This window comes from Zonotrichia leucophrys, chromosome 11, assembly GCF_028769735.1.
Source record: "Zonotrichia leucophrys gambelii isolate GWCS_2022_RI chromosome 11, RI_Zleu_2.0, whole genome shotgun sequence".
Classification (NCBI taxonomy): domain Eukaryota; kingdom Metazoa; phylum Chordata; class Aves; order Passeriformes; family Passerellidae; genus Zonotrichia; species Zonotrichia leucophrys.
The window spans coordinates 6369829-6613621 of NC_088181.1; the positions used below are offsets into that span (position 1 = coordinate 6369829).

At 52.8% G+C, this 243793-nt stretch overlaps 14 protein-coding genes and 2 long non-coding RNA genes across 29 annotated transcripts in view; 8 read left to right on the forward strand and 8 right to left on the reverse strand.

Moving 5' to 3' along the window:
- Positions 1-9586, reverse strand: part of NDRG4 (NDRG family member 4) — an 18663-nt gene extending 9077 nt beyond the window's left edge. For 2 of the 4 annotated variants that reach the window (XM_064722821.1, XM_064722819.1), the window contains exon 1: positions 1473-1631. In XM_064722821.1, the coding sequence (XP_064578891.1) occupies positions 1473-1493 (21 nt within the window). In that variant the 5' untranslated portion in view covers positions 1494-1631. Of the gene's footprint in view, positions 1-1472; positions 1632-5269; positions 5315-5754; positions 5847-9452 lie in introns of those variants that run through there. The other 2 variants (XM_064722817.1, XM_064722818.1) reach the window with 2 other exon arrangements.
- Positions 9587-9660: 74 nt separating this feature from the next.
- LOC135452580 (uncharacterized) lies at positions 9661-12099 on the forward strand. Its single transcript, XR_010441655.1, has 3 exons — positions 9661-9964; positions 10625-10773; positions 10973-12099. It is a non-coding gene; the product is annotated as an uncharacterized LOC135452580 (long non-coding RNA).
- Positions 12100-19003: 6904 nt separating this feature from the next.
- Positions 19004-24118, reverse strand: GINS3 (GINS complex subunit 3). The gene is made up of 3 exons (XM_064723415.1): positions 23908-24118; positions 23201-23434; positions 19004-20821 (listed from the first exon to the last, which is right to left on the reverse strand). The coding sequence occupies exons 1-3, from the start codon at positions 24079-24081 to the stop codon at positions 20591-20593; spliced, it is 639 nt and encodes a 212-aa protein (XP_064579485.1). The 5' UTR covers positions 24082-24118; the 3' UTR covers positions 19004-20590.
- Positions 24119-58680: 34562 nt separating this feature from the next.
- Positions 58681-85551, forward strand: CSNK2A2 (casein kinase 2 alpha 2). Of its 2 annotated transcripts, XM_064722755.1 has the most exons (12): positions 58681-58892; positions 59087-59198; positions 69932-70033; positions 70740-70790; positions 76844-76903; positions 78861-78944; positions 79791-79901; positions 80116-80217; positions 80530-80630; positions 81303-81451; positions 81637-81730; positions 85107-85551. In XM_064722755.1, exons 1-11 carry the CDS (start codon positions 58789-58791, stop codon positions 81711-81713), a joined length of 1053 nt encoding a protein of 350 aa, XP_064578825.1. In that variant the 5' UTR covers positions 58681-58788; the 3' UTR covers positions 81714-81730; positions 85107-85551. The 2 variants fall into 2 exon arrangements, with proteins under 2 accessions (XP_064578825.1, XP_064578824.1); XM_064722754.1 differs by lacking the exon at positions 85107-85551 and having other exon boundaries at positions 81637-83148.
- A 3635-nt stretch (positions 85552-89186) lies between these two features.
- CFAP20 (cilia and flagella associated protein 20) lies at positions 89187-95552 on the forward strand. Of its 2 annotated transcripts, XM_064723132.1 has the most exons (6): positions 89187-89359; positions 91392-91471; positions 92556-92667; positions 92998-93186; positions 94240-94350; positions 95249-95552. In XM_064723132.1, the coding sequence occupies exons 1-6, from the start codon at positions 89276-89278 to the stop codon at positions 95252-95254; spliced, it is 582 nt and encodes a 193-aa protein (XP_064579202.1). In that variant the 5' UTR covers positions 89187-89275; the 3' UTR covers positions 95255-95552. The 2 variants fall into 2 exon arrangements, with proteins under 2 accessions (XP_064579202.1, XP_064579200.1); XM_064723130.1 differs by lacking the exon at positions 95249-95552 and having other exon boundaries at positions 94240-94359.
- A 6278-nt stretch (positions 95553-101830) lies between these two features.
- Positions 101831-107038, reverse strand: MMP15 (matrix metallopeptidase 15). The gene is made up of 10 exons (XM_064723126.1): positions 106631-107038; positions 105519-105667; positions 105159-105281; positions 104751-105058; positions 104361-104522; positions 104016-104239; positions 103754-103892; positions 103366-103516; positions 103136-103251; positions 101831-102890 (listed from the first exon to the last, which is right to left on the reverse strand). Exons 1-10 carry the CDS (start codon positions 106736-106738, stop codon positions 102454-102456), a joined length of 1917 nt encoding a protein of 638 aa, XP_064579196.1. The 5' UTR covers positions 106739-107038; the 3' UTR covers positions 101831-102453.
- A 947-nt stretch (positions 107039-107985) lies between these two features.
- Positions 107986-112398, reverse strand: USB1 (U6 snRNA biogenesis phosphodiesterase 1). The gene is made up of 7 exons (XM_064723129.1): positions 112261-112398; positions 112006-112157; positions 111685-111868; positions 111141-111194; positions 110030-110135; positions 109296-109379; positions 107986-109007 (listed from the first exon to the last, which is right to left on the reverse strand). The coding sequence occupies exons 1-7, from the start codon at positions 112368-112370 to the stop codon at positions 108903-108905; spliced, it is 795 nt and encodes a 264-aa protein (XP_064579199.1). The 5' UTR covers positions 112371-112398; the 3' UTR covers positions 107986-108902.
- Positions 112399-112876: 478 nt separating this feature from the next.
- On the forward strand, positions 112877-121860 carry ZNF319 (zinc finger protein 319). Of its 2 annotated transcripts, none has more exons than XM_064723127.1 (2): positions 112877-113108; positions 114486-121860. In XM_064723127.1, exon 2 carries the CDS (start codon positions 114857-114859, stop codon positions 116516-116518), a length of 1662 nt encoding a protein of 553 aa, XP_064579197.1. In that variant the 5' UTR covers positions 112877-113108; positions 114486-114856; the 3' UTR covers positions 116519-121860. The 2 variants fall into 2 exon arrangements, with proteins under 2 accessions (XP_064579197.1, XP_064579198.1); XM_064723128.1 differs by having other exon boundaries at positions 112877-113098.
- A 9782-nt stretch (positions 121861-131642) lies between these two features.
- On the forward strand, positions 131643-152641 carry CNGB1 (cyclic nucleotide gated channel subunit beta 1). The gene is made up of 21 exons (XM_064722753.1): positions 131643-132057; positions 132528-133373; positions 134885-135014; positions 135340-135382; positions 137997-138129; positions 140587-140682; positions 141082-141239; positions 141398-141577; positions 142221-142429; positions 143310-143360; positions 143481-143567; positions 143907-143971; positions 144383-144505; positions 145005-145146; positions 145374-145533; positions 146156-146253; positions 146342-146425; positions 147110-147228; positions 147799-147945; positions 148484-148724; positions 150374-152641. Exons 1-21 carry the CDS (start codon positions 131933-131935, stop codon positions 150584-150586), a joined length of 3450 nt encoding a protein of 1149 aa, XP_064578823.1. The 5' UTR covers positions 131643-131932; the 3' UTR covers positions 150587-152641.
- An 11347-nt stretch (positions 152642-163988) lies between these two features.
- Positions 163989-179858, forward strand: KIFC3 (kinesin family member C3). Of its 4 annotated transcripts, none has more exons than XM_064723552.1 (21): positions 163989-164115; positions 164945-165059; positions 166687-166832; positions 167978-168107; positions 170280-170476; positions 172572-172637; positions 173057-173191; positions 173277-173516; positions 173727-173900; positions 174028-174175; positions 174262-174392; positions 174482-174593; positions 174724-174905; positions 174981-175085; positions 175292-175422; positions 175995-176118; positions 176556-176685; positions 176791-177020; positions 177666-177800; positions 178134-178242; positions 178716-179858. In XM_064723552.1, the coding sequence occupies exons 2-21, from the start codon at positions 164975-164977 to the stop codon at positions 178739-178741; spliced, it is 2736 nt and encodes a 911-aa protein (XP_064579622.1). In that variant the 5' UTR covers positions 163989-164115; positions 164945-164974; the 3' UTR covers positions 178742-179858. The 4 variants fall into 4 exon arrangements, with proteins under 4 accessions (XP_064579622.1, XP_064579623.1, XP_064579624.1 ...); XM_064723553.1 differs by lacking the exon at positions 163989-164115 and adding an exon at positions 164387-164520; XM_064723554.1 differs by lacking the exon at positions 163989-164115 and adding an exon at positions 178492-178520 and having other exon boundaries at positions 164568-165059.
- KATNB1 (katanin regulatory subunit B1) lies at positions 179617-198680 on the reverse strand. Of its 3 annotated transcripts, XR_010441745.1 has the most exons (20): positions 198295-198680; positions 194989-195119; positions 192834-192951; positions 191062-191162; positions 190511-190552; positions 189771-189854; positions 188706-188821; positions 188115-188186; positions 187720-187870; positions 187145-187332; positions 186874-187007; positions 186017-186064; positions 185769-185845; positions 185028-185147; positions 184168-184317; positions 183786-183862; positions 183328-183402; positions 182520-182636; positions 181001-181937; positions 179617-179729 (listed from the first exon to the last, which is right to left on the reverse strand). XR_010441745.1 is itself a non-coding variant. In XM_064723557.1 (19 exons), exons 1-19 carry the CDS (start codon positions 198332-198334, stop codon positions 181805-181807), a joined length of 1971 nt encoding a protein of 656 aa, XP_064579627.1. In that variant the 5' UTR covers positions 198335-198680; the 3' UTR covers positions 180955-181804. The 3 variants fall into 3 exon arrangements, 2 of the variants coding, with proteins under 2 accessions (XP_064579627.1, XP_064579626.1); XM_064723557.1 differs by lacking the exon at positions 179617-179729 and having other exon boundaries at positions 180955-181937; positions 186874-187004; XM_064723556.1 differs by lacking the exon at positions 179617-179729 and having other exon boundaries at positions 180955-181937.
- Positions 198681-198853: 173 nt separating this feature from the next.
- On the forward strand, positions 198854-200734 carry LOC135452922 (uncharacterized). The gene is made up of 2 exons (XR_010441732.1): positions 198854-200063; positions 200210-200734. It is a non-coding gene; the product is annotated as an uncharacterized LOC135452922 (long non-coding RNA).
- DRC7 (dynein regulatory complex subunit 7) lies at positions 199945-212967 on the reverse strand. The gene is made up of 16 exons (XM_064723447.1): positions 212935-212967; positions 212276-212414; positions 211689-211863; positions 210718-210843; positions 209386-209580; positions 208925-209068; positions 208391-208609; positions 207593-207703; positions 206730-206805; positions 206119-206247; positions 205153-205281; positions 204468-204691; positions 203386-203601; positions 202268-202378; positions 201109-201207; positions 199945-200394 (listed from the first exon to the last, which is right to left on the reverse strand). Exons 2-16 carry the CDS (start codon positions 212401-212403, stop codon positions 200281-200283), a joined length of 2196 nt encoding a protein of 731 aa, XP_064579517.1. The 5' UTR covers positions 212404-212414; positions 212935-212967; the 3' UTR covers positions 199945-200280.
- A 22-nt stretch (positions 212968-212989) lies between these two features.
- On the forward strand, positions 212990-219678 carry LOC135452972 (ZP domain-containing protein-like). The gene is made up of 8 exons (XM_064723527.1): positions 212990-213494; positions 216207-216374; positions 216931-217136; positions 217649-217809; positions 218002-218247; positions 218417-218576; positions 219140-219284; positions 219578-219678. The coding sequence occupies exons 1-8, from the start codon at positions 212990-212992 to the stop codon at positions 219676-219678; spliced, it is 1692 nt and encodes a 563-aa protein (XP_064579597.1).
- A 757-nt stretch (positions 219679-220435) lies between these two features.
- LOC135452838 (adhesion G protein-coupled receptor G3-like) lies at positions 220436-225552 on the reverse strand. The gene is made up of 13 exons (XM_064723287.1): positions 225507-225552; positions 225065-225094; positions 224823-224982; positions 224634-224742; positions 223951-224091; positions 223741-223863; positions 223592-223631; positions 223412-223512; positions 222861-222973; positions 222437-222720; positions 222078-222171; positions 221393-221679; positions 220436-221008 (listed from the first exon to the last, which is right to left on the reverse strand). The coding sequence occupies exons 1-13, from the start codon at positions 225550-225552 to the stop codon at positions 220893-220895; spliced, it is 1644 nt and encodes a 547-aa protein (XP_064579357.1). The 3' UTR covers positions 220436-220892.
- A 788-nt stretch (positions 225553-226340) lies between these two features.
- On the reverse strand, positions 226341-239206 carry LOC135452718 (adhesion G-protein coupled receptor G1-like). 3 transcript variants are annotated; one of them, XM_064723092.1, is made up of 14 exons: positions 238994-239206; positions 233410-233495; positions 232466-232891; positions 231864-231987; positions 231643-231793; positions 231431-231559; positions 231125-231241; positions 230498-230543; positions 230048-230148; positions 229846-229961; positions 228624-228898; positions 227951-228062; positions 227515-227783; positions 226341-226977 (listed from the first exon to the last, which is right to left on the reverse strand). In XM_064723092.1, exons 2-14 carry the CDS (start codon positions 233447-233449, stop codon positions 226871-226873), a joined length of 2013 nt encoding a protein of 670 aa, XP_064579162.1. In that variant the 5' UTR covers positions 233450-233495; positions 238994-239206; the 3' UTR covers positions 226341-226870. The 3 variants fall into 3 exon arrangements, with proteins under 3 accessions (XP_064579162.1, XP_064579163.1, XP_064579164.1); XM_064723093.1 differs by lacking the exon at positions 238994-239206 and adding an exon at positions 238696-238874 and having other exon boundaries at positions 231643-231790; XM_064723094.1 differs by lacking the exon at positions 238994-239206 and adding an exon at positions 238594-238688 and having other exon boundaries at positions 231643-231790.
- Positions 239207-243793: the final 4587 nt, after the last annotated feature.

Sequence of the window (243793 nt, forward strand, 5' to 3'; positions counted from 1 at the left end):
GGTGCTCCCCAAGGACAAGGGACCAGAGGTCCCCTCCAGATGCCCACCACCCAGTCCAGCAGCAGTGACCCCGGGGCTGGGATTGCTGGGTGCAGCATGTGCTGAGCAGGGCAGGGCAGGGCAGGGATGGTGGCAGGGTGCCCAAGCATCACAGCCCTCACTGCTGGCACTGGCAGCCCCATGGCTGGGCTGGTGGGAGGGGAGCAGGTACGTGGATGCTCACGCGGGTTACACGCCACCAAGGACTCTGAAGGACACGGGCCTGGGTGGGAGAAACAGCCTGGGGACAGGGTCTCCTCACTGCAGTGCCTCCCCTCACTGAGACCTGCTGTCCCTGGGGGAACACGGTGGCCAAAAGCAGATCCAGGAGACATCTCTTCTCATCCAAGGGCACCCTGACCCCATCCCTCATCCACAGCTGTCCCTCCACCCTCTGCAGCTGCATCAGGCAGAAGTGCATAGGCAATGACATCCCTCTGCAACAACAGATTGGGACACTGAGGCAGAGCAAGGGCCTGGCCCAAGGTCACAGAGCAGGAGACATCCATGTGGTGTGGTCCTGGGCACAGGGCTGCCTCCTTGCCAGCACCATCCCCGTGGTCCCCATCACATGCCCAACAGCTCAGCTTTCAATCCTACCCCAAAATCACCTGCCCACGGTAGCAGATCCAGCCTCAGCACTGCTCCTTCCTGCCCCCCACCCTCCAGCAAGCCAGGCACATCCTGCCCGTGGTGCAGCCTCTGCAGCACCGCTGGCTACCACAGCCCTGCCCTTTGCCGCAGGGATGCTCGCTGGGGGAAGAGCCTCGGCATGCAGGGGATGCACGCAGCAAGGAGAGAGGGGAACAAACAACCCCCGGCAAGGAAAGAGGGGCACAGACAACCCACAGCAAGCAGAGAGGGGCACAGACAACCCACAGCCCCAGCAAGGAGGGACATGGGGGTCTCAGCACCCACAGGTGTCTGAGCCCACCCATGTCCAGGCTACCGCTGCAGTGCTCCCACCTCTCTCACCCCCTCTGCACCAGCCTGTTGCCATCGGGTGTTGCCATCACCGCAGAGGCAAGAAAACAACTGAGGGCTTGTTTCAAAACAGGCAGAGACCCTGTCCCTCTGCAGCTCGGGGGGTGGGCAAGGGGCAGCGTGCCCCCATCAGCACACAGCCCCAGCACGGGGCACAGCCGCTCACCCTCAGCCTGGGCACAGCATCTCTGCCCGCCTCGGGGAGGACACGCTCAAGGACAATGCGTCCCCAAAACCTGCAGCACATCAGGGATGCGGCAGCAGGGCTGGGGGAAGGAAGGGCTCCCCAGCCGTGGGTCCTCCCTGCCCCATTGCCTGCCTGACCTACTCCGAGCCCTGCCGGCTGCAAAGGCCCAGCCTGGGCAAGCAGCTGAGACGCTGGGGCAAAACACCTGCGGAGGGAGGGAGAGAGGGAGGGAGGGCAGCGAGCAGGGCAACGCGGTACCTACCCCATCCCAGCACTCCGGCATGGTGAGGAGCTGGGCGGACGAGGATGCTCAGGTGGGCCAAGCTGGAGGCGCGGGTGTGGGGCACGGGAACGCAGCGCCGGGGCTAAGCGGAGCTCTGCGCTGGCTCAGCCCCTCGCCTGCATTTATAGCGGAGCCCCAGCCCTGCGCTGAGCCCTCCCTCGCCCTTCCCCCTCGGCAGGCTTGGCCTCCATTGCGGGCGAGCGCCGCGATGGAGCCAGCACTCAGCCATTGGCTGCCGCGGGAATTATTCATGCTCCAATTGGCCCCAAATACCCTTGTTTATGAAGAAAAAACGCCTGGCACCGTGCGGTACCTTCTCCATCTTCCCTCTTTGGGCAGACGGAGGCAGGCGGGGTGTCTGGACTGGCATTCCCGCGGAGCAGCCCTGGCACGGCCAGGGCAGTGCCCGCTGTGCCCCTGCACACACCTGGCTGCGGCCACACAGAGCCACACAGAGCCCGCAGCCATGGCCAGGGCCCTGCAGCCGTGCCCGGGCAGGGCAGCACACACACAGCCACAGATGGACACGGGCACACACTAAAAAACAGGAGAGGGACACGGCAGGCGCGCTGTGCCACGTGCCCGTGACCATGTGTGTGCATGCACAGGAACACGTACCAACACAGACACACATGGGCTTGGCAAAACCCTGTGTGCCAGGGGAAAAACTGGGAATGTTAATACCAGACCCACACCAAAGCACGTACACCCCACTGGGAGGAGTGGCACACCCCCCAGGCCAGACCCTGTGGGTGTCAGTACCTGTTCTGTGCATGTCGTGCACGCCAGGAGCACACCTGCTGCATCAGCATGGATGCCACGGCCATCACTAGTGCTGCTGGATGCACAGCGAGCTGCACACCTGCAGAGCCTTGGACAGGTGTGCACAGAGGGGCACACACATGTCCATGCCTGTGTCACCTCGCCCAGCAGCACACCCACACAGCTGTGGGATGATGGCACACAGGGGATGTGCAGGGTTTCTCCCTGTCCTGGGGATGTGCAGGGTTTCTCCCTGACCTGGGCATCACCAGTGGCAGGCAAATAAAGCAGGAGGAGAGACAATCCAGCAGCTCCAAGGGGTTGGATCGTGGCTGTGGACTGACACATGCTGTGTGCATGCACACACGTGTGAGTATTCCCATGTGCACATGTGTGCAGTAGAAGATTTCTTCCCTAATTCTAACGAGGCCTTTTACCACCACGGCCCCAAGAACCCGAAGCAGTCTGTGGGTGCCCTTCCCCTGCACCCTGCCTGCCCCTGCCCAGCCCAGCACCACTGCCCAGCTTGGCATGACCAGCACAAAGCTGGGCAATCGTGGATGGAGAAGGAGTCCCACAGTCCCTTCAGTGCCCTTCAGGAACCCACTGAAAGCCATGTGCTACAAACAAGGCAGGGCTGCACAGGCAGAAGGTCTGGATGTGGGAGAAAGGACAGGCAGGCAGAGGGATGACATTCCCACTGCCTCCACCAGGCTTCACTCTGACTGCTCTGTCCCGTGGGGAGCTCAGACTCAGGAATGGAAAGAGGCATCTCTGCAAGTGAAGGATTGAGTGTGATGGGGAATTCCAGCTCCCAGGTGGTTCCTGGCACTCCAGGTGCCAGTTTTGGTTTCCCCAGCCCTGCTGCCTGTAGAGCCAAAGACCATGAGAGCCACAGTCCCCCCAAAAAAAAGATATGCAAAGGAACACAAAAAGACAGAAAGTGGTTATCAGAAGACAGAAGGGGTAGAAGAGCCAAGGTGAATGCAAAAGGGCTTCAGGGAGATGGGAGGGCTGAGCAAGGCTGATTTTGCTGGAGTAGCATCAAATGGGATCACCACTGCCTTGGCTACTAGCCCACATGCCAAGTGGGTGGCCCAGACCTCCTGCAGGATCCAGGGCACTGGGTCCCAGGGCACCTTCCCACAGCTCTCCTGCACCTTGGCTTTGTCTCAAGGGCTTTACTTTGGCTGGTGGCACAAGTGGGGGCTCCCCAGGCCCCCCACTGCCCCAGCCACCCTGAGCATCCCACTGGCTCCAAGGAGGAGCAGATGGACAGTGAAGAGTTAAGCTGGGGGCTGGATTGGATTATCCCAAGGAGGTGAGCCTAGAAAATTGGGTAAGATCTCCCCAAGGAATGGCAGGCAGCTCCCAGCCTTTGCACTGCACCAACTTGCAAATGTCAGAGTGGAGAAAAAGAGGTGGTTGCCCTGGCATAGCCCAGGAAACTCAGCCTATCCCTGCCCAGAGGCTCTTGGAGGGAAACCAGGAGGTCAAAGGGTCTGGCTGGCTTGGGAAAAGCTGCCTTGGTTGTTGCCCAATTACTTTTCTAGGTCCTGAAGTGCATCCCTGTGGCCTTTGCTGTCCAGAACTGCTCCACTTGGGCACCACCAGGGACACAGCTCAGTGCCACTGTGGGCCAGCCCCTGAAATACACAATGATTGTCCTGGGAGGGTCACTGCTCTTTAATAACCCCTCTGTGCCAACCAAGCCCTGCCCCAGCACAGCTGAGCCAGAGCCACACTGGTGCCTCTGGTGCTACTGAGAGCTCTGGGCAGCCTGGCACTGCCACCCCCCTCCTCGCCTCCTTCTCCCTTCCCTGTCTCTCTCTGGTGACACCAGGAGGTTTGGTGTCCCCTCCAGTGGCCAACAGAAGCCTGAGCAAGCAGAGAAAGGAGCAGCCCTGCCCTGCACACCCTGCTGCTTCCAGCCCCAGCACCTCACCAGCTTTGGAGCTGCTGGGGAGGGCACCATTTTAATTATTTTGTGCCTTTTGAGAGGGCCATCAGGTTTGTCCCACTCTGTGAACCACAGCAGGCAGCACCCAGCACCCTGCCAATGGCCTTGCTCCCTTACCAGCTGCACCCTCCCACCTATGCAGGTGGGCCAGCCTCAAAATTCTGGTCCTGCTAAATCAGGGACCTGTGCTCCGCTGCCCTTGTCCCAGGATGAATGAATTCCACACTTACTTTGTCCTTACAGGTGCTGCTGTTTCAGTGCTGTACCTGCAAGGGCTCAGCCATCACCACCCAATCCCACTCTCCCCTTGGTCCCACTGCTGGCAAAGTGGCAGCACACAGCCTGAAGTTGTGACAATCACTGGTGTCCCCTGGCAGGGAACACTTTGGGAGGGGGACAGGCAGCACTAGCCACCACCCTCCCTCCCCAGGGAGCCTGGTGCAGGATGGGCCTTGGCAGAGGTGTGAGAGGGATGCAGACCAACGTGGGAGCCAGGCACGAGCTGAGCTCCCATGAGTGCTGGAGCTGCATCATGGGGTTCCTCTGGAGAGCAGGAATGGAGGTACAAGATGGGCAGTGCCAGCCAAGAGAGCAGAGGGGCCCTGCTCTCCAAGAGAGGTGGGTGGTATAGGGGGCAATGCCCCAGCCCTCCAAAAGAGAAGGAGGCTTTCAAACACCCTTATGTAAGCAGGGAGCTGGCATTGCCTGGGAAACCATTGCCATGGCAATGGTAGAGGGGCTGGAAAAGCAGCTCGGCCTTCCTGAGAAGAAATTGCCTGTTTTAAAGGTTTTGTCCCCAGCCCATGGCCGAGCGCCCACCAGCCACATCTGAGCGCCAGCACAGAGATGCCTGGCAGCATCCCCCTGTCCCCCTCTGACAAGGACCATGATGGATGAGCAACCTCATGCACAGACACTGACCAGGCACTGCCTCCCATGAAAAGGGACAACAACACCCCTGAGTCCACTCGGTGCCCCCCAGCCTTTCCCGGGCAGAGGCTGCTGTTCCATGGGAAACCCGGGGGTGGGCAGCACCTCCCATGGCTGCTCCTACCTTCCAGTCTGTGTCCACAGTGGAGAGGAAGACATCCGAGTTCTCCTGGGATGAGAAGGAGCCGTTAGGGACAGAGACACCCCTCACCTCTGCAGTGCCCTCCCACCCAGCTCACAAAGCCCCTGGCACCACAGGCACCACTCCTGGGGCTGCAGGGGGCACAGTGCCCACATGTGCACACACACACACACACACACACACAGACACCCCTCCACAACAGCTGCACACACGTGCATGTGTTACCTGAGTGTGATGTAGCATGATGCGCAGCCTGTGCACACACATCCATCATCCCTGCAGACCTCACCTGTGCTCAGCCACACGGGCTCATCACCATGAGCACGCACTGAAAGCACCAATGTGCACCCAAAACCAGCACACACACACAGAGTGCCACCCCAGCACCAGCACACCACCCCTCCAGCCCTCCCAAGCTCCCTGTCCCCACATGCAGGAGCCAGAGCCAGCATGGTCCCCACACTCACCAGCTCGGCGTCCTGTCCCCGCAGCAGCGGCTTCTCCTCGGTGAAGCGCAGCTCGTGCAGCCCTGCCATGGTCATCTCCTGCAGCAGCAGCCCTGCAGGGCAAGGCACAGGTCAGGGCACGTCCAGCCCCCAGAGATTCACAGGGCTCCCTTCCATAGGGATGGGACCCAAATCAGCTCCACTGCACCCATCTGCTGTGGGCACTTGGTGCTTCAGCTTGTCCAGGGGCTGCAGTGAGCCCCTCTGCACAGAGCAGACAGTGCCTAGATGGGCTCAGCTCCCAGCTCCTGCCCAGCTCCAGTTCTCCCATTTAAGGACAAACCCATCTGCAGGGCGTGATCTTGGGCATACTGAGGGGTCAGCCTCATCTGTCCATGCTGGTCACCTCATAAGCACTCAACCCAGAGCAAGAACATCCAAATTGCCATCCCAGCTTTCATCATCGGTCAAAGATAGAAAATCCAAATTTTTGGCCAGTTTTAGGCTGCAGATAGGTATGGATGGGACAGAGGGAGATCTCCCTGCACAGGCAGAATGAGGGGTGATGTTTCTCAGCCATGCTGGGAGGCAGAGGGATGTTCCAAGCAGAAAGAGAACAGTGAGAGAGCCTGAAGTTTGTACAGCAATGATGGAAGAAATCCAAATGTGAAGCCTTTGCTCCCAAAGTCTTCTCCTCGCCTGTGAATCAGGTGCTGGCCTGTTGGTACCTCAGCCCCACGACTTGTGGGGACAGACCTCTCCATGGAGCCACAGCTCAGCAGCAGTGTGAGACTGGGTGCTGCTGACCTCAACCAACACTGGCATCTCCAAAAACACCCCCAGGCACAAGCTCAGCTCAGAGAGCATAAGAGAGCAAGGAGATCAGCAGCTGCCTGCACACAGAAGGTGAAAGACACAGGGAGCAGTCCAGGCTCCCCTGTGTTTGAATGGAATGGGTACCTGGCAAATCCCAGTGCCGGGGGATTATCTGCACTCAGACCTCAGGCATTGCCTTTGCAGCCTCTGTTTTCGCCCTTTCCACAAGACCAAGCCTTCAGAAAAGCTGTTGCTTCTCCAAATCAGCCAGCACTGATCCCACACCCTCCCAGCTGTCTCCCCCCTGTGCAATCTCCCTGGACATAATGGGGATGCTCTGGGCTGTACAGCAGCAGACACAGACCCACTCCATCCACACAGCCTCAGCCGAGCCTGCTCCACACTTTTTCCACCTCCAAACACAGGTGAACCCAGGCTGACAATGTGGGACAGCCAAGAAATGCCACAAATACTGCAAAGCCACCAGGAATACAGGAGCTGGCCATAAACTGCCCTCCAAAGTTTTTGCTCCTCCGACTGGGTTTTTCACTCAAAACTCAAGCAGGCTGTGCCACCTGCCTGCTCCCTGCAGACACGGCACTTTGCCTTGCTCCTTGGGAGCCGTCCAACAATCCAGGACTGTTGGGAAGGAGAAACACCACTGCAAAGCCTCTCGAGATTCCCAGGGCACTGAGCACCAGGAGTCTCTGTGCCACCCCCTGCCCAGAGAGTCCCACCAGGTCAGGGGATGTTGCGAGGTGCCCTCAGCCCCAAGGAGGGGCACAAGAGAGGGGCACACTGCTCCAGGCTGGGCTGTGCTGCTGGGGAGATGGCTCTGTGGCACAGGGACAGCCCTGGCCCACAGCCCACCAGCACAGCCAAGCCAACACAGCCTGCAGAGCCACCAACAGAGCAGCCCCACAACCCCAGGAGGAAAAACAGGAGAAAAATCAGCCTCACCAATAGCTGGGTCTGGAGGAGAGCAGGAGAGTCCCACGCTGAGCACACCAACCCGCCGTGTGGCCACGGCCCCGGGGTGGCTGGGAACAGCACTTAGTGTATGGTGAATGCCTTTATTAATTACAGCCTGCAGCTAGTATGGGAGGGAGGGAGGGTGGCTGAGCCATGAGGAAAGGCCCCGTGACCTTGTTTGCGTGGTGGGGGCAAAGCTGGCTCAGGGGGACGTGGCAGAGCCCTGCCCCTGCACAGGGTGGACAGTCTCCCAAAGTGGGAGTTTGGGAATAGAGCAGGGATCAGTAAGCAGGATCACAGCCACGCTGCCACCTTCCCTGGGTGCTCTGCATCCCATGAGGGTTCCCTGTCCCTCCTCAGCAGCGTAGCTGTGGGGCTGTGAGCAGTCTCACCCAGCCCCACTGGGCCACCGTTGCTGTGGAGGGTTGGTGAAGCCACAGCTCCAAGTCTCCCAGCCAAAACTCCAAACTTGGCTCCCATCTTCTGCCAGGCAGGCTAACGTGCCCAGCAACGAGCCTCTTTCCTTGCAACTCACCCCAGTGCTCCCCAGGCAGCACCCATTCCCAGGGTACCCCCCAAACACACCATCTCTGCTCCCACTCTGCCTTCCCAGTGTGGTGCACAGCCAGGACACGTCTCTTCCCTAACTCCCAATCAGTTCCAAACCCAGCAGGACACAAGTGCTCTGTCTGGGACTAGTGCTCTGCCCCACTAGGGCCCTGGCACTGTGCATATAGATGGGACAGGAACAGCCACATTGGCTTCCCTTCCCCTGGGATCTGCACTGCTGGCTAACTGCAGAACCAGCTTGTAGCACTATTATTATTATTATTATTATTATTATTATATCATGATATATCATGATATATCATGATATAATAATAATTATATCATGATCACGACAAGGCTGTGAGCTCCATTTCACACTTGGGAGCATGTTTGGTCACAGGGCAGGGATCCCTGAGATGTTGCCTCAGTGTCACAGGAGTCCCCACACTGAGTACCTGCGAGCTGCCCTGGCACGGATGTGGTGCCCACAGGATGTTGGCACGGACACCTCGGGCTGACTGAGCAGCAACAAACAGGCAGACAAATCAGGAGAAGTGAGGGCTGGCCCCTGCCAGGCAGTGAAGCCAAGGCAGCCTTCAGCGAGGCTGGCAGAGGGAGGAAGGGAACTTGCAGCTCAGTCTGGTGTGCCCCCAGCATTGCCCCCCGAGCAGGAGGGATGGGGGAGCACGATGGGGTGAAGGAAAACCCCAGTGTGACACAGCCTGGCCACATCCTGCTCCACTGGTGCAGGAAGAACAGCCACTGCTGTCTCTGAACCCGTGCGGGGCGCAGGACCCCAGCAGCCCCCACAAACCCCTCAAGTGCGGTCCAGCTGAGGGTGCAGGACCGGGCAGCCACACCACGGGAGCCGCCAGGCCAGGTCAGGGCACACGGTGCCACCGATGAGGGCTGAGCAGCGCAGAGTCCGGGGGTGGCGGAGGCAGCCGGGGGCTCTGGGGGGCTCAGGCTGTCTCGCAGTGGCTGTTGCTAAGAGCAGCCTCCAGCGCATTGTCGGGGCAGCGGGGAGGCTCCCAGGGGAGGCTGGCTGAGGAGCCGAGAGGCACCGCAGGGATGCTCCAGCAATGCCCCAGCCCCCCCCACCCCCGGCTGTCTGCTGCCGCCCCCTTTGCCTGGAGCTGCCGACTCCGTTCCCGTTCCCCAGCACCCCCGGCTGGGCTTTCCCCGCTGCAGCAAGGCATCGCCTCCCGGAGCCCGGGCAGGACCCGAGCCCGGCCCCCGCACCCCGGGAGCAAAGGCAGGGTGCGCCTGTGGGGCAGCTCCATCTCCTCGGGGGGCTCAGGGGCTGACGGCTCTCGCCGCCCCCGGTCCCGCCGCCCCTCCGGGTTCCACAGCCGCGCTCCGGCGCCGCGGCCGGGCCGTACCTGTCAGGAGCTCGATCTTATGCCGGAGCACCTTCATGCCGGGGCGGGCGGGGCGGGCTGCGAGCGGCGGCGGCGGCCCCGGCGCGGGGGGCGAGCGGAGCCGGTGCCGGTGCCGGTGTCGGTGCCGGTGTCGGTGTCGGTGCCGGAGCCGGTGCGAGGTGCGCGGGGCGGCGCAGGGGCTGGGCTGGGCACGGCCCCGCCGGCCGGATCCTCCTCCCCTCGCCGGGGCCGGAGGGGAGGGACGGGGCCGGGATCGGGAACGGGGGCACCGGGAGAATAACGGGGCTGAGGGAGGGAGGCGGGAGCGAACGGGAGATGGAGACTGCGGGGGTTCGCGGAGCGCTGGGGGTGCGGGGGCTGCACGGGGGATGCAGGCTGCCGAGGACACACATCACCCTCCGGGGAACCATTTCGGTCCCAGCGTGGGACTGTGATGGCCAATAGGTCCAACAGGTCCCTGTGGTCGTGGAGTCCCAGAAGCAGGGGGCAGCGGGAGCCCTCGGGAGCCCCAGGTATGGCACAAGGGGTCTGCGTCCCCCTGAGAGCAGGGCAAAGTGATAATCAAGGTGCTGGGGAGGATCTGGGACAAGAGGGGACCTGTGCACTACAATGGTACCTGGAACACAGCCTTTGGTGGCCACGGGATGTAAGGAGTCTTAGAGAGTGGGGCCATGAAGGACAAAGGGCTTGGGAGTATCCAGGAACAAAACCACGGATGACAAGGGACCTGAGGGTCCTCTGGGGCATGGGAATGCAGGTTCCCCTGGGCAGAGGATGGGCCTGATCAAGGTTGCCAGGTAGTTCCAGGATAAGAAGGACCTGTGCAATGAAGGTCCCCACAGCAGGGCCATAATGGTCTGGGGCTGTGAGGGAATAGGGGTCATGACAGTGAAGAAGGATCACCCAGAAGTGGAGGCTGTGACTGGGGTCATGATGACCCCATGCACACTCATGCTGGAGGTGTGGGGTGGCAGCTGCTTGGGGCAGAGCAGGAGGTTGTAAATCACTTGAATTCCCCTGAATTGGGACAATTGGGACACTGAGAACAGAGGGCCTTGGCTTGCCCCAGAGTAAGGGTTGAATCCTGCTTGTGTCCACACTAAACAAGCCCATCCTGCCACTGTTCCTTCCTCTGTACTTTGATATCACTTTAACTGATTTTTTTCCCACAGCTAGGGATGTAACAGCTTCCACTGCCATGCTGCCTGAGGCAACTGCACAGGACATACCATCCAAAACTGGCTCTTACCAAAACATGGGGAGCTCCTGAGGACCCCATCACCTCCTCTCAGTGGGCTTGGTTCCTCAGCACCTGAATCAGGTATCTCAGAGCTCATTCTCATTGCCCCTCAGCCAGCCACAGTGGCCAACAGACCCCTCTGCTTCAGGGCACCTTTGCCTGCTGGGTCATGGGGTGCCTTGAGAGCAGCCACAGGCAGTGCTCCTACAAACAGCTGCTGAGGGGCTGGAGAAATGTCTGCTCGTACTGACATTCATCCCTGGTACATCAATTTTAACAGCTTGTCCCAGGCTTTTTGGATGGCAACCAGATTTCAGCTGATTTCAACCTCTCCCGCTGAGTCACCACGAGTTCTGCATCCAGGCTGCATTCATTCGCCTTTTCACCTCAAAGAGAGGAAAAGCCCATGATGTCAGGGAGCTCAGGGACTCTTAAATCCCTCAAGTAGGAGCCAGCCCCTCACCCAGCCCTTCAATGGGATCAGATCTTCCCTACTTTCAGTGCTGCTTTTCCCCCCTCTTCTGTGGTTCCAGCAGCCAAGGGGTTTTCTGTGAACTGGTCAGGGATGAGACAGTGTTGGCTCTGATCTTCCTGGCATTGCATACATTTAAACCTCATCCTTCTCCTTCAGTTGCCAGGGGTTTCTATGGGAATAAATTCTTTTTCATGCTTGGGATTTATCTTTTCCGCAGCAGTCATACCTTCAAGGGGCAGAGGGGGCCAGAACTGCTGAACCCATGGAACTGGCAAGAGGGAAGTGGCAGGATTAGAGGCCCTGGGACTTTTCATTTTACCTGTCTCTGAAAAGACTCCATGAAAAAGGCAGGGACCATAAAACTCCAACACAAATGCTCCAGCATGACCCTGCTCCTCCCCAAAGTTCCTGTTGTGATGGTGCCATCTCGACCTGGCAGAGGTGAGCTGGGACCCCAACCCTGCTGCAGGCAGCTCTGCACCCCTTGGCCACCCTTCCCACGGTGTCACCCAGTGCTGGCAGTGCCACCAGGACCCCTCCTGAGGTGTGCAGCTGGTGGTGGACAGAGCACAGAGCTGCCATCAACAGAGAGGAACCTAGAGGTGACCAGCTGGGAAGCAGAGGCCTGCATCCAAGCCCCGAGGCACAGGGCAGGGTTTGACACCCATCCCCAGCTCCAGGCTGAGGCTGTGCTGCACACAGGGCTGGTCTGGGCCAGGAGGAGAAGCAGCCTGGGGCAGACGTGCTGGCTGCCCAGGCTGGCTGTGCAGGACCAGCAGGATCAATGTGCTGTATTGAAGGGCTCCATGGGCATCGGGTACCACCCCAGGCACAGGCAGGCCAGTGACGATGTGCAGAGGAGTCACAGCTAAATTTAGCCTCATTTGTGCGTGAGTGTGATGTGTTTATTCTTGCCCTTAAATAAAAACGTTGTTGGGAGCCAGTGGCTGCTGGTTCTGCTTTGCTCAGCCCTGGACCTTGGGTTGTTTCAGCCTGGGATGGGTTCTTTCAGTCAAGCTATTCAAAAGAGGGAGAAACGAGAATAAGCAGTTGGTGAGACATATCCCAAAGACCTATTTTCAAAAGTGCTCAGGAGCCATTTCCCAGAATCCAGCAGTGCACACAAAGCAGTGGGAGTGTGACTTTGGTGGCTGTGGGGATGTGCTGGTGCTGAGGGAGAGGTGTCCTCCAGGAAAAGCTGCTTCATGGGCATGGGATGACATGCTGGATCCTTGACCATAGTGAGGGATGTCTTGGGCAGGCTGGTGATGGGCCCCATCCTGCAACCCACCTTGGCTGGACATCCCACCCCCAGGGCAGGCACAATCTGTCCCAGCCTCACATCCCCAGGGCAGCAAAAGGCACACACCTTGCTGGCTCCAAAACAATCAGAACCAGAATGACAGCAGGGCAATTCGATCTTGGGTACCCCAAAAGAAACACCTCAAACCTTGCCCAGAGGTCCCAGATTGGTGCCAGATGGGTTGGTGTCCCCAGAACTGCTGGGCTTCACAGGGCAGGGCTGCACTGTGGGCTATGGGCAGGGACAGGGACAGGCAGAGGCCAGCCCTGCTGCTCCACATCCTGACACCACACATTCCACTGAAGCTGCCTGGGAAGGTAAAATCCTGCAGGGAGCTCAGCATCCTCTCCCTGCCACACAGCCCCCGAGCCCAGGATGGAGCAGAGGCTGTGACCTGGCCCAGGGCAGAGCTGGGCTGTGCCCTGTGTGCCCCACAAAGCATGTGCTGGGGCTGGCCAGCTGCCCGTCCCCCCCGGCTGCCTCCTGCCCTCCAAACACAGGGCTGCCAGTAATTTTCCATCCTGGCTCTGAGCTCTTCCCTAACGAGATGTTCTCCTCTGTCCCTCTAACAGGGCTGGGCCCCATTCAAGTTTCTCTGCTCATTCAGACCCCTCACTGTTTTGCTGCTCAAGCTGCCCACCAGTCCTGCAGGATGGCTGCTCCTCTGAGCCCTGTTCCTCACAGTGCTCACAGCCCCTCTGCCTCAGGGCAATGGGATGATTTTGTCCAAAAGCCAGGAAAAAAAAGAATAAGAAGAAAAAAAAGACCAGCAACCAGCCAAGAAAAATTCCCATGGCTCAGCTGCACTGGGGCCAGGAACAAGGCGGCCCTGGGGACTTTTCCCTCAGCCATTTCCAAAGCTGCCTCTGCACAGGCACCTCTGCCTGCAATTGAAGGTCTGGTCCATCAGCTGCACTGGTTGGCTGAGCACATCAGAGTAAAGTTGACTTCCAGAGGAAGATACCTGGCCCTGGAGCACTGTGCCTGCAGGGTGTGTGCTGCCTTCAGCTCCTTCCCCTTGAATGAAGCTGCTCAACTCTGACCTCACTTTAGGCATTCACTTTGTGGGCCTGAAGAGCCACCCACTACCAAGAGACACCTCTTGTAGAGGCAGAATTCTGTGCTCATCTCTGGAATGAGATGAGGCCCCTCAGCCCCTCAGGCCCCTCCATCCCCTCCTGCCTCCCCCAGGCACAGGAGCCCCAGCAGCAGCCCTGCCCAGGCCCACTGTGCTGCTTCTGCCACGGCCTCTGCTCGGAGCAAAGCCAGGCTTTAAATAACCCCCTGTCAGCAGAGCCCAGGCAGTGCTCAGAGTGAGGCATGTGTGTGTTTAGCAGGTTGATAGGCGTGAGACAGAGCACAGACAGCAGGGGCTCTCTCCTCGGAGGCCAGAGACTGGCACATTCTCAAAGGCAGCATTAATCAGCATTTTCAACTGCACAGCACCTGTCACAACACAGCAGAGTTGCCCACTCTTACCTTCCCTCAGAGGATGGAATAGTGCCATTTCCAAGGGCTGACCTCTCTTAGCTGCAAGCTGCTGTGATGCTTTAGGGGGAGGGTGATGGATTTGGAACACTGAACTTCTGTTCTCAGAGTTTCCACAGTTCCCCAGTCCCCACCAGCTGCAGTCCCTCCTCCTTGATGGCCAAGAAAGCCCTCACAGGAGCAGCCCAACACCCAGCTCCCCTTGCCTTGCACCCCACCAGCTCTGCCCCTGACCTTCTCCTTGGCCCTCAGCTGATCAATAGCTCTAGCTCTGGTCCATCAATCCTAACGATTTCATCCCACTTCTCACTAATGCATCCCTTGTTATGCTGCATTTGGGCCATGGACTCTGCAGATGCTGGGACAGGGGCAGAGGGCTGGCCAAAGGTGTGTCACTGCTGTCCCAGGACAGCATGTTGACTCTGAAACACCAACCTCTCTGCCCTCCTGAGGCAGGCCTTCTCCTCCTCCCATAGTTCCTGGCTCACTTAACAACCACAAACCTCTCTTCCTCAGCTCTCCAGCTCCCTGCACACTCATCCTCTCCTTCTCTTTTTAGCCCTGTGTCTTGTAGAAGCCTAAGACAAAACCAAGATGAAGTTCCCAAACTGGTTTGGGGAGAGCTGGATACCAGGTGATGCCCTGGCCTGTGCATCTTCTGACTTCAGGGGCTTTAAATCCAATCTTTGTATCACCCAGCCCTGAAAGAGTGGTTTGCACCAGTGGGTGCCAGATACCCACCCAAACCCTTTTCTCTTGGGGTCTCCATGAGCTCCTGAGTCAGGGTGTGCAATACCCCAGGGTTAAATGCCCCCTGAGGTGGGGCTGCTGCTGATCCTGGCAGGGCTCCTGGAGCCCCTCCATGTGCTGGGGTGCACCAAACAGGGGCTCTGGCCCATCCTGGCACTGACCTTCCCTGCCAAGCCAGTCACAAGCACCCCATCAATAACAGAGTGCAAGATAACAAAATGAGCTGTCACAGCCAATTAACATGCTGGGCTTAATCGGCTTGTGGGCATTCAGGGTGGAGGTGAGGGGCTGGCTCCAGGCTGGAAGGGCCAGAGGGAGGCAGGGTGAGGTGTTACATGGACTGCAGCCGCCCCTCTCTGCTGGCTCCCTGGGCCAAGAGCCAGGAGCGGGAGGCCAGGGCCGTGCTTCCCACAGCCATGGCACCATCTCGGGGGTGTGTGGGCATCCCAGCCCCGGGCACGGCCAGCACGGAGGGACAAGCAGCCCGGGGTGACTGGTGTCAGACACCCCACACAGGGATTTGGCCCCCAGGCACACCCTCTTGCTAGGAGAGCAGCCAGCACAAGTGCCAAACCCAAAAGGCTTCCACTTAAAGCCAGGAGGGATCTCAGTGGCTGTCGCTGAGCACCTCTCAATTAATTAGCATCCTGCTGATTCTACAATTGAGGCGATTGCTAAGGAGATTAAATCGGTCCCTGCCATAAAGCAGATGCTGTTCCCGAGGCCTGATTTGCAGTGATTTTCTTTTCCTAGAGCCTTTTCCCTGCCCCGTTGAGTCAGCTGAAGCCCCGGGGTGCTGGGGGCAGCCAGGACACAGCGGAGCTCCAGAGGGTGATGAGGGTGGGAGCACTCAGTTAAATGTCACTGCACGCCCCAGGAGGGCTCACTTGGAGGATGCTGTGTGAATCCAGAGCAGTGCTGGCTGAACTGAGCCTGGCCATCCAGGGAGGCCGTGTCTGTTCACCCCATTCTGCCTCTATCAGCAGGGACAGACTCAACCAGGCAGCCAGAGCTGCATTTGTGCACCTGAGAGCCCAAACTGAAAGGGAAAATACCAGCTCAGCCTCCAGGCAGAGCTCAGTAAATCCACCATGACTGCAATAAACCCTGCTGATTTGGTGCAAACTTGGAGTAACCCCAAATGCACAGGGCAGTAGTACATGAGTGCAGAGTACAGCCCAGGCCAGGAGGTTTGGCTCCACTCCAGCAGCACTCCTTGGGTCCCCACCAGCACAGCTCAGAGGGAGGACTTTTCTCTGGAAGCCTTTGCAAAGGGTGTGACTCCCACGGTTGGTTTGTTGGTGCTGCCCAGGGCCTGTGTGTGGCTTGTTGCCTCACCCCAGCAGAGAAATGGCCATTCAGCCACCCATGGGCACAAAGAGCACTTAGGAAAGGGGCTGCAGGATGTCAGCTAAACAGCCAAAACCCTGCAAATCTGGTATTTGTGAGGTGAAGGCAAGAAACTCATCTTAAATCCTTGCTGTGATGAGAGCCTGTCTCAAAGATACGCCCACCCTGCCCAGGATGGTCCCACAGCAAGAGAAATGAGCACATGTGAGGGCTGCTTTGATTACTCTGATTACTGCATCTGCTTCACTGCTTCCTCCCATGTGCATGGCTGCCAAGTCCCACAGCCACCTCCTCACTCCATTCTGCTCTAATGCCTGAGGAAAAATTCCACCACAAGACATCCTCAGCATTAGGCAGCTTCCTGGTCTGAAGTCAGGGGGAAAATTGTCTTTTATGTTCACCAAGGGTTTGTGAGGGTTTGTCACTATCCTCCTCTGCTTTCCCTGGGGAGAACCCAGGGCTCTCCAGGGACCAAAGGGACAGCAAGGGACAAGCCCTGTCCTACAAGCCACACAAGCTGAGTCAAGTTTTCAACCTCCATTTCAATTCTGCCACCTTTTGTTTTTTGTATGACAGCATCACAAAAAGGGAACAGCACCACTGTGACACTCAGGTGACATCTCCTTACCATTGCCCACTTCCAGACACAGAAATCCCAGGAGGGTGAGTTTGGGACTGTCTTTAGGGTTGCAGTTTCTCAAGCTCATCTGCAGGCAAACTGGGATTCCTTATTCTGTGTCCCTCTATGCTCCTCACCCCCAAACCCTGCTCAGCCCATCTGCTGCCTGTGCCTTGCCTCAACCCAGCAGCAGAAAAGTGGCTTTTTTCCTACATCAGAGGAGATTTCTGCCTTGCACAGGTCCAGCTGGGAATCCCAAAGAAGGTGCATTTCCCCCAAGGTGTGGGGAAGCACTGCAAAGAGCTGCAGCTGCAAATCCTCACAAAGGCTAATGAAAGGCAATGGACCAGTGTGCCCTGCCAATCCTGACAGAAAGGATACTGAGGCTGCTGGCACTGCCTGGCAGCCTGCCACGAGGAATAACTCTTCAAAAATAGAAGCACGCTAATCTGAGGAACCTGCTGGTATTGTCAATGACATTAATGAAGTGTTTGGAAAACCAGAACAAATGCCTTGGCTTTTTGGGGCTGTGCCCCTTGTAATTTTCCACAGCAGCAGAGGAGTGCTCTGGCACACAGCACAGTGCTCCTGGGGCTGTCCTGCTCCCCAGAGAGCAGCAAGGACTCAGCTCTGGGGGCTCCCAGCAAGCCTGGCCTGTGCAGCAGAGCCTGGCCAGCCCTCAGGGAAGAGACTCCCCAGAGCAATTCCCACTGGGACACAAAGCCCATCAGGCACACTCAGTGTGCCCAGGGGACGTGGAATCTCACTGTCTCCTCTTCTTGTTCTCACTCCTTGTCTCAAGCCCCCTCTGGGTTCTTTTTCACCACTGTGGTCAGGACCCATGGGTGGCAAATTTCTCCCTGGCAGAAGGGTTTTGGATTCCACAGCTTTCTCACCACTTCCCTCCTGCAGCAGCAGTCAGCAATCCTTCATGTTCATTGCCAACCATGACATCCACTCCTCGTGGATGCTCTAATCTAGGACAAGGTAGTGCAACCTACCAAACCCAGATTTCAATTAAAATTTTGAACGAAGATTCTGTTGTAGCTGGTCACCCAAAAAGGTAGAAAATCACTGGTTGAAGATCAGAACAGCATGTGCTCCTAACTCAGCCACCGTGTCTCTCATAAAAATAATACTTTGTGTTACAGTATGTCAGTTCCCAGAACACTTCTTGTTGCTGCTCCTCCTGATTGCTGCTCAAATTTTGCCTATTTCTTCACTTGATTGCAATGAAAACATTTGTGGAAATAATGTAAAATGTGTCTATGGACTGATTTGTCATAAATACCAGCAGTCCTTCAATTTAAAAACTGAAGGGCATGGGAGAAATAAAACTTAATAGTCCTTTTCAGACCTTTTCCAGGTAGTTCTGCAATGAAGATTTATTGTACCATTCTGAAAACACACAAGTTCAAACTCCTCTAACTTAAAAGCTTGCTGCAGTGCCATGGAAAAGGACAGCTGTGGTCACAAAAAGTAAAGAGCACTCTTCTGGACAGAAAAAACCTAACCAATACTGTAATTTAAAATTACAGGATCAGATTTTTTAAGGGTCCTTAACTCATGGTTACTAGAAGTGGCATTGCCTTCTTACAAAAAGCCAGTGACATTGAAGACTACTTCAGGGATTTTTTTCCTCCCTACTCTGACGGCTGCTGCACAAAATGTTGGCAAGTGAGCAACCTTCTGCTTGGATTTTGCATCCAGCAGTAGAGAAGAAAAATGTTCTTACAAATGCAGGAAAATTAGCTTGGATAGTCACCAAAGCCAGTCCAGAAACTGATGAAACTCATGATTTTGGTTATAAACCAGCTACATCCCAAGGCAAACATCTCATTAAAATATTTCCAATTGAAAGATGTTTCTTGCCACAGATGGACTTCAACTTGCTCCCCTAGCAGCATTGATCACAGCTCTGCCATGGTACACAAAGTGTTTGCCACAGAGCCTGAAGCAGCAGGATCTGGATACAGACAGCCAATTCCCACCTCCCACCAGCACCACAACAAAGCTGAGGTAACACAGAGTCATCTCTACCCATCTCATGTTCCTAAAAATGCAATTCATTAAAGCAACAGCTTATTGATTGCCTGGCAGGGTCTCTGCCACAGCCTGTGCAAGCTGCCAGACCCCACCTGGGCTAAGTCAGGCAGGAAATATTTCCTCACAGGTACAACTGCACAAGTTAGCTCCTGACCACATTACCTGTAAGAGCAGAGGGATTGATTATCTACCATGGCCACACTTGTGTAGAGACCTGGACTTTCCCATTTGATTTTTCTGCTGTGGTGCAATTAACAACACACTTTTCACATTATGAGCATTCCCTTACAAAACATTTATTCAAGATAAAAATCCAGAAATGGACAACTGCCAAATGCATAAGCCATTATGTGCCATTAAGTCATTAAGTGCAGCAGCATTTCGTCCTGCACATACTTCAAATACTTTGTCAGGCAAGCTTCCAGCTGGTCTCCTGTGGCAGGGCAGCTGAGGGGAGGCACCAGACAGCTGTGGAGGCACAGCACTGTCCCCTCTGGCCACCTCCACGGGCTGAGCTTCAACATCTCTGGCCAAGGAACAGCCCTTGGTGCTCGAGGTCTTGTTTGAGTCCAATATCCAGGGGCATCTGCAAGTCCAGGAACAGCTCCTCTGAGACCTGGATCTTGCTGTCAACGCCCAGGGAGGTGAAATAAGCTTCCCACAGAAGTGGAAGTGCTCAGCAGCACCAGGATCCAGCTCCTCTGCTTGTGTTCTCCTGCAGAGGCAAAGAAGGTGTCTAATACTCCCAAAGGACAACCATGCTGCTGTCTGCAGGAACTAATCCCTACAGAGACAACCACATCTTCTGTCTCCATCCAGTGGGACTTGAGATGCTCTAGGTTTAAGGGCATCCACAAAGGGTGATAATCACTGTGCTGTCCAGCCAGTCCCAAATCCAGTCACTCCTACTGGCAAGGATGACATTTACCAGGATCACATTCCTAGATTCATTTGGATGGATCAGAAGGAAGGAAGCTCAGTTCATTTGCTCTGGCCCTTCTACTAACCAAATTTAGAAATCAGAAGAATTTCTCACGGAGGAACAAGTATCTCAAAGGTTGATAATGGGGCAGAGTTTCCATTGAAGTTTCTGCTTTTGATCTGGTCCAGACTTTACTCTTTTCTGCCTTCTGCTTCCTCCTCTGTAGAATACCCATCACAGAGACAAATCCAGCACAAAAGCCACAGGCATCAAACAAGAACTCCTTATTGCACAGCACCAAGGTCACAGGGGCCAAAAAGGGAGAGGGAGGACAGGGCAGCACAAGACCTGTGCAGCCACTTGCTGTTTGAGAGGTATTTCCCTCCAGGGCACTGGTACTGTGTACAGGAGAGGGCAAAGAAAAACATTCCTGCCTCACTAAGAGCACCTGTTCCACTTCAGTGTATAAGAAATTAAAAAAAATAATGCTGTATCACATTTTTTCCACATCACTGGGGCTCTCTAAAGAACAGGGAATCTGGAAACAGCTCTTCAAAGAATCAATAGCTGTTTCCAGGAGGTTGGGATGGGGAGGACATTTCTGACCAGATCTGATATTGTAAATATCAATTTGGAACAATAATTAGTATTTATTACCCTTTTAGAAAGTCCTGTCATAGCTTTTCAGCCACCTAGCAAACACTTTAGCTGCAACTCCTCAGGAGTGCTATGAGTAAGCTGTAAGGCTGTTCAGTGGTGTCATCTGGCTTTTGTACCCTTGCCCTCTGCTTTTAAAATTTTCATTAGTTTTACCCAAAGCTGCTACAGAGAAGAATGCCCATTAATGGACAGGGAGCCTGTCCCTCCCTAAATTGATGGATTTTTCTCTTCTACAACAGGCTGCAAATCTATATTCCCCACTGTAACTTCATGTTCTTCAGACTTTTAACCATCCACTTCTGTGAGCTTCCTTTTCCCGTAGTTCTGCACCAGACTGGAAGCAGTGATTTGAGAAGCCTGTCCCTTTTCCCAGCACTGGAAATCATTCAGCCCTTTCTGGCCCACTTGAAAGAGAGCCCTCTCCAGCTCGTCCAGGCGTGCCACCAGCGCAGACGTGTCCTCGTTGTAGGCGTTCTGAGAGGAGTCCATGATGCGGCGGAAACGGGCAACGAACGTCTGAGGGGACACACAGAGTCACTGACAGGTAACACAGAGCCACCAGCTCACACCTGGAGCCCTGAGCTGTCACAAATGAACAGCCAAAGTTTAGCTCCTGTTCAGCAGCCTGCAACCAGCACAGCACTTGTTAAGCCTGGCTACAAAGACAAAATCAAATACCTGATATCGGATGGGAAGCAAACACAGAATTGGATTTTGGCTGCTTGCCCACAACAGGCTTGAGGAGACCCCAGCATACAATACAGTTATGATCTATTCTGTCTCACTTCTCAAGCAATCATTGCTTTAGAGCAGGAGGAATGAATCTCATATCACAGGAATGTACAAGCTGCAAGTAGTGAATGTCCTGGAAGCTAAGCCAAACTGCTGCTGAAAACCACTCAGTGTGCTAGAAAAACATTTAACCATGAAAAGGTGAAAAACCAAACCAGCCTGCAACTTATAAATAGCATTTTGAAAAGCTAAGCAACAAGACATGTTCATGGCATTTTATTTTCCTATCTTTGCTTTTAGGAACTGGTAAAAAAAGGGTCAGAACTCTTTGAAAACTGTGCTTTGTTATTTCAGGAGTTGATTTTAGAATTGCCAGAACTTATAGGATAAAGTAATAGGTTAAATAAGGATAAACTTACAGGTTTTTAACTCAGCACAACTCCCCCCTTGTTTGCTTCTAAAAAGAGAAATCAAACCTGGCACGCTTTGATTTTTCTGTCAATAAGCAATGAATTCTACTGTGGCTTTTTCCCCTAAGATATCCATTAGCAGAAAAAGAAAAGACAAGGAAAGGCGTGGGCAACTCCTCAATGCACAAAGCACATGTTCAGTGGACAGCTCCAAGAAAGCAGCAGCACTTTAAGCCTCTCTGCATAGCCTTAATGTAAAGCACAGAGAAAGGGAAAAAAATGCAATAAAATCATCCCAGCCCACTTAGAGAGCTGGCTGAAGAGATCTCAGAGCTGTTAGTGGTTATGTTTAAAAGCTCAAGAAGACTGAAGCCCGGAAACAGACAAAGATGACATCTCTCTTTTAAAACAGAAAGGGGAGATGGAGAGGGAGAAGGGAAGAGCCAGGGAATTATAAATCCTTCAGCATCAATTCCTGGAAGCATACTGGAACAAAGAAGCAATACAGAAACTTCTGCAAGATAATAAAAGAATCACAGCCACCATGGGCTTGCCAAGAACACATTCCCAGAGCCCAGCCTGGTTTCCTGCTAGGGCAGGGTGCCAGGCCTTGCACAGGCAGGAAGAGCAGCAGAGGGGCATCTGTCATGGGGCACTGCTGGAAGAGGCAGCCAGACCACCCAAAGATGGTCAGGAGAGACAGAAATCATCCACAGCTCCTGTCAGGAGGGAAGAACACACTGAGTGGAGTTCCACTGGGCTCTCTGTGGAACCAGCTACTGCTTGAGATGTTAATTAATGAGCTTACTAAAGGAATAGAAGCTGTGCTTATTAAATCAGCATGCAACATGCAGGAGAAGGAGAAGGGCTGACTACAGGCATGTCAGGGAGCAGAACTCTTAATTCATAGCAATCCTGACTAATTAGAAAGATGGTGTGAAAACAATAGGCTGTCATTCACCCAGAAGGTTTTACATTAAGGCAGAAATAGCACAGAGCCAGGAAATTATTTGTTCACAGATGCAACCTGTACCATCTCACTGAGGACTGCAAACCAAACACAGATCCGTGTGACTGCATCGTGACAAACCAGATGCTGCACCAAGATGAGCCAAGAGCATCACAGCCACACAAAACTCACAAAGTAATCCTTTTGTTTTCAGCAGCACAAGCCCTGAGCATGAGACTGCACTGCTGTTCAGGGCATGGTGTGGTGGATGCAGATCCACTGGAGAGGCACCAGCAGTGCACAATGAGGGCACTGAGGTTAGGGAGCATAGAGAAAACATCAAATGAACTGGGACTGCTGCAGGAAGGAAGAGAATAATCTGTCCTCAGCATTTACTTGGTATGAGACAAACAGAACACAGCTTGTATTGCTGTGAAGGAGCTTTGGTTCAGCCTCCTAAGGTGAGGCTGGCAAGGTGCTGAAAGAGATTGCCCAGAGCAGGGTGAGCTCTCAGTGTTAGAAAGATTTAAAGACAGGTGTAGTTAAATAATCCTACATCTCTTCTAGTCCTGTTTTACAGGATTTCATGAAATACCACATTCACAGTGTGGAAACGCCAAGCTAAAATTATACCCCTGGATGCACAGTGGAGGCTTCCAGCTGCCAAGAGGGACATCCATATTCAATCCAGAAGTCATCTGGATTAAACCAGGATATTTCTCCTGAACACTGCTAAGCAGCTGGGAACAAAATCAAGACAGAAAAATGCAAATCTAAGTTTCGAGACCTGATTCAGATACTTGCCTGCAGGATAGTCTGAGCTATCTCAGGATTCTCTGGATTCTCAAAATTCAGGAGCTGTGAGCCAAATCCATAGTAGTAGGGCCCCATTTTATGCAGATCAACCACATTGGCATCAGCACTGAACACCGTCCTCCAGGCTTCCTTGTAAATCTTTGGCAGCTCCACAGAGATGATTCTCCTCTTGCTGTCATGCAGCCCTTTAGCAAGCCACAGGGGGATTTCCAGCTTCGATCCCTGCGGGAACCAGAGAAGCCAAAAGTTATCCTTGCCATCAAAGTACACCTCAAGCAGCCCCAAAGACAGAGTGAAATTTATCAATGAAGATCCAGCATTTAAAAAGTCAGATTTGTTTTCAGAGCAGTTCTTTGTGACTGCAGCATAAACCAGACACACTTTAGAGGCCTTATTACCACAAGACTCAGAAAGTAGACTTATATTGACGCTCATATGGTTTATGTCAGCTGATGAAACAGCAAGAGAAAAAGGAGGGGAAAAAACCCCCAAACAAGCAAAGTGTATATAATAAAAGCAAAATAACTTTAGGGAAAGTAGCAGAGAGCATCCTTGCAGTGACCACCAAGAGAGGGAGGCCGGGCCTGGAGGCGCGACAGGAGAGGCGGGAGAGGCGGCGGCCCCGGGACAGAGGCCCCCGCACCCCGTCCCCTCCCGAGAGCGACAGTCCCGTGTCCCGTGTCCCTCCCCGTTACCTCCGGGACGGACTCGGCGCTGCTGGCGCCCTGCCCCACCAACACGGCCAGGCGCGGCAGAGCGCTCTCGGCGCGGCCCGGCAGCTTCTCCTGCGACATGAGGATATCGTCCAGCGAGAGGAAATTCTCCTCCATGCCCAGCCCGGGGCCCACGGGGAAATACGCCTCGGACATGGCCGGGCCGCGGCTCCCGCCAGCCCGTGAGGCACCGCCCGCCACCGGCACCGCGCATGCGCCCGGCCCGCCCCGCGCCCGGCGCCGCTGAGGGGGGACCGGGACCGGGAATTAGGACTGGGATCGGGATCGGGGTTTGGGATCGGGGATCGCGACCAGGACTGGGATTGGGGATCGGGACCGGGATCAGCACAGGCATCGGCACCGCAGCTGCCCCAGTGCCAGGGCTCCGCAGCCGGTGCCGTCCGTCCCCCCGCCCCGCAGCCCTAGGTGCGCTAAAGAGGAGTCTCGGAGCTGTATCAGGACAGCCTCACACTGGGATTGGGTTTTGCGGGGAATTCCTCGCTGTGCGGGAGGCGAGGCCTTGGCACGGGCTGCCCGGAGCAGCTGTGGATGCTCCATCCTTGCAGGTGGCCACGACCGGGTCGGACAAGGGTTTGGAGCAGCCGGGGATGGCTGCGGGTGTCCCTGGATCAGGATGGGCTCTGCAGGGCTGATCAGGATCAGGATGGGCTCTGCAGGGCAGGATCAGGATCAGGATGGGCTCTGCAGGGCAGGATCTGAATGGGCTCTGCAGGGCAGGATCAGGATCAGGATGGGCTCGGCAGGGCTGGATCAGGATGGGCTCTGCAGGCCCTTCCTGCCCAGGGCACTCCAGGATCCCCGCTCGGGCCCGGCTTCCCTGCCCTGTTCCCCTGAGCCCCCCAGCACTGAGGGCGCTGCCCCGGCCCGGCCCTCAGAACGCTGTTCTCTGTGAAAAATGCGTATTTTATGATTGGCTTTTCAAATATTAAAATGAATATTATATGTGTTATGTTAGAAAGTTATGCTGTATTCATTTTCTTAAGTAGTGTGTTAAACATAGTCTTAGGTTATAAGGTTAAAATAGAAACTATGCTATGTAGGATAGTTTTTTTTTTTTTAAGAAAGGACTCGCACTGAGATAGCAGCCACAGGACACTTAAATCTTTCAGAGAAAGAGAATTTATTGCTCTCTTATCAGAAGAAATGAACTTCTCCCCACCTCGCTCAGCCATGAAGATACTATCAGGATTAACAGGAAGAAGTTGACGATGACCAGATGGAATCCTGTGTTTGAATGGAATTTATGCATCATGTATGAGGTGTATGAATATACAACAGGTTATTGTTTTTAAGGGTTAATCCTCTGTTAATGTGGGTCCTTTTTCAAGCTTATGTTGCCCAGAAAGAGGTACCCAGACATCTGTAACTCTTTGTCTCTATTGTCTCATATTGTCCTAATCCACATTGTCCAAATTATTATTACTCTAATTATATTGCTATTTTTATAACCATTTTATTATCATTAAACATTTAAAATTTAAAAAAACCCGAGTGATTGGCGTTTTTCACAGGCTCCAACACCTCCATGCACACCCTCCAGGCGGTTTGTGGGAAGCCAAGGGAATGCTGCCCCTGTGCTTGGCTCTGCCCGTGTTTCTCCTTGGCAATTGAGGACGTGGCTCACCCTGCAGAGCACATGATCAGGCCGATGGATGTGCCTGTGCTGAGCAGGCAGAAGGCAGAGCAAATGAACTGTGTATACCTTGGGTTTCAAGGGGAGGCTACAGCCCAAAGTAATTTTTTTTAGTGCTGTAATACAAAGATTCAAGTCATGTTTTGGTGGCAGAATCAAATACCCTGTGCTAAATTCTGGTTTTGGTTGTATAAGAATAAAAGAAGTGGTTATTCCCCGTTTTGATCAGTGTTTTACGTCATTTTAGAACATGACCTTGTGGTTTTTTTGCTCATTGTTTTGTTGTTTAGAAAGTAATTCATTTTTCATCAGATTAAAATTTTCTTGCTATTCCCTGAGCTGTATATGCTGAAAACATTACTTTTTCTGTAGACAGTGGTCTATAAAATAACAAATAATCTCGTAAATATTTCAGTCTTTGTTCTGTCGAGGAAGGAAAATAAACAATTGAGCAGTGTTGCAACACCTGACAATTTCCCTGAGAAATAATCATGGAGTTATTTATAGAGGGTTTGATGATTTTTTTAATGACATTTTCAGTCCATGACTAAGGCGTAGCCCAATGCATCTTTAATCATCTGTTAATTCTTACGACCTCAGCATTCTTCCTGCTGCTGTTTGCTCAGGCTGGATCCACTATGATTTGTTACTGTTTTGTCATGATAAATTAGCATGTTGGTACTTCAACATCTTCATCAAAGCCAGACCCATGCTAAATAATAAAATCTGAACCGGTTTATTAAATTTTGTGCTGTTTTATTTCATACTGAGAAAAATAAAGCACAGGCAGCGTGGGCTGGAACCTCAGGATGATGTGTGTCACTTCCACGTCCCCTGGGTCCCAGGGCAGCCTGTGCTATAAAAATCCAGCCAGCAAAGGCAGGGTGAGGTGTTGTGAGCTGTGTGAGCAGAAGAAATGAACCCATGTGTGTTTGTGACACCCACACACTGCTGATGCCAGTGCCAGGTACATCAAATACTGACAGCAGCTCTGAGGGCAATGCAGGCCCCCAGAGAGAGATTTCCTGTAAAGCTCATTTTTTGTAAGATGCAGGATTTCTTTCTATAGCATAGAAAACAGACATTATATTAATTTTAGCAACACTAACTATTGTCCTGTATTGGTTTTGTTTGGGTTTTTTTTTGTTGGTGTTTTTTTTTTTGTTTTGTTTTAATGAGAGATTAAAACTCTCTGGAAAATAAATCCTCCTATCTGTGCACATTTTCCAGATGAGTTTGCAGAGCAGTTTCTGAAAGCTCTTTCTAAAGGACAGTTCTGATAAAACTATAATTTGCTGAATTGGATTAGTAAAAGTATTCCCTGCTTAATGAGGTTTAGGAAACAAATCTCTGCTAAATATGAAAGTGTGCACTTTGTGAGTGAGAAGAGAGAACAATGCAAATGGAATATGCAGGCTAAGACATCTGGAAAAAGAAGAAAGAAAAGCGCAATTTCCTGTGTCCTGAGATGCCTCAGCCTCCAGTGTGTGATACAGAAATAAGCATCAAGATGCAGAAAGCCCAAAGTACTGGGTAAAGCTGAAAAAACACAGAGGGAAAGATGTTTACACTCACGGTAAAATCAGCTGAAGAATGGTTCTTTTGTGACAATTTTAAAAATTAATGAGTTTGGAAGACAAAATTATGTCAACCCTTCTCATCCAGAGAAAGGTACCAGGCAGGTTCTTATTCTTGAACACGTTTGTGTGAATCTTAGTGTAAAAATATGCATAATGAGCCCAGCATCCTAAACCATATTATATTTTCATAAATATGATTTCAAGGCCTTCCTGAAGGAAAAGGAATGTCCTGTGTCATACCTGATATATGCCAAAAAATGAGTAATGACAGAGAAAAGGGTTATGGAATTAAGGTTGAGCTGTGATGAATAAACCCCAAATCACGTGAAGGTAGAGTAGATAAATTAGAGGGTTGCAAAATATGGGCAAGAATTAAATCTTAGAAATCGAGGAACAGCCTGTTACATCTGATCTATATTCCTCTAAAGTCTTGAATACAGAGATTTCAGCCAATTTAATATCAGATAAATTTGGGGAAGCCGGGTTGTTACCTGCTTCCTCCCTTTGATCAGAGCAGCAGAGTCTGTGTGTGCTGCGGAGCGCTGAGCTCTGTCACGTCAGCATCTGCATGGGGGTGATGACAGAGGCAGTGATGGAGACACCCTGGGTAATCTAAATAGCTTTAAATCCACCAAGTAACTCAGCTGAAGGAGCTGCAGGATGCTGGTGAGAGAAGGAAGCACCTCCCTCCCTCTGGCCTCTCCTTACCCTACTTTTTAAGGTCAAAGTGGGAGAGGAATCATCTGTCTCCATGTATTGGACTAAACCACGGCACAAATTGAGGTTAATCTTGAATCTTTTTCCACTCTGAGGTAGAGAGGATTAGAGAATGATTTGCTTTTCTTATTTGCATGTGTTATCCAGCAATCAGAAATGCTGGCAGGGTTTACTGCTGCCTTAGCATCCCTAGATGAGACATCTGACAGAGTTTCACTGTCTGAGCTGGCCGAAGGGTCCCGAGTAGCACCGAGCAGTAGTAGATGTGTGGTGTTCACATTTCTGAGAGCAGAGCTGCAGGAGGGCAGCACTCCCCCTAACACACATCCCTCACCCCCAGCCCCGGGCACAATGTCTGAGCTGCTTTAGATAATTATTTACTAAGGAAGCAGCTAATGCTACTTAGCTACTCCTTTCCCTCCTGGAAGTTCCACTCCACAAATTTGCATTTCCTAATCAGTTAACTTGCCCATGGCAGTGGGAGACCTCATTTGTAAATCGTGCTTTGTCTTTGCTGCCCCTTTGTTGTGCAAATACGGGTGTATCACTCAAGTGAAGCAATTGGCTTCAGTAGGATTATCCTGAGGGAGTTGGGTGCTCTGTCATATGAATAAACTCTGCTCTCCAAGGACAGGTTCTGCAGTCCAACACAGCTTCAGCTTTTGAAGGAAAAAGGGGTAACAGCACAAATCAGTTAATTGAGGAGATAATCACTTTCCTGTTCAATTTATGTGTATGAGATGTTCTGCAGCAGTAGTAAGGACACATCATATTCATATTTACATTTCAGAGTATCTTTCCTTTTCATGTGGAGGAAGTGTGGAGGATTGTGTCCTCACATAACCACACATATTGTGGATGGGAGAACAGCCACAGATGAGATGATGGGATTTAGCGTAACCAAACATCCTATGGGAAGGATCTTTTGGCTTCCATCTTCCAGCAAGGGTCTCTTAGCCAGAAGGCAGCTGGGAGTCTGGCCAGCTTATACAGTGAATTTCAAAATCATTTAAACACCTTCTAAAAAAGGAATATTGAAGTCATAAGATCAACCAGATGCTGTGTATTGCATTGCAAAAACAAATTCTGAAAGAACAAAAACATTTCTAGAATTCCACTATTTTTCCCCAGCTGTCATTCTCTCTGTTATTATGCAGGAGTGGATTCAGCACTTTCCAAGGCTTTTTCAACTATTGTGTAATTTTTCTGGTAGGTGAAGAGTCGCAGTTAAATCAGCAGCAGGCATTTGCAGAAAGTTTCTTGTTTTAAGCAGTAGTGCCATGTTGCTAAAACTTTTGATGGTTTAGTCGGGAATGCTTTCAAAATTGTTGATGTTTCTTCCATTTGGAGTTCCCCAGATGACAATTCACTGTTGTTTTTGTTCAGAAGTGTGGGAAAATTGTAATTGTGACAACTGCCTTTAACAAGAAATTAAGGAAATTGCCAATGACTGTGCAGAATTGCTGATGACTGTGCAGCAAATTCTAAAAGGGTGACATTTCTCAAACTTTTGGTGTCTCAAGGTGACTGTGATGATGTGAGTAGAAAACTCACAGTATTTTAGTTTCTTTCACATCCGCTCACATGATGGGGATGAAAGAAAAGTACTGTGTTCATTCTTGACAGAGAGACCCCTTCCTACTCCTAAAGCACTCAAGCTGCTGAGCAAAACAATGAATCCTTTCCACAGCATAAAACATTAAACATCAGCAATTTCTTTTTCTTGTGTCTCACCATTCATAGTAAATATCCCAGGGAGATGTTGGAAATGATGCTCTTCCAATTAAGTTGCATGAACTCCAACTCTATTCAGCTGAAGGCTGTTCAATGCCCAGAGACAAAAAACATCTAATGAATCAATCTTTGTGCACAGGAAAAAAAAAACAAAAACCTTTCTTTTTCTTTTTCTTTTTCTTTTTTTTTTTCCTAAGGAAATTACATAAAAAACTAGAAGCTGATGACCTCTTTGAAAGGAAGAAACAGGAGTGGGTTGCTATATGAGCTTCACTTTCTAAATGATGTTGGGGCTTTTTTTTCTGAGCTATCCAGGACATTTCCAGTAAAAACAAGCTAAAATATGCAGCTTTTACTGCTGTGAAAAAAAGATTATTCTTTGCCTTTCAGACTCAGATAAGCAATTGTAAATCCAGCCACAGATATTTTTCATGCTTTTCTCTTTATATCCTAATACTCCTGTTCTTCATTCTAGGTTATCACTCTAGTTTTTATTACTCTGGAGAGTTTTAAAGTGAGTTACTGGAAAAGAAAATAAAAAGCAACCCTATGTTTTTCTCAAGATCCAGAATGAGAGTGTGAATTCTGAATTGCAGAGAGCAGGTTCCTACCAACTCACATATAAGTAATCAGTCAGTTACTACAACATAAATGCCAACAGTTTATTCACTGCCTTAATTCAGGTTTCTTCTGTCTGGCTTCTTCACAAGCTGGAGAGGATGCACTCATCTGCATTTCTGTGCTCTTTGAGCCATGGTTTCAGCATTACTCCAGCCCTTCATCTGTCAGCGCTGGATGAGCAGAATGCTGATATTCCAGGGCTTTTTCTGAGCATAAATGCTCCTTTTGGCCTGTGGCTCGCTGTCTTTTTGGCAGCAGAATCGCTGCATTCCTTAAATCTGATTGCCTCTTGGCTGCTGCTTTTCAGTTCTGGACTGTGGGTATGTGGTCAGGCTGTCCTGTGGTTTTTGAGGCATACTAGAGCAGGAAAAGATCCAAATTGTTTCTTCTCTGATTAGATATGGGAAGGGAAATCTAACAGCACCTCACTGGAGCACACTGCATTGTGTCAAAAAGTAGAGAATCTTGTTCTTAACTTGTAAGGAAGCTTTTCCTCCTTCAAGGAAAGAAATGCTGTAGAAATGTCAGGTTACACTGAATACATGCTGAGAATATGGCTGAAATAATGGGATTACAGTCCAAATGAGCACACCAAAAATTCTGTGTTCCAGTGAGAAAGACTATTAATATAATATCAGCCAGGAGTTCTGTGAGGAGCAGAGCAAACCCAGTTTCTTGCTGGCATTCCTGGTGTCATGGGGAGATGGAGAGGTAGCCGCAAATAAGTTTCTAGAGGTTGGGAGGGAGCAGCAATTTCTGAGCTGTTCAAAGGCACCACAGGCAGAATGGGAGATTTGGACAAGGTTTATCAGGGAGACCCTCCCACTGAGTCATGAGAAGCAGAAAGGACCCCCTTGCTCTCTAAACCCCTTCTCAGAGACAAAATGCAGCTGGTTGCACCCCAGACTTGGTCTATGGTTTGTGTCTAAAGGATTATCTAGGTGTAATTGAGCCTTTGTCCTTCAGGAGTAAGGATGGTAAACCAAATACATTTATATGAATAAAATACCTTATGTATTTGAATTGATGATGATTAGATTAGAAGATCTTAATCAGAATTATTTACTACACAGAATAGGTAGTGCACTACTGTGCACTATTTATTGCAGCATTATTGAAGCAATTGTGTCCAAGCCAGCAAAATAATTATTAGGTAGAGGTTGATGTTACTCACCCATAGCAAGGATGGGCAAATCTGTTTTGCTCCTGTGATGTTTAACTTTGGGGTTGATGAGTCTGGCTGGTCTCAGCATTCTCCAGCACCAAAAGCAGTTGACCCTCCTCCTCCTCCTCCATCCAGCTCTGCTCACTTTTGCACTGGGTGAGTTGGGAGCTGTTTCAGCCCCAGGCAGGCACAGCATCTGACACAAAGGGATGCCTGTGGGACCCTGCAGTTCCCCCCACATCATTTTCCAGGGTATTTTCCAGGCAATCCCAGGTGTGCGAGCTTGGGAAGCGTTTGGGAGAGTTTGAGAGGTTAACCATTGGAATCCAGGGGCTGAGGGGAAAATGCAGTTGGTTTTGAGCATCCTATCTGGAAGAATTCCAGTGATTCACAGTGTGGGGGAATGCAAAGAAGAGACACGACAGGCAGCTTGCATGTCTGACAGCTGAATGGCTCTGTAGTTCTGAGAACATCCTGTCTCGGTGTACCCTCAGATCTGACAGCTTTGCTCTGCCAGGCAGGGGCTGCTCTGTGATCCTCTAAAGTTTATCTTGGTTTTCATGAAACACCCCTGTACATGCCCAGCAATATTTCTCATTGCCAGCGAGCCAGCAGTGTGCAAGTGCCAGCAGCTAAATATCCAGGAATGTTACATTCAAAAGTGACAAAACCCCAGGAGATGTGTTAAAAGCAAACACATTTTCTCTGGACTTTGTGGCTTGTGCTCAGTGGCAGCCTTTATCACACAAACACAGATGAGGATTTTTGACAGGGTTTTAACCTCTTCTAGGAGAAGCTGTGTATCTTTTGATTTCCTCATTTTTCTTATAATCCTGTATTTACAAGCAGAGCTAGTAAAATAACAGAAAAACACATTAAGTGGGGAAGGTTTGGCAAACACAGCATAATCTTATTGAGATGACTGATGGGTTTAGATCTTGTTTTCAAAAAAAGGAGTTCAAAAATCTATCTCCTCACAGAATTACAGGCAAAATATCTCCATGGTATAAATAGATGTAAATCCACTACAGAAAGTGCAACTTTCATCAGAATCACTGAGGGTGAGTTTGTTGTTCTGTTGATGACATCAACATGTATCTGTTGATAACAATTCAATATTACAATTAGCAGTCCTTAAAGACAGTGACACCTTTGATGGTTGCCTCAATGCAAATGCTTTGTTTTTGTTCTCTTTTGACTAATAGTCTCCATCTCAGAGCCTCAGAGTGCATTAAGTGTTGTGTCACAGACATTTTTGCCTTTCCCCGATGTCCCTTCTGAGACTTGCTTGCAGGGCAGAGTTGTTTCTGTGCTCCAATTCTAAATGCCCACAATTCTACGGCTTTTCTAGTAGAGATGTCAGACTGGATGGTGGTTGTTTTTCACTTCAGGTGAAACACGATAGAGTTTGTGGTTCCTAATGAGCTCCTTCCACAAACCAAGTCCCAGCTTTTTGACAGTGAAATGTGTGAGTCAGACTAGTCAGACCTCGAAGATAAAGGTCTTATGCAACTGCTTAAAATTGCAGCAGGTTGTTTATCACATCCTTAGCATTCAAGCCTGCTTTGGCTTTAAGCACCAGGAAGAATTTTGTGACAGAGCAGTGCACTGGATCTGTCAGGGTTGGAGTTAACTTTTGTCACAGCTGCCTGGGTGGTGCATTTGTGCCTAAAGCAGGGCAGGGCTCCTCCTGCTCCCTCCTGCACTCAGGGCTGGGGTGAGCTGAGAGATGGGGAAGTGCTAGATTAAGCTTTTTTTTAATTATTATTAATTAGAGATGGGGTAACTGAGAGGTGTTTTAAACATTTTTATTCTATTTTCAGGGAAGCTTAACCCAACAGGGAAAGGACATATCCAAAAGGATATTCCATTCCATTCCATGACAGTAAAAGCTCAGGGAGAGGAGGTGGAGCAGGGGGATGTTTCTGCTCATGGTGCTTCTGTTCTCAAGCAATGCTGCACATTCTGAGACCCTTCTTCCCAGGCAGGGACTGGGCATCTGCCTGCCAATGGGAAGCAGTGAATGAATCCTTTTTGCTTTTGCTTTCCCTCTTGAACTTGAGCCATGAGTCTTTTCCTCTCTTTCTCCCCACAGAATGGAGTGAGCAAAAGGCTGGATGGGTGTTTGGCTGCTGGTTGAGCAGCTCAACCCATCAGGAGCACAGAAAACAGCAGACACTCAGTTCCTGCTCCTAATAAACATTGCTCATCTTGCTTCCCTGCATGGGGTTACATGGTTATTGCAGAATGTTCCTGTGCTTTTACATTTTCACCTACTTTTACATTTTCCCTCACATTCAATTTCCTTCCAAATAATTAGTTGTGGAAGTAATGACATCGCCCCAATTTGCTCTGACTGCCCACACCAAAACAGCTGGCTATTTCTGCAAAGCTGATTAGGAATGGCACCCTTCAAAACATTGAATTCAACTAAATTAGCATTTAGTTTTCAGAGAGAATGTCTCATGGAAACCCAGCCTCCTGAGATGTCAGAGATGTCTTCACACTAGTGGAGAGTACAGTTATTTCACAATTTTTGTTATTTCCTTCTTCTCAGCTTTTCTTTTGCTTGTGCTTCCTGCAGTTTTTATAGAAAGATATTTTTTTTAAGTGGGTGAACTGGTTCGTTACTAATTGTGTTTGCTCTGTATAATGATGGGCATTTCTAGCAGAATCCATCCTTTTAATCCGATTCTTTGCCACATCTACACAAAGGGAAACAAAATGCCTTTAGGACATCATATTTGTAAAGAACATTAGTAATGCAGTGAGGTAGATCAGCTTCATGCATTCATTTGAAGACTAGGGTCTAAATTTAGATTTATTCCCAAATGAGAAGGGATTTGTGGCCTCAATTTCAATAGCTGCTGTTTCAATGCAAAGCCACCACAGGAGTTAGTGCAATGAGAAGTCCTTGATTTGGAGCCTGGGAAGGAATGGTAGATTAGAAGCTGGACCTCCAGCCTTCAGTGGAAATTCCTGGCAGAAATTCCTTGGATGTCTGACTTTGCTCTCTGTCCAACCTTTCTGCGAGTCCTCAATGTCACCAAATTCCTCTTGATTTACTCCAGGTCACCCACAAGGCCCAGGTCTCCCAGAGCATTCCTGTCTGTCTCAGCTTGGTGGTGCTGGAAGTGTGGGTTTGGAGCGGGGCAGCCTCTGAGTTTGCTTTCAGGGAGCCATTCCTGCTGTGGGGTGAAAGCCACAGCTCCAGGTGAGAGATCTGGTTTGGTCTGAGGTGTTACCCTGCTTTACCAAAGCCACAGCTCCAGGTGACAGATTTGGTTTGGTTTGAGGTGCTACCCTGCTTCACCAGCAGAGCAAGGGCAGCACATCCCATCTCAGCACTTCTGCTGCTCACAGTGACCCCAAGATATGTTAGAAAGTCTCTTTTCCCAGCCCAGCAGTGGAAGAAGGAGTCAGAACTTTTCTATTTTCATTTTCAAGGTTGTTTATTATCTATAAAATTATTTCTCTGGTCTGCCAAGGTCCGTTCAGCAGGACAGAGAGAGGCACTCTGCCTGCCCCCATGGCACTGTTATCTTTTTATACTAAAAACTACATGTACAATATTTACCATAACTTTCCAATACTTATCACCTATGTTAGACAGTGAGTTTCTACTCTAAACCAACCCAAAAGTGCCAGCATCACAGCAGAGGATGGAGGCCAAGAAGAAGAAGGAGAACGGCTGGACATGCCCAGATTCCTCCATCTTGCCTCCTGAACCCCTATTCTAAAAACCCCAAAAATCTATTTTTCACCCCGTGACAAACTAACTATTATTCTACTTAGACTTTTGTGGCTTGCAGATCCTCATATAAGGTTGGTAATTTGCTCCATGGGTCACAATCAAAACCACAGGTGTCCTGGGCTCTGTGCCAGGGTCTCTGAGCCCCCTGGCAGGGGTTTGGGCAATCCAGGACAGCAGAGGGATGTCCTGAATTCCAACAGTCCCAGAGCTGGCGTGGCTGTCACTGCAGAAGAGCTTCTGTATGACCCTGAAAATGACAAAGCATTTTAAAGTATGTGGGGAAGACTCACAAAGTTATTGTGTCTTATGCAGGATGCAAAGCTGGGGTCAGTTCTGTCCTTTTGTCTTTCTGTATTAAGTGTCATAATCTTTGCCCCTTGTATATGTGCAGCCTCCATCAGGGATAATGGTAATGAGTTTTCATACCAAGGGGACATTAAATCCCCATTCCCCTTCAGTAATGTGTAATGTCAACAGCAGCCTTTGATGAATTCAGCTTCTTCTTAATTAGATGCTTGAGCAAGAGATTATTAATCCATTGATCTCAAATTCTAATTGTGCCATGAATTGCTTGCTGTTTCATGCCCAAGTTTATGATCATAGTTATCTTTTTACAACCTTTAAGGAGTCATGCTCTTAAGTGAATGTATTTCTGGAAACTTGAATTGTTATGTTCTTATTTTTATTACTTTCCTCAATATGTGTGTGTGTAGATATTCCAAAAGCCCCACTGCATCAGCCAGGGCTGTCCTGCAATACAGCAATTCAGCAACTGCAGCCAGATGCCATTGCCATGGGAGTGACATCAGGCCTTTAAAAAAATTAATTTTAGCACCAATAAGGGGAACTGGCTGCTTCTCATGGCCAAGACTGGGGGTTTTATGCCAGAATTACTGGGGGGCTTGATTTGAAGACCTACCAGCTTTGAAATGCAGCTTAAAACCATAAACTTCAGTTGTGATACTAATGTATAATTACTAATGATCCTATAGATCTAAAACTCAGTCCTAGGACATTCAGGGCAAACCAGTCAATTTGTTGAAAGAGCATGTAGTTGTCTAAGTGACACACACTTGCCTGGATACAGCCAGGGATTCTTTTGAAAATGTCCTCAGAGCAGGCAGAAGGTTTTTTTCCCTTTTAACAGGCTGAACTGGCCTAGTTTGCAATCCATGGTGAATACTGCAATGGCTCCATCTGCTGAAACAACTAAATCACTGGGAGCTTCCAAAAGTTGCAGCAAATGGGATTTTTTTTTTTTCTTCTGAGCTCCCCTCTGTGTTTGTGTGTCTGGGGTGGGCTATTTCAGAATGGACCCAGAACATTCTGTAGCTTCTCTGTGTGTCCCCACAGAGCACTGGGTCTGACAGGCACGTGGCTGACATTCAGTCAAGTGCAATAACAAATGATAGTGGGTGAAGCCACTTTCTCACTGCTCCTGTTTTCATATGGGCTGCTGTGTGCAAACAGGGATTTAATGGCACCATCTGAATGCTACAGTGATATCTGGGAAGAGAAAAGAGTATTAGAGTGAGGGTAGCAAGTTTTTCTGTTGTGCTCCCTGGTTTTAGCCATCTATATGGCTGCTATTAAAAAATACAAACAAACCCTGCCACGGTCACTTCCTATCCTGAATCCTGTGGCACATGACAGCTCCTCTGGCTCTGCAGGGCTCAGGTGCTGCCAAATGATTGCTTTGCACTGGTGTTCCTGATGTCCTCACTGACAGCTTGTCCTGGCTGTCCTTTCCAGGGCAGAGCTTGTTTCTCATGGGGTCCCTGTACCTCACTGGGGTCCCTGTTTCTCATGGGGTCCCTGTATCTCATTGGGATCCCTGTATCTCACTGGGGTCTCTGTACCTTACTGGGGTCTCTGTACCTCACTGGGGTCCCTGTATCTCACTGGGGTCTCTATCTCACTGGGATCCCTGTATCTCATGGGGTCCCTGTATCTCACTGGGGTCCCTGTATCTCATGGGGTCCCTGTATCTCACTGGGGTCCCTGTATCTCATGGGGTCCCTGTTTCTCACTGCTGAACAAATCCCAGCCAGGACAAGGCTGCTCTGGCTGTTCCCACCCCTGCAGCTCTGGCAGAAGCTGTGAGCGTGTTCACAAGCAGCTGGGCTCAGTTTAGCTCCAAATACACCTAAAATAAAATCATACCTGCACAGCCGAGTGCCACTGTGTCTTGTTTTGGATGAGAGAATGGTTTAGGGGTTTGTTTTGAATGCAGACTGCATGGACTGCAGGGATCTCTGCAGCCACATTAGCAAGCACAGGGGAGTTTCTTGCCCTGGGAAGCTGTGCTCACTTGGTGTGTGAGCTCCTGCTTCACTGAATAAGTTTTGCTCTCATTTCTCATAGTTGGAGAGCAGCTGACCTTGTTTGTGTATCCCAGCATTGCCCTGAAACTGTTCCCCGCTGCCAGGACACAAAGCCAGCTGACCCAGAGCCCTTTGTCAGCCTGGCTGGCAGCAGCCATTAAAAACTGAGATCTGTTTGTGCATGGGCTGAGCTCAGAACTGGGATTTCTGCACCCTGCGCTTTTCTGAACTCCCCCAGCTCTGCCAAGGATGTGCTTTGTGACCTGGGGAAAGTCAGATCTCTCTCTTTGAGCCATGGAAATATCTCCTGCCTCACCAAGACTGGGAGGATTAGTTGATCTGTACATTTGAAGTCATAAATTGCCATGCAGGGCCAGACCCTGCACCAGGGCATAAAGGGAGGTTTTATCATTGCTTTTGAAGGGAGGAAAACTCTGGCCCAAGTGCCTACAAGTGGGCAAACCCCACAGTGACAGGGCAAGTTAATTCATAAATTCTTTCCCCTGTCTCCCTCAAACCTCCCTGTTGGCTTTTCTTATTCACTCAGAAATATTCCTGCTTAGTTTCAGGCTCAGCTTTCTCCTGAGCTTTGTTTGTTCCTGCTGCTCTTTCTAGCAGGGCTCTTCTGCTTGAAAAGGGCACTTTGATTCACTCTGTGCTCTTGACTTGAAGCTAATGGGGTTCATCTGATCTGGTGAGTCACAGAAAGTTCCTTTGCATCTCTGCCTTGTGGACTGAGTGAAGCAGAGCCTCTGTGAAGGCAGACATGGGATCATAAAAGAGTGTATACACTGTGCCTGACTCAATCTTGTAACTAATTCAGTGTAAAACTTGCCTTTTTTGCCATGAGTGTATGGGGAATAATGGCTAAAATTATTTCAGTTCCTCTCTGCCTCTAACAAATTTGAAACCAGTGTTATGCTGGTGCTGAGGGGTTTGTTTTGAATACTACACCGCATGCTTCTTTTTAGTCAAAGTCTTATTTATTCTGCTTTTTAACTTCTCTGCTCTCCGCTTCTTAGAACATATGAATCTCTTTAATGTAGTACACAATGTTTTCTGGTTATGCTGCTAGTATTTTGTGGGGCTCATAACCTCAAAGTGGAGATTTTTCATGACAGGATCTCCTTTTAAAGTTAGCCCAGAATGGCAGTGCTGGATTCAGCCTTCCCATGCTGTCTGTGTGTGGCAATGAAGAAGCCATTGGCACCAGAGGCCCAGCTCAGGGCTGAAACCTTAGAGACAGGAGGAAATGCAGGAGCTCATAATCAAGTGCCACAACACAAAGAGACACAATTAATAATTTGATTAATACAATTAATAATTCTTGCAGTGGTCTGGCTGCTCTGTGTGCCCCATTTGGGCAGCAGTGTGGGGGTAAGCAGGCACACCAGGCAGAAACTGTGGGTGCTCTGGCTCTGGGGTGGTGCAAGGACCCAGTGAACCCCAGAACACAGAGCAGAGGGATCCCTGACCCTGTTTGCTGGAGAATTCCCAGGGCTGAAAGCAAAAGCAGAAGGGGGTGCAGTATTCCTGCTGATACCTGATGTCATGAGAAGCTGAGCAGTGCAGGATCAGCCACTCCTGGTTATGTAACTCATTTGTGGCCTCAGATTCATTTGATCCCTTTTATGCATTTTGTTGGCAGCAGAACATTCTAGCTATTGCCCCAGGAGGGATGAAAGAGGGCAGTCAGAGCAGATCACACACCCAGTGAACCTGAAAGGGAAAGGTAGCCAACCATCCCTTTCCAGTGGTTACCCTCTTCTCTGTCAGCAGAGCAGGATTTCTATCACAAACCCTACCCCAAAGGCCAGCAAGTGGGTAGCTTCTTCTTCCACCAAAGGAATAACTATCCCTTTCATAATCTGGTTGCTGTGACATCATTCCTTCAAAATCCAACCTCTGCTGGAAATTACTGATTTTAGAAGTGACCCAAGATTGCCAGCTTCAAGCTTGGTGTTGTGTATTTGACAGCACTTTGGGTATAAGAAGTTCTGCCACCTCCTCCTGCCTGGTCTGTTTTGTGTCTTTCACCAGGAATCAGAGAAAAAAGTTCAAATGGAAAGCATTTTTAGAAAATCACAAGTGTTGGTGGCTAGTGAGTATTTCGGGGCACATGCAGGTCCTGAGAACATTTCCAAACACATTTTTGAATTATCCCTTTTTGGCGACTGATAAAACTAATTTGCATCTTTGAAAAGTCCCTTCCCTTGGACTCCTTGGGTGCTGCAAAGCTTTCTGAGTTCTGAAGGTCAGGGTGTGAGCTCAGGGTCCCAAATGGCAATCTAACATTAGATATGTGTTTTTTGAACACCCCCAAGCTCATCATCACGAGCTGCACATGTGATGCATGTCTCACAGGCCTGCAAGCCATCAGGGCTGCTGTGCAGACACTGCTGCTGGTGGCTGCAGGCTGGGCAGCAGTGCAGGGCTGCTCCTTGATCTGCTGGGCACAGATAAGGCCCTGCTCAGAGGATGTGTTTACCTCAGGAGCTGCCTTTGATGGGTTCTCTCGTGGATGAGAGCAGAGCTCTGTGTCTGCTCAGTTTCTCTGAGCAAACAGCTCATTCCAGCTTTCAGCACAAGGCTCTGGGTGCTGCATCCCTGCATTGGGCAGCACTCAGCCCAGGGGATGGATGCAGGGGATTGTATCTGCTCTGAAGTGCAGCCAGGGCTTAGGAGCCTCTTTCACCTTTAGATCAAGGCTGCAAGTCTGATGAGCACTTTGTCATTTAGGATATGCAAAAATGGAGAAAAACCTTTCACTTCCCCTTTAATATCAAGGATATTCTTAGTGGCCTCAACAAAGCAGCAATCACCCAGTGCCATTACAGTGTAGATAATTTCTCTGTTTCATTCAGTGTTATCTCATCAGTGTTGCAGTCCTGAGCTTGGCACCATTCTGTTTACTGCCACATTATCAGTCCTGAAGGGAAGCTTAAAGTGCCAATTCTTCTTTTTACTTGGGGTTATTTTATGGTAGGGATTCAGGGATGTGCTGGTCATGGCTCTGTGCAGGCACAAGAGGATGAACATTCCCCATTCTCAGGGCTGGGAATGGCCTTCACAAAGCCTGAGGTTCTTTAGGATTTGTGTATTTGCATGGATTTCAGCAGCATGGTGGCTCCCATCTATTTCCCAGCTACAGCAATGAAACCATGACCAGGTGTGCACTGATACAGCACAATAGAACAAGCTGAATGGCAGAGCAGAACAGTTTTACACTAGATTTTTCATTTAAAAAATCAATGTGGTATTTCCCTTCTTTCTTCCCAGACTCACACTACTTCCTGCTAGACCCCACAGTTTGCTGCTACTCGAATTTTCCAAGAAACTCAAGGGCAAATGAAGCTGTATCATTAAAAGGCTCCAGAAGCAGTGAGAAAATGAGACTGCACTTATCCCTGTCCACTTCAGAGGCTCTCCTTGGATGGTGACAGTTCTTGTGTTGAGCCAAGAGATTCATACCAAGGCTGACAAATTCTCCCTGGGATCCTGACACTACAACTGCGTGTCAAACACTGCCCTATCACATCTTCTGCTGTTTGGCAAAAAGTGGGGAGCTACTTCTGAGCCTGAAGAATTATTTTCTTATCTCTGCTGGGCCCTGAAGGTCTAGACACACGTCCTGCAGACTGTACATGCACTGCTAGAAATGCAACCATCACCAGAGCTGTCCTCTCCTTGTGTCCAATCATGATGCAATTTTGCTGTGAAATAATGACAATTTCAGACATTACACAGTGGTATTTACTACTCATGATGACTTTACTCATCCTTTTCTAATCCCTCTCCCATATTTCAGGATATTTGAATGAAATTTACTATTTGGTTATCAAGGATAAACCTTTTAAAGGGCTCTTGTAGGGTCCCATGATTTCACAGACATGATGTGAAGCATGTGGGGCTTTCACCTCCTGCCAGATTAATCCCTCTGGTCTAGCAGCTCACCACAGGCAAGACTGAGCATGGTTCCCCCACTGCCAGTGCAGGGAATGAGCATGGTGAGAGCTCTGAAGCTCTGACAGTGAGAGGAGTCCTTGCTCTGAGATGTTGACATCTTGTGCTGGAGTGAGTAATGTGCTGGGATGTGTGCCAGCCTCTGAGACCTTCATGGCGAGGCAGCACCATAAGCAATTTCAGTGTCAGTTAATTACACTTGAAGACACTGTGGTGGTTGTGGTATCTACACACAAAATAGACAGAGATGCAGAGAGGTGCCTCAGGACATGGTGACTTTAGTGTGACAGAATCAATGAAGGGCTTTGAAGTCTTGTCTTGTTTTCTTTGCAGATATTTCTCTTTGATCTCATGCTGGGATTTGTTTGGGGTTGTTTTTGGGGTTTTTTTTTTTGACAGGTGTTGGTATTTTTTTTAAGGTAAAAACCCCTTGTCACATATAGCAAGAACTGCTGAATGCAGCCTCTGACATTAAAGTTATGCTGACCTGTCGGGTTTTCTCGGCTGTTTGAGGGGCCTGGAAAGGCCCGAGGTGGCCTTGGGGCAGCCCGCGTATCGAAGGACGAGAAGAGGCTTCAGTTCTTCTTTCGGTTTTTATGTGTATTAATTGTTTATCTAAAAGATGTTCTTTCAGCCGAACAGAGATCTGCTCAGCAGTCAGCCATGAGCACACTGTCTGCCCTCCGGGGCAGCCACGTATCTTTATACCCATTGTTACGTGTACAATATTTATCATTTTTCCCCAATACCATTTATTCTTATTGCTGGGTGCACTTTCAGTAATAACCAATCTAAAAGTGCCACCATCACCAAAGAAGATGGAGGAGAAGAAGAAGAAGAAGAAGGACAGGACACACCCCAATTCCTCCATCTTACTCCTCTAAACCCCCCTGTACATAAATCCTAAACCCTGTTTCTCACCCTCTAATTAACTAATCCCTTCACCATTCACCCCGGTGAAGCCCTCATCCTTGTCGTCTCCTGTGTAGGACCAAAGTCCAGCCACCAGACACTTCTGGCAACATTCCAGGACTCCCGAGCCCCCCAAGGTGGTCTCGGTGGCTCAGCACCTCAGGACTGAGATCCTGAGATCCGACACTGACCTGCATTGCTGAGTTCTCCAAACCTCCCCTGCAGCACCTTGATGCTGGAGTCCTGCAGGGCTTGCCCACTTTGTCATGGCTGTACCATCCTCATCTCCCCAAAACAGTGCCTGCCCCACAGATGATGATTCCACAGCCTACCCAGTGTAGGGAAAGCAAAGGGAGGACACTGGGATCAGGGGTGCTGCCTGTCTCATTTTATGGCCTATTAAATGATCTCTGGATGTTTTCTCTTCTCTGTGAAACACTGACATTTGTCAGGATACTTTGGGATCCACAGAAGAAAAGCTTTGTAGCTGCATTAATACAAATAATTCTTTTCCATGCTTCCTGTGGCACTCTCCCAGGAGCTGTCACTGGCTTTGTGCAGGACCTCTGGCAGAATTTCTCCAGAACTCTTTTTCTGCCAACAGCGTGGGGAGCTGAAAATAGTAAAAGAATATTTTTTCAAAAATTAGTGGGGGCCATAAAGTATATTTTTATGCCAGTAAGTATGATATGGTTGTACCAAAGCCATTGCTGTATTGAAGCACTTAAAATATCTTCCCCTGCAAGCTGCTCACACTGGGGGATTTGCTGTGGATGCTCTTGGCTATTAAACCATCCCAACAGAACTTTTTTGTGCCTTTCTGTCTCGGACAGAGAAGACTGGAGGACTTTGTCCTGCTGCCCTTTGTCCTGCCTGCACAGGAGGGTGTCAGTGGTGAAGGCTTTACAGCCATCCTCATCCTCTCTCTGCCAGTGCCAGCATCTCCTCAGTCTGTGTGGATTTACATGCACCAGGGGCTGCAGCTGTGTTTTCTCAGCAGAGCAGGCACAAAATAATGAGTCACTTTGCAGGGCCTTCCAATCAAAACTGTGTGTACCTTAACTCCTCTCTATTTTTCCTTTCAGTGCATTTTACCAAATATACATGAATCAGCAGAGCTAATAGATGTAAGCAAATAGTGCCAGTTTTATGTTCTTTAAGCATATTCTGCTTCATGTCATTGCTAGAGGTGATATTCTAGGCTGTTTTATTTGGGTTTTTTTCCTGGAAACAGACTGTTTCTTTCTTACAGAATACATCTGAAATTAGCAGTAAGGTCAATCTACAAGGTTTTTGTTGAACAGCTGCTCTGATGTGTTTGTTACAGAGTTCACCTTGCACTGTAGAACAAAGGAGGCCAGGGAATGCAAGCACGTGAATTCTGTTCCCTTCTGAAATCTGTCAAATTCCATCCATTGCCCTTCATGGTGGTGTTACTGAAACACCTTCACACAAAATACCAATATCAAAACCAGTGGATTTCCTGGAGTACCTGCGACTCTTGTGGGAATCATTATCTTGTGTAGGCTCTTATAATCAGTTTTTATGAGGCTTGAAGAAGTGTCTGTACTCTGCAGTAGAAAGGCTTTTTTGGATAAGAGCATTTTGCAGTATTTTTTAAAACCTGCCTGGAACTTAATCTGCTACCTGGAGAGTATTTCATTTCCAGCTCTTTGCTGGCTTATTTTTGGGCTGCTGTGTCCTGGCAGTGTGACTCTTTGGTGGTTTGGGGGTTGAAGTGTGGGATCTGATCGTGCAGCCCCGCTGATGCTGAGGCAGGACCTGTGCATGGCTGGGTGTGAGCTGGGCACTGACAGCCCGCGCTGGCTGCAGCACACACTCTGCATTCACAGCCAGCTCCATGCAGGGACTTGTGGTGACACAGCCAGGAGGAGAGGAACACACAGAGTCTGGGCTCAGAACAAGAAACAGATTTTTTTTTAGAGCTGGAGTGAAAATTCCAGCACTATTTAGCAGCCATGTCTCCTGTCCAAACACTTGTGCAGGAAGAACCATCCCATATCTGAAGGAACCATGTGGGTTTTTTCTCCCCTAGTTTCATTCTGCCCACTTCAGTCACCTCATATTCCTGTGCAAAGCCTCTCCCCAGCTCCCCACCCACTGGCCCTGACCCACTCAGGGGCTCTGCAAACACTACATGGGAATTTATGAGCAAAGCTGCTGCTCAGGAGGAGCAGGGGGTCTTTGCTGCTGCCCCTCAGAGCCCTGGTGACCTTCAGAGCCAGTTACTGCCCTCCCAATAATTCACATTATTTTAAGTGGACTTGGGCCCAGACTCAACAACCAATTTAATCCCCAAACCTCCTGCTGAAATTAATGGGCTGCAACATGCATGTTGACTTTAGTGGGATTTCTGTCCTGTGATTCATTCATTGCTCTTTTCTGTATCTGAACCTTTTCCTTTCTATTTAAAGTGTGCAGGGACTGAGCAGAGCTCTGCTGTCTCTGCTTGTTGCACAGAGCTCTTTGCACACCCTTCAGGTTGTTAAATCCCGTGATATTTGAGGAAGAGTATAAATGGCCAGGATCCTGCTCAGGCACTGGCTTTGAAGGCTCCTAGGATGGCATTCAGAGTGCATGGGATTCTCTGCCACTCCTGCCTGGCTCTGTGACTCAGGGCAGAAGGTGGCCTGTGGACAAGCCCAGGTCACTGCCTGAGCATGGGCAGGATCTCAAAAGATTCCCAAAATCTCCCAGGCAGTTCCTGTCCGATCCAGAGGTGTGACAGGGGAACGACACTGAATTCCATGAAAGCCTGTCTTTAAAGCCTAAGGGCCCCACACCTCTATTTTCTGTTTCTGTGAAACTGTTTATTTGAGAATTATACTATTTCTCATATTCCCCTGCTTTTATCACAATACTGAGCTGTAATTAGTATCTTGTGAAAGAGCCCTCATGCTTGGAGAGTAGCATTGGTGTAGTTCATGACAATTAACAGGTTTAATTAACAGCTGCTGTGCGCAGGCAATGTTCAGGTTGGTAACACTCCTGGAAGGTAACATTGTGTTTAATAAACAAGAATTTGTGAACTAAAAGTGCTGAGTAGATGTTTTTGCTGACACCCTCGTCTCTTAATGAAGGCTTTTTTAAAATAACAAATTGCACAGGTTTGCCATCACCACAGGGCATCCCTCATCCATGCCTGGAGAAGGAGGCTCAGGAATAGGAGCACAAACCAAAGCTGTCTCAGCCTTGTTTCCTTGAGGGCTGTTTTCATGCTCTCTATTCCAAAATTATCTCATTACACAGCATAGACCTGTACAGCTTTGCAATAGTACCCTGCCCTCCTTTGGTCTGTGAACTTATTTATATCTGAAATATTTTTATTTGTTGTCTTTTTAATGTCATATTTTAAAGCTTCTCGTGGTGCTTGACCTGCAAATGGATACTTGAAATCAAGATGAGCTAAATCTCTCTATAAGAACAGTTGCTGTGGAAAGAGTACATTTATATTAGATTATATTCAAACTGTGCTGAAGGAGTGGAATTGAACCAAGAGGGAAATATTATTTTTATTGCCTGCTTCTCCTGTAAATGACACATCATTTCATCTGGCTCATTTTTTTATTGGTATTTTCCCTCCTGCTTCAGTTGCAGAATTTGGAGACTGGCAATTTTACTGAGACCAATGTCTTTCAGGTAAGGTGCCTTCCACCTCTTTCAAAAAGTGTGCTGCTGCTTCATTTGAAATCAGACTGCCAGACAACATGATTTGGGTTTGTTAAGAACTGCAAATCAGTTTTCAAACTAGAACACTGGCACAGGTCTAATTTGACAGATCTCTGGCATGACAGAATTTAACAAGTCAGGATCTGTGCATAATCCATGTTTGACGAAAGCAAGATAAGGCTTTCACAAAAAAAAGAGATTCAAAGCCCTGGTGTCTCTCACATTTAGGATTGTTATTGATGTTGTGGAGGACATCTTGATATCACTAACAGATGGCAAGGAGTCAGCAGCTCAACAAAAATGTGTGTGTCCAACTGGAGGTTCCTTGACTAGAGCTGAAGTCTTTCAGAAGCTGCTGTATTTCCCATTGAGACAGAACTATTCTGATCTATTGATTTTTTTTTAAAGTGAGATGACACTTTATCAGAAATTAATTTTGTCTGTTTGATTTTTAAATATTTAATTTCCAAATGAACACTTTTTTACCTTCTTTAGGGCAAGATGAATTCATTATACCTACATACTATAGCCAGTAAAATCCTCTTAATACCTTTTAATACTAATTATCTATATATGTATAAATATGCATTATATATTTATATTTTCATTAGATATCTATTTACAAGATATTCTAATATCTAATTCTAATACTAATTATTCTTTTGAAAAATATTAAGAAGTGAAAGGTTGAATGCCCAGAAGTTCAAATGTGGGTTTCCAAAGAGAACAGCAATTTGTATTGACCAAGAAGGGAAACAGGATCTGCAATGCCTTAAAGGAATGGGGTTAGATCTGATAGAGAGAGTGAATTTATGTAAGATCTGATGTTAAAAAAGTTGATTATGATCTCTCAAGTAGTGTCACATTAGTCAACAATACAGCTTTTTGTTTTGAAACATGATTAGATTTTTTAAAATGTGGAAAATGCATTTAAAATTGTTAATGCTTAATGTAGATATTATAGTATTATTTTATACTAAAACCAGCAATGATTTACACTTGCAGCAGGGCAGGTGTGGTGGCAGTGGCACAGGGCAGGCAGGGCTGGCAGAGGGATGCACAGCACGTTCTGGGCTGTGTCATTGCTGTTCTCTCACTTTCCAAGGTGCTGTGTCCTTGCCATATCCTCTAAGCCAAGGAGATCTCAAGTGTCACAGTGTCTGCTCTCTGGGGATGCTGGCTAATAAAGAGCTCTCCAGCTGGCTGCCAGTGCCTGCTTCTTAGAAATAACCCAAACTCAGGAGGTTACAGAATCCATTAACCCCAGGATGTGTTATTATCCCTAAGCAACAAAGATTTTTATGAGCTAAATCATAGCTTTGACAACAATATATTTCAGAAAATAATGCCATGGTTCCTAAAAGTCATGAAGATGTCTTAGAAGTCATAGGTTTTGGGTCTGAGATTCATTTTTTAACATTAGTATCATTATGATGTCTAATTCTTAACAATTTTCAAGTTTTAAAAAAGCACTAAGTATTTTTCCTCCTGATGAAACGTGGCTTCAGACCTTGGGCTCTGAGGAAATCAGTAAACATTGCAATACAAAAACATTCCACAGTCTTTTAAACCCTGAGTGTTAATTTTTAAGGCAGTATGAATTAATTGCAAGTTTCTGACACAGACACAGCATCTAAGAGAACTGCAAGATTACAGTCCCCAGAGTATAATCAGAAGATGTTTTCTTTGGATCCTTCATCCTCTTTCACTGCTGAAAGCATTGAAGCGAAGATGAAACTTTATTATTGCGGCAGAGTCAGAGCCAAGGCAGCGAGTGCTGGTAGCTCTCATCCAGCAGATGTTTGTCACTCTGCCTGACCAACCATTCCTGTTCTCCCTGGCTGCCACAGCTGGTGAAGGAAAACTGGCCCTGGAGCTGTTGGAGTGACAGGCTCAGACTCCTCCAGCTCCCCAGCAGCAGCACTGGGTATGCAGCACAGCTCAGGTGTGCGGCACAGCTCAGGTGTGGGGGCTGCAAGAGGCAGCTCCTTTCCTCCTCCTGGGAAATACCTACAGCTGGCAGATCATTTCCAGAATATTTTCCAGCACCTGATTTTGCCAAAATCTAAAGCTGATGTTTTTGGAGGCTTTCTCTTGGTGCCCATGACTTCAGATATGTTTTGGAGCTAAGCCTGATACATCTTCTTGTCTGTCAAGGGCCAAAAAAAATACTTATCATCCTTAAGTTAGTTGATTTACCACACCAATGCTGCAGCTGTTGGGTTTGAGGTCATGGTCTCTAAATTCTATAGCTGGAAAATAAAATAGGATGCTGCTATAGAAATGGCTCACAGCAAACAGCAATTGTTGCCTGCATTTCTGGATTCAAGGGTGGCCAGGAGTCCGGCTGCTCACAGGAAGGTTTCAGCTCTGCCGTAAAAGCAGCCCATATGCAATTTGTTTCTTCTTAATGCACCTTCACCTTGCCCATGGGGAAGGGTGTGTGTTTCCTCTGGAGCTGTGTAATGAAGCCTGATTTAACTCTTCCTCATCCAGGAATGCAGACTGCTCTTGCAGCTCTGGTCCAGATGGAATACCCCAGCCCAGAAATGGTTACACAGGCATTGAATGCTCCAGCTAACATGATCTGTGTTTGAAAGAGGAAATACTGGTGCTGGGGAATCAGTAACATGAACCATCTTCATCTTTTTTGAAGGATGAATTTGCTATGGGAATGTCTGTCTGTCTCCTGCGTGGCTCTGAAAGTTTGGCTGCCTTGAAATTTAACTCAGAAGCATTGTAATTAAACCTTGGCATTTGAAGTAATTAAGAAGCAGTCTACATTTTAGCATAATCTCAAAGCATCAGCAGGGTGCTGACAAAAATGAAATATGTTAATTTAAAAGTGTCAAAGTTCCTGTAAGCACGTGGTTCATACTGTTGGCAACAAGCTCTTCAGAAATAGCACTGTAGCCCCAGCAATCCAGAACCCAGCCCTTCTCCAAGGAGGGGTCAAAGAGGAGAGTCCAGCTGCAGGAAACTGAGGGCCAGAGTTAGCACTCCCCATCAGAGAATACCTCTTATATCACTATCTCTGCTCCTTCACCTCAAAATTTTTGGGAGGTCTAGGAAGCCCAGACTGTGAGCATCTCCAGGAGATACCTAGGAAGGAAGCAGAATCCAAACCACTGCTTAGTACTTCACCTGGAAACTGAATCTTTTTACATCAATAAATAGCCAGAATATGTTTCTTTCCATCAGTGCCTCTGGGAGCCTGCTCATCACCACATGCAGATTCAGAAAAGTAAAAAATGGAGATGTGTTTTAGCCCAAAAGCCTCCAGGAGAGAGACTCAGTCACCTGTCACCCAGTGCCAGGCAGGGAGTGGGTTCACAGGTCAGGATTGCTGCCGTTTTACTGCTTGAAGAGTGCTGAAAAGGCAGCAGTGTAAATACCAAGATTTTCAGTGAAGAGGTCAGGACTGGCAGCATCTGTGACGGTGACTCAGCCCCTACAAAGTCACAAGCATTTTGTGGAGCACCCTTGTGTCAACCCCTTGGTGATAAGAGCTTTTGCCTAGTTTAAAAAAGTAGTTCATGAAGTCAAGCTCCCAAGGCCAATAAATCAGAAGACTAATAAAGGTTCTCAGATATATTCATGGCATCCAATAAGTTCTGAGCACTCACAAAAAGCAGACGCAAGCTGCGTGTTTTCAGTGCCCTCAGGTTAAGGAAACTTCCCAGTGTGACCATGCACAAGACTCTCTGGAAGTCACACACCCAGGGCCAGAATTCCACTGCTGGGACATGTGGCATTCACATTCTCTGAAAAATTCCTTTGCCCAGGATTTTTGTCCTGGGAAGCTGAGAAGCCTCAGAGAAAAGGAAAACAATTCTTATCTCATTTTTTGCTCTGTTTTACTCACGTGTGGAATGTGTTTGGAGATTGTTTACCCACAGGTGATTGTTTCATTGGATTCTGCTGTGAGTTGTTTTCACTCTTTGGCCAATCAGGGCCAAGCTGTGTTGAGACTCTGGAGAGAGTCACAAGTTTTCATTATTAGCTTTTTAGCATTGAGTAAGTATCCTTTCTGTATTCTTTAATAGAGTTAGTATAGTATTCTTTAATATAATATAGTATCATAAAATAACAAATTAGCCTTCTGAGAACATGGAGTCAGATTCATCATTCCTGCCTTCATCAGGGCATTCCCTGCAAATACAATAGGGACAGAAGCCCCTTCACAGTGGGTGGATCCAGTGGATCCTGCTGGACCCTCTAAACACACAGCCAGACCAGTTTAACCCATCTCAGAGTCTCATTTGTCTGCTTCCATGAAATAATTTATTCCTCCAAGGAGAAGCTGCGACAAAGGAACCCCTGAGCTTTTATAACCTCACAGTCTCCTGACATGCAAGCCTTGCTCTTCCTGCTGACTTCCTATCTCTCTGTGCACCCACCTCACTGACATCACTCCTCTCCATCTCTTAAGAAGTTCATTTTCTAAGTTCTCCTCCTCCTATGTCACTAGATTTCTGATGTGTGCGCAGTAAAAATGCCAAGGAGGGGTTTAAACAGATCCTGTATCAAAGCACACGGGGCTGGGCAGTGTGTGAATGTTTTATTTCAGCAGGCTCAGGGCAGCCTCCTACCAAGATCCATCTCTCAATGCCAAGGTTTTGGAAACCAAACACGTTTCCAGCAGAAGTTTTAGCATGAGATGCTCCCCTTACTCAGGTGTGTGTGCACCTGGAGCAGCTCCTTCAGCAGCTCCTTGGCATTTTGGGGCTGACTCACACAAACCACATTTTCCTGCTGTGTGTGATTAATCTTGATATTAGTGACTAATAGTGTCTATCAAGTTTTTTTCCCATTTTTCTGTGCTCTGTAAACAAGCACATCTACAAGCCCTTCCTGCACCATGGTTATGGCAAGTGGCAGCCCCAGCTGGCTGCATTCCCCCTCCCTGTGTGCTCCTGCAAAGCAGGTCACAGGAGCAGCTGTCCTGGTCACAGCCACAGCCTGTCACACCTGGAAATCCCAGTTTTATGTGCAGCAGTTCAGACGGTGTGCTTTGCTTTAGTCGCCTGCAGACCCCAAACTTGCCTTTAGCTGCATCCACATCTAAAGGTTTGGGGGTGGGAGTGAGCTACAAATGGCTTTACATAGTGATGTGAGTTCTAGTGAGAGGAATCACACTGCAAAATAACACTCAGACTTCACAGACTGATGAGATTACACTCCAGCATGCTTGTACTGGCACTGCTGAGTGGTCAGGTCCCAGTGCCTGGGTAGCTTGATTGCTTGCAGTTCCTGATCTTCCACCTATGCTAACAACCTGCTAACTTGGGTTCACAGTAAACTCTGGATTAAGCTAGAAGTTTCAATGGTTAAAGGTAAGGCCTTTAGCTGCCCTCTGAAGAAAATTTTTAGTTTCCCAGGACCTAAGACACAATGTCTGGGAAAAAGAGTCAGTTAAAGGTAAGTATGCCTGGAAGAAAGTGGCACTGTGGCAATTTAACAAAAGTGGCTGTGCCAGGCTCTGCCTCCCACTGCAAAGGATCCAGCACCCAACAGGCAGAGATGTCCATGAACGTGTCTGTCCCCTTTTGGGACATTTTGGCATTTGGGACATTGGCATTTTGGCCCTGACCAGCTTTCTGTCGCAGACTATTAAGTCTGACCCTGTTCTGCCATGCAAACTATTTCATTAATGATTGGGTGCTCCATCAGTCATTCTTGTCTTTGGGCATCCTACAGCTTTGCAGGTGTTAGAACAGCCCAGTTCCACAGGGATTAGGGATAGGTCACACAAGAAAATGTAGGGAAGTTCCACATCCTCACACTGATGAGTTGGGAAAGCTGGATGTAGGCAGGAATAAAGGCAGAAACTGGATGAGCCATTGGTCTGCATGGCATCTCCTGCTTCTGTGGCAGAAGAATTTGAAGTACAGATCACACTGTCACTTATACCAAGAACATTGCTTTGTGACTTCCAGCTACTGCTCTGGAGAAGCCAGTGGTGCCCCAATCCAAGGCAGGAATGGAGTGTTGAGCAGACTTCCTTCTCTATACTCCTGATTCTCACTGCTTAGACTAAAGTGGACTTAGATTATCAGAAAAATGGACAAAGCTGGAAAATTTTTACTTGGATCAGGTGTCCTGGCTGGCCAACTCAGTTTTGCTCCACTTAGTGGGAACAGTGCCAAAGACTGGTGGCCTGGCAGAAGCTGTGAATTTCAAGGCTTTCTTTCTGTTTTTCAGATTAATTTTAACTTAAGTTTCCCTCCAAACTGAAGTTAATGAATTCCCACTAATATTGGATCCTTCATGCTTCCTCAACTACACCTCACCTGCTGTTGTACAGAGCCAATACAAGGCATGGTCACACAGATTTCCTCATTGTAACAATCTGTCAAACAGCAATGATTTCTGAGTGCAAACTTGTGGCCTCCTGCAGTCCTTCCCATCTAGCCTCTTCCAACCTTTAAAAATAATTCCATACTCTTTCCATTCCCATGAGACCTGTAAGTCTGGCAGCTCTTGGTTCTGTAGGACGAGAAAGACCCTTTCTGTGCTAGCCTGGTAAGATTTTAGCATTAATGGGGTTTTTAATTGTTTTGTTATGAACTACACAGACACAGAGCCCTTTGGCAAGGGCACCCTGTAGAAATAAATTGAGTCATCATCCTTATAATAGAAAAGCTAATTCAGTATGGATCTGTCCTCCAGTTAAGGGCATGCACATCCCTCAGAGAATGGTTTTACCAACTGACCAGACTTCTGCTTTAACCACTGTTTGCTTTTCCTGACAGATCCTACTGTCCTCCCTATGGAAATTACTTCTTCATGGCTGTAGGACCAGCCTGATCCTGGGCCCCCTTCTAACTGTGCTGCTCTACTTTCAAGTCTGCTGCATCATCCAATGCTAGAGGGACTGGGCTTGTCCTGCCCAGAACTTAATTGTCCTCGCCTTTCTGCCTTCTTTCTACACATAACGTAGCAATAAAACCCCAGGTTTGAAATACCCTTCCCCTTAATATGTGAGTCTACAGAGGCTGCAAAACTTCCATCTGGTTACAGAGAGAAAAACTAAGAATTTCAGGTTGTTGTCTGTCCATAGTGAAGATGTGTTTGTCCTGGATCAGCTCTTGCCACCATTGTTATGACAGTGGAAAAAGGCGTCCTCAGACACTTCCTCTTCAGCCTTGGCTTTCTTAATGCCTTCTCTCTTTTGATTTGATATCCTCTTCTTATTAGGAAGGAGGGATTTCATGTGGGACTGGGCTAAATGGAATTTTAATGGTCCACTAATTCCAGTATCCTGCAAAAGGTGTTGAGTCACTTCACAAAATGTCTCGGTGCCCTCTCCATGACCAGGATGCTCCATGCAAACTCCAGACAAGTGACTCCACTGAGCTGCGACCAGCCATGCATTGGAGCACTGTGGGTCACACCAGGGAACAGATCCTGCAGGCAGCACCCTCGAGAGCCTCCATGGGTGCCCTGATAAAAAAGCAAGGTTCCCATCCAGAGGTGTGCTCCAGGAGCTGGCTAAGTGAGCTGCACAGCAGATCTGTGCAACCACTCTGCCTGCCTGGAGCCATTCCCTGCTGGCCACACAGTCCCAGGCCACCTTCACTGAGGATGGCAGACACCAACAACTCTGGGTGGGTTTGCTCATGTGTGCTCAACATCTGCTGAAAGGAGCTCAACCAAGACAAACACTCTGGTGGCCTCATTCTGCTGGTACCTGACCCATCCAGGCTGTGCATGCCTTTGCCATGGGAGTCTCTGTTCCAGCACAGAACCAACACCATCCATCACAGCACTGGAAGTCTTCCAGGATTACTCACAGGTGGTTCAAATTTTGTCTTGGAGTCAAAACTTGTCTTGAGATTTGTCTCCAAGGCAAGATTTGAACCATCTGTGAGTAATACTGTGAGACTTGAAGGCACCAGCGGCCAAAAGCTGTTTTCTTGCAGAGTTCCTCAGTGAAGACAAGGTGCATCATTCCTGCCAGGCACCTGGCCAGGAGGGCTGTCACCAGGAGCCAGGACCTCACTGCTAAGGCCAGCAGCAAGGGGAGCAGCATGGTCCAGAAACACAAGAGGAGAAGCACAAAATGCCGAGGAAATGACATAAGAACTTGTCTTTGCACAACAGCAAACCAGGCTTGGGGAAGGAAGCGACCTGCAAACATCTCATTGCACTTTGGTAAGACAAGCTGTACTCAAAGACTCCACACTGGTGACGTTGCAAGTACCACACAGCATTTGTTTTTCTGGGTGGTAAATTGAATGGACGTGTCCTGAAGGCTGTGAGGGTTGTGCTGTACAGACTGGTTTGGCTGGGTTGGTGCTTTACTGTGGTTGATAGATTTTTATCAGATGCTTTTACTTGTTAAATTTTCCTTGGTTGTGGGAACACTCCAGCAAATAGTAAAAATGATGGAGCACCAGGAGACATGCAGCCAAGGAGATCATTTGTTTGGCTGGATCCCTTCCTGCACAAGGGAGGCTTTGTGTGAGCTCACAGAAGAGCCGTGTTCATCTTGCTGTGGGCAGAACTGGCAGCAGGCTTCAGGCTTTGTCTCCATGCAGAGTCAGGCTGGCTTGGTTCTCCACAGAGCTGAAAACTCATTATTTCCGAGGTTACAGCCAGGCTGCTGGGAGGCTCCAGCTCCTTGTGAGAAGTGCCTGTCTCCCAGCAGCACTGGCAAGGAGGCAGCCGGGCCTTTGGACAAAGGAAGATGTTTGTGCTGGTCTCAGAAAGGAATTCCATGCTGCCTGGGAGAGCTGCCATGGGGTCGTGCTTCTTTGGCAGTGCTGACCTCCTTGGAGAGCTGCAAAGCTGGAGGAACCCATGGCCTGTGGGTCAAGGACACGGGGTGGTCATGGCTCCACCAGCAGCTGGTCTCCAAGGTGAACTGCTCTGGTAGAGGTACAAATGCAGAACTGGAAACTGATCAGGTGAAGTATAAATGCATGTGTGGAGGATTGGCTGCAGTGGCAGGGGGTGTGATGGCAAAGGGACAGCCCTCCCTGGGGTGCACATCACTCCTGCTCCTGCAGCACCAGCTCCCAGGAGCTCCTGATTAGGCACTGCCACCAGACTCCTTGGCACCAGCTGTGCCAGGCAGGACCCAGACCAACAGCTGGGTGGCCAAGGCTCCAGAGGGCTGCAGCAAACACTGGCCCCCTGCTCACATCTGAGCTACATCTGCACCACAGTGGGTGTTTCTCTGTCCATGACTCTGCAATTTCTTCTTACAGACTCTGCTTTGTCACAATCTGGCTGTAAAAATGGGGGAACAGTAGCACCAGCCCTGAAGGCAGCTGTCCCTACAGGCATACCTAGTTTTAGGAGCTTTGTGAGGGTGTGGAGAATCATTTGAAAGTATCCCTGTTGCTGGATACAGACCATGGCACAGCAATGTGCTCTGACTTCTCTGTGCTGGATGCTCAGGGCCAATGGCAGTGGGTGGCAGGTCTGTTTAAATGTGTTTGTGTCCCCCCCAAAAGCTGATGATGTGGCCACAGCTTTTTTGGAATGAGGGGTACAAGTCAATCTAACCATATGTACGTGAGAAAAATCAATGCCCTGGCAAAGCCAGTCCTATTTCTGGCTAGAACATGTCAAAACTCATCTTCAAAATGCATCTTGACTCATAACCACATCCAGTTCATGGGAGGAACCTTGCTTCCCGCCTTGTTGGGTGCAGGGATGAACACCCTTCATTGAGGGATCTTCACCACATACAGAACTCAATACTCAATTGAATGTTTTGGGATGAAGAGGAGGGAACAGCATGCATGAGGCATAGCCTGGAGTTCATCTTTGCAAGGCGGGATGGGGATCCCATGAAAAAGCTGAGCAGGGGGACATGAATTAAAAGCTGTCTTCAAAGCAGTGTTTGTGTGTGTTGGCTGATTAAGACTGCAAAGATAACTAACACCAGGTCTCCACACCAGCCCATGGCTGTGCCTTAACCTGAGACAAGCCATGTTTCAGTAGGAAGGGGAGAGGCAGCTGAGTGACCCAGCAGAGCCGTGATGGGATGGTGAGCAAGGATGTTATCACTGGACAGCCAAGAGGTTCTGCAGATGCAGAAATGTGGGCTGCAGATATTTAAGGTGTTTATAGCTCTGTCCAGCCACACAAAGCTGTTCAAAGGTCAGCAGGAGACCCAGCACTTTTCTGCCAGATTTGTCCCTTGCTAAACAGCAGACTCCAGAGATCTTGTCTTCAGACAAGGTGATGTTTGAATGGCTGAACAAATATTTTCACTGACTTTGCTCTGGGAAACAGATGGGATGTTATGGCCAGATTTGAAAATAATAATAATAATAATAATAATAATAATAATAATAATAATAATAATAATAATAATAAAGTAAAACCAGCTCTCTAGCATTTCAGTGAAAGTAGGTAAAGCTTGGCAAACTTCCCATAACTGCAAGCAGGGCTTTTTGCTGTGGGCAGTGCCAGGCAGCATTAGAAGGCAGCAGGCAGCCGTGGTGCCCAGAGCTGGGCAGCCCAGGCGCCAGCTGGAGGAGCTGGCAGCACACTGGCCAGCTTTCCTGCCAGGAACCAGCCTGGCCAGCCAGTTCAATAGCCTGCCTGTGTGCCACTGGAAAGCATCAAGGAAGATGTCACCAGTGATGAAATTGCTGATAATCCAGTGTACTCTACCAGGGAAATTATCCATCAGAGAAAAACATTAAAATTGCCAACTCTGTGCTTGAATGTCTCTGCCCAAATAGTAGCACCTTGTGGAAAGCAAGTTCCCTTTCAACACAGGATTTTGCTGTGGCCCCATGCAGAATTTGCCATGAGAGAACAACATCTCAGCTGCGTACCAGGGCAGCTCCAGCCACCTCACTCTGCAAAACAGCCACCTGCACATCCCAGTGTCACAGCACCACTTCAGCCAGCGACTCAGGCATTGGCCTTTGCATATCTGCCATGAAACTCCAGCTTATGCTGGGCCTGATGCTTTGCTTATGCATTTCTACATCTCCTCCAGATCCTAGGAGATGATGTTTGTCTTCACTCTGCAGTCCTGGTAGGAAGGGCCAGTAAGCTGGGCTCAGGATGAGGCAGCCTTCCCAAAGGACAGCTGATCTTCCTCCTGCTTTGTTAAGACAGGTTTAGCAGGAGTGGGTGTCACATTTGCCTTTTCTCTCCAGGGCTGAGTGCCCCAGAAGAGCAAGCATCACATCCTCCTTGTTTTTCAAAGATCCTGTGAAGATCTTGGACTGCAAGTCAGTCAGGACTCAAATATAAAGTCCTCTTGGGTTTTTTCATCATTCAGTCTCAGGCACACAGAAAGGCCACTGGGTTTTTCAGTGTCTGGTTGAATCCACATGCTTATCTTTCCAGAGGTACTTTGGAGTCAAGGCTGATTTCCTAAGTTGATGTTTTGGGGCCAGCCATAAGCAGCACCATGTCCCAAGCTCTGCTCTGTCACGTCAGGCTGGTGGCTGGTGCTGAGGTCTGGCTGCACCCAGCCCAGAGGGGCTTGAGGAAGAGCTGGGACTTGGGGAGGTGAGGGGGATTGAAAACTGGCCCAGAATGTGGTGATTAGCAGCACAAAGTCTAGCTAATCACAGTGTCTCAGGGGTCAAAACCACATCCAGCTCTGTTGGGAAGTAGCTTTTCTAAAAAGGACCTGGGGATCTTAGCAGGCAGCACACTGAACATAAGCCACAGAGAAGACTAAGGGTTGCTTTAGTCAAAACATTGCCAAGAGGTGAAGAGAGGAGATGCTTCCCCTGTGCTCAGCCATGGTGGATCACCCCTAGAGCCTTGTGTCCAGTGCTGGGCTGCTCAGTGCCAGGGAGACAGGGACATAATGGGGAGAGGCCAGTGAAGGGACACGAAGGTGAACAAGGGACTGGTGAGAGGGTGCAAAGCAGAGGGAGCCAGGCTCTGTGTTCCACTGAACTTCAGGAAACACTTTTTCATTGTGGAGACTCCATCCTTAGAGATGTCTGGACACGAGCCCGGTCAGCCAGCGCTGGGTGACCCTGCTGGAGCAGGGCTTGGACCAGGTGAGCTCCGGAGGTGCCTCAGCTCAGGCAGCCCTGCCTCTGTGAGCTCCCCGGAGGAACATGGAGCCCTTTGTTCACCCAGGTATCACCTTAGGGCTCGCAAGATGTGCTGGGGTGACAGGGATAACGAGGGAGTGTGACTGGAGATGGCGATGGGGTGACAGTGTGACAGGGCTGTGACCAGGCTGAGGTGGCAGAGGTGAGGGTGGTAGACGTGACAGTGTCTGCAGCGGTGTGAGGGAGTGGCGCGGGAGCGGCGGCCGTGTGACAGGCTGCGATGGCGCGGGCAGGTGGAGGGTGGCCGGGTGACACGGCTGCAGAGGGGTATCAGGCTGTGGCGGGTCGGTGACACGGGACAGGTGACAGGCGACGCGAGGTTCGCGTGGCGGGACCGGGAGCCTGAGGGGCGGGCGCGATGGCGGGAGCCGCCGAGGGCCCGGACCTCCGCGCCGCCGGGGGGCGCTGCGCGGCGCTGGGCGGGTGCAGCGGCGGCGGCGCCGTTTCCGGGTTGGCTGCGCGGCGCTCGGGGCGGCCCCGCCTGCAGCCGCCGGCACCGGGCCCGGGCCTCGGCAGCTCCGCGGGCCCCGCGCCCGCCGCCCCCGGGCCGGCCCCGCCCCGCCCCGGCCCCGCTCCGGCCTGGCCCTGCCGCCCGCCGCCGCCGCCCTCCTGCGCGCCGCGCCCCGCCTCGCCGGCCTCCCGCGCCGGCCCCGCGCCCTCCTCCTCCTCCTGCTGCAGCCGCCGCCCGGCGCCGCCATGCCCGGCCCGGCCGCCGGCAGCCGGGCGCGGGTGTACGCGGAGGTGAACAGCCTGAGGAGCCGCGAGTACTGGGACTACGAGGCGCACGTCCCGAGCTGGGGGTAAAGCGCCGTGCGGGGACCCGCCCTCCCTGCCGCGGGAGGGCCTCAGCCCCTGGGGAGGGTTCCCGATCCCCCGTGCCGGGCTGGGCTGGGCTGTCCCGGGGGGCTGGGAGGGGACCCCGCTGCCCGGCCCGCTGCCCCGTTCGTTATCCACTCTTCCCCCACCGCCGCCTCTCTCCTCTTGGTGCCCGCAGCAACCAGGACGACTACCAGCTGGTTCGAAAGCTCGGCCGAGGGAAGTACAGCGAGGTCTTTGAGGCCATCAACATCACCAACAACGAGAGGGTCGTGGTGAAGATCCTCAAGGTGAGTATCCCGTTGATGATGTAGGGGCTTGTGGTGGCTGGGAGCGAGGGAGGGAGGAGCTGGGTTGGCAGGGCCAAAGAACTATTGGATCTCTTTCTTCACCCCAGAACTCCTGTTTTCTCGTTAAGGACATCGGGATGGTGTGTTTGGAAATGGATTTGGTGTCTTGCGTGCTGTAGCGATGTTTTGATGTCTCCACCCCTCCTTGTCCAGCGTAGCTCAGGGCTGAGAGTTCCTCTGGTGGGGGGAGAGCTCTGAGTCCTGACATTTGAACAGCGTTGCGTGTTCTGCCTGTGTTTGGCAAATCGTGTCTGGCAATGCCCGTCTAAAACAGCCCAGGGACTGCCATTTCAACAGGAATGTGAAGCCTGGAGGGGAGAATCCTTCTGTTAATCTCTAGACAGCCGGCATGTGGCCTTTTCAGAGCCAGGCTGCGGGATGCTCAGCGGTTAAAAAAGCACCAATATTTTATATTCAGTCCTTTAGAGGATCTGATGTGAAAAATAACTTCATCACAGCTAGACTACAAACACTATGGAAACTTGAGGAGGCTCAAGGAGACCTACCAAAGTTTGGCAGTGCTGGTGACCTGTGTGCTGGTGTGTTGACCCTGGTGGGGCTGGGCTGTGGGGACCTCTGTGCAGCACTGGGAGGTTGTAGTTTGGGGTGGCTGTGCACGGGTTGTACACTGCAGGGCATGTCTCACCGTGTTTGACACTGGAGCAACAGCTCACAGCGAGCTGTGCTAACTAGCAGCACTCTGTGTTGGTGATCTCAGGGCAGGCAGGGGAGTTAAGACAGAGATGAAAGGTTAGAGTTGCGGAGTGTTTGGTTCTGGCTTGGCTGACACTTGTGGCTGTCACTTGTTGGACCAGCGACACTTGTCACTTGTTCCCCAAGAGCACGTGGGAGCAGTGTCTGACCATGGGTGTCCTGAGAATTTGGGCACACATTCATCCACAGTGTGCAGGGGGTTCTGAGCTCAGTGTGCCCCTGCAGCCACTGAGAAGAGCAGCTTTCCAGGACATGCATCTCTGCAGGGCTGTAGGCTTAAGGCATTCCCTGGATCCACTGGGGTAGCGTGTCTGGCTGTCTCTGCTGACATTCCCACTCTCTCTGCGCCTGCTTCCTTGAGATCTGCATTGGTTTCCCAAAGTACTTGTTATGATTTGTCCAGCCAGCACTCCTGGGAAAGGTGTGATGTTCCATCTGCCTCTGGGAGGAGGCACACAAACCCCAGCTTTGGCTGTGGGCAAGGAGGTGCCCAGGTGAGCTGTTTGGGAGAGCCTCTGTGGCTGAGCCTGACGTCAGGGCAGAGTGGTGAGGTTCACATGTCCTTGCCAAGCCAGGTTCCTCTGGCATGCTCCCCCTCCTTTGGATGCTTTCTGTGGTTTGGGGTTTTGTCTTTGTTAAAGCAGATGCAGGCAGAAGTTTTTGCTGCGAGACAGTGGTCACAAGTGGCAAGTGCAGAGCTGGATTTTACAGCAAGATGCCTTGTGGCTGGCCTGGGGAAACTGCACACTTGTGCATGCTGCTCTGGAGCCCCTGATGGCCTCTTTGGGACTGCTGTGGTTTATTGAAATCCTAGATTTTGTCCCACATAGAAAGACACCACGAGGCTGAGAGGAGGCTGCAGGGAAAGTCATCAGAATCCCTGCTCCTGCCTCTTCCCAGCCCAAAGAGCCTCCCCTGGAGCGATGCAGCCCTGCCTGTGGCAGCTGAACTCTGTCACAGCTGGGGAGCCTGTCAGCCCTGGACAGTGAGTCAGCTGGCAAGAGTCATCTCAGGGCAGCTGGGTGCTCCTCCTTGGGGCCTGAATGTGTTGCCTTAATGCCCTGCAAGCAGGAGACTGGATTGTCCCAGATATGAAGTGGTTGGTGTTGCCCCTGGTTCCCCTGGCCCTCCCCACTTGCATTAACATGCAGACAGCATTCCTGTGAGTGAGCAAGGAAAAGCAGAAGGTCCAGATAAATAAAGATGAACTTTCTCCTCAGTGGAAAGTGGGTCAGTGAAAAGGGAGTTTCAGAGCACCACGTTGTGTACATTATGAAAACCTGTGAAGTGTGGCAATAGCATCACTCTGATCTGTGGAAAGTGCCTCTGGTTTCCTGTAACTAGGCTCAAAACTTAATTGTGAATGTAATTGCATCTATCTACAGGGGAGCCTTGGCAAAGGGGCTGGGTGTCTCTGTTCCTACTAACTGGGGAAAAATTTGGATTCTGTGAGATGAGAAATGCAACCAAAAGTCTTCAGGTTTTTGTGTGGTGCAGGGATGGGTCAAAGGGAAGTACCATGGTTGGGCAATGGATGCAACTCTTTAGCACAGTTGCTCCTTTCTCTTTAACATTTTTGAGAGTACAATTTATGTACACTCTAGGTGTTAGAGGGAGTTTTAGCAGGAGTCACTGTCTTGATATCTCAGCTTCATGGGAAGTCACTGGTGATTCTTCCTGGCCTTTGCTCTTTGAAGCAGTTTGTCCCTTCTAAGCTCCAGCTAGCACATAGCAAGTACTTCCCCTGCTTTGGTGTTGTACTACCTGAACATCTTGTACCATCCTCCACAGAGGTCAGGAAATTTTATCACCCTTTGATGCAGAACTGAGCCACAGAGATTTCCTGTGTGACTTTGGGCAAGTCCCTTAGCCTCAACAAAGCTGAGACTAGAGCATGGCTCCTGGTTTAGGGCTGCATGAGGGAGATAACTGCTCTTCCAGCCACTTGCCTGGTTTGTCTGTACGTGCTCCATGAAGAATTTTAACTTTGGACAAGACCAGGGAGCTGAGGGCTCTGGTTGGTACCTCAGTGCTCTCAGCCTTTTGGGCTTCCACAGAGCAAGGTGTCCTGTTTCCCTGGTTAGCACCCAGCATTTCCTTTCAGTTCTGCTGCCCCAAGTGCAGAACCAGGCATATCCTGCAGGGAAATGGGATGTTGTTGGTTGTGGTCATAACGTGTATCAGCAAAGGAAAAGAATTAAGATGATGCAAGTGACTTCAACATTACCATTTTCTGGATCAAGGGCCTTACAAATATGATGCTCTTAACGTCACTTTTCCTGGGAAAATTCTGCAGCTCTTTTTTAAAAAGGCAAATGAAGCAAGTAGGTTGCTTCTCACTCCACTGCAGCAGGACATCAGGATGCACTGTGTAGGATGGTGTGTGCAAAGCAGTGGGGCAGGAGCCTGGTTTGCCACACAAGACACCCCCTGCCCAAAATCCTCCAGAAGCTTTTATCCTGAGCACTGAGGCAGAGGACAACTCCCTCCCTTTTCGGTGTACTCAGGGAGCAAAGAGTGAGAAGTTCTGAAGTGTGGGGACTGCACTGTACTGACCTTCCTGCCCCTCAGGTTAGCAGGGCGTGGAGTCAGCCAGCAGCTCTGCTCCTCAGTCCCTCACTGGTGCTGGAGGTTCCTGTCTGCTCTTTGATCTGCCTGGCCTGGGCACAGCTGTGGCCCTGCTTCCTGCCTGCCTTGGGGCAGCCCACACCAGGAAGGGGGAGTTTGTGAAAGTGTTCTGTACGTGTTTTCATGTCGTGCTTAAATCTGATGTTAAGGTTTGATTCCCAGGATGGGGCCTGACATTCCTCAGCCTGTCCAAAGGAACTTTAAGACATCCTTGTTGCCAGTGAGTCCTGTGTTGTCTGCATGCAATGCAGGTATCTGAAGCACAGCTCTCCTCTTCCATATCTTACCACACAGAAGTTTTTGATGGAGCACTGAGGTCAGTCTGTGCTGTCTCTTTGATGAGCTTCTCATTTTGTTTTTCTGCTAATGCAGCTCCAAAATGTCTCCCTGCATGCCTTTCAAGTGAATCCTCTGTTCTGGGGTAACTGTTCTTGGAGGATGTGAACAGTGTTGCAAGTTGCCACTCTAGAAGCCCAAGGCTGACTTTCCGCATTGCTTGTAACTCCTACAGGTGATACCATGTAGTGAGAATGATGCTGTCATAAGGAGTTGCCTGCAGTTAGTGCTGAGTACCACCTGTGTAGGTGTGTCCTTCACCTCCCAGTCTCCTGTACTGCCTCCATCCTGCCTGCACCCCTCCATGGGGTGGAGATTACAGCATCCATGTTGGGAGGTGTCTACAGCAATCAGGACTCATCTTGCTTTTGTGATGCCCCTGTGTGTCCAAGTATGCTCTGCTTGCCTGCAAAGCATTAAACCCATCATGAAGAGGCTGGTTTGTGTCCTAGTGTGGTTACTCTGCATAGGCACAACATGGGTGGAGGTAGGGGAAGAATGCAGATGCAAGGAGAGGGACCAGTGAGATGGAGGTCCTGCAGCAGTGATGAAATAGCCTTTTTCTCCTTTGGTGGCTTTTGTCCCTCTGTGCTGAGTCCATGCACTGGAAATTTCAACCATGTACATGGTTTCACAAGTGCATTCTTGCTTGTTTGGCTTTGTTTTTTCCCTGTTCCCCCATTTGGGCTGTGTGAACCCTCCAGAGCTGTTCCTTATACCAGGCACTCTTGGAAGATCCTGCCAGTGCTGAACTCAGTTATCACTCCAGCTAGAGAACCAAGTTGGGATGGTGGCTCTGCCAAGTTTTCTTCTGTCTCTACAAGCTTTAGAGCCCACATACATCAGCTTGTTCTAGAGGGGGGCTGAAATGACCCTCATGCTGGTGTGCAGGAGGGATTGCACAGGGAAATAGGATTGGCTGCTCTTGGTCCCTCAGGCTGGAGCTTTTGACTGCATCAGTGACCTTCCACCAAAGCCGTTCAATGCCTGCTCCTGCTAACTCTGTGTCTCTTGCTCCTCCTGCATTTGCATGCACTGAATCAGCTCCCCCTGGCCCACTTCCTCCTCTGGCAGTCTTGAAATGAGCCCTTTTGCAAGAGAGATGGGCACACAGCTCTGCTCTTTCAAACACCAGTTGCCCACAGTGAGCTTGGCAGAGTTGGCTGCTGGAGCCCAGCCTTGTGAGAGCTGAGACCAACTGGGACAGCACTGGGTGCCTTCAGAGGCCTGGAGATGCAGCTGGTGACTCTCCTGGTGGTGGTGTAACACCAAGGAACTGATGAGCTGCAAAGCTGCAGCTCCCACAGGAGAAGGGTGAGATACAGCCTTGTGTCTGTTTGCAGGGGCCTGAAGGAAGATTCCCATCCCATGGAATGGTGGTGGTGGGGATCAGGGCTTGGTCCTCACGTGTCTCACTTTTAGCTGACTGCAGAATTCTTGATGTATCATGGGCAGTTCTGAAGCCCCAGGAGGGCTGGTTTGGGGTGTGCCATGTTGGAATGAAAAGGATGCTGAAGGAAAGAATGAAACTGCCTTCAGAATACATGCTGGGATGTTCTACCAAACTTAAGTATATTTTATTTAACTAAAAAAAGCAATAGTACTTTTGTACTTTCAAGGTATGATTTCCCCCCCCCCTTTTCTAAATTCAAGAGCAGCTCACAAAACTTTGAATTTCCACAATGGAAGTGGTAAAATGCAAACAACCAACAGAATGTTAACATAAGTGGGCTCCTCAGTTTTGTAGCTCTTTGGAATACGATTATTTGGTTTCCCAGCTGATGTCTGGCAAAATAAGCAGAGCTGCTCTGAAGCCAATTTTCCTATTGAGCAATTGGTGTCGGGCTTTATAGGCCGATTATTGTGATCCTTTTGATAATACTTGCTAGAGACAAATGAGCTTCTAGTGCCAGCTTTGAAATGTTCAAAGCCTGTGACAGGGATGCTGCTGGAGCCTTTCACTGGTCCTGGACATTGTGTGTTCACATCTCCCTGCTTGTTCACTGGAAGCATCGTTGTATTTCCAGGCTATTCAGGCTTGGTGAGCAAATAATTGATTTTATTTTAATGGGGTGGTGGAATACATCACTTTAGTTTCTCATGGATTTGTATCTTTTGACTGCTAAACCTTCTTTCCTGCTGTGCTAACCCCAGTTTTGTTTCAGAGCACCTGCTGGGCAAAGCCCAGCACCTTCTGGGATTCCTTCAGAGCAGCACGTGTGCTCCTCAGCTGGCAGCATGTGTGCACTGCCAGGCTGCCTGCTCTGGGCTAATGGAAAATGATTTTTATGCTTTGGACTGAACTCGTATTTCACATGCCTTCCTGGTCACTGCTTTTCTTTCACAGTGAGAAAATGCGTAGAGAATTTTGGATAACAAATCTGATTTCTCTCTTTGCTTGAATTCAAGGAATGCCTTCCCAGGTTGTTGGGGAAGGCTGGAACTGGAGCATCTGACAGAACAGTGTTCTCCCTTTGTTTTAGAAACTAAGCAAAAAAGATGTTTAGCCAGGCAGCCATTTATTCACTCTAGACAGGAAGTGATGGTTGCAGTCCTTTATTTAAAGGTTTATTTTAGCAAACAATGTTAATTCTCCCAGCTGGTGTTTACTGCAGCTGGACTCCTTCCCTGCTTACAAGTTTGCATGATCCTGTGGGAAATGACCCAGGATCTGTTCTCTTGGTCACAAAAAGGTGGTTTTGGATCAGGATCTACCTGACTGCAAAGCTTATTGTGTGACATTTTTCACCTCTGCAGAGGGATAGCTTTGCATGATGCTCCCCAGACTCTGGGCAAAGAGAGTTGGGATAGCTCTGGTCACTGTCACTCCCTCTTCTGCCTTTGAAGGGAATTGGAGCATCTTTATCCATTTGGGTGGTAGGGTGGGAATCCTGCAGCCACCAAAGGAGAGGTGGCTGAGGACAGAGACCATCCTCCTGTGACTGGAGGGATCTTGTCCCTCTGCTCTGGGCACTCATAGTGAGCTGCATGTTTGTCTCCACAATCCACAGCCTCACTTCCAGTTTGCCTGAGGAAGGAAGCAATTTTCTGGGAAACTGGAAAACTGGCTTGTGCTAGACAGTAATGTTGTTCTAAGGGTACTGATGCAGTTGAAGTAATGAAACCCCTCCCCGTGCAGACACGGTTAAAGTGAGACATGTCTTTTAGCCTGGTTTCCTATGGAAACGAGTCTTACGCAATCCTGCTGTCTGTCAGCCTTTCTCCCCCTCCTCCCCCCAGGAGTTTTTGCACTGGTTGGCCAATTTCAACCAAATGCGACAGAAGTCTCCAAGCTGTCAAGTTTGTACAGATTTCACACAAGTAGGTGTTTGCACAGAGCAGAGGGACTGTGTTGGAGCCCCTTCCAGAGGGAAGGGTTTGACCCATGCTGGTCACTGGAGAATTCCCAGCATGGAGGAAAGCTTTGAAATACCTCTGGCGTGGGAACAGATGGAGTTGGAGGCTGTACCTGTGGAAAACATTGCCTTGCAAACACAGGCAGATCAAACTCAGGAGCAGTTAATTTTGTTGAGGTGCCTGCTCCTTTCCTCTGCTGGAAATCCCCCTCCCAGTGCAGGAGGACTGGCCTGTGTAGGAAGCACAACCTGAAATGCTGCTGTTCATAGCCTGGTTTAATAAAATAGCCTTAAATGAGTATTGTTAAAAATACTCTGGCTGCAAGGGCTGGTGTTTTAGAAGCTATCCCTGCTGGGAGAGGCAGATGGTTGGAGGCCATAATAGCTTCAGTTCACATTTAATCCATGTGTGTTTGGAGTCAACATCCTTGGAGAGACAGATCGGGTGACTCTCAGAGGCAGTTGTAGCAACCCAGACTTAATCCTGGTGTGTGGCTGATATGCTGCTGCCAGCCTGTGGTTTCAGCTCTGCTGGGCTCTGGGACATGAGGGAAGGCAGCAAAGTTTCTCTGGTTTGAACAGTTACCCCCAGTGCAGTGCTGGCCATGTGCTGGAGTGGTTTGCACCAAGGGGTTTGACTTGCTTGACTTGACTTGACTTATTGTTTCATGGGATGCAAGAGCTTGGGCTTGGAATGGGTTACTGGGCACAAAAGGGGCCCCAGTGATGTGCCCTTGGATAGCACATGGTGTTTGCAGCAGTGGTGTGAGGCTGGGTGGGTGAAAGCTGTGCAGGATGGGGTGCAGGCCTGCAGTCACCACTGAAATGGGGAAACTGTTCCCCCCATTGCTGTCTCTGAGGACACTCCTGGGCAATAGCTTTTCCTCTGAAATGACTTCAGCCATTGGCATTTCTTTTGCCTCATCCTTGTTTACTCAATGGTGGAAAACCCCACTCTGAGTGTGTCTGAGGCTGCAGAGCTTCCCAGCCCTGCCTGGAGGCTGGTGGGGCTCTGGTCCCAGCTCACAGCTGATGTGGGGATGGTGTGGCCAGCCTGGCCTGAGCTCTGCAGTCCTGCAGCTTTGCAGGAAAAAGTGCAAACACTGAGTGGCTTTTAACTCTCCCTCTTGCTGGGACAGTGTTCGCCCGAGTGTCTTCCCTTGGTGATGTCAGAGATGCTGCTGGTGGTGATCATCTGCAGGCATTTCATTTAAAAAAGACCAACTTTCTTCTCTCCTTTTTTCTACAAGTCACTGATTTTGTCTGCTCTAGTGTTTTAGTGTGTGGTGGGTAAGGGTAGATTTCTGATGGAGATAACACAGAACATTATTTTTCCATCCTGCAAAAGGTCAAAGAAACATGTGGAAATGACTGGAAGACGACTTCTGCCCCAGTGGGAGCAGTGGTTTCTGTGAAAGGAGAAAAGGGAATCTTGGAGGGATGGAGGGATATCCTCCCCTACCTAGCTGATGCAAAAGGCCCCTGAAATAACTACAGTGCAAAGGAAAAGGTGTTTCAGAGTGGGCTTTGGGTTCTCTTGGCTGTGTTCAGGGGCTGTTTCAGCTCCCAGTCAGGTGCAAGTGCTGCAGCAGAGAGGCTGGAAGGCATGTCTGTCATAGCCAGGCCATTCAGGGAGCACCTTCAGGATATCAGTGCCTCAATCCTCTTTGAAGTTCCTTGGAAAACAGCTTGTGTGTGCATCTGCCTCACTGGACAAGCAGAGTAACCAAATTACATCCTCTAATTCCATCTTGGCCTTCTGGTAAGATCTGTGCATGTGGGTGACACAAGGGCGGTGTCTGTCTCCATGCTGACATCAATTAAATTAGTTCCTAATGAAGCATCCTCCTCTCAGGTTCCCTCACTCTTGCTGGTTTTCATGCCCCTGCTCTGGCTGATTCTCCCTTTCTCCAAGCTCCAGGAGCTCCAGCATTCTCTGATGCTGCCCTGGGGCTGTGGGTCCCACTCCCCAGCAGTTCCTGCCCAGCATCACTCCAGCTCTGACAGCTGCAGTGGCCTTGCTGCCATTTCCCACAGTGGCTTTGTGAGGTGCTGACGCTCCCTGTGCTGGCATTGGTGTTATTTTTGGCACTTTGCTTCAGGCTGAGATTCTCATCTTTTGGCTTTAAAGTCTAGCTCATGCCTTTTAACTTGCAAGAGGAGAAGAGCAGGATTCGAATCTGAAGGTTTCAGCCACCTGAAGAGCCTGGAAATACAGCATATTTTATCACTTACATAAATGCCATATTTTCCCACTATATAAAACCTTCTGTTCCTTCTCCTGTCTGCTCATACATTTCTGCCAGGGGTCTGAAAACAGGAATTGCCTTGGATTTGCCTGTAAGGGGAGTATGAGTTGTACCATCAGCATTCTGTGGCCGTCATAGAAGTGGGAGGCTGTGGCAGAGGTGAGGTGGTGAGCATGAGCTGCTGAGCTCCTGTGGCTCCTTGTCCTTCACACAGACATCTGCTAAGTGTGTTACTTTGGAAAGGTGCCTCATACCTTTGCCATTCCTCATCACACCCCTCCACACATACCAGATTCAGTGCCAGATGATGAATGTTTTAGAAAGCTCGAAGTCTGGGGAGGAGTGCTTTCATCAGCAGCCTCAGAGATGGGCCTTTGCTAGCACAGGGCTTTACCAGTCCCTGCAAGATGTCTCTGCAGCTCTTTTTAGTGGTACTGGTGGGGCAGGAGGGGATGTTCCAGCTGTGGAATGAAGGACTGCTGGACTTGGTGACTTGCAGCTGCTGCTGCCCACACTGGTCAATAGCCAAGGCTCATTAAAGAGTCTCACCTCTTATCTGCTCTAAGCTGCCTTTCATTTCCAGCAGGCACAGAGCTGGGGTTGTGCTGGGAGTGGATGAGTTACAGAAACGTTCATTTGCATTGAAGTGAACCACTGGATCAGCAGAGTGTAAAAGCCAGCCCAGGCACTGAGCCTCTGCCTTGGGAGCAGCTGTTCTTTGTCACTCTCCACAGGGGGATGTCCAGAGGAAAGCTTACTTTGCAAAGAGGGCTCCTGAGACTGAGCAGATGAGAGGAGGAGTCAGAACTGTTTAAAATGTCTTTAGGCTTTAAAAATAATCATGGTTATGGATGCAGTGACATGCAGTGCAGTTGGCTCTGTGCATTTGAGGTGGTTGCAAGTGAGGCACAGCAGTGTCTGAGCTTACAAGTAATCTTGGTGTTGGAGACTCTCAGGTTATTGCTTCATGGGATTCAAGTACTCATTGGGAAACAGGCTGAAAAGTGAAAGACTGGTTAGTGCTGGTAAATAAAAGCAGAGCTGGGTCCACCGTGCTTGTCCTGTGACTCTGAGTGCACAGCATGAATCAGTATGCTGAGGTTACCACACAGCAGTCCAAGGCACTTCTAACCACAGTTACTGGAGTCACAGTTCTGTTTGTCTGGAGTGGTTTGATTGTCCCCCTGATGCATGGAAGGGTTTTATGGATGAGAGGGAAATCCTAGCTCATGCAAAGTGTCTGTCTCCTCTTTGGTGCTAAAAATGTTCCCATGTGAGGGTGGGAGCAGAGAGAGGAGGGGAGGTGATGTGTTCCAGTCAAAATCAGTGGCAGAAATCAGTGTTAATTTCTGGAAGGACTCTCACTTCTAATTTCTTTTGTCTATTTAAGCCAGTGAAGAAAAAGAAGATAAAACGCGAGGTTAAGATTCTGGAGAATCTCCGTGGTGGCACCAACATCATTAATCTGATTGACACTGTCAAGGATCCAGTGGTAGGTGCCTGTGCTGGGGGGGTGTGCTGGGATTGCCTTCCCACCAGCTGGAGGCACAGGCTGGCTGGTTTGGTGGGCTCCTCTTCCTTTGGACATTCCCCAGACTTCAACACCCCTTCTGTGTCCTTATTGAGTTGCTCCAGCTGATGGGGGAAAGTTTTGAAATCCGACAAATTTTCTGTAAGAAAGCAGAGCCTGTAACCTTCTTTCTGGCATCTGTAACCTAAGTACCAGCCAGGGCAACTGGATATTGAGCCCTTTAATCCTTCTGGTTGCTGTCCTACCCAGTGACCAGTGCTCATGCCATGGTCTGCAGTGCCACAGTTCCCCCATTCCTGGGGAGTTCTCTGTGCCTGGCAGCTGGCTCAGGGCTGTCACTCCCAGCCTGCTGGCAGCCCTGGAGAGGAAATCCTGCTGCAGTGTCACAGTGCTGGCTGACCTCTCTCCTGGGAGGCCTCAGCTCCTGGTGACAGGTTTTGCCTGGCCCAGTGCTCTCTCTGCTCCATGGTGAGGGGGAGCAGTGCTGGCCAAAATGCTGAATTGGTGCTCAGAGTTGGGGTGTGAGCAGGGCGGCACTTGCCATGTCCTGCTCCCACCTTGCTCTCCCTAGTGAGGGCTGGGCAGGAAGCAAAGGCTTTCTCAGCTCTCTTGGAGCCAAAGAAAGGTCAAGTGTGTATTTTAAACCATGACTTTTTCTCTCTTGCAGTCAAAGACCCCTGCTCTGGTGTTTGAGTACATCAATAACACAGATTTTAAGGTGAGTTTGCCTGAGGGTAGAGGAGGGAGGCTTTCCATTTCTGTAAAATGCTGTGATTTTCATATAATCCTCAAGAGCTGTGGGGGAAATTTAGAGTTTTCACAATTGTCAGCTTCACTTTTCTTTCTCCATGTAAATCAGAAACCTGTTAATGGGCTCTAGATGAAAAGGCATAAAATGTTTGTGTGCTGAATGTCCCAACTCTGAGGAGTAAGGTCAACAGGTTAGATATTCTTGCTCCCTTCTCAATTTAGTAATCACTGCTGTGCTATATATTCAGCCCAAGTTAATCCCTGAGCTGTAGTGCTCTGTTTACAGCAGTGCAGTTGATGGAGCTGGTCACATTTATTTATTCTGATTTATTTATTCTGATTTATTCTGGAATCCTTCAGACCTGGGAACTGTGGGGTGGCAGAGGCTGGAGAGCTCATCTCCCACTGCCTGGTTGTGAGGGATTGAACATTGTTGAATACATCTTAAGAGCTTTTTTTCCTTGTCTGAGGCTGTAGCATATTCCCTGAGGCTCTTCTGATGTCTGGGGACTCCCAGGGATATTACTGTTCCCAAAATGAGGGTCCTTCTGTCAGACTGCAGCTACAACTGCCTTTGCTTCCAAAATGCTTCCAGACAAAAGGGATCTGTAATTAGCAGCCACACCTATCTTAATGGTATCTTTGCTTCCCCCATGTGAGCCTTTACCCTAAATCACTAAGTCAGTGGTGGAGAATTAATTGAGCAGTTGCCATTAGGAAGCCAGCAGTCATCCCTCCTGCTCCATTCAGGGATCTCTTTCATGCTATGTTATGGGATGGTGTTTTTCCTTTCTTTCTGTCCCAGATCATAATGTAGGTACAGGTTTTGCAGGAAGCAGATGTACCAAACACCCAGAGAAGGATCTTGGGCTGGTGTTGGTTATAAAGGAGGCAGCTCCCAGAGCAGCTCCTGCAGCCCTGCATGCTGAGGGGCAGCTCACATAGTTTGTGTCCCTGTGGGGTGGGCTGGTGAGTGGATGCTGCCAGGTGGGATGTGTGTATGTGGGCAGAGCTGCAGCCATGCTGCAGTGAGTTCTGAGTGCTGTTTAATCTCATGTAGAGATAACTGCAGGAGCCACAATAACAGCAACTTGCAGCAGCATCTGCCCTGACAGCTCTGGGTGGGGAGTGTTGTCTCCATCAAGTAAACAGCCATGAGAGGAGTGCTCTGTGGTGACCTTTCAGGGCTAATTAAAGCAGGTTTGGTTTGCCTGGGCTTTGTTGACATCAGCTGGGCTGTGCCAGTGCCTCTGTGTTGGGAATGTGCCCCTGTGCTTCTGTGACCCACAGCCTCCTTGGAATGCTGCTCCTAGAAGTTTTTAACTTTCTCTCTAGAGACCTTTTAATTATTTCATTAATTTTTATTTTTAATACATGTCTTGAGATAAGCTACATTGTTCAGGCACTGGTACACCTTGCTGAGGATTGCCTTGTGTTTCCAAGTCACAATGGGATTACACCACTCTGACATGTCCTTAGAGGAAAAAATTATCCTCAAGGATATCCCCCAGAAACTGAAGTGTGTCCATGAAGTGTTCAGCAGTACCTTGGGGCTGGTGGCCAGCAGAGACTCCTAAGTCCTGGGCTTGGAGTCCATGGTGCTTTGGCCATCCTGGGCACGTGGAGAGCCAGGCTGGGCACTGCTGCAGCACTGAGGAGCATTGGACTGGCACTGCACAAGTGACAGTGCTCAGCTCTGCCTGTTGCATTAGAAACAACCACATGAGCTTGCAGCAGACTTCTGTAGGCTCCTGGGAGAAAGCCTTGCTCCTTGGGGAAGCCCAAATTCACAGCTGTACAAGTCCAGGACAGAAAGTATTGATGCTTTTGATGCTGATTGGTACAAGGCAGGAATAACTTGTCTTGGGAATGCAAGTGTGTCCCCAGGGCATGCAGTGTGGCTTCTTGTGTTCAGAGCTTATTTGTAACCTGAATTTCCCTAGCTGTGTGTGGGTTGTTTGATGCTCCACTCCCATGAGCTGTCTGCCTGTTTGAGTAGGTTCTTGGGGCTGCAGCTAATTGCAGATTATAGGGCTGCTTCTACTGAGGGTGCCTGTGGGTGTCTTCTTCTACATAGAAACTCCCAAGATGTCTCTTCCCTTGCTCTGAAGTGCCAAGCAGAGAGTACAGAGTATGTGAGACCACTTGTGTTGGTCTCAGCTTGCTCTGTACCTGCACATGTGAAGCAGCTGGAGAGCGCCCAGTCATTGTCCCCCTGTTCCATAGTCCTTACCTCCCTAGGCAGCCAAGTTCTGCTGGAGTTAAGTGCCACAGGAGCTAATCCAGGTGACAAGGACCTCTTCTCTGTTTGGATGTGGCTGTGGCTGATGAGCCCATCTCTGTGTTGGCATCTGGATTCAGCAGCACTGATGAGAGCCAGCATGTCACTGGCAGATCCCCTGCAGGGTGTGTGAGGGGTTCCCAGGGCAGCCTGTGACCCCCAGCTGCTGGCAGCCCTGGAGGGGAAATGCTGCTGCAGTGTTGGCAGTCCTGGCTGACCTTCTCCTGTGAGGAGGGCTGGGAGGCCTCAGCTCCTGGAGACACGTTTTGCAGGCACAAGGTGGTTGCTGACCACTCCACAGGCTTTCATTTTTCTCTGTCCTGTTGGCAGTAATTGCTCACAAACTTGGATGTCTGCTCAATTGTCTCCTTTCTGGAAGTTCCTTTTCCTCCAGCATTGTTATTTTTTGCTTTGATGCTAATACTTTGACCCCTTTGCCTGTTCAAATGGCAGAACACTGTTCATGTCAGTGCACCATGGAAGTGGCTGCTGGGTTTCCTCAGCTCTCTCTGTGCCTGGGCAGAAGCTGCAGTTCTGTGGGATCCAAGCTGGGGTTGGATCCCAGATCAGAAGCACAAGCTTTTATTTCACTATTCTTAAATGATGATATAAACAGGAGACTTAGGTGATACCTCCCCAGAGCTGATTACATTTTCTTAAATTACCTGTCTGCTCCCTTCTGGAAGTGGCAGCACTTGCCAGGAGGATGAGCTGGAGCCAGGCTGGATCTGTATTCTGTATTCTGCTGTGTGAGCACAGCAGCTTGTGTACAGGGTTAGTGTTTCTCCTCAGACCTGCTGCATTACTTGTCATCTGAGAGCATTCAAGCTCCCCACAGCAATTTGCCTTAAATGAAAGCTGCACTGCAGAGCCACATGCAACTGAGGAGCCATCAGTGAAATTAAATGTCTTTTGCTAATTGGTTTCAAACTAGAAATGAGACGCCTGCATTTCAGCCACTGGCAGCTGTCATGTGTTCTGTAGCTGGTTCTGTGCCTTTCATTGCCCCGAAGAGGCACAGGGGAACAGACAGGTCTCAAGGAGCAGTTCTTGCTTGGGTTTGCTCTAGCAGGTTTGGAGCTGAAGATGAGATGGGTAAGAGAGGTGAGCAATGGAGGGTTGCTCCAGGATGTTCAGCCTGCTGGAGCTGTGGGTACAGTGGGCTGTTGAGTCAAGTCTTCCCCTTCACCTGCATTTTGGTGATTTTTCAGGCCCAGTTGCTGTGAGGGAAATGTGTGCATGGGTTTTATCCTTGTATATCTAGAGTTTGTTCTAGAAAAAAAATGGTTGTTGCCCTGCATAAGCAATGCAGAAGTAGAAAAGATTCTCCTCCCTTGTGTGCCTGCCAAGGCTGGATGCTTTGGGAACTGTTTTCCTTTTTTTTTCCTTTTGTTGCTGCTGCTGCCCTGCACCCCAAAGCAGTGTGTCTCCTCACAGCCACCCTGTTGCTCTGCAGATGCTGCTTCCTGCACGTAGCCAGCTGTGTTGCTCACTCAAGGGAGAGGAATAAGCATTTAACTCCTGTCAGCCCCATGCTGGGGGAAGTGTGTCTCTGCCTCCTCAGGCACAAACAGGATTGGTTTATGATTTTTCTGTGATGTGTGCCAGAACACCACCAAAAGCTGTAGTGGCTGCCTGTGAGTGGGTTTGGCCTTTCCTGGTGCTGTGTATGGAGAAAGGAGACCAGGCCAGGTCTCTGGGGCCTTGTGGGATCCTGAGTGCTGGGCAGATGTTTGAGATGGATTTGTCTGCAAAGGAGATGTCTGTCCTGCCCTGCTAGGCCGGGCAGAGGGGGTTTGGAGCCCTCTGTCAAAGCCTGCTTGAGGCAGCTGCCTGTGCAGGAGCCACTTGCAGTGGAAGCCTTGGCTCTGTCCTTCAGAGCTGTCTGCATTCATGGGCTGCCTGCAGGGCTGAGCAGGCTCCTGCAGGGGCTGTTCCTGTGCTGAGCAGAGCTGGGCACTGCTGGCCTTGGCACTGCCAGAGGTCACAGGGGCTGGGTTCACAGGCAGCTCTCCCAGGGAAATCTGTTGAATGCTGTTTGCCCAACATGTTTGGGCTTATCATGGCCCAGTGCCAAAGGCCATGAGCCAGAGGAGCAGCAGCACTGCAGGTCTGAGAAGACATTGGTGACCTCCCTTCCATCCCCTCCCTTCCCACTTACAGCAGCAAGAGGCAGAGAGCCAGGGAATAGGGAAAATGAGGCCTAGAGTGGTAATGCCATTGCCTTCCTGCCCTCCTCCTTCCCCAGGTGCATTGGTGTTGCCAGGTGAAGTCAAACAGGGCAGTGAATGCCAGAAGGGGATGTTTTACACATTTCTCACAGTGTTTGTAACCTAGGAAGCCATTTAAACAGACCTGGAAGGACTCAGCTGTCCTCTGCTGGCCCTGTGTCCTGCATCAGTTGTGCACAAGTCAGGAAATCCATCCCTGCTATGGCTCTGTAGCTTGTGGCTATGTCTTTTTTGCTCCTGCTCACTTGTCTGCTTCACTGGGTTGCTCCAAAGCATTAGGATCATCCCAGCTCACGAGAATACAATGCAGTTGTGTCCTGGAGGCTGTTAAAGCTCTGTGTGTGTAAGTGACACTTGTATACTGTGTGATGATTTCTGATTTTGGGCTGGGCAGGGGCTCTTTGCAGATGGCCCTCAGTAAGGCAGGAACCTGAGGATCTCAGCATGGGCCTGGAGGGGATCCAGGGCCAGAGCTGCTTCTTTGGAATGTGAATTTCAATCCCTTGCTCTGGGATTTTTCCTGAAGCTGCCAAGTGGTGCCTGTGATGGACAGCGGGCTCCAGTGCTGATGCAATTGGTGATTTGTCTGAGCTGTGAGATGATCCTTGTTTGTAAGAAAGGCCAGAGAGGTCTGGTCCCACTGCTGCCCTGTGAATGTCCTTCCTTGCCCTGCCCTGGCATCTTGCCTTGCTTTCCCTGGGAGAGAGGACAGCTCAACAAGGTTGGACTGACTCCACAGCCAGTGACAGATACAGAGCAGAAGGCAAATTTTGGGCCAGCTGTGTCCTGGTGTGGGAGCAGCAGGAAGATGAGTTTTCCTGGGATGGTGCTGGTGGCACAGGGCAGACTAAAATGCCCCTGGAGCTCTATCACCTCCACATGAGCTGCTGCAGGACACAGGAGAGGAGAGTGGTGGCAGTGAGCACTTCCCAGCAACTCGAGTTGTGCTCCCCTTGGTCCCACAAGCATTCCTGTGCTCTTCAGTTGCATCAGCCTTTACCCTGGGATAGAGGAGAGGATAGAGCCCTGTGGCTCTAAGGCTGGCTCTCTTTGTGCCTCCCAACCCCATGCTCCTTTAAATTGATGTTTTCCTCTCCCTGTCACACCTGAACACCTTCCATGTGTTCCCAGCCCACCTTCTTTGAATGCTGTTGTCAGTGCTGGCATGCAAAGTCATCAGAGTGACTTGACAACAGAAAGAAAGTCACAATTGTCTGTGCCTCCTCCAGAGCTCTGTTCCCCTTGGACAGACAGTCAGACATCTCCTGCTGGAAAGTTGTGACAAGTCTGAATGATGCCAGTAGCATTTCACAGGAGCTCTTGCATCCTTTCTGGATTTCCTGGCAGGTCTGAGATCAGGAGAGCCCTCAGGAATGGTGGCATTCATAGGGAATCTGGAATGGGTCAATGACTGGAAGCAGGTGGGGTGCAGGAAATTAAACTAATCTAAATCTGGAGTATTTATTTTTTCTCTCTTTTTTTTTTCCTCCCTCCCCAAATCTGTTTCAGCAACTGTACCAGATCCTGACAGACTTTGATATTCGGTTTTATATGTATGAGCTGCTTAAGGTGAGTGGCATTGCACATGACAGTCTGGATGGGAAACCAGGAACGAGGGTGGCAGTAGTGGGGCTCATGGGGCACTGTTGCTAAGTTGCTTCTCTTGTGTTCAGGGCAGAATCCAAGTCTCGTAACCTGGGAAGGTTTGGGAAGAGATCAGGTTACCTGGTTGTTTCTGTGAGATATTGCAGCCAAACTGGGGGGCTTTGGTCACCTCCAAAGAGTCTGTGATGCTCTGAGGTCTAAAGTGTTTGTGGTTATGTCACCAGGCAGAGCTGTGCTTGGTCTCCTATGACTCTTGCACTGTCATTGGGCTGCTGTGAGGAAAATCAACTCCCAGGAAAACAGCCAGAGCCAGGACAAGGCCCTTGAGGCAGGGCTGGGGAGCTGTGATGCTAGGGAGAGAGGGATTGGCAGCTCCAGGCTTCCCTCTGCTGCAGTATTCAAATGCAGCCCCTGAAGGTGAATTCTGCCCAGTAGTTATGCCAGCTGTCAGATGTAACATCAGGATTTTCCTTTGACACCTCCCAGCCAAAGCTTTCCTTGCCCCTCTGATGAAAGGTGAGGAGTGCCCTGAATACCTCCCCTTAAGGAGCCTAGCTTGCACTTCCCCATGGAAATGCCCTCCAGGAGCCATGGCAGGTCTGTGGGGTGTGCTGCTCTGGCTCTTGGGGGTCTCCAGCTGCAGGGCAGGGGAGGCACAGGGAGAGCTGACAGCTTTGACCCATCCCAGGGCTGACCTGCTGGAGCAGCTTGGCTGGCTCAGGGCCTTGGCTCTTCTGGGCTGGCTCTTTGCAGCTCCCATTTTTCTGGAAATGAGTGGGACAGGCTAGGGAAGCCCTTTGTGCTCCAGGACATGATGACTGAAGGAGACTTCCTAAAACAGATCCAATGGGCTCAAGGGAGGCTTTCTTCTCTTCAGCCCCATGCTTGCCCACCTGTCTGCAAGGGAAGGACCTTCCTGCTGGGTGTGGGAGTGAGCCTGAGGCAGCCTGGGATTGGGATGGGAGGGGTGATGAAGGTGAGATGATACTTGAGACACAAGACACTAGAAGACACACACAAGACACTAGAGGAGCTTCATCCCTGGAGGCAGTTTGTGTAACCTGTTAGAGATCTCCTGGACTGGAGATCCAGGAGCACAGTTGTGTGAGTCCTGTGAGGCCACATGTCACTGCAGGGCTGTTCTCTGCTGGGATGAAGCTGTTGCCTCCTTCCTTCCCTCTGTGGCACAGGCCCAAGGACAGCATTGCTTCCCTGGCACTGGTGTCTTGGGTATTGAATGACTACAAGCTGTACCCTCTTTCTGTGCTGCTGGAGATGCCACAGCATCTGATAGATGTTGATGGATGGATCTCCCTCCCCTTGGAGATGAGAAAACAACATTCTCACCCCCTTGCTCAAGGGAACAGCTGCGCTGGGGGGGCAAGTGGTGCAAGGTCATGGAGCTGGGGAGCTTATATGTGCTCCTGCCTACAAGCTTGAAGCAGCTTTGCTCTCCCTCATGTGCTTTCACCTGCCTATTTTAAGTGCAGTTTGGCTTAAATCAGCAGGGCAGAGGTGACTTTCTAACTTGGGTGTGTTTTGGGACACAAGTGGAAAGCCTCAGTGGAAGGCCATAAAACTGCATGCATGTAGGAATCATTCCCTTGCTAGGGAGAGAGCCTGACCTAGGAAGCACAGGGCTCCCCAGGTGGGACATCTCTCTGCATTGTGGTGTTCAACAACTGTGCAGGGAATGCAGGGAACACCTGTGACTGCAGTAGGGCACAAGGTCCATTCAGTCTTGTTGCCAGCTTGTCACTTTATCATGTGCAACATAAGAGCTGAAACTGCTCATTTCATGTGCCAGGGTTATGGCACTTCCTGTGAACTCTTGCTTCTGGCTGAGAATTCTCTGTTTCATTGGTAGTGCTGTGCCCATGGTTACAGCCATGTCTAATGTGTGTGTGTGTGTGTCTGCCAGGCCCTGGATTACTGTCACAGCATGGGAATCATGCACAGGGATGTCAAACCCCACAACGTCATGATAGACCACCAACAGAAAAAGGTACTGTTACCCCAGGGCTTACAAGCAGGGGTTTTCCAGGGAAACTGGAAACTCTGCTGCCTCTGTACCCATAGCCCTGGCAGATCCCCCTCTAAGCTGCACAAGCCTCTGTAACCTTTCTTTACTGGCTCCCCTCCACCTGTGCCAGCATCAGGAGATGGTCAAAGTCCCACAGGGAAGCACCTCAGTGGAGTCCATGGCTCCCTCACTGCTGGGGTGTGCTGGTTAGACCACAGGGAATGGGCAGCACAGGGGCCTATCCCATCATGGTACTTGAGTGCTGTGTGTGCCTGCCCCAGGGACCTGGAATTTGTGTCAAGGAACCAGCTGGTGGTCCACAGGTCCCTCTCTGTCAATCAGCAGTGGCTGCACAGGCAAGGCAAGGTGTATAAGGAAGGGAATCTCTTACTGGAGTCCATCCCCAGTAAGCAGGCTGTCCATCCCTGCAGCTGTGGGGATGTGCTGAGCCCCTCCTGCCCCATCTTCTGCTCTCAGTCCCCAGGTGAAATCAACACTGCCTTCAGCCCAGCCCTTCTAAACAGTGGGATGAGACTTTTACCTGTTCCTTAGTACTCAAGGACCTGGTGGTGCTGGCGAGTAGCCAGCTGCCCAGTAGTAAAAGTGTGCTTGGACTCAGAAGGCATTGGAGCTGTCTAAGCTGGGCTTTGCCCCACCAGCTGATGTTAGAGGAAAGAGAGAAACCTGATCAGAGAACTGCTGAGAGCATCTGCTGTCCACAGAGGGCCTCCCTCCACCCTGGGCTCCACCCTTGCAGCAGGGGATTGAGGTTTGGCCAGTGGCTCCTCGTGCCTGGCTGGTGACTCTGTGTCTCTCTCGCCCTCCCAGCTGCGGCTCATAGACTGGGGTCTGGCCGAGTTCTACCACCCAGCTCAGGAATACAACGTCCGTGTGGCCTCTAGGTACTTCAAAGGACCAGAGCTCCTTGTGGACTACCAAGTAAGAGTCTGTCTCCTCCTTGCTGTCTGTCCAGTGATAACACTTGTGGCTGCACTTCAGCCACCTTTGGGTTGTCTGGTTTTGCCTGTCAGGGCATTGCCTGGGTTGGAGAGAGGCTGGCTGTGAAGTGCAAAGGCTGAGGCTGCCTGTGCTTGTGGGGAACCAGGCTGTGGTGAGTGTGCCTTTTCTGACAGCTTCTCCTTTTCTCCCTCAGATGTATGACTACAGCTTAGACATGTGGAGTTTAGGCTGTATGCTGGCAAGCATGATCTTCCGAAAGGAGCCCTTCTTCCACGGCCAGGACAATTATGACCAAGTAAAGACATTGTTACCTGGCTTACTTTGTGAAAAGTTTGTCCCCAGTTCATCTCTGTGTGTACAGTGGGGAGGCTCTGGGATGGGGCTGCCAGGCTGGGAGGATGCTGCTATGTTTGGTTGAGCCATCTCTGATTTTGCTGCCTTGTGTAGGAAACTTGTTTTCTGCACATCTTGCAAAAGCAAGTTTCAAGGAAGAAACTCCTTCTGTCTGGATGTTTCCAGAAGGAGGGCTCTTAGATTTGGGCAGCTCTGCCTCTGCAGAAGAGTGCTGGGCTGCCCTTCTGCTCTCTGAACGTGCCTTTTGTTCCAGCTGGTTCGCATCGCAAAGGTCCTGGGCACAGATGAGCTGTATGGGTATCTCAAGAAGTACCACATAGAACTGGACCCACACTTCAATGACATCCTGGGCCAGTAAGTGCAGAAATGAAATGCTGCCTTTTTTTCCTTGTAAGCACAGAGAGGGAGATCAACTGATGTCTGTACCCTTGAGGCACTCTCAGCAAAGGCCTGCTCGATCTTCTGGATAACGGTGCTGCTTGCAGGCTTCACATCCAGCTGCTCATGCCATCTCAGGAAGTCACTGAATGCAGGCTCTTTCCTTTTGTGTCTCCCATGATTAATGTGCCATCCCCTATTTCTTCTCTCTCCTGCATGTTCACATCCTTTATGTGGAGATACAGAAACTGCAGTTAAGTATGGGCTGAGCAGCTCAGAGTCTTCCAGTTGAGATTTCTGAAGAGGACAAGTGGAATGGATGGAATAGTGAGGACAGCCTCTGTGAGGCTGGCTGGCAAGCCAGACCAGTTCTAGTCCCAAGAGCGTCACCCTGCCTGCCACATGGTGTTGTCTAGTCCCTGTAGACAGAAGGGAATGTGCAATGTTGTGCCTTTCCTGGCACAGGAGATCATACAATTGTGTACATAAAGAGGATTTTCCACCTTTGGCAGGTGTTTGCTGGGCAGGAAAGAGCTGTGGGCTGTTTATCACAGCCACCTCCAGTCAGAAGTGGCTGGTGGCAGGTGATGCCCTTGGGGCATGGGGTAGTGCTGTGCAGTGACAGCTGGTCCCTTTGTCCCTTTGCAGGCATTCCCGGAAGCGCTGGGAGAACTTCATCCATAGCGAGAACAGGCACCTGGTCAGTCCTGAAGTCCTTGACCTCCTGGACAAGCTGCTGCGATATGACCATCAACAGAGGCTGACTGCCAAGGAGGCCATGGATCACCCCTATTTCTGTGAGTCTGCAGTAGATGGGGCCAACAGGGGCACAGTTGTGGGGGCACATTTTGGCTCCCCACTCTGCAGAAGCCTTAGCAGCTCTGTGGGGTTTCAGGGCAGTTTCTCTGGAAGGATTTGCCTGGGTGGAGCTTCCTCTTTATTAAATGCTGTTTCCTTTTCCTGCCTGGTCTGTCTCCTGCAGATCCAGTGGTGAAGGAGCAGTCCCAGCCCAGCTCAGAAAATGCTGTGCTCTCCAGTGGCATGACAACAGCACGATGAGGACTGGAAAACGACGGGTAATTCAAGATGTTTACAAATAAAAGCAAAACCTTCGGTCACACAGTGAAGGGAAAAGAACCAAGGACCCCCCCCTCCTTTCCCTCCCCTTTATACTTGGCAGAAATCTAACCTTGGGGGGGGTCTTAAACCTCAGTTCCTCTCTGGTGGTTGTGGTTAATGTAACTCTAACCCTGTGGTACCAAAGCCCTGGGCAAATGGTCTTGCAAGAGCTAAATATGTAGTGATATCCCCAGGGCTCCACACAACTGATTCTGGTTCACATCTCTATGGATCCTTCTCTTCCTTCTCAGTCCAGCCTTCCCCACCATGCTGGTGGGGACAAATTGGTCGTTCCACCATCAGCCCTTAGCATGCCTCTTTCTAAACTTGCCTTTCTGACTTGTAGACTCTGAATGAACCAAATTCAGGCTGGGGGTCAGCAGGTGCAACTCTGTTTTGAGGTCCAAGTCTTTACTGCTCACTCTGGGCTTGAATTTGGCCCTTGAATTCCAGTTTCAATTGTGAATGCCGGGGTGGTTGGGGGGGAGGGGGGGGGAGTTTGACAAAAAACAACCCACAAACCCAGCAGCATCTCGGGATTGGTTTGGAGCATTAAAACGAAGGCACTGATCCGAGTTGCTGGGGAGAGGAGATCCCCCCTCCAGTGTGTTTGACAAAGGCTCGCTCTGAGAAGAAACTCAATAGACCTGCTTTGGAAACTTGTGAATGTGAGGGCTGCTCTTGTGGCAGGAGAGGGGAGGGACTATCCAGACTTTCCCACCGAGCTCAGGAAAGTCAGTGTTGCAAGATTTCTTGTGATAGGTGTGCAACCACGTACCTCATGACGTGGCTCCCATGAGAATTCGTGCCAGACGCAGACTTGTGCCAGAGCACAGCTCTGGAGCGGTTCAATCCAGCACCGCAGCATGGAGGAGTGGAGAGGAGGCCAGGGAGGAGAGCACGGGGAGGGGGGAGGATCCACAAACAGCGGCGTCAGGGCGGGGGCTGTGCAGCTCCTGCTCCAGGCCTTGGGATCCCACGCAGTGTTTGAACAAAGTCAGCCATTTGTTGAATTCCGGGGTGCCGATCCTGTTGGGGGGTGGGGGGTTCGTCTTATGGGTTCTTTCATCAGATCCCTCGATGGCTTTATAGCCCCACAATTCACAGTTGCCTCCTCTACTTGTTCTGTGTGTAACTTCATCAAGTGGTTCTGGTGACACTCAAACCTAGACGCTGGAGATAGTGTTTTCCCACCAGCACCTAAACACAGAATTTCCTTCTGCGGCATTGTTGAAATAGTTAATTTTTTATAAGGTTGCAATGTTTCTATTTGAAACATCTGTTTACATTCCATATTCCAATAAAGTTCTATTGGCATCGACAGCAGGTCAATCCATTTGTATAATTCACTGAAACCAATAAATATCTATACGTCTGAACGTCTGCCGTCTCAAATCTATGGGATAGCCAGAAGGCCTGAGAGCTGGCGGCCTTGTCTCCTCCAGGAGGGCAGGTGGGCTCTTCCAGCCCCTCTTGTCTGTGTTTTTTTGGGATCTCTCACTCAGTCTTTGGTTGCAGTTCTTCCTGCTGTCAGCCCTGAGAGTTTGGGGCAGATTGTGAGGGTTTGGACACAGCGTGGGGCTCAGCTCTTGTGCTGCACTGAGGGACAGACCTGACTGCTGTTACCTGGTGGGTCAGACCAGGTCACCAGTGCACAGCTGGAACTTGGGGTTCTCCACCTGTGCACCCCTCTGCTCATCTGCTTTCAGCCTGCATGGATGGCTTGGTCTAAAGATGTGCTGAGTAGGGAGAAGCTGTCTCCTTGCACCTGGGGACTGTCCTGGGTGTGTGGCTGGGGAGCAGCTGCCATCCTGCAGGGCCTTGCTAGCATTTGCTCTCCTGCAGAGGCTGCTGAAGGCAGTGAGTGTTGGTGAGTGTTCCCAGCCCTCTCTTTCCATCTGCCCACCCTCCTGGCTGCCTGTCCTGAGGGGCAGGGAGGTCTCTTGTGCTCTTACGCTGTGCCAGTAGCAGCAGGGTTGGTTTGGGGTTTTAATATCAAGTTCTGAACTGATTTTAAATATCTATTGAATTGCTCCATTGAGAAGTGGATGTTTCTCATTGCCTGTCCAAGTTGCTATGGGAGAAGCTTGTCTGTTTTCCAGCCCTTGTGTGTTGGCATTCCCAGCTTCTGGAGGGGCAAAGCAGAAGAGGTGGGGAGAAGAAAAATGGGTTGAGTGGGGGAACTTTAGTAGGTGAACACTGTTGACCACTGTGTATGAGTGTGCTGCATATAAATGCTTGACAGTGTCTGAACCTGGTGGTGAAATGTCAGGGTGCTGCTTGGGGAAGTGTCTGTTCTCTAAACCTGCGTCAGGAATTCTTTCCTGGTACCCTCAAGCAGAGGAAGAGAGTTGCTCTTCCAGAGGCTGAAATGGCTTTCCCTGGCTGCATTAAGCAGAGAGGCTGGAACAACCTGCCCCTTATCTCCCCACATCCCTACCCCAGCTCTAGGGTAGGATGAGCAGTGACAGATTCATCCCAGAGGGAAACAGCAGCTGAGCAAGAGTAGTCTGGGAATGAGGAGGGTGTGGAGTCTCCTGATCCCAGGGCAGTGGGGATGTTTAACTGCAGCTTGCACCAGTCCATCTGTGCAGCCAGTGGCTCTTCCAGCACTCAGAGCAGGAAATCCTCTCCTCTGGACCTTAGCAAAGCATTCTCCTGGCTGCAAGGACAGCCAGGAGCTGGGGAACAGTGCTTTGTACCCACAAAGTTAAGAGGACTGGGGAACCTGCATCTTCATCTGCTTTCTCCTGGAGAAAGTTAGGAGAGTCCTAGTGCATGTTCCTGGCCTTTCAGCTGGCCTGGCTCCAGCTTTCTAGCAGAGGTAGAGCACTGGTTTGGCTGAGTGCCCTGTAAGAGGAAAGGCTCAAAACTGAGCCCCACAGCCACTGAGGGATGCAATAGGAAAGGGATGCAGCAAGCAGCCTTGCCAGCTTGTCTGTTGCAAGTGTGCTGGGCATGATGGGCACTTTTAGTGGAATTATGGGAGGTGTTTGTGGTAGTGGAGGAAAACTACAAACAGCAGGTCATGGAAAAAAAGTCCAAACTTGTCTCTGGCTGTCTGTGACAGTTCTGCTTTGCTGGACTGCATCTCTCTCCTGCCTTGCTCAGCTCTGCCTTCCTTTCTCTCCTCTTCCAAAGCAGGCTGAGGTTCCCTGCTCAGGTCCCTGCAGAGGTTCCCTGCTGTCCCCAGGTCCAGAGGGCCATGCAGGGTGCGCCTGGGCCTGGCTGGGGTGGGGTGGCAGACCGGGGGCAGCGTGCCCAGCCCAGGAGCTCCGTGTGGAGCTGGCAGTGCCCCGCGACGCTCACTTCCCTCCTCCCGTCTCTCCTCAGGTCCGATGCTGTTGCTCCCAATTTTCCATAAGCAGAATGAGAACCAAATCAAACGTCCCATCGGCGCGGTAGAGCGACGGCGGGCGGACTGCGCGGCGCGGGCAGGGCTCAGAGCGGGGCGCACGCCTGGCTGGACGGCACTCGCCTCGCCATGACCGCAGCCCTTCCCTCCGAGTGTTAAAGGTTCTTCTGCCTCTGTTTCCTTGTTGAGCTCTTCCTGACCCAGAAAGCGTGGAAATGTGAAGGGTGTGCAAAGCAGTTGTTGGTTAGTCGTTCCTTCCTCTGTTCCGGCTGTTCCCCCCCGACCTCTGATGGACCATGGTTGGACAGCTCGTGCCTGTCTCTTCCAGGACATGGGGGTTGCAGGGGATGTAGTATCGTGATGGACAGTTCTATACTATAATTAAAAGAATTCTATATTGTTGAATAAAAGTTTTAAAAGAAGCATGCAAGGAGGAGTATTCAGTGGGGATGAAGCTGGAGAGTGCTGGCAGAGTGAGCTGTTCCCTGTGCCCGGCTAGGGCAGGCTGGGTGAGGAAAGCAAGAGAAAATCCTACAAAGTCAGTGTGGGCAGAGGCAAAGGAGCCACTTGCCACCTTTGGAGGTGTTTCTCCTTTCCCTCCTTAGGACCCCACACTCTTCTGCAGGTGCCTGCTTGGGTGCTGGCCTGAGTGCTAATGCTGGTGCCTGTTTTTTCCAAACCTGAGGGGGCTTGGACATGGCTCTGTCTGTGAACCACTGGAGCTCCCATCTCTTCCTCTTTCTTGGGCTCAGGTTCTCCTCCTCCTTCCCAGCACCATGACTGCAAAGCTGTGGGCCTGGAGGTCCCGCCCAAGGGCCACTGCTCTGCAGGAGTTCCTCTCAGATGTGGTCCTTCACTGGCACAGCTCAGGAGAATCTGTCTGCAATAACGGTTGTTGGCCAAGCTGGGCTCTGGTCTTAGGTATTAATGAACCACTTGAAATTCTGTCTAAAAGCCACCACTGGACTCTGTATGACTGTACATGGTCATTTCTCTTGTGTTGTCCCATTCCTTCACTGCTCACATGTTTTTCCCCATACAGTTTTCCCCTATACTGAAGCTGCCCAGGGGAAAGGGTACCTCTGAGACAAAGCCCTTACCTGGGAAAGAGAGCCCTGGTGCTGGTTCCCAGGGAGGGGAGCTCAGCCATGGGCTCCTGCCAAGCACAGAACCACTCAGCACTGCTCTCACCCAGCCTGGGCACTGGCCAAAGTGGAATTGCACGAGTGAGTCCTTGCATTACCCCTTGTAATGGGTACAGCTGTGGGGAGGCACTGTCCTGGTGTGTCACATATAGAGATTTGCTGAGGCCCAGATGTGGACATAGGCATCAGGTAAGTTTAAGCTACTGCTGCTGTAAGGCAGGGCATGGTCCATTGCCAAGGAACAGTTTAATGTTTCTGTTGTATCCAGGACTGTGCTGATCTCTGGTATCTACGTTCATCGAGACTGGTTTTGGTGGGTGTAGCTCTGGCCAGCAGTGAGAGCAGGGAAGAGCCCATGGCAGAGCCCACAGTGGGCCCACAGTGGGCAGAAGCAGCACCACATGTGAGCATGTGCTGAGCTGAGGTCCCTGCAGCAGGTGGCACATCCGAGCACTGCTGCTGCTGCTTGGATCTATCCATCTCCTGATGCTGTTGGATCATGTTCCCCATTGCCACCTGCTGCCTATTGCAGCCCATATCCTTTCCAAGCCAACAGCTTGTCCCCAGAGAATGCTCTCAGTGACTGTTTGTCAGAAATAAACTCTTCCTTGCCTATCCTTCTTTGTCTCCAGTTCGTCTGGAGTCAAAAAGGTTTTGCTCATTCTGGCCCCTTGCTCCATCCATTGCACAGGTGTCCTTCCAAGGCACTGTGTCCTCCTTCCTTGATTTTCTCTGCCACCTTGCTCCAGTACACGGTGGCACTGCTTCCTTCTGCACCCACTGATGTTTACACCCTTGTTCTCTTCTGATCCCTTGCTCAGCATCAGCCCAGCTTCCTCCTCTTCCTCCTTCTGCACTGCTCTGAGTTCATCCAGTGAGAGGTCCAAAGCCTTCAGGTTGCCTCAGCACCCAGAGCCACTTTTGGGCCTTTCCTCTCCTTGCCTGTGGTGGTTATAGATCTCCTGCCCAAGTGTATTTTTGATTTTCCCATTTCACCTGCCCTTCACCCCGTGCTGCTCCTGTAGGAAAATCCAGGCTGGAAGAGCCAGCTGGAGTCATCTGGACAAATCCCAGGATCTCACAGTCCTTGCAGGAGTCATTACTTTGTTCTTGGTTTTGCCATGGCTCACAAAGGAACTGACTGAATCTGGTGCTGTTTTTATTGGTCCAAGTTCTGTCCTTGGAGCTGGCCCAGCCCTGGCCATCTGCTCTCCAGCCTCATCAAGAGAGCAATGGCCTGGGTTAGGATTTCCCAGGCCATGAACCTGGACCAGGTGCTCCAAGGCAAGCACAGACTTGGTGATACTGGAGAGACCTACTACATTTTGGTGTCATAACTGCACCCAGCAATGTGACACTTCAGAGCAGCAACATTTCAGAAGCTTCCTGAAAACCTCATTCCTCTGAAGGCATCGGATTGCTGAGAATTCTGAAGGGAAGGAAATGCTTTAGTGGGCAGTTATTTCTGGAGCAGGCACTCTCTGCTCACTCCTTGGGCCAGATTATTTTTTAGGATGGGCCTTTTCCTCCATCTGCTCCCCCAAATTCAATCCCTGTACACCCTGGGAGCTGGAAGCAGGGGCGAGATAACATGCCAACATCTTCCCACCAATCTTCCAGGTGGATAACATCAGGGTGTGAGTCTCTGAAATACATCTCTCAGAGACCTCTTCCCAAATGCCAGCCTCGATTATTAATATGGGTTAATGATTTACAGAGTTCTGTCTCTGCCCACACATGCCCAGGGAAGGAGGAGGGGCAATGGGTGCTGCATTTTGTTAAAATTAATTGAGAAATAGGGAAAATTTGAAACCACAACCTATTTCTGTGTGCAGCAGAACATGACATTAAAGTGGTAAGTGGAAAGCATGTGAATGAGCCGGCTGTTCAGGAATGGCAGCTGGATATTTGTCCCAGTTGTCTCCTACCATCTGATTAAGGGAACAAGTTATTTCATCCTGCCATATAAAGTGTACTCTAACCCTCTGACTAAATATAGCTGATCATTTCTAACTAATGCCTTGCTTTTTGTGTACTCTACTTGTTTGAGCAAGGAATTGTGAAGGAAAGAGGAAGTGCTGCTAACCCAGGTGCTGTGAGGGAGCGTTTGTAGCCCCTGGGAGAGACAAGCACACCTAGCAGACAACATTGTCAGGATTTGAATGGGGCATTAGTCAGTAGCAGAGGCCTGGAGTTAACCTGAAGAACCATAAAGCTGGTGCAGAATAGCAATTTTTATGCTGTTTAGTGTCTGTATATTGAAAATAGATGGTGTTATTGTAAAGAGGTGTTATTACAGCCAGAAGAATTGTATGTCAATTTAGAAATATAATTTCTAGCCCAAGCTGTTCCTGTTAAGCCTCTTTAGCTGTGCCAAGGCCTTGGCTCTGTTCAAAGAGATTCTCACCCCCATAAAGCCGTACATCAAACCCCAAGATTGCCAGGGCTCTGTATGTTATCCCTGCCTGCCTTAGAGCAGCAAGAACACACAGGAGGCTCCAGGGGCAGCCAGGAATGAGTGCAGCTAAAGGAAGCAACAAAGCGGAGCAAATGCTCCAGTCCTGCAAAAGCAGCTCAGGGAGCCCCTGGGAGGAACGAGAAAAGCGCAGGCCGAGAAACACCCCAGGGGCAAAAAAACATCCTTGGTTAAAGCAAACCACGGCGTCCCGTTTGGCCTGAGGCTCGTGAAGAACGGAGATGTCTGAGAGGCGTCCCTGCCTTCAGCCCAGCCCAGGCGTTCGGGGAGCGCGGTACCGACCCCAGGGCACCGGGCACGGTTTGCAGCGGGCTCGGCTCCGGCAGCCCCGCGGAGCGAGGGAGGGCCGGGGCCGGAGCCGCGGTTGCCGTGGCAGCGCTCCCTCAACACCGTCACCGGCCCCGGGAAGTGCATCCGGGGCCGCCCCAAGTAGTTCCTCGGTGACGGCGGCGGCGCGGCGCGGAGGGATCCGCCGTGTCCTGGCAGAGCGGCGGCCGCGGCGCGGCCCGGCCCGCCCGGCGCCGGCATGTTCAAGAACACCTTCCAGAGCGGCTTCCTCTCGGTGCTCTACAGCATCGGCAGCAAACCGCTCCAGATCTGGGACAAGAAGGTGAGGCGGCGGGCTCGGCCAGCAACGCGGCCCGGGGAGCGGCGCGGCCTCCCGGGGCAGGCCCGGGACCGCCGGAACCCCCGGGGCGCTCCGGACACCTGTGGGGCCGCTCCGGACACCTGTGGGGCCGCTCGGGCCCCGCCGAGCCGGAGCTGCGGCGGCCGGGTTACCGGGACCCCGGGAACGGGATAGCGGGATCTCTCGGGTACTGGTTACCGGCACGGCCCCGGGGCCGGTACCGGGCCCCTCGGGTGTGTCTGAGGGGAATGTGTTACTATGAGCATTTTCTGCCTCTGCCCGGCAAAGCTGCAGCTGTGGGGAAGCTGCAGGAGAGGCCAGCAGTGGCCATAGGCAGCGGGATGGCCAGGGCCCTGTGGGGCCGAGGTTGGGGTCTCCTGGTGCATAACCCACCTTTCAAACAGGCTCGCCAGAGGCGTGCAGAACTAGGCTGTGTGATGGCTTGTGGGTGTAGGAGAAGTTGTGAATGTCTCATCACTTTGTTTCTCCCTCCTGTCAGTTTTTAGAGTGGTTTTGCTCAGGGCCCTGTGTCTTCTCCAGGCTATCATCAAGGAGCCGTCCTCAGGATGTTTAGAGATGCTGAGCTGTGCTGCTTCTCCCCTCACAAACCATCCATGGTTTTGTGTTTCTGCAAAATACTTGTTGAGGCCTCTGACACCAAGGCTACAACCTGTATTTGGTTGCTTGTGCATGAGGCTTAGCTGAAGTTTTTGTGGTTTCAGGAGGAACTAAAACCTTCACAGCAGTTCAGACAGCAGTGATGTTTGACCTGAGTGGGCTTGTCTGAGCATTTACAAGTTGTGGGATGGGGGACAGGAATCACAGACCAGTCCTGTTGCCCATCAGTGGGTTCCCATGTAGCTCTGTGAAGAGCTAGGATGCCTCACACTGCCTGTGTGTGTGTGTGTCTGTGTTTTGCTCAAATATTCATGACTTTGAAAAAGGATCAACAGCTTATTTGGATGGTGCAAGGACAGGACGCATTAAAGACTCTTAGACTGGGGATGTAGTGTGTTGTCAGACTGGATAAGCCATAAGCAGGATGTGCTGACCCTGCTTGGAGGTTGAGGTTGGAGTGGAGAGATCTGGAGGAACCTGCCCATGTGAATTGTTCTGTGCAGGGCAATGCTGTTATGATTGTGTGGCCCATGAGGGGAGCAGGAGATCTGCTTGCAGGGTGGATGTCAGCAATGGTCCTTTCAGCTGCAGTAGTCTTGCAATAGTCTCTCTTGCATGAAGCATGGCCAGCCTGGGTGTGCTTGTTGTGAGGATTGCCATGCTCTCTTCAGCAGTGCATGAAATGCCCCTGTCATTTTGGTGAGAACTGGAAGCAGTATTTGACATTCTCGCATGTCCTGGGTGCGTGTCTGAGATTACTGGGTTCATAGCTGTCCTAATGTAGACTTTCATATCTTTGCAAAGAGAACCAGCAGGCTGTGATTTCTACTTTTTTTAGATCTTAGGGAATATCTCAAGCTTTTGTGATGTGGGGAAAACCCATATATTTTTTGGCCTTAGTAGGATGTGCACTGCTTGTGCTGGTGGAGAGAGTGTGTGTGTGGGTGTGCCTGAGTGTGTGAGTGCCCAGAGGCAGTCAGCCATGCCCAGCAGTACAAACCAAGTTCCCTTGGTGACCAGTGGCTGGCTGGTTGCTCCCCTGTATTGCTTGTCCTTATTTTTACCCCTTATAGCACTCAAGTTTGACTCTAACTCTTTTGTGTTTGTTTATTTGGGCCTCTGATACGAGGCTTGAGTCCCCTGTGTTCCGTGCAGCATATTTTGATAGATGGAAGTCCTGCACTCCGTGTATGTGCAGCATGCTGGGCCATAAACTCTTGCTGGCACTCTGGGGCAGTGATCAAAGCCTTGGACACAGCAAGGTCCAGGAGAGCACGAGCCAAGTGAATGTAGATGGGTCCTCCTGGGGTCTTACCCCTTGTCTCAATGGAGCTGTGTGTGCCTCTTTTTCCCCTCTCAAGTGACATCTGTGCTGTGTGCCCCACTTCTGTTCCAGGTGCGCAATGGCCACATCAAGCGAATCACGGACAATGACATTCAGTCACTGGTGCTGGAGATTGAGGGAACAAATGTCAGGTAGGAGAAGCCTCTTCTGCTGCTCTGGGGGAGCAGAACTCTGTCCTGGAGCAGAGTGAAAGATGGCAGTGCCCAGCAGGCATCAGCTTCAAACTACAGCAATGTGATGGCAATGTCTTTGTCAATAAATGGAAGAATCTGGGTCATGTCACTGATACTCCCCTGTAGCAGTGTGCTGTGCCTTTCCCTGGATGTGCTTGTAGAGCTCTCATTCTTATCCTCACTGGGGCTAAGGGATAAAAAATAAAATCCCGTTATTCTTCCATCACTTGAAGGGAAAAAAAGCAGTTTTTAATACCCAGCCTCAGTCAGCACTGCCAGTTACTGAAAAAGCAGCACTGTCTGCTGTCTCTTCTATTGTCTTGGGCCTGTTCTCCTCACGTGACAGCTGCTCTCCCTACAGCAGGAAGATCAGAGGGAGATTTATGAGAGGAGTTGCTTGTGGAGCTTCTCTTAGCAACCTCGTCTCCATCGCCCCGGGAGACAGACGCCAGCTCCAGCTCCATGAGCGGGCTCAGAGTCTCCAAGGCTTCTCCAGGGGTGATTCAGAGCAGGGCTCTCCTTATAAGGGCAGTGGAGACTCCTCTCCTGCAGACAGACTGAGCCAATGCTTCTCTTCCTCCAAGAAGTGTTGATACAAAACTTGCCAGGCGTGACGTGTACTCCTAGGGCTCACAACCTCTGTTTTGCCAGCCGTATAGAGCACACAGGGCCTCTGCCATGATCTGGAGGGCTTTCCCTATTCAGTCAAGGGTAGGAGGAGGTTGTGTTAATGAACAGCACTGACATGGCCTTGATACTGAGGAGGTGAAGCTGTCCAGGAAGGTGTTTCATGCCCTGGGTGAGAAAAGTGCAATTTGAGATATATTCTGTGTGCTTTTTATCTTTTTCTGCCTGCAGCTACCTCTGAAGCTCCCCTTCCTGTTAGAGGAAGCCCTGGTTGTTGCTGAGATCTTATGATCACAGTTACCTATTTCTGCCTGTCCTCCAAGGCTGCATTGGGCCAAGGGAGAGACTTGGGTTACCTCAGACTGTGCACTTTGTGCCCTGTGAGATCCTAAAGTGTTTTTCTCTCACCTCTCAGTACCACGTACATCACGTGCCCTGCTGACCCAAAGAAGACCCTGGGCATCAAACTACCTTTCCTAGTGATGATCATCAAGAACCTGAAAAAATACTTCACTTTTGAAGTGCAGGTGAGGAGTGTGCAGTGGGGAGGCCCCTCCAGGGACCACTGAGGAAGGCGCCAGAGAGCCTGCAGTCTTGTGTTGGAACTTGTCCCAGGCAGTGAGTGATCCCCAAAACAGTTTTGCTTTCTTGGCCATGTGGTGTGTCAGGTCTTCTGGTATGGGGGCATCAGTCAGCTGACAAACACATTGTTGCTATTCCTGAAAATGGGTCTGTTTCCTGTGTTAAATTCCTTCTGCCGTGGAACGGAGGGGTGGGAGTAGAGAGCCCTCCTGGAGTCGGGTGGTGCTGTCCTGGGGAGCCTGGCACCGGGGTGAGCAGCCTGCCCTCCTTGCCAGGTGCTGGATGACAAGAACGTCCGCCGGCGCTTCCGGGCGAGCAACTACCAGAGCACGACGCGGGTGAAGCCGTTCATCTGCACCATGCCCATGCGGCTGGACGACGGCTGGAACCAGATCCAGTTCAACCTGTCCGACTTCACGCGCCGCGCCTACGGCACCAACTACATCGAGACCCTGAGAGTGCAGGTGAGGGGCTGCCCTGGGAAACCAAGGGCTGGTCACCTTCCTGCTGCCTGGCACAGCAGCATGGGAATCTGCCTTTAGCCCTCTGGGGTTCCTTTCCTAGCCCTGCTCTTTGCAGAGCACCATGGAAGGTGAGCAAGGCCTGACTGAGGCCTCACCTAGGCTGGGATAAAGGAGCCCGTTTCCCTCTGTTTCTCTGGCTGTCTCTTGGTTAGGGTGAGAATTGCAGTTCCCTGTGGCATGCCATGAAAGTTGTGTATTGCCTTACTGTCCAGCCAGGCTGGACAGTGATTGAATGGAACCTGGATGGGACAGCCCCATGGTGTACAGACCATTCATACCCCTGGTCAAGCTTGTTTCCTACCAGTGGTGGAGTTACCCTGCTTTCACTGAGCCCCTTGTAACAGAGCTGATGCAGGGTTTGTTCCTGCTGAGGACATGGAGCTTGTTCCATATGCTAGGGAGTCATGTTCAGTGGTGTGTGTTATTTTGAGGAATGCTGTGTGTGGAGCGTGCCTGTTCCTTGGTGTGAGGGGAGTGTTGCATTTCCTTGCAGGATTGCCCTGAGGTGCAGGCAGTCAGCTGAGAGCTGTCTGCCTTCTCACATACTCACGAGGGGGACCAGAGCAACTACTTTGCTGCCAGCTGATAGTGCAGGCAGCACAGGCTGGGCAGGCTCATTCCTGACCTCAGGGAGGCCCTGAAGTGGGCGTGTTAAAAATGCAGCAGGGCTGAGGCTGTGGGTGTTCTGGCAAGTGCTGATACCAGCAAAGCAGAGGTCGGTTCACAGCAGAGAATCCCCTTAGCAACTAAGTAAGCAGAGATACCAGAGCTTGGCCAAATCTTTTGAGTGTTCATACCTGGAGACAGGGATGCAAATGCAAAGCAGAGGGCACAAACCAACATTTTGCTGATGCCCTGTCAGATTCAAAAAAGCAAGACAGTGAGATAGATTTCCAGCTGCTGAGCCAAAGAATCCATGTTGCAGCATGACACCAAAGCTGGATGTGGAAAGAGCATGTGGAAAATGGCCTGACTCTTTGTTTTGACTCCCAGATCCACGCCAACTGTCGCATCCGACGGGTGTATTTCTCTGACCGGCTGTACTCAGAGGATGAGCTCCCAGCCGAGTTCAAGCTGTATCTGCCTGTCCAGAACAAGGCCAAGGTGAGCTAGATGTGGGAAGGAGGGTGGGAGAGCAGTGAGCTAGACTAGCATTCCTCTGCCTCCTCCTGCTGCCTTCGCAACCCGGAGTTTCTTGTGGCAGCAGAGCTCTTGCCAGCTTTGGCCGCCGGCCAGGGAGCACCCTCTCTGTTGCCAGGGTGAGCAGTCTGTCTGGGGTGCTTTGTTCTGTAGCTTTCCTGCCAAAACACATGGAAATTGTCATTCCCATCTAGGAGCAGGGTGAGCTGTTCAGCTGCTCTCCATGTCCTCCCTGATTGTGTTGAAGGACTGTGGGCAGTTGCAGCCTCCCGGCATCTCTCCAGAGCTTTCATCCATGACTCAGCTCAGCAACTTTGCTCTTCAGAGCAGCTGCAGCTCCACTTTTGTCTTCCAGGAGAGATTCTGTTTGTGTCCCTCTAGCCCAAAATGAGTCCCCTCCAATCTTTTCCCCGCCCAGTACCAGACAGTGGTGCCATGAGGGGGGAAGGAGACACCATGGCTGCCCTCAGGAGGAGATGCCAACTCTGCTCCTGCAGTGCTGGGAGAGGAGTGAACATGCTGGCATATTGAGAGATCTTGAGCAACATGCAGCAGTTTTGAGGCTTGTGAGGAAGCACCTTCTTTGCCAGGGCCAGCCTGTCCCAATGCAGACACTTCTTTTAGCAAAGAAGATTCCCTGGCAAAGTTATAAGCTGCTGAGGGAGGACATTGGGGGTTGATGGAAGTGGGAGGTAGAAGGCAGTGTTAACTGTAGGTGACACTTCTGGGGAACCTGTCACTGCCTTCTGGGCTGTAGCAGCCTCACACACGTGTCTGGGGAGTGCTTGGAGCCCTCCCAGTACTGTTGTCTTGTGCTGCCAAGTCTTGTAAGTGTCTCCTTTCTTCTCCCTGCTCTGTCCAGCAATAACATCACGTTGGGAAGAGATGTTGGCCTGCAAATTGTACAGAGTCAGAGTTTTCCTGGCTGTTCCTAAAGTGCTGAGCCTAAACTCTGCAGGTGGCCTGGTACCCAGTCTTGTCTTGCTCAAAGTGGCCACTGTGCCTCCAAAGAAGGGATTCAGCAGGAATTGTGGAGTTAAGTGTATCCTCTTGAAGTTAGCAGTTTTATTTTTTATTTCCTTGTTTCCATCTCTTATACATGCTCTAAATATGGATGTAATACTTGTTCTTGAAAAGTTATTAAACATTTGGCTCTGTAAATCTGCTTTTGTCTTCTTCCTCCTTTATGGATCCGTAACTTTTTTGTGCTTCACAAAGTGCCAGAGAATTTCTTTGAGAACCCAGATGTTAGAATTTGCCTCTGAACTTGACTTTGATCAGCACCCTCACTGTTTAAGGAATAGCACAGACACAACCAGAGAGGAAAATTAGTGAGGTTTCCACAGAGAATACAGAAACTGTCTCCAGTCCATGAAGTTTGTGGTACTATGACAAAAACTCATGCTGTTCATTAAAATGGGTTTTTCATTCCCTTTCTCCTTGAAGCCATTTTCCCCAGCAGTAACAAATTAGGCTTACCTGCCTGTTGGGGCACAGTTTTGTTGGCTGTGTGGTTACCAGCTCAGTCCAGCTCTCAGGCAGGCCCTCAGCAGCACGAGGCACACAATAGCCCTCCAGCTGCCAGATTGTCCCTTCCCCAGGGATCAAAGGGGAGGTTCAGCACAACAGGAGCGGAAGTCTTTTCCTGTGCTGAAGCTGCCCTTCCCTGCCTCAGACCAATCTGCCTTTGTTGTGGAGAGCTTGTGAAGGGGAGGCAGAGACTCCATCAGTAAGGGGGTGAGGCTGGGAGTAGATGATGCCTTTCCTGCCTGGGGCCAAGCCCCCATCAGTACTGTGGAGGGCAGGTCCCCAAGGCTGGCACTGATCCTTCCCTGGCTGTGCAGTGAGTGGGGAAGACTTCACTTCTGTTACTGCTCTGTAGAACAAAGCTGCTCTCTCCCAGGAGGAGGAGAGCCTGCTGGGGGACATCTGCCTTAGATCCTGGGTTTAATCCTGACCACTGAGACCCTGCCTGGTTTAAAGGTTTGGCATGTCTGTGCACCCTCTCTCTGCACCTCTGTGGCCTCTCTGGACACCTGTAATGGAGCTGCTGGGCTTTGAGCTGGAGGTGCTGCCACGTGGGGCTGGATTGCACCTGCAGAAGGCTTTCTGGAGAAGACCTTTGCAGTTCTTCTAGCAGCTCAACATCTTGGTAGCTCTAAGGAGCCCGGCCAAGGAAGCCTACATGAGAAAGCACCATCCATCTTGCATTGACATGTCAAGGCTTGGCTGCACTCGATCTGTTCAGTGGATTCGCACTGGATATCATGCCAAGGGTTGGCCTTAATGAGGTCCATGGTGAGGCTTTCTCCATGTTTGCAAAGCTTGCCAGAGCTGGGGGAGCTGCTGAGCAGATCCATCAGACCCCAGGAGGGTAAAATGTGCATCCTTTCCCGCAAGGCCTTGCTCAACACCATGTGTTTCTGGCAGTCTTTGGCAGCTGAACACTCAGCAGGAGCTGCTGCTGCCTTTCCCTGCCCTGCTGGGGCCTGTGCTGGAGTTTCCCCTGGTCCTGGAGCAGCTGAGCTCACCCTGAGTGACCAGCCCTAATGCACTGAGTGGGGCTGGGCTCCCCTGGGCCCCGAGCTGGCTGCTTCTGCAGAGATCAGATGGGCCCTGCTGCCAATTCCTGCCCGACCTCTAGGAGCTGTGCCAGCAGATTTGCTGGAATAAACTCCCAGCCACAAACCCTTACATCCATATGGACCTTCTGTGTATTTTTAAATACGAAACAAAATACTGAATCTTTCTGTTTACTTGCTGCACAAAGTGGAGCATCATTGGATGCTGGCTCTTTCCTTTACAGCCAGATGCTTGGTGATTTACACAGTGCTTCCAAAATCTTTCTCTTCTAATCCCTCTCTCCCATCAAAACTTTAACCATTTTGCTGAAGGTGGGTGAAGTTGGATGCTCTTCCTGTGGGAGAAGAGGATGCTGCTGGTGGATGGGCCAGAATGTCAGAGGCATCCTGTCAGCAGCCCTTTCCTAAATGTGCACAAGCAAAACTCCTGTGGTGAAGCACTCAGCTTCTTACTCCTTTGGTTATGGCTTTTCATGTGGCTGGGATGCAATGTCCTCCTACATGGGAAGAGTGGAGGAATGCAGGAAGGAGGTGAGGGGAGAGGTGGAGTCAGGGATGGCTCCTGCCTGCCTGCTCCTGGGTATGAGGGGTGGGCAGAGGGGAGTCCCAGTTCAACGCAGGCAGCCTGTGGAGAAAAGATCTTAAATATTTCCTCATTCACCTTTCTGTGGGTGGCCTGCTCCTTCCTTCCTGCATAAGTCCTTGTTGCAGTTCATGTTTAGTGGGAGAGAAAAGAATCTTTGTGGGGAGCCCTGGTTTCAACCCCAGGCAGAGCAGGGCCCACCCAAAGATCAGTTGTCCTTCTCTGCACCAGCTTTTCACCTTTGTCTTCCACTGGCACTTGGACACTTCACTTGGGACCTCAGTGCTGGGAGCTGCTTTCGACATGAAAGGCAAAGCTTCCCTTGGAGAGCTTGGCTGCTGAAATATGGTGAGTGCACAGGCTGCAGCTCCTTGGAGCAAGGGACCCACCCTGGGCTGGGCCAGCAGCAGCAGGCTGGGGCTGGAGCAGCTGGCAGTGCCTGTGCTGGGAGCCGAGGCCGGGACATCCCACGGCTCCAGTGGCTCTGCCTGGGCAGGTGGCAGCTGCTGGCAGAGCAAGCAGGCAATGGGGTTTTTTCCTGGAAAGCTTTCTCAGTTTGCTCTGCTGCTGGGGCAGAAGAATCCTGTGTGAGTGTCCAGCCCAGCAGACACTGTCTGGCAGGACATTGATACAAGCTGCTGTCCCTGCCTGTGTTTGTCCCCTTGCACTTTGTCACTTTCCTATCAAGTGGGTCCTGGCAAAGCACAGAGCTGTTATCACAGAGGGATAAACAGGAATCAAAAAAATCTGGGCCAAACTCTGCTTCTTGTCCATTCTGCATCTCCCTGGATGTCTTGGGCCAAATGTTGTCATCTTTATAGAAGGATTACACCTCCAGGACAACGTTAATCCTCTGCAGCTGTTGTCTAATATGGGGCAGGAGGCAGTGCTGGAGGCAAGGGAAATATTTATTTTGAGTTTTACCACTGGCCACCGCCCAGGAAAACCAAGTGACGGTTCTGGGGACTTTGGCCACTGTGCATGCACAGAGAGCTGATGTTCCTGCCCTGCCGGTGCCTGCAGGAGAGGGCTGAGAGCTTCCCTTGGCAGGCTGCAAAATGGGACCACCCAAACGCGACTTATTTGGGTAAGGGAGGAATTGTGCACCTTGAGAGCTAACCTGGGATGCAGTGGGGAAAGCCTCAGAGCTGCTAGAGGTGAGATTATGATGGAAGCCAAGTTGTGAAGCAGAACTGCAGCCCATCTGCTTCACCATCCCTTCACGTGTTGCCCCTGCGGGCCCAGGAATGATTTTCTGTGAGATGAGAGGTCCCAGCACCCCGGGAGCAGGCTGGGGGCTGCCCGGTGGGTTTGAGGGGAGGACAGGCATGAGCCACACACACCTGAGCGAGCTCAGCGTGCTCGGTGGGTGCATCCCACCCTCGGCAGGGCTGTGCTGGCACCGAGCCCTCCCCGGAGCCTCCGCCCTGCGTGCAGCGAGCACGGGCAGCAGGTTCAGCCCCTCCCGGGCCCCGCGGCCCTTCCCTCCATCCCCAGCATTGTTTCCTCCGACCTTGAGCTGCCCGCTCGCTCCTGCTGTATCCCAGCCCCGCTTCTTCCTCTGCACTGAGCCCGGCTTCCTCTGTGTTTTCCGGGTCCTTTCCTCAGCGCTGAACAGGGGATCGTGCCCTGGCTCGCAGAGGAGGAGGAGGATTCTCCTGAGATGCTGCCAGAAGGGCAGAGAGCCCCTGCCAGCCCTGGTGTCCCCCTCACACCCACCCCAGCACAGCAGGGCCTGGAGGACGCTGAGCTCCCAGGGTCTTTTCCAGGTCAGGCTCTCCAACCTATTTTTGGGAAGCAGGGAGCTGCCAGGCTCCCTGGGAATGGATCCTGCCGGGGCCAGGCTCAGCCAGGCTCGCACTCCCCATGCTCCCAACAGCCCTGTCCGTGGAGCAGGTGCCTGCTGCCCTCCTGGGCTCACACCCACGGCTGGCCAGAGGTGAGCTGACCCCGCTGTGGGCGTGCAGGGGCCTCCAGCAGAGCCTGGGCGCCGCTGAAACGCCGGGCTTTGTCTCCAGCAGGTCCCTCACTGCTGTCCATGAGCGTTTCCAGATGGCCCCGGGCTCCTGGCACCAGCTCTGCTGCAGCATCCGGGGAAGAGCGGGAGGGGGTGGGAAGTGGTGTCCCAGCTCACCAAGCGTGGTGGCCTGGGCCTCTGCTCCCAGCATCCCGAATTCCCGCTGGGGAATCGTTCCCAGCTCCTGTCCCACCCTCCATCAGCGAGGAGGCTCCTCCCCTGCCATGGAAGGGATGCCATAAGCAGCTGGCCCTGGGCACTGTTGTCCAGCTCTGCCTTTCCCTGCAAGCCAGGCGTCTTTCCAGGTACCAGGCTTTGGGGTCCCAGCCCTGCACCCCATCGAGCCCTCTGTACCCCCAGGAGAGAAGGGAGAGGCTCCTGCCGTGGGAAATACAGCTGGTGTCGGAAATGCATCTGCCACGGAAGTGCATCCCGTGTGGGAAATGCATCTGCCGTGGGAAATGCATCTGCACTGGCCTCTGGAGCAGGCTCTGCAGGGGTGGGGAGAGTAAATCCCAGCCGTGTTTTCCTCCTGCCTCGCCTTTTGGCCAGGTTCGTGGCTTTTGGCAGCTCCTGGTGCCTCTCTGGCCCCGGTTCAGCACAGGCTGCAGTGTCAGGCTGCCCCATGGCAGGGCTCCCAGCTCAGCAGAGCTGTGGGTCCTCCCTCAGCTCTGGGGAAGACCCACACGAGCACAAATCTGAGCAAAATGGTCAAAACCGAACTGAAAGAAGTTAAAACGCCAAGGAATGTGACCCAGCAAGGCTTGGCTGATGGAATACAACAGCCCTGAGCCACTTGGAGATCTTTTTCCACCCACTCCCCCCAATTCCTCAGGGGTTTTCTGTTCCTGATTTTGACTTCTCACTTGGCTGCAGCGACGTGCTGAGCCTGAGCCAAACGTGTTTTCCAGGGAATCAGCTCATGGCTGGAAATCACTGCCCAGTGAGGGCAGGGATGGAGGCTGGGGCAGGGGATGAGTGACTCAGGCCACAGGGTTCCCCCCCAGCACCAGAAAAGTGGGGTGAGAGCCAGCATCCATCCTTCCCTTTTACAGTAATTAGTGGTTGACGAGTAGCTGGGCAGCCCAGGGTAATTCAGTGCTGGGAAGTGGTTGTAGCAGTCGGGAACTGAGCCAGCAGCTCTGGGCCCTGGGGAGGGGGAAGGATGGGGGAAGCACAAAGTCTTCAAATCCTCATCCAAGAGCTGGGGGAAGCCTCCCATCCACTCACCCAGGCTGGCAGGAGGGGATGAGGGCAAAGGAGCAGCTGGAGCACCAGGACAAGGGGAGCAGGTCAGGGTGCACAAAGACAGAGGTGCCTGGGGCAGAGAGGCAGGGCAGAGGTGCTGGCACAGGTGCTGGCCCTGGTCCTGCTGCAGGGGAGGCTGGAGGAAGCAAAGATGCTGACTGGAGTCAAATCCCACATGGGGAGGCTCCCCAGTTCCACAGGGTCATCCCCACAGGGATGTGCCAGGTTCACACCACCCCCTTGCCCAGCACAGCCTCCCCACCAGGGCAGCAATGGTGCCAGGCCTCTGCTGCCCACCCCAAGGCTGCACCTGCAGAACAAGCCTGGCTCCAGCTGCCACCCCTGTGACCATCACATCACCAGCCTCTGTGGTTTGGTTTTTCTTCCCATTAATGGCTGAGCAACATTTTTCCCCAGATAAAGCCAGTTTCCTCCCCCTGGAGTCTAATCTTTCCCACTCCCATGATTATTTCTCTGATCTCTGCAGCAGCAGTGACTCCTCTTGCCTTCCTCTGCCGAGACAGCAGTGATGAGACAGGATATGGCCACCCCTTCCCCCCAGGAAGCTCAGCAGGGCTGCGTGGGGACAGGGAGCTGGAGCACCCTGTGAAGTGGCTCCAGGAGGGTCCCCCAGCTGCTGCTGGGCCCTGCACGGGGAAGGGAGGTGGCTGCCCAGGGCTGAAGAGCAGGGCTGGCTGGGGGAGAACAAGGCACCCTGTGTTCCCAGCAAGGCCCTTGTCACTGCCATGGGAGCTGCTGAAAGGCTGCTCTGTCCACTGCTGGGGGCGGGGGGGCTGCTGGAGCTGACCCCCCTCAAGTGGCAGCCCCAGGGCAGGGACTGCTGCAGGGACACCATTGGCCATGCTGGCCCCTACCCTGCATCCCCTGGCATGGCACCCAGTCTCCCAGGGGTGCCATGCAGGGTGACCCCCCAAAAAAGCCCCTTCACCACAAAATTCACCCAGTCCCTCCCAGGGCACCCCCGCAGCAGGAAGGACAATGGCACCACAGCTCTCCACACACCCGACCCGTTTAATGGACATACAAGGTGGCTGTGCCCACTGCCCTGCCCACAGGGCCACGTGCCCCAGGGCTTCATCCCACAGTGGCAGCAGCAGGGCCCGGACTGAGCTGAGCCCCAGCAGGGCTGCAGAGGTGGCATCTCCCAGCTCACGCTGTCTTTAGGCACCACATCCCTGTATCCCCGTGGTTCAACAGGAAACACAGCCATGAGCTCAGCCCTCCCTGCCCCACCACTGCAGGTGCCAGAGGCTGAGACCTGCCAGCCCAGAGCACTGGAGAGCAGCCCCCAGCCCGCTCACCCAGGAGGAAGGGACGCTGCAGGGACCCATGGCAGATGCAGGCACGTGATGGGTGGCAGCCTGAGGGTCACAGTTAGGGGCAGGCACAGGCACAGGGAGCAGGCAGGGCCTGGATGCCCTCCAGCCCCCCCATGACCATCCCCGGTCCCAGCCCGGCTGCTCTGGAGGGGCTGGGGGGGTTGGGCATCCCCCCTTTTCTGAAGCAACAATGGGGTAGAGGGGCCGAGGCCGTGGTGAGGGTCAGGGGGAGGGGGTGTCAGGTCCATCTTAGCACCATGGTGGCAGGGCAGGGGCGGTTGGGGGAGGGAGCCAGGGTCAGACCCACTCCTGCAAGGAGCGCTTGCAGTACAGGAGCATTCGGGGCGCGCCCTTCCTCTGCATCTGGACGATGACGTAGATGAGGCCCAGGATGCAGAGCAGCAGCACCAGCAGCACCAGCACCATGACCACGCTCATGGTGCGTGTGTACTCGTCGATCTGCACCACCACGTCCACGTCCCTGCCTGGCTGGCCATCTCCCTCGTTGTAATCCTCATCTTCCTCTTCCTCCTCCTCACCTTCAGTCCCCCCATCCCCATCAGGGTTGAAGGGGGGTCGGTCCACATCGGGCCAGCGGGGATTGGGGTCTGGGACCAGCTCTGTGTGACAGCCCATGAAGTCCCGTAGGATGGATTTGGGATAGCCTGGCTCTGTCTTGAGACGCTCATTGTCAAACTTCCAGTACTTTGTGCCTCTGTAGAAGTAGGTGGAGGCTGGGGGAAAGATAGAGACAAGGGGTAAGTGGGTGGGCACAGGACACTGCAGAACCTGGACACCCCAGCAGATGCCCAAGACAGCAGGTTTTACTCCAGGACTGGTGAAACCCTTCAGAACGGGATTCACCACTGACTCCCACACATCCTCCCCAGGTCGATCCCATGTGGCCAGGCTATCAGAGGGATAATCTCATCCCCAAGACCCCCACCACCACCACCCACCCCTCTCCTCCTCTACTTACAGGCATCCGGGCTGAGGAAGGCTCCCTTGGGTGAGGGGGGGATGCCCACCCAGACAGAGATGGGCTTTGGGTACCCAGGGTCCACCGAGCGCGTGTCCTCGTTGAAGCGCCAGTATCTGGGGAGGGAGGTGGGGAGTCAGTGACGAGCACAGGGCTCCCCACTGCCCAACATTCTTCCCCTGACAGAGGCCAGGAGGCAGCAGAGCAAGGAGAACCCCAGACACACTCACCTGTCCCCACGGAAGAAGAAGGTGTGTCCCGTGGGTTCCCACCAGACGGCCGTGTCGATGCTGTCGTAGGGGATGCCCTGCCCGTAGGTGACCAGGGGCTGTGGGTACCCAGGCTCCAGGTTGGCTTCTCGGAAGAGCCAGTACCGGTCACCTAGAGGGGAAAGAGTCGGAGAAGGGGCATGAGAAGGTCCTGCCCAGCTGCTATGGCAGGCGCACAAATGGATAGTGGTAGATGCCTGTGGCCACCCTGACCCCTTGGGATCACACAGCAGCTGTGGCTGGGGAGGTGGGTCACGATGAGATGAAGCCAACCAGCTCTCAACAGCTTTGTGGGGGACACTGGGGTCTCACTTCCACCTCAGCCCTCCCATCCAGCTTCCCTGCTCACCTTTAAAGAAGACGAACCTCCCGTCATGCCTCTCGTAGGCAGCATCAATGTCCCCAGGGAGGCCCCGCCAGAAGTGTCCGATAGGCATGGGGTAATTGTCCAGCACCCGGTTGTGCCGGACCCTCCAGAACCACCGGCCCTGGAGAGAAACAGGGTGTTGGCAGAGGATGGGCAGGACACAGGGACACAGTCACCTTGCTGAGGAATGTCACAGGCTGATGACATCCCCAAGGAAGGGGCAGAAGTGGGTCCTGGCAGGTACCTTGAATACAAACATCTCCCCACGCAGCACCGCCACCGTGTCAAAGTCCCCGTCACAGATGTCGGGGCCGTACTGGTCAGGTCGGTCTGGGCTGCCAGGTTTGGGGGGTCGGTCTGGCTTCCCCGGAGGGGGAGGTTTAGGGGGTCTCTGGTCTGGCCTGCCAGGTCTCCGGGGTGTCACGGTGGGCAAAGGCTTGGTGGGCTGAGGGTGCCCATCTGCGGTACCTGGATCGGGCAGGTGAGAGAAGGGATGTGGTGATGCAGATCAGCAGCACCTGTAACTCAGTTTCCCCACACACACGCCCAGAATCCCACCTCTGGGATGATTCCCCAACCAGCTCCTCACCGTAGAGCTGCTGGATGCCCTTGAGGTCATCCTCGGGCAGCTGGAAGTTCTCTGTGTCCATCCACTGGTAGAAGGGTGCCATGATAGCACTGGGGTTGCTGGAGTGCTCCAGGCCCAGCGAGTGCCCCAGCTCATGCACAGCCACCAGGAAAAGGTTGTTCCCTGCATGGAGAGGCACCATCAGCAAGAGGGCGTGGAGAACATGACACGAGGCAGATTCTTCAACCCAGCACCGTGCAACAGGGGTGCTCCAGTGGGATCAGCAGATCACCCATGGTGGACCTGCTCTCCCTGCCAATCCTGTCCACACCAGCAGAGCTCCCCCCTCCACCCACAGTGGCCACCAGGCTCCTCTGGTCACCTTTACAACCTCCTTGACCCCTAACTCACCAGACACATCTGCATTCTCCAGCGTCCAGGGCTCATCCAAGTCGAAATGTGTGTCCCCCCCCATACCAGGGCCAGGAAAATAGGCATGAGCCAAAAATCCCCCAAGGCCATCAAAGGGAGAGCTGTCTCCATGGAATCCAGAGGCAAAGAGCACCATGATGTCAGCCTCCTTCTTCCTCTTCTGCCGGATGTCCTCGTAGGCCACCTCCCGGAACACCAGCGGCGTGGCTTGCTCCCACACGCGGAAAGCTCGTCGGACAGCCTCGTGCGAGTGGTACCGACCCAGCTTCTCCGTGTAGTTTTGGATGCTGGGGATACAGAATTCACTAGGGAAGGCCTGGAGCAGCACTCGTTCCCTGAGGGGATCCATGGCTCTCCCTGGGCCGGGGGGAGGGAATCCCTGGGTACCTGAAGGTGAGGTGGCTCTGGCTCCAGCGCCGCCCTGTCAGCGCGTACCGCTTCCGACGCATGTTGGACTTCATCCGTGCTCCAAACTGATCTGGGACCCCACAGCGGGGACGCTTCATCCACCTGCCAGCAGGACACCGAGCCAGGGCTCAGCCAACATCCCTGAGGGGTTACAGCACCCACAGCCCGCAGGGACACTATCCTGGCTGCAGAGGTGGAGCCCCCAAAATGGGAGAAGCACAAGGGGGACAGCACCCACTTTTCCAGGGCCAACAGGGCCCCGAGGCTGTCAGAGAAAACCACAGAGCCCGAGAGTGGAGTTGCCATCTGCCTCAGCAAGGGGACAATGGAGAAACTCACGCCTTGGTCTCCTCGTCCAGGACGCCGGTGACGGTGATGCCGTAGAACTTCTGCATCTCGGCGAGCGCGGCGGAGAAGGTCTGGGCCGAGCGCATGGTGGACATGCGGCGGCTGGGCTGCGGCAGGTACCCATAGAGCCGCAGCCATGCCTGCCCGGGAGAGCCGCGCGTCACAGCGGGTCAGTGCCAGCTGCCAGTGGCAAATGCCACCCCGAGCAGGCAGCGCTGCGGCAGCAGGGCACGGGGTCCCTGCCCTGCAAGGGACCGGGGATCTCGGGGGGCTGCTGCCGGATGGGCTGACTCCAGGGACCAGGCAGCTGGCAGGGGGCCAGGCTGCCTGCGGGCTCCTGTCCCTGTCCTGCTCCGGAGGCGTCCCCCGGGAGCTGCCGAGGGATGTGAAGCCTGGGACCCCCACCCCGGCCTGCACCTACAAAGGGGCTTCTGTCCTGCGGGGCTGCAGCCCCAGGGCGGGGGGCAGGAGGGTGCAGGGGCGCGCCGGGGCTCTTCCTTCCTGCCCCAGCCTCCGCCTCCCCTTGTCTGCTTTAATTGCATTTTATTTTTATCTTTATTATTACTCTTTTGTAACTTTTTTTTCTCTCCTAGTTTTCACTTATATTTTCCAAATTAGGGGGGTTTTCCTTTTATTCTTTCAAGCTTTTTTTTCGAAATTCTTTTTCCTTTTCCAAGTCTTATTGCTCTTCCAAGTCTTTTTCCTTTTCCAAGTCTTGTTCTCCAGGTTCTCCAATCCTTTTCCTATCCCAATTATTTTCCTAAGCCAATTCTTTTCCTATCACTTTTTTTTCCCCCCCAAAAACGGCTTAATGTTTTTAATTGCTAAAAACACTAAAACTATTAAATTCTTCTACCCCCACTCCCGTTCCCCGGCAGGGTGGTGGAGCAGAGCCTTTATCAAAAGCCCTTTCACCCCCTCCCCCGCCGGGCACAAAGCGCTTCCTCCCCACACCCCGCGCCCGCCGCCCGCCACCCCGGGGGCGACCCGCACCGCACCCTCCCGTTCCCCGCCTGCACCTGCCCCGGCCGGGTGCGGCGGGCCCGCAGGTGCCGGCGCGGGCCGGGGGTGCGGGGGGTGCGGAGCCCTGGGCCCGTGCTCACCTCGGCGTTGATCTCCTCGCCCGCCGCCCCCGCCAGCAGCACCAGCAGCACCACGAGCGGCGGGAGGCGCCCGCCCGCCCGCCAGGGGGCGCCGCCCCCTCCTGCCATTCCGCGCCGCCGCCGGGTCGCGGCTGCCCCCGGCCGCGCCGGGCCGGGCCGGGCCGGGCCGAGCGCGGCGGTGTCGGAGCTACGCCGCCCTCATGGCCCGGGGCCGAGCCGCCGCGGGGGGCTGCGCACGGTGCATGGGAGGCGCTGCCAGGCGCGGCCCGTCGCCTCCCGGCCCGCCTTTTGTGCGTGAGGTCAGCACGGCGGCGCGCGGCACATGGGCGGCCGGCGCGGCGCGGCGGGGCCCGGCTCCGCTGGCTGCCCTGCCGCGCTCTGCCCGCCGCCGGGAGCACCGGAGCGGCTGGCGGAAGGCGGGCGCGGCGGCGGCGGCGGCGGCGGGGAGCGGTGGGAGCGGGCGGGGCGGGGCCGCGGCGGGGGCGGGCCCGAGGCGGGGCGGGGCCGGGGAGGCGGGGCCGCCCCCCCGCACGTGTGTGAGCGGCGGGGCCGCGGGGAGACCCCCGAACCGGGCATAGACCCCGAACCGGGGAGAGCCCCCCGAACCGGGGAGAGACCTCCGAACCGGGCAGAGACCCCGCACCGGGGAGAGCCCCCCGAACCGGGCAGAGACCCCGAACCGGGGAGAGACCCCCGAACGGGGCAGAGACCCCCCCGAACGGGGCAGAGACCCCGCACCGGGCAGAAGCCCCTGAACCGGGCAGACCCCCCGCACCGGGCAAAGCCCCCGCACTGGACAGAGACACCCTCACGGGGCAGAGACCACCGCACCGGGCAGAGTCCCTCGCACCCGGCCCTGCCGGCAGCCGCCACATCCCCGACTTTGCCCCCACAGCCACCGTGCCCTGTCCCGGGGGTCTCTGACACCCGGTGTTACACAACCGGGGGCAGTGCCAGGCCCGGCTGGGGCCGGTGGTTGAGCATTAACCTGGGAGAAACCGGTTTCACTGAAGTCCCCAGGGGCTAAATATATCTCTGTTTGTTTTTCTTTGCCCCAAAAGAAACTTATCTTGCAGATCCCCATCCCGGAAACTAACTGGCTAAAGACTTAACAGATTTTTTTGTTAAGCACTTCAAAAGGCTGCTGGCAGCGGCAACTGGCTGCGATGCTCCCAGGGACACAAATCCCGACTGTCTGGAGATGCTCCCACAGACAAAGCCACTCTCTGTGCCAGAACAGGCAGCACGGGGCTCACAGGAGCACTTACAGAAGTGGCCTCACATGAAACCTTGCAGGAGTTGTGCGTGTCTAAAAGGAAACTGCTGAAACACACCACAGACACAATTTTATGATATGAGGAAACAGATTTTTACTGTTCAGAAGTCTTGGACAGACGTGGAGTAAAAGGTTCAGGGCATCACATCAGCATCCTGTTCCAAGTACCTGAGAAGTTGCAACTGACCAACCCACAGGGACAAAAGGATAAAAAGGAGTTTCTCCCAAGGGACAATGTCCAGCCTGCGATCCCCTGGGTCATCATCCACCTGGGGTGCTGATCACACACTGTGGAGCCTGGGCAGGAGCCGCCACCCTTTGACTCACCTGTGGGCACTGCCCTCCCAGCCCAGGCAAACACTGACACTGTCCCTTCCAGGACTCACCCACACCTGGCAGCAGCTCTTGTTCTTTGGCAAAAGGATCAGACACTGAAATGTCTCTACAGAGGCAGCAGCAGGGAGAGGGACACAACATGACTCAGGAGCTTGTCCGAGCTGGCTTACAGTAGGAAAACACGCAGGGAAGAGGATCCAGCTCCATGTCCTTCCCTCTTGCTACTCAAAACATGCCCAGAGCCTCCCCACAACAATCTGGCAGTGCTACTTCCCACTGTGTGAGACACTCTCCCTTTAGTAGCAGCTTCCCACGCTACCTTCTTCCTCCTTCCCATAAGGCATCTATGGCTTTTGAAGATTTTTTTTCTTCTTTTAAAAAAATCAGCAAAATTAGCGACCGTGGGATGTCTGGAACCGCCAGTGCTGACTGCAGCACATCCAGCAGCGAGGATGAAATCTGCTACAAGCACACTTTTCTTCAGCCAGCAGCTCAAACTGGAAGTGGCCAACTTGAGGCCACCAACGCCGCAGAGACGCTGAGCAGGCAAGAAGAGCGCAGAGGTGCGTGACAGCCCACGGCACACAGAGCCGTGCCAGACTGCAGCCTTGTTCCAGTGTCAGGCTCTTCGGGGCTCCAAAAGGCACAGCCCCACCTGCCCTACCTCAGGGGGAAGGAGAAGTACTTGTTCCCTGACTTGCAGCGGATTTGCTCCCATTGGATACGCAGCAGGAATTCTGACTCCTCGAACCCATCCACAATGTCCTGGAAAACAGAGGCAGGAGTCAGTACCAGTGGGGTGGATCTGCCAAAGGATGGAGTCGGCAGCTCTCTGTCTGAAGGAAGTCACAGATAAAGCCATTTGCAGCTGATTTAACTCACAGATTTAACTCACACTCCCCCCTAAAGCTTCTCATCTTTCACCCCACTGAAGTTTGTCCTGCTCGGTTGAAGAGAATGTCCCACTCTGCTCCCCTGGCAGGGAGATGTGGCTGCAGTCCAGCTCTGCCCTCCCCCTGCCCTCCACACCACCCCATGTCTGTGGGGACACACCTGGAGCTCCCGCAGACACTGCCCTTCCAGCCTGCCAGCCAGGTCCCCCACGCACCAGGCCAAGCTGATGTGGAACGATGGGTCCTGAAGGCAAAACAAACAAGGGTAAGAATGTGAGGGCTAAAGGAGGCTTTGGTGAATGCACAGAGCCAGTGGGAGGGCTGGCATGATGCTGCTGCCCTGCCTGGGCTCACAGAGGCTGGAGGATCCCAAAGCTGGGAGTCCCCTCTGCCAACTCACCAGCTGCAGAGCTGCTATGGACAGTGCTGGAGGCAAGAGGAGTCCTGGCCTTCCCACCCCAGCCCCTTTGGACTCCATGGGCAAGGCTGCTGGTTCCCAGCCTCCCTGTGCTCAACTCTGCAGCTGTGGGAGAATCTCTCAGCACTGGTTTTGGAGCAGGTACATGTGTCACTGCTGAATAATCCACATGAGCTCCCTGCTCAGCTCCAGACACAGACAAACTGGGCTCTGGCCCTTCAAAATCCCAAACCTGTTCCCAAAGCTAGTACTAAGCAAAAAGGCTGGACTAATGCCCAAGAAAGCTGCCCAAGGCAAAGACACAATGATAGTGCCCATTCTATCCTAGGAAAACCCTGTTTCCTAGGGTTGTCCTAGGATAGAATGGGCACAGCAGGGCAGCCACTGCAACTGGCTCCTGTTTATTTGAGTGAACATCTCACAGGGAAGCAGCCAGCATGTCCAGACTGGCAGGGAAGCAAGCAGGAACGCCTCACCTTGTAGAATGTGGGAAGGTCAAATTCCTCTAGAACGCCATCCACCTCCGAGACCAGCTCCAGCAGCTGGAAATGCCCAGCAGAGACCTCCAAGCCAATAAAGGTCCTAAAGAAAGGCAAGGAGAGACTGCAAGCACTGTTTCATGCTGCAGAAAGCACAACTCTAAGAATACACAGCCCTTCATTCCTACCAGGCAGGTTCCCTACTCCCTAACACAGGGAAATCTGAGGAATGCCAGGTTTAAGCATCCAGGGATGCTAATTGTATTCTGAAGAAAAACAGAAGATGTGGTAACAGGGAGAAGCAGGGCTGAATGATAAACCATGTAGATTTACTAGATTAACCTAGTACATTTTAGGACATGAAAATCAGTTTTCTAGGCAAAGGATGCACTGGGTGGGAATTTCAGCAGAGTGCTGTGCCCATGAAGGAGCTGCATTAAAAAAGTGGAAGTGGCTGGAGAGGCTTTATAGTGTGAGAGGAAGCAGGGAATGGGAAGTACCAGGCTGGAGAGATGTGACAAAGAAGTCAGCACCTCCTCCAGGACTGTTGGGATGACACTTTCTAGAGTCATTTTGAGAGTCATCATTTCTTCCCTTCAAAGAGGGAAGCAGAAGATTCAAGTGTCACTCAGGTTCCACATCCACTTTTTCCTACCCATGACTATCTTGGGCTGCCTTTCCCACCAGATTCAGCAACTTTCTGCAATTTTAATCACCTTTGCTTTGACATTCAAAAAAAACTTAATTGCATTCCGTTGGAATCAGGCTTCTGAGCTGACGCCCAGGAGAATTAGCACCATCTCAGCTATTTCTCTCCAGCTCTTGGAAGACCTGCACTACAATTTCACGACTGGCACTGCTGCCAAAAGAGGTGGTCCCACTCTGCTCGCCCCAGGCTGTGCACACCAGCTAATGAGACCAAAAGCTTGCAGAGAATCAGTGCCAAAGCCAAAAATTTGTACAGATGGCTGGGGAAAGGTGTGAAATGTCTGGAGATGATCCGGAGGTGACCACATACTCTGGTGGGTGGATGGTGACACGTCCCATCCACCCAGCACCTTGCTCAGACTTCTCCTGGGGCAGGCAGGCTGCTCCACTGTGCACTCACCTGGTTTTGTTCTGGTTGGTGTAAACCTTCACTTGGTCAGCCACGCAGAAGAACCTGAAATAAGAAAGATCCTATTTCAGCTGCACAGAAAAAAAATAAAAAAGGACAAGATGATGAGGGGCCAGGATTGTTACCAAGTGATGGAAAGATACAGGCAAATATATGCTGCAATTGGACCAAATTGGTGCAACCAGAACCTCTTGGGGCTCAAATTAATTAATTCCCCTCCTGTTTTCAGCCCTCCAAAGCCTGCACAGTGACAGAAACCCTGAAGCAGGTGATGCTCAGCCAGTGCCTGAGCCAGATGTAAACAACAAAACCACCCATGGTTTAGAGGATGGCACAGCTCTGGCCTGATCCTGGAAAGCCAAAACCTGACGTGTCTGGTGCCAGATCCCGAGGCACTGAGGAAAAATCCCCAGGGCTTTAATGTGCTGCCAGCACCAGCCCCGGGACACCTTAGGGCGTGGATGCTGGCAAAGCACGGGTCCCGAGGGCAGGGGAGGGTGTGCGGAGCGCCCTGCCGGGGCTCTGCCAAACCCACCTGTGGAAGGCGGCCAGGCGCTCCCGGAGGCAGCGGACGAAGGGCTCGATCCAGTGGTAGCGCAGCACCACGCACTGCGAGAGGCTCACGTGGAACTCCTCCATGGCAGCCAGCGACGGCACGAAGGTGCGGGCGTGGGACACGAGCAGCTCCAGCAGCTCCAGGAACTCCTCCTGGGCAGTGTCTGCGGGGCAGCGCCGTCAGAGGGGCCGCGCATCCCCGCCGGGACCGGGGGGCAGCGGCTGAGCTCCGTCCCGCCATCCTCCCGGACCCAGCTCGATCCCTGTCCCGGTCCATCCCAATCCCGGTGCCGGTACCTACAGGGCAGGTAGACGTGCGTGGCCCAGTTGCCCCGCTCGTGGGGGAAGCCTCGCACGCGGCCGCCGTGCCGGGAGCTGTCATCGCTCACGGCCTCATCCGGGTCCGGGTCTCCGGGCAGGCCGGCGGGCACGGGCAGGCGAGGGCGGCCGGCGCTGCGGGACCGGAGCGGGGTGAGAACGAGGAAGAGGAGGAGGAAGGCCGCGCGCTCCCGCCGCCTCCCGCGCGCTCCCGCCGCCGCCACCCCACCGCACCCACCTGGCCCCGGGGGGCCCCTGCGCGCCGCCGCCCCGGCTCCCCCCTTCCTGCTCCTGCTCGTGCTCCTGCTCCTCCTCGGAGCTGCTGTAGCCCACCAGCGCGGCGCTCATGGCCGCGGCCCCGCCGCCACGGCCCGCTCCCCGCTGGCAGCGCAGTTGCCGGCGCGGCCCGGCAGGGGGCAGCACCCGCCGCGCCCGCCCCGCCTCCTCCGCCGCCGCCGCGGCCGCCCCGGCCCGGCCCGCTCCGCTCGCTCCGCTGCGCTCCCGCGCGCCGCTCGCTCCCTTCCCTCCCTCCCCTCTTCCCTCCCGGCTCCCGCCTCCACGCCAGCGCGGGGCTCGGGCGCAGCGCGCAGGCCGCGGCCCTGCCGCCGGCGAGGCCTCCTCCCGCCGTAGGTGATCGGCCCGGCCGCCGCCGCCGCCCTTTGTGTGCGCCTCGCCGGGGCGGGGGCGGCCCCGGGCGGCAGCGACCCCCTACACCCGACCCAGCGCGGGGCCTCCCGGCGCGGCGGCGGTGAAGGCCTCGGGGCGCCGTCCCCGCGCTGCCAGCGGGGCCGCCCGATGGGGAGCGGCGAGCGGCGGGCCGGGCCTGGCCGCGGGCTGCGGCGGCGGCGGCTGCTGGTGGCCTGCGAGCTCCCCGGCCGCCCCCGCGCCCCGCGGCCCTGAGGCGGCCCGGGCCCGGCGGGAGCAGCCGGGCCATGCCGAGCAGGCCGCCTCGCCAGTTTGAAAGTACCTCTGCGCTCCCGACCGCGCTCCCTAAATGGTTGTCGCTTCCCACCTCCCACGGAGGGATGAGTTAGGCTGGAGCTGGCGCCGACGCGGGCCCCCGCGCAGAGCCCTCGGTAAGCCAAGGTTGGTATCGCTCTCCCCTGCGAGGGGCACAGGCTAACCCTCCCCGTTAGCCCGGGATGCGCCGCCGCTGGGTTCGTCCTGCTCCGGTTCGCGGTGTGTGCGGGGGAAGGTGGCGCCCGGGCTGGGCTGAAGTTTGGTGTCCCGCCGAGCACGGTGCAGGTACCGGCGCTGCGAGCCCTCGCTCCGTCAAGGTGAGCTCTGTAGGAGAAGGAGAGCATCCTGCGTGCCGGCAGGGCTGCGATGGTGCCTCTGGGGGCTTTACTGCCCCAAACTGCTGGAGCACAAAATAATGAAGTGTCCCCACAGTCAGAGCCCAACCTGAGCTGTGGGGCTCAACCCAGTCTCAACTGAGTGCCAGTGGAGGTGGGGATGCTGAGGAGTGGGATTCTCTGGTGGTCTTTATTGCATAGTTTTAAACATAGAAAATATTCTTGTGGTAGACCAAGGATTTCCTTACCCTGAGGGCAGATGTTTTGATGCAGACATGGGGATGCTCTCAAGGCTCAGGAGTGTTGGTGGCTGCTGCTCACCAGGGCTTGCACCTTCTTCTCTCTTGAGGTGTGTTGACACTGCTGCTATCTGCTGCTCGCTGCTGGGTCTTATTCTTTTCTAAGCTGGTGCCAGGTTTTATTGGACATCTCACTTTTCAGTGAGCCTGATGATGCTCTGTAGCAAGGCCAGGCTGCAGCTCTGGCATAGGTTGGTTAGCTTCAGTGTAATTTTATTACATGGTTTGGTAGGAGGTTCAGCTAAGCCACTGCTTTAACTCTACTTTTATCTTCACAGAGTGATCCCTGTGTCTGAGGATAGGATAACACTGAGAGCAAATATTCTCCTGAGCTCCCTGGCACTTCCATTCTACAAGCGCGGCCCAGAGAGGGGGAAATGCTTTGAATGCATCCCTTGGGTAATGGGCTCGATGTCCAGGCTGCAGGAGGAGCAGAACCGTTTCACAGAGCTGTTTCAGCTGGGGTGGAATCATGTTCAGATGTGTAAAATCTTATCCAGTAGCTTCTTGATTGCAGTGTTTGGTGCATAGCCTGTGCAGAGAGATCAATGTTCTGGGACAGTGCCACAGCAGTGCTGGAGATCCAGTGACCACTCAGGGCTGAGCTGAGCAGGCCCTGGGCAGTTGTGCTGCCTCTCGTGAGAGTACAACACCCAAGCTGTGTCCAAGCTGAGCCCAGCCCTTTCCAGGCTGAGAACTCCTTGTCCCAGGCCCTTTGCACAGCAGCAAGTAGAGCTCTGGTTCCACTGGCTTCCTGGTAGTTTTTCAGGGATGCAGGAGAGTTTTCTTAGAGAGCCATGGGGGAAGGTTGATGGAGAATTGCCCAGGTTTCTTCTAACACCTGACATGAGCTGTCTTCTTTCTTGCAGAGAGAGCTGCTCCCTGGGTTGATTCCTGTGCCCCTCGCAAGTGTGAGCACGTCGCAGCTAGCACCGAGAAGATCCTCCTCTCCTCTTCAAGGCACTTGCCTCTGCCTCCTGTTCCTTTGTCCAAAAGAAGGAAAAGCCAGACCAAATCAGTCCATAAAGAACGTGTGCTGGTCTAAGGAGGAGGCTCTGGAGTCCTTTCACCGCTTTTCTTCCCAGGATCCTGGCTGTGGGCTGGATTTTCTGGTCTCAACTTGAGGGGATCATTTACAGGGAATCAGGATCTCAGAATCTTTGTGTCTTGCTTTTACTTGAACCCTTTCACTCGGGAAGCTGAAGCTATCACTGCTAAAATCCCATTTTTTTCCCCAAGCATGTCAGAAAGCTGGCAGCAGCAGCAGCAGCAACCACAGCAGCCGCCGCCACCGCAGCAGCACCACGCTGGGGCAGCCGCCCTCCCAGAGCACTCCATCCCTCCCAGCACTGCTGACAACCCCCTGGGCTGTGCCGTGTACGGCATCCTGCTCCAGCCAGACCCTGGACTGCAGCACCACCAGCACGCCCCCATCCAGGCTGGAGAGCCGTCCCACAAGTGCGGTGTGTGTGGCCATGACCTCGCCCACCTCTCCAACCCCCACGAGCACCAGTGCTTGCCAAGCCATGACCGCTCTTTCCAGTGTACCCAGTGCCTGAAGATCTTCCACCAGGCCACCGACCTCCTCGAGCACCAGTGCATCCAGGTGGAGCAGAAGCCCTTCGTGTGCGGGGTTTGCAAAATGGGTTTCTCCCTCCTGACCTCGCTGGCGCAGCACCACAACGTCCACAACGGCAACGCCATGAAGTGCTCCATCTGTGAGAAGACCTACAAGCCTCCCGAGGTGGAGCATCCACAGCCTCTCGACCCCTCGGAGAAGCCCTACAGCTGCTCCATCTGTCAGAAAACCTTCAAGCACCTCTCGGAGCTGTCCCGGCACGAGCGCATCCACACGGGCGAGAAGCCGTACAAGTGCACGCTGTGCGACAAGAGCTTCAGCCAGTCCTCCCACCTGGTGCACCACAAACGGACGCACAGCTCCGAGCGGCCCTACAAGTGCACAGTGTGCGAGAAGACCTTCAAGCACCGCTCCCACCTGGTGCGCCACATGTACGCGCACTCGGGGGAGCACCTCTTCAAGTGCAACGTCTGCGAGCTGCACTTCAAGGAGTCCTCGGAGCTGCTGCAGCACCCCTGCACGCCCAGCGGGGAGCGGCCCTTCCGCTGCGGGGAGTGCCAGAAGGCCTTCAAGCGCCCCTCGGACCTGCGGCAGCACGAGCGCACGCACAGCGAGGAGCGGCCCTTCAAGTGCGACCTGTGCCAGATGAGCTTCAAGCAGCAGTACGCGCTCATGCGCCACCGCCGCACGCACAAGGCCGAGGAGCGCTTCAAGTGCAACCTGTGCGAGAAGGGCTTCGTGCAGCCCTCGCACCTGGTGTACCACCAGCACGTGCACGGCATAGAGAACCTCTTCAAGTGCAACGTGTGCCAGAAAGGCTTCAACCAGTCCTCGGAACTGCTGCGGCACAAGTGCGTGCAGAACGCGGAGCGGCCCTTCAAGTGCGCGGTGTGCAACAAGTCCTACAAGCGGGCCTCGGCTCTGCAGAAGCACCAGCTGGCCCACTGCGCCGAGAAGCCGCTCAAGTGCACGCTCTGCGAGAGACGTTTCTTCTCCTCCTCGGAGTTCGTGCAGCACCGCTGCGACCCGGCCCGCGAGAAGCCCCTCAAGTGCCCCGACTGCGAGAAGCGGTTCAAGTACGCGTCGGACCTGCAGCGGCACCGGCGCGTGCACACGGGCGAGAAGCCCTACAAGTGCTCCTCCTGCGAGAAGGCCTTCAAGCAGCGCGAGCACCTCAACAAGCACCACAGCGTGCACGCCCGCGAGCAGCAGTACAAGTGCATGTGGTGCGGGGAGAGGTTCCTGGACCTGGGCCTGCTGCAGGAGCACAGCGTGCAGCACACGGCCGAGGGTGCCTACCAGGTGGCCGCCTGCTTGCCGTGAGCCTCCCGCCCCGCCGTGGCTTTCAGCTTGCATGGGACGCTCCCGAGCCTCAGCCTTCCCTCTCCAGCCTCCAGGGAGTGTGGGGGAAAGGGGGGGCACGGTGTGCGGGCAGGTAAACTTTCCTCTGGCCTCAGATATGCCACCTGTATGGAAGTAGCAACAGACGACGTGGACCTCTCAAAGGGGTGGAAAGGAAAGGAGGGAGGTGGAGGGAGGAAGCTGTGCCTGTAGATGCCTGGTGTTCCCTGGACTGTAGTTCGTGCTGTACCTGCAGTTCCAGTCCTGGGAGCTCAGCTGTCTGTTGCAGGCACCAGCTCTTTGTGTGCAGCCTTTTTCCCCTGTCCTGCCTGGCAGGGTTGGTGGGGAGGATTGGGTGACTCTCCTTCTGGAAAGGGTTTAGAAGCAAGACAGAGCCAGCCCTCCCTTCTCCCAGGGAGTGCTGCTTGGCATAGAGATGGCAGGTTTCTGCTGCTGGGGTCTCCCAACTTGGTCCAGGCTCAGTTGAGGGCATCCTTTCAGATCATTAGTGTTCATTGACTGCCCCAACCTCCCCTGCTCTCCCTCCTTCTAGAGTGTTGAAAGGGAAAAGCCATGGGGCTCCACAGCTCCAAAAAGCACTTTGGCATTGCTGCTTTTGCAGTGGCTGGCTGTCACACTCTGCAGGGGTCTGGGTGAGCCTGCCTGCCCCCTGTCCCTGGCAGCTGCACAGGGAGCTGTAGGAAGCTGCCCCCAGAAAGCATGGCAAGGAGCACTGGGACAGTCTGCCTGGGAGGAGTCTTGGATTCTCCCTCTCTGGAGACATTCAGAACCCACCTGGACATATTTCTGTGTAACCTGCTTTAGGTGACCCTAACTTAGCAGGGGGGTTGGACTAGATAATCTCCAAAGGTCCTTCCAGCCCTAAAGTTCCATGGTTCTGTTACAGCATTCATTCCCTGCTCCCAACCAAAAGCCTGCCATTCCAGAGCTGATCCCAAGGCACTTCCCCTCTCCTCCCTTGCCTCCAGCCCCCTGGGCACCCCTTGGGCTGACTGTGGTACCTCCAGCAGGGTCAGGCAATGGCTGTCACAGCTCCAACACTAAGGGGTGAGATGAACACTACAATAACCTACAGCTGCAGAGGTGTTGCCATGGCCAGCATAAGCCACGCCAGAGTGAGTGAGTCAGGAGAATCCTTTATGGCCTGCAGGCTCAGCTCCATAGGGAAAGCAAAGTTAGCAGTGGGTAAAGGAGAAGTCTATTTTTTCCCCTCTTGCAGGAGTCCTGTTTTACCCCTTTGCCCTTTCTTTACCTCGTCTGTATTCTTCAGGTTTTGCACACTTCTTGTAAACATCACTTCAAAATAAATCTCCCCTAGCAAGGTTGATGCAGCCTCAGGTGTTTTCATCTGCAGGAATTTGCAGGCTTCTCATGTCCAGGAGATCCATTACACGTCAGTTAGATGCCTTGGAGGTTGAAGATGTGCCTACTAGGTTGTCCCCCAGCCTTCCCCCTCCATCTTTGGAGATATTGAGTGTCCATCTGTGGAGATGTTCAGGCCCTGGGTGGACGTGGTCCTGAACAACCTGCTGTAGCTGACCAGTCCAAGCAAGGAGTTGGACATGGGGGTCTTCAGAGGTCCCTGCCAGCCTCAGCCCATCTCTGGTGTTGGCTGGTGCTGCTGTGAGGTTGCAGTGAGCAGCCAGGGTGTTGCCCATGTGCTGCACAAGGACAAGGTTATGGCTGTTGTCCATGGCAAGTGTAGACAGATTAGCCTTGCAGGACTGGGCCTGCATCCCTGTTGGGGGACACTTGTCTGAAAGGTGGAGAAAGGCTTTAGTTTTCCATTTCCAGCACAGTGTGGGGGAACAGGGTGCATTTTGAGGGGCTGGGACAGGGAAGTGACAGGGTAGACCCTGGGGCTGAGTCTTCTTCATGTGCAGTTTAAAGGTGATTAAAACAGACTGTGCTCTCTGCTGCCCAAGGAAGAGGGACCCATGCTGGTTATCTTACTTTGTGCTGCCTCAAAGATGTAGAACTTCCTACCAAGTTTTCCATCTGTGTTTCTTTTTCCTCTTTTTTTTTGTTTTACCTTTTTTTTTTTATAAAAGCAGTTTGTTAAAATTCATTAAAAATACTGTATAGTTTAACTTGATGTCATACTGAATCTTTAAAAAACAAAAGAGATGTGGTAACTTGGATTTTTAAAGAGCTCTTTAGTTCTAGGTAACTGGTTTTTGCTGTTTAATATGTAGTAAGTTCAGTGTATGCTTTACTGTAGGAGTAAAAGAGAGTCCAAACAAAGGAAGGCTAATCCTGTCTTTGCAGAAGGGCTTGGTGGTGATGGAGGCTGCAAATGTGGGACCAGATGAGGGCTGTGGCACCTTCCTGAACCCTTGCTCTGTTCCTGCCTTGGGCCATGGCTCCTCTGCTCTTTGCCAGCACAGCTGCCAGGGGTTCAGTGGTCACTGGCAGCCAGGATCAGTGCCCAGGGCTCAGAGCTTGCAGAGAGGCTCAGCTTGGCCAGGAGGGGATTGTGAGATAGAGTCAGCTGCAGCCTCCATGGGCTGTTGTGGCTCTGCTGTTTCTTTCTAGAGCAGCAGAGGAGGGTTTGGAGAAATCATCAGCTGGCTGTGCCCTGCTCTGTTCCTCCCCAGGAGCCTGGGTGACTGCCTGGCACCTGGGGCAGAGGAGGGTGGTGCTGAGCCCAGACACAGCTCCACACTGTGCAGAGCCATGGGGCTGCCAGGTGCTGTCCCCTTGTGCAGCTGGACACAGGGACTGTTTGGGGCGTTTCTCTTCTTCTGAGCAGCTGGGAAGGCCCTGGGTATCCCAGAGAGGCTCTGCCTGGGATGTGTCAGTGGCCAAGCAGTGCCCTGGGCAGAGAGACTTATCTGGGCTGTGTGCCTGGGACTCCAGGCCAGAGAGGGGATGCTGTGTGGAGTTTGGCAGGGGTGAGCCCAGGTCCAGGTCATCAGCTGGTCAATAGGTGCCTCCAGGTTCAAAAACATCATGGATCAGGATTAGAACATCATTATTAGGCTGGCTGTGAGTCCATGGTGATTCAGTCTCTTGTTTCATTTGCTGCCCTGCAGGAGCCCAAACCCAGCTGAAGCCCATAGAGAACATGCAGCTGGAGCTTGTGGGTGGGGTGGGCACTGAGTGGCCACAGAGAGCTTTGGGTATATTTTTATAGGAGCATTTTCCAGCTGGAAGCAGCAGTGTTGCCTGCAGGGGTGGGGGGAGCAGCTCCATCTCCATTGCTGTGCCTTTAGGTCAGGTTGTGGCCAGTGAGGTGGGAGGAGGTGGAAGCAGCAGGAGGCACAGGAGCAGCACTGTGCTGCTGTGTGGGGAGGCACAGGCTGGCCTGGGGGCTGCTGTCCCTGGGGCATCACACTCAGGGCTCTGCTCACTGCTGGTGTTTCCTTTTCAAACCAAAGAGCAGCTGGGGCCAAAGCCCGCTGGGGAGTGAACCATGTCTGTACTCTGTACCTGTTGCACTTCACTTCTGGTGTTTATTTCAAGCAACTTTCAGGCTCCAGCCTCTGCTTGGCCTCTTGCATTCCTCACGGCCCTGCAGCACCCCAGAGAGCTCCTGTGCTGGAGCTGCTGTGCCATCAGCCCTGTGGCAAGTGCACGAGGCAGTTCAGGGCCTGGTTGCAGCCCAGTGAGGATGCTGAGGGGCTGGGTAGGGGGTTCCTCCCAAAGGATGGTTCTCCTTGGCAGGCAGGCTGAGCAGGTGGAGAGGAGGGTTAGGTTGGGCAGAGGTTGTGTGGGTGTTCTCCAGGACATAAGTCCTGCTCTCTAGGGCTGCTGTTCCTCTGGCTTCCTGGGTCCAGGAAAAGGCAGTCTGTAACCAGGGCTTCTACTGATCTTCACTTGCCCTGACCCTACCAACAGGATGCCTTTAGCTGTCTCAGCCCCTTCCCTTCCACAGTTTATACTTTTAAAGGACATTTTCAGCTTCTTTTCTTTGTTCAGTTCTTTATTTGTAAGCAGTGCTTTGTTTTTCATTCCTTCTTCCACGCTGATTGTGAAGTCTCTTCCTTCCTTCCCACCTCCCTGTGCTCTCCCCAGCCCCAAATTCCTTTCCCAGGCTGAGGCTCCATCCTGGTGAGACCAAACCACTGATGGTGAGATCAGGTGTTTAGGACCTGAGTCTTGCTGCTCCTTGCCCACAGCAGGCCATGCATTTCACTGGGCATGGGCAGTGCCTGTGACCTGGCAGCTTGGCATGGGATGCTGCCCATGCTCTGACAAGTGAATCCAAGCCAGGACCAAGAGCCAGAGCAGAGCTGCAGGAAATGGGGACTGGGTTGGGAGCTGCCATTTCCATCTCCAAGGCTGGGGATTAGGTCAGTGAAGGACTGTCAGACATTCCTGGGAGGTGTCCTGGCACTGGGGTGGGCTCAGTGCAGTTGGTTCCCCTGGCAGTGCTGTGGAGCAGCTGTGTGCATCAAGCAGGCAGCTGAGCTGAGTTAGCTGTGGCAGGGACACCCCTGGGACCATGGGATGCTCAGGTGGCTGTGCCAGCTCTCTGGTGAGCAGATGCCATCTCTGCAGTCTGGGTGGGAAGATGTTCATGCTCTGGTCTCAGGGCCCATGTGCTGGACTGGGGGACAAAGGGGAAAGCATCCTCTGACAGAGTTTTGGGACCATCTCTGGGCGCTGAAGCCTGCCCTTGCAGGGAGAAGGGAGGAGAACACTTTCTGCACTTCCTTGGGTATTTACCATCATTCTAGGCTGCAGCTGAAGCCTGACCATTACAGAATAGGCAAAACTCTCTTGTTATACTTCAGAGTTGGACTCTTTCTCCATTGGGTGGTGGTTTCACCTGTGGGAAGGTTCCTGTGCATGCAGGTGAAATCTGAGATTCAGTAAGGACAGGCCAGTGAGGTTTGGGGCTGCAGCTGCCCCCAGGCTGGGTGAGCACCCAGCTCTCCCCAGCTTCCTCCCCAGCATCTCCTGGCAGCCACCCCTGGCACTCTGTGGATGTGAAGATGCTGCTCTCACAGCGTGCCTGGGATGCTCAGTGGGGAGAGCAGGAGCACAGGTGGCAGCTGGACCGTGGGCTTGTTTCTGAGTGCCTCCAAGTGTGGATCTGAGGGACTTCATGGTCAGGGAGACTCCTGGGCACCTCCTAACCTGTGCTCACGACTCCAGCAGAGTTCCCAGGGCTGTCAGGAGTCACAGCCAAGGTTGCTGAGGTTTGTGTGGCTTGCAGTGCCTTTAACACTGCTCTCCATGTGTTTCTAAGATGATACTCCATGTATGTGTGTATATATATTGTAATAACACATCCTGCTCTTCTGTGTGAGTGTCAAATGGTTTTGCTTTACTAATAAATTTATAGTTATTTATACCTTCCTGTGGGTGTGTGAGGTTTCTGGAGTGGAGGCCATGTGCCAAGCACTGCCTCCTCATCTGTCTTGCTCTGCTTGGGTTTTTTTTTTCATGTTTTCTTTCTTTCCCCTGAACTTTTTGAAGTAGAATTGATGGTTCATCTTCCTGGTAACCAGAAGATGCAAGGTATGAGCAGGGTACAGGCAGGGTATGAGCAGGCTCCCAGGGGCTGAAGACAAGCACAGTATTCTGAGTGGTTTTGCCCTTGCTAGAATTGGAATAATCCCTCCCCAGGGCAAAACTCCTCCCTGGGAGCTTCAGGGCAGGAGCAGGCAGGAGTCTCTTCCTGCCAGAAGGGAGCAGCTGTTCAGGGGGCAGAAACTGCTGCATGTTGTGCTCTGGGATCCCAGCCCCACATTCCACTCTTCAGGCTTTTCCTAAGGGTTTGTTTTGCATCCCCTATCCTGTGATAGCAGGAGAGGAGCCTGCTACAGAGCTCTGGGGCCAGGCACGATGGGTACTTGTTGCCCACCGGGATGGAGACACCCATGGAGCCAGGGAAGGAGGAAGCAGTCAGGGAGCTCTGGGCATGCAGCAACAGGCTGGACATGGGCCACAGAAGCCATGCTGGATTCCAGGGTGTCATTGTGGCCAAGATTAGGGGCAGTGGGAAAGGCTGGCAGTCGTGCAGGGCTGGAGGTAAACGGATCAAGCACAATTGGCAGGCTCAGCAAGGGGAGGCTTAGCCCAGCCCAGCGCAGATTTGCTGTGGTTGCTCAGGAGCTGGGGCAGAGCTGTGGGTGGAGCACCCTGGGCACATCACCTTGTGTCACCCCACGGGGCTTCAGCAGCTCCAGTGCTGCTCCTCTGCACATCCCTGCAGCCCCTGCCCATGGGTGAGACGCCTGCCTTCCCCACAGCGCTGCTGGTGAGTGCCTGGGGTACCTTTGGGATTTTGAGGCTGCTCAAACCTCTTTGATTTTAGGGGGTTTTTTTGCAGCACCCTGCCACTCAGGACAGCTGAGTAATCCCATTTGCAGGCAGCACGGGGCTAATCCCCCAGAGCCCTGAGCCGATCGAGGTGGCTGGGGGGGCAGTGGCGAGCTGCAGTGGCCAGGGGAGCTCTCCGTGCCAGGGTGGCTGCCCAGGGAGGCAGTGCTGAGCCCGCGGGGGTAAGTGCCAGCCAGGGAGGCGAGGGAGGCTCTGCAGGGCCGCCTCTGCCATCACAGGGGGTTGGGGGATCCGAAACAACCGGGGAGGAGCTGTGCTGGTCCATGGGGAGGGATGCTGAGACGGCTGGGTGGTGTGGATGGAGGTTTGATCAGCTGCTGGGGGGAGGAAAGGCCACGGTGCTCCCTGCTCCAAATGGGGCTGTGGGTCTGTGCCCTTCTTGCTCTTGGAAATGAGACCAAGGCCCTTCGCTGGCTGGCAAAAGGAGCTGCCACAACAGGTGGTGGCACCGCTGGGTGCCTGCAATGCAGCAGGTGCATGAGGCTGCCAACTCTTTCAAGTCACTGAAGGCAAATCCTGCCTACTTATTCCTGTTTCTTTTAGCAACTAGTTTTGTGGGAACCCACAAATGTTTCTGCCCATTTCTTGTTCAGATCTGCCAGAGGAGCAGCCTCTGCCCTCCACTTTCTTTCCCAGACCAGGGTCAGGGATATGGTCCAGGCTTTTACAGCTGCACAAGCTCAGGGTGAGGGAGGATGAGCCCTTGGCTGACAAGGGGGGCTCGCTGCAGCCTCAGGGGGCTTTCCCCAGGATTGTTGGGGCTCAGTTGTGTACATGGACCCTGGGCTTCTTTGGTATCTGTGAGAGTGGCAAAGCATGGGTGGAAATGCCTCTGCTGCAGGCACTGGAAGCTTTTCCTTGCTGTTCCCTGGGCATTCACAGCTCCTTAATCCCTTGTACCCAGTGAGAGATACAAGGTAATTAAATTGATTTCTGGCTGTCAGGCCTCAGGAGGTGTTTTACAGCCAGTCTGCCCAGCTGTGGGGAGAGTGCATGGAGGTGCAGGCAAGCAAAGGGCTGAGGGCACATCACACATCACCCTTCCTGCAAACCCCAGCCTAGAGTTTGGCTTTGGAGAGCCCCCAGTGAGCCATCTCAGGGGAGCTGAGGATATCCTGCATGCCTGAAAGCTGCATGAGGGGTTAATTCAGAGCCCAGTGCTGAGCAGCTCCCAGCCTCTTCCTGCTGCATGTGGGACTGCGATTGAAACCCCTGTGCAGTTTCCTGGCCAGGCTGGAAGGAGCTCAGGGCTCTGCTTCCTTTTGCCCTTCACAGGTATCACCTGGGGCTGTCTGAGGTGCTCTGAGCCCTTCATTTTGGGCAGAGTGGGGTATCTCTAGAGGGGCATTTTGGGCAGAACACAGCCCTTCAGAGGGGCAACAGCGAGTAACAGCAAATGTGCAGTGTCACTTGGCTCACTGGTGTTGTATCCCAGCCTGGAGCTGCTTCACAAAGGGAATGAAGGGACCCAAAAAGACCAAGCAGCCAGAGCTTGGACAGCTCTGCAAATTCTCACTTTTCCCTGCCCTATCACCATCACAGCAGCCAGTGCTGGGTGCCTTTGCTGCCCTTGCCAGAGCCCCCAGCAGGGACCTGCCCCAGCAGCCACCATGGCCCTGGGATGTGGCTGAAAGGTGGTGGAGCAGGGTTGTTTTGTAGGGGCAGAAAGAGGGGATTTGTGTGTTGGAACATGAACTTCCTCATAAAAAAAATCTGTTCAAATTACTGTTCAGCTTCCCTCAAATGAAAAATGATGGGGAGAGTAGAGCAGAGCATCACAGCTTCTGTGATCTATCTGCAATGGATTCCTGGTGAGGACAGGTGTGAAAATAAAACATCTAACTGAGGAGCTACCTTCAGGAAAAGCAAGAATAAAACAGAGTGTTTATTTTGCTCACAGTAGCAGTGAGGGATGAAGGTTGAGCTAGGTTTGCTCTGGCTGTGCTGCAGTGCCATGTTTCCCAAGCAGGACCTGGAGACAGAAGGACACCAAGGACCTTCTTGGGCTGCCCAGGAGCCAGCCCAGTGAGCAGCTGGTGTTTCCTGGGCACTGTGCACCCCGTGCTGGGCTCTGCCAGCTGGAGAGCCCGGGCAGTGCCCACAGCCAGTGGGATGATGGGCTGGATTGACCGGGTGGTGCCCCAGCCCCCGGTGCCCCACGTGGTGGAGGAGAGCCCTGTGCAGCCAGCCAAGGTGAGCAGGGAGCCAGCCTGGGGGGTGATGGGGACACCATGAGCCTGGTGAGAGGTGCCTGGTGCCTCTGCAGCCATCCCCAGCACTGCAGCATCCCCAGCAGGGAAGGGGGCCGGGATGCATTCCTGCTCTGAGCTGCTGGGAGCAGCAGGAGCACGGGGAGTCCCTGGGGTTTGCAGCCACCTTTGAACAGGGACAATGTTCCCTGTGCCTCATTCTCTGACATCTCCTGCCTTTTGTCCTGAAGGCACCGACAGCAAAGGCCGCTGGCCCCACAGATGCTGCTGAGCGGGCACGCACAGAGGGTAAGCCCTGCAGGCTCAGGCTGCACATTAGTGCTCCTTTACCCTCCTGTCCACTCCTGCCTGGCCTCCTGGGGCTGCCAAAGTGCTGACAGGAGCTTGTCTTATTTTCCCCTGCTGCTATTGAAGAAACAGAAAAGAAAGTGACCTTTGTGGCTTCTGAGGACTCGAGTTCTGTGTTTGACAGGTACGGCTCCTGCACCCTTTGTGCAGCATGATTTGCTTGGAATTTTGCTTTTTGTTGGGGGCTGGATGCCTTGGATGGCATTCCCAGCTTGACTCATCCCTTTCCCTGGCAGTGTGGGGAGCAGTGTCCTCTCCTGGCTCTCCCATGGGCTGGAGAAGGTGATTCCCCAGCCAGCCCCAGCCCCAGGGCTGCAGGCACTCGGGAAGAGCTTCGAGACAAGCATCGACATTGCTGATGAGGTAGGAGACAGATCTGGAAAATTATTTTGTAGGTTGGAGCTTCTGCCTCTTTTTACCTTTTCTTTTTCTCTTCTTATCACTCTCCTCATGCTCACTGTGAGCACTAAACCTACCTTCATCCATCCCTGGGGAAAGAGCAGGTTTCCCTCCCCACTCAGAGGGGTGATCCCTATCTTGGGCTGTTGGGTTTTCAGAAAATATGTTTGGATTTTCAGACAGAGGTCCAGGTCATTGGGGATGAGGACGACGATGGTCTGGGTAAGGAGAGCTGGGAGTTTGTAGTGTGCAGCATCCTGGGACTCCCCATCCCACTCCCCGGCTGGTGACACCGGCACTATTGTCCCCTTGTGCTGGCTGATGGGGACACCTGGAGCTGCCAGCAGTGCAATTCCCCATGCCCACAGCAGCGCTCTCCTTGCAGAGATAACTCCCTTTGATGCCGAGGACGACGCGTCTGAGGGGGAGCTGGAGAGCGCCCCGGAGCAGTGGTGGGTGCCCGGCCGGGATGGGGGGATGCGGGAGGGCAGGAGGGCGCACGATGAGCTGGGGGATGCAGGAGGGCAGGAGGGACCAGGATGAGCTCCCCAAGCTCGGCGCTCTCCCTGCAGGACAGGACAGCGGGTGCTCAGCTGGCTCTCACAGGGCTTCGAGAGGATTCTGCCGCAGCCAGAGGGGATGAAAAAGCCGGAGGTGAGCGCTGCCGAGATCGGGAGGAGCGAGGGCTACCGGGCAGAGAGGAGAATGGGGCGAGCTCCCTGTCTCCATCCTCTGCACAGCCCAGCTGGGACCTTAGGCAGGAAAACCCAAGGGAATTCTGCAGAGCAAAAAGAGACCTCTGGGTGCTGTCCCAGCTTTCCTCCACCCTGATGCAGGGAGGACCCTTCCTTTGGGACTGGGGTCAGCAGCGCTGGTGTCTGGGTTAACTGCTTGTTGTCAGGGCAGTGGGACTGAAACCAGAGAGGGTGGTGTGTGGGGCTGAGCATGAGGGGATGAACATGTGGGGCTGAGCATGTGGGGATGAACATGTGCGGATGAGCATGAGGGGATGAGCGTGTGGGGATGAGCATGTGGGGGTGAGCATGAGGGGCTGAGCATGAAGGTCCTCTTCCACTGGGGACATGTCCACCTGTTATAAACCTCCTGAGGCTGTGGGCAGTGCTTTGCCGCATCCATCCATCCCTCTGTCCCTCTGCAGACAGAGCCAAAGGAGAAGAGTGAAGGCACGGTGGAAGGTGAGTGATCTGATCTGCTGGGCCTGGCCGGGGTGGGCTGCCCTCGTCTCCATGGCTGGGATTCCCTCTGTGCCAGGAGGGGTGGGGACACGGGTCCCAGGGGTGGGGACACAGGTCCTGCCATCCCTGCACAGCCCCACACAGCCTGTGTCCCCATGTGCCCATGTCCTCGCCCAGGCAGGCTGCCAGGGGAGCCCCTGAGGCCTGTCCCTCTGCGGGGCAGGGCGACCCTTCCTGGCTTGCTCCACTTCCCAACGATTTATGACAGCTCCATTGCCAATCCTCCTTCTTTCCAATAAACCCGAGCAGGCACAGAAGGGACTAAAACCCAGGCGAAGTCGAAACCCAGCGCTGCAGGTGTTCCGAGTGCCCCGGCGGCAGCGAAGGCAGCGGCGGCCCAGGCCCGGCCGGAGCCAGGGGCTGCCCTGAGCCCTCAGCCCATGGCTATGGATGGCACCAGGTAACCACGGGGCACCTTCTGCCAGGCTCTGGGGCCACAGGGATGGCTGATGCCAGAGAAAGGCTCTGGCTGCCTGTTCTAGCAGGGGTTTCTTGTCTGCAGGATGTTCAGCTGGTTTGTCCAGGGGCTGGAGAAGGTGATGCCACAGCCGGTGACCAGGGAGAAGCAGGACACACAGGTAGGCTGACTGAGGGACAGGGAAAGAGCACAGGAACGCCATACCCCTGAGCAGCAAGGCGTCCCCTGCCCTGCAGATGTCACTAGGTCAGTGCTGGGACCTGCTGTGCTTTGGGCTGTCACCCAGTTCTGTCAAGAGAACAAGTCCCCATCACCTGCTTAGCTGATATAGGCCAGTGTTAGGCTTCTGTGCAGCAGGAGATCCCACAGCATGTGCTTTCTTTACTGTTCCCTTGCCTTTCTGTGCAGCCCTGGCTGGTGTCCAGGCTCTGGCATCTCATGCAGGTGTGGTCCCAGCTCTAAGGAATAGCAGCAGCATCTTTACAGAGCTCTCCTTTCCTTCTCTCGCCCCCAGGCAAACTCATTTATGTGCTCCTGAGCAGGATGCTCGTGCCCATGGCCAAACCATCCAGCTTGGCACAAAAATGGGGTATTTAGAGTGAAAGGGCTACCTGTACTGAAAATGGGGCATTGAGGGTAAAAATTAAGGGTTACTGAAAAAGAGCAGTGTCTCATGGTTTCCTTCTCCTCTTGACAGGGAGTGGCCACCACAACCTCGAGTTCTGTGGAACAAAGTAAGTGATGGCTCCATTTCTCCATGATGGTTTGACTGCCAAGCTCGTTATTGGCTTGGGTTCCTGGGAAGAGGGATCACTGGCATCTTTATCCCCTGGTCTGCCCTGGGTGCCACCTCAGGAGCCCCAGAAACCCCCCAGGGAAGCCAAGGGAGGTTGTTGACACTTGAGAAGAGGGAGCTGTTGCTGAGCTGTGTTGTGGGCTTGGTAAAACTCAGGCTGAGAGAGTCTCCTGGTGCAGCATCCCACACCCTCAGGTCCTGGGATTTAGTGCTGAAATCAAGGTCTGTCCTGAGCTGTGCTGGAGCTAGAGGGATTTGATCAAAGAATTACAAGGGAATTCAAACCTGCTGCTTTCTTTCTCTCCTTGGGTGTTTGCCAAGCCTGGTGTGAGATGTCTATGAAGGAACCCCAGCAAAACAAAATGCTGGGTTTAGATGGAATGGAATCTGCATGGTTGTGGGAAAACCTGCAGGGTTCACACTGCTCTGTGCCTGTGGAGGGCACCAAGCACCAGCTCTGCAGGCATGGGGGGCTTGGCTCCTCACTGCAGCCACTTTAGGGATGCTGGACAAAATGCAGAGCCACAGCTGCCCCTGTGGATGGTCTGGGCAGGGTTACACACCCCTGTGCAAGCGCTGTCCCTTGAAAGGAGTGGCTGGTTGGGCTGTGGGAGCTGCTGATGGCAGCAGGGACAGATGAGGCACATGGAAAATGCACACCCCGGTGGATATGCTGGGAACTTGCTCCCACAGGCCAACAGCCCCTTGGCAGAACCTGAGAGAGGGAAATCCTGGGGGAAGGCATTTCTCCATGTGTTTGCACAAACTGGAGCCCTGTGTGCTGCCATGGAGCTCGGGAAGAGGCAGAGCCAGGGATGCTGCTGGGTGTGCTGGGTTAACACAGCCCTGGTGCCCAGCTGGCTTTGGTGCCTTCAGGCATCTCCAGGTGCCTTAACCTGCCCAAGGAAGGGAATTATTGAGTCAAGCAGGAGATCTGCCCTGGCACCAGCCTGCCAGCACGCTCATTAATGTTTTCCTTCTCCTTTTGTTTCAGGGGGCAAAGGGGCTTAGCGCCTCTGAAACAAACGGAAAACGAAGACCGTGGCAAACCAGCCCTTCCCACACCCCAAAGAGACCAGCCTGAGGAGAAAGCACAGCTGGGGAGGAAAAGCAAAGGGGAATCTGCAAATGGTGTCCAGCTCCTTCCCAGCTGGGGCAGTGGGGACCCAAGGCTGGCACAGGGACCCAGCCCCAGGGCTGCCCCACTTGGCTCCCTCTTTGCTCTGGGAATTGGAGGATGGCATCTGTGAGATGGGAGCTATAATTTATAGGATGGTAGAAAAGCATCACTCAGGACACCTCAGAGGCAGAAAGCCTCTTGCTGCAGTCTCCCAGCACTCCTGGCCCTCTCAATGCCCCCACAACATCTGAATATTCACCCCAAGACCCCCAGCTGAAATCTCCAGGCTTCTTTGAGTCAACTTCTGCCTCTGGGGTGTAATGTTATAAACCTCTTGAAGCTCTTGTCATGTCCTTGTTGCTTTTCTTCCATAACTGAGTGTTTCCTCCCAGCAAGTGGAAAGGGCTCTGATTTGCAGCAGCAAATCAGGAGGGTGAGGTTAATCTCCAGGTGAATAGGTTGGAGTTAATGGTTAAACATATTTGCCCAGGCTTTTCTTCTGAGAGAACTTACCCCAAACTCTCCTTACCCCCAGCTATGGCTGCTCCCTCCTGAAGCTGAGAGCTTCAGCACTACCTGCAGCAGCAGGAATGTCCCAGCAGGGAGGGGGTTCCAGGGGCTGTCTCCAGCCCAGAGGCTGCAGGCAGGCATGGGGGGTGGGAGCCCCTACACCCCAGGTTTTGGATACAGGCCTTGGAGCAGCAGACTGGTTTGAGTTGTGAGTGACCTTTGAAGATGATCTGGTCCAGTTTCCCTGTCCATTAGACAAGGTTGCTGCAGGCCCTGTCCAACCTGGCCTTGAACACTTCCAGGATGGGGCAGCCACAGTACACTATCCCTTCCTTATGTCCAATATGAATGTCCTTCTTTCAGTTTAAAACTGCTGCCCCTTGTCCTTACAGACCCTGGTACAAAGCCTTTTTCCATATTTTGAATAAGCCCCCTGATGTATTGACAGGCCAGGTTGAGATCTCCCACTGTTGCATCTCTTTAGGATCATCCAGGCAACTCTAACAATGAGTTGTGAGCCTGGAGACCCCTTGAGATCCATCCCTGCGTTTAAAATGAATCTTGCTTGTACCAGGACACAGTTTTAGTATTTACCACATTTTCATATAATGTATCCAAAAGCCATGGTGTGCTTTAGAAGCCATTTCCCTGATTGCTGCTCCATGTTTTAATTAATGGAGATCCAGAGGGAATAGGCTGAAGGCATTGTGGACACCATGGGGTGGGTAAACAAGCCACAGATATGACACTGCACGGGTTTCCTGCCTTTCTGTAGTTCAGTTTGCATGTTTCCTATTAGCTTTGCTGTGGATATGTAAGTTTTGCTGTCAGGCAGACCTCAAAATAAACTGGTTTTCCAGCAAGCGGATGTGCTTCCTCCTCCTGTTTCTCTGGTGTGAGCCTGACCTGGCAGGATGGGTACCCCTGGGACATGGAGAGGGCTCCTCATGGCTCAGACTCCTCACTCTGCAGCTGCCTAAACCCAGTAACCTGCTGGGGGTTTTGCCCCAGAGGAGCTGGGAAGTGCTGTGGGATGTTCCTTGCCTGGGAGGGTGCTCAGAACAGGCAGGACATGGTGCTCGAGTGCTGTGATGTGGGCTCTGGGTTGGGCCTTGCAGACACAGGGCCCCCATTGGGCTGTGCTGGGACAGAAATTCACAAAGGGGAAAAGGCTTTGGGCTCTTCCAGATTGCAAGGAGGGTGAAAACATGGCCTGGAGATGGGCCTGCATGTGCAGGGCAGCCAGCACTCATATGTGTGCAGAGGATTGTGGCTTTCACAGAACCACAGCATGCTTTGGGTTGGCAGGGCCCTTAAAGCTGAACCACCCCCCTTTCTGTGGGCAGGGACATTTCCCACTAGACCAGGTTGCTCAAGACTTTTGTGGGTTTTTGGCTGTGCTTGGCAGAAAATGAGAAATTTTCTTCTTCCTTTTGCAAAGGGGCCCAAGGCACCTGTGCAGCCCATCTCAGGGGTGAGGCTGTTGAATCAGAGACAGAAAGAGAGACTTCAGTCTTCAGGTGGATCAGAAGGCCCCTTTAATGAAAATTGTGAGTCTTTTATAATGTGACTCACTAAGGTGATCCTTGATTGGTCTAAAAGCAGAAACATCTCACACTGTTGGTGTACTATGAACAGCACACTGTGGAGAACCATAACTATAAACAGTGGTTACAGAAAGAGAGATAATAATTGTTTTCATTCTTTTCCTCTACAATTCCCAGAACAGAGAAATTGTCTCTGTTCTTTCTTGGACTGAACTGAGAATCTCCACACAGGGGCAGCGGGGCTGCACAGCTCTGGGCAGGCTGAGAGCAGCTCCAGTACTGCCCCACTGAGCAAACCTGGAGGACCAAGAAGGTCTTCCAAGGAAGGTCTTCCTGGAAACCAAGAAGGAGCAAACCTGGGAGCTGCCCTGGCCTCTGGAGAACCTGCTGCTGTCCCTGTCCCTTCATCACCTCTCTCTCCCCATTCCTGTTTCAGTTCATGCAGCCCCTGGGGAGCAGGAGGAAACTCATCTCATCATGGAAGAGATGGAGGATGGCAAGATGAATGAAGAGATGACAGCCTGGGCTCACCAGGCTGAGCTGCAGGCAGATGCTCATTCCCTTCCCACCATACAGGAGGAGCCTCAGGAAGAAGAGACCAGGTAGGGGAAGGGAGATGCTGTTGATGGACCAGTGTGGTGGCCATGGGAGGGGACAGGCCTGTCCCTGGGCATCCATCCTTGCAAGGGCTGGTGCTGGCAGCCAAAGTGTGTTTCCAAAAAGGGGGGATTCTCCAGCAGGATCCAAAAGGTGCTTGATCGAATGTCTTTTTCTCCTGGTGTCTCAGTTTTGGTTAGTGCAGAGCCATGGGAGCAATGCTCACAGTGCCCTGCAGAGGACAGGTGAGGGAGGCTCTGCTTGGGCTGCTGTGAGTAGAATCTGGCCCCAGGGTAAGAGGCTTTGGACCTTGTTCCAGCAGTCCTGCATGCAGCTGCAATGCCATTCAAAAATGGAAATTGTCTCTGTACAATTCACCCTTGTTTCTGCCATAGAAACCCTGCTGGGTCTGCCCAAGGGCTGGGCAGTGTGTTCAGAGCTGGGGGGCTTCAACTCATGAGCTTCTCCTTTCCAGAACCTGTTTGTGCTCCCCAAACACTGCCAAGGGGGATGAGGAAAAGGAGGAGGAGGAGAAGAAAGAGGAGGAGGAAGAGAGGAAGAAAGAGGAAGAGGAAAGGAAGAAAGAAGAAGAGGAGGAGAGGAAAAAAGAGGTAGAGGAGATGAAGCAAGAGGAGGAGGAGAGGAAAGAAGAGGAGGTGAAGCAAGAGGAGGTGAAGCAAGAGGAGGAGGAGAAGAGGAAAGAGGAGGAGATGAAGCAAGAGGAGGAGGACAGGAAAGAGGAGGAAGAAGAGAGGAAGAAAGAGAAAGAGAACAGGAAAAAGGAGGAAGAGGAGAGGAAGCAAGAGGAGGAGGAGTGGAAGCAAGAGGAGGAGGAGTTGAAGCAAGAGGAGGAGGAGGAGAGGAAAAAAGAGGAAGAGGAGAGGAAGAAAGAGGAAGAGAACAGGAAAAATGAGGAAGAGGAGAGAAAGCAAGAGGAGGAGGAGTTGAAGCAAGAGGAGGAGGAAGACCGTAAAAAAGAGGAAGAGGAGAGGAAGAAAGAGAAGGAGGAGAACAGGGAAAATGAGGAAGAGGAGAGGAAGATAGAGGAGGTGGACAGGAAGAAAGAGGAAGAGGAGAGGAAGGAAGAAGAAGAGGAGAGGAAGATAGAGGAAGAGGAGAGGAAGATAGAGGAGAACAGAAAGGAAGAGGAAGAGGAGAGGAAGGAGGAGGTGAAGAAGAAAGAGGAGAAGAGGAAAAAGGAGGAGGTGAAGAAGAAAGAGGAAAAGAAGAAGAAAGAGAAGGAGAAGAAAAAAGAGAAGAAGAAAGAGGAAAAGAAGAAAGAGGAAGATAAGAAAGAGGAGGAGCAGCAGGAGAGTGCAGAGTGAGTGGCTCCCATTGCCTTTAAGGCTTTGTTGGAAATGAGCGTGATTGCAGCTTTTGTTTCAAGTGCGTTCTCCAGCTGGAGAGGCTGAAACAGCCATGGCAGAGCAGAGCTCCCAGCGTGGCGGGATGGGCAGGGATGGGTGTGCTGGGCAGGGATGGATGTGCTGGGGAGGGATGGCAGGCAGGAGGGATGGCAGGCAGGAGGGATGGCATGCAGGAGGGATGGAAGGCAGAAGGGATGTAGGAGAGAGGGATGGCAGGAGAGAGGATGGCATGCAGGAAGTATGGCATGCAGGAGGGATGCTTTGGCCAGCCGGCTGCCCCAGGGCTCGCTGCTGACGCGGCACCTGGTGACAGGAGCGTCTCCTGTGACTCGGGCTCCGTCTCCATCGCGGCCGCCCGTGGCAACCGCAGCCCCTCCTGCGCCTTTGGAGGCGGGAGCTGCCGGCTCCGGAGATGGGCTGTGCTGTTTGAACCATGCCCATTAATTCAGGGCAACCGGGATTGTTTTGAGTGTTACGGAGCTGAATGTAAAGACAGGATTATGTGTTGATGCTGCTTCATACAAGTAGGTACAATTTTACATTTTTTCCTGTTGTAGAAAATCTTGTGGAAGGTGGTGACTTTGGTCTGGATGGGATTGGGAGACATCTTTCTGCTCAGATTAGCAGTTTGCTCTGATTTCACATGAGATAAACATTTAGAGATTTATTACCTAGCACTACAATATTATTCTGTGTTAATTCCTCTAAAGTAGCTAGATTTTCAGGAAGAAGCTGAAAACACATGATTACAAGCCCATATGTTTGTATTTCATCAAAATCTGTTCCTGGAGCTTCACTGTAGAAACTTGAGCTTCAGTTGTGGGGTGAATGAGATGCTACTCCATCCTTCAATGTGTTTGTTTACTGGGAGAAGAGAGAGAGACTAACAGGTTTTCTAGTTTAGGATGGAAAGATTTGTGATCACATTTGAAGGAAGCATAATTTTAAATATGAAAGGGAGAAATTATTAAAAATAACAAAACAAATATTTTCATGCATTTAGCTGTCTTAAAATTCTCATTATGCCAAATCCTTGCTTTGCCTTTCTTGCCAGGAAAGAACAAATCAAGAGGTAAATGCACAGAGCAACATTTGAGGTGCTTTTATTTCAGTTATGAAGTTATATTAAAGCAACAAAATCAGTCTTGAGAGCCTCTTTGTCAGAATGGTGGAGCTGAGGCCTGTGCTTGCTCAGGAAGGAAAATGAGAATTATGTGTCCTGGTGGTGTCTTGCACAGGCAAACGTGGGATTTGAATAGTTCTTGTGGGAAAGCCTTGCCTGGAAATTAGATTTTGGCTTTTTATTTGTCTCATTTTAATTATATGAGAAATGATGCACAGGAGGAGAAACATTCTGCCTGGATCTTTCTGCCTCTGCAGTTTCTGCCCGTGCCCATGCAATGCCCTGATTTATTTGTCACCTCTCACCTGGTCTCCCAGACAGTATTTCTTCTCTTCCTTGCAGGCCCCTGCTGCAGCCTCCTTGTCCCCCTGCTGATGAGGGTGTGGATGAAGCCTGCCTTGCCCAGGAGGCCCCCGGGGCTGAGCAGCTGGAGGAAGTTGAGATAAGCAATCTGCAAGGTGCCCCTGTGCAGGTACAGCACCGCTCCCTGCTCGGCTCCCTGCACTGAGCTCTGCTCTGCCCTGGGGCTCAGAGCTTCTCTGGGGGATGCAGTGCCCTGGCAGGGGCAGGCTGGGCTGGGCACAGGCCATGCTGCCCACCTGGGTGTCCCCATCCCTGAAGCTGGGCAGCAGAGCTGGCTGTGGGTAAAGGGAAGGCTCCTCTCACCCTCCGGAGTGGGCACTGAACAGGCTGAGTCTGAGAGGAGGGACATGGGCAGCCAGTCAAGCGCAAAGGCTGCTCTTTCACTTTTTCGGGGCTTTTTCTCCTTAAAATGCCTTTTATTTTTCATATTGAAGGTGGAAGAGGAGCCAGCTGAAGCTGCTGAAACTGATGCTGAAGGTACAAGGGGTATCAGGAGGGTGCCAGACTGGGATGGAGTGAGGCAGGGATGGGGAGAGAATCCAGCTTCTCCTCTCCTGCTGGCAGGGAGCAGGGAGCTGCCTTCTCTGCAGCCTGCAGGAGCAGTCAGGGCTGTTCACAGGGTAAAACGTCCTGTGGGCACTGCACAATGGCAATATTGGCATTGTCTGCAGCTAGCTCTGCATGTACAATGCTTAGTCCTGTTGATGCTGCAATCCCTGATGTGAAACAAGAGTTTCTCCTTCAGCTGGAGGATGTACAGGGATAAAAAAGTATTTTCTCTACCACTTTTCTCCCTTTGGGGAATAACCAGTGGCATAAAACAGATTTTAATATAATGTTTTAGGAAGCAATGGTTGGTAATGAAAATGGTTGGTGAGTTCCCATTGCAGCCTGACTGAGCAGAGGCACATCCTGGCAGAACTCCACAGGCATCAGGAAGATGCTCAGGGAATGGCTTGCCCTCACCCCTGAGATTCTCTGCATGCAGCCCTTGCGGAGGGGCAATGATGCTGGAAAATGCTGATTTGTCAGGAACTGTAGTGATAGGACAAGGAGTGATGGGTACAAAGTGAAAGAGGGGGAATTTAGGTTAGATTATTAGGAAGAAATTCTTCCCAGTGAGGGTGGTGAGATACTGGAATATGTTGCCCAGGGAGATTGTGGATGCCCCAACCCTGGCAGTACTCAAGGCCAGGCTGGGTAAGACCTTGACCAACCTAGAGCAGCAGGAGATGTCCCTGCTCATGGGACACAACCTTTAATGTCCCTTCCACCCCTTAACCTTCCATGACTCCATGAAAAACATGAGCTGGGATGCCCAGCACTGCCACCAGCCCTGTGAGCAGCAGCAGCAGCCCCAAACCCGGGTCAGCCCCACATCCCTGTGTGCCACATCCCTCCCTTCTCACACAGCCAGCCCCACATCCCTGCAGTGCCACATCCCTCCCTTCTCACACAGCCAGCCCCACACCCCTCCCTTCTCACAGCCCTCTGTTCTGTTGCAGCTGCAGATGCCTTGTCCCTTGCTTGAAGCTCCCAGCAGCTGCTAGCAGCATGGCCAGGCGGGCCCAGGACGTCGAGCTCTTCCAGCTGGTGCATGACAAGCCCTGGGCTGGCAGGGCCCCCTCTCCTGCTGGCCACGGGGCTCTAGAGCAGCTGCCCAATGTCCCCAGTGTCCCCAGCTGCCGAGCCCCTGCTGCCACCCCTGTCCTTGTCGCCAGCAAGCCAAAGGCTGGACTTGTCAACCCCAATTTTTGCACTGAGGAGCAACCCCCACTAGGTATTAGAGATGTTGGCTTTGATGCCTTGTGCAGCTAGAGGGGTGCAGGGGGGTTCCTGGAGTAGTTGCTTTTTTTGTTGCTTTCTGAGGGAGGGGGAAATCATTTAAAAAAAATAAAAGCATGCTTCATGTTGCAGCACAGAGGCTGGGGAACAAACCCCACGTGTTTGTCTGCTTCTGCCTCATCACCATGTGCCTTTTTAGCCAAGCCTTGAGTGTGTCTGCAAATGCTGTGTGTTTAGAGCTGCTCAGAAAGGCTCTCCTGAAGGAGCTGCAGGCAGAGGGTGCAATTTCACCACACACAGTTTTCTCTCCAGCATTTGTGCAGCCTGCTCGTGCTAACAGGAGAGGAAGGTGGAGGTTTGCTGCTCATGGCTTTCTGCCTTTTCTGCAGCTTTGCTTTGCTTTGTTTTTCACCAGCAAGCCGAATTCTGCTGCTTTTCCTAACATGCCACAGGATTTTAACTTTGCCACCCAAACAGGCCTTTTCTCAGGCATTTAATCCAGCCACACTCTGATCCCCTAGCCTCACATCAGAGTGAAGCAGGAGAAGGTGCATGGGGTCTCTCAGATGTGTGAAAAGAAGAAATCCTGCAGGAATTAATTTTATTTTGTTGAATAGCTGAGGAAGACATTACACTTCACAGCCAAATGACTGTGGGGTCTGGCCAAGGTAGCCTCCAGTTCTCCTTTGGACCACTGGCATCTTTCTTTACCCACCACAAACATCCAACCTTCCTGCTTCTGACCTTGCCTGTGGCAGGGAGCAGTTATTACCTCTGCAGAAGAAAGAAGCCATAAATGCTTATTGTAATAGTGCCTTATTCTGCATGAAAAGCCAACACCGTGTGGTTCAGGGCTGTCACAATCCATGTGTTTACATTCAGAAGAACCAGGAGAATCTCTACACCCTGGGAGGCAGGTTTGCCCCTGGAAATCCTGGGCTCCTGCACCTACAGCTGGGAATCCTAATTTCCATGGTTTTCCAAACCACAGGAGCCCAACACTCAGATGGAGTAGCTGCAATCACTGCAAGCTGGGCAAGCAGAAGGGCAGCAGATGGCAGCTCTTAGACTGTTAAAACTGGGCAAAAAAAAAAAAAGAAAAAGAAAAAGAAAAAGAGAAAGAAGTGCTCCAAATGCTTAGGAGAAAGGAGAGCCAGGCAAGAAGGGAAGGGAAGGGAGGGAGAAGGAGAGTCCTTCCCACACGCTGCAGGGCCTGGGGGCAGCTCTGGGCTCTGGGGAGCCATCCTGGCTGCAGGGGGGCCCTGTGCCCCCTCACCTGCCATTGTTGTCCTTCCCCACGGAGCAGGTCATCCCCCCACCGTGGAGATCAAGGATGTGGACAGCCCAGAGCGTGCTGTGGAGATCCACGGCACCTATGGAGAGCTGCCTGCGGCCGGCGCCCCCAACCTGCTGGCCGTGCCCGGCGCTGCATCCCCCAGGTACAGCGAACCCCAGGCACAGCATCCCCCAGGTACAGCATCCCCCAGGCACAGCATCCCCCAGGTACAGCATCCCCCAGGTACAGCAAACCCCAGGCACAGCATACCCCAGGTCCAGCTCTGCCAGGCACAGCATCCCCAGGCACAGCATCCCCAGGCACAGCATCCCCAGGTACAGCTCTGCCAGGCACAGCATCCCCAGGCACAGCATCCCCAGGTACAGCTCCGCCAGGCACAGCATCCCCCAGGCACAGCATCCCCCAGGCACAGCATCCCCCAGGTACAGCATCCCCCAGGCACAGCATCCCCCAGGTACAGCATCCCCCAGGTACAGCATCCCCCAGGCACAGCATCCCCCAGGTACAGCATCCCCCAGGTACAGCAAACCCCAGGCACAGCATCCCTCAGGTACAGCATCCCCCAGGTACAGCTCTGCCCAGTGGTCCCAGCTCCCCCCAAGGCTGTCAGCACAAGAACATTTATTATCCAAGTTTATCCACGTGGAGATGCTCATTCCCAGCAGGTTTGGACAGTGCTGTGTGTGCAGTGGGTGTCACCCCAGTGCACAGCAGAGGAGATGGCCAAAGCTTTTCCTCTTGTTTGCATTTTTAAATTAAATTTTGTTTAATGCTTTTATGGTCAGGGACAGCCCTGTGTGTGTGTCCTCCTGGAGATGGGCTGGATCCCCAAGCCATGGGCAAATCCCATTTGTCTCTGTTCCCAAATTCAGAGCACAGAGAGTCTATGTGCTGGATATGAGCCTGCATCTTTAAAATAATCCATTTTCTTCCCGTATTTTTGCTGCAAAGGTTTGCAGCACGTCCCCCCTGAGTTTGAGCTTTCAGAGGAGTGGTGGAAGCCCCATCCTGCAAAATGTTCAAGGCCAGGTTGGATGGGGCTTGGAGCTACATGGCCTAGCTGGAAGGTTTCCCTTCCTGAGCTAAATGATCTTTTAAGGTCCCTTCCAACCCTGATCATTCAGTGATTCTATGCTTGGAGAGAGGGAGGATTAAAACTGAGCTTATAAATTTAGGCTGGAGGAAGCTGATGGATTTTTTTCTGTGGTTGCACTATGGTTTTTTTTGAGGCTCACCCTTGCAGAGGATTCAAAATGAAAGCTGAAGTGGGATTATTTTCTGTGCTGTAAACCAGGTGCTGTAGTCATTCTCACTTAATAGTTTGGATCTTTTAGTTTTTGCTCCTGGAGGAGCAAAAAAAAAAAGGCAAAAATGTCCACAATCCAGTCTGTTGAACAGCTAAAAAATGGCAAAAATGTCAACAATCCTGTTGAACTGTAAAAAAAAATGGCAAAAATGTCAATGATCTGGTCTGTTGAACAGCTATTTATACTGGGACAGCAGAGCCCAAGGCTTCGTGTAAAATACCTGCAGTGAAAACACAGACAGCATTGAACATATTTGCACTTACACATGTGAGCACATAAACCCTTCTGCTGGGTCTCCAGGGAGTACCCCAAAACAACATTGGGTATTTTTAAAAGCAAGGAACTCCTGTTCTACCACATAAAGAAATAAAAATTAATTATTGTGAGGCAGAAGGGAAATGCTCATGTCCTGCTGGTGTTTCCAGAGAAAAAAGACATAATTCTGCATTGAGCAGTTATCTCTAAATCCCTTCTACTGGCCTCAGCCTGGAGTTATAACATGGCTCTGGCAGGGCCCATTTCTTGGGAAATGAAGGTTCATCAGTCTTGTTCACATGCTGCACCTCCCAGCAGGACACACCTGGGAGCAGAGAGGCTGGAGGTGGTGGGTTCACAGCATTTGAATCCCATTTGACTCCCATTCCTTTGGGAGATTGGTGCTGGCAGGATGCTCCCTCAGCATCCTCCTCCTCCTGCTCCACACACAGCACTGAGACATTCTGTGGGATCAGCACTTGTGGTGACTGGAGACAATTTCCTCATCACAGCTGGAGCTCTGGGCTTGGCTGCAGGTTTGCAAACCTCTCTAGACTTTTGCTGGGACTGCTACCTTCATATTCAGCTTCCCTTCTGACACCTTTTGTGCCCACATGTAAGGAAGTCACCTGAGAAACCCATCTGTGCCAAAGGGAGGCCCAGCTCAGTTAGGACACAAGCTCTGGGTGTTGTGGCATTGCACTTTCCTTGCCCCTTGAAGGGCAGTGATGTGGAGCTGTGGCACTGGGGGCCAGCACAGGATGATGCCTGCCCTCTGTGCATCTTGCCAGGTACCCAAATTGAGTTGCAAAATGGGCCAGGTGGCTGCAAGGGCTGGTTGGTACTCAGGGAGGAGCAGAGCTCCAGCAGGAAAGGAGCAGGAGGCTCACTCCCAACTACTCCAGGCAATGTCACAAAAATTAGGGTAAACTGACCCTAGCAGGAGAAGGGGGAATGGAAAACAGGTCACACCTGGGAGGAGGAAGAGGAAGGAGAGGAGCCAAGCCAAGCCTTGGTGTCTGTGTTTGTGTCTGCAGGAGAAGGCGACTGCTCCCAGAGGATGCTCTGGACAGGGGGCTGGTGAGCCAATCCTCCAGCCAAGGGCTGGGCTGGGACCAGGAGCACAGGGAAAGGTGAGAAATGGGCCCAAGGGCTCCAGATCAGCCAGGGGTTCACATCCTGGGGTTCACATCCTGGGGCTTGGGTGGAAATAGCAAACACCACAAATATCCTTTGGGATACCAAAGGGAGAGGGAGCCATGCCAGTTTGTGTTCTTCTCAGTACACAATACCCCAATAAACACAGGTAAATCCTAATTCAGATGCAGCAGGTTAAAGAATGGGAATAATGACTGGGTCATGGGGCTGGGAGCAACCTGGTCTAGTGGAAGATGTCCCTGCCCATGGCAGAGAGGCTGGAATGAGATGAGCCTTAAGGTCTCTTCTAACCCAAGCCATTCCAGGTTTCTGTGACCCCAATAACCTGCCCTGCCCTTCCCTACCTCCATGCAATGCCCTCTGGTGTCCCCCAGCCTGCCCGAGCGCATCGGCTCGGCCTCGAGCCTGAGCAGTGCCATCATCAACACCCGGCTGCAGGAGCTGGTGAGGCTCTTCAAGGAGAGGACTGAGAAGGTGAAGGAGAAGCTCATTGACTCTGATGTCACCTCAGATGATGAGAGCCCCGTGGCATGTGAGTCCAGGTGGGGCTGGGAGTGTTTCCCTGGTGGGTCCCTGTACACGCTGTGTTTTCTGGCTGCTGTTTTATTAACAGTTTAAACACCTTAAGAAAAACTGCAGAAAGAAGATTCTTTTTTCTGCACTTTGAAATAACTGTGTGGCCTCTCCCAGCTCCCAGCAAGCCAGCACCTGCAGCAGCAGCAGCGCCTGCCCCAGGAGGGGATCTGGAGGGGGACAAACCTCTGGGGGATGACCACTACTGTGAGATGCTGTGCTGCACCTTCAAGCGCCGGCCCTGGCTGGAGCACCTCAAGAGTTACCAGTTCCCCAGCAGCATTGACCCCCTGACCAGTGAGTGATGGGGCACAGCCTGGGCTGGGGGCACCTGGAGGGACTGGGGGAGAGAGGGTGATGAGAGGGACAGGAAAACTAAGCAAGAAGCAGCTTAGCTTTTTCACTAAAGCTCAGACTTTTAAATTCCTCTGCAAGGCACAGGCCTTCCTCCATACTTCCAGCTGTGGGTGTCAAGAGCAGGACTGGACATTCTGCTTTCCCTGTGGTGTGGATATCCCCCCAAAAAATTAAAATCACAGAAGAAGATTCTGTGTGGCCACCCCACAGAAGCCCAGCTCTTTCCTTAGTCTCTCATATTCCTCAATCCTTTGGAAGCCTCTGGGCTCAGGCAGCCAGCCACCAGCTCAGCACGGCTGGAGGGGAAAAACAAAAACAGGGAAGCTGGAGTTGTGAGAGCAGAGCGAAAGCAAATATAGCTGAATATAGCAAAGTTAGAAGAAGCTTTTTGATAAAATGTGGTGTGTTCTGTGACCAGGGGTGTTCACTCTGTGCTGGAGATCAAACACTGTCACCAAGAGACTTCCGGCAGGTTTTCCTTTGTGCTGAGGGCAGGCCAGGGATGGAAACCCCTCTGTGAGGAGGATTCCCCCAGAGCAGGGACGTGTTTCCAGCTGATGGTGGTGCTGTTCCCTGTGTGCAGATCTGATGTACGTGCTGTGGCTGTTCTTCGTGGTCATGGCCTGGAACTGGAACTGCTGGCTGATCCCTGTCCGCTGGGCCTTCCCCTACCAGACCCCAGCCAACATCCACTACTGGCTGCTGGTGGATTACCTCTGTGACCTCATTTACCTGCTGGACATCCTCATCTTCCAGACCCGGCTGCAGTTCGTGCAGGGGGGAGACATCATTGTGAGTGGCAGGGCACTGCATCCAGCACTGGGGACCAGCTGGGCACTCCCACCCCATCACCTTGAGGGTGCTGCTGGACCCTGAACTGAGCCCTCTCACCATGGCCATGGCCACCAGGTGCTGCTGGACCCTGAACTGAGCCCTCTCACCATGGCCATGGCCATCAGGGCTCTGTCCACTCCCAGAGACCACAAGCATCTCTCCTGACACTGACTGGACAAGCCAGCTGTATTTTGTCTGCCAAACACACAATTTTCCCCTAGAAAATCAGTCCCATGCTCTCCATACTGTGTGGCCTTCCTGTTTCTGGGCAGGGATGCCTGCAGGGTGTTGCTCCAGGGGGTGGCTCTGCCTGTGGTGAGGGGTTCATTGACTGACCTTGGCACAGCCGTGTGGTGCCAACCTTGGGCATGGGTGTAACAAACCCTGGGGTTAATTTTCAGGAGCACACCAGGCAGGATGTGTTAGCAATTGCAATCTGAACACACAGATCACTCCCTTGAGATAAGGCAAGCCCTTGATTTCATTTCCATATTCAATTAAACAAACTGAAAAATCACACCTTGAGGGTGCAGCCTTCCCATGCCCATGCAGATGCTCAGACAGGCAGTTTCCCCTGCAAATGCTGATTTTGTGGTGCTGGCACTGTGATGTGCTTTTCCTGGGATGCAGAATCAGCACAGGATGTCCCATGGTAGGATGGGAAGATGGGAAACAGCCAGGATTTCTCTGCTTGCTCTTCCCCCTTTCCAGGCACAAAGGGAGCATCTTCCCTGTCGTGGTGCAGAGAAGGAAAGCCAGGCATGACCACAATGGCCTAGCTTTCCTTTCTCTAAGCAATAATCAATATTCCTCTCTCTCTCCCTCCTGTTCCCCCCAGACTGACAAAAAGGCCATGAAAGAGAACTACCTGCGGTCACAGCGCTTCAAGGTTTGTCAGCATTGTCTTCAATTCACTGAATCTTTCACCTCTTTCACCTGCCCTGTGGGTTCAGCCCCACCCCGGGGCCCCTGCAGCTCCCCACAGAGGTGTCTCCCATGTGCATTTCAGATGGATGTGCTGTGCCTGCTGCCCCTGGATTTCTTCTACTTCAAAGTGGGTGTGAATCCCCTGCTGCGCTTCCCCCGGTGTCTGAAGGTGAGCCAGGGCTCACAAAGCAGAGCAGCAGCTGCACAGGGCACAGAGGGCTCCTCTGCTGCCTGGGTGAGCTGTGCCTGCTCACACCCATCCATGGTGACAGCAGGATCACAAAATGGAGGGGAGTTTTGTCCCAAAGGCTTTGCAGGTCACACACTTCATTTCAATCCTAAACCACTCACGTTTGACTAGGAGGGCACTGAAGAATGGAGACAAATCTGCCTGTGGCAGTCCACGCTGCAGAGGGGCTGCAGGAGGGAAATGAGGGGCAGGCGGGTTTTATGGGGAGGGGATTCTCCCAGGGGAACCTGGAACATGCAGCTCTCCTTCTCCTCCCAGTACATGGCCTTCTTCGAGTTCAACAACCGCCTGGAGGCCATCCTGACCAAGGCTTACATCTACAGGTGAGGGCCATGGGGGCAAGGAGGGAGCATGGAATTGCTCTTTGCCCCTGGGCAGGAAGGTTCCCTTCATTCTGCACTGTTCTGGGCCCCTGATTTTTTCCCTGCTGTGCCTGGGCTGGCTGAATGGACTTTGGCTGATGTGGTGGAACAGGAGGTTCCCAAAGCCTGCATGGGCAGGATCAGCTCTCCCCAACGCACAGGGACAGGGGGGCTGGCAGTGAAGGGGAGCCATCAGCAGATAAACTGCCTTTCCTGGCACTTCTGGGGCTGCAGGAGGCAGCAGCAGGGCTGGGGTGCTCTGTCACCTGTGTGGTCACCACTTCAAGGCTCCCACTGATCCCATGGGGGACTTGGCATGTTTCCCTGTCAGATCTCATCTCCCTTCCTGCTCTCTCCTGGGTTTCTCTGCAGGGTGATTCGCACCACTGCCTACCTGCTGTACAGCCTGCATGTGAACTCCTGCCTCTACTACTGGGCATCAGCCTACGAAGGACTGGGCTCCACCACCTGGGTCTATGATGGGGAAGGAAACAGGTACAGGCCAGGGCTGGGGGTCTCACACAGCACAGCCTGCTGGAGCTGGAGCAATAAGGGAGGTGTTGGGATGCAGCTGGGATCATGAAAACCCCTGAAGCAAAACACCCAAGGGAATGCCCAAGACCAGGGAACACATGGCTTCTCTTAAATGCTATTCCAACAATTTGTTCACAAAACATGTTTTTCCCCCTGATAATTTCTAAAAGTGTAAATGTGGCTGAAAACATGTTGCTGCTTTATGGCAGAGGAGCAGAAACCAGGAGTAACCAGAGCTGAGCCTCCCAGGTGGAGGATCCTGGAGGGACCATTGGTTCCCTGCTCCTGTAGCATCTTCAGAAGCACCTGCAGGTGTGGTGGGGGGTCTGAAGCCCTGCAGTTTTTCCTTTTGCCATCCATAATTACTCTCAGCAGGCTCTGGCCTGTAAATCTGTGCTGAGGGGTGAAACAGAAATGCCTTCAGAGCTGCCTCCTCTCCTCCTCTCCTTTTCTCCTCCAGCTACATCCGCTGTTACTACTGGGCAGTGAAAACCCTCATCACCATCGGGGGCCTGCCAGACCCCAAGACCCTGTTTGAGATCGTCTTCCAGCTGCTGAACTACTTCACAGGGGTCTTTGCTTTCTCTGTCATGATAGGGCAGGTGAGTTGGAGTCAGGGGGGATTTACAGCCTCAGCTGGGGGTGGGTTTGGTGGGTTTGATCCACAGGTTTGCCTCTCTGGGTTTGTTTTCCCCATGGGAAGACCTGCTCAGCATTGGTGCAAGACAAAAAGGATCTGGCAGATGCTGGTAGGGTTAGGCTAATGTGCTTAACCTGCTGAAGGATAAGTGACAGCAACCTAAAGTTCTCCTCCACCTCTTCCTTTCAGATGAGAGACGTGGTTGGTGCTGCTACTGCAGGACAAACATACTACCGGAGCTGCATGGACAGCACCATTAAATACATGAACTTCTACAGGATCCCCAGGGCAGTGCAGAACAGGGTGAAGACATGGTACGAGTACACATGGCACTCCCAAGGCATGCTAGGTGAGATCCAGCCACTCCAAGGCTGAATGTTTGAATCTCATGTTTTATCTCATGTTTTATCTCATATGGTTGCTCTGCAGAGCTGAAATGTTACCGTCAAACAGCACTACAGTTTGGGGGTGGAGGGTGGTTTATTTTACTCTTCAGCACAGGGGCTTGTTTGTCCACCTATGGAGTTCACAGACTGCCACTGAGTCTCCGCAGCACTTTGGTGACATGGCATCCCATGTCCAGTGTCCCAGGTGCCCTGGGGAGAGGACAGTGACTGTCCATCATGGCCAGAGTGTGTCCAGCAGCAAAGCCACCAGCTCACCCTACAGTGAGCCATCAGGCAGGAGCAGAACCTCTGTGCCCACCCCCTGGACAGGAGAAATGCTGACTTGGGTCGGTGGTCTGTTTCTGGGAGCCATCATGGCAGGGATAATGCAAAGGGTGATTTTCCATCCCACTTCAGATTTAGACCTGCAGGTTGCTGGGTGGGCAGAAGCCAGGGGAGACCTTTCTGTGTGAGTTGGCTCCTGACCTCTGCCACCACAACATGGGCTGCTTCCCCACTGCCACATGAAGGACACACTCCCAAATCAAGTGCTGGAATCAGCCACTTTTCTGCTGTGTCTCACAGATGAGTCAGAGCTGCTGGTGCAGCTGCCGGACAAGATGAGGCTGGACATCGCCATCGACGTGAACTACAACATCGTGAGCAAAGTGGCCCTTTTCCAGGTACCCTCTGCAGCCCAGCCCTGCCTGGCACAGCCTGCCATGCCAGCACACGCTGAGGCTGGCATGTTTTGGCTCTCTTTGGGCTCAGGGCTGTGACAGACAGATGATCTTTGACATGCTGAAGCGGCTCAGATCAGTGGTGTACCTGCCCAACGACTACGTGTGCAAGAAGGTAAGGGGATGCTTGGGAGTCACAGCCAGGCTGTGCAGGGCACAGGGGGAGCCAGGCCTGGCCCTTCACCCTGCTGGGCCACCTCACAGGGAGGGAATTTAGAGCAAAAACACCCTTGGTGGCAGCTGGCCTTGTACAAAGCAGCTTTGAACAGCAGGGGAAAGCTTGTTGGGTGTGGGGGTGTTCACAAGGGTCCCAGGAAGAGGGAAGAGATGAGGATCTCAATCCATGTTTCAGAAGGCTTGATTTATTATTTTATTATATATGTTATATTAAAACTATACTAAAAGAATAGAAGAAAGGATTTCATCAGAAGGCTTGCAAGCAAGAAGAAGAATGATAACAAAATCTTGTGTCTGACCGAGAGTCTGAGACAGCTGGGCTGTGATTGGCCATTAATTAGAAACAATCAACATGGACCAATCACAGATCCACCTGTTGCAGTCCACAGCAGCAGATAATAATTGTTTACAGTTTGTTCCTGAAGCCTCAGCTTCTCAGGAGAAAAAATCCTAAGGAAAGGATTTTTCATAAAACATCATGGCTACAGTTGGAGTCTTGGGGATGCTGAGATGAGAATGCTCAGGAATGAGAACCATCAAGATGTTTTGGGAGCTTGGAGAGGCCATGGGCATCCTTAGGGCATCCATGAGGTGTCCCTGGCCAGCTCCCCCTTCCCTGCAGGGGGAGATAGGCCGGGAGATGTACATCATCCAGGCGGGACAGGTGCAGGTGCTGGGGGGACCCGACGGCAAATCCGTGCTGGTGACTCTGAAAGCTGGATCTGTCTTTGGGGAAATCAGGTGAGAGAAGCACTGTCAGGGAGCTGGGGAAATACAGCCTGTGGGTGAGACATGGAGGGATCAGCAGCATCCCAATTAATCTTTGTGACTGAGAGCCGTGAATGCTGGGCAGAGGCTGAGACACAAATCACAGCTTTCCTGCTGTTTCTGTCATTGTGTTGTCTTCTGCCTGGGGAGCTGGGGATGGTAAACAGGGGAATATGGATGGAGGAATGGGAAAATTGATCAGAAAAGGTGTTTCACAAATACATTCTCCCAGCCCTTCCAAGGGAATAAAAAGCCCTGCACCAGCTGGTAACGCAGCAACACTGCTGCCTCCCCACAGCCCAGCAGACACCAGACTGGTGTTAAACACAATATTTAACCCTTCAAACCCACAGATAATATTTTATATAGTACTCCATGCAAGGTTTCCCTTTATCATTCTTTAAAAACAGCACGATAAATCCCATCAGGAGTGAAAATTAAACTCTTGAGTCCCCTGAAAGAGAGAGGTGCAGAGGTGTAAAGGAGATTTGCAGTTCTGAGCCTGCCAACAGAGGTGTTGATGTCTCGCATTGTCTCTCCCAGCCTGCTGGCAGCAGGAGGGGGAAATCGCCGCACAGCAAACGTCGTGGCCCACGGCTTCGCCAACCTTTTTATTCTGGAGAAGAAAGACTTGAACGAGATTTTGGTGCATTACCCGGAGTCTCAGAAGCTGCTGCGCAAGAAAGCCAAGTGCGTGCTTGGGCTGCTGGGCTGCTCCTTTCTAACCTGCGGGGGTTTAAAACCAGCAGAGCCGGGGCCTCGCAGTCTCGGGGGGTTTTCTCTCGGTGTGGAGCCCTGGGGATGCTCCCGGAGCGGAGCTGGGCTGCGGCCGCCGTCCCTCGGCAGAGGGCACCCGGGCCCCGGCGCTGAGCGGAGCCTCCGCCTGCCGGAACCCGCCTGGCACAGCGGCTGGAGCTGGGCACGGAGCGCGGCCAAAGCGCCTTCGCTTAAAAATCCCTGTGAAGATTCGGTTTAACATTTAGCATCGCTCAGATTTGTTGTCCACAGCGGGTGGAGCTGGGCAAGGAGCATGGCCAAAGCGCCTTCGCTTAAAAATCCATGTAAAGATTCGGTTTAGTTTTTAGCATCGCTAAGATTGGTTGTTCTGTCCTCGCCAAGACACACAAAGCTCCTTTTGCTGCTTTTAACGCTTGGTTTCTCTGCATTATAAAATCCAGCTAACACAATGTTCCCGGACTGACACCACCTCTCCCTTCCCGTGCTGCAGGAAAATGCTGAGGAGCAACAACAAGCCCAAAGATGAGAAGGGAGGCCCCGGAGATGCGCTGGTCATCCCCCCGAAAGCGGAGACCCCAAAGCTGTTCCGGGCTGCCCTGGCGGCCACGGGGAGGATGGGGGGCAAGGGGCCCCTGGGGCGGCTCCGCTGGAGGCTGAAGGAGCTGCAGGAGCTGCAGGCGATGCAGGAGATGCAGGAAGCGCAGGCGATGCAGGCGATGCAGGAGGCGCAGGTCAGCACGGGGAGCGCAGAGATCCGGCTTTGCTTCCTTAGATACCAAGTGTGCTCTCCCCAGCAGCTCTGGAGTGGTTAAGGTGCCTTAAAAGACCGAGCTCAGGATGTTGGGGTTTGTCAAAGCGTGGGCAGGCAGGAAGGGGTGACCCAGCATCTTGCACAGGTCTTTGGTGGAGTGCCAGTGTTTTGCTATACAAAAGGGAAATACGTTAAATTTTTGCCTGCCTGTGCTACGCCTGAGTCCAATTTCTAGCTAGGCTGTAGCCACAGATGAATGAATGTATCTTCTATCCTGCAGAGACAGGATAATTAATCATAATTATGATTAATAATTAATCAATGTATGAATCAATTAATCAATGCACCCACAGCCCAGTTGATGTCCCAAATCTTTCCCCAAGTGGCCAGGACAGAGGTGCCCACAGCCTGCAATGCCATCCTGCCACCTCTGCAGGAACTCCTTGCTTTTTGCCATGAGCAGCTGAAAATGGCTCTGTCCTTTTTTTCCCCTCCTTTTTTATTTCCAGCTGTCTCAGCCAAACTTGTAAGGAGAGTTTTGTCTCCGTGCAGCCCCTGCTGTTGTTGTCAGCATGGAGCCAGGCACACTTATCACATCTGGATGTGCACAGGGAGGGAGGGAGGAGCTGCCAGGGAGTGCAGTGACCTTGGGGCTGGGTAAACACCAGGCTGATGCCAAGCATAGCTGCACTTCTGCAGCCCTCCAGAGGCTTGAGAAGCCTCAAACCATGTGGTGTTTAACATAATCCATAACCAGTTAACAGCAGCAGTGAGCAGTGGCACTGAGGGCTCTGAATGAGGGAAAAGAAGCCATGAAACAAGTGCTGAGGGGTGAATGAACTGGGAACTGACCCCACTGGTGGGTGAGCAGGACCTGCTGAACAGAGGACATCCCTCTCCTCGGCACATCCCTGGGGCAGCCCACATCCCAAAGGAGCTCAGGGCAGGCTGGGGCTGCTCCCTCACAGCAGCTCTAGTGCTGTGGTTGGCACAGGTTTGGCCAAGACCAGCCCTTCCAGAAGCTTCAGGAGCAAACCAAGAGTGTGACCGTGTTCACAGGGGTCCCAGGAAGAGGGGAGAGATGAGGATCTGACTCCATGTTTCAGAAGGCTTTATTTATTATTTTATGATATTTATTACATTATAACTATACTAAAAGAAGAAGGGATTTCATCAGAAGGCTAGCTAAGAATAGAATAGGAAGGAATGATAACAAATGGCCAGCTGACTGTGATTGGCCATTAATTAGATATAACCAACATGGGCCAATCACATATGTACCTGTTGCATTCCACAGCAGCAGATAACCATTGTTTACATTTTGTTCCTGAGGCCTTTCAGCTTCTCAGGAGAAAAAATCCTAAGGAAAGGGTTTTTCATAAAAGATGTCTGTGACACCAAGAGTTAGTGCAGAGGTGGGAGAGCTCTGCTCTGCTCCCCTCTCTGTGCTTCTCAAGACATGCAGGATAGAATCCAGCAGCCCCTCTGGCCTCAAGCTGGCATCCCAGTGCAGAGATCCTGTGCTGGAACCACAGAACTCCTGTCCAGCTTTGCCATATTAGGGGTAGTGAGCAAGGATCTGCTAAGGTTTTTTTTTTTTTTTGCCTCTTTTTTAACTTTTCATTGCAGGGTTCCAGTGTCAGCCCAACCCCACCGAAGTCACCAGTGCACCAGAGATCTCCTGTCGCATCCCGCAGAGCACAAACCCGCCCGGGAGGAGAAATATCCTCAGAATCTCCTGATCACTCAGTCACCATCCGTGTGATCTCCACAGCAAGAGAGGATGAGGAAATCCTTGCTGCTGAGATTTCAGAGAAAGATGAAAAGGAAGAAGAGCAATGAAAGAGCAGCAGGGCCCAGGGCAGGCGTAGGAGTCAGGCAAATGCCTGGGCCAGCAGATTCTTGTTGTTAATGATTTCCATGCAGTGGCTGTAGCTTTGGCTATGTGCTGTGGGTAGCATCTGCCTCTCTCTTCTGCCCAGACCCTCAATCACTGCTGATAAAACCCTCTGCCATTTGACCCAGAACCACGTAAGGTTTCTCCACTCTGCAGATCTATTGAGCACCTTTATGAATTCCCCACTAAATCTCAGGTCAGCCCTCATGCTTTGTGGAGGGAGAGCTATGGAAAAATTGCTTTTTATGGCTCTGGATGGTTAATGAGTGTTCAGACAAAGCATGAAGAGTTATTCACCTCTGACAGCTGAGTCACCACTTGGCTGGAAACAACCCAGGGCAAAAAACCACAACAAGGTTTCTCTGTTGGGCTCAAGGTTGACAGCAGCAGTGGGGAGTGATTCATCTGAAAAGGATGTGGGCTATGCTCACAGGCCAAGTTTGATTTGCTCACAAACAAAGCTGTCATGAGAATGCCAAGCTCTGTCCCCAGTGCACAGACTGCAAGGTGCCTGAGGGACCCTCGTGGTGCCAAGACCACCTGGGCTTTGCCATGGGAGGAATCCTTGCTGGGAAGGTGGTGGGCTCTCCATGACTGGGGGCTCTTGTGGGGAGATTGGATGAGCATCTTTCAAGGATGGAGAAGCACAATCCTGGATGAGATAGATGTTCCTGGAGGTTTTGTTTCCAGCCTTGGGATTTTTCTGTGCTGCCACTGCTGGGAGGGATAAACAGAGAGCAGGAAGGGAGAACTGAGTTGGTTCCCAGCTGGGAGGGGAAAGAGAAGGGCAGTGAGTGCTCTCCTGTCCCAGACAGTGTTTCAGAGTCAGCTCTGAGCCTGCCATGTGCCAACAAGTTCCCCTGCACTCCCTGCTGGGCCTCAGTGCCACCCTGTTACAGGAGCCCCCTCCAGCCAGGTCTCACAAGCTCTCAGAGGTCCATAACACACCCAAGACAGCTCAGCTACCTTTGGAGGCATAGAAATCAGCAGGATGGCTTCTGCTGCAGTGTTGGAAACAAAAAGGTTTAATAAAAGGCAAAATAACAAACAGAGAAAAACCAAGCCAGGTGCAGGAGATTCTTGCCCCTGGTTAAACACCTCACAAAAGCAATTGGTTTCTTTGTTCTCTTCTTTTTCTAGTCAATTGCCCAGGCAGGACTTTTTGGCCCCTATCCAGTTGGCTGTCCTTAAGTTTGGGGTGAAGTCCCCTAGGTCTATGAGATGTCTTTTCACCTAATTGAGGAGAGAAACTTCTGGGCTCCTTTCCTTTTTGAGGGGACAAAGGAGAGTTCTGTCACTCCATCAACAGGGGACACATTCCCGTAGCATCCCCATTTCCAGCAGGCAATTTCCAGCTCTTCAGCCACCTCAGACTGGCTTCAGACTGGCTTCTTCAGCCCGCTCAGACTGGCTCCTGGCCACATTTCCCACAGAGAGAAGCCACTCTGGTGCTGCTCATCACTCAAATCATGAAGGCGCTGCCCCCGCTGTGCTGGAGGGGAAGGCAAACAGCACCAGCACCAGCTGATGGCTCAAGGTGCCCCATCTTCCTCCAGCACCACCAGCTCCCTCCTCATCCTCCTCAAGCCAGCCCCCAGCACAGTGAGCTGAGAGGGGCTGGGGAGCAGCGCATGAGGCAGGGCTGGATGAGGTTTGCAGATCCTCCCCGAGTTTTGGCTGTCCATTCCCACAGAGAGGAGCCACTTCCCATCCTGTGGAGGAGCAGCTGGGGCAGGTCTGCTGCAGGGAGCAGCCCTGTCCCCGTGGCCAAGGCAGTCCCAGGGGTTCAGCAGATGCAGGGAGCAGTGCTGCAGGTTCCACAGGTCTGGCTGTGACACAGGGAGGGGTGGCAGGGCTGCTGTCACCCCCTGGGTCATCCCTCTTCCCATCCAGGCTGACCTTCACCTCCTCTGGGATATCCTTTTGTTGCTTTTTCCCCTCCCTTCTCTTGCAAACTGTATGGGTTTCTGTGGCAAAAAATAAAGCCAGAATAGGTGTCAGCCTTAGTTAATAATGCCTTGCTTTCTTTATAAACAAATTTAATGAGCTCCTGTACTGCAGGGGGGTCTGAAGCCATCACATTGCAGGGGAGAGCCTGCAGTCACCCAAACCTCCCTGAAGATTTCTCATCCTCAGTCATTTGCCAGTGATTTCCATTTGCCAGGCAGAAGATTTTGATGGGGAGTGAAAAGTTGCAGGTTTTTTCCACTCTTTAAATATTTATGTAATCAAACCAGGAAACATGCAAAAATCAAACTGGGGCTCTGATTTACTTCTATGATTTAATTTTCTTTAGAAAAAGCTTATAAATAAATAGTGGGCTGTAATTGCTCTCGTAATTCACTGTATCTACAATAAACACCATGTAGATTACAATTTATTTAGTGTGGATTTATTTCAACATTCCAGCTGTTATTTTGGCTTCTTGCTCACTCATGCACTGACAGAGCCAGAAAATCCTCACATGCAGGTCAGATTTCCCAATAAATAATCATTTCTCAATAAATAATTAAGAGGCTCAGAGCTCACATAATACTGGTAGTAGAATTGTAATTTGTCTTTAATCACCAACAGGAGGGGAAAAAAAGCTTTCTTAAACAGAAAAGATTGCTTGAAGATCCTAGTTTTCAACAGGCAGCATGAGGTGGTGATGGATACACAACTGGTAATTCTGGAACCATGGGGAGATCTGAAATTATCCCTCTCTGTGATCTGTTTATGGCTTTAGCTCTTTGGAGAGATTATTCTCCAGGTAATAATTAAGGTCAAGGTAGGGCCAGACTTGCAGGCTGGGCTGGGAGTTGAGCTCAGGTCTGTTTGCTCTGCTCTGCTTAGAGATGAGGGCAGAGACTTCAGTGCCTCTTGTTTTGGGGTTGCCATGGCTTGGATTTCTTCTGTTAACTTTTAAATTCCATTCATTTACCAGGTTTTTCTGTATTTGCAGTGGGCTTCCTTTGCAGTGGCTCCAATAAATACCTTGCAGAGGGCACTCATCACTCAGTGTTCCTTCCCCTGCCCTTGGAACATTCTTGATGGGTTTGGTAACACTCCATGTACCTTTGCTGCATTTCTTATTAGCTTTTGCTCGTTCCTCTCAGTGTCCTCAAGCCTGGGGTCGATCTGATATGAGATCCTCTCTTCTATTAATGCAGCACTTGGGGAATCTTGACAGGCAGCTGCTTATTGCCATAGAAACCAGGTTTTCTTGCTGTGATATTTTAGCTGTTGCAGCTTTTTAGTGAAATGAGTGGAGTAGAGAAGTGCTGGAGGAAGGAGCAGAGCTTGTCCTTGGAGCTGTGGGAATGTGGAAGGTTTTGCCTCACTGTCACCACTAACATCTTTTTATATACTGTTTATACTTTTATATATGTAATTATTAATTTTTTTTATACTGGGGGTGTATTCATATTCCTTGTGGCCTGTGTCTTTCAGAGAACTGACACTGATTCAATGTTCTGTAGGAAGTTAGAGAAGACAAATGCCTCCCATTAGAGAAATCAGCTGACAGAAGGAACAGTGCAACCCACCAAGACATCTGGCAGTGGAGGGAGTTATTTTCCCCTGGACAGAAACAGGGCAGGTAGCTTCTCTGTATTTATAGCCAGAGAAATCTTTTAAAAAGATTAAGTGCAACTGCAGGTTAATCACTGATAAGGTTGTAACGAAAGTAAAAGCAAATAAGCAGGTTTGGGGATTAGACTCGGGTCCAGAAAGAAATTGCAGGATAAATGGAAAGCCCAGTTAAATGGTGTTTAATTAGGAAGCTTGGAATAAAATTAAGCACTTCAACCTTGAAACCTGCAGACTTTAGCCAGCAGGACACACTCCTAGTTTGGGAACAGTCTGTAACCCACTTTTTCTGTCTATATATATTTTTTTCCTTTGTGTAGCTCTGCTTTGAGTGACACTTGCATATAAATCTGTCTGAATCCCTTTTGCCTTCCCCTAAAATGGAGCTAATAAAGTCTAGTTTTCCCTGCTCTGAGCACACAGCTCCTTTTAAGTGCATCAATGGTCCCACTGGAGTGAGCACCCTGAAAAAACACCAGAGCACCTTTTGGAAAGGGGTTCACAACCAATGGGTGCCATGGCAGCTCCTGTTAGCAGCAGCTGAGGCTCAATGACCTTTTCATTTCTCTTTTTTTCCTCATTTACCTGTTCTGGTTTTGGGATGAAACCTTCCCACTTTGGTTCATGCCCTCGGGTGAATGTCCAAGGGGGATCTGTGCAGTATCAGGGTTTGATCCCCTGAAGAATTGAAGCCTAGAAACCTTTGTTCTTTCCTGCGGTTTTCCCGGCTTTTACAAACCCCTTGATGCATGAGGAGAGCTGGAAGTGGAACAGTTAAAGGCTCAAAACTGTTTTCTTGGATAAACTGGAAGAAATTTGAGAAGAAATGTAAACAACTGGGGAAGTGAGATAAATGAGGTGGTGGGGATGGCAGGGAGCACCCCTGCAGCTCTGGGCTGTGACATCCTGGGGACAAACAGCGTGGCCCAGACAGCTTCACAGGGTTTGCAGATGCTCATTTTGCAAACTGAGCTCAGCAGGACCGTCCCTGCTCCCTCCCCAGTTTCATTTGCCAGAAATGATGGGTAGGGCTGGCTCTGCCTCCCGCACTGGGATTGCTGCTGGGGCTGGGGGAGCATCCTGGAGCCCCCAGGGATGCTCTGGATGTGTCCCAGGTGAGCATCACCTGGATGGTCCGAATTTGCCCCACGGTGAGCATCACACGAGCTGCCCCACGATGCCTCAGCACTGAGCAGAGGAATGAAGACAGCCAGAGCAGTCACTCATTGTGGATAAGAGGCTCTTTTGTGCTGCAGAAATGCCAAAATCACGTGCAAATCCCTCCGCTGCTGCCATGGTTACTGGCCACTGGCAGAGCCGCTGGCAGCGAGAGAGGGGCTGTGGCATGGCAGGGGTTCTGCTCCTCTTTTTATAGGGGAAATCCCATAAAACCTGCATTCTGCCCCAAAAAGGAGGGGAGATGGCACTGGCAGGGCTTCTGCTCCTCCCTTTATAGAGGAAATCCCATAAAACCTGCATTCTGCCCCAAAAAGGAGGAAAGGAGGCATTGACAGGGCTTCTGCTCCTCCCTTCACAGGGGAAACCCCATAAAACTGCATTCTGCCCCAAAAGGGAAGGGAGGTGGCATTGACAGGGCTCTTTACTTCATAGGGGAAACTCCATAAAACTCTCCTCATAAAGGAGGGGAGGTGGCACTGACAGGGCTTCTGCTCCTCCTTTTACATGAGAACCCCATAAAACCTGCATTCTGCCCCAAAAAGGAGGGAAGGTGGCATTGACAGGGCTTCTGCTCTTCCCTTCATAGGTGAAACCCCATAAACCTGCATTCTGCCCCAAAAAGGAGGGGAGGTGGCTGCAGGGAGCCCTCTCCACACCTGACATTGTGATGCTCAGAGCTTGCTGCAATGGAGGCCCTGCCCTGCCTCTGGGCTTTGCACTCTGGGATTTCTGAATTCCTCACTAACAGCCTGGGATATTACTAAAAAATTGAGGAATTGGTGCTGCGGCTTGGGTGGGCAGGGATCAGCTGTGCCCCATTTCCTGTTTTTCTGGCATTAGGAACGGCTTGACCTCTTGGCACCCTTGCTTTTTGCACTAATGCTCTTCTCATTAAAGTGCTTTCCTGAACACTAATTAGGGCGGTTTTCCCTTTGTAAATTAGCCTGATACGATCTGTGTGTCTTGGCAGAAGCCCTCGGAGCAGGAACCCAGGGCTTTGCGTTTGATTGCTGTTTATTTTGCAAATCTCCCCAGTTTCAATGTTCTGAGCTGCCTTCTAGAAAGTGCTGGCAGGTGGAGATTAATGGGAGGGAAGTGGGGCTTTCCAGCTGGCCTGCCTTCAGAAACAGGAGATTTTTGGTGCTACAGGGGCCTTCCAGTCGCTGTGGGTTAATGGGGTGCTGTGGGCACACAGAATTTCCTTCCCATCCCATCTTGGCATCCTTGAGCAGGAGGAGCAGGGCTGCAAGGAGAGGCATTGCCTGAACCAACCTCTTAACAGGCAACAGGACGAAGAAAATCAAATTAACACATTCATTTTCTGCAGTTAAAGAACTTCTTGTGACCAGAGGAAACGCTCAGACCCCAAAGCAGCCCCAAAGCCATGTAAAGCTGGATGTCTGTGGGCAGAGGGGAGCCCACCTGGCTGACACAGCCCCCAGACTGTGGTGTCAGCAATTTGCTGGGACCAATGGTGCTCGGGAGGGGATGGGCTTTAATCAGCTCTCATTTTCCTAATGCACTGGCAGATGGGAGCAGAGGGCACGGAGCTCTCCCTGTCCCTGGCCACGGATGGGACAGAGCCACAGGAGATGGGCTGAGAAATTCAGTGGGGAAGGCAAGGCTGGGTGCAGAACCATCCTCTGCCCTGGCTTGCTGGGGAGGCTGGAGCATCCCTGGGAGTGCCACCACCCTGCCTGACCAGCACTGGGACCGTCCTGGGACCATCAGGGACCATCTGACTGCAGCATTTACTGGTCCACAATCAGGGAGGAACTGCAGGGAGGCTCACTCAGGGACCCCTGGGGCTGGCACAGAGTCAGCAAAGCCCCTGATGAAAAGACAACGATTTTCCAGTGCTGGTGGGGCAGCCCTGTGGCACCAGGTGGGGACAGCACAGGGAAGGATCCCACCCCAGGCAGCATCAGCCAGCCCAGCTCGCTCCTGGTGCCTGGAGGGGCTTCCCACTGACCATACCTGAGCTCAGTGTCCTTCCCAGGCTGTGCTGGGCCATGCAGGCCCTGTGGGTGCTGGCAGGGCTGTCAGTGCAGGGCTGGAGCAGGAGCAGGATGCAGGCTGTGGAGAGCATCCCTGCCCATGGCGAGGAACATGAGCGCTGCAGACCCAGGGGCACCATGAGGACACTCACCTGTGCAGGAGGATGCTTCCAGAAAAGGTGCCCAGCACCAGGGCTGGCCTGGATGGCTCCACAGGTGAGAGCAGTGGTGGGGCTGGGGGCAAGCAGGGCATTGTCTGTGTCAGAATCAAAGCTGGGGATGAAAACCAGCTCAATGCCTTTGGGTTGGAGCTGTTTTCATTGGATGTTTGCACACAGGCTCTGTGGTTATTTTGCTATTGCTTCCTAGGGGGTTAATTCAGCTGCACATTTTGTCTGGTGGGCTAAAGGTGACGATAAGTGAATAGAGATGGCTGAGCCCCAGAGAGCCCTGGTCCCACCTCAGCTGGGATACTGAGTGCCCTGGCCATGCCTTGCTCCCACCTTGTGTTCCATTTCCTTCTCCATCTCTCCCTCATTGTTTCACCTGACGCCTCTCTTGGATGTGCAAGCAGATGTGGGAGCCCAGGCAGGTTCACCTGGAGTTCCCATCAAGCTGGCAGCTATTCCACCTCAGCCTGCACAAACCCTGCCAGCTTTTCCCTAACGTCTCCTTGTTTTTCCAGTTGGGAGGGGTTGCTGAAGGGATCCCCTGGCAGAGGAGACTCGGGTTCACCCTTCACATCCTGTTCACCTCTGAGGCACAAGCATGAAAATCTGGCTGTGGGTCTGCTCCTCTCCATGAGGAGGAAATTAAATCAGCTCAGGCAGCAGAGCGAAGCGTGTGGCTCTTTAATATTCATTGGGCGTAGATGTAAAACTTTTCTGTTCTAAAATAGCCTTGCACAGCACTGTGCTGCTCCCTCTTCCCTCAACCACAGCAGGAGGCTGGAATTCAGTGTTTCCTTTGCTTGTCTTCCCCCAGTTTCCCCTGGCCCAGCCAGGAAGCAGAAGACCCTTGCTGGGTGTAAAGCCTGCTTTGAGGACAGATCCCAGCTCTGTAGGTGCAGTTTGTAATTCTGCAGTCTGCTGGGAAAGAATCTTTGAAGCACCAACACAGGAACAAGAAATTTTGCCTTTGTTTTGTAACAGGATGAGTGGCTGTGGTAGTTATGCGTCTATTTTTGTGTTAACAAGAAAACATGGCTTTTCCTGTAAAATTTTGGCAGGTAGATTCATGGACCTCTTTGGTGACTCACTCTTAACTGAGTGCAGTTTTCTTCACCATCTCAATTGCACCTCAGAATAAAAAAAAACATCTGGTCCCAGTTAGGTCCATAACAATTAAATTACCATGAAATATCCCACAGTAAGTTAAACTGGAAAGACCTCAGCCTTTTTCCTGGGTGAGTGGGAAGCTGTGATATCTTGGGGTGGGCTGGAATGCTGCAGCTCAGTGCAGATAAAAGTGGGGAAGAGATCACCCAGCAGTGAGAGGAGGCAGTGGGAGCATTCCCCTGGAAATGGGGACTGGGTGGAAATGGATTCAGTGCAGTACAACAGACCCCTGGGCTGGGCAGGGCCCTGGCTGCGGTGCAGGATCTCTGCTGGTGTCCCACTGCTGCCGTGGGACAGTGGATAGCGGATATCCATCACCCCCAGCGGGTGTGGGTGACCCAGGGAGGATCCTGTTTCCATCCCCTGGTGCCAGAGCTGCAGAGCAGGGTCAGTCCAGCATCCCAGGGCACAGCCCCGAGCCCTGCTGAGCATCCCTGGGCACACAAAGGTGACACGGAGCCAGCCCAGGACCCGAGGGGCAGCGTGCTGGGATGGGCTCTCAGTGGGATGCTGGATATCGAGCAGGCAAAGCCGGTTAGCAGCAAAGCTGTTTAATTCCGCCGTGAATATCCCCCCTCGTTTGCATATCCATCCCTTTGTTGGGCGCAGCTCTCGCGATGCAGCCGGGATGCAGCTGAGCCCATCGCTCATCCCGTTATTCTCCTTTGCATGGCTGCATTTGCTTTATGACCACGGGGATATTTCCCTATTCCCTGCAGAGGCTCTCAGTGATTTACCTCTGCCTCAATCAGCTGGATGTTATTAGCAAGCCCTGCATTCCTCCAGCCCCTGCCCCAGCGTAGCACAGCCATTTACTACAGCCCCAAAACTCTGTTCCCTAAATTATTCAGAATTACTGTGTTTGCTTCATTCCTTCTCCAAAGACAAGCACTCTTTGGAGGGCACTAAAAATAAATGGCTTTGCTGAGAACTGAATCTATTTCTTAAAGAGATGGCTCCCCTCCTTTCTGACTGTGCAGAGGGAAGCCTGCCTTTGCACACCTTGTCACCAGTGTCACCCAGCCAGGGGAACAGGCTCAGTGTCATTGTGGGGGCTTGGCTTCAAGGAGAAAATGAGCACCAGAAGAAGTAAAATTCTTAAAAAGTTCCAACTGGCCACCTGCAGCTTCTATCTTCAGATATTTATTTAGTTATAAAGAATTGCGGAAAGCACCCAAGGTCCCGAGCGAGGGTCCCAAGGATGCCCTGTAAGCACTGTCTGGGGGATGCTGAGGGGCTCCTTCCAGACCAGGAGGACCAGGATCTCCTCCTGACATGCAGCCATCTGTCCAGCACAGCCAGAATTTTTATTTTCTGGTTGAAATATCCTGGATGTAATTCACTTGGTGTCAAGCTGCTCCCTCTCTGGGTCTGCTCCAGCCAGCAGGGGCATCCCTCAGCCAGCAGAGAGGGTTTAGCCTCAGCAAGGGCACCTCGTGCTTATTCTTAGCCTTGTTTCTAAGAAGTGCTTTATAAGCAGGAGCCTGTGTTGATTAATGCCATGAAACATTAATGACTTAGGAGGTGAGCTACAGTCCTCCCACAGAGCAGCTCCCCATCCCCAGCAGCCAGAGAGGCACAGGATGGGCCCAGAACTGTTCTGCTTAGGCAAGGCACAGGCATTAAAGCCAAACCCAAGCTGTTCCTGAAGCCAGCTGAAAAATATGACAAAGATAAAAGGTAGGTGAAAGGGAGAAGGAGGCTGAGGTTTGGTTAGATGGTGTGCACTGAAGTCCGAGATAAGAAATTTGGAAGGGCGGAAGAGTCACCCTCCCAAAGGCTGCCACATCTCACCTGGCACTGCCCTGGCTGCCAGCACAGCAGAGGCTTTGTCTGCCCGAATGCAGCAGGTTGAAAAAGGTGTTGCTTTTGCCATTTGCTTGATGCAGAGGAGATTTGCATGGGGGACAGGGGCAGAGCTGAGCCAGGCATGCAGCACTCCCAGCTGGAGCAGCCAGATCCTCGGCTGTGCACAGGCTCCGGGCTGCCCAAAGCCAGCCCAGCTGGCTCGAGGGGCTCGGCCAAGGTGCTGAGCTGCAGAGACACCACCACCAGCCGGGGCAGCATCCCAGAGCGCTGGATTTTGGCAGCGATCCTTGGAACACCCCGGCCCAGCTCCTGTTCTCCACCCAGTTCCACGCAACCCTATCGCCAGGATCAGAGCCTCAGGGGTGAATTAATGCAACCAGGGAGCTTTAAAATGAGTATTAAATTTCTCAGGAGCATGCTAAGACTTAATTAAAACTCCTGTCATTGTGTGAAATGGCAGTGTAGGAATGTAGGAATGCAGGGGGCTCGTTCCTGCTTTGCAAAGCATTTCATGTCGGCTTGGCAAAGCCCAGAAATCCCCTCACCTCCTCGAGGAGGAGCAAAATTAGAATAATGAGCTGGTTTATAATTAATTGTGCTCTGGGGACACGTTCTCACGCTGTCTGATGCTTCTGCTGGGAATTTTCTACAGGGAGCATCCCAACAGACAATAGGTTTCAGGTATCAGGTGTGCTCTCGCCTGCATTCCTAGACCAGGTTATCAGGTTGCTCTAAGGGAGAGTAGGAGGAGTTACATTTTTTTTTCTGGCATTCGGGGGGATTTTTTTAGCTGTCTTACAGATGTAGGTTAAATATTTGCTCAGGGCAGAACAAACACCCAATACAAAGGGCCCCACTCGGTGATGTGTTTCGATCGCTGGAGCTTCCCTCCATCCAAGTAAAAGGCAAATTAACCTGCCTGGCTTCACCGCGCCACGGCAGCGATGCTTTTCAGCTACAGGGGGCTAAAAGCAGAGCTAAACCCGAGCCGAGGTCACTGTCCCCGGGCAGGGCCGTGCTGTCCTGGGCAGGGCAGATGTTTTAGCCCCGATGGTCACGGATGTTTTAGCCCTGGTGGTCACGGATGTTTCAGCCCTCCCTTTACCTGCTGGCTGCTGGCAGGAGGTGCTGCTGTTGGCCAGCCCCGCTCCTCGGTGCCTTCCTCTGCTGCCTGCAAAGCGGCATTTCTAAAAATACCTCCGGAGAGGCGATGTCGTCAGCCGGTGCTCGCTCAGGTCACGGAGACGTGACAGCCATGGGAAGGAGGATGGGAGAGCATCGCTGGGGACCAGGCTGAGCTCATCCCAGCCAGCGTGGGTGAATCCCTGCAGGTAGAGGGGCACGGGCAGGGTACCTGCTGCCCGCAGCCCCCCAGAATGTCCAGCAGCAAGTGAGCATCCCCTGGGATCCACAGGGCTGCCTTGAGACAAACAGGGCAGGGAAAGGGAGCTGGTGCCTGGCCAGAGTGTGCAGGCAGAGTATCCCCACTGCTGGATGCCTGGAGAGGCTGCTCCTCGTGTGCTGGGCCTGCCACACTGTCCTTGCCAAAACCAGCCCAGCAGCTGGGAGGGGTGGGTTCTGTAGAGCTCACAGGTGACTGTTTGAATAGGGCTGCTGGCACAGAACCCTTCCTGCAGCTCAGCTTTTGCTCCATGCTTATTCATTGAGTTATTCTTCTAAACTAGGGAATTCATGCATGTGCCTGCTTAATGTAGACTTACTTGATGTAATTGATACAACTTATGTGCTTTGCATAATTGCAATACCATTAAAAAACCTGAAGCATTCAAAAGCCAGGAAATTACTTCCCAGTTAAAGTAAATTACATAAACATTTATTTTACTCTTTACAGCTCATAAATGAAGTCAGCCATGATATGGCTTTACAGTTGCTATCGGAAAGGGGAAAGTAACTTTCTGTGTGTCAATATTATCCCAAACCAGCCTCAGGAGCTGCACAGATAATGGGGCACTCATGCAAATCACTGCTTAGGGCCTCTGTGGGTAAATGTATGTAGATATGGCTGTGTGTCCATAGGCACACACACCTCTATCCATCCATGCCAGGATCCATGCTGGGAATGCCAATAAACCTCTGATGAAGGGGGGGAGGCTGGGAGGATTTCACTGGCTGCAGGGGAATGGCAAATGCAGTGCAGAGCTGGAGGCAGCTGCCAGGCCAGGATGGCATTGGCTTCTCAGGGGTGAGTTTCTGTGCCAGGGCCATGGGGACACAGTGGGGACACAGAGGTGACCCTTCACAGCTCCCTTTCTCTGGGGTGAGTGCCCAGAGCAGCCTGTCCCCCCCAGAGCAGCGGCTCCCTGTCACCCCTCACTCACCACGTGGCTGGCTGGGGACAGGGAGTGGAGCTGGGTCTCCTGGGGGTCTCTGAGGATGTCCAAGAGGGACAGGCCAGGATGAAAGGACTAGGCTGAATCCTGCTCCAAGCCTGGCCAGGAGCGAGCAAAAGCCTGGGACTGAGTGTGGTGAGATCAGAGGTGGAGAACACGTGGTCTGAGGGGAGCACAGCACAGGGCTGGCATCAAACCCTCCTTTCCCAAGGGACAGCACTCCTACACCCCCAAACCCACGTGGGACACAGGTCAGCTGCCATCAGGTGTGCGGATGTGAGCCATGGGCACAGGGCACCCGCTGCCACCACCAAGGATGCCAAGTTCAGCTCTGGTATGGGGAATATCCAGTACTGCCAGTTCATCACCCTGAGCAAGTCATGAGTGACTCGTGTCACCCAAACCAGCCATTACTGTGAGGGCTGAGTGTGCAATACGGGGAGGCAGATACAAATCACACCCTAAAAATGCATATATATTATATTTAAAGCAGGATCTGCTGCTGCCTTTCCGACACCAGGGCTTTTGTAGAGGTCTTGGCACACGAGGCTGTTTTCTCCATGCCTTTGGGTTGGAAAAGGGCTGTTTTCCATGTGATATCTGTGTCCCTGGGCCTGATGAGCCTGGGGTACCAGCTGTCAGCAGAGTGTGAGGAGGGCACAGTTTGGGCAGACAGGTCCTTGGTGTGTAGGACATCAGCACCACTGTCCCCACAGTCCCCCAGGGTCCCCGTGATGAGCGCAGGAGGGGTGCACAGGAGGGATGCAGTTACACTGGGACTCCCTGAGAGCACCGGGCTTGGGATGGGAATGGCAGAGACACACGGGGAGCACCCGGGACACACCAGGAGCGCCCTGGACGCACCGGGAGCACACGGGATACACCGGGAGCGCCCTGGACACACCGGGAGTACCCGGGACACACCGGGAGCCGCAGCGCCATAGCCAGGGAGGGTCAGGGCAGCACGGCGGGGGCGGCCCGCCCTGGGAAGGGCACGGGGAGGGGTTGCGGGGCCGCACCGGGAGCCCAGCGCAGCCGGCCGGGCCGCGCTCCCGGAGCCGGTGCGGGAACGGCAGCCCCGCCTCCGCCGCCCGTCGGGGGTTTCACGCGTTTCCGCGGTAACGGGTGCGGGGCGGAGCTCGGCGCTTCCGTTACCGAAGTGCCCGGGAAGGCGGTGACGGGCCGGGGCCGTGCCGGGTGCCCCGCTGCTGTCACCGCCGCCCCGTGCCCGGTGAGTGGCCCCGCTTGGCGGCACCGGCACCGCTGGCACCGGGGAGCCGGGCTGGACCGGGCAGCACCGGGGCTCCCTTTGTCTGCGGGCTGGGAGCGCTGGCACGGAGCGCGGCTCCCGTTAACCCACGGCGGGCGGCGCCACCGGCACCGAGACCGGGGCTGCGCCTCCTGCACCGGCACCGGGACCAGGACCGGGACCGGGACCGGGGCTGCGCGGAACGGGGCTGCGCCTTCTGAACCGGGACCGGCACTGGCACCGGGGCTGCGCGGAGCGGGGCTGCGCCACCGGCACCGGGACCGCCCCGCTCCGGGTCCCCCCGCCCGGAGCCGCCGGTCGGGAGCACAAGGGACCCCTTGGTGGGCTGGGCGGCTCCGCGCGCTGTTCCCCGCCGGAGCGGCCCCGGTGAGGAGCGGCGAGAGCGGGGCGGAGCGGGCGGTGCCGGGGAAGCGGAGCGGGCGGTGCCGTGCGGGGCATTGTGCGCGCCGAGATGCGGTGGGTGCGGTGCCGCCCGGCTGCAGGGCTGCCCGCGGTCCCGGAGTTCCTAACTCCCTAAAGTCAGCCCCAGCCCGAGGTTAGGAGGGGCCCGGAGAGGCTTCAGGAATGAGTAAATTAATTACAGACACCGTTTATGTCACATCCGCTGGGAGCACGGAGGGAGCCCGGGGCTGTCGCCTTTTCGGGAGCAAAAAACGGGATTGATGCAACTTCCTGCGGGTTTCGGGAGTCGGAGCCGCTGTTACCGCCGTGTTTTGCTCCAGAACGTCCCGCTGGGATTTACAGCTGGGTACAGAGCGGGTGAGATGTCCGTCCTTGCGCTTCTCCGCAGAGGTGCCGCCGTGCCCGGGACCCCCGTGCCATGATCACATCCCGCTCCGCCTGGCACCTGGGATCCGGGCCCAACGCCGGAGCCGCCTGGAACGCCAAGGACCTTGCCCCGGACGGTGAGTACTGCACGGTGGCTTGTCCCTTGTCCTTGCCCCTTGGGGCTCAGCCTGCTGCACTCACGCCCTGCTCGCTGGGGAAGGAGAGGCTGGGAACAGGCCAGCCCGCATTTTTCACATTTCTTTCCGGATGAAGGTCAAGATTTGAGAAACGGGGACTCAGAAGCAGGCACAAAGCTCTGGGCAGCCTGCTGGTGAGAAGGGAGGGCTGCCTCCATCTCCCTGCTGGCCCCTCTGAGCGGGAATCGTAGGGAAAAAGGTTAAAATTTAACATGTAAGATAGAAAACAGAGTGATCTGCATGGCAGGGTGAATGCAGGCCCTTTGCTCTTCCCAGCCTTGGCTCCTTGAAAGGCTCCTTGTCCCTCCCTGGTGCATGGACCCCATGGGTGAGTTTAGTCGGAGTTCTGCTCTGTGGAGGCTGAGCTGCTTTGCAGGCAGGCGGGCAGCTGCCTGCCCCAACCTGCAGCTGCTTGCTGGGAAACAGCCCTTCCCTTCCCACCTCCCTCTCCGATGGTGCTGAATGGGATTGGCAAAGGGGGAGGCTGAACCCCCCGATTTGAACTTCTTTTGCTCCTGGCTTCAGCATTTGCCTTCATCCCTCCTTGCTGGCAGACACTTCTCTGGGCACTGCTTCATCTCTGGCACTAAGGCCAGTCCAGCCAAATGCTGGTTGGCACCAAAGCCTCCAAAACCAGGGTTTTCAGCTCTTTCTCTGCCCAACGGCTGCCGCTGCCCGTGCCAGGATGGGGAAATCGTCTCCTGTTATCCAGCACTTTGGAAACGCTCAATTTTCATGGCGTGTGCAAAATGTTATGGATAATTAGAGGCTGGGAAGAAGTCCAGAGTGGTGGACTAACTTCATAAGGGCACATCTCCCTCTGGACATTGGTTCCACCTTTGGCCCAACTTCCTCTGTGTGGTTTTAGGGAGAAAAGGCTGCATTATTGTGGTTTGATTTGTGAACGATTGATTTTTCCCCTGCCAGCTGGAGAAGAGATTTGGCCACCCACAATGGTGGCAGCACTTGTGGCAGACAGGTGGGGGGACAGAGGGTCCCCAAGCAGTGGGATGTAGCCCTTGCCAGCTGCTTTTCCTGTGGCAGAGGAGGACACAGCCATGGGAGAAGGCTCCTTGGGTTGCTGTTTCCTCCTGTGTGGCTCAGCAGGACAGGGAAGTGCTGCCCTGGCTGCTTTCGGGTCTGGCTGCCTGACAAATGAAGGAAATATTTGGGGGCAGTGGAGGGAGGGTCCGTCTGTCTGGTTTGGGTGATGCAAGCTGGCTTTGGCAGCTTTGCCAAGATAGGATTGTAGGAAGTGGAGCAGCTTGGCCAGGGGTAGAGCTGGGATATCCTTGGTCGGGGCACAGACCTGGTCATGCCAAGGCCAGACAGAAGCTACACCCTGAATTCTCATTACTAGTCATTGGCAACCAGTCTCCGCCCCCCGGAGGGCTAATTTTTCTAATTAACATAATTAACATTTTTAATACAAGTCATGCGCTGTCTCTGCCACGCCGGTGTGGTGGCGGCAGCAGCGAGGAAGAGGAGGAGGGGGGTTTGCTGAGCTGGCCGAAGGCTGTGTGTGTGCTCCCAGGTGGATCCAGTGATGCTCTTTGCTCCATCCCAGGCCGTGGGCAGGACGGGCTCGGCACTGGGGGCGGAGCAGGAGCCGCTCCCAGGGCTCCTCTGCTGCCGGCGCTGCTGCACCAGAAAATCCTCAGCGTGAGCTGGCCGGACTCTGCCAACCCCCGTGGGCTCTGCCGGGCGCTGCAGGTGAGGAATGCTGAGCCGGCCATGGGATGTACGGGGAGGGAGTTGTAGGGTGATGGGGAGGATGCCCTGCACCCATCCAGGTGGGAGCCAACTGGTTCTTCCATCCCTCAGCACAACCAGGTTGTATCTGGAGCCCAGCAGTGTGTGCCTCGAGCAGAGCTGCTGCCTGGGTGGGGAGGGAAAAGCATCTCTGGGGAGTGAAAAGGCATCAATGGGGAGCAGTGTTCATAACAGAATAGCATTTCTGGGTCACTTACAGGTCATGCTGGCAGGAGAGCTCAGGGCAGAGGTGTGATAAGGAAATGCAGTGCCGTGAGGTGGTGTTTGCCAGTGGGATGGAGGAGAGGAGGTGGCAGGGTGCCACGGCCAGGGACAGTGTCGGGACACCACGTACTGGTGTAGCTGCCACGAGTTCATTCCAGGCTCCAGGCAAATCATTCAAATTCCCTTCTTTGAAAAGAAGGAAAACACCTCCTTATCACACACCAGCCTCGATGAATTCCCTTTGGCAAAATCCCTCTGGAGTCGCAGATGCAGAGGTACCGCAGACACGCGGCCTCTCCAGGAGGATGCTGCTGCCTCCTTCCAAATTACTCCCAAATTACTGGCATGTACCAAGTGTCTGCCCCTCTGCTGGAATGAGGTTTCCCCAGCATCACTGGCCTGTGGGGTGATGCCACAGGCTCTGAGATAAGATTTGAGAAAGCAAAGGCATTATTGAGCAGGGTGAGCTTGGCTGATAATCCCCTTTTATAGCAGCCTTATGAAAGCTCCTTTCAGATTTCTTCTGATTTTTTTTTTTTGGAGCTCCATCCCCCAGGGCATGAGCCATGCCTCCAAGTCAAAGTCTCTTTCTTTTGAAGGCCATAGGGAGAAAAATAGGAAATATTCAGTACAGCTGTGTGGCCAAGCTGAGCACAGTTTTTTATGCGGAGAACTAAAAACATGATAAGTTCATTGTGGCAGCTTCCCAACACAGAACTCCCTTGGAGGGAGGGTTTCCCCAAGCTCTGCTGTTGTGAGTTCTGCACTTCCCGCCCTGCTCCCTCCTCCTGGCCAGCCCTGGGACGTGTCAGCTGCTGGCACCGTGTCCAGCCCGGTGTGGGCTGTCACTGTCCCAGCTCCCTGCCCTGTGTGTGCCACAGGCCCTGCGGGACACGACGTGCAAGCGGCGGGAGGAGCCGCGGCACCGGGGCACGGAGGAGGAGCCGCCCGCAGCCCCCCGTGAGCCAGCGGCCGTGCAGGCAGCCCCCACCATGAACGTGGAGAAAACAGGTGAGAAAACACGAACCTGGACAAAACAGAGAGCAGGGGTGCAGTGCTGGTGCTCGGGATGGGATGGGATGGGATGGGATGGGAGAGGGCTTGGTATCTGCCCGTGGGTATCAAGGAAACCTCTCCTCTGTTGGGGTGCATGTAGATGTGTGGCTGAGCTCACTGTGGGAACAGGGCTCAGGAGAAACCCAACACCAGCCAGCTGCTGGCTGCTGACAAGGACTGATGAATTATTGAGCTGGATGAACAGAGCAGGTGAGCTCCGATGAACCTGCTGCTGTTTCCTCCTTCTTAAGGAAAATGTAACGCATGTGGAAATGCTTGCAGCATGCATGGCTGTGCCAGGATGGGGAAATCCCAAAGTCCCAGAGTTTCCTGTCTTTTTTTGGTCAGGATTGAATTGTGTGAGCTTGCCAGGGCACGTCTTGGGAGCTGCTCCTGGTCTGGTCCCCAGCTGCATCCCAGAGCAGCTCCTGAGGCAGTGGCTGGGAAGGGACAGGATGCAGGAGAAAGGGGGTCAGGGTCTGACTGGCAGTGGTTACAGGGCAGAACTGAGGAACAGGTGTTTTTCCAAATGGCTTTCTGAATTTTGCAAATTTCTGCATTTTGGAAAGCAGGAGGGTCACTGTGCTCCCTGCCTGCCACACTCAGACCACGCATGGCCACCAGCACATGTGCCCAGGGGGAGATGTAACACAGAGCTGGTCAGCATCTCCTCTCCCATGGATGCTGCCACAGGAAGAAGGTGCTGGAGTGTGGAGCAAGGCATGATCTGAGGGGGATTTTCCTGCCTGGCAGTTTGATTTGCAGCTGAGTGTTGCAGCTCTCAGCCTGGCTCTGCCTTGGGTCTGAGCCCAGGATTAGTGTGAATGATGTGTGCAGACATGCAGTGTGTCCACAGGAGCCTGGTGCTTCCTGGAATTTTGTCTTACCCCTGCACTCTCCCCAGGGGTGAAAGCTGGTGTTCCTGACAACTTTGGAGATTTCAGGGTGGGATTTTTGTTTTTTTGTTTGGGTTTTTTGTGTGTTGATTTTAAAGAGAAGACCACGGTCCTCTGCCTGAGCTGGGCTGAGCTTTCAGCATGGAAAGAAAGAAAAGCCAGCACCTTCCAGTGCTGTTTTGGAGTATCCAAGCCATGGCAGGAGGACAAAACCTGTTGATCACTTCTGCAACCACTGCTGGATAAGCCCCATGGTGTGCAGTCAGCAGCAGAGTTGTGGTTGGTCCCAGCATTTCATCTTTTTGCGGGTTATGCTGCCTCCCTAACTCCATTTAGGGGTAGAAAATCTGACTCACAGACAAAAAAGTCTCTTTTTGCATTCAGGACGTTTCCCATGAAGCAGGCAGCATCTTCCCACAGGCAGCACAGGGATTCCCAGCAGCAGCTCCTGCCTGTGAAACCTCAGGTTTCTGAAATCCACAGCAGGCAGGGAAGGGCGCCGGGCAGCCGGGATCCTGTCCGTCCGTCCTGCCGCCTCATCCCACACTGGGGATGAGTCACGCCAGCTCATTGCTTCTTGGGAACTACCAGGTCATTTGGTAGGCTCTGATGTACGGCCAGGTTGGCTTCTGTCAGCACTGGTGGCTCTATTAACATGCAGAAAGTGATGTTTAAAATAATGCTAGGAAGGTTAGAAAGCCAAACGCACAAGGATTAGGCAATATGGCCATTGAGGGTACCTGTATAATTTAAATTTTGCTTCCATTATGTTTGTGTGTAATGACGCAGACGCTAATGACATGATCACACACTGCTTTTCCACGGGCACCTGCTCATTCAGAAGAAAGGGTGCCGGGGTGAATCAGCGTCCTGCTGAGGGCGGTTGTTATCTGAGCGAGGCAGCAGCACTGCACTGTGTGATGGGGCTGGGTCACGGTGCACTGCTGGGGGCAGCTGCTCGGTGCTGTGGCCTGGGATGCTGTGCTGGCACCTGCAGATCCCTCTGGCTCCCACCCAGCTGGAGCTCACTGCCAGCCAGGCCTGCTGTGCTGAGCACCTTGGCACTTGGGATGTGCCTCTGACACATCCCTGCGCTCTCTGGGACCTGTGCAGGTCCAGTTTCCTGCATTCCCATCTGCAGCTCAGCCCCTGGGGACTCCCCATGGCTGCCATTCTGCTCCCCAGCCAGGTGGCTGTGCCCTGACCAGCTCCATCTTTGCTCACGCTGCAGGAGGGAGGCTCTGCAGTGGGAAACGTGCCAGCCTGGCCACGGCCCGGCCCTTCCCCGTGATCCAGGAGGTGATGGCCTCCATGGCACATCTGCAGAAGGAGAAGCTGAGGCTGCAGGAGGAGCTGCTGGAGATGCAGGAGAAGCTCGCTGCCCAGGAGAACAATGAGCTTTCCCTCTCTCTCCAGCTGCAAGGCCAGGTATGGAGGGGACAGGGTGACACAAAGGGGTTCATCAGGGTCTTCTCTGTGGCTTGGCTGGAGCTCTGTGGCAGTTGGTGGTGGCTGCACTTGGAAGGAGTGTAGGATCTCCATCATTGAGCATCTCCTTTGCTGGGTGCTCCTGAGCATTGGCTCTGGCTGCGCCTCCCTTGGGAAGCTTGCAGTCCCCAGTGGCACTGCAGTAGTGCTGACAAGGCTGTGTGGCTCTGTGGGCATGACATGGCCAGGAGGGCTTTGGGCATCAGGATGCAGCTCTGCACCAGTCATCCATGCACTCAGCACAGCATGGCTGCCACGGGGTCAGCTTGTGAGACTGACCTAGCAGTTTAATTTTAGTGACTTTCAGCAGGTGGAAAGTGAATGTGAAGGCGCAGAATGGCTTAATGAAGGGACAGGTTTTGGCCACTGTGACACTCCCCCCAAAAGCACCTCCTGCACTGATGCAGGCACATCCCCAGCACGAGTACTTGGGTCGTCTCAGGGACATGGAAATTTTGCCTGCTCGTAAAGAGATTTGCATGTGGCTGTTGTGGAAGCTGTTGCAGTCAGGTTCTGCTTGTTCCACGGGTGTCAAAAGGAGGAGGTAATTGTCCTGCATTTGGTTGGCATGCTCTGCATGACACAAGCGTGAGCGCAGCGGGACCTGGCCCTGCGCTCGCCACTTGGGCAGCAGGCGCAGCCGGCGCCGGCCGGAGCCAGGAGCTGCCCCAAACCTCCAAAGCTCTGGGATGGCCGGGCCACGGCTCGAGCCAGACCCAGCTGCCAAGGAGTCCCTGTCACGTCCAGAGAGCAGGATGCAGCTGGAGATGCCCGAGCAGGTAGGAAAGGAGGAACATTGCCGGCACAGGGGATGGTGGGCAGGCTGCGGCGTGTGCGCCGGCTGATTGGGCTGGCGGCTTTCCCGGAACAAGCCGCGACTCTTTTCTTCTCAGTGCCTCCCCTCCCTTAAAAATACTTATAAAAATAGCTTAATAATCTCTCTCAGTGGATATGGAAATGGGGTTTTCCCACTCAGGCACTCAGCACTCCCAGTCAGAGCCAGGGAGATTTGCTGTGGAAGGAGCGGGATCCCGATCCGGGCTGGAGCAGCCGCTGTTCCCCACCTGTAGCTGGGGAGCTCCAGCTCCCAGCTGTGCCAATACAGGGCACACAGAGGGGCTGCCCACCCTGCTGCCATCTCTGCCAGGGCGTGGCTGAATAATTTACCAGATTAATTACAGTCCCATGTCAGCACATCTGCATTGGTTATTAATCAGCAGTTCCTAAATTATGGTCCGTGGAGAGCCGGTTGCTGGCTGGTTATTGGGATGGGGCAATACCCAGGCGTGTCCCAGAGAGGGCTTTGGCGGCTTTCTGGAGTGGGGAAAGTGGGAGCCGGGCTGGGATCTGGGGGATAGTTGTCAAGTAGGGACAGAGCAGATGGGTAAACCCCACTGTGACACAGCCCATGACACTGCTGGCTTTACCATGCACTCACTGCTGCTGTTTATTCCAATAACTGCTGATTTTGAGAGAGTTTCACTGGTCTCTGCACAAAAAAAGGTTGAGGATTTTTAAGATCCATGTGGTTTTGCAGGGAGGGCAGCCTGGTCCCATGAGATGGGTGGATGCCCAGATGGGGGTTGATGGAGAGCATCATCCTATGGGACTCAGACATGGTTTTCTTGAAGAGGTCTTGCTCCCTCTTTGTACCAAGATAACTTTCCTAGAAAGAAAAATAGAGAACGTAGAGCAAAGCTGGTTGTGAGGGCAGGACAAAGCTCTTCAAACACAGTTATGGATGGGTTTGTTTTTACCCTTCTCCAAAGATGATGCCTTTTTATTTTTTTAATAATGGTTTCTGCTAGTGCTCAACACGGACAAATTATACCCATGGTTGAACAAGGTCAAAGCAAAGCTTTCATTAATGCTCATTTTAATCTGCTCGTGTGAATCAGGCGCTCAGAGCCAGGTGGAAAATTAAAGCATAACAAAAGTGTGAGCCAGACTGGACATGTGTGGCTGGGGCAGCACCGCGGGGTCTCCTCCAGAAGCTGCTGAGGTGCCTCCTGGTTAACCTGGTCTGTGTTGACAGGTGGAAACTCTGAAGGAAAAGCTCCTGGAGCAGGCACAGGAGATCAGCCGGCTGCGCTCGGAGCTGGTGAGCAGCCACTGGGGTGGGACTGAGCCACCCTTGCCCTGAGGGACGCTGGAGCTCTGGGTCACTGAGGAGGAAGAGGGAACACGGGGTGGGTGGAGATGGATTAAACCTCCCCCAGGTCACAGTTTTGACCGTGCAGGCCAAGAGACACTGAGGAGCAAAAGTGTGGGATTTTCTGTGCAATGCAGTGTGTGGCACTGGTGACCCTGGGGCTGTCACCCTGGGGTAGGAAGTGAAAGCCCCTCTGTGGGCTGGGGCTCCCTGGGGGCAGCAGGAGGCTCATCAGTGCAGCAGGCTGAGTGTTCCCAAAGGGCAGGCAGGGCCTCCCTGGGAATGGCACACTGGGGGATCAGTGAGGGCAGCAGGCTGGGACTCACTGGGGTGCCTGGAGATTCCATGTCCTCTCGCACCCGCTCCAGGGTGGCACGGATGCCGAGAAGCACCGGGACCTGCTGGCGGCCGAGAACGAGCGCCTGCGGCAGGAGATGAAAGCGCTGGAGGGGGAGCTGCAGCGGCAGCAGCAGGCGCCGTGCCGCGACTGTCCCCACCTGCAGGTGAGTCCCCGGAGGTGGCCGTGGTGGTGGCAGGGTGACGGGCACCCATGGGTGACATGGCCCTGGCTGTCCTGTCCTTCACCAGGAGAAGGCCGAGCTGCAGGAGCAGCTGTCGCAGCTGCAGCGGGAGGCAGAGGAGACGCGGGCCAGGCTGGTGGAGCTGGACCTGGAGGTGCAGCAGAAGACGAACCGCCTGGCCGAGGTGGAGCTGCGGCTCAAGGACTCCCTGGCTGAGAGAGCCGAGGAGGAGGAGCGGCTCAGCCGGCGGCTGCGGGACAGCCAGGAGACCATTGCCAGCCTCAAGTCCCAGCCCCAGCAGATCAAGGTGAGCTCTCCATTTTTCCTGGCTGGGCTGGATGCCTTACAGTGCCTAGTAGGTGCCCTGCAAGTGCCACCTGCCTCTCTACCCTGAGCACATCAGCTCAGCACCATGATTTCCTAAATTATCTCCCCCTGGGCCAGCAACAGCTCCACCCCAGGCCCTTCAGGTGCTGTTTCCCCAGCACACCCCATCTGTGGGTGCTTTCCCCTGCAGTACATCATCAAGACGGTGGAGGTGGAGTCAGCCAAGGTAAAACAAGCCCTGTGCGAGACCCAGTCCCGAAACCAGTACCTGCAGGAGCAGGTGGGGATGCAGAAGCAGGTGCTGAAGGAGATGGAGCAGCAACTGCAGAGCTCCCAGAAGACGGAGGCTCAGCTCCGAGCTCAGGTCTGAGTGCGATAAATGTAAATCAGAGCTCCCCCCCATTCTCTGCCTGCCTGGTACTTGCCAGGTAACACGGTGTGGCAGCAGGTGGGCACTCTCTCAATGTGATCTCCCACTGCTCCTCTCCCAGATCATGATGTACGAGGCTGAGCTGGAGCGAGCCCATGGGCAGATGCTGGAGGAGATGCAGGCGATGGAGGACGAGAAGAACCACGCCATTGAAGAGGCATTTTCCCGCGCCCAGGTGGAGATGAAGGCGGTGCATGAGAACCTGGCAGGTGAGGAGGGTGCAGGGGGCTGGCAGGGTTGCCTGACTGGTGTTGGGGCGTCACCATCTGCCCCTCACCCTGCCTCACGCCTGCAGGTGTCCGGACCAACCTGCTGACGCTGCAGCCGGCGCTGCGCACCCTCACCCACGACTACAACAGCCTGAAGCGCCAGGTCCGCGACTTCCCCCTGCTTCTCCAGGAGACCCTGCGCAGCGCCAGGGCCGAGGTGAGCCCCCCAGGGCCCCCACCCAGCACCCTCCATGCAGGGTGGAGGTGCTGGGGGCTCGCTGAGCCTCTGATCTCTGCTATCCCCAGATCAGCCAGGCCATCGAGGAGGTGCACAGCACCAACCGGGAGCTGCTGCGCAAGTACCGGCGGGAGCTGCAGCTCCGCAAGAAGTGTCACAACGAGCTGGTGCGGCTCAAAGGTGTGCGGGGTGTGGTGTCCCTGAGGTGGGACAGCAGGGACACGGGAGCGTCCCCATAAGGTGGTTGGGTTGGCTGCAGGATGCTTCAGCCCACCCCATGATGGCTGACTCCCTGCTTCTCTCCTCCAAGGAAACATCCGTGTTTTCGGGAGAGTGCGCCCCATCACAAAAGAGGACGGGGAGGGCCCTGAGGCAGCCAACGCTGTGACCTTTGATGCTGATGATGATGCTGTCCTGCACCTCCTGCACAAAGGGAAGCAGGTGTCCTTTGAGTTGGATAAAGTCTTCCCCCCACAAGCATCCCAGGAGGAGGTGGGTGCTACCGTCCACTGCTGGTGTGAGGAGGGGAGGCAGCCACCTTCTCCTCACTCTCCCTGTCTCCCCCAGGTGTTTCAGGAGGTTCAAGCCCTGGTCACCTCCTGCATTGATGGCTACAATGTCTGTATCTTTGCCTATGGGCAGACAGGAGCAGGAAAAACCTACACAATGGAGGTGAGTTTGCTTGGCTTTGTTTCCATTTTCTTCCTTGGCTTCCCACCCTGCAGTGTCCAATCTCAATCACCAGGCTGGTGGCCAGCTCAGACTTGGTGTGCACTGCTGCTCCACAACATCCCCCTGGGCTTTGCTTCTGCTCAGAAAAAATACAGAATGGAATGCCAAAGGATGTTTTTTCCCTGTTTGTCACCTCAATCCTTCAGGGGACGGCAGCAAACCCAGGGATCAACCAGCGGGCCCTGCAGCTCCTCTTCTCCGAGGTGCGGGGCAAGGCGGCCGACTGGGACTACACCATCACCGTCAGCGCCGCTGAGATCTACAACGAGGCACTCAGGTACGGGCACGGGCAAGAAACTTATGGACATCACCCCATGCTGCTCTCCCCCACATCCCTCTACCCCTTCCTCGGCCTCACAGCTTGTCCCAGGGCACTGCATTTGGCCCTGCAAGGATTTAGTTTTAATTTATTTGGTGCACGCTGCCCTTCCCATGAGCTCCATCGCTTGCACAGGCTCCCAGCTGTGCCATCACTCCCACTCTCTGACCCTGATGCAGCGGTGGGGGCATCTCCTTCTTCCCCCTTTCCCTGCCCACAGACACTATATTTAGGAATTTGTAACTGGGAGCTGAAAGCATGAGAAATATTTTCCTTCCTAGTCCAGCCACAGGAGGGGAGGAGCCTGGGTTCTCATCCATGAGAATAACCGGGAGCAGGGATGGGAGCGGGGTCTGAGCTGGGTGAGAGGAGGCACATGGGAGCCAAGAGAGTTGAGGTCTATAAATAGGATGTGCAGCTTTCCTGGGAAGAAATGGCTGCTCTGGCAGTGCTGGCACGCAGCTCTGAGCCAGGAATGGATGCCAGCACTCCCTTGGGATGGGAATGATAACAAGTGCCCCTTTGCCCAGGGACTTGCTGGGGAAGGAGCCGCAGGAGAAGCTGGAGATCAAGCTGTGCCCTGATGGCAGCGGGCAGCTCTACGTGCCGGGGCTCACTGAGTTCAGGGTGCAGAGCGTGGAGGACATCAACAAGGTGCGGGGACATGGGGGCAGCGGGCACAGGGGGGTGGCAGCGGGGGTGCAGGGAACTGGGGAGGGGTCTTTGGTGTGTGACTCCTGGATTTGGGAGCATTTCTGAAGCCATGGGGAGCAACAGAGACCAAAATAGGTCCCTGGGTGTGATGTGAGGGTCACTGTCCCATGGGATGAGCCACAGGGTGTTAAAAATAAAAGCGTGGGGCCCAGAGAGTTCCTGAGGGATTAGTGGGGTGCGGCTGTCACCGCAGTGCCCTGCCTGTCACCCCTGCCTTTGGTGCATCACCCAAGCTAAGACCTGACAGCGGTCATTACCCTGCTGGGCCAGCACCCCGTGGGGGGCTGATGCTCAGGTTACATCCCTGGATCACAGGGGATTTATGGTGGGATTGAGGCAGGTTGGCCTCACCCTCTCAACTCCCCGGGCTCCCTCAGGTCTTCGATTTTGGCCACATCAAGCGGGTGACAGAGTGCACCAACCTGAACGAGCACAGCTCTCGCTCCCACGCCCTCCTCATCGTCACCGTCCGCGGCCTGGACCGCAGCACGGGGCTCCGCACCACAGGTGGGTGTCACAGCAAACCCTCACCGAGGCACCTGGGCTGTGCCATCCCGGGCTGTGCAGGGCTGGGCGCTGATGCCAGCGGTGGGTTTGGCTGTGTGCCCTCAGGGAAGCTGAACCTGGTGGACCTGGCGGGCTCGGAGCGGGTCGGGCGGTCGGGCGCGGAGGGCAGCCGGCTCCGCGAGGCGCAGCACATCAACAAGTCCCTGTCGGCCCTGGGCGATGTCATCTATGCCCTGCGCTCCCGCCAGGGCCACGTGCCCTTCCGCAACTCCAAACTCACCTACCTGCTGCAGGACTCGCTCAGCGGTGACAGCAAGACCCTCATGATGGTGCAGGTAGGGGCTGGACACCGGTGCCTGTATCCCCACAGCCCCTCACTGATTTCTGAGCCCGTTCTTGCCCCAGTGCTGAGACAGGTGGGAGGGAGGCTGGAATCAGGGAATGGGCCTCACCCATGGGTGAGCAGTCTGCAATCATGGTGCCAGTGGCAGCTCTCTCCCTGTCTCTGCACTCATTCCTTAGACAAAGCCAAGGAGTGCGGAATTAATTTGGAGGTCCACAATCCTGCCCTCCCTGCCTGCATGTGGATGCTATCCCTATGGGCAGTATTATACAATCTCTTAATATATTGTCATCTCTCCATCCCCTCTTTTTCTGGGAGGGTTTTAAGCTCTGGTAGTTTCTCTACCCCTGCCCTGTGAGCCCCCACTCCCAGCTGCTGGCACCCACACTGAGCCCCCCAGGGGGGCTGCCTGAGCCCCTGCACCTGCCACAGCTATTCCCGGCTGCTCCTCGCACTGGGGCAGTTGGTGACAGGGAATCCAGCTGGCTCAGACACCAGGGATGGATGGGGCTAGCCTGGGAGGGGCAGGTTAATAATAGCATCTCACCGGCCAGCAGCAGCAGGTTTTCTAGGGGGGAGCCCCTGGGTGCACAGGCAGCTGCCAGGGTGACTTTGTGCCTCTCCTCCCTGAGCACAGGTCTCCCCTGCCGAGAAGAACACCAGCGAGACGCTGTGCTCCCTGAAGTTTGCCGAGAGGGTTCGCTCTGTGGAGCTGGGTCCTGTCTCCCGCAAGGCTGAGCTGGGCTCCTGGCCCAGCCAGGAGCACCTGGAGGTACTCAAGAGACTGCTGGTGTCCTTCACCCTCACCCCAGGGATCCCCCCTGTTTTGCCCCCACATGTGGTCCCTAGAGCTGTTGGATGTCCCCCTAGAGCCACCCCCATTGGGGACAATCACCTGGTGGGATGCAGGTTGTCCCCAAACTGCAGTGTCCAGCCAATGCTGCAGCCTTGGCTGTTCCAAGCCCTGTTTTGCAGCAGCCCCGTGATAGCCCCTGGGAACATTTGGGCACCACTACCCAGGCATGCACTATCTGCCTGTGAGCCCATCCCCATTCCTGCCCTCTTGGCCTGGCTGACCCTGGGGCTGTGTCCCCTCTCCTCCCAGGGTGACTCGCCGGGTTCCTCAGCACCAGCAGGCCGGGGCCACGCATCCCCCAGCCCAGGGCATCTCTCCAGTCGCTCTGCCTCCATCCGCAGGAAGCTCCACACCTCAGGTGGGTGGTGGGACACCTGGAGAGCCCAGACAGGGTCCCTCTGTCCCTTGAGGCTCCAGCCAACAGCCCATGGCAAAGCCTGCAGTGGGGAGTACAGAGCAGCTCTGTAATCAGCTCATTAGTTAATAGCTAATTAGCCATGGTTGGCACTTCCCCAAGAGTGCCCTGGTTCAAAGGCACTGTGATGGCTATGGGGGGGTAAGGGGAGGGCAATGCCAGCAGGCTGAACCTCTTTCCCTTCGATTTCAGCCTGACTTAGGGGCAGCCGTGGCTGCCAGGTGAGTGCCTGCGGCCGGTGCTGGTGGAGGGCTCTGCTTTCACCCCGCTCCCCACGCAGGGCAGGGCTGCTGGACTGTGCAGGGATGTTCTGGGAATGCTTGTGGCACCACCTCCTGCTACACTGCCACCAGACAGGCCTGGGGCACTGGTGGCTGTGTCCCTGCCTGCTGTAAGCCATGCCTCTCTCCCCTCAGGGAAGCTGAGGCCCATTCCCCTGTGATGAGTGCCAGCCATGGCATCCAACCTGCTGCAGGACCCAGCCCCTCACAGTGACACGGAGACGGCTGCTCGAAGACGTGAAGGCTTTGGTGCTGTTCCCTTGGCCACCAGGACCCATGACCAGAGGGTGATGGCACCTCTCACCATGAGCAGCACGGGGTCAGAGTCTCCCAGCAGCCATGCCCCCCTCTCAGGGTAGGGGACAGTGGTGCTGGGCAGAGATCTGCCCCGTCGATGCTCAGCTCTGTGAGTTTATTTTTGCTGGACAAATGTTTTTAGCTGGAGCAGGGAGCAGCTGGGTGCTCCCTCCATCTCTCCAGCTTTGTTTTTACCATGAGATGTAGCTGGAAGGGGTGCACAGAGCCAGACCAGTCTCTGGCCCTGCCTCTCCCACTGCCACAGGGCCATCCTGGCCACAGCTCCTGCAAGACTGCATCTGGGCAGCTGCCCAGTGTCTTTCAGAGCAGCACTTCTCCAAGTTAAACTACAAAAGATCCCAGCAGCTCTCTTTCCCGTGAGTTTCTCAAGCCCTGTTGTTGCATGAAGGCCCCCGGTGCTGTGCATGAGCCGAGCTGCTGTTCCTCGTGGTGCCAGTGCTGCCAGGGCCCACGCTGGCTGCCTGTGCTACCTGGCACCAGGGGCAATGGAGCAGTCTCAAATGAAGCTATTGTAAAGTTATTTACCAGTTGTCTTGTCAAGAGAGATCACAGTGTGGTCGAGATGAAAGTGTTTGAAATATTTATACCTGTTTACATGGTCTTGGAATGGAAAAGTAGTGGAAAACAAACAAAAAGACCCCAAACCTCCAGTCCAAAAGCCTCTTGGCTTATGTATGGGGATGGTGGTTGGCAGGGGCATGGGAGGGGATGACACTGCCCTTGGACCTCTCAAGAGCACCTGTGGGTACATCTCCTCCTGCTGCCAGCCCCTGCTGGATGCACTGATGGCTCTTTCCACCACTCTCTCCTCTCACGCTTCCACGGCGTATTCTATTTAAAAACAAAAAAGGGAAAAATAAATTTAGCCTTTTGTAAGAGTAGATGTTTCTATGTATTTTAATAATTAAAAAATACCCTGTTTTGTAACAAAACTTATTTTAAATAAACTCTTAAAGCCAGTCCTCCTGTGCTGTGTTTTTCTTGAACTCTGCTTGAGGAGGAATGGGTGCTTCTTCCCTCCTCCCATAGGGCTGGAAAAGCCCCTCATATCCTTCCCCTTCAGCTGCCCCCGGGGCCAGCCTGGCAGCAGAGTCTCCACCCCATTTTGCAGCTTTGAGGCTCCTGCAATTAGTGGGAGAGCAGTGGTTAAATCCAAAGTGAGTCCCAATGTGCCCATGTCCTGCTCCACCTTGTGCTGCCCCACCCCACATCCCAGCAATAGGCTGGTGGCTGGCAGAGCCTTTTCACACCCCGTGGGGGTCCAGGCCTGGGATTATCACCAGATCAAGCAGGAAGCAGCTGCAGAGGAGACACAGACCCTGTGAGTGTCCTGGTGCTGGAAGCAGGCAGCACTCACCGTCAGTCCTGCAGTGGCTCAGTGCCAGGGCCTCTTGCTGTACTTTTGGAGCCACCTCCTCCAGAGGCACGGAGCAGAGCAGGCACTCCCCTTTGTTCCCAAAACGTGACTATTTGGATGAAGCATCAGCAGTGTGGGGACTGGCTTTAGCTTTCCTGATGGCCCCACTCCACCTCCCCAGAACAGTCGTTCCAAAGGCACTCCCTGGCTCAGAGCTCATTGCCACTCAGCCCAGATCCACTGGAGAGCCAGGGGAGAGGGATCAGTGTGCAGCCAGGGAGAAGGATGAGCACTAAATGATGACACTGCTCCTTGGGCTGGGAACAACCCAGCAAAGTGAAACTGCCCCCGGGATTTCCACAAGCCACTGGCAAGTGCTGGCTCTCCTGTTGTTCACCACAGCCTCCCAGCAGGAAGGGTGAGAATGGTCAGCTTCCTCTGGGACAGGCAGGGAACACAGCCCTGCTTTTCCTGGGCACTCCCAGCCAGGAGCCATGCCAAGGTGAAGAGCACTTCAAGAGATTCAGGCATTTAACACAACTTAAAAAAAAAATTACAAATATTTTAATAAAATTCGTTATAAGTTACAGATTCCTGGAGAACAGGCTCCAGTGTATAAAATGGGAGACAGGCTGGGAAGAGCAGGGAAAGCACCAAGAGGAACCTCTTTCCCCAGAGGAAAGAAGAAAGAGGGACAGAAAGGTTCTGACAGACATTTATTGGGGGAAAAAAACCAAAAACAAACCTCTAAGAATGGTCCAGTGGATGCAGAAAGACATAACTCAGTCCATGTCCCTCTGTTCCTCCACCCTTCCAAATCCTCACCCCCAAAGGCAAGCACATACGACGAGTCCTGGTTAAGTCACATGTTTTAACAGGTCCAAGGACAGACTGAAGATACTGCTCCTCTGCAGCCCTGGGTGCCAGCAGGGATGGCTGAGAAGCCAAGAGAAAGTCTCTTGGTTCAGGTCCTTGAGATGCACCAGCACAGTGGCACAGTGTCCATGCCCATGTCAGATGAAGCCAAAGGGGCTGGTCCCCCCTGGCAGTTGAAGTCTCTTCTGTATGGAAAGGGCATCACCCCACAGCAGGCGTTTGTGGGGCGGTGCCTGCAGTCCTCAGCAGCTGCACAGCGAGAGCAGGGCCCTGACCCACAGGGCCAGGCAGCAAGAACCGACAGCACAAGCGGGAAGGAGGGGTGACAGCAGGCTCAGAGCCCTCCTGCAGGGACAGGCCAGCACACAGAGCAGCCCAGAGCTGGATGCTGAGATGAAGAGCTGAAATGAAGCAGCATCCCTGCAGGGCTCTGTGGGGCCCTGCACCCACCAGGGCCCCTCCCACAGCACACACATCTCTCCACTGGGATCCTCCATCCAGCCCCCAAGGCACCAGGGCTGGCTGGGCGACCAGGCAGGCAGATTGCACTTCCCTACCGTGCTGGAGAGGGGCGGGGGGAAAGGACGGACGCACGGAGAGATCTGAAATCCAGCCAGACCACGAGCAGGGGAAGCTTGGCCACCTGTATTTGTACATGAGGAGGTGGTGGCTGCTAGTCCAGGACAGCCATGAGGAGCAGCAGTTCCCGAAAGGCACTACCATGGCGGCCGCTGAGCCCAGACTTGTTCTTGACAACGTTGCTGATGTTTTTCAGCTGCTTGTAGCACAACTTGCATTTGTGAAGCCTGGAAAAAAAAATGACAGCAGACACAGCATGAATCCCTTGTTGCCTGAGGTGTGGCAGCTCCTGCAGTGCCAGAGAGGCAGCTCAAGCAGGAGAGAAAAGCCCTGAAAATGGCCTGGAAGAGGCTGAAATATGAGCACAGCTCTGCAAAAACACCAGGCATTCAGCACACGTCCTGATGAGACAGGAGAACAGCATCCACATAAGGGCTCTTTCAGCCCTCTTCCCCCTTTGGCAGTACAGTCCAGGGAAAAAGAAAGTGCTGTTTTCCAAAAGCCAATTCCCAGAGAGGAGCTATCCTGTGAATGAACTCAAAATCCAGGGCCTGCCTACCAAATCACGCTTCTTGTGAGGCAGAGGGGAAAGGCACAGGGTGGTTTTACTCCTGATACTTTGTTTAGGTATGACTCAATGCACAGAGGCAAAGGGAAAGGCAGTCCTTTTCCTCTGAGCACGAGGGATTGGTGCTTGCAGACAAAGGGAAGGCATGTCCAATCTGCAATCAGAGCCCTGATGGCAAGGGCAAAGCTCACCCAAGAGAAAGGCTGGTCCCAGGAGGGAGCAAAAGCAGCATGTGCCTCACCTTTCCTCTCTGCTGATGTCCACTCCAACAGAAGGTGGTGCAGCGAGGATGTCTGTGATGAGTGGCAGGAATCTCTGGAGAATGAGTTTCAAAGATGTGCAGCCAGTCTGCACGTAACTGAAAAACAGAGAATTGGGTCCCACTTGAATGCCATTCCTGTCCCCTTGAATGCCATTCCTGTCCCCCAGCACACAGCCCCCAAACAACCCCACTCCACCACCTGTAACCAGGCAAGGAGAGCAACAGCCAAGTACCAACAACACATCTGAGTTCCAAAGCTTTCACAAAGCAAGTCTGTTCCAAAGGTCCTGGCACATAACCTACCCAAGGGCGACCTCTCTGCTCAAGGGCAGAGATGTCCTGCCAAGGGAACCTGGCAGGAACCTCTCTCCCAGAAGAAAGGAAGAGCAGAAGCTCCATCTTAAAACAGGCTGTAATTTTTCTCCCTACAGATGAGTCCCCAGGGCTGTTGCAGGACTTCATTCCTCATCCCAGGCTGACAGCTTCACTCTCAGCAGTGTGCAAAGCCCATTTGTTTTACATGACCCCTCTTGGCTGCCAGAGCTGTCTTAATCCAAAATCTAGGACAAATCCCACTATCCTGCTCTTCCTGCCCATGCACACTTTCTGTATCTTTTCCCACACACACCTAGCAACTCCATAATTCTTTTACAGGCATCATATCAGCATGAGACTGTATCTGCAGTCATTTCTCAGGATTTTCCTCCAGGTACAAAATACCCAGCACAGCTCCCCTATCACTACCTACACCCTGTCCCTCATGCACACCATGTTCTTGAGGCCTCACCTTTCATATTTACTTTGGAGTAGTTTTTCTATCTGTGGCAGGACTATAGTACACAAATCCAGCTTCCAGAGAGACCTGAAAAGAAAAGGACATACCCTGAGACTGGAGACCAAGGCTTTACAAAGCCAAGCTGACACAAAAAAGAATTCTTGGCAAATGCCCAAACAGACATACTCAGGTTCAGAGAGCAAGTTCACTGACTCCCCCTCGTGAGAGAAAGTGGCAGGTTCGGATATATTTCTTTGACTCTAAGCAGAATCACTTTATGAAGCCCCAAGACTTTGATTTTCCTTGGCCCCAAATAACTCCAGCAGTTACTGCCACTGCAGGCTTGAAGAAGTGACTACAAACACATCATTTTCACACTGCCATGGCCTACTGGACACAGGGCAGATACAAGGAACTCCCAGCCAGGCAGCCCTTGCACATCCCAGGGGCTGACCCCATCCAGGACTCACGCTTTTTGGTTGACAATATTCAAGAGATCCACGACAACAGACAGATCATTGATTGCCACTGCAGAGTCCAGAGAGTTCTGAGAGAAAAGGGGAAGAAAAAGCCATCTATTGCAGAGGTCAAACTGGTTAGGCTAATGCAAATTAGTATCTAGTGCTGCTTTTCCAAAACAAGGTAGAGGAAACATGAAGTGGCCAGGGAAGAGAACTCTCTCATGGGAAAGTCTTTGCCATGTGAGTTTCTTTGTGACCCTTCAGCTGCAGCACTCTGTGATGCATCCCTGGGGACAAAAGCTGTGAGACCCTGTGTTTTGTATGAGGCAGAGCCAGCCCCAGAGAAGCAGAGAGAGCTGCTCAGGAGCCTCAGGCACGTCCCCACGCTTGCCTTGATGTCACTGGTGCTCCAGACGGCGCGCACGGCGTCCAGGTTCTTGTGGCGGCTGGTGAGCACCACACACATGGTCTCGTGGCCTTTCCTGATCTGGGACATGGCCTCCTCATCCACCAGCTCCGTCTGGCTTTGGTTCTTCACAGCCTGCAAGTACAGACACCACCAACAGAGCAGGGTGGGAGCATTCTCTGGCCTAGGCGAGAGCCAATTTTGGTGCAGAGATTGCCAGTGAATACTGACTTCCTTGCAGATGGTTGTAAAAGCCTTTTGAAATGGAATTGCTCAATTTGTTCTGATTTCAGTTACTTCTTTCCTACTTCTACTACATCAATCACAAACGTGTTTAAAGCTTTGGAAAAACTCTCAAAAAAGGTGAATTTAAAGTAAGTTTTCAAAACCAGTATGTTTTAATGAAGAAATGTTTTCACACAAACCCAATTTTTTTATGTGAAACACTTGTCTGGGAACTGCAAGTTTTATTACAATTCATTAGACTCTCAATTTGCTTCCTGCCCAGGCCATGATAGAACCCCTAATTCCTTTACTCACATTTAGAGTCTGATATCATCAGGATGCTCTGGTCTTTCCCCCTTTTTAGGACAGGGGAATACCCTCCCCAAGAGAGACCAAGAAGCCTCCAAGATGCAAGAGGCAGAGATTCCTGTGAAATTATTATGTACATGTAATGGCAGACATCAATTTTTTAAATGAACCACTGTCTCACCCCTTGTTCTCTGCTTTGCTAAGAGCAGGGCTCAACTTTGCTGTGTTCATACCTATCACAATGGAGCACCCCATTTCTGATGCCACCCAACACAGACATTGGCAGGAAAACATTGTCCAGAGACACTTACTGGGAGAAAGTCAGAGGCCTTCAGGCCAATGGGCTCATTCCTGGCTGCAGGAATCACCGATGGCTCTGTTCTGCTCAAAGAAGTTGAGGAGGGATTCAGTGGCCTCTGGACTGGATCAGGCTGCAGGAGAAATTGGGATAAAAGTTCTAGCAGGAACAGTCTGGCACTAGTCTGATGACCTTTATTTCTGACCTGCTTTCTTCTCACAGCAGGGCCCTAACACAGAAGCAGTCTGCAGACTGCTAGCATAATTTAAGAGGCAATAAAGTGACTCTCAGGTACACACCACGATGTAATTAAGGTTTGTAAAGAACACGAAGATGCCCCAGCAGAAGTGCCAAGTGCTGTTATTGTTATCTGAAATTAGGGCAATGGGCTGTGGCCAGCCTGAAGGCTAAGGGAGAATTCTAAAGAAGCCAGTAAAATGAATACTGGCCCATCAGCTGCTTGCACTTTTGGCAACAAAACAGTCTCTGTTCAAGCACTGGCAGAAACCTGGCACTTGATTCTCTGAGTGCCCCAATTCAGAGATGCAAGGAGAAGAACCACTGCAAGCACAAGCAGCAAACAAACAACAGAGACTGTCAGAGGCTTGGCCTTAGTTTCACTGCTAAGGCAAGACACTTGGCAGCACAAAGCCTGGAACTGCACTTTTACTGCCCTGCAGTGAAGGGATCAGCCTGAGCAGAAATCACAAATTCTCCAGCTCTGCACATCCCTCACAGAGCACACAGAACGTACGAGCTCCTGCTTTGGCAGCGAGGTCTGGACATCCACAGCTTGGCTGGGCTTCACTGCTTCCTTTGCAGTTCCAGGCTCTACCAAGAGGGAGAGAAGTGGGAAAGCAGAAACTGATTGTTACTTTCAAGAGTTGAGAGCAAAGGTTTTGTTTAGCTATACTACAAGGAGTAATTTCTGCCTTCGGGCAGCTCTCCCTCTTTTGAGGGCCATTATCCCCATCCCCACCAAGGGTTCATTTCCACACTTACCATCCTCAGGAGGGGCAGGAAAGGGCTCAGTTCGAGGAGGAGTTCGACCTACAGAAAAAGATTTAAATAATAAACAAATGAAGGAGCATCCAAGGCTACAGATAAGTGGTAAGTCAACCTTGAAGCAGAGAAATCTCCAACAACTCCACATATGAGGGTAATCAGTGATACAACAAGCAGAGTTATCTCTTTTGGACCTTGACACTATTGTTGAGTTTAGCTAAAAGCTTTCAGCCTTCATGGATAGAAGGGACAAAACTGACCCCTGTGGCTCACTGCTGCTGTAGAGATGTGAAGCATGAGACAAGGCACAGTCACAACAAATGACATTAGGCAAAATCCACCTCCTGTTATTGATTTATATAAGTAAATAAAAATAATGCAATGAATTCCTCAGAAAGAGTATCTCATTTTTATCATTTGCATAAAAATGAGATACAGACACTGCACAATGCTCCTAAACAACAGTCTTTCCTTTAACAAAACATTTTGCCTTTCCTTCTTTAACGAAGACTGCTGATTTTAAAACACATATCAAAATTCTAAGCTAACAAAATTCCCTTAACACTCTAATCAGAATAGGAAGGCAGCACATTTACAATGAAGCTCTGGATTCTGAGCCAGGCTTCAAACAGACATTACTGTACCCTAGTAAAGATGCCTTCTTTAAGTCATTCACCAACATGATCTGGTATCAGTGTCCCAGCACAGAATATTAAAGAAAAGCTTCCTAAACTCTTCAGTCACAGGTGAAGCCTCTGACACAGTAAGCCAAAGGTCAGCTCTATAGAATCACTTTAGCACCCTAATCTCAAACCCAAACACTACTCAAAAGCACTATAAACCCTGGTACTGACAGATTGCATTCTTGGGCTGGAAGATCTCTTTGTAATCCTCCTGGTTCTGGATCTCAGCCTTTGATTCCTTCTCATCCCGGTCATCTTCACTGCTGGGACTGTGCCTCTCACTCTCCGAGTTGTGCTTCACTCTGCTGTGGAAAAGGAGTTGTTGTCAGGGGAAGCCATATTGTCAGAGAGAGAGAGAGAGAGAGAGAGAGAGAGAGAACACTGAGTGCCTGGGATATTTCCTTAAAATCTGGAAACTCAACAAGCCAGCAGACTGCCTCACCTCTGCGGCTTGCTGCAGCTCGTTGAGGGCCTGTCATAGATGCGGCGAAGGGAGGACCCTGTGGGGGTAGGTGGCACAAGAGGCTGGTCGTCCCTGATCAACCCTTGAGGAACAGAATCTGACTTGGGGACTCTGTTGAGATCCACAACGAAGGAAGAGACTGTGCTTTGTGCAAAGGAAACTCCTATCTGCAGAGGCAAAAGATCAACATAATTCACCAAGGAGTGGGGTGCACACCAGCCCTTTTGAGAACAGGCACGATGGAGTGATCCTGAGCAACTGTGCTTGAGGACTGCTCAATTCAGTGCTGTGGATTTTTCAACCTGAAGTTGCCAGCAATTTTGAAAGGCTTGGATAAAACTTTTGCCAAGCATAGCTTCTAAATACTAGTCAAACTAAGCTCCAGCTCTTTCCTCCAGAAGCCAGAGACACAAAGTGGAGCACAAGGCACACAGCCTTTGGGCATGCTGCAAGCCCTGACACAAGCTTACAGGTCTGAAGGCCTGCAAGGAGGCAGCAGGATTTTATCTTGTGTTTCACAGCTGCCTAACCCTGCCTCAGGAGCAGTGGCTTACCAGCTGGTTGTTGCTGATAGACAAGTCAGCTACTTTTCCCCAGTTGACCAAGACCACATCAAAACAGCGCTCTGGCTCCCAGCCGTACACTCGCAGCGAGTCCTGGAAGCCGCTGTACAGGCAGCAGCCATCAGGGCTGAAGAGCACACACCTGGGAGGAAGGCAGGAGGAGAATCAGGCACAGCATTTCCACCCTGCTCATCCCTGTGGATCTCTGACTACACTGAACACCTTCAGTTTTGTTTCTAACAATGAATCTTTCAATGTGGTGTTCACCTGTGCAATATCTCCCGCAGCCCAAACTTCTCCCCAGTAAAGTCTCTCTCTGTGGAAAGCCCCCCCTTCACCCCACCTTTAGTCTCTGCCCAGCACATTTCAGTAGGAACTTCATGTACCTGACAGGAGTGGCCTCCTCTTCAATACAGCTCACAACTTGAAACTTCTCCAAGTCCCAGAACCGAACAGTCCTGCACATATAACACAACAAAATTCATTGCTCATCATTTTAGAAATCACAGGAGGATCCAGATTTTAAACAAAACACTAAAAGAATGACTTTTGCTGTTGTGCACATACAGTGAGCCTACACAGAAGGCTGGTTTAGCTAAGATCCATGAATCCAGAGATACATAGAGGCTCTAGACACAGACAGGCATTTAGAGCCAGCCCAGAGCTAAGAGAACACCCTGCCAGCTGAGCAGGGCTGCCTGCTGTTCACACAGGATGTCAGCTGGATTTGTGAGAGGCTTGGGGCCACACATTGGTTTCTAGTGTGGCAGAAGGTGCCATCAATTTTGGATGAGAAGGGAAGATCTCCATGTTCTGCCCATCACAGATGCCATGTCCTGCTGTCTAGATGTGTGGCTCTTGCAGTGGCAGGATTGAATTGAGTGACATTCCTCTTGACATGCCCTTCTTACCAGGAAGGGCATCAGGAAATGGAGCAGACATATACATTTCCCTTCTTTCTCCCTCCCCTTGTGTACCTGTCAGAGCTGCCAGAAGCCAGAAGGTACTCATTGGGATGGAATTCAACAACGTTTACTGGGCCGGTGTGTCCTGTAAACTCAAACATCAACTTCCCAGCAGTCAGATCCCACAGCTGAAAGGAGGAAAGAACAGAGACTCTTGAAGAGATTAAATGCTAGAGATTTCCAATACACCTCGGATTTCCTTGTACTGGCAACCTTCTAACATTTCCTCCTCCAAGAACAGACATAAATCTGTCAAAGAAGGCAATAATCAGGGAAAGAGTACCATCCAAATCATTTAAGGCTTTGTTTTGTTTGGGGTTTTTTTTGCATTATCTTTTATTTTCCACATAACTTGTCCCCTAGAAGTTTCTGGTTTATATTTAGAGACTGAGACAAAATATAGCAGTTCCATCTGTCCCCACAGACTGTATCTCAAAAGATAACAAACAAAAATCCAAAGCTCTGAATCCCTTAGCAATTCCTCCTTCCTGTGCTCTACTCTCCACTCAAAAATGCCATGAAATAACTCATCTGTTAATTTCATGTGAAACTGTAAATAAAATCAGTCCTTCATCTCCATTCCTCCACACTCCATGTGAAACAACTGAAGTCACTATTTCAGTCACCACCTTCCTGATCTCCTCCTCTTGCTCTGCTCAGTCCTGACAGCAATTTTCAGACTGATAATCACATGTAATGTGTATAACACAAACAGAGCCAGAAATTAGTCTGGTGAAGCAATGTGCTGTGGACAACTCATTTGACAATGTTTACTGAGGCCAACATTCAGGTATCACAACTCTATTACCATCAAAACATTAATTTTTCTGTGCATAGTCTCTCCCAATGTGTCTGCTAGATAAGGGCATTTCAACCCATGCAGCTCTTCCATGGGTGTTGGGAGCCATCAGACAGGATCCTCATAAGAAAATCAATCTCTGCAAACCCACAGTGCTCAGCCAGTTGCCAAATAAACTGAGAGTATTTATGAGTGAGTGCTGGTAATGCCTGGAAAAAAGACAATCCCAGCATTCCCATGTGCCACAAGCACATAAGGAAGGTGTCACAATAAATTACCTTTACAGTGTGATCATCAGCAGCAGAGGCCACCCACTTCCCATCAGGGCTGAAGCGGAGACACCGAACTGCCTCTGTGTGACCCTGAAATGAGGAAAGCCAACAATATTCTGGCTTTTGTCTTTCAATCCTATACAATATAATAACCCCAAACCAATTAAGTGTTTTACAGAGCTCAAAGCTTGCAGAACACAACACTGTACTCAAGACACTACACCCAGCCACATTAAATGTGTGTAATCTCTCTCACTTAGTCATTTATGCCATCAATTTAAGCATGGTAAATACAGATCTGGCTTCACTAATAAGAATCAGTTCTAAATTATGATTTACACATGGTCAGATAGAAGTGCTGTGACACTTAATCTCTGGTATCTACATGAAATTAATATACAGCAAGTTCTTCAGACAGAAAAAGGTCCCAAGAACAGAACCATCTCAGTGCAGTGGTAATACCATCAAGAAAATAAAGAAACCCTCATGGATGCTCTCCATCCCCCACTGAAGCCATCCACACTACAGCACATGATACCCATTGATATTCTATAATATCCATTTCACATTCCCATACAGCTTGCAGAGGCCTGCTGAGGTTTGCCAGGCCACTTCACAAATCACACATGTTATTTTCATGCTGGAAAACCAGGAAGTTCATAGTATATAATCACATTTAGGTTTGCTCACAAGTCCTCAAAATAAAAATTTCTCCCCTCTTTGCCAAACCTAATGAATTATTTTACCTTGAATGTGAAGATACAGCCTTTTCTTCTTACATCCCAGAGCTATAAGGAAGAAAAGCAAACAAATTGTATGTTTAGAGCAGTATGTTGGGAGCTCAAGGGTCCTGCCAGAACAAGGGATCTCTGTGTCACCAAGCTAACAGATACTGCAGAATGAAGGGGCTGCTGAACCCCTGTAGGCCCTAGGGGTATTTTCTAACTCCCCAAGTGACAATCAGTCCTGAAAGGCATCCCCTACTACAGCAGCTCAGCTCTGACAGTCAAACACAGTCTGAGGAAGCAGCTACAATCCACAGCAAGCAGGACATCTGTGCTTGCTGACACCAGGCACCTTACTCAGAGCCACATTCCACAGCAGAGGAGTCACATTCATGAGCTGGCTGTGAAAATACACACACGGATTTCACAAGCACTCACAAACACACCTGCCCACACACAGAAATGATGATGGGCAGCATCCACCAACAGCTTGACACAAAACATGTTCTGGCACTCCAAAACAAAGACACTGCAAGTAGAGAGGGAAATCTCTGGTGGAAGCTGAGTTTTACCTTAATGTTGGTGTCCAAAGAGCCAGATGCCACAAAGCTTCCAAAAGGATGGAAATGAAGGCTGCAGATATTCGCTTTGTGACCTGGTAGGGTACGAAGAACTGGGAAAAGGAGAGGCAGAGCAGAGAGAAGGAATAGGGGGAAAATATTTAATAGTTCATTCCCACCAGACACCATGTGGAAGTGTAGCCATACTATCCCCACAAATATTTTATGGAAATATACATTATTTTGTGGAAATGCTTCTGTCTTTATCCCAGCAATGCAAAGAAACAGCAATACAAAGCCCATGATCAATGAACTTAATGACAGTCCTGTCCTTAGGTATGGAAACTACAGGCAGAACTCCAAATATCTCCATTCTGAAAATGAGGCAGCTGGCAGGCAGTGCATCTTTCCATTTGTTATATAGACAGCAAAATGGGCCAGAGGAGGAACAGTTTTGGCCAGGAAGTGAAGTAAAACAGTCTTGACTGCCTGCAGCATTCACCTTGCAGTTATTGGACAGACCCTTTCCCAGGACTCTGTACCCCTCTTAGGGTCCAATATTCATCCAGGAGTCCTTCAACTGCCCCTTGCCAGAATCCCCACAAAGACAGGAAATGGATGCTTAGGGAGCAGGAGACAAAGAAACCATCAGTGTTTCAGCAAGTCATCAAGTAACACCCCTGTAATTCTGGAAACCAGCAAGGACCAGTAGAACTGGTACACCCTATCTCAGCAAGCAGTGACAAATGCAGAGCTCAACTCTAAGAAAAACTGCTCAGATAATAACAAGGGCAATCCCTCTCCCTCATCCCTCATCTGGAACAAGCTGATGATTCCCCTGGCAGAAATTAGCTCATGAGCCAGAGCTGGGGTGGTCATTTGCACAGACACTGGCTCATAGGTCTTCTAACAAATGCAGCCAGATCAGCTACTCCCCACGGGCAGAGCCAAACTGTTCCATAACTGAGCTGATTCTAACTGTCTGAATGACATCAGTGCTTTCCATTATTGATGCTGCCTGTGGTTTGCCTCCTTAGCTCAGCCAGTGTAAGTCTATTTTCATTACACATCCCTTCTATGAACAAGTAGTAGTAACCCATAAGAAATATTCAGTCATTTTCTGGTATTCCTCCTGGAATGCACTCAAGTGATTTATGATACTTTTGCAAACTCATTCTAGGATTTGAGGAAAATGCAATAAATAAAGCATGACTCAACAGTGGCCTTTAAAGGATCAGAGCTTGATGAGTTCATAGCTTTTAGAGTTTATTAAAAATTAGGTCTTTGTCTATTTATACGGCCATGCAAGAGCAGGACAGCAGAAAAACTGCAAGAGGAAAAAAGTTAGAACATAAGAACAAGAAGACAACAAGCAGAGGATTCCTGCATTTGTGCAGAACCTAATAAACTTAAAATCTGGTTTGGGATCCTTTCATTAAGGTTGACAATTCTAAGTTGAGACTCTGAATACAAATTCTGTATGCCTAGCTATTTATATATGCATGGAAACTGATCTGGAATTTAGATTTTGACACACTCAGGTCAAAACCATAGAAACTAGTTCCTCAAATCAGTGTCCCCAAAACATGCCCAAATTTCTGCTCAAGCATGAATACAAATACACAGCTCTAGAGCTCCAATAGGACGTCAAAAAAGAGATGCAGATGAAGATGAAAGTAATGCCAGGCTCTTGTTCCTTCTTAAATCAGGAACCTTCTGGGTCAGTACAGGCATTAAACATAAGAAGTGTGCATGACCAGAAGCACAGACTCATGGGCACATACCTTTGGCAGCTTCCAGGTCCCAGACTCGAATGGACCCTGAGCGGGACCCTGCCACTATGAGCTTCTCATTTGGGTTCACTTGCAGGCTCTCAATGGGGGTTGTGTGGCCTGTCAAGCTCTGCAGAGAAAACCATCAGTGTCAGTGAGCAGCTGCTGGCACAGCCCTGCAGGAACCACAGGAACCACAGCATTGCTCATACTCGAGGGTAACTCTTTAGCCATGAGCTGGGGCCACCTGGCTGTGCCACATTCCTCTTTCCTCAGCAGCCACCAGAGTGGCAGAGCTCTCTAAAACCCATCACTGCACCCAGCACAGCACAGCTGTATTCCCACATTATCTTTGGAATCACTTGCTGGAGCACACTGACTAAGTTTTAAAGGATGCATCAACAGAGACACAGGTAGTTAAACATCAGGTGCAGGTGCTCAGACAAGGCTGACACATTCTTACATCACACAAATTATGCTGTGGTAGCACAATGCCACCGTGTTTGCTCTAAATGGGTCATGTAAGTGTCATGAACCAGTTACAAAATCAAAGCAAGAGCTAAAGCAGGGCTACTTTGAAAACTTCACACAAGCACCAAGCCATAGGATGCTGCCAGCAATGGATGTCAGTGATAGCATGGTGCTAACACTGAAGTACTGACTTGAGGCACAAGGCAGTAATTCACATGAAGTTCCTTTCATCCTTGAGCACCTGAAAGCTTACACATTACATCAGCATTTTGAAAAGGCCTATATTTTAGTAAAACACAAGAATATTTAAAACTAGCTCTAGAAAACAAATCCCACCATTGCAGACTTTCTGCTTGCCAACCTGCTTTAGTCCATCCTCAAATGTCTTTTTAAATAGCTGCACTAGCTCTGTGCCTCCCACACACATACAGAGGCTGGGATTGCCAGTTGGAAGCTGCCTGCTCTGATGGAGCTTTCTTAGGAATCCATGTGCAATTGAAATCCTTTACAAAATCCACAGTAGCAACTGCCATTACTGAGAACTAGAGCTCACACTTAAACCCAGCCCCAATGTCACTTGAAAAGTTCCTCTTCTCCCTCTTTCCCAACACAAACATCCATAATCACTATAATAGAAACACTAAAAAGGAACTTCAGAGGACAACCCCAAAAATCAAGACTCTTTTGATAGACAAGAATGGCACAAGCAGCTTCAGTCAGTCCCTGCCTCTCAGAAACAGCAGCTCTGAGTGTCTGTGGTTCCAGACAGCACAGGAGAGGTGCAGCTCTGCCACCACAGAAAGGTACAGAGTTAATACTTCAACCTTCTGTAGTAAGGCAATGGTTCAGTTTCAAACTGAATCATGCCACCACCAAGGGCCTGAAAAGACACTGCTTAACTACACTATGCAAAAAGCACAGCCCTGCTAAAGGTGATCATTCATACACTTAATGGACAGAAAAATAAAGTGGACAAATTCTCCTTTTAGCTTCTTTGACCTGACATTCCTGCTTTTTTTCTCACAAGGCTCACACTGATTAGAGCAATTTCTTTGATACCACAACATTATTGTGTTGTTAATTAAACAAATGACAAGAGATGCGCTAAAGCTGGTTTTACACAACACCTACTCAAAGTGATGCAGGATAGATATCTATTAAATATATATTTATGGTGCTCTTTAGTGATCACTGCTGGGGTAACCCTACCCTTGCTAACCACTGCAACCAGAGTTACTCCTCCCCAGCCTTCAGCAAACTATTGTGGCAACCTTCATGGTGACAGTTAGGGACAGTGGCACAGGTGGGAATGCATCTGCTGTGACTGCAAACCTGCAAACCCCAGGGTATAAAACTGGCCCCTGTAGCCTGCACTATAAAACCAGCTGTTCTTATACAAAACTCTTCCTTTAATTATTTGTAGCCTGGTAATACAATAAAGCACAGTATTTATTATCTGAGTAAGCACTGGTCCAGCTCAAGCATTCCCACAGTGTCTCTAGAGCAGAGGTCTCACCAGGCACCCAGCTCTGTCCCTATCTTTAGCCAGAATCTGGTTACACAGCTCTGTGTTGGCAAACTCTATTCAAAAGTCCCACAGGCTCCACCCCAACAATCTTTCTTCCCATTCTCTACCCTCCAAACCTCAGAATTAATATTCCCACCCCCCAAAAGCTGAGAACAGGCCTGTCCTTACCATGATGCAGTTGGGCTTGCTAACTGACCATATGTTGACCCGACAGTCGTCTCCTCCAGTGGCCAGCATCCGGCCTGACCCCTTTCCCAGGACCACTGAGGACACATTGCTGCTGTGGGCCATGATCTCTTCTGCACAAAACAAAGCAAACACTCATTAGAGATCAGTTATAAAAATTTTCATCCCTCCAAAAGGTCTAAAACAAAATTCTTTCTCCAGAAATACTTTCCAGTTTCCACTGGACAAGCTGCAGCAGCCCACTGCTCAGATAAGAAGTCACACCATTATCTTGCTTTGAGCAGTCCTTCTTGGCTCTTCCTGCTGCACTAAAACATTTGCTGGCCAAAGTTTCACAACTCCAGTGCTCACATGGCTCACAAAAAGCATCTTCTCTCACTTGCAGCAGCTCAGGAGCTTTTAAAGATTTGCTCAAGTGCAGCAAAGCACTTTACCTGCAGTAATGCACAGCAGCCAGAGGCATCTAGTGAAAGGTCCTCTAAGCCTGAGAGAGCAGCAGCAGACAGTCCAGCCTGAGAGGAACTGGCAGAGGAGCAGCAGCACAGTTTGTTACCTTACCCAGAAAAAAGCCAGACTCAGCAGTGGGAGAGGTGGAGCTCCCTTCCCTGAGCTTTGGCAGAGACTTTGCTCCATCCCCACCAGGGAACACAGGCAAAACTGAGCACTGCAGGGCATGCAGCTGTGACAAAGGAGGGTGAATATCCATCCAAATGGGCAGGAAATAACAAATCTGATTGATGCTAAATGACTGCTAAAAAACTGGGAGCTGAGGAGACACTCTGATACTGCAGCAAAGGGAAACCTCATCATAAAGAAACCAATTTGGGGCAAAAAAGAAGCAAGATCAGCATATTTGCTTACACATCTTACAGTGGAATTTTAAATTCACTCAGAATTTTGTCAGGGGCCTTTGGCAGATGCATTTACCAATATCTTCATCTAACTGTTCTCTTCTTTGAAACATCACAGGATTTGTATTCCTAATAGTTATGAAACTGTAAAAATGGCTCTGAGTCTGTAAAAAGGCCAGGCAGCATCAATTCAGCTTCCATTCAGTGTTTTGCTGGGAGGAGCAAGGTGATCACTCTACATGCAACACTAATCCAGAAAGGATTTCAGATGGCTGCAATAATAATTACAGGTACTTTGATCTCAAACTCTCAGGAGTGTTTTTCTGAAAGCAAAACTGCGCAACTTTCACTTGGGCTGGAGAAACACCTTTCAAATTACAAGGGTGACTGGACCATAAATTACATGTGAAGGGCAGATCTGAAAATACCCCTGCATTGTGTTGAAAGGCCAAACTTCCACATAAAACTGCTAAAACAAAGCCTGTATGGATACACAGACTATAAGGTAACCAAAAGTACAATCAGCATTACTAGACCAAGTCACTAGTTAAAATTGCAAGGACAGATGCTGAGCATTGCTGCTGAAATGAGTGTGTCAGCAGCTCCACTTCTTCCTGTCTTGATTTCCTTCTTAATAATATATTGGAAGTTTAAAAGTCATTGTGGAAGCATCCAACCCTCTGTTCCTAAAAGCCAGTTGATAAAATGATGTCTGCCTTGGGCACAGAGGTTCATTTGCTCTCCTACAAGTCCCTTAAACCCACAATTTTTTTGTTTAATAAAGTTCTTGTCACCAGCTATCAATCAGCAGCCCAGCAACACTCAACTCCTAATTAGCATTGCTGAAACATCCCTGAAATGTAAAAGCATCCCTCAGAATGCTTTTCCCTCTAAAAAGGATGCTAAGATGGGGCAGCAGACAGCAAAAATGAAGATCAAGAACCTCTTCACACCTATGGAAAATGGAGATGGACAGACTTCCAGCTTTTCCTGAAATTAGAGTTTCAGGGATGGGAAGATAACAGCAAACTGGCTTTCTGCTCAGAAACATAGAAAATTCCTAAGTCAGTAATCTCAGAAGACTTAATGTGTTACCAGCCAAGGACACTATTTCTGACAGCCACTTTCCAGAGCCCACTCACTGACTAAAGCAACTGATCACATCCTATTGCTTCTAAGCATTCCTCAATGAAATAACTCATCAGTGATCAGCTAGAAATTGACAGTCAGCAACTGTCGACTGCTCCTTCAGAGGAAGAATAATGGACATGAAGCCAGCAGATTTTTACTGTCTCTTGCAAAGCAATTTCAAGAGGGTGGGAGACACAGGGCCCTGCAAAGATCACCTCATTTCTCCTGCAGCAGAGAGCTCAGTGAACCTGCTGTACAAGGGAGCACCAATGAAGGACAGCTCCTCAGAGGCTAAGTTTGGGGGCTTCTCCCTGATGCTCCATCAAAACCTGGCTCTGAAGAGCAGTTTCTGTAGAATGACAGAATATTCTGAGTTGGAAGGGACCCACAAGGATCAAGTCCTACTCCTGCTTGTCCTTCACAGGACAATCCCCTTTGCCTGAGAGCATTGGCCAAACGCATCTTGGTGCTCTAAGTACCTCCCTGCAGAGCCTGCTCCTGTTCCTGTGAAGGTGAAGAAATTTTTCCCAAGATTCAACCTAAACATCCCCTGGCAGAGCTCCAGAGGCTCGCTCAGGTCCTTTCACTGGTCACAGTCAGCAGAGATCGGGGCTGTCCCTCCAGTGCACTCATGAAGAAGCTGCAGCTCATGATAAGCTCTGCCCTCACTCTCCTCCAGGCTGAACAAGCCAAGAGAGCTCAATCACTCCTCTGCATGGCTTCCCCTCTAGACCCTTCACCATATTCACAGCCCTTCTTTGGATGCTCTCCAAAAGCTTTATAATCCTTCTCAAACTGTGGTGCCTGCCCCCAGGACTCGAGGTGAGGCAGCACCAGCGCAGAGCAGAGTGGGACCATCACCTTCCTCAGCGCACCCCAGGGCACAGCCGGCCCTTTGGGCTACCAGGGCACACTGGTGACTCATCTTCAACTTGACGTCGACCAGGAACCCCACAGCCCTTTTTGTGAGGCTGCTGTCCAGCCTCTCATTCCCCAGTCTCTCCGTACATCCAGGGTTATCCCCTGGCAGGTGCCCCATCCCTCACTGCCTCGGTTGTTCTTGTTCTACAGCAGAGTCATGTGGGGTCAGACAGGCACTCAGCTCAGCACTGCAGAGCCTTTGAAAACAGCACTGACAAGGCCACGCTATTCACTGTGCCCTTGTTTTCCAACAGGACTCCCAGGAGTTAAAAATCCCAGTCAGCAATGCAGAGAGAGGGCCGGGGCACCATCTCCAGGGCAGGGATGAGGCGGCTCCCACCCCTCCCCGCTCCCGGCCGGGGCGGCTCCCCCGCCCGCCACTCACGCAGCTTCCATGCCGTCTTCGTGGTGACGGCCACGGCCATGGCTCAGCGCGGCGCCTCTGGGGCGGGCAGCGCCTTCCTCCTCCCGGCGAGGCTCCGCTCCGCTAGTGCGTCCTACGGCCGGGCCGTGCACCGGGGCTGCCGCGGCCGTCCTGCGGGCACTCAAACACGGTCACGGCGAGACTCTCCTGAGAGGCGGCGCGGCGGGGGACGAGGCCTCACCGCTGACGAACATCACGGGACGGGAGCGCCTCTCGGGGCTCGGGCGATCGCCTGGACGCTGGCGGCGGCGGGGCCCGGCAGTAGCGGACCGGGACCCCCTGGCCGCCCCCGCCCCGCAACCGGCCCTTCACAACAACCCCGCGCCGCGCCGGGCGGTTGCCCGGGCTCCGCGCGCCGCTCGGCCAATAGGAAGCGAGGGCGGGGTGGTTGCCATGGCGACGGCAGCGCGGCCGCCACTCGCGGAGCGGCTTCTTGGCGGAGCCCCGCGGGCGCGGCCAATGAGGAGGCGGCGCTCTGGATGGGGGCCGCCATTTTGCGGGGCCGCCCTGAGGGGCGGGGGCCGGGCTGCTCCCGCTCTGCGGCCGCTCCGGAGCTTCCGTAAAGGCGGCCGGGGCTTTCCCGCGCTTCGGAGCTCACGGCCCGCCGATGGTTGAGGCCGCCGTGCCCTGTTAGGCTGTTCACGGGTGTCTCGGTGGGAGCGGGACTCCTGCGAGGTTTCTGTGCCTCTCCCGCCCGGCTGAGGGGCGGTCGCGCCGCTTGTGCGTCTTTCTCGGAGTCTTTGAAACCAATTGCTCCATCAACAGAGAAAAATCCGATTAATTTGACGCTGCTCCTTGGTAATGACCTAAGAATGAAGGCTGAATTTCAAGGATTATATCCTTCAAGCTCAGGAGCGATGCATGCCGACAAGAGGGAAATCGGGCAAGAATGGCAGAAGACCGTCATGGATGGATAAGAAGCTGCTGAGCAGTAGAGAAAAAAAAATACGGCTGTAGAAAAGTAGAGGTTTTTTTCTCAGAAAGGAAAAAGAAACTTTCGAGAAGTGGATATGAGGACAAGTGGCCTTGGAGGACTACAGGAAAATCCCCTGGTCAGGGGGCTTGGGGCTAGATGATCTTTAAGAGCCATTCCAACCCTGTAATATTCTATTCCATGATTCTATAATATGCATTTGCTGATGGTTTGGCAGCTGCTGTGTCCCTAATGCCTGTAAAAGGATTTTAAAATGAATTTATTCTGGTGTCTTCTCTAGTATTGAATTAACATCGATGAGTTCATATCCACAGTGTTATATGGGGCAATGTTTTGTCATTACAGGGCTCTTAGATCAGGTGAAAGAAATGTTATATTTGTGAACTCACCAGTTCAAAACCTTTGCTTATGAAAAACTGACTTGTAAATTTGTTAAATCATTATGTTGGAAACGAATCAGTATTCCTAAATAATCCCACTCCTCCTGCCAGCAGTTATGGAGCAGATTTGGAAAAAGAAAAGCTCTGGAAGACTGTGCATGGTTTGTCTCCCCTTCTGAGGCAGACCTTAGGGCTAAGGTCTCATGGAGACTCAAGTCTCAAACATGATGGAGTTTCATGAGGAGACAACTGATGTAACTGCAGATGGGCCTTAGAAAAAAATAGGAAAAAGGAAAAGGTGCAGAATGGTGTAAATTTATTAAAATGTCTGCAAATCTGATAATACTGCAAAGTTTACAGTAGGCAACTCCAAAAAAGGAAAGAAGAAATCAGTAATGCCTGAGGTGCCCAGCCAGGTGAGGATTCCTGAGCAGCACCTCTTTAGGAGAATGGTTTTTTCTATTGTGCCAACTGCTTTTTCTTAGAACAAGAAGGGGGAAATCAGAGGGAAACTGCAGTGGGATGTGGATTAAAGCATTTCACAGAGTAGCTTCTGTTCCAGGTTGCCAGGAGGCTGAGCTGTAAACCTGCCCTGCTCAGGCAGTCATTCCCAGCCCCTGCAGAGGCTCCACTTCACGTCGTGGAGTTGGTTGCAGTGTGCTGGGTGACGGATTCATCCTCCTCTCCCGTCTGCTGACTCTTCTTCTCCGAGGAATTCTGGGAGCTCCTCTCCTCCGCTTCCAAAATCTGTGAGGGAACAAGCAACCAGAAGTCAGGGAAAGAGAAAGCGAGGAGCAAAAGCACAACTTAATTCACAGAGCTGAGATGAAGGGAACAACAATCTGGAGCTGATTTATTTTTGGGAGGGGGCAAAAAGTTTGAGATGAGGTCTCGTGAGAAGAAGAAAACAAGGGGAATCAAAATGTGGAGCACAAAGAGGCAGCAAATCCAAATGTTTTGCCTCACTAGAGTCAAGAAGCCCTGGAGAACCAAATAATCTGTGATTGGGCTAAGGACTAAATTTGACCCTGTGGCTATTTTGTTCTTTGATGGTAATTACAAATAAAAATACATATATCTGTATGTATACTGGCATTTATGGCTCTTTTATTATATATATTTTATTTATTTATTTATGGCTCTTTTAAAATACTCCCCCCATAATCCCTATTATCAACTAAACATTCTTCATTGTTTTCTTTATTAACTAAACAAAACACAATAATCTTTCTCAGTGGTGCAAGTTTTTCCAGAAAGTCAGAAGGTGACCATAGCACAACCATGTTATATTTCCCTGGCAAGGCAATTGAAGCTGTGCTGACTTACACCATACTGTGATTTATCCCAATATATTTTAATTATATTAAAAGCTCTTCAGAGATAATTCCTGAGAGAGAAAAAGCTGACTCTGGATTCTTTGAGTGCCTGTGCTGAATGCTGACATGAATGAAGTTTACCTACCGAGGCTATACGCTGGTCTCTCTGTGCAGTGCTGTATATTGAAACTGCCAGTTTTATATTGGCTTCTTCATTCTCCCGGACCGCCAAAATATTTAACATCTTCCAAGAAATCAGAAGAAAGACCCTCAGCTTTCCCACAAAATGAATGTACCTCTACAAGCCTGACCTGCTAACAGAGCAAATGCTGCATACAAGAATTGTAGAATGAGATTAAATATAGATCTGTGCAAACATGTCCACATCCTGCTAGATCAAGCTCATAGTCTTAATTTTAGACTGCTACTGTGTATAAAATTCTTGAATGTAATTACTGATATTAACTGATAAAGCTTTTCTGGAATCACAGTTTTGGCACTACTTTAGAAATGGCACTGATAGCTTTGGCTTACTCTTTGTCTTATATAGGATTATGCAGTACAAGCAGTGGGAATATTTTGTCTGTTGATACAACAAGACTGAGAAATTTGACACATAGTTCATGAGGTCACAGTGAACTAGCTTCAAATTTCTGAGGAAAAAATGTGATTTTTGCAAAGTTGTTCTTAATTATACTAATATTCTGGGCTAATGTAGTTGAGCATTCCCTCTGCAGCTCCTTCAGGGATTTCTCCTCCTCAAAAAGCATTACAAGAAATCCAATAGCTGTGGCTCCATCTGCTAGAATGATTATATTTATCATGAAGTAATTACAAAGAACACGGATCTGTTACTCAGTGTGATCAGCAGTACAAACAAAGTGGTTTATGAAGTATTTCCCTACAGCTGCTCATGCAACAAGTCACTTCAGTATTTGGGATAGGGTTTCCTGCAGTGCCTAGCACCTAGATCTAGCATTACAAACAATATCCTTCCTTTTTGGCCTCATTCCTGGGCAAATGGCAGGTAGGCTTCCAGATGCCCCAATTCATATATTGTCATTTGTTCTCTGAAATGTTTCCTCACAGGGAAGGAAGACTGAGAGCAGGAGCAGGAGAGTGTGTAACCCTCCATAAATACATTACAGCTACATCTTCACTGAACAATGCCTGAGTAGCAAGCATAATAATTCAGCATGGCCACCAGCTTTGTCTTTTCTCACAGTTTGTGCTGAGGAGGCTTTCAGTCAGCTGAAACTGTTTCTGCACCTGATCAGCTCTGACCCTGGACACCTCCCTGTTACCTCTGCTTCAGAGTCCCGCACCAGCTGCTTCAGATCCTTCTGTTCTGCCCTCAGCTCCCACAGCAGGTTGTAGAGATAGCGCATGTTCTTGTGCTTCTCTGAGGACCAGGGCTGGAAGAGATCAGTCAGTGAGGAACAGCAGCACTGCCTGGCTGCACAGATCATCTGCTCTGCACGATCCTGCTACAGCCAGTAAAGCAGCACTCATTGCCATCATTGAAACATCAAAGCCATGGTCAGCATGGGTTTATCAGACTTCATTTTGATTTACAATCCATCAGTAATGTGAACCAGATGGCACACTTTGCTGATGCTGCTGCTTTACAGTTGAAATGAGATGAATAGGAATGTATAGAAATAGAGATGAAAAAAAATGGGATTCCAGCAATGCTATTCTGTGTATTCTGAAACAGAAATTTTAAAAACCCTATAAGATCAAAAAAAACTACCTACTAACATTAAAAAAAAAACTACTTTGTATTCTCTGTTTGGTTTTCCTAAGTGTAATTGTACAGCATCACTGCAGAATTTACTGGCAGGCTTCTGCCTCTGGTTACAGACTTGCACTGATGCTTTAGTGGGGTAACCCCTCACCCCTGATGAGATCATGGCAGCACTCCCCTTCTTTTGGAATATCTTTTATTTAAGGCTAGCTTGCTGCCATGTATTAAGCCTCTGCATCTGCAGAGTAAACGCTGGGCTATCTAAGGAATGATAGGACCCAAGAACTCCACAGCAGAAATAGAACCAGAAGAAAGAGTGTCTGCCTTAGCTGCTCTGTTCTTGCTTATTTTGAAGAGGGAACAACAGAGGACATTTCAGCTTCCCTGCTATGAATCTCCAGAACTGAGTCCAACAGCTGCTGAACCCACATTTTGCAGGATCCCAGGGGATGTAGAGTCTCCCTGATGACCAAACCTGAGAAGATGACCTCAGGCATGGCCAGAGCAGCCCTGCCATGTCACATGTCCTGCACTCCCAGCATGGCAGTGCCTCTCCTGGGCTGTGGCTGTTGTCAGCCTGGAGCTGTGTAGGTGGAGTAGAGGGGCAGCATGGAATCTGTCGTGTTTGTAGTTCTTTCACTGACATTTCACCTTTGTGTCTTGTCATCTTCATACCTGGTATTTGACAGTGTTTTCTCTGCTCAGGAAGACTTCACCTTCTCTCTTCTCCCTCCCTATTACTCTAGCGAAAACCACCTTTGAGGGAATGATGTCATAGATCTCCAGGTGATAGGTCAGCTGGATGACATCGTCTATGACCTTAAAGACACGTTCCTCTACATCTTCATCAGCAGGCTTTTTTGGATTTCTGTGGAAATACTCCCTGATTTGCTAATGGAGAATGAAAAAAAGATACAGAAGCAACTTAGACAACACAAAACTGGGAAATTTACAGGTTTGGGTAAAAATTGTGCTTTTCTGCCTGGACTTGCATCTTTTGGCCAATGGTCCTACTGTTCTTGCCTATGTCTTAAAAAAACCCAACCACAAAGCTGCTTAAAGCAATACAGAAGTTTCCTATTTGTGGAGCAGAGTATGCTTTCCAAACTCCAAGTCAGCTTGGGATGCATCCCTGCCTGAGGGACCTGCAGGAAGCAAGGTATTTTGGAGGAAAGCAAAGTTTCCCACATTTCCCAACACAGGGGAGGAAAAGGTAGCATGTTTGGTGCTAGTCCAAAGACAGACCACTGCATGGCTCTGTCCTGGCAGGTGAAGTGTCTGAGCCATACATACTGCCAGATGTCAGACTTTCTCCTTCTGTTCTGCAAACCTGACCTGAGAAGAGGAAGATTACCTGCCTGTAACAAATCAGAGTGATGAGACAATTCATCAGGAGCCTAAAATGATATTAGTTTGGGCTCAGCACACAAAATAATTTTCCTAGTTTTGAATCTTGTGAAAATTTTGTTCTCAAATCATAGTCACTTTTTTTTTCTTTCCTCTGACACACAATTTCCAAGGCTTAGTTTCCTAGTTTAATTCTAGCTGTTCAATGCAATTCCTGACAACTGGTCACAGTAGCTCTCTGTCAGGCAAGCAACTGTGAGACACAGCAGCTGAACAACGCTTGGATGTCTCATCTGGAGACATCAGCCTCAGCCATGCCCACTGAAAATGAACTGGAGCCCCAGGCAGTGTGTTTTGCATAGTTTAAATATCACAGTGACACATATTTTCTGTTCCTGCCTTGGCCATACCACTATGGGGCGGGCGTTAGCCTCAGCTGTGCCAGCCATTTCCATCCCCTGCTCTCTTTCACCAAACTTTATGTGCCGCTTGTGCAGGAGGTCCTCCCGCTCCTCGAAGTACTCTGTCATCTCTGTAGCAGTCTCAGAACGTTTCCAGAGGCCATCAACTCGTGCTTTGTGGTAAAACTCCACTGTGTGCCCAGTCTCAGGTTCCAGTGATGTGTAGGTGTGAGCTAAGGACAAATCAGACACAATTTCAGAGTTAGCAGCTGTAATACACTGAACACAAGCATGGCCAGGGGAGGTCTCATTTTCTTCAGCTTTAGCAACAGATCTGATGCAGGAGTTATCCCCAGCTGCGCAACACTGAGAGAACAAACATAATCCTAAAGAGAAAGTTTCAGCTGCCATCAATTCTGCTGATAAAAGCAGAAATTTATCACCCTGATACACATGACAACTATGTATTTTTCTAACACGTAGAAAACTACACAGCTGTGGGAGCACTGCCCAGGACTGCAAGCCACCAATCCAATTCTCTACTCTTCACTGAAGATAATTTTATTTATCTAGGCAATTTATCCCACAAGTATCCTGTCCCCCCTGCCTTTCACCTTTGGGCTTTTGCCACTACTAGAAGGGAGTCATGTGAAATCTCATCAGCTGCAGTGGCTGCCCAGATGAGCTGGAATACCTTTAAGAAGGAGGGGGTGTCCAGGATTAAAATGGTCTGTGATCAGCTGTGTTTGATGATTCACTTCTCTCATATACAGCAGGTCTTTTCGGTGTTCAAACCATTCCTTCACCTCCAGTTCTTCAGTACCTGGCAGGAGAAAAGTCATTTTGCAACCTTATGTCACCCTGTTGGAGGTGGCAAAATTCTGATGGGCTCTGAGTGTCTGTGCCAGCACCCTGTGCTCCTGATACAGCCTCAGTGGACACAGTATGGCCACTGGAACTGCCCTGTGCACAGGGGAATTTTGTACCTGAATCCTGATCTACATTTGAGTAGATGAATTATACCCTAAGAGGGTCTATTCCTCTCCATCAACCAGAACTGGAGTGATGAGCTCAGGGATAGAACATGGCACAGCAAAGGGTTATGGATAGACAAGAGAAATTCCATCCCAAATATTTATTGATGGTGTCAGGAGACTGGAGCATCACACTATCCTAGAAGGCTGAGGGCAGGACACTGTCCAGTTTGGAATCTGCATGGTTTCTTGAACCAGCTATTAAAAAAAATGTTTTCAACTACAGAGATATCCTCAGGCTGTAGCTGCCCCTTTCTATGGCCCCTTTTGACACCAATGAGGAAATGAAGATAGTGACACTATTGGATCAAATCCAACCAGCCTTCCATTTCTCTGAAGACTGAAAATCCAAGCAGCTGACCTGTGACACTGAACAGTTTCACTGGTGTATAAAACAGATTCAAACTCTTGTGAAAACCCCTAGCAATGCTGCAAAGTTCAGAGGCTCCACAGACTAAGCATGATGAAGAGTTTGAGGATAAAGTAAATAATTCCCCCACAAAGCTGAAAGGAAAATGAGATAGCTCAAGAGAGACTCTGGCAGAAAGGGGACACCTCCCCCTTTCCATGAGCACGGCCCAGGCTGTGTGCTCAGTGTGTGGAGTGTGCTCACTCATCCCTCTTACGGTCAGAGTCTGCGTAGACAGTGAGGCGTTCCACCATCCCGTCTGTATTTGCATACGCCGCCCATTTCTCCTGCTTTGCTTTGTCGTACAGGATCACCTTCTTCCCCCGGGGAAAGGGATTCTCATATTCTGCAGTGGGCAAGAGATATGTCAGACAAATTGACTCCTCTGTACTCAGCCCCGCAAAAAATAATTTAAGAGGGGAAAAAAACATGGTATAAGGGACATTATCCATTTATTTATTGTGTTCTGCTGGCAATAAAGCTGTTCAGATTCTGCCTGTTGTCCTTTAATGTTATAATGGTATAATAACTCTTTTCTCTCCCCAGACAGGTATTTGATAATGCAGGATTAGTTCCTTGTGCATAGCAGTAAGAGAAAGACCATTCCAGGCAAAATTCCCAGATGGCAGGAAAACACAGTGTGGGGTGTGTGTCTGTGGGGGATGAGACAGGGCAGCACTGAGGGCAGCCACTGAACCAACAGGTGTTGTGGCCTTCATCTATTGTGCTTTGACCACCTGAAGGCAGAACCCTGTGACATAGACAAATGTCCCAAACCCACTGAAAGGTCAGCTGGGGGCAAGCAAAAGGCAAAGGAAAAATACCTACCTTGGGAAGATACCTTAATTCGCTCTACCCATGATAGTGGCATCTCAAAGCTACTGCTTATTTTCTTCTTTTCTTGCTGAAATAGAAGCAGAGATTTGTGCTTTTGGCAGCATCTCTTACTGTGCCAGGAGGCATTTTGGTCCTGGTAAACTGCAGTGATGAGAGCTCAGCTCATGAGAGGCTGTGTTCTGGTGAGTACCATGGCACAGCTACAACAGCACATCCCTACTCGAGCCTGATGAAATTATCTTCTCCTGGCTACTGCTCATGCTGGCAGGGAATGAATGTGGCAATACCAGATTATTTTATGTAGACCCTGGAGGACTCTTTGCTCCCCAGTTATGGGGACAGGCTGAGAAGAGTAGATAGCAGGAGGGAATTATTATTTGCATTCCTCTGTCCTGCTGTGCAGGTGCAAGGTCTGTTTTATCATGCTGTCTTCTCCCAACATGACAACATTTTGTGCTTCTAGTACATGGCATTTTTTGTATTTTAGAGGACACACATTATTTCTGCTTTTGCTTGGCAGGTTCACCTTGCAGTCAAGAGGGGAAGGTGACCTGCATAGAAAGAATGTCCACAAAAATCTCATTCTGGATTTTATTTTTTAAAATTATTTCACCCAAAAGGCCAATGCACTGGAGGCTTGCAGAGATCCCTAGCCACTTATGACGCCTAAAGTACCACTTGGAGTCCTGCTTCAGAAATCACCAGAACTCTGCTAGATTGAGAAGGAATCTAAACCTGGCCAGAGTAGAAGGGATGTGCCCTGGAGAGGGCAGCAGGCAGGCAGATATTCACTATGGACACACTGGTTCCATACAGGGTCCCCAGTGCTCAAGAGCATTGCTTGGGTCACTCACCATGTCATCTGTGCTGTCCTTGGGTGACTCTGTGGGCAACTGAGAGTCCTCGTTGCTCTCTGGAAACATAATTTCCCAGCAGAAATGATTACTCAAGTCAAAGCTGAGATCCTAGGGCATATAGAAAAAACTCTTTTAACTACAGGACATTGTCAAGGGCCTGACACTAAATTTGACAACTGCATCAATATGTCTGTGGTGCTCTGGACCTGCCTGGGTGCCAGAGACTTTAGGAACTCTAGGGAGTTGAGCTCCTCAAATCCTTGGCTGGCTGGTGAGACCCCAAAGATTGTTCCTGTGCCTTGAGGTTGCAGAACCCCTTCCTCATGGTACCTCTTCCTCAGATGAGAGAAAATGGCTGGAAATGCTTCTGCCTCCTTCCTCTGGGCAAGTATGGCCTCAAGGGCAAGCTGATCTAACTCAGACCCTCACCTCCCAGACCCTGTGTCTGCTGGGGGGTAGCTGAGGTGTGGTAAGAGCTGAATCAAGATTTTACCTTCCTTCAGCTATGCTGACTGCCTCAAAAGCTGTTGTTTGAGAAAAGGAGTGCCTAGGCAGCCTTAAAAGCTGAAACTTTTGCACTGTAGGGATTTAATAGATGTGATGTGTATTTGCTAGCTCAGAGTCTGGGATGCCCTGGAGTAGTTCCATAGTCTGTGTAATCAGAGCAACATGACCAAAACCATCACAAGGAATGGTTAAGTGGAAACTGGAGCACTCCTGGTCTTGGGCTTCCCCAGGACTCAGGAGAGCCCAGCTGTCCCTCAGTGCCCAGGCAGGGTGCCAAGGGCTCCCTACCTTGCAGCCGTTGCGGCAGTCCTGCATGTTCACCCAGTAGTTCTTGTCGTTCCAGATGCTCTCAATGCCAAGGAAGCACTCATCCTTGGTGCTGTGGCTGTTCCCTGTGAAGGGGTTGATGAAGAAGGTCTCGGGCACCTTCCTCTTCCCAGACAGAACCAGAACCCAGGCGTGCACCCGTAGGCCATGCAAAGAGTCTCGCTTGGGCTTTTCCACCTCCTGCAGCACAGAGGATAGAGCAATAATTATTGCCAGTTCACTGACACTTCATTCCAACCCAAGGGCCATCTTGTCCTTTCCTCTGTCCACTTCTAAAGAACTTCAGGCTCTTAATGCTCTTTAAGAGTGAGGTACACAGTCAGCACATGTTCCTGTGCCAGCACACACTGTGCTCCTGCAGGCCAAGAGCTCGTGGCCATGATCAAGGTTGTGTCATACTTCAGGAGGGTGTGAGCTCTTCTCTTTGGCCAGACATCACCTCTGTCTCAGCTACTTTTCCTGAAGCTCACAGGAAGGTGGACCTTGCTAACTCACCTCAACCACCTCCTCTTCTTTTTCCTCCTCTTGTGTGGGTTTAGCTTCTTCCTCCTCCTTGGCCTTCTGCTGAAGCTCAAACTGGCTCTTTGGCTCTGAAGGGTACTTAATTTTATACTTGTTGGGATCCTCCTCTACTGGTTCCTGCAAAAGCAGGGTATTACTGTGAAACCCAGCAGAGATCAAGAGAAGGAAGTAAATGTATGGCTTACAGGTAACCCCCAGTTCCCAACATTTGGCAGTTTGCAATATTGCACCTGGTGAGCAGAAATTCAGTGAAGCCAAAAAGGCCTTGTAAGGAGCTGCAGAAAATCACTCAAAAGATTCCTTTGGTGGGCACAGACTCAAACCCAGTGTGGACCTGAAGCTGTTCCCCTTAGCTCAGCTCTGGAGCTCACTGGACATGAACAGGCTGAGCATGTGTGCTGGACTCCTCCCTGCCCACTGCCTGCAGATCTCACCTCTGGGGGCTTCTTGAGCCGTGGGCACACCTCCTGGGTCTGGTCCATGGAGCACATCTCGAGGGTGGCATATCCATGCACACAGTAGGCATCATAGCCAGCCCCCACCAGCAGGGAGCACAGCAGCACGCTGAAGTCAAAGCAGTTCCCTCGCTGGTACTTCACAATGGTGGTTGGGGAATAGAGTGAGCTGGGCTTCAAAGAGAGAGATCACGTTCACAGTGCTTGTCTTGTGGAGCTGAAACATGCACCAGGCAGAGAGAGGCATTGCCCCCATCCCTGGGCCCTGCACCCGATGGGAATCTGTTATGTAACATTTCTTTAAAAGCCACTGACTCTAAAACTCCCCTCCAAAATGATCTGGGGAAACTCTGACGTCAAATCTGGTGACAAATTTAACCACAGGAAGGGAAGGAAATGACAAACTCATCAAACTGCTGAAAACCTAATGCCAATCCTGGAATGGGATTTCCCTCTCTCTCCTGCTGTTCTGTCTACAGGTCTTCCAAGGAAAACATCCATAAGCTAAATTATAGTTCACAGGAGGAAACATATTTCTTTTCTGGCCCTCACTGGTGAGCAATAAAAAGTATCACTGCACACATACTGCATACAGAGAGGTTCTAATCCCACTCAGTTCTCAGACATCACCTAAGGTGATCAAGGCAGTCTCCACCTGCTAAATGGAGATACCTTCTGTGTATCTGGCACATCACAAAGTGCCAGAGCTCCTCTTGAGACCCTGGGGCTCTTGGGACAGCCTGTGCCTGGTATAGATTGTTTAGGTCACTCTGCAGTCCTTGATAGCAAGGAGTGTGTTCTTTTAGCTGATTCTCATCAAGAACCTGCCCCAGCTCTGGCATCATCCCTTTTTGCTAACCTAGAAATCTCCCTTCATCCCAAAATATACCCAGATATGGGAATATAAATGTCAAAAAGCGCCTAATAACAGGTCACTGAGGTCAAGTATCATCCCCTAGGGTTTATGTTCTCCTCTGTTCCAAGGTGTCTTGGGTTTTCAGAGGGGAGGCTTGTCAGCCATTGCCTCCCACAGTGCTCCAGCTGCTCACCTGGGCTGGCTGAAGGCAGGCTCTGGTCTTGAAGAAATGGTGCTTAATTACTGAAAAGGTACCACACTGCACATGCACAGTGGATCCAACAGAATGCACAGGGTCTAGGAAAATCAGGGGGCTGCCTAAATAGTGAGGGGAATGGTGGAAGTGTCAGAGACCTTTGTGATCCCAGCCACTGGGACCTGCCCACTGTGCCCTGCTGAAAGGCCCTTCTGTCACCTCTGCTGTGTCTCTGCTGGGGCTGCAGCCCCTTTCTTACCGGTGTGATTGGGCACTTGAGGGGCTCCATGATGAGGTAGTTACTGACAAAGCTGGCACAGCCTGACCAGTAGTACATGTCTGGGTAAGGCAGCAGGGTTGGCCTCACTGTTGTGCTCACAAACTTCTGTAGGGCAAAAAGAGGAGTTTGGTTAGCCAAGAGGCCCTTGGCAGAGTGTCCTCTCCAAAGCCATCCTCAAACCACCCCTGGATGTTGCAGATCAAATTCAGGATATTTCTACAGCATATCAACAGCTGCAATATACCTTCTCTCCAGTTCCAGGATGGAAATTTCATGGGGCTGGGAGGCTGTCTGCTTGCCTCTGGCTGAAACTTCAACCTCATCTCAGACACATTCCAGATGTGATCCAGTTCTTCTCTTCATTTTCAAGTCAAACAGCTACTGCCTTTTCTGGCTTTTACATCCTCCAGCAATTTTTTTTTTTTTTTGCCTTGCATGTTAATGGTACAACAAATTTTGGGGAAAGCTGGTACAAAGTAGCAATTCCAGATGCCCAGAGGGCAGGGGGCAAAAATTAGGTCCAGAACTAGACAACAGTTGGGCAGCATGGGCCCAGAGAAAACAAAACCAGACCAAAAACTTCCACATTTACTCCTTCCCTGTAACTTTGGGGAAGTTCAGAGTAAGTCCTAACTCTGGATCCCTATCTGTGGTTGAGCCTGAGCCTTATCTAGTTCATGTGTTTCTTTTCCTTCCCTTTATATTTCTGTGGTCTCTCCTGTTTCCTAAGCATCACTCTGCAGCCCACATGGCAACACCAACATTTATATGGCTCATGGATTTGGACAGCCATGGTGCTCCTGGGGCTCTGTGTGCCCACTCAGGTGCTGTGGGTTCATCCAGCAGGTTCCCACTCCCTTTAGCCAGGAGGAGCTGCTGCTCTTCCACAGCATTTGGCACAGTGAATCCAAGTGTTCCCTGTGCTGTGCTCAGCCCCATGCACCCCATACCTGCACTCCACACTCGTTGAGCGGGTGGATGAAGAGCGGCTTGCGGTCAGGGCACAGGTGAGAGTACTGCTGCAAGAAATGGTCAGCCAGCTGCAGCAGCTTCTTCTCCTGCCGGGAATTGGTCTTGTACGAAGATGGTAAGTTGGATGTGTCAATGGAGCTCCAGTCAAATTCACTTATATAGAAGGGGGAAGCAGAGAGACAGAAGTAACAAATAAGCCAGGAGCAATACAGGCAGGATGACCTGATATCAAAACATGGCAGGGCTTCCCTGTTTCACAGGTACAAAATGGGCGCCAGATCCAAGGATATGATTTTGACATAGCCAAACATCTCTGGAGCAATGGCAAACTGACGTATACCCAGAGTCTTGGGGGATCTTTATACAGTGGTGAATGGATGTAAAAACAAATGAGTTACCTTGTCTTACTTGCACACCCACACTCTTGGACAAACTCATCAGGCACAAAAAACTTTCTCACTCCCATCACCATGCAAAGGGACACGTGCCATCCACACGTGTGCAATTACCCTGTGGGGCCCAAAGCGACCATCTCTGCTCATCCCAGCCATGGGCAGAGACTTACGTTTCATTGCTTCTGACAGAGGCTTGCTCTGCATCTAGCTCCAACTCATCGAGGAAATCACTGATACGCAAAGAGATCACATCTTCTGGTGGTTGCTCCACTTCCTCCTTCTCCTCCAGGGCCTCCATTCTGCCGGGCACTACAGGAATGCACACACCAGGGCGAACTCAGGGCTGGGACCCAGATACACAGCAACAGAGAAACACTCCCACTGTGGCCGCAGTGCTTTGGTACAGGAGCATGGCCGAGGCAGCCAGAAAGGGAGAGCACTGCGTTTGGGCTGGGACAAACTGTCCAATGTTCGTGGACACCCTAAGCGTGCAGAGCACGCAGAGCCTGGCTCGGCTGGACAGAGCACGTTCCCACATTCAGACCCGTGCCCCGTGTCCTCCCTCCTGCCCGGGGTGCTGCTGGCGGGGCAGCAGCTCCATCAACCCGCTGGGCACCGGCCGTGCCCGAGCCCGCGGCCCGCAGGGGCCTTGGAGGGAGCGGCCGCTCCGCGGAGCCGGCAGCCCCCAAGGGCAGCGCCTGCCGCTTATCGCCGCCGGCGCGGGCGGTGTTTGTGTGCCGTCCCTGCGGTCAGGCTGACCCCGAGCGGGGCACACAGGGAGGCACAGACCTTGCCCAGGGGCCCGCACCGCCCCCGGCCGTCCCCTCACCGCGGCTCCAAGGGCAGAGCGGCCGCTCCGGCCCCGCGCGGCTCCGTTGCTCACCATGGCAACGCCCGCGCCGCGGCTCCGGGACGGGCCTGCGGCTGCTCGGGACGGGGCTCGGGGCTCCTCGGGACGGGCCCGCGGTTGCTCGGGGACAGGGCTCGGGGCTCCTCGGGGACAGGCCCGCGGCTTCTCGGGACGGGGCTCGGGGCTCCTCGGGACGGAGCTCGGGGCTCCTCGTGGACAGGCCCGCGGCTCCTCGGGACTGGCCCCGCGGCTCCTCAAGACGGGCCCGTGGCTCTCACGGACGGGGCCCGCGGCTCCCCCGCGCTCCGGCCCGGCAGGGACACCCTCAGGGTCCCCTCAGACCTCCCGCCACAGCCCCGGCCCCAGAGGTTCCCCGGGACCCCTGCGCTGCCCCAGCCCCGGCGCCTCTCCCGGCCCGGCTGCCGGCACCGTGTCCCGGGCCCGCTGGGAGAACGGGACAGAGCGGAGCAAAACAGGGGGCAGCGGCCGGCCCTGCCCGCCACTACGGCTGAGCTGTCGCCCTCCGAGACCCGCTCCGGGTCTCCGAAACTCACGAGTTCGGCTCTTTAAAATTAAAATCATCCCCAGTGATCCTTTGTTGCACAGGCACTTACCCAAAAGCTGGCACCAAGGGATAGCGAGAAACCTTGTTCTTTTTTTGTTTTTCTTTTATTTTTCTACTTATTTTTCTTCCCCTTTACCTTTTCCTTTTCTTTTTCCTTTTTATATTTTAATTTTCCTCTTTTTTTCCCTTTATTTCCTCTTTATTCTTAATTGACAGTTCATTAGATTGTAAGCAGGGTCAGATGCTAAACACTTTTTTCTGGTTTATTGTGGTTAAGAAAAATTATGGATTGATGGATGGATGTTCACATTCGGCACTCTGTTAAGAGAACCGTAGCAATTAAAGCTTTGAGGATGCACAGACTGCAGTCAAAATATATCAAGAAGCATCATTTTCAGTGATTAATGCAATTTGCAGCTGGTTACTGTCACCTAAATGGCATGAACTTGTATTGAGGGCAGGGGTTTAGGTTGGATATTAGGAGAAGGTTCTTCCCCCAAAGGGTGGTTGGGCACTGGAACAGGCTTTCCAGGGAAATGGTCACATCCCCTAAGCTTGCCAGAGTTGAAAGAACATTTGGACAATGCCCTGAGAGGCACAGGGTGGGACTGCTGGAGTGGTCCTGTGCAGGGACCAGGAGTTGGACTCAGTCCTTGTGGGTGCATTTCACAATTGGATATGAAACAAAGTGGGGTAAGATCCTCCATCTCCCACCAGTACTTCTCAGCAGTTCTTAAATGCCAGAAGTCAATTTAAAAAAAAAAAAAAGATAAAGCAAATATATGTTGTGGTTCCAAAAGTGCCTGTACTCAGCGCCCAAAGTTATCTGGCCTTGGTGTGTGCTGCTGTGGTATCTGTTGTTATTGCTGCATCAAAAACAGATACCACAAAACCAGCTGGATGCCCAGACCCCAGATCCCGGCGGGTTTTGCTGACACTCCCTGTTTGGGCCCCTGTCAGGGCTGTGGATTGGGTCAGCACCCACACTGAGCTGTCGGCTCATGGGCACGGCCATCCGTGCCGGAGGATGGGCTTTGAGAGTCCTTTCCTCCTCCCGGGCCCCGAGGGATGCTCAGCGGGCTCTTGTGCAGTCCCAAAGGCTGCGTGTGTGCGAGGAGCTGTCGGGAGGCGATAAAAGGCACAGGCGGGAGGCACGGAGCAGCCCCCGTGCGCCCAGCCAGCCCCGAGGGGGAAGGAACATGGATGGAGGAGCAGAGAGCAGCCCGGCAATGGTGAGCAGGGAGAACAAGGTGGTGGGATCTCCCAGGGTGGATCTCTCAGGATGGATCTCTCAGGGTGGATCTCTCAGTGTGGGATCTCTCAGGATGGATCTCTCAGGGTGGGATCTCTCAGGATGGGTCTCTCAGGGTGGGATCTCTCAGGGTGAATCTCTCAGGATGGGATCTCTCAGGGTGGGATCTCTCAGAATGGGTCTCTCAGGATGGATCTCTCAGGATGGATCTCTCAGGATGGATCTCTCAGGGTGGATCTCTCAGGGTGGGATCTCTCAGGATGGATCTCTCAGGGTGGATCTCTCAGGATGGGATCTCTCAGGGTGGGATCTCTCAGGATGGGTCTCTCAGGGTGGGATCTCAGAGCGTATATGTCAGGATGGATCTCTCTGGGTGGATCTCTCTGGGTGGATCTCTCAGGATGGATTTCTCAGGATGGATCTCCTTGTTATAGTTACAATTTACTGGAACAGTGAGGATCCTTTTGCAAATTCTAACTCTTCAAAAGAGCTGTAGTGGGAAGAGGGTAACTTCTTTCCCCTTTGGGGAGCCCAGACTGATGTCCCATCTGTGCAGCTTTACTCAAATTGCCTCTGGAATGTGGCATTATCCCTGCCAGCACATCCCTGTGGGTCCCAGGGCTGGTTTCTCCCACCTCCTTTCTGGAACAGCTACATAAATTCAGGATAGTATTTGACCCTTGTGTTAACCTGATGGGGCAAAGCTGATCTGGACCTTTGAGGCAGGAAATTACTTTGCTTTATAGAAATACAGCACAGAAAATATTTCACCAATGCTTGAGGATTCAGCCTTTCTGAATGACTGCAGACATCTCCAGTGAGCATGATAACAAATCCAACTTATCCAGAGCCTGCTTGTTTTTCCAGGACAGGACTGTGAGATGTTTGCTGCTGCTCTCTGTGCTCTGCCTGGCTGGCTGTGAAGGCAACAAGAGTGAGTCTCCCTGTGCTCCGTTCCTGCTGGGTCATGGATGGGTAGCATGGCAAGGAAAGGTCAAACCTCCACCTGATCCTTGTTCAAGTTCCTCATTCAGCACGCTGCTGAAGGCTGCTAAAGAGGAACAATAGAGCAGGGCTCAGAGAGGCAAGAACTGGGGTCCAGGAGCCAGCAAAACAGGCAGAAACTGCAGGCTGTCCCCCCCAGGCACAAAGGGTGTGTAACCCATGGGGCTGCAATGTGCCCCCATGCTCTCTGGTGACAGTGACAGGCCCCTTAGCTCTGCTCCAGATTACAGCCAGGCTCAGGAGGTCTCACAGCCTCCCAGCAAGCTGAGGCAGCAGGTTCTTCCTCAGATGTGTCTGCTCTGGCTCCAGGCAAGGATCTCAGCCCTTGAGAGCTGTGCAGAGCTTCCTGCTATGGGGTGAGCTCTCAAATCTCTCATCAGGGAGAAATTCCTGCTGCATTTCATCTTTCCTGCCTTTCCTTTGCTGCAGGTGAGCTGGCCAGCACCCATGGCCCGGGGCCAGGGGTTGCCCTCCGTGTCAGGAGGAGCCCAGATCCCTGCCTGCCCAACCCGTGCCAGCACCAGGGGCAGTGCCAGGTGCCTGTGGACAGACCAGTCTGCAGCTGCAAGCCAGGCTTCACTGGGGAATTCTGCCAAGGTAGGGCTGGGAATGCTGGGAAGGGAGTCTGTCCATGGGCACCAGAGGGAAGGGAGATGGGCACAGTTCACTGTTGTTAACATGAGCACATCCCAGCTCCTGGTTCAGGTGTATTCTGCACCACTACAACCCTATCCTGGCTATGTGCTGGTAGAAAACCCAGACACAGGCTATTTTCCTCTTCTCCAAATGCCTGAATTCCTTGGCTGTGCCATGGTGTAGCAGGACAGGCTGCAGGACACAGCTCCCTCACAGTTTCAGAACAAGCACATCCACCCTGGCACAGATACAGTGAAGCCTCTTCCAGATACTGTCCAAAAACTCTTTCTTCCTCTGAAGGAGAGGATCCCTGTCCCTCTGGTGCCCTAGACACACTGTGGGGTTTGTGTGGAGACCCCTCCAAAGGGACCAGCCTGTCTCCTGCCCAGTGTCTCTGAAGAGCCCTACAGCCTGAACCAAGGCTGCTGAGCTCAGTGGGACTGTGCCACCCTCCAGCTGGCCTGGGGCTCCTTCAGGCCTCTCCCTCATTGCTATTGCAGATGGCTTTTTCCCCCAGATGTGGTGCTGAAGCTGGCCTGTGAGGAAGAGCACATGAAGATGATGGTGAGGAAGGAGGTGTTTGAGCACTTGAAAATCCCACTGGAGCTTGTCCACTTGAAGAACCAGGCATGCAAGGTCTCAGAGAAGGAAGAAGAGGGTGAGCTGTTTTTTGCAGCCGTTCTCACAGGTGAAAACCACACTGCCTGTGGATCAGTAATCCAGGTGAGGATCCATAGCTCCAAAGCCAGGAGAGGAGCAGACATGGTGAGGTGGGACAGCAAAGGGCAAACACCAAAGGCTTTTGCTTTTATATCTGGGTACTGAAAAGTTCTCATACTCCTTGAAAGTCTCCCTTGAGGATGTCAGAAAGCTCTTCTGCCTCCACCAAACCCCTGCTGGCAGCACATTTTCTTATTTAGGAGAGCTTGGAAGTCTCATTGTGCACTGGTAACAGCCCTCAGCTTTCTGGAGACATCCTGTGAGCTCTGCAGCCCTGTCCCCTTGGTCCTTGACTTGCTTCATGGAGCAGGAAGGGAGCAGACAAGGTTCTGGAGCTCTGCATTGCACAGCAGAGCCCTGTGCTCACCTGTGCCCACTGTGCCAGCAGCCCCCAGACACAGGCTGAAAGCCCAGCAGATATCCAGGCTTGGAGCAGCTACAGCTGAGTTGTACCTTCTGAACTTGCAGCTCTATGTGTGGCTTTAGTCATGACCTTGATTTCTGTGTCATTCCAGCAAAACAGCTCCCATGTCTCGTACTCCAACGCCATCGAGTCGGAGCAGGAGGCCCCCAGGGCCACCATCTCCCGCAGTTTCCAGCTGGAGGTGCACTTCTCCTGCATCTACGCCTACCAGCAGGTTGTGAGACTGCCCTTTGCTCTCACTGCTGTTGACAAGTGAGTGCCCCAATTCACCTGGCTGCTGACATGGTGTTCTTGGGCTTGGAGAGAAGTAGATTCACTGAGACAATTTGCAAAGGTGCTGGGGAGCCCCAGAGAGCTCTGAGAGCAATGGTGGCTTCACCTGTGCAATGTCCTTCCTCCCTCCTTGTTGTGTTTGTGAGCTCCCATCCTGTGCTCTCCTCCCAGGCTGGTACAACTTGTGGTCAGAGAAGGACACTTCAATGTCAGCATGAGACTCTACAAGTCTCCCTCCTACCTCGAGCCTTATCACCTGCCAAGTGTGGCTGTGCCCCTCACGGACACTCTCTATGTCCTGCTGAAGATGGAGGGGCAGCACCAGCTCAAGTACTTCCTGCTCAGTGTTCTGGACTGCTGGGCCACGCCGAGCCCCGATCCACACCAGGACACGCAGCACAAGCTCATTGAGCAGGGGTGAGGGCAGTGAACCCAGCACATCCCATCTCCTTGCGCCACAGTGTGTCAAGGACTAGACAGAAATAGGCCTGTGGGCTGCCCCCATTCCCTGTGGGATGTGTTATCCCACTGGGATAACCCTGCTCCACCTCGTTTGCCACCCACTGACCCAGCCCCCATGTTCCAGGTGTCCCCATGATGAGACAGTGACCTATCTCAATGCCATTGGGGAGAGCACCAGTGCCAAGTTCAGCTTCCAGATGTTCCAGTTTGTTGGTTACCCCGAGATGTTCCTGCACTGCCGTGTGCAGCTCTGTGTTCCCGACAGCCCAGAGCCCTGTGCCAAGGTGAGATCCCTTGCCCTGGGTGGCTCTGGGACCTGGGTGTGGGAGCTGGAGATGGGGGTTTGAATCCTTTCTTCCTGAGATAGGGTGGTGGGGTAACTCTGAGAAGGGGTTTAGTCTTCAATCTTTGGCTTACAAGACCCATGTCTTTATAAACTGTTAGAGTTAATTAGAGCTTGAGTAGTTTATTTTCTAGGGGGGCCACAAGGGGAAATAAAACTAGGATGATTGTGAAGTAAATGAATGAGGCTAGTTGACTAATGATGATGAATGCCTTCACTGCCTCTGCTTGGACAAAGGGCTCTGCTCTGCTTTTGGGTGCCTCACCCAAACACCTCCAGAATCAGAAGCCCTGAGCACCAAAGGTGCAGGGGCCTGACCCCACCAGAGACCTCCTTTCCCTCTTCCCTGGGAAAGGGACATCTACAGGATGGCCCAGGTGCAGGGTGTCCTCCCCTGCCCTCCCATCACCCTTCCATCACCCATCCCTCCCTCCCTTCACCCTTCCCTCCCTCCCATCACCCTTGCCTGCCCTCCCATCACCCTTCCTTTACCTTTGCTGACAGCAATGCCCCAGGCACGGGAGGAGCAGGCGGGCACTGGCAGATGACCACAACAGGATTGTCTCCTATGGGCCCATCCTCCTGCTGGCTGCTCCTCCCTCAGGAGCTGAGATCCACCATTCCAGCAGTGACCAGCAGGACCCAGCGGGTATGTATGTCCTCCTGGGCACCCAGGGAAGTCCAGGAGCAGGGCTGGGGGCAAGCACACCTATGGCATGGCTCAGAGCAGGCATGCATGCTGAGCTGCAGGCAGCAGAGATGGGTGGAGGCCATCTGAGGTGTTGAGTCCTGTCAGTGCCTTCAGGATCCCAAAGTACCCCCAGCTCCTGTGGCTCCTGCCTGTCACAGGAGATGGCTTCCCTGAATGTATCCCCAGTCAGGAGATGCTTCAGAGGGCTCAGAGGACCCAGACACACACCCAGTCTCTCTCCTCTTTGGCAGGACCCAGCCCGTGGCTCTCCAGGGCCCTCATCCTGCTGGGTGTGCTCACCGTGCTTGCTGTGGCTGCTGTGGCCGTCACCGTGAGGCGCAGGATGGGTTAGGAAACAGCTGTTTCCCAATAAACATCACAGCAGCAGAGAGGCTCTTGCTGTGTCTCTGTGGGTGTTTTGGGGAAGGGGGTAATGGCTGGGTGCAAACAGTGCTTGAAGGATGAGGTGCATCACAGTGTTTCTGTTCCCTGTGGCATCTCTTGGACCTTCTCCCTTGTGGGGCCATAGTCTCTAAACCCAGAGTGTGTACCCAGGGATGGGAGAGCCCTTCCTCCTGCTTCCCTCTTCCCCACAGAGTCACCCTGGCATGTGAGGGATACCCCACTCTAGATACCAAAGCTGGTCCTTGCATAGTTCTGTGCCACTCAAAGGCAGCATTAGCACAGAAAGGGCTGCTTCGTGCATGCACACGTGTGTGTGTGGGTATGGGTGTGGGTGTGTGCACCCATCCATAGTGATTTCTTCTCCCTTCATTCTTAACATTTCTCATTTCATTCATGGCAAATGGCCAGCAGGACTTTTCCCATTGATACATCTCTAATATAAAGCAAATAACAAACAATAATGTAGGTATTAAAGACTAAATTCACAGTGCTTAGCCAGCTGGCAGAGATTTAATACCAAAACACAGATCAGAAGACAGAAGTTGCCCTGCAAGGCAGCTGTATGTGCATTTTGGCTAGAGCACCATGTCCATGAGGGCATTGATGCTGGCCCCAGAGGCTGTTTGGCAGGAAGGACACACAGCAGATCTCTGCCAGAGAGCAAGGAGATGCTTTGCAAAGAAGCTCATGGATTTCCTCTTCTCTTTGCTGATTCCCAGAGGCAAACCCCCCACATCTGGGCTGCAGCACATCAATCCTCTCCCTCCAGTGGCAGGAAACTCACTGCTGGGCTGGTTCAGCACCAAAGGCACCTCTAGCAAAGAGGGTGATGGCTCCATCCTGACTGAAAGCAGGTGCTTTGGGGGCTTCCTCCTTGTCCCTGGGGAATGAGATCAGGGCCACCTCGAGACCGTGGAGCTGCAGCCTGGAGGGGCTTTGCAGAAGCACCGTCTGTGGAGCTCCTTGCCCAGGGCAGCCCAGCAGGAATGGAAGGGAAAAGCAAAGAGCCCTGCTGAGGTGGATCATGCCCACTGAAGGTAAACTGAGGCATTGATAGCTGATCTCTCCCTCTGGAGGAAGCTGCATCTGCCAGGAGGGCTCTCAGTGGGTGCAGGTGCAGGCAGGGAGAGAGGTCCAGCCAGGAGCTGCTCCAGCCAGGGGCTAGTCCTGGGAGCCTGTGGTGGTTTTGTCATGTCTGATAATGTAGGAGAGGGAACCAGTGCTCTCCTTTGTCTTTGGGTAGTAGAGGACAACCAACCAGATGAAGATGAATATTCCTGCAGGAAAGGAAGACAAACACTCAGCAGCAGCAGGAGACAATCTTGCCAGGATGCTAATGACACTTTCCTTCCACTTCCAGAGGATTCCCTCAGCTCACCCCCTCCTTCACATGAACCATTTGGCTGGGAGTGGATAATGCCCCTAGTCCCCTGCTAAGGAATGTCCTTGGAGGAAAACCACCACGGGTGGAAGGGTGTAATTGGGAGCCATGAGCAGCTCCATGCTGGTGGTTGGGACCTGCCCTGACAAAAGGAGGGGTATTACAGTGCTGGGAAGACCCTGGTGCCTTGGGATCCCTGTTCACCCCACAGCCAGGCTGGCTCCTGCCTCTCCACCTTCCCCACCCAAGCCAGGGAACCCAGCTCAGAGTGGGTGCTCACCTTGCAGGGAGTTGAGGACAGTGAAGAGGTGGAGCACAGCTCCAGAGGAGATGCCATAGGTGAGGAATGCCAGGGCCCAAGTGGCTCCCAGCAGGCAGAAGAGCCCTGCTGCCACCAGAGCCACCTTCCAGGGCTTGCTGTGTCCCTGCACTGCCCCAGTGCCCTGCAAGCTGCAGCTCTTGTGGGTCACCACCCCAAACACAGCCATGTTGAAGAGGAAGATGAGGCCAAAGTAGCCACAGTTGGTGATGTAGTGGACCAGGAGATGTTTGGGAGTGATCCAGCACCTGGAAAAGAGACAACCCTGGAGCCTCCAGCAACCCTGCAAGCCTCAGCACCACCTTCCCTTGGTGGGATTTTCCAAGGCCAGGGTGGAGCAGGGGGACAGTGATGGGTAAACACTGCCCTCGTGTTGCTCAGCTGGCAGGGAGCCTGGACAAGGTCCAGGTGGACCTTGGCCATCCCTCCATGACCTGGAGGGCTGCAGGCATGACTCAGGAGGCTCAGCATGAGAGCTGGGGGTGGCTGGTGTGTGGCAATCACAATTAAGGAAGCAGAAGCAGAAGCATGGCCCAAAGCCAAAGCAGATGGGTGCAACCCCTGACTGCTGCACCCCTGGCAGGACTGAGCTGCCCCTCCCTGTGCCAAAGGGCCCCCTGAGCCCTGTGGGCAGTGGCACACGCACAGGTGGGCTATGACCTGGTGGTCCGTGGTCTGGATATGGTATTCTCCATAGCTGCCAAGAGCTCCTGCCACTCCCACCACGAGGGCAGGGAAGCCTGGAAGAGGAGAGACACAATCACAGAATTGTTTAGGGTGGAAAAGACCTCTAAAATCACCAAGTCCAGCCATTAACTCAGCCACATTCACCACTAAACCATATCCCCAAGTGCCACATCCACACATCTTTGAACACTTCCAGGGTTGGTAACTCCACCACTGCCAGGACACCCTGTTCCAGTACCTGACCACCCTTTCAGTGAAGACATTTTCCCCAGTACCCAATCCAAACCTCCCACTGCCCCTCTCCCCCAGGCTGCTCACCCCAGCCCAGCAGGCACAGCTTTGCCAGGTAGTGGTGGATGTAGGTCCCCAGGACCTTGACAAAGAGGAGGTAGAGCTGGCAGCCCTCCAGTGCCATCCAGGTGAAGCAGCAGAGCAGGCAGTAGTGGGTGAGCCCCCCCAGGGCCCTGCAGGTGCTTGGGGAGGCCCTGGCAGCGAGCCCAGTGCTGAGCAGGAAGGCCAGGTTGAGGAGGAGCAGGCTGCCCACGAGGTTGAGGTGCAGCCCCAGGTTGGTGCGGACGGTGTCCTCCAGCCTGAACCTGCACCTGTGTCCCCACAGGGACAGGAAGGGTCACAGGTGAGCAGGGCCCTGGGCTGTGGCACAGCAGGCCCAGGAGAGGCACTGGCACTGCCTCACGCCTCTCCCAGCCTGGCAAGCCCCCGTGGAGCTGCTGGTTCATCCCACCTGATGAAGATGCAGAAGGCCATGGTGAAGACGGAGAAGGCCATGGCTACTCCACAGCCAGCGGTGGCAACAGCCATCAGAGCTCTTGCTGTGGGGCCTTCCAGAGCTGGGCTCTGCCAAACATGCACATGTTGGGTCAGACAGGCCCTGCACCAGCCTAGGAAACCTGACTGCAAGCCCCAGAGCCATGGGGCTGCTGCAGGGACCCCATACCAGCCCACAGATCTTCAGGGGAAGCAGAGCAGTGGTGGCTCAGAGGAGATGCTCTGTGGGTGAAGTGACCACTGTGAGCACCCTCCTAGGGGTCTCCACCAGGATCTGGGACCTCAAGCCTTGTTCTGCCAGAGCCTGCACCAAGCTGGGGCCTTTTCCAGCCTGCCCTGCTCAGCTGAGCTGCTGCTGCCCTCCTGAGCTGGGGCTGGGCTCGGGTTTGGGACCTTGCCTTGCCTGAGCACAGCTCTAATTGTCCCTGTGTGGCTACTCATGACACCCAAGTGTGCAGGCAGCACTGCCAGGGCACAAGCAGGAGCTGCAGGGAGCGGGATCGTCACCAGGAGCAGGGTGAAGAAGGTGAGATGGTCACAGGAGCAGACTGTCCCCTTGTCCCCGGGCTGTGTGTCACATCCACTGCTGCGCCAGCCTCCTGCCTGCCCTGCAACAGGCAGGGGGAGCGGCTGTGAGCGCTGGGACAGCGCCCGTGCCCGCCCCGCACCTGCCCCGAGCAGCCGCACCTTTGCTGGCATCCCAGAACACGCATCGGGGGGTGACACCCTGCAAGGGAGAGAGCAGCGTCAGCCCTTGTCATGGGGGAGCAGGATCAGCCCCGGGATGGGGAGGGCACTGGAGGGGAGGGCAGGGCAGCCCTGCAGCGCTGACTCACCTGGGGCAGCTCCCCGTGGCTGAAGGTGATCTGCACGGGCTGCTGCAGCCCCGAGATGCTGCTCTCCCCCACCGTGATGCCCACCACGGTGTTGTTCAGGACCTGCCCTGTCTGGTTGATTTCCTGTGGAGGGGAAACCCTGCCAGGGCTGAGCTGGTGGGTGGCAGGGGCTGGGGGCAGCGGGAGGGATGCTGGCAGTGCCAGCTGTACCTGGAACATGCCAAGTTGCTGGATATTGAGGACTGTCACCACCACTCGCACTGTTTGGCTGGTCAGGGACCGGAATATCCCCCTGGGGAGGTGGATTTTACCTGCCTTCCCTTTCTCTGTAGCATTCAGCCTGCTGGGGCCCTGCAGCAGAGAACAGTGAGAGGTTGTTGCTGCCAGGTCACATCTCTGTTCAGAACCCACCAATCTTGCTCCAGGTACAAATTCAGCCCTGCCCAGGTGGGTTTGCTCTGTAACACCAGCAGGAGCCCTGAGGGGAAGGGGAAAACCTCATTGCCAGCGCCCAGCATCTGTGGGGGCAGAGCTGGGAGTGGGAGCCAGCAGATTCTCTACCCACACATGGTCCCCTGGGACATCCAGAGCCTGGAGAGCCTCTGGGTGGGCAGGAGGCACAAGGTCACACCTGTCCCTGCTCCTTTCCTACCTCACACTCCCCCTGCCCACCTGGTGTGCTGGGATGGCTCCTTGGGGAGGGCTCTTTCCTCCCAAGCACCCCTTCACATGGCTCCTTGCCAAGGGATGTTGAAGTTGATGTGGGCCCATGATGCAACCCCACAGGGAGGAGGAAGAGCACAGCAGGGCACACCACACCCTGGGCAGGGGCTGAGGGGTGCTTGGAAGGTGTGGGACCTTCCAAGCAAGGGAGAGGCAGGGACACAGCTCACCTCAGAGGGGGAGAAGGCGATGAGCACATCGCGGGTGACAGCCCTGCTGACATTGAGGAGCAGAGTCTGGAGCCCAGCCAGCTGACTGTGCAACCCCGACTGCAGCAGCCTGTGGGACAAGGGGGGCTGTGGGACACGGGGACGTGGGGACTGAGCCCCCAAACCCCGTCCTGGCCAGCCCTGCCCTACCTGAGCCAGTGCTCCCTCAGGCAGACACAGGCGCGGTTCCGGGAGCGCCACAGCTCCGGGCAGCGCTGGAACAGGTGGAACACTGGGGTGCTGCTGCCCGGGCTCTGCTGCTCCAGCACCGTTCTGCAGCACTCCCTGTGCTCATCACCCCGGGGCAGCTCTGGGCAGGGGCAGCAGTGACCGCCGGGCACCACAGCACAGGAGGGCACTGGGAGCCAGGGGGGAATGGAGGGGACACTCACCGGAACAGCTGTCCTGTCCCTTGGCAACATCTGGATGGAGAAAGGGGGGAAAACACCAAAACCTAGGGTCAGCCCTCCCTCTGTCCAGAGGGAAAGGGGAGGAGAAGGCAGGAGGGTCTGGCAGCTGCCAGGTTGTAAAGGAACAGTCCTGCAGTTACGTGGGCTTCAAAAACATCAATCAGAGCTGGTGAGGGCAAAATCACTGTGCCCAGCCTGCCAAGGGGCTCACAAAAGAGACCCTGGACTGCTGAGCCCAGGTTTTAGAAAAGCCCCGAGAAACAAAGCCCCCAACTCTGCTCACCTCTGCACATGGGGATGCTCCTCTCTGGCCCGTCCACATTTCAGGATGAAATCCCCACTTGGTCTTTTGGTGAGCACCTTCCCATGGGAAACCTTCCCACAAAGCCCACGCACCACCCCCAGTGCCAAGGATGCCACTCACCAGGCAGCAGCAGGAGCAGCAGGATAGTGCCCAGGACCAGGTTCATGCCACTTTGTGGGGTCTCCTGGCTGCCCCCGGCCATCCCACCACACTCTGCTCCCCTTGTCCTGGCAGCTCTGCTCCTCCCCAGGCTCCCCCGGGGCTTGTGGCCACTTCTGAGGCAAGAGCTGTTCCTCTTTTCTCTTTTGGGAGCCCCTCACGCCTTCCTGTGGGCTGGCAAGTGACCTCCTGTCCCAGCTCACAGCAACGACACCAACCACCCGAGCTGCAGCTCCTGCCCCTGACAGCTCAGGGCTCTTTGCTTTCCCTTTCTCCCACACTCCTGATGGCCCTAACCAGCCCAGCAAGTGCTGGAGCATCCTCATCCTCATCTGGCCATCACCACAAGCCTCCAGGATGAAGCATCCCCTTCCTGCTCCAGCTGGGTGGAGGGGGTTGATCCACAGCCAGCTGGAAGGGGGGTGGTGGGATGGGAAATGTGGTGCTGTGTTTGCAAGGGGCACAGCCAGGACAGCCAGATCCTGCCTGGCCCCACAGCCACTGAGGGATGATTCCTATCCTTTGATGCCTCCCTCCTTGGATCCCTGTTCTCCCTTTCTGCTGGGGAGTCACAGTCCCTGGAGATTCCCAAGCCGTGGTACCTCCCTCCATAAACCCAGTCCCAAAGGCAGCCAGAGCTCTGCCAGGAGCACCATCATCAGTCCCACCATCCTCAGCAGGATCCTCCAGGGTGAAGTGCTGGGTCCTGCCCCAGAAGTGGGATAACCCAGATGAGAGATGGATCCCATCGGAGAGCCCACCAACGCACCAAGCAGAGACCCCAGAGAGCCACACTCAGAGAAAAAACACTTTAATGGGGACAGATGTGGTGTGCAGGCATGCTCACTGAGCTCCTACATCACCCACAAATAGACATTAAACATTAAAGTAAAAAAAATAGATTATTTCAGCTGCCTGAGAGTGTGGCAGGGGCAGAATCGTTCTGTCTTCCCTGGGGAAGGACCCTCATGGTGACCATCAGCAAGGGCTGAAAACTGGGCCTTTCCCACCCATCCCTCCTGGCCTCAGGACATGGGAGGGGACATCCAAAGGCACTGGGGACCCTGTCCCTGCCCCTTCCACATTTTACAGCCCCCACTGCCCAAGTAAGCATCCCTCCCTCCCTCCTGCCCCAAGGATGCCAAGCCTGCCAGGATGAGAAAACTGGGGAGGGGGCCAGCAGAGGGGGGGTGGCTGGCCCCACTGTGGGTCCCTGGGCTCCCTGTGGCATACAGGGCAGGTGCAGTAGCAAAGCAGATGGTGTGAGCCTTCTTGTGGCCATGCTTGGCATGGGCAGCTCTGGCACAGCACGGGCACCACGGGGCTCAGCTGCTGCTGGGCTGCAGCTTGGCACTGTCAGAGCTGCTCTGGGAGTCAGGGCCCTTCCTTGCCTGCAGCACCATGGTCCAGTACCAGAGGAAGATGAGGAAACCTGGCAGAGGCGAGAGGAAGTGTCACAGACATCTTTTATGGAAAATCCTTTCCTTAGAATTTTTTCCTCCTGAGAAGCTGAGAAGCCTCAGAAACAAAATGTAAACAATGGTTATCTGCTGCTGTGGAATGCAACAGGTGCATCTGTGATTGGTCTCAGAGTTGTTTCTAATGGCCAATCACAGTCAGCTGGCTCAGACTCTCAGTCAGTCACAAGCCTTTGTTATCATTCTTTTTCTATTCTTAGCTTAGCTAGCCTTCTGATGAAATCCTTTCTTCTATTCTTTTAGTTTAGTTTTAATGTAATATATCTCATAAAGTAATAAATCAAGGCTTCTGAAACATGGAGTCAGATCCTCATCTCTTCCCTCATCCTCAGACCCCTGTGAACACAGTCACAAGGACATGTGGGTGACTCCTCCACAGGTGAGAGTGAGCCACCCAGGCTTCCAGAGCTCATCCTGCACACCATCACCACCCCACCAACACCCCGTGAACATCCTGCTGCTCTCAGAGCAGCCCAGAGCCACAGGCTCACCTTGGAGGGAGTTGATGATGGTGAAGATGTAGAGGGAGACAAGGCAGAACACGCCAGAGGTGAAGGAGAAGAAGATGAGTGCCCAGGGGATGCCCAGCAGGATGCTCAGCCCAAGGAGGGCCAGGATGTGCTTGAGCTTGTGACCCTTCTTGTTCTGCCGGAGGATCTCGCGCACCATGGCCCCCAGCATGACCGAGTTAAAGAGGAACACCAGAGTGAAGAAACCCAGGTTCACAGAGTTGTGGACCAGGGGGCTCGTGATCCAGCAGCTGGAGGGAGGAGAAAGGGCAGGGGGTTACTCTGTGCCCATCCACAGGGTCACAAGGAGGGGCTGGGAGAAGCACAGAAGTGTGGCGGATCCCCCTGGCACAAAACCGCAGAACAGCCCCAGGCCTTGGTGAAGGTTTGGCCAGGTAACCCATGTGCCATGACTCACATGGTTGCATTGACGGTTCTGCCATCAATGGATTCGTAGATGGGAATGGAGATGGGGCCGTAGTTGGTCCAGCTGGCCAGGAGGATTGTCACCACGCAGAAGATGGGGAGCCCTGGGTGGGAAGAGCAGAGTGAGGAGGCTGCCCTACGCCCTGCAGGGCCTTTGGAGCTTCTGGAAGGACTTGCTGGCCCTTTCTCCCTGCGCAGAGCACAAGGCAACATCCTCCCTCCCAAAGGGAAACCAGGGGTGGAACACACGGCAGGGACACCTGGAATGAGCCCCAGCCTGGGAGGGAGCAGTGCTGTGCTGGCCCAGCTGGGGCCTCCCAGGGATGTGGAGCTTTAGGCCATAAAGATCACAAGATCTTCCTGCCAGCCCAGAGCATGGCAGAGAAGCATGGACACTTCCTGCATCCAGCCCTGGATGTTTCTTTCAGAAAGAAAGGATCCTGTTCTATTTAAAGATCCCAAGTGGTGGCTCTCACAGGTCTCCATTGCTGGTGATCCCCCAGGATGACCCACCCTTGCTTTAGCAGCAGCTCCTGCTCTCAGCCTTCCAGCCTCCTCCACCAAGGCTCCTGACAGACAGCTGCTCCCCACAGCTGTCTCCATCCCCATCCCGGCATCACATCCAGTGGGAATGACCCACCCAAGTGGGTGCCCCCCATGCTCACCCCAGCCAACCAGGCAGAGCTTGAGCAGGAAATGGTCGTGGTAGGCGTTGAAGACTTCAATCACAAGCCTGTAGAGGTTGTAGCCCTCGATGCCCATCCAGGTGAGGCAGCTCAGCAGAGAGAAGTGCAGGAACAGCCCCCCAGCAGTGCAGATGGCCTCGCTGCTGCTGGCAGCCAGGTGCTCCGAGAGGAGGAAGGTGATGTCCAGGAGGAAGATGGCAGCCAGCAGGTTCATGTGGATGTGCATGCTCGTGATCTGGTCCCGCTGTTTGCTCCTGCAGAGCCAAAGGGAGCAGAGCTCACCACCCTGCCTGGCCAGCACCAGTGGTGCCCTCAGCACCCCACAACCCTCATGGGGCACCCTGCCCCAGCAGAAGAGCAAGGAGACCTTTTGATAGTGCCAGGGACTGAGACACCAACCCCATTAAAGACCCCTCATCCCAAATCCAGCCTGCAGCTACCCTGCACTGAAGATGCTCAGAGGGATGAAGCATTTTCCTGTGGAGACAGACTGACTGAGCTTGGGTTGTGCAGCCTGGAGGAGGCTCCACACCTTAAAGCACCTTCCAGTGCCTAAAGAGAGCTGGAAAAGGACTTTGAGCAAGGGCATGGTGTGACAGCACAAGGGAGAATGGCTTCAATCTGAGGGCAGGTTTTGTTTAGATATTCAGAAGAAATTCTGAGCGTGGTGAGGCCCTGGCACAGGTTGCCAAGAGAAGTTGTGGATGCCCCATCCCTGGAATTGTTCAAGGCCAGGTTGGATGGAGTTCTGAGCAATCTGGTGTAGTGGAAGGTGTCCCTGTCCAGGGCAGGGGGATTGGAAATGAATGATCTTTCAGTCCCTTCCAACCCAAACCATTCTATATTTTCATGATTCTAAGATTTCAGGTCTGAGTCATCCACTTAGGATCAGTGACATGACTCAGGAGAAGACACTCATGTTCTCCTCCAGGCCCTTGAAAAGATCTTTGCAGACTTCTGCTTGCTGCATCCATAAAAATCATAAATTCCAAAATCTTTGAAAAGAGCTGGTGTTTCTGAGCACTGTGCAGGAGACCTGACAGAGAGGGTGGACCCTGGACAGGAGAACTCTGCTTTCTTCAAACAAGGCTCCTTCATGATGCTTCTATCCAGGCCACCAACTGCCTGGAGAGCTTGTGTCCACCCAGGGGTGCATGGCCAGGACAGGACACAGGGAGTGGGGTGAACCATCAAACTGTACCTGAAGTAGAGGAAGAAAATGGTGCAAATGGAAGCCAAAGCTGAGATCAGGCAGCCAACGTAGCTTATGATACTCAGGTAATTCCTGTGCACTGAGGTGATGTCTGGAGAAGAAACCTGAGGAGGAGGAGGAGGAATGAGAGGTGGTGAGGAAGAGCACCCCTGGGAATGAAGTGAGGGACCTGAGGGAAGGTGCTACCCACCATGAGCACAGCAAAGTAGGTGAGGTGGTTGCACCTGCACTGTGTCTGGCTGCTCCCTGTCACTGTGGTGCACCCAGAGCTGTCCCAGCTCCCAGAACTGCCTGTGCAAGAGAAAAGGAGAGAACTGGTGAGCAGCAGCAACATCTGCCATGGCCTGAAGGATCTCAAGGGCCAGGTGTCCATGGAAAGAGGAAGAACAAGAGTAGGGGTCCCAGCTTGTCCCAGGCCAAGCACACTACTCAAACAGCCCTCTCAGCACAGGAACCCATCTCGAGGGAAGGGGAAAGCTCTTAGGTTAGCTCTGGGGGGAAAAACCTGACATCACCCTGTGGGAATGGCTGATGGAGATGGAGTGAGGAAGGGAGGTGCAGAGCAGCTTTCACCCTGCTGGTGGGGCTGTGGCACCTTGGAAAAGGGCCTGACTTCACTGCCGGGGGCAGGGGCACTCACCAGAGGCGTCCTCCTGCCAGAACACGCACAGGGGGGTCACGTTCCTCTGCAACGACAAAACCACAGGCCCTGCTCAGGAGGCAGCTGGGGGTTTGCTGCCTGCCCAGCACTTCTGATAGGGGACAGCACGGGGCAGGAGACAAGATGGTCTCAGGAGACAAGATGGTCTCAGGGGACAAACCACCACTTGGATAAACCAGACTGCCCCTGTGGTGGGAGTGGGCTCCAGGCTCCACTCTGTTACCAACTGATGGAGCAGATGCCTCCCTCCAGATCCTCCTTTCCAAACAAAGGGTTCAGCTTTGAGCAGGCACCTGGCAGAGCCATGATGAGCCAAAGGCCTGCTGACACAGTGTGCCCCAGCCCTGGTGACAGCGCTGGATGTGACACATCTGCCATGAGGCACCTCCTGGAGACGGGAGGGCAGTGCCACCACCAATGCCACCACCAGTGCACACAGACAAGCCATGCCTGTGATCAGCCCCAGGAGACACAGCAGACCCTGCACAGGCAGCCCATGGGCATGGACCTGCTGGATTGTGAGCCCACCCTAGGCTGGCAGGGGCTGAGCCCTCCCTGCCCCTCATTCCTGGTGGGATCAGGTTCTCTGAGGCTGTTCCCACCTACCAGGAGCTGGTCGTGGAAGAAGGTGAGCACCACTGGCTCGGAGAGGTTGGCCACCACTGTGTCCACCAGGGAGATGCTGACCACCTTGTCACCCAGCACGTGGCTGCTGTTCTCATCCTGTGGAAGAAGGGGAGGCAGTGGCAGGGTGGGAAAGGAGAGCAGCCAAGGGTGCCCAAGAAGGTCCCGTGACTTTACCCATCAAGCTTTTAGCTCATTTTGAGGCAGTCCCAGTGAGCAGCAGCGCCCTGGTCTGGTGGCACGCCTGCAGCCCATGGACACCCAGCCTGCCACCCACGTGGGCATTACCTGGAACATGGTCTGCCTGTTGATGTCCATGACGAGCACCCTGTGCTCCGCCACCTCCTCCCTGTCCTTCACCACCATGAACAGGCTGCTTGGCAGGTCCACTGTGAATCCCTGGACCTCTCCACTCTCCTGCAAAGACAGACTCATCAGGAAAGAAGTGTAGAGGGAGCATGATGGGCCAAGAGCACCGGGGCAGGCTTTGCAGGACCCACCTCTCTCAGGGGAGCGAAGGTGAGGGGCTGGGGAGCCCGGCTGGGCTGCACCCTCAGCACGGTGGCGTGCACAGTGGCCTCCCCAAAGGTCTGGCTCTGCCCTTCCAGCTCCACCTTGGCCAGCATCCTCTCCAGCTCCCCGAGTGAGCTGCTGGGGAAGGGGCACAGTGAGCAGGGTGCAGTGGGGATGCGTTGGCAGGGATGGGCTGAGCTGGACTCACCGCCGGAGCCTCTGCTGCTCCCTGCTCCCCGGGGCTGCTGCCAGGGGCTGGGCAATGAGGCTGTCCAGGGCACTGAGCTGCTGCTCCACGTCCTGCTCCCACACGGGCATGCTCAATGTAGAGGCTGGGGAAAGGAAATGCCATGAGATGCAAGGGGAAAATTGGCTTCCTGATGCCCCAGACTGACTGGCATAGTCCTGGTGGGAGCAGAAGGCAGAGGGCTTCAAGGTGATCCCGAGCCAGGAAAGCTGATAGTGACCCCAACCCACAGGGCTTTCCTGCCACCCACAACTCAGCTCCCACTGAGGCCATGGGGACCTCATGGTGGAGACTGGACCCTGAGAAACTCTTCAAAGACCTCAGTTTTGTGGGATTTTAGGCAGCGTTTTGAAAATCTCCACCTTTAGGGGTGCTGGGTACCAGGCCTGTCTTTGGGCTGTTCAAGAAAACCTACATGCCCTTCAATCACCCTTCAGCTATGTTCATATCACCTTTCTAAACCACACACTGGGAGACAGCCAGCGCTCTGATGACAACAAGGGAACAGGCTGGGGATAAAACAACCCTTGAATTTCCTTCAAATAACATTAAATTGCATTTACCATTGAAGAAGTATTCATCTTTAGCATCCTGGGAGGTGTTCTTCCCACCCTTTATGATATAGGACACATTGAAGATGTTGGCTCTGGTTCTTTCAGTCTTCTGACTCTCCTGTCCCCGGGGGATGCTGCTGGCTGTGTCCCCACCCAGGGGGATGCTCTGCTTCCCATAGACCAGCTGCAGGCTCCCGTTGGACTCAAACCAGAAGATGCAGAAGCGGTACCTGCCCAAGGTGGGGGGCAGCTTGTACTCGTAGTAGGAGTTTCTCCTGCTTGGCAAAAAGGGCTTTTTAATGATCAGAGCCTGGGCCGTGTTCTCGATGGAGATGGCGGCAGGGCCGTGCTGGAAGATGGCAGAGCTCTCCTGGGTCTGGTTCCGGTCCCCACAGAAGCGAAAATCCTCCTCCCTGAGGCCACAGGCTGCCAGCCCTGCACACAGGCACACAGGGACAGCAGATCAGCTGCGGGACAGCCAGCCCTGCAAGCACCCCAGCCTGCAGCAGCCGTCAGACGTGGCACGCCAGGCTCCCACCCCAGGCATCCCAACCCTGTCACTCATGCAGGCTGAGGGACACCAGCCTGTCCCCAGTGTCACTGCCACGCTGCCAGGGCCCTTTGGGCAGCAGGACCTCCTGTCCTTCAGGGACACCCTCTCCCGTGTGCCATCACCCACAGCAGCAGAGCTGTCCATTCCCGGGATGGATGGATGGATGGATGGATGGATGGATGGATGGATGGATGGATGGATGGATGCCACCTCCTCCCCCTGTAAAGGACACATTCTGCCCAAGACACCCACCAGGGGCACATCATCCTAGGAGATGTTTTACCTCTGTGGAAGCCTTGGTTGCACACATCTCATGGTGCCCCCCAGCCAACGTTTTGGGGCTGCCAGTTACTCCCAATAGCCCAAACCCAGTTCAGCATCCCAAGGCAGGACAGTGTACCTTGGAGAAGGGAGAGAAGGAGCAGGAAGAGGACCTTCATCCTGGGCAGCTCTACCTTGGCCTGGCCTTCAAGGAGACAGCAGAGCCTGAAAGGGTACAAAGGGAAGGGGCCACATGAGTATTTGAGTATCCCCCAAGCCATGAGGGCAGGGATGAGAGCAAAGGCTGTGCAGGTGGGACACAGCCAGTGTCACAGGCAGGTCCCTGTTGCCTCTGCCTCCAGAAGGAGCCAGGAGCACTGGGCACCCAAGCTGGCTGTGGGCTGGAAGGGTGGCAGAGGCTGGGAGCCCCTGAGCTCTCAGCATGGAGAGGGTGCCCCAGCACTCCAACCAAACAACCCACACAGGAGGGGTCCCTCCCCTCTTCCGCTCTCAGCCCCACATCTCAGTGAACACCCTGACTTGTTATCAGAAGTGATAGGAACAGAAGGAAACTGTGGTTTCCTAATTCACCAGCCCTGAAATTATTTTCTTGGATGTTTTCAGCTCCTGCAGATTAGCTGAGGAGCTGGGCACGTTGCAGACCACTCCATCGTTGCAGCCTGCAGAAAAAGGCTCTCCCAAGCACATCCTGGCACTGCCAGCACAGCAACCATGGCTGCCCAAATCTGCTGCTCAAAACTGCTGGGCCACATCCTGCACAGCCCCTTTGCCCATCCCTTCATCTGCCACTCTGCTCCACCACCCTTTTCTTTATCTTTGCATGAGGAAGGGCTTCTGTGACGTCCACCCAGGCCTGCAGTGAGTGAAGTGCTTCCACACCCCTGCACTAACCCAGCCACTGCCTTCACACTTTCAGCCTTTTTGTTGCACTTTCTGCCTGCCCCAGGCCACAAACTGCACCCCCAGTGTCACCTCCTCCTCACCCTGCTGTCACTTCAGCCATGGCACACACCCTGCCAGGGTCTGTCCCTGCAGAAGCCCCAGGGTGGGACAGCATTGGTGGGGCTGTCAGTGCAGCTGGCCCAGCCCACTCTTGTCAATGCCCAAAGTGAAGCCAGCACCCTTGGCCACTGCTGCACCCCACTGCACTGCTCTCGAATATCCCCCCAAAACCTACCAAGGTGTCAAAACTGTTTTGTTTGCACCAACCAGCATCACCTGCAAAGGCTCACTGCTCTCCCAGATGCTCAATAACTCAGTAGCAGATTTCTCCCACCAGCACAGGCTTTTCTGGAAGTTTCTGTAGCCAGCGCAGATCCTGCACGGGTGTACAGCCACTCCACATCCTTTCCCCCTGTTTCTTGTGGCAATTTATCATCAGCAGACGGGGGCTTTGGGTTGTTAATTAACCTGCTGCCGTGGCTGTAGCTAAGTGACACTAATGAGGTGTCCCAGTGTGATCTGGGGGGTTTGGCACAGGCTGGACTTGGCAGGAGTAAATGGATTTGGATGGGGCTGGCACCCCAGTGCCTTGCCACACACTGAGGAGTCTCACCTATGTACCCAAAAAACATGGACCTGGGGTGGCAAAATGCTGTGGGTGATGGAAAACACCTGGAGCACTTAAAAGCAACAAAGCTTCAACCGTGTTGAGGCAGCACAGAGCTGGCAGGGCAATAAAGCATCGCCTCTGGATGGGGAATGAGGAATCTTAATGAGGCCTCAGCCCAGCCCACTGTGCTGACATCCTTAAGGTTTAATTGGGGAGGTTGGAGGAGAGGATCAGCCCCTTTCAGTGTTACTCAGCTGGGACCAGAAATCCCTGTGGGAAGCAGGGTGGGGGAGCCGGTATTTCGGTATTTCCCCTCCGAGCCCTGTGTGCTCCTGCTGGCCCGAGCCTGATTGCTGCTTCCTGAGCTGAACAATAGCGAGAGAAAATCCCCTGAAAATGGTTTCACTGTGAGAAACCAGGGCCTCCATCCACACTGGCAGCAGGCACAGCAAAGGGAGCAGGATGTGCTGGGTTCTCATCAGGCCTGAATCCGCCTCGTCATCTTCCCGTGCCCGGATGGCAGAGGGGGAAAATTCCTGGCTTGGCCTCAAAATCAACCAGATCACGTACAAAGAGGTGGCAGACACTGAGCCAGGGCTGCACAGCTTGGAGCAGGCTCCCTTATCAGCAGAGAGGGAGGCTTATTGCTGGGCACCAGTTCTTATCCTCCCATCACCATTAACATATTGGCCTTGGGAAGAAAAGCCAAAGCATTATACTGAGATCTCTAAACCTCAGGTGAATGGAGGGCAGGGGGAAAAAGACTTAAAACCCCACAAACAAAAGGTGTTTACTACCACCTTACTGCCTTCTGGGTGACTTGGCAGCAGGCATTTAAGCTTTTGGAGGTGGCACGTGGCTTCTGGACATGACGTTTTTCCCAAGGAGAAGGGAAGATGTTACTCCCAGCTCTGGTGACTCAAACAAACACAGGATGCAGGGAGATCCAGGAGCTTTTATCTGTTTTCCTCCCAGCTCTGTTGGGAAAGTGACGCTCTGTTCCTCGAGGTGTGAGTGAGTCTGAAGCTCGACACCACAGTGGTTACTCAGCAGCACTCAGCAGCATGATGAGGAAATTGTGGCAAGCCAGGACGGGTTCCCGGAGATGCAAAACAGCTTTGCACAACCAGCCCCTCATCGTAGGGACCAAAAACAATGTGTCCTGGGTCTGGAGCTGTCCAGGATGTGAGGACCCCATGGGGGTCCCCCTGCAAAGGGATGCCCCAGTGTCAGTGTCTGAGTGCTGCACAAAGTGCCCTTGTCCTTGGCCAGTGGTGCATGCCCACAGGGCCAGCCTCACGTTATTCATGGCATTGGCATGTGATCCCCAACACCAGCGGGCTTGGCTAATGCCCAGGGAGTCGAGGGGCAGCTGCACAGTGCCAGCAGCCTGGCAGTGCCAAGCTGTGCCATGGGGTGCTTCAGCTTTTCCCGGGCCTTGGCACTGCACAGAGCACCCAGCACCTTCAGGATGAGCCTTGCCAGCAGGATGAAACCAGATCTGATGGTGATTCCCACGGGAACAGCACAGCTCCCTGCCAGATCTGCTCTTTGCCAGCCCCTGGCAGCCATCCCTCCCCACAAAGGCTGGCATCCCTCCCCACAAAGGCTGGCATCCCTCCCCACAAAGGTGGGGATAACCAAGGGGAGGCTGGCACAGCCTGCCAGTGCCTGCGGCTCCTGGGACAGAGCGTTTGCTTAGAGCTGGGTCTTGACATTAAAAACGTTTTTAAAAATTTCCATTTCCTAAAAACCACCACAAACAGAAGTACCACAGTGAACTAACCCAGCACTTCCTCCAGTGCCAGGGCAACACAGCACCTGCCTCGGTGGCACACGAAGCCTTGTGGCTTCAGCAGCAGCCACAGACACTCTGCAAGGGACCAGGTACACCTACACTGGGCTGGGGCTGACGTGACACGGCTGCAACACAGTGCAGGGACATCTCTGGCCACAGGGCTGCAGACAGTTGTCCCTGCCACACACTCCCACCACACAGTCTTGTCTGAGAGCAGCCCCACTTCTCCTCCTGCACATCCCCCTTCCAAATCACTCCTTTGGGTTTCAAACAGCTCCCAAACACCCTGTGCACTCCCTTGGGTTTCAAACAGCTCCCAAAACACCCTGTGCACTCCCTTGGGTTTCAAATGGCTCCAAAACACCTTGGCCATTCCCTTGGGTTTCAAATGGCACCAAAACACCCTGTGAACGCCCTTGGGTTTAAAATGGCTCTCAAAACACCCTGTGCACTCCTGGGTCTTCCCATGAGCAAGCTCCTCATGGCCTGCCTGTGCTGCAGGTGCCAGGCAAGGGAGGTGCAGAGCAGCGCAGAGTAGCTCAGGACCACCCCAAATCAGGGTCCCAGGTATTTGGCATGGAAAGCCGGGCATTGGAGCCTAGTGAGGGCAAAGCCTGCAGCACCCAAGGAGCCAGGTGACAGACTGTGGGCCTCCCAGATTGCTGCCAAGGCCCAGCTGTCGGGTGGGCTGATGGGAAAGGAGCTGGTGAGTCGCAGAGCTCCTGAAAAGCAGGCGCCAGCAGGCTGAGCCCAGCTGGTCCCGTGCAGACATTGGCACGCTGGGACTGACCCATCCTGCTGCCTGCGAGCCACAGAGCTCTGCCCCTGCACCCACGGTGCCACCGCAAGGTGCAGGGACAGCCAAACCCGGGGATCCCCCTGCAGCCAACACGCAGTTGCTCCAAACCTGTTCCTCTGCAAATAGCAGCCCCCAGGCCGCAGGATTAAGAGCTGGACTGCAACCAAGAATGCAGCATTTTCAGGCCTTGGGTAATTCACGTGGGAGCTGTGAACCCAGCAAGGGACACGGCAAACCCCCCTGTGGCTGCAGTCCCGTGCTCAAGGGATTTGCCCCCCACCCATCTCTGAAACACTCCTGGCTCCCTGCTGGTGAGGGAGCTTGTGGGGGTGGGGATGGGGGCCGGGGGGGTTACTGTAGCCCTCAGACCGTGAAATGAGCTTTGGCTGCCTTCCCTCCACAGCAGCCATTCAGACTTGCTGCCAGGAGGTTATTCCAGGAGACTTCATTTCAATTCTCCAGCTGCTCTCACTGAGCTTTGCTGGTCTCTCTGGAGGGGCAGCACAGACCGTGGGTAGAGACCACCCCGAGCATCCTACATCCCATATCCCGCACTGACATGCCAGGACCGGCAGGAACAAACCGGGATGTTGCAGGAGGAATCCCCCCAAAAGGCATTTTAGGGAAAGGAGATCGTCCTGTCGAGACATGCCGGAGATCCCATGGGAATGCTGCACCCTCCGCCGGGAGGGAGGGGAGGAAGGAATGAGGTGCGCTGGTGGTTCCCATGTAGTGGAAGCAATGGCCACACACCGGCCGGGGCTTGGGGGAGCTCAGCTCTGCCGTGGCAGCAGCGCCGGTCCCGGGCAGCTCCGGGGGCTTTGCGGCCCCATGGCCCAGGAGCCCAGCCTGGAGTGCGAGCCCCACGGAGCCGGGATGGAGGTTGGTTTCGCAGATCACTGACTGGCACCACGGCCACCAGCAGCGTCCCTGCCCAGCCGCACGCATCACCCCCAGCGCTGCGCCCCGCACCCGGAGCGGGTGCTGCTCAGCCCCCTCTCCATCCATCCGGGCTGCTCCCTGCCCAGGAAGCCGGGGCTCTGCCCGGTGTCACCGTCGGCGCGGATCCCCCCGGCCCCGCTGGGCACCCACCCCATTCACTCCCGCCCCGCCGCTCTGCCCGCGCCCGCAGCACCCCCTCGGCTCCCGGTACCGACAAACGCTCCTCAGCGCGGCCTCTGGGATCCCCACGGCGCGCACCGGGCTCCGCGATCCTTCCCTGTCCCGGCTCAACCTCTCTCCGCTGCTTTTATACCTGGGCTCCCCTGGGCTCGGCACGGCCCGGCTCCGCCCGGCTCCTGCAACAGGGCAGGTACGCCGCGGGTCCGATCCCCGCCCAGTCCGCCCGGGTCCCCGCAGCTGAGCCGGCCCGGCTCGGCCCCGCTGCTCCGCGGATCTCCAGCCTCGGCCGCTCCGCGCGGTGCCCGGGAGCGCCCCGCCCCGTCCCCCCGCGGCCGGTGACTCAGCGGGGCGGTACCGGCACCGCTCCCCCAACACCGACCCCTCCGACACCCCCGCGATCGCCGCGGGGTCACCGCCGTCCGCCACGGCACCTGCCTGCTTCTGCTCGGCCCGGTTCGGTTCAGCTCGGCGCGGCTCTCAGCGCCTCCAGCCCGGCTCGGCTCAGAGGGGGATCCCGGGACCGGCGCTGACCCCCCGAGATCGCTGCTCTCGGTCCCGGCACCTGCCCAGCGAGCCCCGGGCCGGCAGCACCGGGAGCTGCGTCCCCCGGGCCGGTACCGGTACCGTGGGCTGGAGAGCCGGGCTGGGCACAGCCGGGCGTGCCGCGTCCCGGCGCCCTTCAGCTGCGGGCTGGCGGGCGTCCAGCGGCGGGGCCGGCAGGCTGCACGCCTGGCTGCCAACGGGATTAAAAAATAACAATTAATGGGAAAGCAGCCGGGACGGAGTGTCCCGGTGACCCCTGTCCCGCTCCCCTGGAGCACGGTGCGAGGGAGGAAAGGAGCAGGGCAGGGAGCCCAGATCCAGAGCAGGGATACACAGCGCTCCCCTGGAGCAGGTGGGATGGGGTGTGGGGTGTAGAGCCTGGCCGCGACCACAGCGCCCTCAGCACCCACCTCAGGGCTGGAGATGGTGGAGATGGGCACCCGGGGCTGGGGATGGTGGAGATGGGCACCCGGGGCTGGAGATGGGCACCCGGGGCTGCAGGCAGCCCTGTTGGAGCGGGTAAAGCCGCTCCTGCAGCGCCCGCACCCAGCCCTTTGTGTGCGCCCCAGGAACAGCCAGGCTGGAGAAAGCCCAGACAGGAGCAGGGCGGGGGGAGAGCTCCGGGAAGTGCCCTGAGTAAATAGTTGCTCTTGCAGATATTTTCAATGGCTTGAATGAGACTTTTCTACAGGGGGAAGGGTGCAAACAACTTCCCTCTGCAGCAGGGAAGGGGATGGACCTTGATCCACGGGGATTGTGCCACCGCGGGTGCCATGGCTGCTTTGGGATCCCGCAGCAGGGCACATCCCGCAGTTTGCATGGTTGAATTGTTGAATTCCCAGCTCCAAGCCTCAGTTTCCCCGGCTGCCACGGGACAAGGCTCCCATGGGAAGCTGCTCACATGGCCGGACCGTGGCTAAAGCGGCCGGACCGTGGCTAACAGAGCTGCCTTTGAAGTCTGGCTGTCCCCACGCCTCGGGGAGCTGGGCGAGCTCTCAAACGCACGCTCACAGCAGCCAGAGCATCGCAGGGAGCCAAACCTCCCTCCCACCGCGGTCATCCCGACCGGCTCCTTGGGAAACGCCATAAATCCACCGCCTGGGAATAGCCCTGCTAAAGCCAGGCTCTCCCGGAGAGGGGAATTGGGTGCAGACCCCTCGGAGCAGCGAGGAAAGGAGTTTTTGCTGCTGCTCGTGGAACAAAGAGACTTTTGTCTGCATTGGATATTATCAGAAGTTATTTTTAGGTCAACGCCTGCACTTGCTGGTGTTGTCGGGATTATCTCTGAGTCGACAGACCTTCAAAGACTCTGCCTGAGCACCAAGAGGGAGGAAATCCTTCTGTTGTCTCTTGGAAGGCACATTTGCCCTTGTACTCAGCCTGATAAGGGTTTATTGCTTCAGCTGGGGAATTCCTATGAAAGCCCTACAACTTCTTAAGAGTCCTAAGAGCTCCTGAATCCATCAAAGCACCTAAACATGCTTAAAGTTCCTGAAAGTCCTAAAAGATCCTGAAAGCCCTGCAAGCTCCTAAAGCCCTAAAATGTCCCAAAACCCCTACAACATCCTAAATGCCCTAAAACCCCATAAACCCTAAAAGTTCCTGAATATCCTTGAAGTTCCTAAAACCCCAAAAATTACTAAAAGCCCTAAGAGTTTCTAAACCTCTTAAAAGTTCCTAAAACCCGCAAAAGTTCTCTAAACCCCCTTCAATTTCCTAAAAGCTCCAAAAGAAAGCTAAGACTTCCAAAATCCTCTAAAAGCCCTAAAATCTTGCTAAAAGCTCCTCAAGGAGAGGGAGGGAGGGAATGTGCCGGCAGATCGCGGCGGCGGGGCGAGGGGATGGGCAGACTGCGGCAGGAGAGGGCACGTCGCACCAGGGATGCTGCCAAACAGGGAGACAAGCGTGGGCAGGGGAGCCCTGGCGCCGTCTGCAGATGAGGGATGTGCCAGCCCCACTGCCCAGCGGTGCCAGGGTACCCAAACCCCCTCCCCAAAACCTCTTGGGTGCTCCCAGCAAAATGCCACCCTGCCCAGCTCCGGGGGATGGAGAGGATGAGGATGAGGATGAGGAAGCAGAAAGGGGATGGTGGGAGGGAATGCCCCTAAATCTCTCATCCAAATCTGGTGAGCAATGCCAGGATAGCCCTGGGAGTCTCTAGGGGAGTGCCTCAGCTACCTTTGAGTGGCTGTGGGTGCTCCTGCTCCAGCCTTGCTGCTGCTCCTCCTCCTCAGCCTTCCTCCTGGAAAAACATCCGGTGGGGAGGTGGGTCCGCCCCACCCCACGTCGGGATTTCTCCTTCAACGAAAACAGCGACACAACAGGTGCCAGGGGAGTAAAACCCGAACCTGTAGGCACAGCAATAGACCGGATTGTTTGTTTAGGCTCGGCTTTGTAAATAAACCCCCGGTGATGTCAGGGAAGTCTGGGGGAAATTGGTCCCTGCGGGTGTCTGCAGGAGCACCAGGTGAGGATGCTCCCATGGGATGCAGTAACCGGGCTCATCAAAGATCCCAAAATGGAGCCAAGGTCTTCTCCAAACCTTCCATTTTCCACGTGGATTTAGGGTTTTTCCTGGCTGCTTGTTTCCCCAAAATCCATGGCATTTGCTATAATTCCACAGCTTTGCCCCTGGAGCCAAGGCTGGCACTGAAGCCTGAAGGCACCGTGGTGCCACCAACCCTCCTCTGCTGTGGAGGAAATGATGGCACAGCCCCTCCAGCAGCCCAGCCTTGGCCTCCTGCCAGGCCAGGTGCCCAGAAAGGTAAATGGTGCCATTATAGGGGCCAGCCCCCTCCTGCCATGCCCGGGTGCTGGATGGAGCCAGCCCTGGCACTGTGGCACTGGGGAGGGTGTGGGAGGCTCGATCCCAACCCCTGCTCCCTGGGGAGTGCTTCAGCCCACTCCTGGTGTGCCAGGCTGGGAAAAGGCAGGGTGAGCCCTGGGCACCAGCAGTGGGCTCAGCTACCCAAGAACCAGCGAGTCCCACCAGTCCCCAGAAGGTTTATCTCCCTGGGGACCTCCCAACATGTGTTCCTGTGACCGTGTTCGCAGGGGTCTGAGGATGAGGGAAGAGATGAGGATCTGACTCCATGTTTCAGAAGGCTTGATTTATTATTTTATAATATATATTACATTAAAACTATACTAAAAGAACAGAAGAAAGGATTTCATCAGAAGGCTGGCTAAGAATAGAATAGGAAAGAATGATAACAAAGGCTCTGTGTCAGACTCTCTGCTCGAGCTAGCTGGGCTGTGATTGGCCATTAATTAGAAACATTTACCATGGATTAATCACAGATCCACCTGTTGCATTCTACAGCAGTAGATAATAAATGTTTACATTTTGTCCTCAGCTTCTCAGGAGGAAAAATCCTAAGGAAAGGATTCTTCATAAAAGATGTCTGTGACATGTTCCCGCTGCCAGGAGGCAATCACGGAGTGATTGTTTTGAGCAAGGTGGATGTGCGGCAGCCAGAGTGACTCACAGCACAAACCCCCAGATCTGGAGATGGGAGAAGGGCACGGAAGGCGCTGGGATGTGACTCTCCCGCTATGGGGCTCATGGGGGAAGGTCGGGCACTTGGCAGCTCACCAAAGCCGCGGGGTCTCGATGAATCGCTGCAGTCCCGGCCGGCGCGGTGAGCCATGCACAGCTCATCCCGAGCGAGCGGGGGCACCCGGCGGGCCGGGCCTTTGTCCGGCCGGGCCTTTGTCCGAGGCGGCGGCACTGCCGGAACGCGGCGGCGCTGGCTGCCCTTTGTGCCGGGAACAAAGAACAGCCAGAGGCTTCCTTCGCTGCCCAGAAGCGGGAAGGAGCCAGAAAGGGAAATGTCACTCGGCAGAGATGGGCAGCGTGTCCGGTGGGGCTCTGTCCCTGCCACCGGGCCAGGAACGGGCACAGCAGCTCATGGCTCCTCCCTGGCTCACCCTCCGGGGACAAGCTGGGGGCTGTGGGGACCCTGATGTCACCACAGGCGGACCTGCCGTGCTGCGATGCTGGTCTGCATTCCAGCAGGCAGAGTGGGATCTCCAGCTCCAAAACCTCAGAATCAGGAGAGGAAAAATCCCGGTAGCATTTCCAGGTGATGTGTGGTTTATTCGGATACACCACGGGCTCAGGACCGACTGCTGCCCCCAACTGATAGATTTAGTCCCTGCAGTTTTTCCTGGCTATTTATTTCCACAGGCTGGATTTCTTCTACTCTCAAAGTGTTTGGTCACCTTGAGGAGCTGTGCTTGGCTCTGCCTTCCTCAGTGAGAGCGGGAGGAAAGCCGAGTATCAGCTCACTTACTCATCCTCTCCTCTACCCAAACTCGTCTGCTCGGTGCAGACAAAGCCCTGCTCACCCGCCGCCCCAGGGCTGCAGGTGGCCTCCACCCCTGCGCAGGATTTGGGGTGAGAGGGAGGGCTTCTGGTGTGATGCTGTCCTGGGTGAAAACCCACGGTCGGGGTGGTTTTGGGATGCCCCAGCCTTACAGCCACTCCTGGCAGGCTGCAGCCGCGCTGGCACCGAGCGGATCTGGGGGATGTAACCGGAGATCTGCCGCTTTTGACCGAGCCTCGTGAGATGCCCAGCGGCTGCTCCCCAAGGGGGCTCAGAGGTCCCCTCCCGTTTGTCGGGGGACATGTCGGCACCGCTCACCGCCACCGGCCGTCCCTGCGCCTGCCCATTCCCGCTGTGGGA

What these genes read in the sequence shown, in the direction of transcription:
- GINS3 (XM_064723415.1), bottom strand. Translation starts at nt 24,081, where the DNA reads ATGTCCGAGGCGTATTTCCCCGTGGGCCCCGGGCTGGGCATGGAGGAG. An exon ending in GCGCCGAGTCCGTCCCGGAG is followed by an intron (nt 23,435 to 23,907) that starts GTAACGGGGAGG and finishes TGGTTCCCGCAG; the next exon opens with GGATCGAAGCTGGAAATCCC. An exon ending in TAGCTCAGACTATCCTGCAG is followed by an intron (nt 20,822 to 23,200) that starts GCAAGTATCTGA and finishes GTGTCCCCTCAG; the next exon opens with ACGTTCGTTGCCCGTTTCCG.
- CSNK2A2 (XM_064722755.1), top strand. Translation starts at nt 58,789, where the DNA reads ATGCCCGGCCCGGCCGCCGGCAGCCGGGCGCGGGTGTACGCGGAGGTG. An exon ending in TAGACCACCAACAGAAAAAG is followed by an intron (nt 78,945 to 79,790) that starts GTACTGTTACCC and finishes TCGCCCTCCCAG; the next exon opens with CTGCGGCTCATAGACTGGGG. An exon ending in TTCAATGACATCCTGGGCCA is followed by an intron (nt 80,631 to 81,302) that starts GTAAGTGCAGAA and finishes GTCCCTTTGCAG; the next exon opens with GCATTCCCGGAAGCGCTGGG.
- CFAP20 (XM_064723130.1), top strand. Translation starts at nt 89,276, where the DNA reads ATGTTCAAGAACACCTTCCAGAGCGGCTTCCTCTCGGTGCTCTACAGC. An exon ending in ATTGAGGGAACAAATGTCAG is followed by an intron (nt 91,472 to 92,555) that starts GTAGGAGAAGCC and finishes CTCACCTCTCAG; the next exon opens with TACCACGTACATCACGTGCC. An exon ending in TCGAGACCCTGAGAGTGCAG is followed by an intron (nt 93,187 to 94,239) that starts GTGAGGGGCTGC and finishes TTTGACTCCCAG; the next exon opens with ATCCACGCCAACTGTCGCAT.
- MMP15 (XM_064723126.1), bottom strand. Translation starts at nt 106,738, where the DNA reads ATGGCAGGAGGGGGCGGCGCCCCCTGGCGGGCGGGCGGGCGCCTCCCG. An exon ending in GCGAGGAGATCAACGCCGAG is followed by an intron (nt 105,668 to 106,630) that starts GTGAGCACGGGC and finishes TCTCCCGGGCAG; the next exon opens with GCATGGCTGCGGCTCTATGG. An exon ending in TTCTTCTTCCGTGGGGACAG is followed by an intron (nt 103,252 to 103,365) that starts GTGAGTGTGTCT and finishes CTCCCTCCCCAG; the next exon opens with ATACTGGCGCTTCAACGAGG.
- USB1 (XM_064723129.1), bottom strand. Translation starts at nt 112,370, where the DNA reads ATGAGCGCCGCGCTGGTGGGCTACAGCAGCTCCGAGGAGGAGCAGGAG. An exon ending in ACCAACCAGAACAAAACCAG is followed by an intron (nt 110,136 to 111,140) that starts GTGAGTGCACAG and finishes GCCTTTCTTTAG; the next exon opens with GACCTTTATTGGCTTGGAGG. An exon ending in AGTGTCTGCGGGAGCTCCAG is followed by an intron (nt 109,008 to 109,295) that starts GTGTGTCCCCAC and finishes TCTGTTTTCCAG; the next exon opens with GACATTGTGGATGGGTTCGA.
- ZNF319 (XM_064723127.1), top strand. Translation starts at nt 114,857, where the DNA reads ATGTCAGAAAGCTGGCAGCAGCAGCAGCAGCAACCACAGCAGCCGCCG.
- CNGB1 (XM_064722753.1), top strand. Translation starts at nt 131,933, where the DNA reads ATGGAAGAGATGGAGGATGGCAAGATGAATGAAGAGATGACAGCCTGG. An exon ending in CAGCATTGACCCCCTGACCA is followed by an intron (nt 141,578 to 142,220) that starts GTGAGTGATGGG and finishes CCCTGTGTGCAG; the next exon opens with ATCTGATGTACGTGCTGTGG. An exon ending in CTGCTGCGCAAGAAAGCCAA is followed by an intron (nt 147,946 to 148,483) that starts GTGCGTGCTTGG and finishes CCCGTGCTGCAG; the next exon opens with GAAAATGCTGAGGAGCAACA.
- KIFC3 (XM_064723552.1), top strand. Translation starts at nt 164,975, where the DNA reads ATGATCACATCCCGCTCCGCCTGGCACCTGGGATCCGGGCCCAACGCC. An exon ending in GCCGGCTGCGCTCGGAGCTG is followed by an intron (nt 172,638 to 173,056) that starts GTGAGCAGCCAC and finishes CACCCGCTCCAG; the next exon opens with GGTGGCACGGATGCCGAGAA. An exon ending in CACGGGGCTCCGCACCACAG is followed by an intron (nt 176,686 to 176,790) that starts GTGGGTGTCACA and finishes GTGTGCCCTCAG; the next exon opens with GGAAGCTGAACCTGGTGGAC.
- KATNB1 (XM_064723556.1), bottom strand. Translation starts at nt 198,334, where the DNA reads ATGGCCGTGGCCGTCACCACGAAGACGGCATGGAAGCTGC. An exon ending in GCTGTATCTTCACATTCAAG is followed by an intron (nt 189,855 to 190,510) that starts GTAAAATAATTC and finishes TCCTCATTTCAG; the next exon opens with GGTCACACAGAGGCAGTTCG. An exon ending in CTATCAGCAACAACCAGCTG is followed by an intron (nt 187,333 to 187,719) that starts GTAAGCCACTGC and finishes TTGCCTCTGCAG; the next exon opens with ATAGGAGTTTCCTTTGCACA.
- DRC7 (XM_064723447.1), bottom strand. Translation starts at nt 212,403, where the DNA reads ATGGAGGCCCTGGAGGAGAAGGAGGAAGTGGAGCAACCACCAGAAGAT. An exon ending in ACTGCCGCAACGGCTGCAAG is followed by an intron (nt 207,704 to 208,390) that starts GTAGGGAGCCCT and finishes TATATGCCCTAG; the next exon opens with GATCTCAGCTTTGACTTGAG. An exon ending in ACACCCCCTCCTTCTTAAAG is followed by an intron (nt 204,692 to 205,152) that starts GTATTCCAGCTC and finishes ATTTGTCCTTAG; the next exon opens with CTCACACCTACACATCACTG.
- LOC135452972 (XM_064723527.1), top strand. Translation starts at nt 212,990, where the DNA reads ATGGCAACGCCCGCGCCGCGGCTCCGGGACGGGCCTGCGGCTGCTCGG. An exon ending in CACTGGGGAATTCTGCCAAG is followed by an intron (nt 216,375 to 216,930) that starts GTAGGGCTGGGA and finishes TTTTTCCCCCAG; the next exon opens with ATGTGGTGCTGAAGCTGGCC. An exon ending in GCCCAGAGCCCTGTGCCAAG is followed by an intron (nt 218,577 to 219,139) that starts GTGAGATCCCTT and finishes CTTTGCTGACAG; the next exon opens with CAATGCCCCAGGCACGGGAG.
- LOC135452838 (XM_064723287.1), bottom strand. Translation starts at nt 225,552, where the DNA reads ATGAACCTGGTCCTGGGCACTATCCTGCTGCTCCTGCTGCTGCCTG. An exon ending in GGGACAGGACAGCTGTTCCG is followed by an intron (nt 224,983 to 225,064) that starts GTGAGTGTCCCC and finishes GCCCCTGCCCAG; the next exon opens with AGCTGCCCCGGGGTGATGAG. An exon ending in CCTTCTTCACCCTGCTCCTG is followed by an intron (nt 222,974 to 223,411) that starts GTGACGATCCCG and finishes CATGTTTGGCAG; the next exon opens with AGCCCAGCTCTGGAAGGCCC.
- LOC135452718 (XM_064723092.1), bottom strand. Translation starts at nt 233,449, where the DNA reads ATGAAGGTCCTCTTCCTGCTCCTTCTCTCCCTTCTCCAAG. An exon ending in CCTACTTTGCTGTGCTCATG is followed by an intron (nt 229,962 to 230,047) that starts GTGGGTAGCACC and finishes CCTCCTCCTCAG; the next exon opens with GTTTCTTCTCCAGACATCAC. An exon ending in ATTTTCTTCCTCTACTTCAG is followed by an intron (nt 228,899 to 229,845) that starts GTACAGTTTGAT and finishes TTGGCTCTGCAG; the next exon opens with GAGCAAACAGCGGGACCAGA.